This window comes from Anabas testudineus, chromosome 4 (assembly GCF_900324465.2).
Source record: "Anabas testudineus chromosome 4, fAnaTes1.2, whole genome shotgun sequence".
Taxonomy (NCBI): Eukaryota; Metazoa; Chordata; class Actinopteri; order Anabantiformes; family Anabantidae; genus Anabas; species Anabas testudineus.
In genome coordinates, this window is record NC_046613.1 from 16,905,604 (window position 1) to 17,129,795 (window position 224,192).

Sequence of the window (224,192 nt, forward strand, 5' to 3'; positions counted from 1 at the left end):
TTATATAATATATCCAGCTGTTCTTTAAAGCCATGCATTTGTCATTGCATCCTAGCTTTAGATTAGATTTGCATCATAGGCACAATTCCTCCTCATCTAACCTTTATGTATCAGTCCATTGACCACTTGAGTACCAAGGAATGTTTTTCAAAGTGCATGCTGCGAGCCAAGCATGCCTCCCACATTTCAGGCTGTTCATTCGAGGGGGGTGGAGAAGTGGGTAGTTTGCTTGCCCTCACATATGAGCAGTGATTACACTATGAAACAGGAGCCGTCTGCTCTCCCCAGAGGCTTGGTTTCTCAATGGTACATGCAGCGAAGATTAAATAGATGCCCGGGAGTCCTTGGTCGGCCCCCAGTTTCTTCACAGTTCTGTGTTATTGGAAGCTCGAATGATGAGCTCAGACCATATTGGATCTGTAGGAGCATAGTGGAGAGTGAATCACCCAGCGAGAGACTAAGAGGGGAGGGATTCTTAATGTTGAGGCGAGAATCCGCCCCAACCAAACACAACTGAGTCTGTCTGAGAGAGACAGCAAAGTGGAAGTGCAAATGATCTCATTCCACTACAAAACAAAGTACCTTTCAGACACAGTGTGAGAAACACTTCACTTCCATATTTACCCTTGTAAAATTTTGCAGCTTGTTTAACTGAAGCAACCAAATCCATGTTTAAGCCTGTTAGCATTTTGCTCCTATTTTTGTGGATTTGGTTTATAACATGCACACTGGGCTTGGTGTGTTGCTGGACATTGCTGGAGATATTCAGTCTGCTGTCTTAATTGTTGCCACATAGATGTTTCCCATTTTATGTGTCGCATCATCCCAATTACAACATTAACATCAAGATCGATATCTTCAAATGTAAAAGCCACCAGGCAAAATCACAAAACCACTTCATGTCATGGCAAATCCTTTATCCATATAGATAGAATTAGCTTGAAGCCTCTGCTCTTTGATTTGGAAAAGAGAAGCACTCACCCCTTTAAAGAGCACATTCACCTTAAATCTTAGTTAAATCAACAACATCAGCCATGTAGCACATAAAGAAGTGGCAGCAGTACTAGACTATGAGAAGTCTGAGCACTGTACAGCTGCATAGTTGGTGCTGGATGTTTAGTCAGCTGGTTGCCAAGCAGCTGAGGAACAAGCCAGTGATTGTGAAGTACAGATGATGCAATTGAAGCCAATCAGCCGATGCAAGCATAACTCAAAACATTTAAAATAATGCTATGCTCTATTTTTAAAATCTTTGTACTGTGGAAAGCATTATACTCTTTACTGTAAAATAATAATCGCAACAAAAATGTTTCCAACAAGTTAGATCAGCTGGGATGCAGTCAGGATGGTCTTTGTTGTCAAAAAACATGTACAGCCTCCCAATTCTTGAGAATTTCTTCAAATCTGCCCCCCTGAACTCCATGATGAACTTGGTTAGGTTCTGGTGGTAAAAAGTTAAAAGGTCATGGTCACTGTAATCCATGTATGTCTCGTTTTTATCAATGCCATATCTCAAAAACACCTGGAAGGAATTTCATTGTACCTGCCAACAAACAACCGACTGCATGGACTCATGCATGCACTTATTAGAATATGAGTATGGACAGACGTTTGTAAACTATAACAGCACATGGAGGCATTTTATCTCAACGTGGTAATTGTAGTTGGTTCTATGTGTCTCTATATTACTGTTATTAAAGGGCATTTTTTTGCCCATTTACTATAGGATACTTGTTAAATAAAGAGATTCAGGTTTTGAGCGTTGTATGCACTTGCCATGGAGGTAACAGATTACCAGACTGCTTGGGCATAGCTCTTATCTGTTTATGTTAAGCATAATTAGAGATGGAGGAGATTTGTTGTTGAATGATCTTCTGAGAGTATGTTCAGATGCATAATTGTGTTTACCGGCTGAGGGAAAACAAGTCTTTCATCTCGTGGAGATAAGAATGTGATTTGTGGTCCACTTGGTGGCCTCTTCTGTGTATTCTCCGGTCTGATCTCTTTGTAGCCTTGCTCTCTCCCAGCCTCCCTCTCTCTCTCTCTGATTAATGCTGATGCTTGCCTAAGCATCATAGGTAAAATGAAGAAAGATTTGTGATAATGGCTTTTCAGTCTGGGGAGAAGATGCAGGGAGAGTAGGGTGTGAGGTAAGAGGAAAGAAGTCAGTAATATAGGACCTTTTACATCACGGGCTATAAACCCCTTTAGAGTTAGTAGACATTGGGATGTTTTTTGGTAGGCAGAGTGCAGCTGGAGGCACAATTACCCACTGAACAGTTACCTTGTCGTATGCTTTCCTTTCTTTTCCTGGAATAACCAGAATATACTTAATATGATTTGCTGTTTGCATTCCAAGCAAAAAGTGGCTTTTTATCTCAACATCTGGTGGGAAGACCTGGTAAGGCACAGTTGTGTCTATCTATTTAATATTGTCAAATTTGACTTCTGTTAACTACTTGATTGTGAATACAGTGATGCTCTGGGCATTTTTTATGAGTACACTTCTCCCTGCAGCCTCATCATTCTAAAATTACTAAAGCAATCACATCATACTGCAGCTCATAAGATATGAACGCTATTAATTATTGCCAAAGTAACATCACTATTCATGCAATGAACAGTTCTCTGATACACATGAACTATACAGTGTTATGATATTCATTTTCCTTTGATCGATGAACAGAGAATTGTAAGCAGAGAAAAGGAAGAAAATGTGGATTGAAGTCTGGGAAAGCTGTATGCAGAGAAAACACTGGGGAGGTGACTTTGATCAGTCTGCCATGAATTGTCAGGTTTCTAGTTTGAAGGTGGTAAATTGGCGCACTTGGCCAATTACTACCCAGTACCGTGATTTCTCTAAAGGCCATGTCACATAGTCATGACATTCTGCATCTTTTTGGGATTTTCAGTTTCTTGGCCATTTTGTGCCTGCATATCATTGAGCAGATTCACTTCTATTTAACGAGTCAATGTTACTGTACCATTGTGTTTCTGCATTTTATTTATCTATTTGTACTATTTTTGTTTACCAATGATTACCAACGTTATAAACAGCCATTGTGGTTTTTTGCAGAAAAAAAAAAAAGCCGCCTCATTGTAAAGATGTGTTTTCCATAGTGTTCCACCACAAATAAGAGCTCTTCATCTTGTGCTGTCTAGGACAATGAGAGAATGACCGAGAAGCTATATGGTGTTAGTTCTCTGCAGTTTTACCGTGCTGTTGCTGGAGGTGATCATGCATGAAATCCCATCGACACTGCTTAAACAACAAAGTAGTGCTGCTGTTACTAGAAAATTAGGTTTGGAGCAAATTTGTCCGTGCTTCATTTTAGTCACTGTTGAATGGCCACTGTCATCAGCAGCACGGCTCTAAGATGTTACTGTATTTCCTGCTCATTTAATTCTCCTATTATTCAGTGCTGTTGTATCAGCAAATTTAAGACCTAAAAAACTTTTTTAGAGATGTCAACAATGAGCGGACTTGATAAACAATGGAACTGATTCCATTACGCTGAGCTGTGACATGAGACAAACATTCAGCCAGTCTTTAAATGAAGGCCAGGCCATAACTCTAACACGAATGAAATGAATCGACTTCTATTTATTCTTTTATTTATTTATTTTTCCCTCTGTGCAAATAAATTTGGCAGTGTTTGTCATTTCAAGAGCTACAAAGATACAAATAATCTGAAGAGTAGCCCTCAGAGTTCCAAGGACTGGTTTATTGAGCAATGGATGTAAAAGCACAATATACACAGTCATAGTAGTTATAACAGATAAACGAGATGTTTCTTTGGTGAAGAAACAAAGTGAAATAAACTGAAGAGAGGAGGACAGTCACAAACACAAACACATCTAGGAACTTAAGGTCACAGACACAGTTTCAGATCGTCACAAAAAAGTCCCATGATAATTCATCATATGCTTGATAATACAGACATGAGTGGGTTTTTTTCTTCTTTTTCTACTTTTGTTTAGATATTAGATGGAAAATACACTGTTGACTGCTTCTTTTGTACTGTTAAAAAAAGGACTAGTTAGACCACTTGTTTTAAATAATAAAAAATGTCTATGATATGGTGAACATTGATAAAACAAATTCAAGTAGAGAGAGAAAAAACACTGATTTAATAGTTTAGTATCTGAATTCTGCATTTGTCTAATGCTCATTAAGTTCTTTTTAACTAAACTTTTATTTTTACTAAAGTACAGTACAGTATGTGCATATCAAATGACAAGCAGGAGGTGCTATGAAAAAGTAGTATGCAATAATATACTTGGTAAACTATTCATCTTAAGGACATCAGAATCGACTCCACTGATGAAATGGTTGCATATACACACGCACACCACCACACATACTTACACAAACACGTAAATGAAAACCAGACTTTAATTCTATCTACCTCATGTCCATGAGTAAAAACAGCTAAACAAGCAAAAGGCAGTGGAAAAGGCATCACTTTACTGCTCTGTACATAGCTCACTGATGGTGTACGTGAGGCACACTGGGAATACAGATGGCTCCGTCTCCTCTGTGTGGTTTCTTTAGTAAACCAAACTTGCCTGGCACTGGTGGTCCTGGAACACCCATTAAAACCACCAGCACACACCAAATACTGCAGGTACAATACAGCTGGTCAACTATGCTGAGATAAATTAAGAAGGGATTAGCTACTCAGAGCTAAGAAACCGAGCCCATCTGTTTGAAATATCCCACTGTAGGTAATCTCATAATATAACATGACAGAGGGGGGAGGCCGAGTATACACTGTGTGTTATGGACAACTGCACAGAAGCAAATCCAATATTTACACTGGGTGAGCTACGTATTTCTGGTAAATCGGTATGAGAAGGAACATGCCTTTATTTCAGTCAACGTTGATATTGTGTGTTGCTGTATGATTTAAAGAGAGCTTGTTTGCACTGTCAGGAATAGATTATGTACAGATGTACTGTGTGTGTTTATAGAGGTACATTGTGTTTTGAATTAGTAGTATGAAGGCAAAGGATTACAGATAGATGTTTGCATAAACAAGGTGTGTAAAAAATATATATAAGAAAAATATGCATGTATGTTGTTGAGCAGGGTTTGATGGAAAAAAAAATAAAGGGGTGCTTCATAATGTGTGTAATGTGCGAACTGGCTGGACAGATGCTGTTTTTATGTTATGCACTGTGACTTAATGGTTAGCGTGCAGTTACAGTAATGTGGTATAATGTTTGGTGCATGTTCCCAATAATGTGATGTTTAGTGTGGATTTGCAATAATGTGCTTTGGAATAGAAAGATTACATAAATGGGGCATGGGTGTATTGTTGGGGATGTATTCTGCACAGAAAGTAGTGTCAGTGTTTACTGTGCATTGGCAAGGATTGCCAGGGTAACTGCAGTCGGCAACAGTTCTATTCTTGTCATGCAGCAATGAGGTAGGAAATATTTCAGGGTGGCATAGTATGGTCAACCACGCACATTCTGCCTCCGTGAGTTAATTGGGTGTGAAAAGAGATGAATAAGATTCAGATCCTTCTTCAGCCGGGGAAGAATTAAAAGCTGGAAGGTGTGATAATAAATGGAACCATAACAATGACAGGTGGGATTAGCTGCTGTGGAATGACACTGCACTGCATCATGTGGCGAAGTCTTATCTAGATCTACACTACTATATTGTGCCAGCTTAGGAGCCGGCACCAGCATCTGTTCAGTCGTGAAATGAATTGATGCTGATGTTTCACAGTCATCCTATAAAGATACCAGCGAGACAAGTGGGGCACTCCTAATACCACTCTTAAGAATGTCACAGAGGTGTTGAAGGAAAGTCTAAAGGGCTTACCTTAAGACTTTGTTGTATTCAGTTTGATGCCCTCAAATTCAGGTAGGGGAAGTAAATAATCATTTCTCTTGTTTTTTGGGTTGTTCTGTAAAGAAAAGACACCAAACTCTGACAAAATATAGGACGGACTAAAGGTGCTGCAGGTAAGGTGTCACTGAGCAACATAGTATAAAATGTTAGTTTATTCTTCATCAGCTTAAAGATATAAAGTAATTTTACCTTCTAAAAGTCTTCAGTCTTACACTCCTCAGTGTAAAGATGAAAGACATTTTTCAGTGATAAGAATCAGGTACCATACGGTTAGTTGGTACCAGTTTTTATTATTATTTAATTTCCCCCGATATTCTAATACTGATCAGAGCATTCAAACACTCTGGGTGCCTATCATCATTTCTTGGAAACGTTGTTATCTGCTGTGAGGTACAAGTGCAGATAAGTACACAGGCAAACAAGAGCCACATGAGGACGACTAAAGGGAGCACAACTTCCCATATGTGCTGCAATTAATGTACATTAAAGAAACAAAGTGCTGTAAATCATTCACAAAGACACAGTGGAAATACAGCTCGATTCATCCTGCACATCTGTTTCGTTCTGAACATAGACTATATACACATCCTTCACCTGTAAGACTAATGTAATCACAATGACATTTAGTTATTTTAAAGACACTTTAATCAGAAGTGAATGTTAGGGAGAAAACCTTAGGAGCAAAGTGACGTGAGAAGACTTTTTAATTTTCACTAATAACATGAAGGTTCAAAGCGAAATATATTTAGATGCTTAGCAATGTATGGAATAACCTTTGACCTCCCTGCGATTGGAGGCAAGAGTAAGTTATTACTGTTATAACTTTCTTGTTACTGTGATCACAGAAAGGTACATGAATGTTTTTTTTTTCAAGATAATATAAGATTGGCCGAAGTTTCTAACTCTATTCTAATTTGGCAGTCACTGTTAAGTTCATAGATTATTTACAGAAATATCCATTTCATGTAAGACAGCTTTAGAAATTGTTTCCATGGCAGCAAGTCTCACCTGAAGAAATATGGAGTCACATTTACATTAGAGAGGCAATCATCATGTACTGTATATTTTTTTAACAGTGCCTTCTTATCTTGTTCTAACTTGTTTGTCTTTGTGCTTGTCAACCACAGATGAATCACCGCAGCATTCAACAAAGACACAATAATTAGAGCACATGCTTGCAAATCAAAGGTTATCAGGCTGTGTTCACGGTGCAGAAGCCTATAGGTGAACACAAACAGGGAAGGAGAATGATGAATGGTTAGGAAACTAATAGGGATCTAAATGATCATGCACCAAGTTTCAAGTGTCAAAGAAATGTGTCTGTGAAACATATAAAGTACAGTAAATGTTCAGATCCAACTCTGACCTTATCAAGAGATACTCGGTATTGTTTGTCTGCTTGGCAAATCTTTTAAAGCACCTGAAAACCAATTTTCAAATGTGAAGTATTTCATTACTCAGCTGATCTAAACTCAGACATTAAATATTTACTTCACTGTCACTATGTTTCTGAAACCGTCAGAATATTTAGGTATAAATTTATATAAAGTGTAACAATACGTATAACTTATACGTATTACATATAACTGCTCGTGTATGCCTTTGTCTATATCTGGTGTACAATTCAAATTTTAGCTTTGCCATGTTAATAATATTGGATTATAAGTTAAAGATAATTTTGCCACGTAAATAGAAATATGATGTGATGAACAAGATCTTAATTGATAGTGATAAACTTTATCACAAAATGAAAGCACTTTGCTAAGTAAATGAGCAATTTTACCATCATGAGTCTTTTTGTCTCTCGTCTGGTGTAATTTCGAGCCACAGTCTGCCTGGTACAGTCTGGTATACGGTGCCATACCAGAAAAAAATGAAGAGGATACTAATTTACTGATACTAATTGCTGTGTCACCCGTTTAAAAATTGTCTGGCTCCACTACCTTTCTGCTGTGCACATTTATAATGATTGTGTTTTCAGCCGTTCTACAGTACCAATCTCTGTGGTCATCAATCACACTTTCATTAGAGCTACAGGCGCTCAGGAATGATTTTATAAAAAGAGTCTTTGTATAAACCAGTTTTCAAATTTGTTAAATCAAAGTCATACTGTTCAGCATGAGCTCAGCTGTTCCAATAGACCTTGAACATTTCTTCCAGATTTAATAATTATCCGATGTGAAAACACATGCATCACTTCATTTTACTTATTAAAGGCGTAACTTCTACTTATTTATTTCCTGACCAGTTTTTCCCAGTCACTTCTCAGACTGTTTGTCCCAGACCACCACTATCTTCACGCATTAATCATTACATTGTGGCTTATCAAGGCAAGCAGCAAGAAAGGTCCACTGTGCCAGCACTGATTTAAATTGCTTTAATGGCCAACCCATGCTGTGGAAATGCTCCTCAGAGGAAACAGTTGTGGCAGAAGCAATCGACCTACCCACCCTGATGTGATGGCTGTGCGTGAGAGAGGTCGACAGCATGAAGGGTAGCAGGCATTTGATTAAAGCTTTAGCTTCCAAATTCCAGATGAGAGGGCATACACTGACTTGTGAGGGTCAGAGACAGAAGGCACCGGGAATTTGGACTCTTGGCCCGGAGAAAAAGGGAAAAATGAGCCTGTACTATTTCCTTTGGTGAAGAACATACACACTAAGCACACTGCTGTATTGCAAAACACTGTTCCTATTTCAACTGAACATCTATAGGCATTTTACTTTTGTTCTTCTAAACTTTTACAGAAATAATTGGTGAACTGTGAGCTACCATTTAACACGTTAGCAGTAAAAGCTACAGAAAAACTTTAAAAGACTGTACTATGTTGTAATATTTGAGTTGGTGTGAAATCCTTCATTTCCTGGTCCCATTGATCTCTCATTTCATCCTATCATCCACTTCCATATCTCATTAAAATAAAAGTCTTTGCATTAGTTCATTGGCATTTATCTGCCTTCTTCCTACTTTGCTGAAGTTCCATTTATTCCTGTCCCTTTACCCTTTTGTCTGCCTACATTAGAATAATGTAATCTCATTTCATAATTTTCCTCCTGTCATCCCCACATTATATTACTTCTTGGCTACATTTGTATGACTCTGCCCTCTTTTTGTCTCGGACCATAGTCACTTAACAGCAGAGAAATGGTAATGTTGCTTCACATATAACAATGTGTCATTATTCCAGTGTCAAATGACACGATTGTGAAACAGCTTTTTCCAGTCTGTGCTCCACACAGTAGATGTGGAACATTGTGAATGCCTGAAGCAAGAAAAGAAGCTTACTGGTGTTATGTGGAATAAAAATAAAAACACAAGTGATTGTGTTTCATTTGCCCCACCAACCTTGCCTCCTCTAAAAGCTGCCAACAAGCCTGAACCTGACATGGTTTCATAGCATCAATTTCCATCCCCAGTTTCTCATTTCAAAAACCATCAATATGGAAATCAAATTGCTTCACTTCCTGTTTGTGTCCCTTCAAAATGGGGCACCGCTTTGCTTACTTACTCTCTCGCTGATAATTTCACCCGATGCCTTTTATTGCATCTGGCATATTGAATACCTCAAACTTTGCTAGTTTGGGCTACCTAAAGTGTTGTCAATCCCCAAGCAGATCATGGGTATCCAGTGTTACAGTCAACCTTCCCCAGAGTATCCAAATCAATAAAGCAATGGGAGATGACTTTTTTTAGACCAGGGGCTGACTGGAGAAGGGAAGGTGTGGTGGGGGTTAAAAGCCCCAGGGGCTTTTTCTTCCCTATTGGAAGCAACCACTGAAAGACCTCAAGACTTGTGGGAATATTGGATATCTTCCCACTGCACTAACCAGGGCAAAGGGGAAACACTGATCCTCTTAGACATGAAACTCAACTATCCAAGACCAAGTCCCCTGTAACCATGATGTTGACCTTGTTGCTTGGTGGGTAAGGAAAGATTTATCACTTGCATTGATTAAGTGTCCTTTCTCACCTATAACTTCTATTATTCATGTAAATAAATGACATTAATTGCTCCCCGTCCTATCATCCACATGACTTTATAACCATATATTTTCTAAGATTGTTAGCTTTCGACTTTTTATCGTTTCTATGTTTTGTGTCAATAAAGATCTTGCTCCACTACGACACCAATAAACATGGTGTATTAGGTCCTTGTTGTTATGTTTTGTTCTGAAATACCAAATGTAATACTTTTTTACAACATAATTATCAATGAAGCCTCCTCTTTCAAATTCTGTGGTGTGACCAAGCTGACCACGAGTCAGTCTTTCAACCTTCGCTGTTCCCTGTCACTTTCTTCTCACTGCAGGCAAGCAACTGGTCACCAAGGAACATTAGAGAAAAAAGATTATTAAACCTAAACAGTACATTCCCCCCTGCCAGTGATATAATTGCGTATTGATTAATAATAATGGAATGATGCCTTTGTAATAAATTATAATGAACAGTGTTTTTTGCATCGCTTTTCCTGAAGGCTGAGATTTGCAAAATAGACACTACACAGCATATGTGTAGTATAAAAAGTCCCCAAACTACGACATACAAACATCTTAATTACATTATAATATATTCACTCCCTCAAATTAAAATACTGTTTTTTGGGGACTTCAAAACATTAGATAAAATACACAGGTAAGTAAAATAAAATACATTTCAAAAATATATAATTTACACTTATGTATGTACATTTTGTTCCACCCTATAAATCCCCTTAAAGGCTACAAATCCTGTGGCATTTTAAATTGAAAGCCTCTAATGGCGTATTTGTCTTGTAAAACAATCCTCAGCAGAATCACCAGTGAAAACACTGAATGTCAGACATTTATAAAAAAGTTGTACTTACTGTCCACTTTATTGGGTACACCTGTACTTTTACATAAATGTATGTCGTTATATGTCACAAACATGTCGTTTGTTATAAAACAAACAAAAAGAGGTTTAATCATCATGATATATAGACATAGAAAGCCCTGTTCTGGCTCTAATTTAACCTCAGTGTGTTTCATTAAGTGGTCTCCAGTCACCTGGAGTTCTTCCCAACTTAAATGGGGATAAATTGAGTCACTTTAAAGGCGCTTCACAATACATGTTCAAGGGGCCACGGTTCAAGATCAATCTTTAGGATAAGAGCCAGGATGCTTAAATTTCCTGCTGGTTTACTCAGTATCACATTGGTATATTAACACCGGAACTTGTAACTAAAAAGTGGTAGGTGATTTGTATAGTTCTTTTAATTGTGATAACTCCCACCTAGAATACGACTTACTACACACCACCTCCGCACACACACACAGGCACACAGAGCTAGTTACATACAACCTAAAGCTTCTTATTGAAAAATGTTTCTACATAGCAGTGTGTTCACAAATGATTATGTTGGATCACCACCCCAAATAGGCGACTCATTACCAAATTGACATATATTTCATAGTCAATGTACTAGTCACTAGTAAAAACAACTGGTAAAAACAGCTGTGCAACATATTCTGATATATAACTATAGTTATCAGGCATCATTTTATCATGGATTGAACTAGAGGACATCAAACAAATCAAAGACAGCAGTCTGTTATAAACTGCAGGTGCTGAATTTGAAAGATGCTGGTTTTTAGCAGTCAGAGAGATTTTAATATAAGGAGCTCTCAAATAGCATTATTAAAGGCAGCCGATTGAAATGAGGCCTTATGTACATTTCAAATGTACACAGTGTAGACAAGTTGTTTCTAATGTGGAGAAGGGTTGAGATACCACTTGTCCACCATTAAAAAAAATGTTCTAACATCAGGTATTTTCTCCTCACTTGTCCCTACTTAGCCTTGAAACTAATTGGAGGATGACACAGTGTGTCATTTGGTCTGTTTTTACAAGAGCACATGCAAGTGCAAATTCATCCTTTTCTCAGGGTCAGGGTCAGAGGCCAGTAACAGATTTGGCCTTGAGGGCCGATCAGGATTCAGTGACTTCCCCTGAGAGGACAAATGCATACCAACAACCCCTACTTACTCCCCATCTCAAATCTCTGCACGGTTACCTTGACTTCAACTGAATTCAGTACCTTACAGTGTCAGATATTAGAAAATGCAGACAGAACGTATGTTAAAGCGCTCTGAAATGGACTGCAAATGTCTCTTGAATTGCTGCTTGAATGACACTACATTAAGCTCCCAGGACCCCCTACCCAACTCCTTCTCATCCGCTTCGCAACCAGTGTTGCTCCACTCTTGAAACCCCCTTTGTGGGATATCATCTGTATTTTTCATACACCTCCTTCAGCGAGATAAATTGCTGGCTACACCAGTCGCTATCATGCATACCCTGGAGAGCGACAGAAGGAGCAGGAAAGATGGAGAGAATACACGCTGAGAACAACCTCATTGTGTGCACAGAGAGTGTGTGTGTGTGTGTGGTTGTATGTGTTTGACAAACACACTTGGGTATGAGCAGAGTGGGTGTGTGTAATTTTTGCTTTGGATTGTGTGCGCACGTGCATTCATCTGAGTGAAGATGAGCGCATGCATCCATCAGCTGCGTGCATGTGAGCGGCGTGTGTGTACTGTATGTGTGTGGATGGCACAGGGTAGAAGAGAACAGGATTTATCAGCACGTGTCAGCAGTGGGTGTTTAAAGACATGAGGCCACTTGACTGAGGGTGTTTTCTGCACTTATGTATTTTCCACCTCAACTCTGCTGGAAAGATCAGAAAGTATCTACGAGGAAACCAAAAGCAAGTTACTCTCAGACAATTAACAGTCCAGCATTTGACTGTGGAAACACCAAAAGAGGAGACAGAAAAGAGGATGGGAATGAAAGCGAGGACGGGGGCATGAGGAGGAGGAGTGTGTTAGCAAGCGGAGGCGGCAGGCGGCTCATGCTGGCTTGTAATCTTGAAGTAATTTGTGGGCGAATGTAATTGAATGTACAGTGAGATGAACAGGATGCCCGGCAGATCCACCTACCCACACAAGCCAGGAGTCAGATATGATGGTTGCGTGCATGCTGGATGAGTGTATCTAATGTGCATCTTTTCTAATCAGTTGTGTGATTACACAGTGAATTACAAAACACAGCTCTGTCTTTGTGTATGAATCTGATATCCCTCTCTGTGTTTTAATTCCAAATGCCATCTTAGCGCTGGGTGGAATTTGTTTCATACTGCTTAAGATCATTGTATGATATGTTATGTCTTTATAGACTAATGTGTTTATGCCATTTACCTAATTTAATAAGGTGAGACTAATGTTCAGTGGGGTGTTTCTTGCTACAGTACTGACAAGCTGAATGGTGGATTACATATGTAAATAGGCTACTGTAACGTAGGGTAATCTGTTTCCAGTTAAAATAGATGAACTATGAGAATCTAATAGAACTGGGATGTTTGCACCTTTTTTAACCCCACTTACAGAATTAAAGTATGCTACTGTATATGTACTGTAGAGCAAACTATTCATCGTGCACAAATACACTGGTTTTTAATCTTTTTCACTTTCTTTTCTAAAAAAAGGTCCATGTCTGAAAGTAAAGCCATACCATTTCTCAGTAAAGGTTGCTAGCTAACCGTTTCTTTATCGTGGTCTCGCTGCCAACTTGAATGTTTCTATGGCAACAACAGTGAATATGTCTAATTGATGAGATCTAACCAAAGCTTGTGGGTAGTGTAGTGCTCCACAAGCAAACTCATAAATAAAGCAACACACTGGAATCAGATTGTCTAATGGCTTTTACAGAAGCACACAGTGTGTAGTTGTAGTTGTTTCACAAGCTGATCATTAAGTTTTAATGAATTTATTTTTCATGTATGGCACAGCTCAGAATAACCAAAAATGTTTTTACAGAGGCAAGAAGTTAGAAGGATGTTTAGGGAATTAATTTGAAAACAAACCTTTACTTTATGTACAGTATTCTTGGTCACTCAGACCCAGTGACACTTCTCTTTAAAAGCAGATCATTTGTTCTACATTTAGATTTAAGTGACAGTAAGTAGAAAGACAGAGAAATGATTAAGTGCAGTGATCACTCACTCTCTTCCACCCCGCCAGTTCTGGCTCAGCTACAGTGGTCTCACTCATTAGTGAGTCATGTAAATTATGATATTTCTTTTTTTTACAGTGTCCATATTTGTTGCTTGGTTGGACTATGCTAATATCACCTTGGCAATGCGGTATCCACACTACGTAATACTCCTCGATGTTACCCATAACATCACACATTTCTAGCTCTATTTGACAATTATGCCCTGTGACACCTCTGTCTGTGGAGAGTGTGTAGCGTCTGTCCGGAGACACTCACAACTGTCAAAGGACCAAGCATTAATTAAGCTTAAGTCGCTCCACAGAGCTGAATGGTGACTTTCAGAGCTCGTCAGATTCTCTAATTCAAAATACGGACACCAGCTGAGACGGAACATGCTGCGTAAATGATGTATAATATGGTTTGACATTCGTTCTATTTTCATAGTGTTCTCTTTATTGATTATCAAACGTGTTGAATGTTTGATTAATCCTTACACTGTGGCCTCTAAATGACTAGAGAGGAGATCACTGACAGGAAAATGTACTACACAGCTACTATTTTAGATGTTTAAACTTGAGTTTGAGAGTGTCAATGTTTATACTGAAGCTTCACACGCTGTATGTTTTAGGGTGATTCTGTCAGTGCTAAATATAACTCAGATCCAGCAATTCTCTGCCTCATGGAGCCATTTGCCAGTCTCCTTTTTCCTTTTCTGGTAGAGCATCCAGCATGCCTACACTCTCTGGTAGGCTACCCTTGTCTTTCGCATCGCCTTAATCCACACAAACACACACAAACACACACACACTCACACACAAATTATTATCCCCCATACAGGAAAAACGCTGACTCACTGCTGCTTCATTACTCAAGTGAGTTATGAGTGTGTTTACCCACACAATGATTGATATTAACCCTCTTTGTTTAAATCTCCTACACCAACAGACAGCACGCCAAGCAGCAGGCTGGTCCACTTGCAGGATTGCGTTGGGGGGGCATGAGGGGTGGGGGCAAGAAGACCAGAATGCTCACACTGCCCTCTACTGATAAATAACAGAAAAATCATCATCATTATCATCATCGTCGTCAAATAAGCGTCGCCCGTCCTCTTTTCTCCTTCCAGTTGAGGATTAATTTCTCCAGCTGCATTTGAAATATCACTGAATGCAATAATCAAGAACAAAGATTTGTTTCGTCAAACACGTCCAATGTGGATTTTTAGGTTTTCTTTTTATATATACCACCTTCGTTCCCTAGTATTGCTGCGATTATTGCACTGTGCAATCCAGTGACCACCTGTCAGTCATCTGTCATCAGTGTGCTGGTGGTAATGTCATTTTTCTTTCTCTTGTTGATAAAGTTTGAGTTTCTGCAGGCAGGCTCTTTCTTCAGCCATGGTGGATGGTGCTGCCCAAGCTCATTTATCAGTGCTTCATCTCTTTATTGTGGGGAAAGTGGGATATTTATCACGTCTCGCGTGCTGCACTATTTCTCTAAGGAAAGTGCTACCAGGCGTGTTAAGAGCAGCAAATATAGATGTTTTGATAAGTGACAATAGGTTGAATAACTATTGTGTTATTAATCTTAAAGCAAGACTCTTCCCATAGCTTTAATGTTAACACACAACAAATAGCACCTGCCTACATTTCCTCTTAAATAGCAGATTATCTAATGTCAGAATGACACTCCATATTCATACTAAATGAAGTATTTCTTTACTGGGTTTATTCTTCACCATATAAAAGTGGATCATTTGATTTTAGAAAAAGAGACCTTGAGACAACAAATAAGCTTCATTTGAGTTTTATTTTCATTCCAGCAGCAATTCTGACAGAAAAAGCTACATTTCTTTCTGATGGTATTCAACTCATTTCAGATTGAAGGCTTTTCATTTATCTTTCTGAAGCTCCTGTTTCCACTGACATTATGTTAACTGAACAATATTAAATAGGCCTACACCTTGTAATTAAATCACTCTCTCTTCGAAGAATTGCATATAATGAAAAGCTGCTGTCATTTTTAATCTGCTGCAGACAAAATAGGTGTTTGGGGAATCCCTGTTCAATCATGCCAGCCCAGCCCAGGAGCAGCAGGACAATTGATGACCTCTTGACCCTTGACCTTCTCAATTTAATGGGGTCATTCAAAGTCAGAGGAGGAGGTATGGAGCTATAAACTGTAATTCTGATTGTCCTCTCTAGGCAATCTATGAGAAGGTCAAGAACATACAGTAGAGGTTGAAATAAGGACAAATATGGCATATTTTACTGTCACAGTCATTTAATCAATAAATGGCTTTAAGTGGCAATCTTAGCCACCACAACAGGAGGATGGGGAGTAACAACACTTAACAACGCGCTATAGAAATAAGACCAGCAGTAGAATATGTATCCTTAAAAGAATCACAACTTACTACACACTGAAAAACTTTTGTTAATTTCTGTTTGTTTGTTGTTTTGATTTTAGTGTTTTCTCAGATTTGCAGTTTCCATTACGCTATCATTGTGTCTATTTACATTTCGTTTTTACTTTTCTGATGTGGACAACGTGGAGGATATTTTTCACAAAAAAAGACGCAGAAGCACGTTGTTGGCTATTTGAGGTGCAAACACATGACTCTACAAAACTTTATATTTGAAAAGAAAGGAGTCTTCTCAGGCTACTAAGATTGCATTAAGGTTACAAATTTGAAAGTCAGGAAGACATTTATTTTTCAAGACCTTCTTCAACTTCCTTATTCAGCAACATTAATATGAGCAGATTGCATAGTGAAGACTTTCTTAGAAGTTATTAAACAAATTGGCCATTTTAGGATTAGTGACAGACCCGTATGCACAAATCTTTAAAGCCTGTTATCTACTTTCTTGTCTGATACAGTCGCATGTTAATCATTAAAAGGCATTATCTTAGAAATGTCAAAATACATGGTCAGTAGGTTTACAGAGCTAAAAAGCTTGATGTCTTCAGAACAGAGGGGTCTGTTCTCAAAAAGAAAGGCTTGTTAACTTTCCTAACATTCCTTTATCGTCAGGCTTAAATATTGAATTTGATCTGAGAATGGATTTTATGACTTTAATTCTGATGTTAAAGTAAAGGTTGGAAGAATTAGTTCAGTTAGTACTGTATTTGATCTCTATTACAACTATCTTTGTATTTGGCCTCTGAATGTGCACTGATGTCATGGGTGGGTGTGGTCAGTTAATGCTTGCAGTTCTCTCAAAGCAGGTAAATAGTCATTAGTTGATTGAAAACAGCTTCTATAAACAGTGATGGGACATCTCTGGTAGATTATTCGCATCAAATCCTTGGGCGTTTCTTGAGTGTGTTTTCACTGTTGCTGCCAGTATACAAACAATAGCCAAAAACCCGGGTAGGCCTGAAGTGTGAATATAGTCTAGGTAGCAGCCAGGTTTATCACTCAATGATGTTCCAGTGCTGATATGAAAAAAGAGGGACACAGGTGTGACAAAGTGTTCATCATCTTCCACGTCTTTACCACCCCCAAATCCTCACTAAGCACATGCTACTCTTGTTGAAAGCAACTATTTAAAATGCATTAATAAAACCTTGAGAGCTTATTTCTATCAATTAGAAGAGAACCACATGTTCATTGATGGAAGAGCCAATCATGCTTTACCGCAGAAGCACATTCATCCATAAGTGTCTGCACAAGTGAGTATGTGTCTAAGTACCTCTCACCTGTGATGTGATTTTAGCGTGAAGGGTACTTCAGTCAAATGTTGCTCATTCCCAATGCTCGGCTCACTCAGAGCCTCATTTGACTGAACGCATGGTTGCCTGAACAGGTGGCGACATCGAGAGCCAAACCAACCATGTAACCCTCTGCTGGGCCGCTCGCTGTGCTTCTACAGGAGCACATGGAGGATATACTGTACTACAATGCCATGTGGCAGCCTACACATTAGAGAATGTCAGGCTTTTTTGTCACTTTCAAAATTAGATAGGATTTGAAAAGTGGGTTTGAGTGTGTGCCCAGACTCAGGCTGCAGTTCCCTTTATTCACATCTCATTCTAATGACCCTCTTTTGTCTGCAGATTATCCAGATTGTTGCATCCTTTCTGGAGCCTACATTCCCCAAATGTGGCCTCGCCGCACAAGTGGCCTTATTTAAATTTCCAACATCTAATTTTTTGGTACGTCTGAGAAACAATCACTTTGGAGCACTTTACAGCCAGCAGTGATAAAACTGATTGTAAGTGAAAACAGAAAGTAAAGTGCACTTAAGTAAGTTACAGAGTTAACTACAACTAATGCTAAATTTCTGTACATTTCTATCCAACTAAACTACAGTCTGAACCATTTAGTCAGATACATAATCTGTATGGACTAATGCAAGGAAGTAAATGGGGCAAATGCTGTATATTGTTTTTTGGATGTTTGGAAAACTAACAAGATGCTCTTGGTCAAAATTGCACATTTAGATGGAATAAAACCATCTGGAAACATTTTACTGATATGTTCAGTACATATTAATGGCACCTACAGTAAATGGTGAATTAGCATCGTCAGATGTTTTTATCAATGTGTCCAATTCCTAATATTTATGCAGCAGTAGCTAATGAACATTTGGTAAGTGAGTTAAGACACTAGAACATGTCTACACACATTTTAAACACATCTACAATGCTACAATGCACAAGTTGAATAAAAGAATAAAAAAAAAAAAAGTCTTTGTTTGTGTCTGTATGATTACGTGTATCTGTGCATGTTCTGGCGAGGTGGTAAAAAATTATAGCAGTAAAAGACTGTGTCACCAGTAAACACGACCACACAAAAGCAGCCACTGCATCGGCCTTCTGCGGAGAGTAAATTACTTCAAAGAAGGTCACGAGTTGACATTTATTCAAAAAACTATGTAAACAGAGTCTGACACCATGAAAACTGGATCTGGTTTATATCGCGGAGGGCCTAAAGAAGAAGCAGAGCTTTGAACTTAAGCTCAGTCACTTTGTTCTGTTTCTGCTTGACTAAACATAAATGTTTGCAGCAGTTGTTGGAGGAAATAACTGTATCTTGATGAGCCGTCTCATTGTGTACGTGCACTGTCATTTTGTCCTGAGGACATACAGGCGCAGTGGAGACTGCCGTGTAATTGATGATTTGGACAAAGTGATGCAAGTCGTTTTAGAGATGTCATTCATAGTCACAGCAGAGCAGAGCCCTCAAAAACGACAGGATGCGGGTATTCAGTGCATAATTTGGTTTTATGTCATTGAACGTTTTTCCACGTTTGTGTAAAATTAGCATTTTATTCAAGCATGCGTGACTAGAAAAGAAATCAACTTGACCTTGAATTCTGACTATGAGTACTCTGTTGAGTACCTGTGTAATATTCAGGCTGCGTGAGCCTGGACTGAATCAGACACGCAGCTATTAGTCTGTTCAAGTCATAAAAAAATAAATGTTGTAATTCCACAGCCTGTTTTATTTCAGGATTTCCTATCATCTGAACATACTGCATTGTATCACTCCTTCAATTCAAAAAAGTTCCATCTGCATGCCATTACTTCGTCATTACGTCTGCAAATGATCCGTAGTTGTAGTTTCAGAAATGTACTGTACATTTACAGATGGTTAAATTCAGTTCGCATTGTACTGTAAATGAAATATTGTCACTGGGAATATAAGTTATTTATAAAATGTGGTTTTAGTATTTGGTACCAATGCACACAAATACAATTCCTCTCTCCTCACTTTGCTTTAAACTCAAATGTATACTGCAGCATGATTGGTACAGATACAGTCTAATGCATACAACACCAGATGCTGGTGGCAATTACTTCAATTTCCTTAGTGGGACATCTCCCAGAATCCACCAGAGCACATTATGTTCCCCTTATTTAGCTATACTGTTGTATGTCAGTGTCAAAATAATGACACCTCACATACAACAGTATAGCTCTGAGTAGCAAACGTATCAAGCAGTGATTGCACAGACAATACAAGAATAATTTAAATTCATCAATAATGATATATTTTTTTTAAACACGTAACACTGTGAAACAAGTTTTTAACAATTACTAGTTCTGAAAGTGCTGAACAAATCAAATCTGTGTCCAGCTCTACAAGAAGAAGGTGCTTAAGTGTCGGGCGAGTGAACACAATCGTAATCTAAGCCTCAAGGATGTGGTCAGCGACAGAGACTTGAAGAAAACTTGTCTGTGACGTACAAAAAAAATCATCCCCAGCAGAGAACTGAACAAATTCAGTCTGTTCGATTTGATGCCGCCCCGCTGTTGTTGTTGCTTTCGAACAGCAACTAAAAAGTTCAAACTGAGAAATTAAAGATGGAGTCAGTCATGTGTGAGAGGGCCTTAAGCCTGTGGTTGTGTGTATGTGCGTACTTGTGTTTATGTGGCACAGCCAACCAAGCAGAGCAGCAGTGGTCAGACATTTGCCTGCACTCACAAAGCTGAAAGCAGATAAAGCAACTCAATTCCACAACAGCACTCGGTCCCAAGCCAAACGACAGCTTCCAGAAGGCTCTTAAGCCTCTTACAGGACTGGCTTCCCTCCCCTTCCCTATCCAAGTTTTTATTTTTTCCTCCCCTCCCTTCGACCTCTCCTTCATTCATCTCTAACTGAAACAGTGTCGACAGCAGGGGCGGACATCAACGGCGTAAGCCAAGCGTGATAGAGATAGCGAGTTTACAAGACAAAATAGCTGAAAATCAATCAGACAAATTTTAGGCAGAGGAGGGGATGTAAGGGACACCCTCGGGTATGCCCAAACATAATTGTACGTAAGAAATAAACATCAAACAAGCAAGCTGTGCCGCTCAGACAAATACACACAAGGTAGAGGATGGGGAATTGGCTGTGATGAGTGAACTTGTTTGGCTTGAATTTTACCAAGTTGTTTCTTTAGGGAGTCTCATGCTGCCTGTGATCATTTCAGGGACAAGTACACGGCTTACACTTGGCAGTATCACAGCTTTCTGCTGGTGAGTGAAGCAACAAGCAGTCAGACATGTAAGAGGAGGCGCGTGTGGGTTTGCGCGTTTATCTGCTTGCATGCTTTGGTTTCCTTTTCAATGGGCACGCGGTATTTTCCCCCGTGCTCGAATTGTGTTTCAGATTTAAGGTGGCGCGAGAGTCTTGTGTCTTTCTTGTCAACAGCTGGCACAGATGGCAGGATTTCATCCACCCATGGCAGACAGAGTGATTGCTTCGCCACCGCTTGTCCTCACACGGCGGGACCGGATCCAAGCCCTCGGCAGCCACAGGCCTTGTCACAGTTAATAACATTGGCCCCAAAGATTTTTAACTGACTGCGCCTGCCATAAATTCGTGCTCCCAACAATTATTGATTAAATGCTTTCTCTTTGATAATGAAAGGACATAAATCTTCCTCTTCTGAAAAGACAAGGAGTGTAATCTAATCAAAGACTTACATACCTGCAACAAACAAGGGTAGGTTCAGAAATCTTAGTAGTCAAAAGAAAATATATGGACGAGAGGAATGAAATGTGGAAGAGAAGGCAACAATGAGATGTAAAGTAATACGCAAAGCAACAGTGGGTTGAGAGAGGTTATACAGCATCTGCAGACTATATTTCTTGCTTCTCCGAGTAATTTACCTGTTGATTACTATCAGCACTTACGTTATTGATTCTGTGCCTCTGATTTTTCTCTAAGAAACAACACGATATATAATAGAAAGCACACACAGCCACATTTAACACAGTAGTGACAGAACAGCAGGCTCTATGCATTTAATTTATGATTACTGAGGATCTGCCAGGCATAATTAGATGCAACAATGGCTTTTATTTAATATTGCATGGAAGCCAGTTGTCATTCAATTCCCATAGCCACAGAAAAACAACTGTTACACAATAAGATAACGTGGAAATTAAGTTTTCGATTTCCATTAAAGGACCCGCATAGCTGTTATACATCTGCAGAGATGTTTTCACTTTTGACAAGTAACAATTAAGTAATGGACGTTGTGTTCTGTAAGTTAACAATAATTAAAAGACGGGTAAATCGTTCTGCATTAAAGAGCACATCTGTAATACATTACATATATTCACTTACTATATGAATAGTAAAAAAAAATATTGGATTACCAGAATATTAAACCATATATATTTTTGTAAACAGCCTCATATAGTATACATAACTGTTAAGGCACTAAACCTGAGTGTTATAATTTGATTTACAAATAAATTATGGAAAATTGTGACCATTCTAAAACCAAAATACAAGCTGCATAAATCTAAAAATATTCATATTAGCCCTTCGGGAACTTAAATACTGCCTAAACATCAATGACCAGGTGATCAGATGGATCAGGATGCAATCATAAATCCCCATGTTGGATCATTCTTGTAGCAAGAATTGGTGTTTAAAGCAGCGTAACAGCATCTTTAGAACAGTGAATTCAATCTTGGGTGTCAAAGAGAAAACAGAACATATTTAGAACTGGTAGTTCTTCAAACTATGAGTTCAGATAGAGCTGTCTTCTCCAGTCTCACACAACCGCCAGGCGTGATTTACAGAACAGCTTCATAATTAATTACACAGATAGTGGGTGCAGGTATTCCTATTTGGTAAGAATAAATTGGATTTTATTCAATTTACCTCATGGCTACAGCACATATAGCTCCTTATATGAGGAAATGACTTTATATTGGTTATTGGCAGAGAAATCCTCCTCCTATAACTGAATGTTGTGCTGGGGAATGCATCAACAAATTGGAATAACAGGATGAGGTGGAGACGTGGGTACGCGCTCAGTCTTTACTATGCTACACTGTGGTCCCCTGATTATCATCCCTGCTCACTCTCTACAGTAAGTGGTCGACAACATGCACCTATTCCCATCTTAACCTGGTCAAACGTATAAGTGTCCATATTGCAGGTTGCCTCCAACCATTGAATGACTGTTCTCTTGTAGTCAATCAATGAAAAGCAGGATGTTGGAAGGTGCTGAGGAGGGAGAAGGGGGAAAAGACAAAGAAGGAGAGTGCCTGAGGGATGTGGCTGCTGGAGAACTGAGGGATCAATGAGTGGTCATTAGCAATTCTTTTTTTTTTTTCCAACATCACTCCTTCCCATTATTTCTGTTTAAATATAATTCATATCTGCCTTATTAACTGATTTTATCTTGCATTGAACATGTAACATCATGTTCCTACTTGAGTTGAAATCCTCCAGACTCTGTTTTTTTGTTTATTGTAGATGTACGTGTGGTCACTTATCGCCTGTTTCATCTGTTTCACAGAAAGAACTTCATTTTTTCATTTAAAGGCCGACCTTTAACATGTATAATGTTCACTAGAGACCTCTATCATATGATAAAAAGAATGGAAATGTTAACAGTACATGCATTTAAGTGAAATATCCACCTGACTACAAAGCGTTTTTGAAGTTTGTTATTGCGTTCGAAAAACAAGGTTATAATCAATATATTCTTCTCTATCAACCAAGGCATAGGTTAAAGCAATCTGAAAAGTGACGTTTATTGACAGACATGAAATATAGAGGTTTTCCTCAAGCATTACAATTGAAAGGTCTCTGAGTTCTTTCAAAATGCTTTCAATGCTCTTCTGTGGTGCAGCTATTTAACTGCATGTTCCCAGAGAGGAGGCCTGTGCAGTAGTTTTATTTATTTTTATGTGTTATAATTCAAATGCTTCAACTGTTGAAACATTTAGCTATTTATCCATACAATCATTTTTAAAAGTATATACAGGTATATTAAAACCTTTCTGCAGTATTTCGTAACACCTGGCTTTGATAAAAATTCATAACCTCTCACTGTGTTTAAAATCAAGTCATTCATGATAGATTTTCTTAAAACCAATGCAAAAATATTTGATAATATCACCTGCTTAATGTAAAGCGATGTGATAAATAGTCTTTTGTGCATCGATCAAATTCTGGCTTGTTCAGAAGATATTGATTTATGAGGATGAGTTTGTTTCATTTTAAAACTGCGAATGGTATAAGTGTCCAGCAACTTAAAGTGATTTGTCCAGCATGTGAAGGAGGAAGTCCATTTCAACCGAAGGTGACCTCTTTTAGTGGCGACAAGAGAAAGAGCTTTAAAGAATCGTGACAGCAAAGGAATTTGGGCGGTTTGCAGTAGAGAGGGAAAAAGACTTCAGCTTTCCAATTTAAAAAGATGTTTAAGGGAATTTTATTGTAGCTGTGTGCATGCATTCATTCAGATTTGTACTCCATCTGTATTTTATTTTGTATTGTTCTGTCAACAGTCTAAAAGAAAAAACACTCAGATCAAGCAAGTCACTGAATTTCTACCAGCTTCACTGCAACAAGACGTATGTTTATGCATTTCTTATGGAAAAGCATTGCAGTAATGCAACATGAGAAAGAATCGATGACTCAAAAAGATCCACTTTACTTATCTGTGTTGCTGTTGCTCACTGCTTTTCCATTTATTCATTACGTACATTTGGTTCTCTATTGTGAAGCTTGTAGCATTAATCTGGCTGTACAGTAAATATTGCTATTATTGTAAATCGCTGAATTTATGCAAGTTTAAATTTGTTTATGAATCAAATTTAATGTATTTCATGGATCTTAACATTTTTATTATCTAGACGAAAGTATTCAGCTTGGAGATTGTCTTATAATCAGATTTACTCTGAGCTCCATGTTCTGAGACATTCTGTACCTACACACCATTTCAAAGTGACAATGTTCTTGGCATTATTAACTTGATATTACTGAAGATGTGAAAATGTTTCTGTTTGAGCAAGAAAACTGTTTAACCTCCTTTTCTTGTTGGGGAAAGTAACTTATTACTGTAGCGTGATCGTGCAACATGAATTGCTTAGAACTAATGGGTTCAGCTGTTAAACTTCATTTTGCTAAAATCATCAAGGAATCCCACAAGCAGACGATTCATTTATTCACCCTCATCATGCTGTCAACCTGGTAATAAAAAGCTGTGCAGAAACACATAAAGCAATCGAGAAACATTTGTTGTCGTTTATGTTTCTGTGTAATTCTGTATATGCGGCACCATTACATTATAACAATCGTGTTCAAATTCAGTGCGTTTTAAATTTTGCTGGTTATGTTGCTGACTTCTGGTGCTTGTCGCGCTCACTTGATATTGTTAATTGTTACCAATTTTTATGCAGTATGAAACATTATACTGACATTCTAACATAATTACAAACTACGTTAATCAATAACGTAGTTTGTAATTATGTTAGAATGCCACTGTACAATTTCCTTTGGGGAAATTGTACAGTGGCATTTTTCAGGACAAAGTGGAGCTGGTGCAAAGCTAAAACCTTGTGAGAAACAGAGGACACATTATAACATGTTATGATGCAACTATGTAATAAACATAGCAACATAAAAAATGAGTGGAAAAGACCAAGAAAAAGTCAGGATTGGAAATCAAAGCAGTTCCTAAGGTTTCTGACACTTTTTCTCCTTCTTTTCAAGCCAGGCTTTATGAAAAGCTTGCTTTTTGCTAGTGCTTTGAAATAACCATACATATATTTCATCCTCCTTTCAGAGTGAGGAATTAATTCACATGCATTGTGGCATTATCCCTGCACCATGTTCTGGCTGCTCTGGGAAATAACCCCAGGCAGACCTCCCCTTCTTCTGTGGAGTGATTTCACATGCTGAGTGGATCCCTGTGGTCTGCTAGCCTTTGAGCCTCTGATGAAAAGAAATAGCTATGTGCAGCTGGGCCAAACACACAGCACAGCAAACACACACGAGCACGTATGTAAATGCTACATATTTACAGCATATAGCTTACTTAGACTGATATAGTTACATGCACAGTACGTATAATTAATGTGCAGTCAGACATGCAGACAATTAATTCACAGAAACAGAAAATCCAGTGAGATTCCACTGAAATTTCAAGATTGCATGTTAACATGTTATCAATATTAAGCATTAAAAAGTCCTTACTGTTCTGCAGATACTGTATATGTTTTTGTTCACTGCAGATGTTAGATAATCATATGTTACAACAACACAAAGCTTACAATATAACAACATATTAACCAGGACAACTTCATAAAATGTATCTAATGTTTATGTCTTACCACTAGTTTCAACAAAAACCTTTAAAAATTATGACTTTGTTATAAGTAGAATTCACTGCTGAGCTGCTGTATTTGCCCACTCTACATTGTACTGTTGTAAAGTAGCCACAGAGTGTAAGTGCATCTGAAATCCAGAAGTTGAATGAAGCCCAGGAGATGTTCAGCGAATAGAGCATTCCTACTCATTTTACTATTATAATGTACTTTGTATCACTGAAGAATATCATAATCATTATGGAAAATGCAGCCTATACAGATTCTAAAAGAATTTGAACAGATCATTTCCAACTAAGACAGAATGTAATTCTTTCCTAATACTTCCATCATATGTGGGATTTTCACGTCTAAAACTCACCCCTGTAATAAGCAAATAATTTCCCTCATGTAGCACAATTTTACACATTGAATAACAACTGCCACTAACTATAGTCAAGTCGATCATTCTTTTGATGCCCCATGTTCACATCACACATTATACATTTGAACAAGATCTGTTCTCTCCGGGGAAAAATAAAATTACATGTGGCTGAATAAAACCAATTTGATACACCGACTGTGTGGTTCCCAAACTGTCTGTAATCCCCTTTCCCTCTGCTTCACCGTAACTCTCTCCCCACTGCAGTATTGAGTTCAAATGATTGACATCATAATAGGCTCAGTTAAATTATGATAGAGGTCAAATTAGAATTTAATCATCTCCCTTTTACCCCTTCTCCCCTGAGGGCAACATGAATAAACATGATTTTATACGAGACTGATGGGCTGGTTATGCAAAAACTGTGATAACTCTCTAAATTTTTCCCTTTTGTTACAGCTTCAAAGTGTGAATGAGAGCAAAAGAAGGGGGGTTAGTGTTAAGAAAGTCAGAGATATGGAGATAAAGTGACTATGAGATATCACAGTCATCCAGCCCTTCTGTTGTACATCACTATGAGTTCAGGATTTTGTCAGTCATGGTCTCCATTAGTCCAGCAATTTTGCCTTGACTTGACGAATACCTGCAAACATATAAACTATGGATTTTTCTAGTGCTGCATGAGTTGCTGGGAATCTCCAGTCAAGCCCATTTTAAAACCCACTGGTGATATAGTGTATGGTTAAGTTTCAAGTAATCCAAAACCACAGAACTTTCAAACATTAAAGTTAAAAAATAAACAATAATCTACTTTTGATTTTATTTGCTTTGCAGATTTTTTAGTCAGCATCCTGTCCTCTACAGCTACAGCCTCTGCTCCACTACCCAAGACCTGAGCCATAATGATGCAGCAAAACTCTTTTCCTTTATTAGAACACCTCAGTGCATGTCCACTGATTTAACCTACTAACAGTTTATACATTAGCAGCACATATTCTCAGTATTGGATGATGCACTTGCCTCCTAAAAGGGCCTTACTATTACGTCAAAGTAGAAAAATGTGTCAGTTTGTTGAAAATCAATCTCTTAATAACATTTACATTTTCAGTTGTATGAAGGAAGCCATTTCTTGACAATGTGTACGTACATGAACAAGCAGTACTGCGAATATTTGAGCCAAAGTCTCGACAGTAGTACAAAATCACATGTCTTGAGCAAAATCCATACTGTGCAAACAGAAAACAATCTGAGTTTGGTAATAACAGTCTTCTGGTCCTCGTTTCTACCCCCAGCAGATAGCTGGATGCAACAAGGATTATAGAGCAGAGGACATACTTGTTTTGCTGTCGAGGCTCTTCTACTTTGGAGGATGTGTATTTGTCTGCAGTGTCGTCCGATCCACTTAGAGGTGGGAAACAAATGCCAGCAATATATTTAATACCCCCCGAGATCATGTCGCAGCAGGCCTGAGGCACCCAATCATTCATAGGGGCTTACAGGCAGCACAAGAAAATAAATAAATAATTCAATATCCAAAAGGAGTGGAGCATTAGTGGACAATAAAACAAGTGGTGTGTCAGGGATTGAGGCGGCTGCCCAAAGAAAAAACAATATCCATACTGCTGCGTGTGTGGTGGGGATGGGAGAGCACCAGGAACCAAGGAAAATATAAATTTTCACGGCAAATGAACTCCCCATCCTGCCTTGCTGAGTGCACAAAAGGCCATTGAGACAATTATTTCTGGGCTCCACCTCAGATCAATGGTGCTGCAATGGTGGCAAAGCCACACACTCTTCTGTGGCTACAGCCTCTAAAGGACAAGAGAGCCCTACAAAATACAGTGTGGAGGCCACATGACACCCCTGTCAAAGTATTTTTTGTGGAATATTGTTGCAGTTCAATTATTGTGAGTGATGCTAACTTTCACAAACAGCACAGTTTATGTGGTTACAGTAATTACAGCTAAGATATGATTATATTCACAGTGCATTCACAGCAAAACAGCTGGGTACCAAGTGTGCATACCAGTGTGTTTGCATTTATATGTCTATGTATACAATGTGCGCCCGCATATGCATTCACTCATTAGCTCACACAAATAAAACATCAATGCAAGACAATAATCATTAAGCCCACTAAAAACCTCCAGATGGTAGTTTGATTTGAAAAAAGGTCCACTGGTGTGATGCTGCAAGTGCACACGCTGCATGAAATAAAGTCACTTTCATCTGAGAAGGAAAGAGACAACCAATTATAAAACAAACTTCTGCTTAGAAAAGAGGATGTAGCAGCTTGACTGCAATGGTGAAAAGCATATTTATAGATGAAGGACACATAAGCTAAGGTGAGGGAGAAGATTGGTAATATCATTGACTGGTAAACAAGTTGGTCACACCTTACTGTAAAGAAGTCAATTTAAACACTCACCTCAAAAGGTATTCCTTTTTTTAAATGAACTTTTAGACCATCTAGCAAGAACATTATGCGATTGGGGGAGCAATAGGATTATATCAGGTTGGGTTTACCTTTGGGATTATGATTACAAAAAGAATTCAGTTTATACTTGAGTTAGGTTAGACTTGGGTTTGGCTCAGGTTACACAGTACAATGAGGAAACTAGGCCACCTCAATGTAGTCAATGGCAGGTGTCACCAGTATAATAAGGCACATGTTGGCGCTTGATAGCTTTACTACCAACTAACTTTACTTACTAACTATTTCAGAAATCAGTCCATGTAAAGACAATGAATCCTCAATGATTCACTTATTGTAGCATCTCACCGTGGATAATGTACTATTACTGACAATACAGTCAATATATTTCTCACTTTGTATTCACTAAAGAGAATGAAGCAGTTTGACCTCAGCAGAGTTCAACCTATATATAGAGAAGGCAAAAATCAAGGCTTGAAGAAGAAGCTTAGCAACAGGCTCTCCGAGCAAGTTTTTGGTTGCTAAGGTTTTATAATGAAGCTTACTGATACTGCTCCAACTAGTATTAGGCATTGCAAATCAACACTGACCACTTCAATTATGGAATGATGAACAAGACTCAGTAAACATAAAGACTTCTGCATCACTGGATCAGTGACGACAACCGCAGTTATATTTGCAATAGCAGTAGTGGTGGTAATACTGTTAATAGTGGTATTAGTTGCATTAATAGTCGTAGCAGTAGTAATTCTATGCAGATCCATAGTCTTCAGAAGATGATTCTCTTATTTAGCACCATCAGCAGGTCATTATTGTCACTTTAGTTAATACTGAACACCTACTAGATGAATTTGCTCCAAATGTTGCTTAAATAAAAGTTATTTATTGTCAAACTTTGTTATAGCTTTAGCTTTAGCTTACCTGAATTGTTCATCTCAACTGTGCTTTGTGTTTGTTGCAAATGAGCACACACTAAACTAACATACTGTTCACATTACAGTATGTTATGTAAGCAGAGACAGTCTTACATCTCATAGTTAATTATCAACCATCAAAACAAAGCTTCTTTTCTTTTCTGCACAACTGACACACTGATTCATCATCATTTATGTTGATTTGTTGCAGAATTTGTTACTTTAAACACATGTAATGAATTTGCAGTTTTCTTTCAGGACAAATTCTCCTATGTTAGAAACAATATTTTAACTTACCATTGTATCGAATCTACATCGTCTTCATCTCCTAAATAATGTCTTACTTATTTTTCAATATGGGATTGTCACCTCGCAAATTTATGAGCTCAAATCTTCCACCTACTATCTCAACTGCATCCCCACAAAACTGTTTCAGTGTGCTTTAGCTGTTTTAAAAGATTTGGTAAACATGACAAATGCATCTTTACTCTCTCCTCCCATTGCAACATGCAGTTGTTTGCATTTTTAAGAAAAATAATCTGACTAACCATTTTATCAACTATATTCCTTCTTTAGAAGAGTTCCTGAAGTCCCACAAGGGTCGTTTCTGGGCCCATTATATTTTACTTTGTACATTATTTGTCTATCTAACATAATAAAAAATCGCAATATATCTTATCTGTCATGTGCAGACCAACAAATTCCAACCTATGGTGTGATGTAAAATGTTTTGTACGGGGTGAAGTACTAGTATAGTAACGGTGGGATTACTCATGAGCCAAAGCCAGAGCCCTGGAGGACCTGATATATCGTGGGAGAAGTGATGGACAGGTTAAGCTGAATTTGCAACGTTTACTTAAAAAGGAGTTAAGTCAATGAAGTTCATGATATTAGTCTGCTACGCTGGTCCCAAAACATGGCACAGAATTCAGGATAAGACTCAGAAGTGGTCCCTCTGCTTGAAGATGCACATTGCAGGACTTTGTAAGAAGAGAGAGTTGACGAGATTAAAGCAAGAAATAATGAAGTGGATAGAAAAGACAAATACAAACACTTTAAATATCATCAACCTTGGACCAAAAATAAAATATTTAGATGTATAAACATGTGGACATGGACATGATATAATACAGTAATATCGTTGTGGCATCAGAATAGGGTGATTGGATTGTGGAGTAAAAAGTGTAAAATTATCAAAGTTCTGTGAGAATACAGTTGCGGACAGCTGGCTATAAACATTACGAGGAGATGAATGTGACTACTGCACTTAGATTCAACCAGTCATTTCCATTTTGATGAGCTAGAGGCAGAGAAGCATGCTATAAGATTATCATCAGCTGGGAAATGAACCGCTCATTGTAGAGTAGCACAAGTACATCTCTTTCATCATGAGCATCATCCTACTCATGGAACTGAGAGAGTTTACAGCAACATTTCCGTCCTTCTTCTTGCCGTTGTGCGTTCAAATGAATGCTATTTCATCTGTAAATTTAAAATCGGATGGCTCCATAACTCCTGAATAACTGCATAATTGTTTTGATGTCAATAGCAAAAAAAAAAAAAACAGTAGTCATACAGCAAAAAGTTTTAGGCGTGTGTGATTAGAATTTTTAGAGCAGATGTTTGTGTGTGTGTGTGAAATCACACACAAAAACCCAACAAAAATCAAATGTATTAGGGAGTCCCTACATATCATGTAAAGAACTGTCTCCCTTTTCCAGAGTATCTAAGAATGTGAATAAAATTCAACAAAGTTTTTCAATAAAACTTTTTCAGCATCTACATTAATACAACACTGATGTTATCATTCATTTATGCTCTCTACACAGCCATCCATACATACAGTATCTATCTGCTTCTCCTAACAGTTACAGTATGAGCAATGCACCAATTTCCAAATCTCTTTTACTATGTTTTGTTTGCCCTTCTATGAACATCAGTCTTAAAATGTAAATCTAAGCAAATCTAAAGATTTAACCAACAAAGATAGTGGATCTTACTGTTCCCTTTCTTTTTGTTGAACTTCATAAAACCAAGACACTCACATTCATATTGTTCAGCCTGAGTCTTTTATAGTGCACAGAACATCAAATCAATTCTGAAGTACTTGTCTGGCAGAAGTGGCTCCAAGTTGTATTTGTTTGTTTTGATGTTGTTGCTATTTGTCCATAAACGCAATATGAGAAAAATCTATAACTTTTTTTTTCCCCATAGCGCAGGCACAACACTCCGAAAAATAAGGAATTGAGTTTCAGACAGCTTGACATTTTTTCCAAAGTACAAAAGGATTTTCCTCAAATACAATAGGTAGCAGTCTAAAGTGGAGACATGGCAGTTCACTTTTCTCTGTTGCCTTCCAAATGTCTCTGAATCCACAGACTGCACAGGTGAAATGTTTATGCATTATAATGCTTTAGTTGGGCACCATATTATTGTGCAAGTTATTAAAGTGTCACACCACACTCTATAATCTTCACATCCCCAAGTGTAAGTTTGTTTTTATGTGTGTTTTCGCTCACACTCACCGAGTTCAACTGTTCAAACCAAACCCCGTGTCTACAAAGGTAAGCTTGACGTATTATATATTAGCAAATTCCCTGGTTTCACATTACAATCAAATTTAAACATGACTTCAGTTGGTTATTAAAATTAGCAATTATTTTGCTGTACTATATATAATATAGCATAATAATATTATTTTAGTCCAATAAACTGATTATGTCACACAGGGCTACACATATAGTAGTTAACAGATATTTGGGATTTTGAAATCAAGTTCATCATTTCGATTGGATCACTGCTGGTTATGCTTTGGTCTTCCTGACATGACTTATTTCCCTCCACAGCCTCTAAATTAGGCCCTGAAACCTCAGTTCTGGGTCTTCATTTTCGATAACTCCAGATGTTGACCCCCACTGGGCCCTTGCTCCGTTTTCAGCCCTGATCTTCAACCAACTGCTGGGAAAACTCCCAGCAGGAACCCAAGAGCAGGTGCCCTTTTTTTAGTCACATGTATGCATATTATTATTTCAATCAATTTGAACCTAAGCCCATATTTCATCCTACTCTCAACCTGCATTTTCCAGACTTTTCTCAAACTCTCAGTAGAAAGACTTTTGTGATGCAAACCTTTAAGATAAATATAAGACCATATACCTGAATATACAGTCATTTAATGATCTATAATAAAATGCAATGTGTTACTGTGTTTAGTTAAAGTAATTTTAGAATAAATGAAAATGAAAGTCCTAATGTTATTCCATGAAATAAGTCAATAGTTTCCCTAAACTATGTCAAATGGTTAAAGTTGGTTCATTTCTATATGACTATAGTGACAGCAAAGCGAGGAAACAGATGCTTATTCAGTCCTCGAGGACTCCTCATGTAACATAATAAAGACGCCATCTGACAGTTCCTGCTGTCAAATCACTGCACTGTGCACAGCTACGTAACTCTGAGTTTGTTGTGTTTGAATATAGGTGGAAAGGTAATATCCTCCTGAGGGGGAATTCAAGAGTCACATTGGGGCAAGAAAGACAGTGTTTGGTAGAAACCTTTTGGTTTTTCTTTTCTGCACAAACAGCGTCAAGATTGTAAGTCATACTGTCTCACTTGGCCATAGGCAGAGAAACACTAAAGTGCATGATGGGTACTGGAGCGCCTACGATAGGTGAGGGAACAAAATAAAGTGGTGGTGTTAGAAACATGCATCTGGATGTGTTGCACCAGCGACACCTTGAAGAATACTCCAGGGCTGCACACTAATGAGGTGATAAAATACATGGAGATGAGGGGAGGAAGTGTGTGCAAGAGCAAGGTAAAAAAAATCACCAGGGTTTCCACAAGTTATTTGCTTCTAAATCCATGTCAGAGACAAGCTGCTACACACGGTGGGGTATCTACTAGTGGAAAAAGTTAAACTAGAGATGTGGAAGGCTCCAAGTTTTACCAAGAAGAGACATGTAGGAAATAGATGTTTGGAAAGTGTGGATCATCAGCTATCATCAGTTAGCTCATCTGCTAACAAAAACATTATATTTTACAGGAAAACATTTTACAATGCATTTCACTGCATTCAGGTAGAGTTACTACATGACCGTGTTTAGTTTTTATTTTCTTGGGTGAACACATTTCAACAAGGCTATTCCTGATATGTAAACTGTAATAATATGTCTTGAAACATGTACTGGACAAATAACGTGTTTGTTATATGTAGAGGGATTTATTTGGACCAGCAAGGTACACATACCTGCACCTGGGTGAAGCCAAATGAACTGACAGCCCATGGTCCTGTGTTTGTTCAGGGGGCCAGTCTCTGTTTCAACAAACATTTCTGCAACACAACAAATCTCTCATATTTATGTTTTGTCTATAATTGCTGTTCTGTGTCATTCAAACCAATCTGTGTGTAAGAAAAATGGGGCTGTGACAACTGCTACTGGTAACATGTGGATTGTCTGGAAACTTCTACCATACGTTAAGTTTGATTTGGTGCTTTTATCTGTGTTTTTTTTTTTTTTTTTTTTTTTTTTTTTTGCATCTTAGATCTGCAACAGTGCTTCCTGTATCTCTTCATTACCTTTTGTGTTCCTCGGTTTAGCAGCAGTCGGGTCTTTATCTCTTTAGATTTTTCAATTAATCAGGCGTGCTTCATGGCTCATTGGCCAGCTCTGGGGCCCAAAACATTTATCTGAGTTGAAGGGAAGCAAGACAATCCGCAACACCAACAAAGGATAAGATATAATCAGCAGAAAAGCAGCTCTACCATCAGTGATATGGTACAATGGCACTGTTATAAGAACTATGAAAGTGGAACAGTGAAACAACGGCATGGTTTTTATTAGTGTAGATTTGTTGACAAGTTCAATTATGATGTTAGTGATACTATATCTTGTTGTTGATAAAATAACATGTTATATATTTTTGATCAATGATTTAGTCCAAATCATTCCCAGCACCAACAGTGGTGTCTTTTACATAAAATATCAAGACACGGCTCATCGCTTGATTAGTCTGTAAGACTGTAAAACATACTAGGCCCCACTACTGTCCTCTCTGGAGTGTCCACATGTCCACAGTGGAAATAATTCCCTCTAGTATTTGCTTTGAGACATAACATTGTGCATTAACTTAACATAGACAGTAAAGTAACATTTCAAGACAAACTGATTCAAAGATTTAAAAAAAAAAGTGCGAGAATAATGGAAGATCTATGATGTTGTTTGTCAGCAGGCACTGGGCCGCCCCTGTTTCCTGTGCAGTCATCGATCGCGGCGTGATTAATTCGTTGTTACCAGACGAAAGGAATCCATAAGTGTCCACTTCCTCTCCTGTCCCTCAGTGGCCACTAGTTGATGCAACCCTCAGTGCTCTGAGACAGACCTTTCTAGTCATTGCAACTGTAGCTGTGCATTTCACAGTTACTATCTAATATACATTACTGTTAAAAGTGCTACTTATCAGCATACAACATTTAAACATAATCATGTTTCACCTATTATAAACATTTTTTAGCATAAATATGTTTTTCTCCACTTGTTTGCACCAGAACTGAGCCCTATGTGCTCTGTATCCAATCCAATTGCTTGTCCCTATCCATGATGATGATGGTATAGGTCTATTTAAAAGAAAACCCAATTTCTCTACACTCTGAAGTCAAGATTACCAAACATCATCTCTGGATAATATAGCGGAAATGGTTATTGTGTGGACTGGAGCAGATAAAATCTCAGGTGAAAGGATGGAGTCTTCTTTGTAGTCTTCTTTTGTTTTGACACATTTCTTGTCCAAGGAGGTTTAATCACATATTTCTTTTAGTTTGTGCTGCTATGATGGAGCTGTGTTTCTCATCCTCCATTTAACATGCATTTCCACTTCATTATGTTTCAAGCAGTAAGGTTATTTTCTCCTATCCAGAGTGACCTCCGCAATGTGAAACTGTCTTTTTGTCTTTGCTGCCAATCTCAGGTTCATGTTAAAAGCAAAAGTGGTTAGAATTTGATCACTTGAAACCATCCTAAAGCCACCAGTTGCTTGCAGAGAGAAAAGGAAAACGGCTCCATCTGGGCATGTTCTCAAAGCCCTCTCAAGCATAACACACAACACATGGCACGCAGACACATTGAGCAACTCAGCATGTATGTGACACCCTCGTGAGATATATTCCAGGACAGAGTTCTTATCCTTTGCTGTAACTTTCCAAACACATGCCTTAGTAGTAGTGAAGAAAAGTTTTTTGCCAAACTCTTCCAACTGCCGTAGCTTCATTCCCCGAGGAATGCCAGTGAACAAGAAAGAGCTAAAGGATCATTGTGCATGAGGAAAAAATGCATCCAAGCAAAAGATTCTAAAGCTAAAAGGCAATACAGCTCAGGCTAAAAATAGATAGTAACTACCAACTTCACTTCAGAAGTAGAAGACGAGAGGAGGGAAGGAGACAAGGAGGAAAGAGTACATTCGATCGGATTGGACTTGAAAAAGTGACAGTAAAACTGAGTGTGCCGGAAATGAGGAAAACTTTTTGTGTGAAGCGCTAAGAGTGAAGCTCTTCCACAGGGATACAGTTGCTGTTTGAGGTTTTCGTGGCAAGGAAAAAAAAAATGCTGCCTCCTCTGTAACAAAAAGTATATTTCATACAACTGGGAGACTGCTGTGCACATGGACACCTAAGCACAGACTATGGAAGCTGTTCCTTTTTCTTGACGTGCTACGTCTGACAGCATGTCACAGTAATCACTAAACTAGTTAACACTTCAGTGGATTCCCTATTTAGTGGACATTTTTCTCTGCTTTTAATCTGTTTCTTTTTCCTTGTATCATGTCTCATTGGGTGCTATGCTGACTCTTGTGCTAACTACGGAACTAATTGATGCTTAAAATGATGTTTGAATTGATGAAGCACCGTACGCTATAATGATATCTAGGAAATGTATTTGAGGATGGGAATACAGATATAAACATGACAGTCATTAGCCTTCGTGGCAATCGTCATCGAGGAACAGAAATGTCCCTAAAGCTGTTACCATAGAAACGGGAAACCCTGACAAGGTAATAATAATAACACAAAGCAGATATCATGACATTTACATCAAATTTGCAAGAATATCAGTAACTGCAAAGATTAAAATCATTTGTTTAGCCAATCACGCCTACCTTTTGAAACAGGAGGCGCATTTACATGAATGCGGTCATCATAAATCACTGGCTGGTAAAAAAAATAACAAGACGTAATGAACCTAAATGTGGTGTTTTCAAACTGTTCACTTGATTTGAATCGATTTCCATTTTTCTTTTTTTTACAACCTAACAACTGTAATCTTCAGTAACTTCTGTCTTTATCTTTCATCCATAATAATCACCCCAACAATGAGAACACTTGTGAACACTTGCGAATTCATCAGCATTACAATGATAATCCATCTACCACAGAGTGCTTCACAACTGGCTTGTGTGTTTATTCACTGATGACTTAGACAACTCTGCAACTTCCACCGCAATGGAGGACAAGACAGACACATTTGTCAAAGTGGCAAAGTAGGTTGAGGGTGGGGAATAATGAGTTTGGATGGCACTAGCTCATTGGCAAGGCTGCCTGTCACAGAGATGCCACACAGCAGCTCCCAGCCCGCCGTCTGCTGTTGAGATAAAGAATAAAACTAGGCCGACATGGTAGAGGCCTTTCAACATGACATGTTTCACTTCAATTTATTACGTGTCACAAGCCACTAAAAGGGAGTCGTGATATCAGTTCAAGACTAGGTGAGAGATGTGACAACAAGCAAGCTGGTAAAATATAACACTCAAGGCTGCAATGTGAAACACACCTAGTTTACATCACACCCACATTAAACACCTCTCAGGTTATTAACTGAAGTGCTATACCTTTTTCAAATTGTTTCAGTGTTTAAAACTGAAAGTTTTACATAATGCCTGTTAATGTAAAACAGCCACTGCAAAACTATTTCCACTAATAAATGCCATAAATTAGGTTATACCGTTTATTTGAATGTGTTAAAATACAAGCACAATGTAAAATTATTATTAAATTATCATAGTGAGTTTCTACAGCTGCTTGGAACAGATGTCAGTATTAACAAAAACATTGCTATGACTTATATATATATATTTGTCACTATATGAAGTTTAGGTACATGTAAGACTTTTATAATAATAATAATAATAATAATAAATTTATTTATAGAGCACTTTTCTAAACATATGTTACAAAGTGCTTCACAAGACAGACAAGAAGTACTTTTAGTACTGTAATAAATGAATACAGTTGTATTATTATAGTATTGGTAAAAACAGTGATACCAAATTTATGGAGAATGCCTGGTTTATCATCTATAGAATCTTTAATCATTCACACACGACCCAAGAGCAAACTCAGAAACACAGTTGAAATACTCTCTACACAAAAGTCAGGTAAACGAAGGGACTGTGATAAACCAGGCATGAAAATGATGAGGCATTGTGTTTTTTTTTTTTCTTTTACAATAATAATCAAAATCGGTTTTCAGTCAGAATGGACTGAGGCAAAATATTTTCTGAAAATAAAATCTAAAGTTGAAAACACACAGACTAGAAAGAAAGTGAGTGAGAGACAGAAGTGAAGCGAGTGAGAGAGTCTTGACAGTTGTTTGTCTTCTCTGAGAGGAAATGCCAACTGAGGACACCCCTCTGAGAATATTTTCTTGAATATTTCCTTCTGATTTCTGTGTGGGCAAAAAGTACCTTTAATGTAGCATGAATGCTGTCTGGCTCCCTACTTAAACCGGCTTTGGGTATAGTGTGGCCTGGTGGTTGGTGAGATTTCCCTGTAACTGATAAGTCACAGATTTAACCCGACCTACATTTGATTTGTGTCAGTGGTTCTTACCAACATCAACTGCTTGGATGAGAGCAAGGATTTAATTTAAACAATGTTTTGTCGGCAGTATGTCCAAATCGACAGTTGGATCCCCTCAGAGCTCAAGTGGTTAATTTTTAATTCACTTAAGAATTAAATAGAGCAAATAGCCAATTAACAAAGCTCTGTGTTTATTAGAACTCATTTAATCAAACCTAAAAGTTCATTGTTTTCAAGTAATGCTGAAGACCTCCAGTTCAGTCACTGCAGCTTGTAACTCCTAAACAGGAATCGTAGGTGTTTTGATGGCGTCCCTCAGTAGTGCTTCCTACACTGTCACTCATTTTTTGAGCAGATTTTCCAATCCAATGCATATGCTGTGACTGGCAATACCCATTCTCTGACTTTTCAGAGTTGGGTGGATTGTTCTCCTCTGCATTGTGTAATCCCTCCCAATCCAGGAGTGTATTTATACTACAGTCATCTGGAACACATTCACTGCACCCACGTGATGTCAATTCCAGTTATTTCTTTTATGATTTAAACCAACTGGCTGCATGAGTTATTATTCAGGTGAGTTACATTAAAGGGAGAGAATACCTATGAAATCCATTACACTTTAGCTATAGGATAAGAGTACATAGGTTTAAAATAAATTAAAATGACAGATGCTGAGACAGACTAAGCTATGTGAGTTTTATTGCAACACGAGACAGAATCAAATGAAGGTGAATCTTTCCACAATGACAGTAATGCAGCATTTTTTAAAAATGGTCATTTACCCACGTCTGTTATTTAAGCTTTCGTTTGTTATTTTTGCTGTGACCAGTTTTGATACATTAGCGATAGCACAGCTCCTTATGTACAGTATATAAATGATGTGACATCCAGTATGTGTATGTGCAGGGAAAATGATACTAGGTCTTAAATTAAATGCATAAGGAAAAAAATAAAGATAAACATGACAAATGTTGTGATGTTAGAAATGTGGGTAGCACATTATTTCAGTTTTTATGACAGCATCCTGAGTTGAAAGCACTAATTGGATTATATGGCCAATGAGCCAACCAGAAGCTCTCAGCTTAAATCAATCTGTGAAACTGCAGTAGCTGAGCAGTTACTGTAGGTTGGACATACTGATAGTTCACTTTAACTTTCTGTAGAGAACTCACTGTGAAATCTGTGTCATCCGTTGCACTACTGTCTATCAACCATGCTGTATTAGGGGTTTGGGATGGGGGGCATGCATTTGTGGCATGACATTTAAACAAGAATGAGTAACTTGCCAAAACCAATATTTTGTTTTCAAATTCTAAGGTTACTCAGAATGGTTGTCTGAGCCAAAATTACCAAACATCACCTTGAATAGAAGATTTTCTAAGTCTTAGATAAGCTAAGTTCCACAGTTCACACAGACAGAAAGCAAGAAATATTTAAAGAAAATAAACCTTACACTAATAATAAGATGTACTTATTATGTCGTTATAGTAATGAGTAAGTGAGATACCAGACTTATGTGTTGGGAATCAGTAAAGTAACTGGACAAAGTGTTCTAATGGCAATTATCTGAGCTTTTCTTCAAATCCTCCACTAATGTCTTATGTGACTTCAAAGCCCATGGTCCTTGGTAGGAATCAGTAAACTCTGACCCTTGGCTTCTCTGACCTGAAGGTCTGCCAGCAGTTTGCTAAATTAAAGGAGTCCCAAAGCATAGGGTTTTTCCATCTTTCAAATACAGTACATGGCATTTCAGAGGGATGTGGGAAACACAGATTACAGCCCAGTGCTGAGAGGAGCTTGTGTTCAGAGTTGTTGGTCCGACTTTTTTCAAAGGCTGAGAAATGGCTCTCTCATTAACTAATGCTAGGGTGCATATAAGCAAAGTACTTATTTCACTACAATTCAATGGCCACTAGAAACTGTAGGGACCTACCATGTATTGACTTCTGTCACTGAGCATAGAGCTGGGCTTCCATTACGGAAATCATTCAGGTTGAGGGTGAAGCGCTCCCTGAGGCTATCGTGCACACAATGACCACAAGGTATTAAAATTATAACCTTTCATATAAGTGGCCTTTCCAAGAATATACATTCATGATTCTATACTAATTCTAATACATTTGAATTATAAGACTGGTAATTTCAAAAGTCTAGTACAGGTCCTCAATAAGTGAAGACACGAATTGTGCAAAAATGCATCCTTGTACACATTTTCTTTGTGCTTTAGACAAAGGCTCACTGTGTTTTGTGCATTGTACACATTTCCAAATAACACTAATAATTGTACTATTGTAGTAGGTAATAGCATTTTAATCTGTTGATTTATTTCTCTTTATGAAAATCAACAGTAAGCACAGTTTTGTTTTCTATTCCTGGTTTAATAAAAGAGCTGTTGTTGTTGACTGCTACAGTATATGCTGATTTTATCCTGACTTTGCAAATTTGCTAAACACCATTTAAAACCAAAATGACACCAAAGTTGATTTCATGACACATCAAGTTAGGAAAGTCATACAGAGTAGTACTAGTTCTACGCAGTGGTTCAACATAAAAACAATTTTCTGATTTCAAATTCAGACAAATTCAGCAATGCAAGGAGCAGGAGATTAGTGACATTAACATCTTCTCTGTGTGCACAGTGAAACAGACAATACCTGAAGCAATTTATTTTGATTAAGAAGTGTCAGAGAAGTAGTTTATATTTATGTAAATATATTTTCATTGAAGCAGATGTAAACTCTCTTAATTCATATTTCAGCTTTTGCAACATCTAACATATTTGCATACTTACTTGACAGCTGAAAGGTGGCATGTTAAATGTGTTGTACATGCATTATACCTACACAGCCACTGCATAGAGTTTATTCTTTCTCCTACTTGACTGTACTCCCCACCCCCACCCCAAATCCACACCTTTAATCACAAACACACGTTCCTTCACTTCACACAGCTCTCCCTTTCATTTTCTTATTTTTGCTTCTGTTATTTTGTTTCATATAGATGCCCACACAGTTTCCATAGCAACACAAAAAAAGAAATGTCTTTGACTGGGGTGTTGCCTGATAGGAACCTAGCAATAGCATTGACTTAAACCACTCCAGTTTGCTATCAGTGCACCTAGACTTTTAAAAACAAGAATAAAAAATAGCTATAAGGGAGATGTTTTTTTTTTTGTTTGTTTGTTTTTGTTTTGTTTTGTTTTTTGCCATTTTGCCATTTTTACCATGACTGAGGTTTTTTGTGACAGATGTTTCCCAGTAAGTATGTGTGTGGGAATATCTGACAGTACTATTGTAATACCTACACTGTAGGCGTTTTCAGGGTCACTAACCAAAGACCTAAGGCACTAAGAAGTGTTGCAAGGGGAAATTTGTACCTGTAACCTTTTTAGTCCTTCTCTGTGTATGTGTGTTCAAGTGCATGCATGTTTGTCCACCTGTGGAGAGAGAGGCATTAAAAGATTGCATCTGACCCCACTGAGTAATAACTTCTCAGTTGCTGCAACTGCTAGTCGGGGAGGAAGACTAGCTTTATCTTTGCCTGACAGTCTGTCTTTCATGCCCTCTTGCACTTCTTCCCCCCTGCTTCTTTATTTTGCTTATCCTTCTGTTGTCAGTGGTTAAAGTGAAGCTGGATCACATCTCCATTTCTTGTGGCAGCGGTGTACCTGCTACCATGTATTGAAAATCTTCTTGGCTTCACAAAATCAATTGTTTCAAGTACTTCTCCTTAAACTAAATTCTATTAAGTATAACATATACATACAAAATATATATGCAAGTCCATATACATACAAAAATGGGAAGAAAGCCTTGTCAAACCTAAACACATTTGAAGGTAAGAAGCTAGTTTTACCAATTTGTTTTATATATATATACAAAAGAAAATTATGAGCAGCTTGAATCCAACTCTCTTCTCCCAAATCTTGCACCACATAAGGCTCACCTTCTTAAAGCTGGATGGATTTCACTCCCATGAAAATCACACAAAAAATTTTAATCATCAGTATCATAGCATTATTCTGTGTGCAGTTGATGGAAGGAGGTTACAATATTAATATTAGAGGTGAAGTAAAGGGGTTGGTAATGAGACAATATTAGATAGATAAGACAATGTCATCTGCATACAGGTTGAATTTGTCTCACTTTGAATTCCTAGTGGGGGCTACAAGGAACAACACAAGGTATTTAGAGTTGTATTGTTTCAAGGCTATTAGAAATTGAAGCTGGTTTATTTTTAAAAAATGTGTGTCTCAGAATTGACTCTGTGATTTAGATCCAAGATCCAAGTTATTTAAAGTGGTCATATTATGGTTTTTACTGTACGTATATACTTTTCAGAAGTTGGGTGCATATGTTATACATAGTCAGAGACCCAAAGCCTAAATAATCGGTGTTGTCATGCTGGCTGGAAGTCAAACCCCGAGGTTTCACACTGACCAATCTGAGTGGTTGCAAGAGTTTTCTCAAGATGCTAAACTGTTTGGCATCAAACATTGTGGAAGTCCATAGTTCACCGCTAGGGCTACTTTGAGCATTTATGTAGAAGTTATGTCTCTTAGAAAGTGCATTTTCAGAAAATGTACTTCTCCCAAAGATGGCCTTATAAAACAACTATGAATGCAGTAAAGGGACAAGAACTGATTTTGAGCAATGTTCTCTCAGTTCAATGCACTTTTTGAATGTTTTTACAACCTGCCCCAACATGCAGCAGGATTTTTGGTTATGTGGTACCTGAAGGACAGTGTTCCTAGTACTATACCTGGAGCAGAACAGAAATTAGAGTGGGACTAGTAAGTTAAAATATGTACCTGAGATATTGTATATATATATTGGTTATTTTTTTACATAGCTCATAAATGATTTTTTTAATACTGACAACTGACCCTTATTAATCTACAATGTGCTACAATGTGTAATTCAATCTTTCTGAAAAATTAAGGATACTTAAGGATAAATTAAGGTGTTTTTAAGGGATAAAATAACGTTAAAATGACATTTGTTCAAAATCAATAATTCTCCCTTGCTAACATACCCTCTAAAAACTTCTATGAAATTTATTTTCCCCCCATTTCAATTTAAATCTTCTGTATTTTTACCATTAAAAATTTTACAAACATCCATAATCATGTCTAATATTTCATTAGACCAGCTACATATTGAAACTATGTTTTTCCTCCATTAAAATAAGTGTTTGTTGCCTGGAGCTGAAGCAGGTGTTTAAGACTTTCTGCATGCACATGCACATACACACACACACACACACAAAACAAAATAAACAACCAAAATGCTGTGTCTCCTCTGTTTTCCCATATCATCATTAGCCTCAGTGAGACTGAGCCTAGCTAAAATTAAGAGAAGGTACAGGAGACAACACTGCAGTACAATAAGCTGTTTGGCATAATGGTTTTCCAGTGTGTCTGTAATTATGCTGTTTCGAATGGGGGGTTAAAGGCAAGACCATGAACCAAATAAAGAAAATGGCATTGCAATTCTGGTCTCTTCTTTTGAAACAAGAGGAAGATAAGCTCCTGTATCATTCAAGGTGATCAGCAAACCTTGCTGTGGCTTGGTGGGGTCTTTGTCCCCAGTGTGAGGAGGATTTCTGTGCGAACGGCATCCAGCAGTGATACACATACACATACTTGTGAGGCAGTCACAGTAAGGATAATATGAGCCATTTTGCCCTGTTGTGTCAAAGTCTCAGCAGCATTCTCCCCCACTGTTTAATACACACTTAAACTGCAGGCACAGTTGCAGACATACAAGGACACACAATGTTCTGGATAACAGTTTTTCATTCAAATATAACAGCGCATGGGGCACTGTCTGGTCTATAGACTTCAAATAAAACTAAAGCTTGGTTCTGTACAGGTGTATAGCATTTGGTGACTTTGGGCTGGTATTCTTTAGGCTAGGGAGTAGAACTTTCCGTAACTAAATGTCATAAAATAAAACTCAATAAAAACTCCAATAATAACAGGAAGAAAGGATTTTAGTGTCTTGCAGTCTAGGAGCAACCTAATCATTTGCATTTATTGGGTATGTATTTTTTCACACTAGTACTATGTTTATCCATTTAACAAGGAGGTATACCAAACAAATTAAGAATGAATTTCACTGTTTATGAGCTCCTGACTGCAGTCTTTATTAGCAGTGAAAACCTACAGACTCTGGGGCTCAAGTGACCCACTGCACCATGACATCCAGCTGCACCTGGATAAATAAGTTTATGTTTCCAAGCTCGTCATCCCACGCCAGCTGATATGTGAGGTTACACGGGTCATTCCACAGCCTCCAGCAGCAACCACAACATCAGCAGTATTAAATAGACAGAGGAATGGCTAGCCCTTCTTTTATTTATCACTTGAGCCTTATCATCCATGAAAAGTGCTGAAAATGTGCCTCCTGCCACCCACTCTTAGTAGTAACCCATCCATCTATCAACTCCACCCTCTCTTAAAACCCCTTCACCCTATCTACCCAAGTTCTTCCTACCCTCCCTTTGCCATTGGGTCCTAATAAGTGGTGACACCAGCGGCACTGGAGAGAAGACAGCAGTCTTTTTGCCTCACCTCAAATGATAGATGGAAGATGCTAAGGCTATCATATTGTGTGGAGTGACGCTTGTTAGTGTCTGTGAATGTGTTTTAGGGGTGCTACACATAAATGTGTGTGCAGTGACAGGTTGTGTATACTTACGCTTTTGAATATCTGATTAGTATATTTCCTTGCATCATTCAGCCTGTTTTATACATGTGGCACCTTTCCACAGTGTTTTACGTCTTCATTATTATCTTTTATCTCTTCAGGTTCTGCGGAGAAGACAGTGGGTTGTGTGTGAGTTTTCTAAGCTGTGCTCTTTCACAAACTCTCCAACTATCTGTATACACTTTCATGAGCTAGTACTACTGTTATAGAGATCATTATATCTGTTTGAAGTAAGTTTGAGAGTAAGTGGTTATAACAATGCCTCTTCAATCCCAGTTTAAGCTTAGGGAAGGCTGACAATCACATCTGTTATTCTGGCCAGTACGCCTAGTGTCTGTACTTTCTTCACCATTTTTTGAATACTGTGTTGTTTGTGACAAATGCCAAGCGGATAGGGTAGTAGTACTACTATAAGAATGAATTCTTAGGTTATAAGATAAATATACTGCATATACATTACATGTATATTTAGTCATTAATCAAATGTTTTTGTCCAAAGTGTTACAAGTGAGGTATAACATAAATTAGCAGGTAGCATGAAATAAAATGTATAAAGAAATTCAGATGCATTCTGTCTTCAACTGTTTTCGAATATTAGAAGTGAGTCTGCTGAATGTCCAGAGTTAGGCAGCTTTGCTTGGGGTCTTTTGCTGTGTGGTGTAGGACTCACGTGCTGTTCTTCTGCAAAGCACTGAGGGGACAAAAGATTGTAAACCTGGATGAGGGTGTTCAGATAGGAAAATACTGGTAACTAGTCTGTTGGTGTATATCAAAGTTTTGAACCTGATGTAGGCAGCCTCTGGAAACCAATGCAGAGATATGTATAGACAGTGGTGTAATGCTTTATGTTTTTTTCCTCAGTGTGAATAATTGACATCTATGTGGGATGTTTCTGGTGTGAGTATGTGTGTGTATGCACATAGGTGCATGCAGATAATTACCTCGGCAGTTACTAAGCCTGTGGCTCCTCATGAGATGACAGTACTAGATATAAAATGTGAAGATAGGCGTGCAGTGCAGGTAGCAGAGCACACTTCTCTCTTACCCAATCTGCGATGACCTTGTAATCTAGTGTTGCTATACTAATGGCATTGCTAGCTCCATGTTACTCTTTATTAATACCCTATTGTAAATAAAAATAACAATCATTATCAACTGGATATCTCACTCTGTGGTTGCTTGAGAATTAAGGAAGTTGACCTTTTATTCTAGATGGAGATAGGCAATGAGAGCTGGATACTTGCCCCTAACAAAATGCCTTGTTTGCCAATACTTAGAACCTGAGTTAGCCAAGAGATGTACCCGACATACTGCCCAGCTCAGAGAGTGCAAACAGGAGGATCCGATTGGTTGTGAGTGTCAAACTGAGTAAGGGGTAGAATGATCACTCCAGACTCAGGAGAGGTCATTAAGCAAGTTCAGAAATCAGAATTGGTCTTCAGCCAGTCTGAGAATTGGCTGAAGAATTCACATTTGAACACATTCTCCACAAGGGAAGAGTTAACCATAGGCTGCTTAAGCAGTGTAAACACTTCCAGTTTTCAGTGTAGGGGGGAAACCACACATGTGAAATATATATTGCTGATGTGTGTAATGGCAGGTTAGAGTTGGCACAACGTCCTGTATGAGATTGGATATGATGGGGTACTGCTATGACATAGGATCTATAATGTTTAATGTGTGTATGCATATAAAAGTTCTTCTTCACAGGTCCGCTTCATTGCTAGTTCGAATCTACGACCTCGTTTCTAGTCCTAAACCTGAACCAGATTCTCAGCACATGTTTTGCTCTTTTCAATCAATGCAGCCACAGCTGGTATAGCCAAAAAAAATCCTTAGGCCTTTTTTTAGTAGGTTTGTGGTTCTATGTAAGTGAAGCAGCACCTGGACTGAAAATGCTGTGTTTAATCCCTCAAAACACTGTTTTAACTAAATCCACACAACTCCTCAGTTGAATGCTAACTGACAGAGCTGCAGATCCATTATGTGAGTCACAATTGAAATGTTTTCCTATTAACATGTTACATAAAAGCCTGCCGTTCTCAACTCTAAACCTGATGAATATGAAAATGGTGCACACTCATGGATATTACAGAGGATGTTTGCACTTACAAAACTGTGATTTAATGCTTCTTTATGTGTATAGAAGTAGTCAACAATGGACACGTTTTAGTCCATCCTCATAAGACTATGAGCACTGATGACCGATTAGAGCTGAAATATGCCTGTTATTGGCTATTGTTGTACAGAGTAACATAAATCTAAACTCATAGACATCATTAAAATGTGCTTTTTAAGAATAGACCTAGAGTTTCCTAGATATTCCATAATCTGCTCAGAAACCTTAGTCTGTTTAGTAAATGGTTAAATTTGATGTAAAATGTGATTTAACGTGACCATGATCATAAAATAGGGCACTGCAAGGAATACAATGCCTGCACATTATTACCTTGTACACATTCAGAAAGCATGTGATATAAAAGTGGTTGTCAATGGCTCTCCAGACTCAATAGCTTTCCTCTGGCTTTACGCGAGTATTTCATTAAATGGGTACAACAGACAGCAGTGGGGATTTGAAAGAGCTGCCTTAAACATGCCATACATGGTAAAAGATATTCACTGTTACAAAAGTTTAAGTGATTGAGAGAGGCCCGTCTACAGAGGGGAAGATGGTGAACTACTAAGATGGTGGACTTTTCAACTTTGGCCTGGAGTTATCAGACAATCTTTGTAGAAAGTTGAGCATCAGTTTTCTTTAACCCTTATAACTTAATGCTCTAATTATTGTCTAATCCTAAGCATCCTTATCATCCTTTAAGGGTTTATTTACACTAATAAATATAGATATTACTAATCAGAGTAGTTGTGGTTTAAAGTTATGATATTTGCAGTCGGTCAGACTATGTGCAAGGTGATAGAACAGCACAAATTGACAATTGTATTGCAAATTCGACAGTTTGCAGAAAAATCTAAATTGCAGTTTGTTCACTTGGTGGTGGTGCCTCTGGTGTAGTGAGAAGCAGCATCCAGTAGAGATAATGAACCCAATTAAATACCTCTTGGTTCACATCAACAACAAACTGGACAACATGAATGCTCTGTTCAAGAATGGACACAGCAGACTGTCCTTGCCCAGGGGGCTTTGTCGTGTGCAACAAGCTGCTGATGCTGATTTATCGGTCTGTAGTAAGAGATGTTCTCTGCAGTTCGTTGCTGGGGAGGTGGTATCAAGGCTGGTGAGGCCAACACACTGAACAAGCTGTTCAGGAAGGCAAAGGATTACTGGATTACTATTATTGGTAGCCAAATTCAGAGAGGGCCAGCAACATCACAGTTTTTACACAATAGTTTAAGTTGTTCTTGGCAGTTTAAGCTGTCTGTAAACTTTTGTAGTATATCTATGAATGATATATATGTTTACAACAGATATACAGTATTGGGTATAGTACTGTTCTTCAGTCAAGTCATTAAGTCAAAAAGAAACGAAGAGAAATCTGCAGATGCATGACACATAATAAAAGCTGGAACAGTGCCTCGGCTCATTAACAGTAAAGGGGGAAGTGGGGGATGATAGGCACGCTAATGCATATTAAGCACAACAGTATTGCTGGCAACTACCATCACTCATTTTTATGTGAAAGAAGCTTTAATGGATAATTGATTAAGCTATAAATTAGCACCCCACAAACAAGCATCCAAGCATTAGATATCGGCAATAGGAGGGGAGGGTGCATGGAGACTCGTGATTTGTGGTATTTTGTGTTTGTGTGTTTGTGGTAATAAGTAATTTCCATGATCTAGCAAACAGCTGTATTAACTTCACACATCACCATCTGTCTATCTGTTTGTCTATCCCCCCAACAACAACTAGTCCTAAATATTTCTAGTCACATCCTGAGAATTTTGCTCATTTATTTATCACGCTTCTTTGTATCCATTAATGTATTTTTGAAATAATCCATTTATTCATCAATTAGCCACTCACTGATAATCTTGTATTATTAATCAATGTTTTAGGGGTTATCTTTCTACTTCAAACATTCCATTACTTAAAAAAAAATCATGCAACTGTCCATCATTTATCCATCTAGTCATTCATTTATTCATCGTTCATGAACTTTTATATTAATTTATTCCAAAATTTCTGCTTAAACACGAGACTAGATATATTCATCCATTAAGTTATCTATCCATCCGGTAAATCATTCATCTTCAATCCACCCTTTAATACAGTCTGGGTGCCAGAAGAAAGTATCTAGCCAAGCACTTTATTTTCATGAGTGCGCCCTGATTTAATTATTTAAGTTACAATGTAAAAATCTGATATGTTTTGCTTTAGAAATTTTGACCAAGTAGATATCAGATTACCTGCACTATGCACTGCCCATCACAAATATACCACAACATATGCCAGGCCTTTGTCCTTTTTTAAGACATATTTCCAGTCTCTGAAGCCTTTTACTAAATGGTAAATCAGATCATGCATGATGCACATAGCTTCACCTTTCAGAACCTATGTCTGCTTTTGCTTTGGTCACTGGCTAAAGTGCATTTACTCCCTGAGAACAGTTGAACCAGAAAACAATCCAGTAGTACCAAGTTTAGGTTTACACACTCAGATTCATCTGGAATGACACAGCTCCACTAGGATGTGGCATCGAGGAAGGCACAGTGTCTCTTTTTGTTAAAGTTGCGGTTGCGGTTGCTGCAACTTCAACTTCAACTTCTTAGTTTTATCTTTATCCATCCATCTTTCAGTCTATGCCCTCTTTCATCTATACTCACTGGCCACTATATTAGGTACATCTGTACAATCCAATGTAATTCAATATAGGATTTATAACTTCTCAGTTTTGAAGTTGAGACTGCCATAAATGTGATAATTCTACTCTGTGTTTATTATTAAGGTCATAGTGGGTGGTGGAGTCAAACTGGACTACCTTTTATTAGGAGGTTAAAAGATTTTTGGCCTCCTCATTCATTTGCATTAAAACCACTTCTTAATATAATGCGCTGCAGTGTGACATTTGCACCATTGGTCCAACAAACCTCACTGTTTTCAATCGTCCACAATATTTTTCTCTCCAGTCAATACTTTCTGAATTCCTACCTCAACCCCTTCATTTGTCCATCCATTTATTTCTCATTTCCTCCATTCATATCACTTTATTACTGGTTTAGTTCAAAGTCGCCAACAAGTTGACCTTGGACTACCACAGTCACCCTGCCCAGGACCCTCTTCCCTGGAGAGAACATTTCAGCTGGAGAAATACAACGGACAGAGCCAGCAGGCATTTGACATTTCTCTGACATTTCCATTCTCCCCTCTCTATTCTTTGTACATACACCTACTTGTAAACAGTGTGATGGCTTTACACAAAAGCTTGGATTCTTTTAACAATGGCCGACTGGGAAGCACATAACCTTTTACAAGGCACAGGGAGCAAAATGCAAGGCCTCAGAATTTCCTTTAGATCGCACTCCCTGCTTCTACCCACCTTGTACTGTTAAAGTGAATTATTACATGTAGGAACAGAAATAAAACGGAATGGGAAATAAAAGCAGAACAGTACTGTATGTGCACACATTATAAAACAGCTGGAGCTGATGCTTTGTAGTGCTTGTCATTTTCCATGTAAATTTCTCATGACTAACCGGTTTCACACACCACACAGTCAGACAGTGTAATTCTAAAAGAATCACACCATAAAAATTACACATCTGACCTGCCCTTGAAATAAAACTGTGCTTCTTAACCCATTTCACCCATTGCTTATATTGCCAAGGTTATAGGGGTTTTCTCTCAAGTACTATTGTAAAAGGAAGCAATAGTATTCAGATGTTTACGTTAAGTTAAAGCTAATGTAACTCCATTACAAGTAAAAGTCCTGCAGTCAAAATGTCAACTAGGCAAAAGGACAGAAGTGTTGATGCATCAGTGTGTAAACAGCATTTTACAGTTCTAACCACTAGAGTGATATTTAGAGTATATTTAAGCTAACAAGGAAGTATAGAAGCATCATCTACTCTGAAAATGACTGTAGTAGGAATATTATGCATAGTACCTTAAATGTGCGTTCCACTTTTTCATCCTGTCATTTAATTGAGTTTTTCCATCAGTGACTCGTGCATCAGTATTTCACTGCAGAGCATGCCTGAAAACTGGATTCACATATGCACATGCCCACACACATACATACACAGAGAATACAGACACTCGATGCAAAAGCTCATAGACATACTGTACATGTACAAGCTCATTAAAACATATACACATTTACAGATGCACACAAACAACTCAGATTAATTACCCTGCATATTTATATAAACTTGTGGAATTTCTACCACATGGAGATGCACTGAACATATTTATACACTTTCAAATACACTTACTGTACACACAACATGAACTAATTATTGCACACAATCTATGTAAATCACAACAGTTATAATTATGCATTCAGTATTGAGGAGTCTGAATGGAACTGAGTCTAGCACTGAAGTAGTGTCTCTGCAACATTCGAGCAGCTGTTTTACCCAGTTGTTACAGGTCAGCTCAGTCCTTAGCCACAGTATGATCAAAGAAGCTACATACGCTGCAATGTATAGTGCTTAACAATGTTAAAGCCTTGATCATTGTACATTCATATGATGATGTTTTTATCTTATACATAAGATTAGATGAGGTTGTGGAAGGAAGCACACAGTAAACCTTTAAAAAAAAGTATCACAGCATGATTTAGAGAAAAATTCATATTAAACCTACTGTAAACAATAATTTGAGGTGCACCAGTGAATCGGCTGGAAGTCAGAATGGGTCGGTTTAAAGCCTGATCGGCTATGACCAGTGAGCTGCATGTGCGTACCAGAGCGTGGTGGGAGAATTTCCACTCCTCATTTATTCTCTTCATTAAAGGAAAGTTACAAAATGTTTGTTTGTGCTGTCAATTATAGGTTTCAGACAGATCTGCTGGTCAGACATTCAAAAAAACACCATCATGGATTCATTTTACTTTTCTCTTTTGCTCTTCTGCAGTTTAAAGTTCTGATACAAATTTGTTGTGTTTCTGTGTAATTGGCATCTTTCATTTTTCTGCTCAGTCTCAAGCTTCAATTCTAAATTTTGCCATAAAACAGGGTTGTGTTTTGGTGTCCAGTTCAGTCTGTCGAATCTTTCCATGTCGTCCATCTTCGCACACTTCACATGAAAGTCGTGTAAGTACACGCCACACGCCACAGCCTGGGTGTACAGAGACATGGATATGGTCATCTCTTTATTAGAGAATAGGTTCCCACATACACACACAGAGATGTATTCAATAAAATTGTAGCCGTTTGCAGCTATATAGTAATTGCACAGGCTGACATTGCAGTTGCAACAAGATTAATTGTTCACCACTAGTAAGAAAGGTGATGGATAACTGTAATGTGTCTGTGAATCAGTGTGCCATGCTTCATCCTTTTTGTAATGTTATATTATGTTGTGTTCAAGAGTTGAATTTTTACTTGAGGAGCTGAGGATACCTAATTATCTCCCCTGGGATGCACTGAGTATGTCTGCATATTAAGTGCCTGTTTAATTGTTGAATTAAACATAAATAGTGTAAAATACTCACATTGTAAGGCTAGTTGTTTTGTGATTATGATGCATTATTGTAAATGCACATTTTCAGCACCTATAATACCTTTGTCACAATTACAAATTGCATGCTGTTAATATTTTCTAGAATTTCCATAGCTATATTATTCAGTATCATTTTTCCTATCACGTGGTCATTCTAACCTGGTTTTGGGGATTTCCATTTAAATAGTTTCTGCTAAATATGTCTGGTTGTTGAAAATACACTGTGTTCACAGCACTTTTCTCTTCTCTCATGCTTTGCTCTACTTTGCTCTTCTTCATTCTTGTTACTACTTGCTGCTGCAACAGTGGTTTCCCCACAGGGATTATTAAAGATTCATAACTTCACACACTGGCAGAACCAAATAGCAGTGAACAAAAAACATGTTTGAAAAGTTTTAACTTCTGAAAATCTACTGAAATATCTTGGTACTGTAAGTAAACTGCTCACAACAAGCTCATGGCTGTCAGCCTGTGCCAGGAAGTTCTCTGTCTGTGACCCAGCATGTAAGTCAGGCAGAGCCTCCGCTATACAGTTTGCCATTAGTGTTGAACGGTCTCAGCACAGTACAGTGGGTTATTCATGGCTTTGGTAAACCCCCAGAGAAAAATAAGTTTGTCATCACCCCCATTGCTAGAATCACTTTAAGTTATAGATTACTGTAACTCAGACAATGTATAGAGAGTTTTAATATTTGGGATTCGCAATACAGTAATATCATGTCTCTATTCTACACACATTATGTTAACCAGTAATTAATTTTCTTCAATCACAGTAAAATTGCTGTACTGTTTAAGAATCTTACCAACAGAAATGCTTCATTACAGCATCGCTGATGCTCTGCTGCTGGTGCATTTACCCTTATTGGCTACTGTTCCTGAATCCACACAGCTCACCAAACCATAGAAAATTGTCCTGATTGGCCGACATAGAGAGGAAGTCCGAGCACTTGGGTCCCTGCCTGATGCGATTTATTGCCCTGCACACAACAGGCTAATGGCCCATTGGCTGCAAACAGGGAGCAAAAAGAAGCTACTGCTACTAATGAGCACTGTCTGTGAGAAGAAGGTAGAGAGAGGAAGAGCAGAGAAGAGGTGAAGACAGAGAGAGGAGGAGAGAAACAGAGAAGCAACACATACCGAAAGAGAGGGGGGCGGCAGATGGAGTGAAGGGATGAGAGCGAGAACGGGAGACAGAGATGGTGACAATAAGAGGAAGAAGTGACACAGACAGAAGTGGAGAGTGGGAGGGGAAAAGGAGAAAAACAGAGACAAGAGACGGACAGCAGCTCTGTGATGAAGAGAGAAATAAACAGGAAAAACTGAGCAGTGTCGGGTAGTGACGCAGTGATGTGGTAACTTTTTCAAATAATGGATTATCAATTTGAAGTTCAGTAATCATGCTGCAATTACTAATCATACTAATGCTCTGCTACATTCTCATAGTTAGTTATTTTCTGTCTCACTGGGAGTTATTTGTTGGGCTGATATCAATTTCGTCTCTGTTTGTCCACTGGAGAAGAGTCCACAGGCTCCAAGACCTGTTAATAAAACACAGGGATGGTAGAAGATGCAAAATGCACAGTTTTAATTTAAGCTTGATTCTTCTCCTCTGCATGTTTACAAACTCATATATGTAAATTATGATAAAGAGCTGAGTTTCATTGCTATACTGTATCAATCATTGTTTATAGACTTATTATAATATGGCTTCACAAAAAAAAAACCCAAACATGATCATTAAAAGGTTGGGATTCTTTAAACAGAGACCTCATTAAATTGTGTTTACATGACCAACTGAAATGACCCAGTGTTACCACAGCAGCACAAATGCTATGCACAAGGAACTCCAAACAAAACACCCCGGGGACCTCTGATCCCAAAATGACAAGTTGTGAGTGAAAGAGTCTTAGTGCCTGGGCCTTTGTGTTCTTATCTTTTTGTTTAAGAGGCCTATAAAACTAAACAGCATAGATTTCCATTAAGCTTTATGTTTGTGTTACAAGTGATGAATGCCTTTTCTGACAGAAGTTATGATTAAGATCAATTAATCAAAATATAAACCATAGAGTAATTCAAAAATGATTTAAGCCCTAGCCAATTCCTTTGTTCACCTTTTCCTTCTGATTCCACCTGGTCCATCACCCTCCACCCACTTACTTACCTGCTTCTCCTCCCACAGTGGTGCAGAAGATTTGTTGCCAGGAAAATTGCAGAATAAGTACTGATATAAAAGACTAACTAGGACTAACAGAAAATGACATTGCACTTGCAGGAATATGAAGCCCCCTGAGTGCAGTTACTGAGATTAACATTAACATGGCTTCTTGCTAAAACACAAAGTCTTGCTCCACAGTGGCATTGTACATCACTGCTGCATGAGTTGTGTCATCACTGGTTACAAAGTGGGTTATTAGACTGGGGGCAGTTATTCTCAACACAGATGATGTGTGTGTTTGTGTATGTTGCAGCTTTGGAGTTGTTGGATACAAGTAATGAGTAACTGATCTCATTTGACACTCAACACAAAAAAAGAGGAAGTTGCATAAAGCTAAAGAGAAAAATGAGGTATGAGAGCGAGTGAAAGGATGGAGGAAGCAGACAGAGCAATAGAGGAGAGAGGGATCTGGCAATATTAGTCTAATGAGCACTCACTGTTGCCAATATATAGCGATGTTAGCACTAGTCTGACATGCGAATTCAGAAGGACGTGTGTGAAACACGTGTACTGCACTCACTGCTACTTGCACACAGACATATGTATTAGTGTACTTTGACTGTGTTGTGGTGGACATAAAGACCACAGTGTGACCAGAATGTTTCAAGTTAAATCCTTTTCCTACAGTGATGGAAGTGCTCTGCCCACCTGCAGCACTATTCCTTTGTGAGGTTTTTAATTTCTAACAGCTTGAACTAGAAGCTGTTTAGCAGTTTAAAATGAAAATACGTCTTAAAACACTTGCAGGAGCAACAGGAGGTGTACTTTAAAAGTTTGGATGAGGGTTTTTGTTTGGAGTGACACTCTTATTTCTGCCATGCCAGATTTGTGGCATTTGCGTACCTCAGACAAGTCTTGTGCTTGCAAAAAGTAGTTCTATTTTGGCACTTTTAAAAAAACAGAAATCAAAACAACACATAAATACACAAATGTTTAATTTATGTTTGTGTACGAGTGTTCGAACCAGAACCTCAGTGCAGCTTTTGACACTACAGATCATTGTATACTCCAAGATCATCTTGAAAATAAATTTTGTGTCTTGACTCTTATCTCAGTCCCACTTATCTGAAAGAACTTAATTAGTTTTTTCCAACAATATCATGTCAACATGCGCTGATGTAAATACGGAGTACCGCAGAGCTTGGTTCTTGGCCCTCTCTTCTTTTCTCTCTATATTTATATTATTATATTCTATGCAGTCATGGATTTACTTCCACTGTTATGTGGATAATACACAGCTTGACATCTTTGCGAAGGTTAATGATCCTTAGGATCTCAATGCATTGCCAGGTAGAAGATTGTCCAGTTTGGGGTTCAGTTCTTCCGACTGTGACCTCGTGATCACGAGCTCTCGGTAGTGACCAAAAGAAAAAGATTGCAAGTACACGTGGCAAAAATTAGCTTGCTTTGAAGAGTGTCCAGGCTTAGCGTTATATATCTAGATAGATATGGTAAAGACTTCGGACATCAGAGGAGAGCTTGGGGTGCAGAAATTAGATATCTAATCTGGACTGGGCTCAGTTCTCACACTTACATCCACACCCTTTTATGTAAGCACCTACTTGAATCTAAGTGTGTGTGTGTTTGTGTGTGTTTAAGAGAGAAATACATTTTGTTCCAGTTTCCTGACAAGTAAATTACATTTTATGTTGTTCCCTTTGAATAGTAAAGTATGTTGGGTCACAAACCTTCAGATTTCAGTTATTCTCTTTTAATGTTTAATAGGAGAAACCTGCAGAGCTAAACATATTGTGAATAATCGCACAATCGACTAACAGTGTTTTACATTATGTATGAGCAGCGTCTGTTATCAGCCTGTATTTGTGCTGAATGCCAAGTCTGGAACACTTGTCACCGCACACATTGCGCGATGCGACAGAACACCCACTTTCCTCTGTTTCTTCTTTTGTTCCCCAAACTTTTACCCCGAACTCACACATTCCTCTCCCAAACACCTACACCTCTGCATGCAGCAAGCAGTTAGCAGAAGGAAAAAGTCTCATTTACCAGTCCCTCTGTACAATTTGTCTGCATGAGCCCAAGAAGAAATGTATCTACTGTATATACAGCAATCCTCCTCTCCCTCTCTATCTTTTCTGGCTGCGCCCTGCAGTGGAAGGTCTCCAGGGTGTTAAGGTCCATGCAGGGAGTTATTCCCACAGTAGTGCTGTGTTGCGAGCTGTCACTGGCTCAGCAAACAGGAGGCACAGAGGCTAAATGCCTGTTCCTGCCAAGGGAACAAGGAAGCAGAGGAGAAAAATGATGCGGCGCAAATGGCTTATCGCTGGTTACACTTAAACTTGAAAATCATTAATTTTTACAACCCTTTTCAAGAAATTTCTTTCACTGCACTCATCTTATGTTCATACTTAAAGATTTATCCAATTTCTTTTTTTCAAACTGGAAAAGCGTTTATTGTTAGTTGAGGTTTACAACTATCCCTGCAAATTCAGAGAGGACATTATCATAAAGATTTCTTCCTCAAAGTGTAGCATTATTTAACCTTGTAAAAATACTGGTATTCCTACAATGTCTTAGTATAAATGTGGCAGACTACTGGTGCTTTACAGGAGACAGTACAAATTGTTAGTTTGGTTCCAAAAATGTCACAGAACTGCATGAGCCCAAGAGTAATTGAACAGCTTTACGAGAAGATGCTGTATTTACAGTAATGTGTAATCCCTCCTTGTTGAGGAGGAGCCTCGGTGCTTTGAATCTCAAAGTTGAGACTGAAGAGCAACACCCAGTGGTCACCTGTAAAACTCCCTGCTTGACCTCAACTTCACTGGGATTCGTACATTTTTATGTTAATTATGCAGCCGAGTTACAGCGTCAGTCCAGCCAATCAGTCGAGCCCAAAAGATGTGGGAAAAAAATCATAAATAAATGAGATTAGTTTCAAAGTCTGATCATCCCTGTCCTAGCTCTTGCACACACTTTGTGTCTTCATGTGGTCATGATTTAGTCATTTACTTTTGCTCTGTCCAACATTTGCCAGCTATTTTCATCACTACTCATCTGATGCAACAGCATAGCATCCCTCTCATCAGTTATTACCATCAGAACTAACACATGAATCAAAATCAGTGCAGACAGATTCCACACTTTGATGTATTATTTCTAACCTAAGTGGAGCTCACATTACTTAAAATCATTTATGCATGTTGCATGTGAGGGGAATCTAAACTCATCTGGCTCAACGTATGAGTGTATGTTAAAGATCAGGCAGACTCTTTGTATCTGTAAATGTGTTTGACCTTGGAATAATTGTTACAGAACTGTTTGAACTGAAGAAAAAAACACAGCTATATGTTTTATTCATTCTTCACGCAAGTTTCTTCAATATCTACTGACAGCAGAGAGTTAGAATCTTAGAACAATTTTAGACAATTAAAGAATAGAGAATTTCCAGTGCAAAAATTGTCTTTTACATTAGATGGGCTCAGAATAAAACAAGGATACTCTGAGTTTCTAGTATCTTTGCAGCAACATTTGCTTTTGCCATTAAAAGAAAAAAAACTAGCAACAAATAGAGCAGTTGACAAGGACAAGACAAGACAAGTACAAAAAGGAAAACTTGCATTGGAGGAAACTCAAGCTACATGCTGCACCTTAAATCTGGTTTTAGGATTATTAAACTATGTAGAATTACACAACTTTGTAATAGAATCCTACTCTCTCTCAGATGCATTTAGACATAATTGCTGATACAAGTGTGTATGTGCTGTTTGTCCAATAAAAATCATCATGTTCATACAATTTTATGCTTAGTTATTTGTATGTATTATTGGTCCATCCATTAGTTCAGATGATATCATGAATATAAGTTAAACAAATAATGTAGAATTTATTCTTTTAAGAAAGCGTAGTAGTAGTAGTACAAGGTTTCACTTATTTACCCTGGAGTGATGCCTGGAGCGCACCTGTTTTGCATTGACAAAGAGTTTGTACCTCAGAGGCTGTTTTGGTATTCCAGTGGATTTTACCTCCAATATATTCCAATGAACTATTTTTGTGCAGTTTGAATAAGAGTTTATTTCTATTTGTCTTTGTGCATCTGTTCTCTCTATTATGTTACCCAGTTGGCATTTGCTTCACTCTCCACTTTGCCATTTTCCATATGGATTGATGTGTCTTTCCCTTTATCAACTTTCTACAACTTGCACTCAATTAGCCCTTTCTTTTTGTCTTAAGGCTACTTCATACTGTTCAATTTGACATCAGACAGATCCATACCCACACTACAGACACACATACAGTTATATTGGGATACGTACAGGGACCTGCACGTTCCAAGTGTGCACAACAAAACGTAGTGGCAACTCAGGACAGTAACAACAATGAGATATATGTATTTGGTTAAACTACATGAAAGTGAAAGGTGTAAATTAGTATCTGAAACTGTGTTACATGAACAGCATGAAGGATGCTGAACTAACCGTTACATACAGTACCTTGCATGGATAAAATAAATTTTTAGGTATTTACTAACAGTATGTACTTGTATTTGTCTATGTAGAATCCAGCAGGAAAAGTTGCAGGTTGTTGATTTCTTGCAGTATCATGATCCTTCCTATGAAAGCATTTTTTTTTTCATCAGTCATCTTTGATTTGGAATGATGGGGTGAAATGAAATCTTATTTCTTAGTTTTCCTTTTTTCCATTTCTGCTTGCATCTGGCTTTTACATCTCCCCCTCCCTTTCTGACCTTCCAACCATGGAGAAACCTAGAAGCCATACCTCCTCCTAGTCACAGTGGAAGCCATCTGACACGCTCCATTACGTTGTGCTTGTTCCAATTAAAGCTGACACCATTTGCTGTCAAGAGCATGGTGATACCCTGCAGAAAGGTAACCCACCCCTGCTACACCCGCTGCCCACGGGGTTTAAGTGTTTCTGGATGTATATTATGTTGTTACAAGAGGAGCTATACTGTCAGGTGACTGTCCAAAGGTTAGGTTGTTCCTGTGTCCTTGGCATGTGTGAAATAAGTTTTAAACCAAACTGAGAATTTCATGATCTGTTTCAAAAACTCTAAATGAAATTAGCAAGATTTTTAAAATCTAAAATAGATTTAAACAAAAAATTAAATAATCAGTGAAATGGCTTCTCAGCAGAAAACTGTGAATTCATTCACTCAAAACACGATCACACCGATCCCTCACTGGCTTCCCACTTCAATGCAAATATAAAACAATGTTCTATAAAACCAAGCTTACATAATCACTGTGAGAATAAATTTAAAATTAAAAAAAAAATATTCAACCTTTTACAATTTATCTTAGCATATGCATTTCAGGAAAGTGATGAATGGGAGGTAATATTCAGTCATGATTAAGGCGCTGCATGTGGCATGTTTGTCCTCCTTGATAATACATTGGACGTAAATCATTGTGACTCAAGTAAATATCTGACCTGACTGCACGCACATTTTTGAAAGTTATGTTTAAATATTAGCTACAGAAGATTTATCACTTGGGTTTTTTTTTTTTTACTCATAATGTGGAGGAGCACTAACGTGGAAGCCAGAAACAGCAGACTGACCAAGAAGAATCTGTTTGGCTCTCAAAGCAATGAAGCTGAGTAACCGTTCATCAGCAGCCTTTTCATTTGGCTAAAAATACAAAAACAAGGAGCCAGCTGGCCAGACACCCAGACTGTGTCCTATCTCGACCATTAATATTCTGATAAACAGTAAACCAAATCTAAGTCTATGTCTTATACTTCACATGTATATAGTATTACCTGTAATAACGTTCCGATTTAACTAGTTTTTTGTGATGCTTTTCAGTGAAGCTACTCTCAACATTCATCCGTGCTGACAGTTTACATAATTTGCTTTGACTGGAACTTTTCTCTAAATGTTTCATTAAGCAGAGTAATGTCAATGTACATAATCAGGGGACAGTAGAGCTCCTATGAAAACTATCTGTTGGGCATTCAAAGCAATGAGGCTGAGAGAAAGTTAGTCAGAAGGACCTTCCTTTGATGAAATGACCCCAAGTAAAGTTGCAGAGAAACATGTTTCCTCTGGAGCAGGCTTCAGTCCACTGACCACGCAGAACCAATCTGAGGCTTATAACGGCAGCAGGGGAGAAGATGCATTAGACCTCCCTCCAGTGGGTAATGAATGGAACTAATAGGAATGGGCAATCCCAGTCCACAACACTGATATATGTAGAAAAATACTAGATGCAGTCTCAGTTGTTTTGCTCCTAAAAAAAAATAATAAACAACTTTCTAGTTCCAAAATGTATTTTGATGTTGATTTTTTTTTTCTTTTAACTGAAAGTTAATTGAAGTTGTTAATAACTAAACATACAGTAGCAAAAAAGTTAAATTATTTCAGAGTGAGAATCTTTCAGACACACAAGCAGTTACAGCTTCAATAATACCTTTCATGTATCAATCTAATATAATGTTTAAGATCAATTTCCTTCTTTAGAAAGAAAAGCAGATTTTATAACATTAAATTGCAGATTTATCACTTTTCAAACTTTTGAACACTAGTGTACTTAGTTTGTATTTGATAACTGGAAATATGAATTACATTTCCATCCTCTTCAACTTGCTTTTGTGTTTAGTGTCCATGGGCTGATGTTTACATGCTCTTATGCCAACTGAATGGCGAGCTAAATGTATGGGGTTTTTAAAGTACAGTGTTGCTTGTGTCGTTCTTACAGTGTCGGAGTGAACGTGTTTATTTTTCCTTGAATGTATGAAATATTTTAAGAAAATTGTCAAAATACATCATATTCTTTGGAATATTACAGCAGACAACAAGAAATTTAATTGTTATTAGTTAAAATACGTGCCGAAAAAGAAACTGAACAAATGGACATTTATAAAGAGACTTTAAAAATAATAAATAAAATGTGTGGTTTACATATTGATACTCCACCACTGAGAACATTTGCTACCTTCTGTAACAATTCAAAACACGATGCAACATGTAATTCAGTTATGCAACATGCAGACATTTCCCTTCCAGGGGCTTTGGCTGCATGTCAGAATGATGTAACAGATCTGTATGTCAGGCAACACAATATCTACTATTTATGAAAGTGCATAAAAGTGAACACGGAATTGTCATCGAACATTTGTGTAGATATTTTAGTAGTCCACACTGTCCAGAGGATAAGAGTATGAAGACAGATAAAGCAAAAAACAACATGGTACATGAGACGGACTCAGTGTTAAAACACTTACAGTGTTCGTTTTAAACTGATCTGTTCAGTTTAAAACGAACTCAGTAGAGTTTAAACTACAGAATGGACACACAAAATAAATGACATTAATGCCACTGAAATACCCACAGTAAAAAGTAACAGGTGATACACTAACAGAACATGATTTAATGATGCATTGACATAAGATGTGTCAGATATTACTGCAAATGCTGCAGTATTTTATTTATTTACATTAACTGGAACTGATCTTATTGCTACTTATGTTTTAGTGAACAGTCCCCGCGCACACATGTTACACAGTTTTCTGGCTGGCCTGAATTGGTCTTCTTCAAGACCCCACTGACCCAGCCACCCACAATAAAGAATTATACAAGTAAAAATCTCTAAAAACCTTATAGAAGCCTTAATTTTCAATTCAGAAAATCAAACCAGGCAGCTCAGGCTCATTACATGGATTATTTACACGCTTTTAATACATTTGTGGGTAATTTCTCTGACATTAGAGCCATATCTAGAACTGCATGTGTAACACTCTGCCACTATGAAACACAGTTTTTTACACACTTGCTAAGGTGGCAGAACAATTGACACAGTGAGCCACAGAAACAGAGACAGTGCGGAAATCAATTTCAGTGACTAGGCTCACAGACAAAATCTCATCAGTGGAGAAAATGACTTTTTTATAACCACTGCAAATTGTCAGCTTTTGTAAATTTTGGAAATGAGACAAACATTATGTGATCAAACATTTAGCTCAGCATAAATACTATAAAGAGGTACAGTTGGAGTATTGTGCCTGTGTGTATGTGTCTTTGTTATGTTAATTTGGATGATTAGAATTAGGTCTGGGTAGGGGTTATGTATTTAGATGTGATGGTTAAAGTTACCAGATCTTGTGTTGTCTTTAAAGGAAGAAGTTTGTGTAGGACTGATCATCTTTGTAGCACAGACCTTAGTTGGTCAGATCCTGTGCGTGATGATATTTATGTCCCTCAAAAGACTTTCTACAAATGAATATGCTCAAAATTAATTATGTCAGTTTTGGTTGTTAAGAAAATCCTTTGCAGCAATTAATGCCTTGGTAAGCCTGAAAGAGGAGCTTCTCAGTAAAACATGGACAGCATCGTTAAGGCCAGCGGCTGAGCCCTGAATAATGTAAGGCCATGGCCTCCATCAAAACTGGCTTTAATTGCATTTTTCCCCCATTTTCTTCTGCTTTGGCTTTAAGTGCATTTCTTGGAAAAGCAGCTACTCCCAAAGTCCTTTTGAAATGGCCGGGGGGTAAAATCAATCGGATTCTACTTACAGGGAGGTGTTAGTGTGTGCATGCATATTTGTGTCTACAATGAGCCTCTGTGAAATCACACCTGCGTGAGCATACCTACGAGCATCCGTGTGAGTATTTGTGAGCCGGTGTTTTCCCATGTTAGATGGCATCAAATGTGAGTGTACTGGTCAGTGGGTAGAGGCCCCATAACGTTTATCTGTCACCAGAATGAAATAACAGGAACCCCTTTCTGACATGATGACCCCTTTTTTTATTCTTATCACCGTGCACTGCCACGAAGCATTCCTCTGGAACATTTTTCTGCTGACTGACTACATCTCTGAGCAGTGGTGGATAGAGGAAGGGAGAGAAAAGAGGAAAAATCTGTCCTGTGAGACGTGTATGTCTTTCCTCTGCTCCTGTAACTCTCAGATTGATGCCCCTTTTTTTTTCCACACATGCAGATCGACTGCGCTTTATTTGGCATATTATATCTCAGCCAGAGAGTCAGGGAGAAAGAAATGAGGCGCTGGAGGTGGCCCCTGTGATAATATCTAAAAGAACAACCATCCAAAATTCATAAGAATGGACACAGTGTATGTTTTAAAGTACAATGTCTGATGGAGTAAATGAGACCAAATACCACAGAGGCAGTTGCTGATGACGTGGAAGCAGAGTTTTAGCCAGGCCATAATAATACTGTGACTCTCTATACATTACGTCAGTCTGTCTGTCCACCCCTTTAATTCAGATTGAAATGTTACAAAATTGTCTTTTGCATTAAGTTTAATCTAGATTTTCGTGGTCCCCAGGGGGAAAGTTTGCTGATTTGGGTTCTCATCATTAGACTAGAGATGGTAAATAACTGAGTAAATGTACTTAAGTACTGTAATTACAGCAAGTACTGTATTTAAGTACAATTTAGGTACTTTTCCAGAGTTCTTTAATTTTATGTATCACTTTCACTACTGCTTCAGCAATGAAAATATACCCACCCATCTAGTATTATTATGAGTTAACCACCTGTCAGTACAAACAGTCATCATCATTCATCTGAGCCTGATGGGCGACAGGTAAAGTAAAATTTTGTTTATGATTAATGTTACTTCTCACCATGTCACAAACAGCCAGCTGTTGTATGCTTGAGAGAAAGTTAATTACAGTCAGTTTATTAAAGCTGTGTAGTTTAATCAAGGCTCTGGTTGCTGTACCGAACACGGTGAGGGTAATGTTATGTTAGCAGCAGAAAATAGATGGAAACGTGTCGCTAATTATGATTATGTTCTTTTGTTCACTACAAAACCCACCATCACCGTTGCTAACGATGGACAGTGAAGATGAGAAGAGACATTGCAGTGAACTGGAAAAACAAAAGGTTTGTGAAAAAAGCAGCTGAGAAGAGAGGCAAGGGAGGCGGATGCGGGAGCGTGGGAGGCCGACAGACTGGCACGGGCAGAGCAAACCAGCATGTTTGGCAACATGTTTCAGGAGTTGCAGCGTGAGATGCAAAGTCAGACCTCGCTCCTGCTTGACCTCATTTCACGCGTACTAGCTCCCACACCGCAGTGGCCGCTGCCTTCACCACGACAGCCACCTCAGCACCTTCAACCTCACAGAGGAGACTGTCGATACTTTCAGCCCACATTAATCCTCCTCTTTCTTCCTGCAGCTAGACTGATTTAATGCAGTCTCCCTTGCTTACATTTTTTGTGCTTTGTTTACTGTCAATAGTTAAGCACTGTGCTATTCTCGTTATATAGTTCTTGCTGTTTTTATATTGGCATGTTCTAGTTTGCACATTAATATTTAGTAAAAGAAAAAACTGAAACTGATCTAGTCATTGTTTAATTGCACAGAGCATCATACACAGGCACAACACTTTAGACATAATTGCTTCACGGATTGCTTGGTGTATGATGTACTGCTGCACTCTCATGAGCAACAAGGCTCAGGAAGATGACTCAACTTGAACTGTGTGAACATCGAGCAGAAGCAGGACATTAGATTAAAAAATCATTCCTGCAACCCTGACAGACACTGAGACGTAATCCTGGCCTAGGGGATGTCGATGCTTCAGAAATGCATCAATGTATTAATTTTTGAAAACATTCACTGTTATCTCCTCGTGTTTTTCCAGCACCGAGCAAACCCTCACTTGACATCTGAAAGTGAGTACGTTAAAAGCAGGGATCAGCATAATGCAAATACTTATGAGGAAAATAATGATTCAAACAGTAAAGAGATCCCCACTGAGAGGAGAATTACAACTCTGTATCACAAGTACGAGCTAATCGAGCTCCCGCTTTCCACTGCATTACAGCGTGCACCTCACAACAGGAGACACTTGAACTGAAATATGAATTGACTCCAGCAGTGTCCTCTTTATTTAGTCAGCAGCAATAATGTTTGAGTTACAAGTGATTTAATAGATTATTGAGTGTTGCAATTTTCTCATTAAACGTGACAATGAAACAACTAGCAAGGCGAAGGTAAAAATCAATGGCAAGGCAGGATTCAGAATAAAAGTTTTGGAATGAACTGTTTTCACATCCACAAGATAAAATGCAGTGGAGAATAACAACCGTAATAACATATAATACAAATAACGAGAGATAGCTATTATGTCAAGATTGAATAAAAGTTTATTAAATTATTTAAATAGCTTTTCATTTCCGCGTTAGCAGTACAAAATGGAAAACTAAATTGTTTTCCCAAACTACAGCAGACAAATGTAATAAAATGGCACATCATCTGTTCTGAAATGTAATTTAACAATGTGATTGCTTAAACTTGGAGCTGCAAACACAGTAGAAATTGCACAAACAAAGTCTGACTTGCTACATGCATGTGTGTGAGTAAATAAATGTGAGCATCTTGGCGTCTTTCAGTCAGGGTATGTCCATGAAATCACATGAATCACATTCAGGCATCACACAAAAAAACACGTGTGTGGCAAAAGCAACTCACCTGTCGCATTCACAGACACACACACGCGTCCAGGAAGTTGACAAAAACAACAATGACATTATGAGTTGGTTCATGGTTTGTTGCATTAAATGAGTCCATAGTCAAATCAGTGACAGTGTAGATGTTAATGAGGTGTGCCTGTGTTTAGAGTAAACAGTAGATCCATAAAAAGACCCCTCATCAGTGTAACACCATGTTTATCATGTGCATTGATCCATATTTCCTCCCATTTTTATTGTAAAAATATTGCTGGGACTGTATTGACAAGGATTCATGCTCCTCCGCTGCTTAGGTTTGGATTCAGACTCGCTGTCCTGTGTATTTTACGCTTTCTGCATGATTTAAACTTGACCGCTGGAGTCATTGACTCACAGAGTCCAGCAGATAAAACAGTACCGTTTCCTGTTTTGCTTACAACCATCCCAGAGGGTGTGTAAAAGCCCTGCTGGTGGAAAATGTGGTGGTGATGTAGTGCCGGAGCTGATTATTCACAGTCACACTTCGCCAGCTCCCCTCACTAAGTGAGAGCGATCACATCAATATCCCATCCTCCAAGCTGTCAATACGCTTCTTCCAACACTTTGCACCTCAGGTAAAACATGGTAAAACTGTTCATTTCAATGTGGTGGAATAAATGGATTCATTAATCAGTGATAGTTAATTAATTTTGAAATGCACCAGTCACAGAAGGAACTGGAGAGTGGCAATGAGATTTAAATGAGATGCTGAGTCGAGTGTCTTTCCAAAAGTTCAGACTTTCTGTTGTTGTAGTTTATTGGGAACGCTTGTGCACGTGCAAAGTATGTTTTAAAAATATTTCAAAATGTTTTGATTTTAACTTCTTTTCTTAGAAAGAATAATCAGGAACAGCCATAGAACAGCAGTTTTACATTATCTGCTGTATTTTTCCTAATGTTTCTGCAGACACAGAAGCAGAAGCCTTAAGAAGTTTCACTGGACCTGTTGGAGGATGAAGATATGAGTTCCTAGGAGCCAGTGACCCGAGTAACTTGGAAACTAGCAACCTGAGTACACGTCTTCTCCCAACAGCAGTCAAGCTTTCATCATCCAGTACTAAATCATTCTGTGCAAAGAGACTGCGTGTCCTGATCTGAAACAGGCCCACTGTGGCACCTGCTTCAGATCATCTTCAGTTTTTGTTGTAAACCAGTGAAGCACAAAGATGCTCTTAGTACAAAGATGTTTTTAGAATTAAAAAAAAAATAATCCAGTCCCTGCTGCCGTGTTGCTCACAGCAGATAGAGACGAGAACAAACCCATGGCGACACAGACACATTTAGCACCAAGTACAATGAGGACGATGCTGACATCATGCCTCAGCAGCGGGGAAAAAGCATTAATGGTGTTTGCTTGTTACGTGTCTGTGCTTCTCATCTCACAGGTTCAATGTCCTCAACTGCTTTTAAATGTGTGTGTGCGCGCCTGTCCATTTGTCTTTCATATAAAATCCAAAATGTCTGTCTGTCTGCTTCGTTGTTCTTACGAGAAAAGAAAAGATGCTGAACCTGTTTAAGCGCATGAACGATAATTTAGTTTGACTGTGGACGAGATTTGTTTTGTATTATTTCTTAGTATTGTACAATACTTTTTAAAAATCTGCTTTTAATAGTGTTTTTAAATGAAAGTGTACAAAATTCTGGTTTATTTTTATTATGACAGCATTTCTGATCTTTAAAATGCCAAACAAGTTGTAAACTGTAGCTTCAACTTGAGTTAAAGTTTGCATTTTGTGACAGTGGCTGTGAACACAGGTAATGGTTGGGTACATTGTACTGGAGTTGACATACTGTACAGTTTTTGTGTCTGTGGTTAAACACGTGGGGCTGGTCAGACTCGTGTTAGGACACAAGCATCAAATCACCAGAAGAAGTGAATTCCAACTCTCGGGTTGCAGATTAATACCGGGTCACAGAACATTCATCGCACCATTAAATATCGTCATGGTTTGTCTGTGCTGCATCTTTGTTCATTGGACTGTATGAGCGGTTCAGCCAGTCAGTCAGTAAGGCCATGAAGACATCGATCCCTTATCACCCACTCACACACCGAGAGACTCTGATAGGAGTGAAAAAACAAAATGACAAGAGTTTGAGAGAGCTTGATAGCTTCGTCTGAGAAGGTAGAGGAGATAAAAGTCTTATGTGTGTGTAGCACGGAGTTAAAAGGGGGAATCTAAACAAGTGTTCACAGTAGACCAGCACAGGTGGATCACACCCAGTTCATAGATAGATGCACTTGTTAGACAGAGATGATCACCATCTTTTACACGAATGGTCAGACAAAATCTTTTTCTGGCTAAGTTCAAGCTCAAAAACTTTACTGTGGATGATCTCATTAGTGTCTTGGAAACTCGTAGGACAAATTGTCCAGATAAGTCTATCCCCAATGCCGAGGAGAGGCACCATGAAGCATCACCAGACATTTTAAAAGGCTCCCGTCTCATCTGGGTGAGTGCCTCGACAAATAGGGAGGAGAGGAACGACACGGAAAAGAGATGGAGGTGAAGACAGAGGAGGGGGAATCAGTCAGGCGGAATGGAAACCCTGTCGAAGGTTAATGAGCAGAAAGATAATGTTTTAGCTCCAAATACGACCCTGTCACTATCTGGAAACCTGGAAAGAAGGATTATGGAGGGAGTAGGGTGTCAAGATAGTGAAGTGTATGGATGTGTGTGTGTGTTTGGCAGTGAACAAACTCCTGCATGTGTGCTTTTGTGTCTGTAACATTTACCTTTAAGGTTGCATGTCTTATCCAGACCGTGTTAAGGTGATAACACAACCTCGTGGCTGCAGATTCCTTCAAATACATACATGAGACACAAAAGCAAAGTTATTTTTCTAACTGGATTATCTTCGGATAGGCTTCATTTCAGATTCCACGTGCTGTAAGACCGCATTTAGATCTGAATTCAATTCGACCAAAATGTTTTTCATTGATCCTGGAAAAGCAAAGTGAGCTGCATAATGAAAATGGCATGAAATGTGTAGTTTCACTAGAAGACGTGACTGGTAGTAACCAGTGCTGTCGGTTTTATTTTATGTTTTACTACATTTCTGCACCTCCAGTTAGTCGCAGTAAATTGTGCCAACAGGCTTGTGCACCCTGAGATTACAGCAATAATACAACATGTCTGCCATATTTTGTTTTCCCCGCACCTGCCGTACCAAATACAATTGGACATCATTTTTCTACACATTCATTCTGATGTTGTCTTTTGTCATATGCTGTTGATTTTCAGAAATAGAGACTTTGCAGCTGTGGCACATCTGGTTTTTCATCATTAGAGAATTAGCTGTGTGAAAAACAACAGAGAAATAGCCGATTATAAGTCACTTCAAATCATGAATAATTGCTAATTTAAGATTAAGTATCTGGAATCCCAAGTAAAAATAGCAATGCTACTGATAATTAACATCTAGAAGTAACAGTTCTGCTTTGAAAATCTTACTCACTCAAGCAATTTCTCTAAGGTATTAAGGTTTTGTTTATTTATCTTGAATCTTAAATGTATGAAAATAATAAAAGAAAAATGTAAAGCAGAGTGATCCCTCTTAGTGTTATATTAGTACTGACATCTTCATATTGTAGTGCATAAATGTGAATTTAAAAGTAACAACAGCTGTTACATCAATGCAATAAAGTCAAATGCACTACATGTGACTAAATAGAAATGGTCAAGTAAAATACAGTCATTGGTGGAAACTAACTATTCAACTTGAATGAAGCATTTCCATATTCTGCTACTACAACTTTATTACACTTCAATGAAAAAAAACATTTATTCTCTTTCTTCACAGTTAATATTCTGATTGCCATCATGGTGCTATGTAACATATTTTAAACCATGAGGTATGACCACGCTCGTTTCTGTCCTTATTGCATGAAGCAGTCCTCAGGATCTAAAATGGAAATTGTTAATTGAAAAGTAATTGCTTCTTGGCCCTTACATTGTGAGACTGTGAGATTAATTTTGTAATGCATTAACTTTCTTACTGGTAACTTTCCTCTTCATTTGCCCTTCAGTTTTACTCTGACTCTCTCTGAACCCTAGTTTATGGGCCGAATATTGATTCAAGAGCAAATTCTTCCTTCGCTACTATACTTTTTATACCTTTTTTATACTTTTGTGTATATACACTTGTATTGCTTACACTGTGGGAAAGGATGAACAAGATTCCCATAATGTCAATCATTCAGTATGAAGACTTAGTTTAAAATTAGGGTAAGGTAAACCTATAGGTTAACGTGAAATGTAGACAATTGGTGATTAGGGTTAGAATAAGTGTCCAAAAAATCAATGTATGTCAGTGTTATGTCATCTGAAGTGATGGAACAATAGGTGGAACAGGTAATAGCAGAAACCAGAGAAGCAGCAATTTGGAGTTATTTTTTCCAACCAATTTTAGCCATCCAGAGAGCAACAAGCTTCCAGCTTCATAAAGCACTGATCCTCCAGAGACACAGCAAGAAAGAGAAAGAGAGGTGGAGGCAGACAGAGAGAAACAGGAGAGAGAGAGAGAGAGAAAGATAGAGACAACCAGCAATTCAATTCAATTCAATTCAATTTTATTTGTATAGCGCCAATTTACAACAGAAGTTATCTCAAGGCACTTTACAGTGTAAGGTTTAACACCTTACAGAAAATATTTATACAAAAAAGTATAGAGAAAACCCAACAATCCCATTTGAGCAAGCACAGATGGAATAAGCGAAAGAATTGATCATGTGTTCAGAGGGAGTCCGAGGGGGATTTGGATGTATGGAAACACAACAGAAAATGAGAGGATGGAAAATTGGGCAATCAAACGCACACACGAACGGAAAGCAGACAATTTCAGCTTGTACAGACGTCTAATCGATTTGATTTCCCTCATTCTCAGCTATAGTGCCGTCCGCACAAACACCATGGGAATGACGGCAGGGTACATTATGAATACTGTAATCAACAGAAACATCTCAGATGGCTCCAGCATGTTAATATTGAATAATCGCTCCCTCGTTTCTCTCTCACTCAGCCACTCACACACACACACACACACAAATATACACACACACTGACTCTCCGTTTTATTGACAGAATGAAAATCAAGGCTCCTAAAAGAACAAATTAGAGGGTTGGAGAAGGAACACTTCCCCTGCGGGTGAGGGGACTTCAATTACAATGGAGAGCCGTGTTTGGCACAAACAAAATAAATAAATAATCATAATCATAATGCAGAAAAAAAACATACAATGAAAATTGTCTAGTGGATTTGCCGCTCGCCTCTCCCCAAGAATCAATTTGTCATATTCAGGGATGTACGTACTGTATATGAGAAGCAATCTATTTCACACTCTGAAAGAATTACTCATTTCCAATTTTCCTTGTTGACATTTTAGCCGTAGGAGTGGGGGCACTGCGTCTGTGTGTGTGTGTGTGTGTGTGTGTGTGTGTGTGTGTGTGTGTGTGTGTGTCGGTGGGTGGGTGTGTGTGTGTACATGTCTTTATATAGTTGTGTAGACAAATTTTAGGTTGATACCACTGTGAGGACCTACTGCCCAGTCCTCTACACTATCAAAGAGCTGTATGAGATGACTTGATTTTAGGGTTAATGTTAGAACAGCCTTTACAGAACTTTAGAGTAAGGTTTGGGGGTTGGCAATTAGTTATGGGAGCTCAGGAGAGGGACCAGGAGACATGGCTAACAACGAGCTAACCCTGGCTCAGAAGAAGATTTACTATATCATCGCTAGGGTTGTGGGACTTGTTTGGCCAGTGATGCACTAAACAAATATTCAGACGTACATGTAATATGTAAGTTAGACACATATACAGTTAACTAACGTTCATGACTTCTGACGTCTTCTCTCCCTCACACGTCCTATGTTCTCCTTTTATTGTACTGTCTTCCTCATCCTTCCCAACACTGAGCCTGCCTCTCCCTTTGCTTGGCTGCACCGCCAGCCGAGGTCAATTAATCATCAAATAATATTTGCATATTTACAGTGGGCCTAAGCTAAGCTGATTACTGCTAGTCCAATAGCCGCTGATTCAACAGGGCTTATGCTGCGACATAATGTGATGAGGATTTGGGAAAAACAGCTTTAGAGTGATCTGATTGGATCTCATCCCTGAAAGCCTGAATAAAAGAGGAGCGCAACATCAGTGACCTTCACAAAACACAGCATCATCCAAACCTCACAGCAGCAGGAACTGATTCTGTCCTCTCACCTCGTATTTTCTCTATTTCTTCTTTTGCCTGAGCATTCGGTTACTCCATGCCAGAGGTACAAAGGAACTTAGGCACTACTTTAGATACGTAGATTGGCGTGTTCGTCAACTGACTGACTGTTGAGCTGCCAGAGACACAAAAACTGAAAATTTTCATTTGTTGTGGGAGTCTCACAGGTCTTTTTGTGTATTTTTCCAAATTATATTTAGCCTAATGAGGTCCAGGGCAGCTCCCATTGCACGTTGCATGTCTCAGTTGTGTGTGTCAACATGTCTAATACCTAAGAGCACACTGTGATAATGTGGTGTGTTATCATCATCACAGAAGAAAATGTGCTTTCTGACACAAGACAGGGAGTGCTAACTATGAAGTGCATGCATTGCTACTCTTTCCACCACAGCTGCTCATTACAGTAATTGGTGGCACATCATGCTGCTGCTGTGTTGGCGTTCTCTCGCTGTTTGGGTCTGTTTAGGTCAATATTATTTTAGATGAAGTCTAATTATCTTCAGGTGTATTTTAGCTCAGACCATCCTCAGGTCTCTATCAGACTATGTCTTTGTTTTTCGGGAAGGTAGACTAAAAGGATATTTTGGGTCCAGGTTTCTGTGCAGCAGTGGAAACAGCTGCGTTAATTAAATGAAAATGTATCTCTTGCTTTAGACGGATGACAGAAATATACAAGCAAACAGGACAGTCCTGCAAAATTGAACCAGGACCAACTCATGCCCTGTCACATTGTCCACTTGCCGTACATTCAAGTGAACATTCCTGGTACAAGGTGCTTTTGTTATTCAAGTCATTCATTTTCATGCTTGTATGATGTCAGTAATTTGGCTTTACTCACCTCACCACCGCTCCGATCGTCTTGTGCTTTTCTAATTTCTCTCACTCTCCTCTACCCTCTATCCCTGCTTCATAAAATGGGGAGGAGAGATGGGGATGGTATTATGCTGGGATTAGGTCTCAGCTGGCTTTAATTCCACATCCTGAAATGAGATCCATGCTACAGCCAAAGAGATGGCCGCTCACAGACGGGCAGACGCTCACACACAAGGTCCAAGAACCTTCTGTCCTGTTTACAGTTGTGTTTGTGTGTGTGTGACAGAAAAAATATATATTGGATACATATAACTTTGCACACTTATCAAACCCACATCAGAATATTTCAAGCCAACTGCCTCATTAAATGAGCTGTGAGACAATTTTACACAACAACACATTTCACGTGATTGATGTTAAAATAAACCATTTTAAGCAATAACTACTCAGAGTGACCAGAAACTACAGGACCTTTATTTTGAAAGGTGTTGAATTCTTTTAACAGTGTTTTTTCTTTAGTAAAACAGTTAGAGGATCTGAAGACAACACCAGTTTGTCTTTTCTGTCAACATTTGAGCTTAGTATCAAAATATAGATATGGAGGTGAAGGTTTGGAACTGGCATTTTATAGTATTTACATGTCAATATAATAAACAACATCGAAAATAGCAACTATTGGATCAATTCACCCAAACTTTAGCAAATATTTGAACAGATTCAGTCAATAACTCAATAATAAATAAAAGTCAAAAATATATAAATAAATAACACTTAATATTTGATTCTCTTTGACATCACCAAAGTGATGTCAGAGAGCTTCTTCTTTAAATTTGCTTTTCAAGGCTTTTACTGCAGCCTCCGTTCTCCCTTTAATCTCAGCAGGTGAAATGCATGTTCAGTTGGGTTCGAGCTTGGTTTGACTATACAGGTCAATCCTGTATATGCCTGGAAATTTGCAGACAGAATGTTTCTGTACACGCTTTGAATTCATGCTCTCAAGTGGGGGGTCCTGACTGATCGACTGACAGCATACTCTGCGTCTTTTCATCTGAGCTGGTTAAAAAGGTTTGTTGTGTGACTATCCAATGTCCAATATTTATCTTTGCAACATTTGCAATTAACTTTTTTTGTGCCGTGTCGATTTTGGAAAGTGCAAAGCTGTTCCATATTATGAACTCTGAATGTGTTTTAGAGACCAACCCCACCATGTTGTCATCCATCATGCTTCGTGCTACGCTGCCAAATAGAAAAGCTACGTCACGCTGCATTGGATGTTGGAGAGAACTAGAACTGATATAATGTGCAAAATACTAACAATCTTGCTGTAAAGGCACATAATAAATGCATTTTAATGGTGATCTAATACTTTCTTGAGTATTTGTGCTCACTTAAAATGTGGGTAATCTGATAAAAATAAAAGCTGAAATTCTGAAAAACTTTTGTCTCATATTTATTTTTTGTTCTTTAATCCAAATGGCTTCAACGTACAACAAAAACTGACTTAGGCTCACCATTTAAATACCTTTGCAGCGAACTGTATGTCAAAAGACCTATGACTGGTTTCAAAAGCATGAAAGCTATACAAAAAAAATGTGTTTATCTTACTAAGGCAAGGCGATTTTACTATCTATAGCTATGTAATCTCTCTTTCAGAATGCCCACCTTAACAGCTGACGGTTTTTACCCAGGTGTACCTCTTTAAAAACACCCACTTAAACTCAGCACCTGCAGTTTGTAAAAACACACTTTCATTTCAAACTTCACGTCCTCTAACCCAATCCATGATGTCACCATAGGTAATGCTGAGAATATTTGATTAGAAAAACATTTACTAGTGACCATTTACCTCTTGCTTCATGTGATTTAGTTCAGTGTAGCCTTTAAAATCATGCAATGCAAAGTACATTTTATTGGAAATGAACAGAAATTGAAATTTTCAGTTTAAAATAACAAGATTCCATTTGATAATAATAATGTTTCAGTGTATTGTTCTCTATATTCACTGTGTGTATGAACGTGTTTGTGTGACAGAAAGAGAGAAGGTGTGGACATGTAAACACGACGATATCACGTGTGAACATGTGGAGTATTACTGTCCCCTAGTGGCAACATGTGGATAGAGTTGACCACTTATTAAATAAGTGTGTGTGAATTTGTGTGACAAAGATGGAGTGAGATCAATTCTGACAGAGACAGAGGAAGTGTGCTTAACAAACAGAGCAAGAAGAAGGTGCTCAAAGGTGTCTGGTTTAGTGGAGAGGTATAAAAAAAGAACACACAGATGGGTGCAGGCTCGCTCCCAATGTAAAAATGCACTCCAGCTTTCAAAAAAATGCACTATGGGGAGGGGGTTTGAGTGCAGGGACACTGGCAGACAGTACAGTGTCTAGTTTTGTACTACATTCACATTTTACCTTACTGCAGTAAGAGGACACAGGGATGAAGACAGAGCAGACAGTGCAAAAACAATGTATGAATAAAAGCAGGAGGAGAGAGACAAATGTAAAAGTAGAAAAGAAACCTAAAAATCATTAAGACCTGTTTTAACAGACCAGTCAAATCATATTATATAATATAAAGAATGAAGGAGCAGAGAGAGGATAATAGCATTTAGTGTTACAACAGTTGATGACCCTTAACTTTGAGTGTGAGAATGTGCAGCAAATACACACACAGTGCAGGACACAGGTCAGACAGATGTTCACATCTGCAACTAACACATCATTCATCCCCTGTGTTAGATATGTGTTTTATTCAGTAGCAGTTTTCACCGGCCTTAATTGAATGAGAGTGGATCCAGACATTTTGTTTTGACTTTAAGGGAAGGTGAAGTGAGAGTCAAAAATTCCAAGTGAAGTGGCGAGGTGCCAAAAGAGGAGCTGAACTCATCTTTATGCAAATTTGGAGAGTCTGCAGCAATTACAGATACAGTACCGAGTGTCCACTTGATTGATGGGAGTTCGGGGAACATTTTGTTCTGCCTGAGACCAATAATAAAACTAGCCTGTTATTACCAATCTGATTGAAAATGATAAAGAGTTGCCTTGTTTTAATTGATTTAAAAGCATAATACAAATAATGCAGCAGAAGTTAATAAGATGGCTGTTGATTCTCACAGAGTCACAGTGTTTTATAACATTCATCTTTGCTGGCTTCAATAGAGAAGTAGAGCCATCCCCAATGAATTTCACACTTAATTATCATTTATTTTGCACAAGGAGTTGTAAATGAGCCAATCCCAAGGTGTCTCTCCCTAGAATAGAGATGTGTGCTCACATAAATGTTTAATCTGTGTGAAAGCTGCTGGTTCTGAGCATTGTAAAGGTGACCCAAAGCTCTGATTTAGCTGAAATAAAGTAAAGTTTGGTAACCACTTTGTTCTTAGAAAAACATTATAGCATGTACACAAAATAATTATATTAGACATAATCATCTGTCGCATACTGCAGGTTTTCAGCTACTCTGATTGTTTGTGTGAGTCTTGTGCATGAGCATTTAAGATGTCAGCCATGCAACAGGAATTGGAAAGCTGCTGAGAGACAATTTGATGGGAATTGAGATACAGGACTGGTTATGGATCAGCCTGTCTCCCCACTGCAGCTTCCAGCTATCGCTCCTTGTCGCTGCTCTCCAGTCCAGACAGCTGGGTGGCACTGGCATCGACTGATGGTGCGGCGGCCTGATTAAGCACTGAGTTTGCCAGGTTGAGTCATGAAGTATGGAGCAGAGAGTGAAGCCAGCCGACCACCTCTACGTACTGGGTTCAGAAACAACTCAGGAGCTTCCAAGTTGTCAGGCAAGGAAGCCAAGCTGCTTGGAAGTCTGTGTGGTCTGGATGTCTAGACGGCTGTTCACGTCCATTTCGATGTGTGTGATCAAGACTTCAAGACTTTCTCAGGTGAGTTTTTCCAGCAGAAACTGAAGATAAACCCGTTTTTGTGCCTTTTATGACAGAAATCCAGTCCAGTAGAAACTTACAGTGGTATAACGGCAGTTGTTGATTCCTTGCTGGCCGGAAAGGTTGTGTTTCTCCGTCTTACATTCACCTCTTGTGGTCAACTTTGAAGACACTACAACTAAGATCTCTTTGTAGATACAACACTATCATAGCAGCTGTCATGGGAAGCAAAATTCAATGAGTCCTGCTGTTTACCACAGATACTTTTTTCTAAGCGTGACTGCTACTTTTACACAACAAAATATTTGGAAAGAAACTGTTCTGGTTTTTCATAAGGCAGGTTTTGGGAGGTTTGGGGATGAATTTTCCATGAAAGCTGAGGATTCCTCTCCAACAGGATGTTAAATAACATTTTCATTAGAGCAGAGGAGTCAAGAACTGAGCAAACCTTAACTAGGTTTGTAGCTTTGATTATGAGTCATCTTAAGTGGGTTTAGTCCATTTCTGCCATAACAATTCGGGCACTTCTTAAATTAAAGCCGCAGCTGTCATCTGCAGTTAGAGACACATCCTGGTACAGGAGCTGCACAACTCCCTAATGATGATGTTTATTAGGCTGCCCTTGAACACATACAGAAACTTTCAGGACATAGGCTGGGACACTTGATCTCAGGACAGCTTGGAAACACACAGGTAGCTGAATTCCCTAATTAAAAAAAAAACAACAGGAGAGTGCAACTATTTCCATAGACAAACATACCAGTGTAACTAAAACAGAAAAGCAGTTTTCCCTGTTAGTATTTTTTGTCTCACAAATGTCCACTAGGCATCTGGAACAGGTGTCTGGGTTCCTGTTTTGTGTTATGCACAAGCAAAGAGATGAACTTAGTGGCACAGATTCAGCCAGATATTAGAAACGTTCCTTAGAGATTCCAGTCCATGTTGACATTATGGCATCAAACAGCTGCTGCAGACCTGTCAGCTTCACTTTCATACTGTAAATGTCTCCGTTCTACCACTTCCTGACTGTGTTCTTCTGGAGTTTGACATATGTGCCAAGTAAATACTCCCATTACACTACCAGCAGAAATCTGAACCTCTGACAAGAGTAGGATGTATTCATGTTTGTGCTACAGTACAGTCTGACTCATCATTTTGCAGCATAAAAAAAGGTTTGTCAGGCCAGGTGAACCTCTTACACTGTTCTGTTGTCTGGTTTTAGTGAGCCTGTGCCCACCGTGGCTTCAGTTTACTGAATCCAACCCATCTGCAAACAATCGAACAAACACTCCAGGTTGGGAGACTCACTTTCTGCACCACATTTCTTCCCCGTTCCAGTGTGCATTTAGTCGCTGCTACACGATTAGCTGGGTTTTAAAAATCCACATTAACAGGCAGGTGTACAGGTGCGTGCTGTCACTCACTGTTCATCTCTGCCACGGTTTGATGCTACACTGCGAACTGACACTTGGCAGTAAGAGGGAGGGCGGCTGCAAGCTGTCATAGTAGAATATAAACAATGGAGAATTAAAAATATATTAAATCTCTGCTTTCTAAATTGTTTATGAGAAAGGAAATGAATTCCATGTGCTTTAGACCTCCATGGTGCACAGTGGGTTTTGGTCAAACTGAGTGTCTAAACCTAACTTTTTGTTTACAAGTGAAACAGCAGCTGTTCTGAAAATATTGTTATTGACTTCCAGTTGTTCTACTTAGCTGCCAGGATGTAGAGGGGTCCTCTATGGTGTGTCACTGTTGGTGGGTTTACAAGTAGAATACACCTTTAATCAAAAAGGATTGTGCCAAAGAGGACTAAAGCAGCTAACTGCAGCTTTTTTTTAGCATGTATTGACATTTTTAAGACTTAAACAGATTTGCTGTAATAAAACTAATGAGCTGCACATTAGGGATCAGGGACAAGCAACAAAATTACTTAACTAAAGAATTGTCATCTTAACCCGCTCAGACAAAACAAGAATATTTGCAATTGAGAGGTGTTTGTGATTAAAGACGCCTTTTCTTGGAGACAGCATCACTTTCTGTTGTGCGAGCAGCCTTTATGCAGCAGAGGATGAGCTGTGTCCTGCTCTACAGCTGGGAGGGACGACCAGCCAATTACATCTTCTTCCCCTTATAAGTCCATTAATCACCTCATTACAAAGGCCTCCCTTCCCTTAAAGGAGAGTTCTGTCCCGCTATCACACTTTATCACATTAGTGCTTAATTAAGAATTATGTCCTAGCATCTAGGTTTTAATTATGTGAATGCCCGCCTCCGTTCGTAAAGTAACCGTGTGGTGACATGCAGCAGCAGCAGCCATTGCAGGAGAAGACAGAGGGGGGAAAACAGGCTGTGGCCTTTAGCTGAAGTAATGAATTTAGTTTTAATGGGCAGGGCTTCCAGGCAACTGCATCTTATTTGCACACTGATATACTCAAAAGTACAAGAGATTGTGAAGTATGTGGCACCCCAAAGCTGAACGTGGCTGAACGTATCTGTGGATCCTGTCAGAACCAAACAAGGGTTGTTGTTGCAAAGAGGTGGTCAGATACACGGATTTGCTTTAGACATGGCACTGCAGACAAAATAGCAGCAATAAGCAGACGTCTTCATTCGTGCATTCAAGTTTTACTGTACTGGTTCATACAGAGTTGACAATGAATGCAAAATCAAAAATCAGGTATACGTATTTTGAGAAATATTATAAGATAAAAGGCGTCAAACCAGCATTTAGGTTTGTAAGGACCACGATGAGATAAGATAACAACCTAGTCACGTTTAGACCAAACCACTTCATGTACAGGTATTAGTAGTGGTGGACTTAATTAGGATCCTAACCTGTCTGACAGGTAAAACATTTTATTCTAGTAGCTCTTTCTTTGCCTTGATTTAGACATGGTTGTAGTTTCTTACTTATGAGTAAATGACTAATATTCATCAAGCAGTTCATACAGATTAATTGACACAAGGGTTACTACGGAATGAAGGTCACAGTTGTGATTTCTGAATGTTGTGTGTGTTATCATATGGGATAAATTCAGTGTTGTTATCATCAGTTTCCTTTTTTCTGCTGTTGTTTTGTGTGTGTGTATCAAAAAAAAACGGTTGTCTATTTTTAAAGCTGTGAATCTGAGAGGGACTAGCGAGTGTCATCTGAAAGCTAATAGGACTCCAACTCCAAAGAGTGAAGACGATGTGTGACAGCCCTCGATTTCCACAGAGAAAACACTACAAAGAGTCTCCTGAAGTTCCTTCACATATAAAAGACTAATGAAGTCCAGTCTTGGTTACATAAACTTCTCAGATGTTCTTCGTGGTGCAGCTTCTGGGATTCCTCAATGGAAAACGAACACAGCGAGTTCATTGTTCAGTTGTGGGTGTTGGGAAGAACCCTCAAGATACCCTTCACAGTTCTCAGTGTGAAGTGAGTTTGTGGCAGAGAAGATGAAGTGTTACTTCCTCTTAGCAAGAAAATTAAAAGGCTCCTTGCTGTACGGGACGGAGGTTGGGGTGTTGGATGCGATAATGATCGTGGGGTTAACGCAGAATGATGCTGGAGGAGGGGCTAATAACGACACGAGGGTGCGCTTCTGTCAGATCTCGAAGAAGGGGCAACCAATCGGATCATCTGCAGCCTGACGTCTCCATTTAAAGTTTCCCTGCCACTGGCTCATCTGCTGCATCAGTGTTAGATGCATTTCTCTGCACAGATTTCTGTTCAGGCTGGCTTTGATAACAGCTAGAGTGAAATTGTGAATCGATTTGCGTATGGATCGGGAGTTTCGTTTAGCAAAAGTAGATCTGCTATTTGAATGAGATGTGACCTGCGCTTTCAAAATTATGGATTTGGCCCCATTTTCCACTGTTAATACATCAAACATGGTGTTAGCCTGATAGGTACTTTTTTGCGTGTGTGTGTGCACAGGTACGTACATGTACTTAGACATGAGGGAAGATGAAAGGGATTTTTTCTTTCTGAAATGAGATTGTGACACATACTCCAACAAGTAAAACCAGGAAGTTATGGTTCATTTATGGATTTTTTCTTCTCCTAGAAAAAACATGTACATCAAGTATTTATCATTTCACAGACACTGAATATTTAAATGATGGCTGTCGTAATAGGAAGTAATGAAGTGTTATAATAATTATGATACTAACACATTAATCGCCTTGGGAAAAGTGTTCAAGATTCATAGTCAACCAAATTAAAAAATAAAAAAATACAGTGAGGTTCATAAATCTGTGTGTCTTTTCTTTACGGATCAAATGAATGCAGCAGAACCACACAGGATTCCACAAATTCATCTTGTTGGCGCCTACATCACTCCACAGTTTTGCCCTGGGTGATTCAAATATTACGCTCGTGGCACGTGCTCGTAGCTCCTAATACAGCCCCAAGCTGCAAGCCTCAAGCTAAGTTGAGGAGCGGGCTACAAAGTTGTGGAGCGCTCACTTCCTCTCTTTCATTCCTCCCAAGAGAGTGTGTCAGCCTTCATCCAGCTCCCTCTGGAGGCTTTATGAAATGTTTTTTACACACATGCAGTAGTACTCCCCTGAAAAGACCTGAAAAACAGACTTTGATGTGTAAACTCAGTGCAGTTCCCTTTAATTAGCTCTCAAAATAATCATGTGTGCAACCTTTGAAATTAGAACTTCATATAACTTAATTCATTCCCTCTGATTTATTGTGACATGTTACTTTAATGGCATCTTTTTTATTATTTCTTTTTCTGTGTTTGCTGGATGTCAGCATCTTTTTTATTCTTTCTTGAGGAGCTTTGTCTGCTTGGTGTAACGCGGGGTCATCTATAACTATAAACTTTAAACTATAATTCATCTGTGTTTACTGGTTTACTGTTTACATTGCTTCTAGTGCTGCCGAACTTGAGATGACATCTGTTGTGATTTGGCGCTATACAAATACAATTGAATTGAATTTTAAACACTTCCCACATCAGGATGACTATGTTTTCATGTACATGTTGATGCTGTGATGTCCTCTGTTGGTCTCCAGCCTCTGTGTGAAGACGTGGAGGATGGAGAGGTTTTTCTCACTTGCTGACTCAGTTGACAATTACACAAATGAACGCTTGTCGCTCTCCTCTCAATGAGTACAAATATGTTTTCTTGTCTTAATTCTCGAGTTGTTAATGTTGACCCTCGGAGTCTTGACGGCACACACACAAACATACCACACATTTTTCTCTGATGCTGATTTAATTCTGTTTTTATTAAAATTAAATCCCTTTGCTGGCGGCGCAGGTGTGGCGAGCGAAGAGAGCAGGATAATTAGCAGCATTAAAGTGTTCCCCTTCCTCCTCCATCTTAGCTTTTTTAATTATGGCAAAGAAATCTCGCCTCATTCTCTCCATCGCTCTCTAACAAACATGCTGTATACACTTAACTAGGCACAAAGAAAACACATGTTTGCTTGTAACCAAGATGTTAGACACAGTAATATACAGAAGTACAGATGTTTAAACAGTCAAACATACAGAAACATGTAGAGACACATGCTGAAAACACAGGCACAATTTTTACACACACTAAAGTGGCAGTGGTTATTGGTATTGTTTTCTCCGACACATCAGGTTTCACCATCATGACTTAGCTGGTGTTAAATTATTTTTGTTGAGGCCATGTGTTCAATAAGAAGATTTTCAGCAGGTGTTCATTTAGATGTGGAACCAGAAGAACAATGAAGTGAGAAATTTAACTTGAAGTAACTGCACCACATCTCCACCGTCCCTAAGAGAAACAAAAGGCTGTAGCTGCCACTGAGCATGTCAAGGTCATGTCCTTGGAATTGTGGGGATTTGAGTCTTTGCACTTTTTTATATTTAATATGAAAGGTGACAGTGTTTCAGGATTAAAAACACAGTTTGAGTTGGTTTCCTTGGGTATCGGATGAACATCACAATTTTACAATATGCAGTTTTTCCTACCAAACCTGGTGCTGCAGTGGTAGTTTGACATGTGTACCAGTAACTCTTAGCTATGTTGAGAGAATTTGTGAGTTTGCCCAGGGACAGTTGTAGGATTTGTCTCTCTCATGCTCAAGTCAGGAACAGTCTTTTGTCACTGTGTTTCCTGGAACGACTGTGGTTCCAAGAGATTGCCAAGAGAGGGTTCAATGTTGTATTTCCTCGGATACAGATTCAGTTTTGTTCTTGAATGAATTCTATGCTGTTGCATTGTTCCTGCAATACTCTGTATACTACATTGGTTTTAGCAATCCTGGCATCAAGCCCTGCATGCAACATGTGTATCTTACAGACCTTTACTTGAAATGTAAAATAGCAACACTACAGATATAATGAAACATAGACTGACTCTTTTAAAAGCTTACATCCCATTCCTGCTCATTCCTTCTCTCTTCTAATCCATCTATTTACCCTACATCACCACCTGTTAGCCTTCCCTTCCCTCCTCTCTCTTTCACTTCCCGTCCACACCCTCCTGTTCTCTTCATCATCATCTTCTTCTTCTGTGGCGACTTCCTCATGCCTCACCTAGAGACAGCTGAGCTCTCGGTGCATAATTACCTTCAGGTTTTGCAATCATGCGCTTCGGAGCCTCCTCCCTGCACACACCAAGATGCTCCCGTCCTGCTCAACACCCCACACTGTCAATCGCAACAGGAAATAGCAGCCATTAAGCAGGTGGAGGAGTGAAAACACCACGCAGCAGAGACGCAGAGTTCAGTCTGCTGAACATTCACATGTAAAGAAGTGAAGCTTCCACCTTTACTTATGTTTTAACTCTTCCATGAAGATTTTGCCAAATAACCTCCAGCAGTTACTTGCAGTAGGTTGTGTTGGATTGAATTTCCAGAGAAATCCTCGAATAGAACACTAGCACACTTAAGCCATATTGTTGTTCTAACTGTGCTAACATTGAGGTATGCTGAAGCCCCTGCTGGATAAACATTTTATGATTAGATATGATAAAGCTTGAGGTGTTTGCTCACAATGACCAGAGGTATGTTTGGAGGAGTAAAGGTGAGGTATTCAGCCCCTTGTCAAGCATGGTGGTGGTAGCATCACACTCAGCTGTTTAGGGCTGTTTTGTTGCCAGTGTATCTGGTGCATTGCATAAAGTGGATTGTATAATGTACCTCAAAATCTGCTAGACCATTGAAACTTTGACCCAGCTGGATTTTACAACAGGGCCCACATAGTGAATAAAGCAGACTTTTAGAATGATTTTCCCAAAACCCTGACCTCAACTCTAAAGATAAGGTGTTAAGGGTTCAGTCTGTGCCAGGACACAAATTTATTCGAAAGCTACCAAAAAGAAGCTTGTTGATGGCTACCATCTGCGAAAGGTGAAACTTGCTAAAGGGTCAAATAAAAGGAATGTTATATGATCCTGCACTGATTTCAGGAAACGTAAAATGCATTAAAACATAAATTCTTGGGGGCTTCTATGGTGAAGATTTATGTTGTACAAAGAAGGGCACACAGCAGCATTAAGGACTTGAACTTTGAAGCCCAGAATTAAAATGGAAAGTGAAACAGCTTAACATTACTTCTGTTGTACTTGGATGTGCCTCAAGTGTTGATAAATATCTTTATCTGTTTAATTACACCCTATTTAAAAGGTCAAACCTTGTTCACTTTAGTTGTTAGACAGAAACCTGAGAATGAATTCAGTGTATAAATCTTTCTATTACTGGAAGTACAAATCTTGTTGTTGATCTGGTGTGAACAGTTGTATCATGTTGTCTTTTAATTGGGACAGAACATCAAGGCTTAAGTCACATATTTCAACATATTTGGTGATAACATTTCTATTTTCAGGCACAGGAGAAGTGTGGTGGGCATTACTCAGGGGACCTTCAGCACTGGCTGCTGTGGGCAATTTGAGTTATTGCCATTAAATCAGAACGTGCCAACTCCCAGATTGTTAGATAAAATCAGGTAGCTGAATAACTTTCCTCTAGACAAATCTAGGAAAACACTTCCACACACTCTTTGTGCACTTAGCCAAACAAAAATTACTCACATGTGCATTTGAAAAATAAACCCATTTACCGGCAGCTGCAGAGCAGACGCAGTAAAATTATGTTGTGACTTGCCTGCGAAGTGTAAATGATGAGTATCCTTGTTTTGCGAGCTCTGCAGTTAAATAGTTTCACAAAAAATAAATAACAGCAGCAGGGCCGGGCTCTGCTGTAGTGAAAGTCTCTGCGTTCAAATGTAATTCAAAAACTTTTGGAAAAGGAATGAATCAAAGGCTCCCAGTAGCATTGATAACCCTGGCGTGGCAACAAGCGAGGGTTTTAAGTCTCTTAATGGGCCTGCTAAAAGGCTCTTTAATATGTTTTGTCCTGTAAATGATCAAAACTTCTTTTCAGTAACCTCAATGATCTTTATCAGGGAGTGAAAGAAAATGCTCACAAAGGATAAAAGAAAAAAAAAACACTGCAGGCGACGGTACTTGGATGGGCTAAAGGCTAATTGTGTCTGAAATGAGATTTTAAGCGGCTGAATTAGCAGAGGGTGCAGCGCATGGCGGCTGAGAAATGGAAGGAAAATGGAAGGAAAATAAGTGCGGGTCACATGTAGATAAGTATGCCAGCTCTTTAAACCACACAAGACGCTGTCTGGTGATTAATTAGGCTGACTTAGAGCAAACCCTGTCATTATTTAGCATATTCATCTTTCATTTCAGTCCTTTAGACACTCTTCTGCAGAGCTGTTTACAGTGAGTCACACAATAAAGACTGAATTCATACATCAGCAAATAAGTTACTGCAGGCTGACAACAGATGGAACAACGTAAAATCACAAGGAATAGAAGTCAGGAGTTTTACAAGAAGACGGGGGTATTTTTAGTGCAAGCAGAGGAGGGAGATGTGACGAATAGGTACAGGAATCAAGCGTCTTCAACAGATGAGCTCGCAGGTTACCTGTGAAAAGAAGGAATGATGTGAGTATTTAAATGATGGAGGGAGAGAAGACGAGCTCAAGATGTGTGTTTATTACACGAGAAAGGGGGTAAATATGATGTAGCATCTCCAGCTGTGCACTCAGCTCTGTCAGTGCGTGTGGTCGGCATGCAAATACGAGGTGATGGATGTATCTGGTCTAGTCCAAAGGGAACGAGCCAGAGAGGAAAAAGGAGGAGGGTGAGGGCTGTGGTCCCTCGAAGACTAATGGGCCGATTAAGAGCTTCAAGGGGGCGGCCATTTATTTGTCGTGTGTGACTGGATGAAGATTCACTTCATTAATAAGGGCCGGCACTTACCAACATTGTTTTCTTGCTCTGCGAAGAGTCTCTCTCTCTCTCTCTCTCTCTCCTTTTTCAGTTAATTGTGTCTGGAGCAAGAGAAACTGAGAATTGTGAGACAGGAGAATAGCAGCGGCGCAAAAGAATGGCAACAACAAAGCCGAACACTCGAGACGGTTTCCTTCCAAAATAAGGGAGAAGGCAAAGACAGAACCACAAAACTGTGCACGAGAGAGTGAAACAGCAGCGTGTGCGTGTGCGTTTGTGTGTGTGTGTGTGTGTGTGTTAGACGTCCTTTGTTCTATTCTATTTGTTATTGATTTCAATCCTACCTTTCCATCTTCCTACTCTGCGGGCATCTGCTTGATGCTTTCCCTCTGTAGACTACAGTATCTAAACCTGTGGAACCAGAACAGATTGTGAGAGAAATCTGCAGCAAATTCACCTTAATCTCTTGATCAATTTAGGAAAAACTACTTTCTTAAAACTTCTCAAGCATGTTCTCTACAGAAACTACAGAGGTGTGCATAAAATGGCATCATACTGCTTTTAGTCCATCACCGCCAGTATTTAGATTTAAGTTTAGCCTGTGTTTTTCCAACAACTCTCGATAAATGTACCTATGTGGCCACTAGAGGACGCCTTGCTGGACGGTAAGGAGGCGATGCATGCATGGTTACATCACTTGAAAGTCCTCTGTGTCTCGGGGAGTTCATAAAGATCAGCCACCTCCAACTATTCAGTCCAGTCCCCTTCAAACAAGGGACAGTGTTGACAGATTGAGCTCCACTAAGTCATTATGGTAATATTGCTTCAGTGATGTGATTTATTAAGCTGAAATGTAATAGAAGCTTAAGGCTATAATGGAGTCTGTCATATCAACCAGCTTGTCAACATAATTGCCACTTCCATCTGCAATTAGATCCCACTGCATTCACTGATTTCCATTTCCATGTGAGTCACTCGGCTGTCTGGTAGTCATCAAGCAGGTTAGAGGTTTTAATGTCTTCCTGAAGGACATTTTGGTGGCGATAAGTTCACCGTGGATATCATGACCTTTGAACCGTGCGTGCGTGCATGCGTGCGTGCGTGCGTGCATGCGTGCATGCGTGTGCCTGTGCATGGCACCTCTCCACTGTCAAGGACAAATGTTGTTATGTTACATGAAATAGTGTATGTTAAGATACAGTGCCAAAAGTTTTCTGTTCCTGTAGTTGGGTCAGCCTAAACTTTTGTCCTTTTGGAGTTCTTTAACTCATGTTTCTCCTTAGATTTATCTCTGGCTCGGTTCAACTGAATAAAGAAATCAAACTCTGGAGTTGTTAAAGTAATTGCCAAGCTGGCACATCCCCAGTTCCTCTGCAAAGACACGGCAGGCACTTCAGAATGTTAATGGCCACCCTGATCCAGCGAGGGCAATGCAGCCTTGGCATATGCACAGTTGTGTGTGTGTGTGTGTGTGTGTGTGTGTGTGTGTGTGTGTGTGTGTGTGTACTTATGCCCACATTAACGATTTGTCCATAAGACACAAATTCCTTAGCCTTTCAGTGGCCTTCCCTCTCCACTTCTATCCTCCTCTCATTGGGCGTCTTCCAAAATTAGAAGCCCTTAACACTGCAGAGTCAAAGTGCATCCTGTTAGTGTATCAGGACACGAAGGAAGAAAACACTGATGTTAAAAGTGGTTCTTAGTGATCCCATTGGATTAGTCTGTAGTGTATTTTTATCCTTCTGGCAAATGTTCACCACATGACATCATTTTCATTTATAAAAGTTGCCATTAAGCTTCATCACAGAAATTGCTTCGGTAGTCTCAGAAAGGTAAATGGGAAATTTACTGTACAGTGGATATTTACACAAGGACTGTTAGGAAATTATTTGCAATTTTATTGTTAAAGTTCCCTTGTTTTAACACATTACACTAATGAAAACAGGCTCTACTTGTGACTGGGCATGAGAGCAAACCCTGCAGGACCTGCAAATTTATTCATACAGCAACTACAGGTGAATTGCCACATTGCCTTTAGTTGTGATCTTTGGTTCAGCAGCAGTTGCCTGGAAATCACTTTTATGCAATAGGGGCCTCAGACCCATCGCAGTCTGCTATGTTGGTTGAATTTGGAGAGCAATATTTCAGGTGAAATATAAGATGTGACAAGGCCATTTTAAAGTGAGGTAACCTGATTAAGGGCGTAATCAGGTGAGGTAGGGGACGTATATTAACCGAACTAGAAAACACTGTACAGCAGAAGCTAGGGGGTCTTGCCCGCCCGAGAGTACTTCATCAGTAACCTCAGACCTTCCCATTTGTTGTAGTAATGCAAATTGTTGCAGAATAAATGTAATAAAAGTTTCTAGACATGCATAACACCTCACCAAAAACACAGGAGAAAGGCAGCGCTATTCCTAGGTACACCTAGAAATACTAGCTCTCACGTTGGGCTCTCATGAAATTGAGTCAAATTTCTCCCATAAAGGAATTTATTGTGCTTCCAAAAATGTTGATTGTAGAATTTATCTGGAGGAGTTTCAGCTGGTGCTGATGGTGGTTCCTGCTAATTACACCATCTAAAAATAACTTGTGACGAGCCCAGCAAGTGAGTGCAAAACATACTTCCCTGCTGTGTGCTTAATGTGAAAAGCCAGAAATCCTGCCAACTAGATGCAGTGCAGTGAGGAATAAAAACCGCAGTACTGCTGTTTGCACTGCCAATTATTGAAAATACACTCAGAGTCTCCACGTTTGAGGAGGAGGTGGAGAATCACGTCTTAATAAGGCGATTACACACAGACCCAGGGTAACCCTGGTGGCCTAATTAAGTTTTACCAGTACTAAAAAATAAATAGAAGAAAATAAAATTTCCCCTGAGGCGTTGGGGGAAAAAACATTTCAACATAATGTAAATGTCACGCTGAATCTGATACCATTTTCCCTTAAGATGCAAAATTATGGATCATCCAGGCTCAGTGACTGGTCTGCCAAACCAGAAGGTTGGTTTTAAATATAGGATTAAAAGATTTAAGTTGGATATAAGGCTACAGATGGGTGGCGGTTAAGCATGAAGCTGAAGTAGTTATGTTTAGGTTTACATTGGAACAGGTTGGTAAGGGTTTGAGTGTTAAACATTAAATCACACACATTCTCTTTCAAATAAGAGAAATTAACTTTTTTGTAATCTAAAATTGTATTTATGATTTCTTCTTACAAGATAACATAACATTGGACATAGTGGGTACCTTTTTCCAAATGTTTTACTTACTTTTACCTTCTTTAACAAAGAAAGTGAACAGTTAGCGTCCGTCATAACAGTAAAGGTAATACTTTACTGATTCCCTTGGGGACAGTTACTGTGACTGACAGCATTTCCATGTGGTTTAAGTGTGTTGTCCAGTGACACCTAAGCACGTGGCCAGGAGGAACCAGGAGTTGAACCAGTAACCCTGTGGTTCTCTGGTGGTGACTGAGTCACGACCAAGTCTGGACAGTTCTATTGTTTGCATTTATTTGCACAATAAAACCCATTTTCATACTGATCACTTTCCACGTTTTGGAAATGAGTCTAGAGTTAATCACAATGTACTTGTGTCTGTTAAATATGACGCTACAACCAGAAGACTGTTCCCTTGGCATAAAAACTGGAACCAAAATGAAAAAAAACTAGTTTATTTACTATATTGTTCTGTGTATGTACTTTGTGAGTTTCTGGGATACTGAACACGCCAAACACAAAAAACCTGGTGACTAGCAACCCACTTTAATCCCTATGAAATAAGATTTTCATCATGGATATTATTTTAGATACAGAAACACACGTGTGTTCTGACATTTCAGTTGTGACAGGAAAAATAAAAAAACGTAAAGTTACAGGTATGTGACATTTACAAATCTGATTCACAATACACAAGGCCTGCAGTATGTACAAGGTGACAGTGTCGGGAAATTAAGTCCATCAGTAGTTTAATATCTCTGTAGCACCTCTGTAGCACAAAATGGCCATATCAAGGAAAAAAGACGGTATCAGTACAAACTGAGTAATATGCCTGCAAAAGTCTGTCAAAAATAAAGGTATTAATATTTAGATCGGCCAGGTTTGTGAATCTGTTTCAGAAAATGAACATAGAAAGAAGACAGTAATAGAAAACAGACAGCATTAACAATATACAATATTAATTTATACATACAATTTAAGCCAAGAATGGTACAAAATATATCCATACTTTAGGGTTCCTACATATTTTTCCTTTTTCCAAATATCTGAAAATTTCCAGACTTTCACTTAATAAATTCACTTCATAGTTTTGGTCAGGTAACCTGCTACCGGGAGAAATTTCATGGATAACGGAGATCTAGCTCAGCATAGCGGAAAACTCTTAATAGGATCAAATATGATAATATAAACTACATCCCAATTTTGACTTGATTTTCTGGGTTGTTGTTTACTTCCTTAGTTATTATAACTGAATTTATTCTATTATCACATGTAGGAACCCTGAGACACATTTGAGTGTGAGAAGTGCAGCCACCAAATGAGTGTTTGAATGACGTCAATACATAAAGGTCTCATTTGTTAACTACTGTGACACATCTTCACAAAAATCCTATGCATCCTGCATACAAATCTACTAGTGTTTGCATTCAACATGTTTCTTCTATTACAAATAAGTCTTTCAATATCTGACTAAGACATTTAAATACTGAGTTCCCCTACAATACAAGTTTTTTCCCCCCACATTCCCCATTAACCTCTTGCAACCTGACAATAAAACACCTTACTGAGAATATCCTGTAGATGAACAATGTGACAAATCCTTTCCGAACAGTTTCAAAGCCACACATGGCTGGATTGAAAAATAGATATTTTGTTGCTGGTTATTTGATTAAAAAAAGAAAAGGAAGAGGAGTCCACAGAGGCCTCACTGCAGAGAGACCATCATCATAATTAGCTTCCTATAAAAAGAAAACAGGAGTGTGCTGTTATTGAGTTAATGCAACGAGGTATGGAGTTGATACCACCCAGAGACTTATTCATATTAAGATGAAGGAGAAAAGCACAGCAGCTGACCAACAGAAAAAGCAAAAAGGCCTAGAAAAAAAAAAAAAACAGACAACAAATAACAATAATAATATTATTAATAATTATCATGTTACAAAAAAAAAAAAAAAAGGCTTGTCCTCTTTAGTTGCTCCTTCAGTGCAGGCTGAAGCACCACTGCAAATACATTAAATCAAAAATAGAAACGTAACATGCATTAAAAGAGTGCTTTTGTGTCCGTGTCTTTTCCTGATCCTGCGCTGAACTGAGCTCTCAGAGCTGGTCCAGGAAATGTTTTTGTCCATTATTACAGCACTCTGCAGAATCCACCTCCATTAGCTTACTTCCTATTGGCTCAGCTTCCGTTGGCTGAGTAATAACATAGTGGAGTTTTTTTTTTTTTTTTTTTTAATACAGGGGTCCGGAACCATCGTCCTGAGGGAAATGTGAATGAAGCAGTGTCTCCATGTAGGAAACGTAGCCGCTGCTTGGTGTGTAGCTGTCGGACATGGGCTGAGGAGGGGACGGGGCGGACAGAAGGGGATCAGAGTTCAGTGTTGACCGAATAGGGTTTGTCTGAGGAGTCAGTGTGGGGTCCGATGCCAGGGTTGACTCTGTTAGAGTGCTGGTGAGGCCAGCGCTCATGTCCATCGGGGTCTCGGCGTCCATTTTAATGCCATCAGTTGGGACGGGTGCATCCTGTGCGCTCGTGCTGGGCCGAGACAAAGGCTGTGAGGTTTGCGGTGTACTAATACTGTGGTGTGTTGCTGCTTGAGCTGCTACTGAGGTTGTAGTTGGAGGGGCCATGGGCGGACTGGTCGTTTCCATGGGGATATCAGCAGATGGGGCAGAGCTAGAAGGGAGGCGGCGGCGTTTGGCTGCCTGGGCTTCATCAGCTGAGGAAACCTCCTCCGCGGGTACAGGTACGGCCTGAAAACAGAACGGTACCGACTTAAACTGAGGAGTTTTTACCAGGAGTTACAAGGTGTTTCTACCCAGAAACCCCACCGTATTGATTTCAGATACCTTTGAGGAGGAGGAATGAAAAAACAACAAAAACTCACTAGTCGGGTCCGGACCCTTTTGGGCAGCTCTTGGTCCAGCTGATGGATCTCGGATTGTTTGACCATCAGCTGAGTCTGGTCGTAAAATTCAACCTGCACACAGATAATAAAACTCTGGATTAGTGGCCCGACATTTCCAACTGTTCTGTCAAATTCCAGATACACCTGACATAATAAATACCTAGTTGAGGCCTCAGGAGGAGTCCACAGAAACAGACATTTATGCTTAAATGCATGTCAGTCCACATTTACATTTACAGTGCATCTGTAGATTTATGATGATGTTCCTTCCAATTGAACATTGTTTGTTAATGCAGGTTTATAGTGTTTACACACTTCTGAGTTTCATGAGTTGCCATGATTAAATTCAAACAACGTTGACCCTGGATGACCCTGTGATTTCAAATGTTCACTTTGATTTTCAGTGGGATTTTGAATACAGTTCTCCACAGGTTGGTACAATGAATGCGTTTGTGGTGCATTAACAGACCATTTAAGGGTAAAAAAACTGAGATACCGAAACATGTCTGGAAGTCTTTCCCCTTCTATAGTGAACAAGTTGGTGGACTGGTTTAATATTTTACAATTTAGATCTCAGGCTTTAACTGATGTGTTAATATAGAGGCCTTACAAACAACATCTTAAACACTGGGTTATGATGCAGTATCCCTGAGCCCTGTTTCTCTGTGTGTGTGTGTGTGTGTGTGTGTGTGTGTGTGTGTGTGTGTGTGTGTGTGTGTGTGTGTGTGTGTGTGTGTGCGTGTGCATTTCTAAATGCAATAACACTTACAGATTTGCTCACACAACCAGCATCAAGGCAAAATACGAACAGCTTCATTTAACCTTGTCTGCTAATGCATTCCTGCACTTGATGTATGTAAATTATTTTCAAGACGGCCTCCACCGACACCAGTCAGAGGATCATCATCTTCAATTCTGTATTTTACACTTCGAAAGCACACCACATATTAGCCCCATAAATTCCCCAGCATGCACCAGTGATGCTAAATCTTTCCACTTTATGTTTTAATGCCCCTCTGTATCAAACTGCTGCTCCATAATCTACAAGGGCAGCCGAGCTTCTTGCACGTTGATAAATACCAGATCGAGAATTCAAACCAGGGGGTGGCAAAGCCATTAGACAGAGCAGCCTGTTACTAAAAGTTCACAGGTTCAAGCTGCAAAAAAGCAGCAGATGAAATATGTAAATGATGCCATTGCTCACTGAGTACTTACCTAAAAGATTTTCTGCACCACACCATAGTGAAACTGTATTGAGATTGTTTTTTTGTTTTTTTTTTACAGTTTGATTTGACAAACGTTGATTATCATTACATCTCAAAGACTTAAACAATTATTTTTTACTTCTGTTCACTGCAAAGACGTTTTCAGTCTGTTTTTTAAGATTCAGATATCTGAACTGGTGACCTTCCAGGCACCACTGTGATTCTCTAACCTCTAGTTAGCTGTAGAGTTTCGATCACAGATAGAGTATTTAAGCAAGTTTGAGGCTAAGTTCTCATAGTTGTGTTTTTCCTCACCTGGTAAAGCTTGTTGGTGTGCTGTTTGACAAAAGAAGCATTGAGGACCTGACCCTCAGGGGTGCTGACCACAATCAGCTCCCCCACTTCAGGAGGACCGTTACGCAGGCAGTCATGACTCTGAAGGAGAACGGTGGAGGCAAAAAGAAGAATGACAATTAACGATCTGTGTGTGTCACTTTCCTAAACAAAACCTTTTGGAAAGGCCAACTTAATTCCAACAGCTTTAAAGGATTTTGTAGCAGTGGAAGATTAATTGAGCCTTACCTGAATGCAGCTGCAAGTTTGATGGTTTTATAACATTATTGTCTGATATTTTTTCATTCTACCCCTTTTACATGAGTGAGCTTTGAGAATTTACTGTTGTAATGCTTACATCTTACTTACAACTCCATTCCTCGTTGCATTAACTTACATCACAAGTCATTGAAATGTCGAAACTGTTTCTATATATTGTGCACAGGAAGGTGTTTAAGCTGTATGAGCACTTACTAATATGTTTTCTGGGTGCAAGTTGTCACAGTATGATCCGTCGTCAAAGTTGACCTCATAGAACGTCTGCGTTGCAATGCCGATGATGGTGCAGTGATAGTACCAACCATCGCTGCTGCGACCAATCACCCTCTGGCCCAGGGTGGGGCTCTGTGTGCCTTTGGGAGGCCGCTGCTGAAGGGAGAGAAATTCAGAGGCTTTTAATTGGCCCACACTAGTAAGGAGGGGCTCCAAAATGTGTATTTAAATCATCTGCTGGGCGAATTATATAAATCTAGAGTTACTTCGTTCTCGTGGGTATTTTTACAAACAGATGTCTATTTATCTGCCTGTATGAAGTCTCAGTTGTCTTGTTTAAGAGATGCTTAAGGAACGTCTTTCACAGTATGTCAACTTATCGCGCTGTCTCTTCTCATTAGCCTCTTTCAACAATTTTTATGCATTTAATGCTCCAGCTAAACCCTCAACAGTTCAGATGAGTCATTTCACATTGTGAAATAACTGGACCGGGCACAAATAGATGCTGCTGTTCACAAAATGCTGATGGCAGGCAGATCAGACTTTCTCGTACTGAGTGTGGTTTTAACATATGAATGTATTTTAAAGCTCAGTTTTTACTGAGCATGGTGTTATATGGTGTAACCAACCCTGTGCTTTAATGGTACCGATAACCCTTTTATAACCCTTTCATTTTTATTCAGTTTGACAAAAACGCACCGCGTTTCTCTTGCTTTGAACTTACCTTCGGAGGGACCCTTTTATGCTTGTGGCAGGTGACAGACACCACATATGGCCAGTCGGCAGGCGTCATATGTACTCCGGCAATTTGGGCACAGGTGACATGGAAGGAGGTGGCACAGTTCTCGTACGAGCATTGGATGCAGGCACCGTGATTCTGATTGGCATTGTTGCCGTGGCAGAACACACACTTCTACAATGAGAAAAAAAAAAAAGACTTTGGTCGGTGATTCCGTTTAGAGACAAATCCCCCTAGATCTCGTAAGCTTATTTCCATTTCTTGCACTCTTTCATGGATGTTCAAGGATCACAGCAGTCGTATTAACTTCTTGTTGCCTTTGATTCTGCTTGGTACTCTAACAGGTTCCTAATCATTAAAAACAGAGTCGATGTTTTCGGCTTTGCACGTAACTCGTGCAGACATCGTGTCAACAGCGTGGTGAGATACTCTTCCCAATTCAAAGAATATGTCAAATGTGCCATTTGGTAACATAAAAACTAAATCTTCCCTATGATATGCAATGTCCAAAAGTGGAAAAGTTCATATGACAACATATAAAATGCTGTTGTTTTATATGCAGTTGCATGTCACGGGAGAATGGACTTCAATTTTAATCAAAAATGCTGAAACACAACACTACACTGCATTTCTAAGCTTGAGGTTTTTACCACAGAAACAGAAAATGTGGAAACTCTAGGTGCAAGATGCAACACTACCTAAGGGAAAGGTATATCTTTTGAGGATTGTGTTACTGTGCTGGAAAAACTGTCTAACTAAGACAAAAGCTGCTTGTGTAAAACCTCTCTGTCCCCGAACACCAAACGTTCAAAGATGAAAGAAAAAAAGAAAAAGAAAAAACACAGATTGCTGAACACAGAGCAATATAAACTGGATCCAAGTGTGTCTGTTCACATCTGATCAACCCAGTCATCCAAATCATTAGACTGCAGAGCTTCTTCTCCTGGCCTTTTAAGAAGAGATAGAGGAAACCTGCTTTGACAGCACTCGGATGCAAATGTCACCCAGCTCGTCTTTGACAGATTATTCACAGAGAAAGGGAGGGAGAGAGGTGACATTATTTGTAGATTTGGGATAATGCACCAGCAAGCACTGGCGTTGCCTGTGAAGTGGGACAGGGTGAATCGAGGGTGAACGTAGGCTGGGAGGGAGGGGTGGCGAGAGGGAATAGAGGGAGGGGACTCGTGCTCAAAGACATGGCAGCAATAGGGGAATTGCCTCCCGCCCGCGGGATCGATGCAGTTCATTTGGCACAGTGAGAAATGACGGCTGATTATTCTGCCATTCCTCTCTGCACATCTGTTTTACCCCATGTCCTCCACAGCTCGCAAAAACATAATCTATCCATCTACCAGAGAAGGAGGGAGGGTAGCAGAGAGAGTGACAGATACAGAGGCAGTGAGCAGGAAAGACAGGAATTTGCTTTAATGTGAGAAAATACTGTTCTATAACACTGTGGAGATATAGGATGAAAAGAGAATGAATGAAAAGAAGTTGACGGTAAAAATGCTTCAACGTCAACCTCTGTCTTTTTGTCATTGCACCGCTGTATTACGAGGAAGACAAATAAACCCTTTCTTTGCTTCTTCAACTCACCAGATTCTTGCGGGTTTCTGGAACGGCAGTGACGTCCACTGGCTCCCTCTTAATAACGTTGACGAAGCGAGCTTCAGCTACAGCGATGCCACAGATGACATGGACCCACCTGTGTGACACAGCGAAAGACACACGGTAAAACACTGCAGAGGCAAAATAAGTATACGTATTCTGACTGATTGCAGTCAACAATTGTCAGCATGTGTGTATCATATTTTGAACAGTAATCTCTATTGTGGTTTCACTTTAAATGTGACTAACCTGTTGTCTGTAGTAGTCTTTAAAGCTCCTCCACGCAAGTTACAGAGACAGCACTCCTGGAAAACACAGAGGTGTAGGTGGATTAAACTTAGTCAGAGAGGGAAGTGGAGAACAGTGGCAGATATAAGATCTCTTATTTTTGTTTTTGTGTAGCAGCTGGTTAAAATAATTAATATACCTTTACAACTACAGCCTTTACTGTACCTGAAGAAACTGAGGCTGTGTCCATTGAGCAGCCACAACATTAACATTTAACGATGTGGTAGACAGGAGTCAGCATGGAAAAAATGTAAAGCTGGCCATAATCGACAGTTTGCTACGTATGGAGCTGTTCAGCTGCATAAGGTAGTACTACCACTCACCACTGTCCAGTTTCCTGCAGCACACCTGGAGCACATCCAGGAATCACTGACAGAGTCTGGCTTTACACCGTAACAACCTGTAACAGGAGAGATCAATGATTTCACATATCTTTCTATAATATGACTTCTGCGATAACAATACATTTGTATTTGCTATTTACATTTTTTTAATTATTAGTTTTTTCAGCTACACACTGGACACGAAACAAGCTTGTGAACCAGTCTGTTCACACATAAGTATGTATACAATTCCCCAGTCTTCTCGTCACTATCTCCACTTTGAGCACTCGGACAAGGCCTTACATGTCTGCACAACTCCCAGACAAGTCTGAATGAATTTTAGGTGAATGTCCACTCCCCAACAATGAGTGCGGAGCTGGTGTTTTTGACAAGCGCTCTTTCTGCTTCATGTCCTTTTATCAATAGCAGAGCTGCTTCCCCAGATGAGCCCAACTCATCCCTGGATGACTAATGAACTGGCCTTTTTGAAGGTGCACTCAAGCTTTAGGGATAATAAGAACCCAGGAGGGTTGGAGGTGTACTGACAGTGCATGTGAGCACCTGTCAGTGAAGTAATTTATGTGGTTCTATGTGCAGCCTGACACAAAACACTCACACATTTTGAAAAGCAGATTATTTCTTCTTATAAAACTATTGTTTGCTGCTTAGTAAACAGTTACTGCTGATGTACACTATGATTTTAAAAACAACAAACAACCAAAAACAATTTTTTTATGTTGAGCATAGATGCTTACGCACCAATAAGAAGTAGAGCCAAGCACAGAGAGCTCCTTGAGCAAACTCACTCAAACACAAATGTTGACAGGCTGCCTGTCCTTTCAGGCTTTGCTCTGGCAGAAAACATGTGCCCTTAAAAGTAGACTATGTTGTGAATTTTGTGAAAGCAGGGGAGGTTTACAGAGTGCTGCTGTGTTACTTGAGAGGCCTCTCAGCTAGCCTATCCCGAGTTAAGGAGAGTTAAACTAGGAAAGCTCACTGAGCACAGCAACAGGGGAATTGAGCCGACAGTTTGTTGCACTGCTGTAGTGGAGTCTCATCTTCGCTGCTTCCTAGCTTTCCCAACCCTATTCTCAGGAGTCCAAGGATTAAAAAAAGAGAAGTTGTGAACAGAGAAGAGCAGTGAAATGCCCAATAGTCTCTCTCTAAACTACCCATTAGTTTAGGCCATGCACAGGCTTGTAGCTGTCTGAAACACATCAAATGTTGCAGGGTGTCTGCAATTAATAGTCTGGACACACTATTGACTGAATTAAATCACATTTTCAATCACGCTTTTTCTATGATTTTAAATAAACAAAATATCTGCCAAAAGAGCTTGTATGTAAACATCCCTATTTCAACCCACTGGGCTTTCTCTTTGTGATGTCAACATTAACGTGTGAAGTCTGTGAAATTTTAACTACCTTTGCAGCCGCAGTTCGTCCCTTCTCAGTTAACATTTGTCACTTAAACAGAATAAATAAATGTCCAAAGATCAACTTCTAATATCCTTTAAAAGCAAAGTGATCCATGCCTCAAAGACTGTGTTCACACATCCTGGTGCTGCATTAGTGTGAGAGCTGTAATTAATTTTTCTTTAATAGAAACTTTTCCTGCAGCTGAACTTTTTATACTCACTGGCATGAACCTGCATCTCGCAAGATGAACAGCGAAGCAGAAGACTTTTTCCATCCTCTCCACTGTGATAGTTAGTGGGTGGAGGCTCAGTGTTTGCACCCACGCTGAAACACATCTCTGGGACCAGTGGACGGGTCAGACTGCCGTGACCCGGAGTGGGTGTGTGCTGGGCGTCGTTTGCAATGGAAAGGTCTTTTTGTGGCTGCATAGGCCAAGAGGGAGGAAGAGGATGCAGTTAGTGGAATAAGTGGATGTTTATAATATGTTACAATGCTTGTGATGAATAGAAAAAAGATAGAGTTGAAAATAATTCCAATGTTTGCACCTTAGGCCATTAGTAGACGGCTTAATGACCAATGAACCTATAGCTACTACTACTCATTATCATTACTATTTAATTCAGTGACATGTGCTGCTGCTATAGTACCTTTGTGTAGGGACAGAAGAGTGAACACACAGCACAGTAGGGTTGCAGAGCTGCCACTGCAGCATTGAAGGCCTTCTCTGCCAGGAAGTTGGGTGAGTGATTCTGCCACAGGTGCTGCTGTTTCTTCATGTCGCTGTGTAGCGGCATGGGAGAGGAGAGGTCTGCAGGGAAAATATTAAATACAATAAAGATGTCTGACATAACTATGACAAATTCTGAAGGGTTACTGTAAGATTACGATATTATTATTTACATTATTCTTATTCTCTTAAATTAATATGAACCATTTTAGAATAAAGCACAAGAGGTTTTCTTTAATGAGGAAGACCTTGCCAAAAACAATAGCACATCCTGTTGTAGACAGCAACACCACACCTAACTGACGGATCCCCACAAATAGCAGAGACGTCAGGAACTTGCCAGTCTGATGTGGGAATCAATTTTTCAGTGAAACCCCTGAAGCTACAGATCCAGATCAGACTGGTAGACCTAGAAGGCAGGCAGGAAGATCTATTCATAAGATTCCTGTTTACTACCCTGTTCTCCCACTACTGGCCCTTTCTTTCTCCTTGTACCTCATCCACCCATGAGGAGAACATGCCCTGGGTTGGCAGGTAATTAGAAGTCATGGTTCTCCTCAATCAATAAGTATCAGTCAGTAAATGAAAGCAAAAAAAAAAAAAAAGAAGCTATGCCGTTTCAATTTCATTACCCTCACAGGTGTTTTATTCTCGTTTGTTTTTCTTTCTCCGGACTGAAAATCAAAACAAAAATGGTACCTATTATTCCATTCCACACAAGTATTGATTAACTAAGAACACAATGACTGGGATTAAACTCTCCAGAAATAGTTATTAAATAGTTATTATTCCATTATGATCTAATCTTTATCACTTTTATTTGCATCACCTAAACATTTAAAAAGAACTTACACCACTTGACAATTTTGTAAAGAAGATTCCCGATTAACAGCAGAAAAACTACTACTACTCTAACATTACACAGTTTATTATTATATTGCTTAAATAAATGTTTGATGAACGTTATAAATCCAAATACCTTTGTCGTTGGTTGGGTCTTGCTTAACTATGGACAGAGGGGAGCGCATGGGTGGCTTACTGAGGGGGTGACGCCGACTTTTCTTCACCTCTGTTGGCATCTTTACCTTGGTGTAGGATGCCTGACAAAACACAAGATGTCATGATTTCGGTTGCACTGATTTTCATTCTTGCAATTTGAAGCAGGGAATAAATCTGGTCAACATATTAAAAAGATGATAAATCATTTACATAGTTGTTTTTCTTTGGACAGAGACCTGAATTTACAAAAGGAACATTTCATTACTAAATCTGTAAGATTTCCCTTTTTTTTTAAGCTAATTTGTTAGGGAATATCACACAAACCAATAATAACCATCTGTTCGGATTCTTTTTATGGATTTCATTTGTGTAATTAACTGATATAAACTGATGTTGGTTCATTTTAGATGTGCTAAATTCATCTTTTCAATTAAAATATAGATGTTAGACTCTATTTTTTAGATTAGTCTGTGCAGTAGAAAATGGACGAAACTGAGATGTCCCCTTCTGACTTTTAGTTGTGATCAGTCTCACCTGGGTGGCAGTCACATCCGGTTTTTTGTCTGCTGGGATTTCACTCGGGTTGAGGTGACTCCCCACCTGACTGTCCGTCATAGCGTTGTTTGAATTATTTGAGCCAGATGTAGCAAACTGCTCAAACGCTTCCTCAAATCCAGTAATAGAGTTATGGATATTTGACATCTTCTTCGTTTTTTTCTGCTTCTTTTTCTCAGTGTCTTCTATCAAGTTCTGTGGTTTGGCCTCAAGGTCTTGTGCTGGCAAAGAGAAAAGATGAAAAGAAGAACGGGAAAAAAAAAACCAGTGAGCAGGGTGAAAAGGTAATAGACTGGATGAAACAGTGATTATGAGAAATAATGAGCTTTTGGATTTGGAAGGTTTCATGTTAAATGTTTTTAAGATCAAAGCAGGTATCCATATTTCACACTGAAAATTCAAGGGAATGTCCTAAATAAAGCAATGTGTTATTGATCATGTCCAATTGACTCTAGCACCATACTAAAAAACGTACTTTCTTATAACATGTATTTGCACATGCAGAACCCTCAATCCGACTTGTCATATCATCCTCACCCTCTACACCCGGAGTCCCTGCTGCTTTTGCAGCGGCCTCGGCAGCCTCTTGCTCCTCACGCTCCATGGCCTCCAGGGTCATCATGGCCTCTCTGGCAAGACGATCCTCTCTTTCCTGCCTCCGCTGGGCCTCGCGTCCCTCCACCTGACGCTGGTACTCTGTAGCATTCAGTTCAATTCCCTCCTCGGCCAGCACCTTCACCTCCTCCAGCTTTAATCGACGGAACTGTTTCATCTTCTGCATGGCCCTGGGGTAGTGCAGAGGAGATAAATGGTAAACAGTAAATAAAACCTTACAAATCCTTTTGAGAGCAAATGCACATACAATGCCATCATGTTTTTCAGAAACTCACCCTTATAAGTACAACAGTAGCTGCATGGCAAGTTGTTAGTAAACATGCAATCCATAGCTTTTAATAGAGTGGGTTAATAACACTTAAAAAATTCAACATATTATAACAGTCAAACTAGACTGTAGTTTGATCTCTCACCTTCGCAGGAGATTTTCTCTGTATGCAACCCGGTGCTGCCTCCAGCTTTCTAGTTCAGGGCTGCTGAGCTCAGTGGCCTTAAGGTGGTCTAACACAGTGATGTCTTTACCCTGCTTCCACTGCTCATAGCGATCAGGCTGCAGGCAGCGCACAAACACATCCATGGAGATCTTCACCATGTCCTTACGGCAGGTACACTGAGGGGAAAAACAGCAGACTGGACGTCAGAGTGCGGAATAATAGCAGACCAGGCAGAAAATTAACTACTGTCCACAGCAAATAAAAAAAACTAAATCCAAATTAATTCCTGTTAAATACGCTCTGAGAACCCGTCTCACATTATGCATTCTCGTTTTGCAGAACCTAATTGTCCACAGTGGCAGAATGGCAGTTTTCTTCTCTGTATGGAGGGTGATATGAATGACAATGTTCTCCACACTTCAGATTTCTGACTGAAAACTGCAGTGAGTGATTCAAAGCATTCTGTTACAAAAGAATATCACCCCCCCCCCAAAAAAAAAGAAAGAAAAAAGGAGGCCGGTAAAGAACAGTAGCAGAAAACAGCAGAAATCAAGTTTAACAGAGAAACTGTATTTTTAATTGTATTGTGTGTGTTTTATAATAAATATAACATTACATTTGTGAGAGAAATATTTCTCCCTAATGAAGACATATACTAATTCCAAAATAGCACATGTGCAAATTGCATTAACTCTGACAAACTCATGTATGTAGGGCAGCTTTTTTGCCCTATATCGATCTCCACTAGTGATGAAGAGACATTTACAAGGCTGTATTGACTTTATCCATATATTTTAGCCAGGGTCAAGTGAAAAAAGCACTGTGTGGATGACTAAGCAAACAGAGTCAGGTTTACTATTAACTGAGATCTAAAAGTAGCAACTGCTGTAGTATTTGGGTGTTTTAGTAATAATTGACAAACGTAAAATATGTTTGGATGATACACCACTTTACTCTCCATCTCTTCTCCAAATTGAGAATTGACAGGGATATCAAAACATAAATGCAGTATCAAACAGGCTGTGAATGTATAGAGTAGCTAGCAATTAATGTCCCATTGGTTTGGGTATACTGTACACAGCATCAAGAAAAGTTACCCTAAGATATGGTAATGAGTAACATGTGGCAGGTAACAAGACTTAATAAATGTGGTAGTGAGCAGATAACTCAGACAACAGATTTGAGAAGGATGTCAAGTAACCTCTCACACTTCAAAATGACATTACAGGTCAATTAATCATTCTGCTGACTAGAGAAGGGAAGACCGGTATAGTGACAGAGCTGTTAAATGAAATTGCAATGCTTTATGTAAGCGGAGGAAAATGGCAGGTACAGCAGAAAAAAAAAGTTTGTGAATGAAAGAAACAAAAGGAAAGAGATTAAAGAAACAAAGAAGGGGAGGGGAGAGATGAAAATATTTCCTTTTGTGCCTTGCTTGCTGTATTACATTCTGGCCCTATTATTTCCCAAGCTGTGCTGAGAGCCTTATGTTCAATTACTGGAAACACAGCAGCTCTCCCTCCCTAGCAAAACAATATCTCATCTAGACACCACTTGACAGACAGAAACATTAAAATATGGTGTTGGGTTGAGGGTGCTGAAGCGGGAAGTGTGAGGGCAGAGGCAAGTGAGCGTGGGTACAGCTGACTTATCATGAAATCTTTAGTGCAAACTGCGTTGTGCTGGGAAACTCCAAACACAAGATAAATATTGCCCTCACATTGATCGTATCTGGAGAAATTTGCCATTTTCATTTGTAAAAGGCAAATAAATGTTTTTATTTTGATAAATCTGTTTGACATTATGGGGATTGCTGCCATCTTCAAGGGCCAGGACGACTTACACTTTATTATCATATAAAAAATTAATTAGAAGAAGGAAACGCATTTGAAAATGCACAAGATCAGGGAAGACAAAAACTCACCCTGAGGCAGGCAGTCAATGAGCCCTGAAGTATACTTGGGCTCCTAATGAAGCTAAATTGTTGGAGCCACAGAAAACCTAGAGCCTGGGGACTGTGCATGGATCAGTGAACTGGGTGGATGTTTCAAGTACTAATAACAAAACAAGGCTCAAGTCTGACCTGTCTGACCCGACCCACAGGAACCTATCGAACATTATCTGACATTCTTTATGCTTGTTTTGATCACAGTGTTGCTGAGCACAAAAATAACCATTAGGATGATCTAAAGAATGAGGAATGGTCGGATGGGTGATTATAAGTTATTAGGATGCACAATTCAGAACCTGTTGCAGGGCTGTATATCACCCAGCTGCTCAGATGTGTTCCAAAAATAATTCCTGTTTGTCTCAGAGATTCATGTTGTAGAATATATGCTGACCAAGAATAAATAATGACTAAATTGCTTTTATTTTTCTCACCTTCCCACTTATTTCTGTTTCTTTCTTTATCTCCTCATACACTCCCTCCATTCAACAGCTGTTTATTATACTGCATAGAAAGACAGAGACTGCAGCCCTGACTTTGTGCATAAACAGTATATAGAACACATCTGTCGAGTTTACGTTGCACTAATTTTTCTGTTGTAAATGTCAGCCATATTTCAACTGTGATGAAAGAGTGTCCACTAATCTCACAGCCAGAAGTCTCTGATGTACTCCCCTTCACTTTAATAACTGCTGGGTTCTAGGCAGCATTTGCTATGAGACCTATCACCCTCCACTGCAGTAAGCCTACAGCAAAAGTAATGCAATGCCTTTTGTTTACTGGTTATCATGGACATAGGCTGCACATAAACAAGGTCTAATAAAAACTCAGTATGTCTAATCACAGCATGTTGACAAATAACAAGACAGGTCTGCAAACAAGCATAAAGAAGATGGAGTGAGTCATCTGCAATTCACTTTCAGGATGAAAAAGTGATGTGATTTAGTCTGGGAGGATGATTCCAGCTCCTCTTCCAGACAGAAAAATCACCCCAGAAACCTCTGGGAACAGCAGGCAAGTGTGACAGAGCACCAAACAAACTGAGAAAGGCTTTCATTGAGAACCCAGACCCAAAGCACAGATACTGTAACATTCAACATAATGGGACAGCTATTAAATATTTTCAGAGATAATTTGCTAGATCCCTTTGCCATCTTGAGCACTTCAGTTGTTTTCTACCAAATTTACCAAAAAGATATGTACAGTATGTAAATCAGTGTGTCTGGAACAGCATAGCTTTCTCTAACTAGGTTAACCGCTTATTAGAGATATAAAGTTTTCAATCTGTTATGAAAGTGACGTTATGTGCAGATACTGTCATGATGGCTGATATGTTTATTTAGTTGTTCATTTTTTTATTTTGGTTAGAGACAATACTGTCAATTGAGTCAACATCCATGTGAATCTGAAGTAATCTGACACGTTCTCAGTTCCTATATAAGAAAACAAAAAAGCTAATATATAATGCATAGTCAGAAGGTAATTCTCTGTCTGAAATAACAGAGGTACAAGTACATGCATATACAGCACCCAAGGAGTGCCGGCAGCAGTCCTGCTTTGACCGCAGGCATGTGTTCCCTTAGACATATGGGTCAGTAGTTGAGGTGGTTGTATTTAAGAAGACTGAGCCCATGCTCATTCGCTCCTTCTCTCTGTTGCATGCAGTCCCCAAACGGTGACAAATTCAATACAGAGCTCCATCGGTCACTGTCCTGTTTGGTGCTGACAGAACAGGGCAAGTAGAGGAGGGTGGGAGAGCAAAAAGAGTCAAACGAGGTAACAAATGACTGCTTGACCCAAAGACAGAGGGAGAAAGATGGAGGACGTTAAGAGAGATAGAGTGAGAGACCTCACTGTCACCAAGCGAGTGGCTGATGTAGACGAGCTAAATGCGACAATATCACTCACGTTTAAAACTCTTTTCAGTCCCTCTGGTTGTACCGGTACTGTATTTACACTGTGTACAGTACATGTCACTATTGTCACTACTCAGAACTGCAAGCTAAAAAATAGTCACAGAATTTAACTATAAAACTCTGAGATGATAAATGTCACCACTATCAGCTAATGAACACACACAAGACAGAGTCATCTGTTTAACTCTATTGTTTAGCATGTAAGTCACAAAAAAGCTTTTACAACTCTCAAAAATGACATCAGTTTAAGGCCCACATATACTGTAACATGGGTAAAATGAGCAGAAATAAGATAAAGCCAAGGAGAAAAAAAGATCTCACATTTAAACAGAATTGGATCGGGACAATCTCTATAACCACGGTGCTACCACACCAACCCAAGAGAATGAGTTAGGAAAAAAGAGGCAGAAAGATGGCAGCCTCTCTCATTGGCTAAGCTCGTCTCTTTCACATTTCTTTGATTCTCTGCGTGGCGCTGTTGATTTGTCGACTCGGATTAGCAGTGCAGAGTGGACCGCTCTTCTTTATCAGACTGAGACAAGTGCAGCGGAGATGCTCCCCTGAGCACTGGATAGTGTGGAGGGAAGACTGCTGGAGCCTGGACTACTGGTTCTTAAATTACAAGTGGCCACATGGGTAAAGTAGGAAAGCTGAAAATGAGAAAGATGGAGAAGGAGGGGGAATGTACTTCTGTAAACTGGCACCTCATAAATCTGACACGCAGCCAAGTAGAGAGAAAGCAGGGAAAATGTGCATATGTGCGTGCGCACACACACACACACACACACTCAGGAAGAAGGGGTAAGTGAACAAGAAAATTAAGTGTTATGTATAGAAAAGAGACATTGAGGGAGGTTCTTCCAGAGGACATTGTAGTTGGGCTCCCGTCCACAACCAACTCATGCCCTGTCAATTTCATGCTCAGCAGCCCACAGGCAAAGAGGCAGTTTGCGTCAATGGAAGGATGTGAGGGTATGGTTAGTGTCGGTAACAGATGGTGTGAAGCAGAGAACCAGACGCTGCTTTTATATTTCGATATGATCTATTGCTTTATCCCTTTAGAGAAGCAAACAGAGTAGGAAGGCTGTAAAGTTGCTGTTGAATGACACATCAGATCAAACCTCTTAAAATGGGGTGTCTACATTTGCCTGCAGACCGTTTGCATGATGACAGCAATAGAAAAGGTTAGGAAGGGTTTTACTTTTTCACTTTAAGATGTAATTTCCCGTTTCAAAAAGAAAATACTGTCAATGCTGAGAGCTGCCAAAAAAAGAAAAATATAAATTTGGGCCTAAATCTCAATCAACCTGCCAACACCATGTCCAAAGTGGTATTTAACTGCACCATGCCCACATTGCCTCAAGAAGGCTTTATTTAAATTAGTAACTTTAATTTTACAATTGCATCAGTATACATCCCTAAAGACCTTCCCTAGACACTTAAATAAGTGTGTTATTCAGTTAAATGTCCAGATTCTTTCTGTAAAATCACTTTGCCTTACCTGAGTAGCCATCTTCCCGTAGTCTACCCAGCGCAGGGTGGCAAAGTTTGTGGACTCCGCACAGTTGAAGCCATGGTTGAAGCCAGCATGGTAGCCATACGGAAAAGTGATCATGAACTCCCCTTCATTTTGAGTTACCTATTAAGAGAGTAAGAAAAAAAAGAAACTTTAATTGGACTGAGAGAGTTTCAGACACTAAAAAATAGTTTTTTTTGTCAGTTTGCATTTTAAAGTTTTGTTCAACAAAATCTTCAAGGTCCCACAAACGTCACAATGTTAATAGATTTGATTTTGGGGACTATTGTGACAAAAATAACTACAATTGTCAAAGTTGTCCCTTGTGCTTTATTCTTATTTATGACTGACAGACAGATAAGACATGAAAAAATAACCCACACCTAACAAGACAAACGAATTGCACCTTAATTTGCACAGATTAGTTGCCTAATCTACAGAACTAAACTGTAAACTATTAAGCCTTCTGTGTAGTTGAGCACATAGTATAGTTTAATTACTATTTAGGATTTCAGGATAATCAGGAGTTTAACAGAAAGTTGTTCCTCAGTCACAACTTTTCTTATAACTTTTCTGACTTGCGAAGAAAATTAATTCAGCCCAACATGACTGATGTTCCAAGTGTTGAGTGTCTTCCCATGAGCTCAGTGTTATTCTGAGGATGTTTAAAGACATCGGGACAAGTTAAGCACATTCTTATTTAATGTGTTGCCCCAAAACTTAAGCCCTATATGTCTGGCTGTGCATCTCAAGTTCTTTGTGAAGCCTGGATCGAGGCAATCAAGAGACACATCAAGCCAGACAAGGTGACAGGCATGAGGGTAGGAACAGGGATAGAGACTGAGAGCGGGATATAAACTTCCTCAACTAAAGGCAGTGGTTCAGATATCAAATGCCCCTTTTTACTCTTGCAAGAATGCAAGAAGACGGTTTTATTTTTACACATGAATCGAGAGCGGTACTGTAGGTGTGTAACAAGTAACATGTTCGTTGTGATAATGACATCCTGAGGGGGGAGTGAAAAGATAAACGGGGTGGGGGAGGGAAATCCTCTGCTGACAGTGGAGAACCTTGTAAGCCTGCAGTGTGCCATTTCTTCCCCCTTCAATCTTTCATTAATTTGAGAATTCATATTGCCTGCCAAAGAGAACGAAAACATAAAGGTGAAAAATAACTTTTAATTTCCTATGACAGACACAAGAGATCATTACTCATGCTGTATCATTACTACGGCAAGTAGCAGTTGTGATGTTTGCGTCAAAGCTGAGCCACAAACATCCCCTATGCTGTCATTCATCATTCAAAACAAGCCCACCTTTTCTGCAATTTATGCAAGGCCCACTTCTATTATCAGAGGGTATGGCGTGTGTTATTTCAATTCCCTTTTTCAAACACTACATGCTGCTGTTCGGTTCCAGCTTGGGAGCTTTGTTGCATGTCATAACCTCACATAACCTTGCCATGTTGAATTTCTATTAAAACACGACTTGTCGTAAGTTGCCTTTCATGCAGTTTGCCAGTGTGTGAATTAGCTGATCTTGTAGCCAGCCACTGGAAAACTGTTCGTCGGTTTTTGGATTTATTACTTACATACGCACACACTGCATACATTCAGTCTGAAAATGAGATCATTTATCCAGGTAGTACTGGTAGAGCATTGAAATCATGATGATCTATGCCAAAAGTTTCTTTTTCTTTCCTGTTTCTCATCACTTTGTCTGAACACAAGCGCAATTTAAGCAACTTTAACAAAACAAAAAGTATGTAGGTAACCTATGGTAACCACTGTAGTAAGCAGATTGCATACCTCACAATGTGGTGCCACCATCCACCATCATGCAATGCAGCTTGATGTAACGTCACATTTTCCAGATTGGAATCAGCTTATGTACTTATTGAAAATAAATGTTTTCTTTATTTTATGTTAATACAGTGAGTTGTTTCTTGTGATTGACTTCATACTAATAATGTGCAAGTCAGTGTTACAATATTCTATATAATTCAATGTCTTGATGTGGTAGACATTCTATTCTTGTGGGCAAGGGAAAATGAAACACTAGCTAGACACTTGGCTTGACGCTTGTGAGTGTGGGATGGACACAAAACGACGAGTGATGCAATGTGAACCTACATAATCGAGGCAGCCCCTCCTTTAAGGTAGGATATATATGCACTGTACAGGCTGAGGTCATTCCTAACAAAAATAAGATTTGTGCTATTATCTCACATTCTTTTATGTGATTCAGTATGAACTAGTTCACTCACCCTATCGAAAGGAATTCCGTATTTCTTTAGGATGGATGGAGAGATTAGCGTCATCTTGTGGCGAAGGAAGGCGTCGCAACCTTGGGAACTGCCCGGGAAGAAACCTGCAGGGGGTGACAATGAACACATGGCATTTAGGATACTTTGCTGACAATTCACATATAACGCCACTGGAGAAACTCGGCTTATGTGATTAGACCATGAATAACCACATAACTACCACAGGCAATGGAAAGCCATAGTGGAACATCTACAAATAAATGTTGTAATATGTTGGTTGATTTCCCCAGAACAATAAACAAGCAGCTTGCAGCAAATAAAACTGCTGCATGAATCCTTGAACCCCTGTAATAATCATAATTTCCTGGATGCAAAACCCTACAAATCCCTAACAGGATGATGATTGATTCTGATTTGTAATGTTTAAAATGCAATATATTAGAAAGCTGTTCAGTGATATGATGCGGAACTAAGAGAGTTCTTTGGCAATTTTGGATGAAGGCTTAGTTGGCAGGTAAGTATTTGAAGAATGCCAGATAAGTAATGCTAATTAAACATGTTTCTTCGGCAGAAATGTAGAAGTGTTTATTATATCATTGTTAATTCCACAACCTGAAATGGGAAATCCAGTTTCCACTGACATGGGTATAAATTAATTTCCTGCCTCAAGTGTAAAATAATCACATTACTGGAGTGCATGTAAATGCATTGTTTGTGCACCTCCAGGTTTGATTTCAAGGGAAATCTGATGGATTGCTTTATGCCACAAAGGAGGACTAAAGCACAAAAATGAAATACTGTCACTTCAAAAAATCGTTATCCCATTCAGCACAATCACTAGACCACAGAGAAAACCCTTGCTTGAAGAATACCTGCTGTGCAGTGGGAGGAAACTGCATGTTCTACTCACTGCAAGAAGCAGCAGCACTAACAAGGCAGACGGTGAGAGGCTCGCAACTGTCTTAACCATGGCCTTATTTGTTACCTTTGAGATGAATAATGCAAAACAATATAATGAGCTCTAAATGTTTTAATTGTTAATGACTCTGTATCTAAGGTTGCTATTTAAAAATTCTGCAGTAATAATACTTTACCACTTACATTGTGTATTGTGCAGTCTGACGGTAACTACTAATTTCATATGCAACAACAAACAGAATGAAATGTAGCAATGTTACCATTTGTGTTGTGTGAAACAACCCCACTTACTTAAAGCACAGACTGCTTTGAGATCATAATACACCCTCTGACATTTGGGGTTTTCAAAGCCTCAATTCTCTTTTTATAACAAAGGCTCACTTATGCTCTTGAAAACAGAGACTCAGATGGCCTCTGCATAATCAAATGCTAGAATTTCTCCTCCATCACTCACTCCCCGACTGTTTACTGTCTGTATCCACCAGTGCCTCAAAGGGGGGTCCATCCGAGCCTCCACCCAGTTAAACTTTAATGTGACTGACAGTATAATCGGCACCCACTTCATCCTTCATTTTCACTGCATTGTTTCAGCCTCTGTTCCACCCAACAAAGCAAGAGAGGGAGAGAGGGCCTCTATTCTCTCATCGCCTGCCTGCTTGTTGGAGCTGATAAAGGTGAATAATGTGCCGACAGAGCCTGGGTATTAATCCCCATTAAAATGCAGCTGGCTCTCTGAGCTCTCCGCGGGGTAATATTAACTTAAAGGCTTCATTCTGTCCTTTTGAGGTAGAAAATTAAGTTCCTGCCTCCAAACCTGCATGCTCCCCTCCCCTTCCAGTCTGCCTTACCCAAAAAGTCTGAAGCAATGACTGAAATAATGTGGAGACGAGGAGGGATAAGAGCAACGTCTGTCACTGTGTCAAATGTTTGGAGAGGAGTTTTCAAGTAACGAGACCATTGTCCCAGCCCCATTAGGCATTCCTACTACACTCGTAATGGTCTTTTTAGGACCTCGTAAACAGTTGGCTGCCTGTGCTGACGATGGATTTGATAGGTCAGTGGGTGCTTGTTAAATAACATTGGCACTGCTTTCCTCCCACTGCCACCTGCTGAGATAAGAGAAGAAGGCTGCAATCTGAAGGTAACTTAAAAGCCGAATATTGACATGAAGAATGATAAGAAATGTCTTCTAGAAGTATTTTAAAGGTTTGACGGCATTTTAGTCAGTCAATCTATTTGATAAGCAGTTTCATTCCAGTCATCATGAATATAACAGAAAGCATGATATGAAGTAAATGTTAAATCTGTGTTATATTCCTTTAATAATTATTTATTTAATCAACTACAATGTAAACTTTAGCTTTAATTTTCAGTATTCCAGCACAGTGCGAGACTCTTGAGTTTAGATACAGGAAACTACGCTAAACTCTGACCTTGTTTATCGTGACCAAACAGCAGTACTACTGGTACTGCTGCACTTACTGGAGATAATAAACACGAACATTAATTGATCTCCACAAGATGCTTTGTGAGAGAGGACTCAGTTACACTGCAATACTGAATTAACCTATGGTTCCAGAAAATCCATCAGCAGATGTTAAATATGACAGGACTGGAGATCCTTAATCACGATAGCATCTTTTAAACCTTGAATTTCACATTAGCTGGACCATGCTGCATTTTTTTTCTAAAACAGATCTTTTGTTGTCATCTGTTACATTGTGAGTTACATTTTCCAATGACGGGCAATGAATCATTTATTGATCGACTTGCTCAAGCTCTTCACAACAAGGACAAATGGTGTCTCTATTTAATATTGTTGACATATTGACAACTCACACATCCTCAAATCTTCTACCTTCCTCAGAGCAACATGCAATAGACAAGGTGGTCCTCATTGATCATTACTGAGAATAGGAGAGGAACAAGAGTGGTCAAATGGAAGAGTAGAGTGGTGGTGGACAAAATACTAAAAACAGAGTGGCTAACGAGGATCTCACTTAAAACCCATTAATGTGTCGGGTAAGACTTTCCAAATATGAGACAACACTCATGTCGACTCTGTAAGAGTCAGTAAAGCATGTAATGTTTAAGTTAATTATATATGCAGCCCCACATACTCATTAAAACTTGTTCTAATGTTAGTGAGTTTATGAAAATGTGCAATGCTCAGCCACAGCCACAGACACCATAAACAATCCATCAAAGCACAGTTTGGAGCCCTTCCTCTAAATTCAGCATCTATAGCCTTCATGATCCTTTTAGTACAACTGACTGCACACGCAAAGTGCTTCAAGCTGCTCTTCCTTCGCAAGCTCCATTTTAGCACAGCCAGGTGACAAAGCAATCTCTGTTTTTATGTGTGGAGAGACGGTGGAATAAAAGTTTCTTACTCACTGAATACACATCTAACATTTCTCATGTTTGGTGCACAGCATGTTTCGCACTGTTTACTATGAGGACCCAATATACCAGCCAGACAAGAAACTGCAGAAAGGTTGTTTATTGTGAGTGGTAAAGGGTTCATGACACGCTGTGCTTAAAAGGAATAAGGTGGGGTGTACCCGACAGTTGCTACTTAACCTTTTTTCTTCTGAGTAAAGGAGAACCAATAAGTGCTTTGGCTGTGTGCTGGGCTGGATTCTGTTCATGCAGCATTTGTATAATTTCATGGTGACTGCTGCACAGTCTGAAGCACTTGATCCTTCACTTAGTGTGCTGACAAACAGAAAGCTAAGACAGTGTGTAGAAGGGTTAAACAAGGATTTGAAGTAAAAGCAACATCAGGGCCTCACCTTGTGCCAGCCTTTCCAGTCTCTTGCCGTGCTCTGGTGGGACAGTATACCTGCAGACATAAAGGAGATCAGTTCAGTGAACAGTATTCCTTTTTTACTTCAACATCTTGTTACCAGAAAGACATGTTTGACATCTGCAGCAGCATCAAAAAAAAACTGTACCACACTTTGTTTTCTAACCTATTCAGTTAAATTTTCTGTTTCTTCCTCCAAAACTAGGAGGACTAACTTATTAAACAAAATACGTCACTCCCTCTGAATATTATGTCAGAGGGGTCATCCTGTTTTCTGATGCATTGTCCAAGAACCTCACACAGATGTATAAGATATTCTGTCACATTCTCATTTAATAAAGTTAAGATCTTTGACTTAGCAGCTAGGTTGGTGATCTACAAGGATTTACAAGTTTAAGCTGGTTCAATCTCTAAACTTAACATCTTCAAGACCACTATTTTCTTTACTGAAATCAAATGTGATTAAATAAGGCCGAAGCCACACTAACAGTATATTAGTCTATTGAGTCAATGCAAAGATGAAAATAGACGCAAATTCAGAAAACTGATGTAAACTATGGCAAAGATACGTTTCCCCTTGAGCAAATATAGAATATAACAGAATAGAATATATTGAGCATCATGACATAATCATCATCAAAAATGTAGAGAAATGAGAGGAAAAAAAAATCCAAGACACCTGAGAGACATCCATTAATTATGAGATCAGTCAGAGTCTGAGCTGTCACACAGATGTGTACTTAGATATCCAGCTACATCTGACATCTGTACAGTTGGAGCATTAGCTGCAGAATCACTACAGCTATCCAATTTGCACAAATAATGAGAATACATGTCCCTGAACGCAACTTAAAAATGATACCTGACATTAACGATATCATTTTTCGAATGATGCGTCGTCCGGATGCTCGTTAAAACTCAGCAGGATTTAAAGGAGAGAAGAAGGACAAACAGGAAGGTTTGGGGAAAAGATAAAATGAAGGACAGCAGTGAGGAAAAAAAAAAAAAAAAAAAGAGCGTTTTGGGAGTGCTGGGTTATTTCACAGCCTTCAGCACTTACCGTTTTAAGAACTGTAATGAAGTACAGCTCACCACCACTTCATTCCCTTTCACACATGCACATATGACCACAAACCAACCTTGTCAATAGTTTAAATTTGCTAAAATGTTGCATTCGTTTACTATAGTTTTTCCTTTTAAACAGTTGTTCTATATTATAGATATACAATAATATATATGTTATATTTTACTATATCTTGTTGTGTTTCTGATTTCATTGCACAAAATACAGTAATCCTGTGGTTCTATGCTGCTTTATGAGAAAAGAAAGGTACTAACGTTAGCAAGTACTGGAAGCATTTGTAACAGTATGTATCATTACACTAAATGTCAGATACTACATTTAGAAACTTTATTTGTAAAGCAGAGGGTGTGGGAGGCAGCAAGCTTGAATCTAACCCCTTCATTTGTGAAGTTATTACAACGCTCTTTATTACTGCAATTATTTCCTCGGGGTCTCTCAAGCCCCCAGAGACCTCAGGCAATGAAGTATGTGTGGAATAAAGAAACAACACCTCGCCTTTCTTACTCAAGCCAAAACAACTACACAGATGTGTAAGAAAAGGAAGAAATGGGAGGAGGAAATGAGAGAGAAAGAAAAAGATGGTGGGATGATGAGACGCAACAACATTTAAAGAGAGACGGAAAGAAAGAGCATGAGCACAAGACAGAGAGACGGCAGGGGGGTGGAAATAATGAGAAGAAAGTTACAGGGGACGAGACATGGTGCCACACTGCCACCTGTAGGCGGAAATTTAAAGTTTCACAGAAGTGCAGCCTTGCCCCATGTTTAGATAGTGACCAAAGCGAGAAAGTAACATTTATAAAAGAACAAAGGTTATTACTGGTCTATATTAGTGAGTAAACGTGTTGTTGACTAATCTTTGCAGTGAACATAATTTTAATCTGCAAATTTTGCAAATGAAGATAAAAGGGAGTGTTTATTTTAGGGGGAAAGAAAGAAGACAATTAAACGAATGAGGTTATGCAATCAGAGAATTTCACTCTTGATTATCTATTATCAACATCACAGTGTAAAAGCCATGGAGGCGCCCTCATCTGGGCCAGTATGACCAAATGCAACACTCTGATGCGTCTCCACATGCCTTTAACTCTTCGATTTGTTTTGCTTTCCTAATTTCAGCTTAGATTTAGTTTCTGCTGTCTAAACATATGGCAGAGAGCTTTTTCAGTGTACCATAAAGTCCATTGTCTTTACCTAGGCTAGACATGTCATGGGTATACCTCTGTATTGAAGATGAAATTGGTATTGATCTTCGGATGTAACTTTCTGTAAGACAGCAAGTAAGTACATTTCCGAAAATGTTCGAGCATTCGTCCTTGGGGAGCATCACATTTCAGGTCTCTTTGTAAACGTGCATGTATTTCAGAGCAGCCCACACCAGAGAACATCCCTCAGATGATCCCTTCCATCCTGGCATCAAACTAAACAAATCAGCCGATCAGCGCGTCTCCTCCTGTTTTCTCCTTCCTAAGGCCACAGTTGCCATGACAGCAACACGTCTGTCACACCGACAGCACAGAGAAACACACAAATAAAACGACACGGAGCAAATGAAGGTTTGAACTTTTCCACCTCTCTGAGGAACAGTGTGATTTATGTACGGTGGGACAGCATTCCTGGCAGATGAAATTAAGACGCTGAGACAGCACGACAAGTAGCACAGCGTGTGTTGCTGCATCTCCCACCTATACGGTCATATTAAATATATGTGCATTCTTCGTTTTCAGTGACACGACTGCTGCACTAAAAATATGACAATAAGTTTAGCCTGTTTAACATATGCATGATTAGGGCTTTTATAGATAAATTCAAGTCCAAGTTCAATTTAAATACCAGATGTGCTTCTTTCTCAGCTCTAAGGCGATTTGTTTTAATGCTTTATTCTTGCAGCACAGTTAGATTCTCTGATGTAACGAGTAAAGAGATAAATGAGAGCAGAATGTTTGGTCTAATAATGGACATATATTCGTTATTATGTTAATCAAATGTTATTTGATTTACATTTCAACTATTCCTTCCATTTCTGTGCTGCATTAAATGCAGCAAACATCTTTTCCTTTATGTCTGCATGCTTTGCGTGTAACGAAGCTTCTTGTAACCTCCCTTTCAGAAACTAAAAGCAACTACAGGACCTGTAAAGTTGCCTTTAATGACTGCAAATTTTAAATCAAAGCCCAGACTACTTTCTATTGTGGATCTTCAGGTCTGCATTTCTATCGTCTTGGGGGTAACAAAAAAAAAAAAAAAAAGAATGGTGCAATGGGAGAATGGTTCAAAACCACTGGACTTTAAAGGAGGCTGAGGAATGATGGATTCATAATAAACTACTCTTTTCCAGACAAGCTGCAGCTGGGCTAAGCTTCATAATACACATTTCAATTCTCTTTCGTCAGCCTTTCAGTAAATTTCCTTTGCATGCTCTGAGACTAATCTTTTATCTGACAGCAGATCTACTCATATGGGCTGGGGTAGAGGGGTGATTGAGAGGCTTTCAGCAATGAAAATAAAGAGAATCATGTAGTGATAAAGACAGGGAGAAAGTGAGATGTTTTACACAACCACCACCGTGTGTGTGTGTGTGTGTGTGTGTGTGTGTAGTCGTAGTGATCATTATGCTGGGGTCTGATTTTGATGGGAGCAGAGTTGCAGGGGGAATGGAGTTAATTTCACAAACGGCTGCACTAGGAGAGGAGTGAAAGAGAAAGAGAGCAAGTGAGTGTGTGTGTGTTTTTAAGGGGGCCTGCTCTATTTAACAGGCTGTAATTACTCCACCACACAGAAGAGTAAAAGTAACAATTCAGTAGAATGAAAGTGGGAAGGTTTGGTGAGCAGTGAGAGTCAGGGGGAGGGAGAAACACAAAAGAAAAAGAAAAATGGAGAAAAGAAAGTGTTAAAAAAAAAAAAAAAGGATCCTGCGCATCCTTCCATCTGGGAGTAAACAGGTATTGAGTTACAGAGATGACAAGAAAGACAAAATAAATGGAAGTATAACAACAACAACAAAAAAAAAAAACAAGGTTGAAATGTGTTGCTGCGTTGGCAAACTGACCATAGAAGCAGTGCGGCATTTGAACAAATGATTTGTTGCAGTAAAAGAAAGAAACCCAAGAAAATGTTTCAGGACTTGGCAATTTATTCTGTCCGTATAGTGCCTCTGGTGAGTCCAGCTGCTCTCAACTAACAAAATATTCTTATCCTAAATGTCGGGCTGTTTTTTATAAGTGTTGCACGCTTCACCTCAATTTAGACTGATCAACAAAACTTGTTTGTAATGAGGTTTGTTTCTGAGATTTGATCATCAGCACTGATTATTAGTATAATAAACAATATCTAGTACTGCCTGCCTTAATGAAACTGCCAGTTTATTGACCAGTGTTTCAATTTCTAATTAATGATTGGCTGAACTCATATTTGTTCACTGTACCACAGAGTTTTTAAATAGAAGTTGTGTCCCTTCAGATTTCGATCTCTCCCTCAGAGGAGAGCTGGACAGCTCTGAATCTCTGAGCTGAGCCGGTTGGAGCTCCTGCTCCAGGCTGCTGAAGGACATCTGGTCCGGCAGAGGCCGATGCAGCGCTGAGAACTCAATGGATAGGGGCACATCCCCTAAGCCACTTGTTGTTAGTTGTGTTTTTTTGCCAATCTTCAGCTGCCAGTTTAGGGGGACCCCTGCACGAAGCCTCTGGCTTCGAGTCAGCCTGAGCAGAGGCTTCACTCAGCTTTCAAGTGGAGAACAGAGCTACCAGCGACATCGTTACAAATCAGTATATCTAGGGCAGTGCTTCTCAATTATTTTCTGTTGCGTACACAATTCTATGTACGTTTCCTGAAGACATCGGAAGTTAATACGCTGTATACGCCGACATCCACACGTCTGAGGAATGTCACCCATTTCCTTAGTAAAATTGTTTGCATAGGCCAACTAATAACCATTCTATTAGAACTGGCCCTTGTGTCAAACGCACCGTCACATTTTTTTTTTTTTCGGTTCTATTTTTCTATTTCACACATTCGACAAAACATGACTATTAACAGCTTTACAAGATTAGGTAAGTTGCACTAGTAGCAGCTAAAACTCAAATTTTCAGACTTGTAGCACTGCCTTAAATAACACCAGTGGAAGAGACAAATTATGTTATACACGCTTTTTTCACAGTATTCCCCGAAAAACCTTCAATCTGATTATGTAAAATCTTTTCCCTTTAAATATACTCTATCACTTCCTTCCAGATTGTCACCAATTAAAATCCTGTGACAAATTTGTTGGTTAAAGTGTTAATGAGCAAGACAATATTTGATCAGAGTGATGCTTTCTTATTATTCACACACACACACACGCACGCACACACAACGATATGTAGCAGCTCTCTGTGAGGGGTGTGAAGGCTTAACAGCTAACTTTAAAGGGATCATCGTTGGGAGAAGGAACTGATATCATGGACACATCCTTCACTACTCCAGGAGGTTTTGAAATGCATTTTCAAACATGCACTGGAATCCTGAACTTCTATAGACATTAACCAGAGAGGTACAGTGTGTGTGTGTGTGAACACAAATGTCTCTGTCTGTATACATAGACACATTAAACAGATATTCTCTACCCAGTCCCTAGTACAAAGTTAGGGTAATGTGCGACTGAGATCATGTGGTGATATATCAAGTAATAGTCCAAAGAATTTGTATTTGTAACAAGTGGTCATTTTCTTTCACTCCCACTCAGCACATTACAAGAAATTATGGGATATATTTATTATGCCTTTTGTATTGTATTGCACTTCAGGAATCAAACATCCTAGTAAACATTTAGAGCAAACTAAATATATAATGGAATATAAACAAAAGGAGAAAGAGTTTCTACAAATATTCTGAGGCAAAAATTCCAAAACATAACTAAATTCAATGTGTAGGAATGTCTCTCAGATGGCAAAGTAACCAATCATAATTTGCAGTAGTAGTAGTCCAACCAGCAGTACAAAAAGTATAAAACACGTGCTCCTGAGAAACACGTTATGTGGACTCTAGGTGGTGCTGTTAACCACTTAATATGTGTCAACTGCTGTTTGCCACACAGTGTAATCACTGCAAATACAAACCAGGCTGAACCGTAACACAGTGCAGTATTGGATTTAAAGGTAAAGTATGCTGCAGATGGTGATTATTAAAATAACTAACACACAGACACACACACACAAACACACCCCTCAAAGTGACTTACCAGGACTTGGGCTGTCCAAAGTGCAGGTAGTTGATGCTGTAGAGATCCATGTCTTCAGTGTGCCAGGCAAATGTGGTTTTCCACATGCCAAAATACAAGTATGGCGTGTTGACACCCTCGATGACAATACCACACTCCTGCTCCACCATATCCAGCAGCGTGTTGAGATGGCCAATGTTCCACTCATGAATGTCCTAATTGGAATAAGTGCATTTATACAATTAGTGTGTATAAAAACAGAACTGTCTGTCAGTTATAACTCTGACAAATGGAGACAATTCCAAAGTTTATGATCTCAAATCACTAAATAGTTATGAAACAACCTTGGTCAAAGTACCTAGTAAAATAAACACAGAAAGTAAAGAATCCCTACCCACACACATTTCACAAACACACCCAACCCTCACCTCATCATAGATGGAGCCACTGACATCCGCACCATAAATGGGTGAAACAAATGTCAAGTTTTTCCAGTACTTCCTCTCTAGGTCGTCAAAGTCTTTGTGGCGAGGTGTGCAGTACCTAAAACCAGAACAGGAAGAGTCATATTGTCAACAGTAAGCTGGGAGATGGTCCTCCAGCTAAACCTCCAGTTGTGTATGACTAGCATGTAGCGTCTTAGCTACGTTAGATTCACAAAGAGTAAATAATTTACAGGATAAACGCTGATGACAAAGATTTTAACAGCAAAAACTGAAAAAGCACAAAATGTCACAGTAATATTTTAACATTATTAGTCTTTTTTTAAGCATCTTATAAGCACTAGAGAGGAAAAACCCTCATCACAAGGCCTCATACGGTCCCGACCAAAGGCCAATCCAGATTGGTCTTTCAAATATTTTTATGATTATGACATTCAATGTATTGAAACCATCATAACTGGCCGCTTTGTAAAATAGTATTATGAACTGGTGTTGCTCCTTATATCTCAAGCCAAAAACAAACTTTTGTTGACTGCTGTTTTTAGAGTTGTAGAAGTTTTCATTGTCTTTAACAAGGTCTGGGTCAGGTTCAGCGTCATAACATGAATCTGTAGGCTAGGCTATCAGAAAAGCAGCTGACTACCATTCATCTTCGTTTCCCGCTGTCCATCTGCTTCCATGTTGTAGTTATCCTTTGAGGGGCTTTCTGTTTTTCCTCCAACACATGTGGGAGAGTCTCTCAGGACAATCAATCTTTGGTCAGTCATTAAAAAGTCACACCCAAACTCTGTTTTTACACAGATGTCAAACTGATACGGGTAGGGTAATGTGTTAGCTCATTGGCTTCTCAATTCGGGCTTTATACCTAATACAGAATGGCGACAGTACAGGAAAGGCTCATGCCTACAATCTTCAAGCCCACTTGCACTGGAATTCAACTTACTTCTTACTGTTGGCCAGCTTGCGGTAATCACCCACAGTCATGGACTTTTTCTGTATGTTGTACTGAGTGAACAGACCCGATTGACCAGTCACCACCTGCATGATGGGAGCTGGAATCACCATGTCTTCAATGGTGTCGTAAGACTTCCGCGGTTTCCAGCCCTCTGGGGGAATCACCTGGTGAAGGGAGCAGATGGTTATCCTTTCAAACTCTATGATAATATTGAAAATGACTTAAATTAAAACTAGTAAATGGTTTGCATTTAACAAAGCATTTACGTATTTATATGGGCATGGACACATCTCATTTGACAAAGAACAAATGGAGCACCTAACTTTGCATATTGGCCTATGATACCTACCTAAGCAGATTGCTAAATAATTAACTGTAGAGCTCAATGACATCATCCTTGGTTTAAACTCTGCATTCCTGACTTTGTATAACACATTAACACATAGAAAAACATAATAAACTGCTATTTATTATTCAAGTAATAAATAATGCACTGGCAGTAACTTGGAACAGTATTAAAGACACTAACAAACGAACTTTCTTGCACATTTAGTGCAAACAGAGAGGCATGAAGTCAAAATCCAATATATTCAGACATGCACTGAAACCCCAAATGTCAAACTTGCAGATGTCCAAGTCAGATGGCCTGGAGGTTACTCTGACTTTCTCCGGCCATCTGCTAAAATCTTAGCAATAGGGCATACATCAAATGTTTGAGTGCATGTGAGAGAATGTACATTATACTACTCTGTGTATGTGTTCTTCTCACCTTTGCTAGACCAGCACGATGAGCCCCCTGACTTTCCATGTAGGCAATGTATTTGGCGAAGTCTTTGAACTCCTCCATGGTCGGCCGGAAGGTCATGATTTTGCAGCTGGGGTTCTTGGCGCTGACTGGTGGCACAGGGGCCGGGGGAACCTCAGAACCTGGAGCAAGTCCTGGTGCTATGTTTGCAGGTTGAGAAAGGATGAGAGTTGAAGCAACATCATGTTCTGAAGTTACTGCTGCGTCAGGAGTTTCAGTTATTGTTGGTTCCTGACTGGGAATCTGGTCTTGGGTAGCAGTTGAGCTGAGAGCAGGACGTGAGGCTGGCGCAGGGTCTGGTGGTGCAGGCACCAAGTTTATGGGCTTGTCCGTAGCCATTTGGTTAAACGGTTGCAGGTAAACCTGAAGGGGAGAGCAATGGAAATAAGGGATTACTTAGTATATTTCAACTTCTTTCAAGCATTTTTGTAAACTTCAATTAGAGGCTGATACAAGTAACTGATCAGTTTACCTCTGATTACTACAACAAATATAAATGGACCCACGATTCTCAGTTAGACTGATAACTGCATAAACAAAAATAATAATAAAACAAATACACTCACTCTTATAAAAATTCTAATTTAAAAACGCTGCGATAACCAACATCAGACACAGGCCATCCTCTCTAAGGCTTAGACCACACAGACTTCACTATTTTAGCATTCTTATAAAACACAGATGGGTAAATGCTCCTGAATCAGCACAGGGATTTTCTATGCTAGCTGGTGTTTCAGCAACTGATCAGATATTGAAAAATAAATTGCACATTAGTCAACTTCCAACTGGCCAAAATAAAAAAAAAAACAAAGAAAAAAAACATAGCTTACAGCACAAAACTGCAATTACATTTTTCCACAAAACACAAGAAGAAACCAGACTAATACTGGCAGCACATTAATTGTTTTCAGCATCAAATGTTTACAGCATGTTTGTTGTGGACCTGGCCTGGATTATCATAATAGTAGAAAGTGACTACTGGTGCATGCTGAAACTGGGCTGAGTGCAAAAGGTGTAGACGGGATGACATAAATAGATGGAACTACGAATGCAACTTTAAGAAAACCCGCATCCTGAATCAAAAGATAACTTATAGTCTGAAGAAGATTGGCAGAAGAGGTATTTTTCAAAAATAGCAATGATCTAAAATACAGTGCAGACCACACATTTAAGAAAATAAAATCTAAGATTAAAGATCCAAAAGAACACCTTTGCAATAGTTAAGAAATTCAAGTAACAATTTCCAGCAAAGAGCAGAGGCTGTAAAGGATCACCTGTCCACAGATCTGTACAAGATTGGTGTCATCTGTACTCAGGAGGATCAAATCTGCCACCAAAAATTAAAACATAATAATTTAAAAGCTGCACACAGTGCAAAATATCAAATACTAAAGCTAAAATGTTTTTAAAAATAGAAACTAATTTTGAATTTAATGCCAGCAAAACATTTCCAAAAAGGTGGGAGAGGAGCATGTTTACCTTTCTGTTGCATCACATTTTCCTCACACTTCCTAAGTGTTGTGGGGGAACTGTGGAGACCAATTGGTTTTATTTTTGTATAATTGAGCATCTCAAAAAAATATGAATTTATCATAGTTAAAAAATGTAACTGTATAAACTATATTCTATATTTGATGATACATCAAGTAATTATTTCAAGCCCTTGTTTTGATTTTGATTATGTGGCTGTTCGCAGAGTGTCGTATCAAAGCATATTAATGGGAAGTTGGCTGGAAGGAAAAAGTGCAGTAGGGAAACGTGCACAAGCAAAAGGGATGACCACCTTAAGAAAACAGTCAACCAAAATTGATTCAAGAACTTGGGAGAGCTTCACAGGGGTGAAGTGGGGTGAAGCTGGAGTCAGTGCAAGAACCACAACGCACAGATGTCTCCAGAAAAAGCACTACAACTGTTACAGTCCTAGCATAAAGCCACTGCTGAACCAAAGACAACGTGAGAAGCATCAAATCTGGGCTAAGAAGAAAAACAATTGGACTGTTCTTCAGTGGTCTTTTTTTAAGATGAGAGTAAATTTTGGTCACAGAGTATGTAGGAAGAGGGGCACAGAATCCAAACTGCTTGAAGTCGAATGTAAAGTTGCCACAATCAGTGACGTGCTGGTGTGATTTATCAACTCCGAAGTTAATGCAGCTGTCTACCAGAAGATTTTAGAGCACTTCTCAAGGCTCATCAACAGATGGAAGCATGGAGATACTGATGAACTGTCCCAGCCCTTGCCCACAGCCAACTTGCCTGACCTCAACCTCATAGAGAATCTATGGGATATTGTCAAGAGGACAATAAGAAACACACAACCTAAAATACAGATGAGCTGAAGCCTGGTATCAAAGCACCCATGGATGCATTAATAAATATTGCTCTTTAAAAATTTGACTTCTTTTCTATATTGAAAATCCTTTTATAATTGAAATATTCTAATATTTTGCTACTGAATAAAAGCATAATTTATAGTGTTAGTTTACTTAAAAGTTTTGCATGAGAACAAAGTTGCGTATTTTCAGCAAAGCCTGTAATGTTGTACATTAATTCTGGATCAAAATTCTGTAATTTTTTTTTTATTTTTCCCCATGTTCAAAACATGCAGGTGAGAAAAAATGTTTGTTTCACACAAACAACTGACGAGACCTTATCTGTTTGAAGAGCGATACAGGTGCCATACAAACAAATTGACATTTTTACCCTACTAACCTTCCCTACATGTAACAACAACATATCATAGCTAGACAAATGATATATAAATGCAATTATACCTGCATGGTGTGTATAATACCAAATGCTGTTTTTACCATAAACAAAATAAACCTGTACAATAAAAGCATTTCTGAATCCTCCAAACATTGTATGCAGCTTCCCAGTCACAATTTCAAACACAGCTGCCACCCACAGCCTTGAAAAATCACTCAGAGTGTAAACCTGTGGTTTCTACTACACCTCAAGCCAAATGGTGATTGTGCTTCAACAAGTGATTTGCATCAAGCACAAGCAGCTCGTAGACTAGGAAACACGCTTGTGAGCCTAAAACTGCAAAGGCAGATGTAAAGCAGCTGTATGAAAACAGAGGAGTATTATTCCAATAACAGATTAGAGCATGTTTCTCTGCAACAACTAATAATCGTAACGCTAGTTCAATTAAGAATATAACTTAATTATAGTAACCGATCCACTTTCTGACTGGGACTGACCCATTCGGTGCATGGAAGGCCACATGACCCCCAGCTGTCTAACCACAACAAAAAGAGGCCTAGCTACACAGACCATTTAACTCCAGCAGGGCCTGAAACTTGTTTCAATACTGCACCAAGCTGTCTCCGAAAAGAACCTGGATATTAATATGCATTTGTTAGACTGATAGTTACTTCGTGTATCTGGCTTGCTGAGAGTGAAACGACGCAGCCTGATGCCTGGGGACTAACTAGTTATTGCAGGCTGCAGCTGCTAAGGGTGACGATAGCTCTGCACAACTAACATTAACTGATAGCATTTTCCCTAAGATGACAGCGAACAGAAGCCGTAGCTGAGGAGCTTTAAAATGGGTAACTTACACAAACGTTCAATGCAATCAAGTTGTACTTGCAAAACCAAGAATTAGAGTAATATTTAACACAGAGCTAGTTGCACTTCATCGTGTCCTAACGTTACTGTATTCTTAGCTAACGGTGGCTAGCCCCATGCTAGCTACTTCCATATCTGCATTTAGAAAAAAAACAAAACACCGCGACGACGGACATCACAGGTCCACGAATAAAAGAGATTACAGCCTTTGTGCGTGAATAAGTTGAACCCCGTTTGGGAAATATTACCTCCTGCAGTTTAGTATCGTCCTCTTCCTGTTATGCTCAATGGATCTGGTTTCGTTTTAATTAAATTCCCTGGATCGATTTTCGTCTAGTATTAGCTAGCTGGAGCTATTAAGGTACACGCCCACCACATGAAGTAAGGCTTGCGATTGGTCGAGTGACGAGGAAACTAGAATTCTTGACGAGAAAGCCGACAATGTGATTGGTTTATTCTGTTATAGACACACGAGTCAACCAATAACAAACAGATGCTCGCTACTACTCGTGTCCTCACGCTCATGTTTAACAGACGTGCACGCCCCGCACGTACACACCGCTGCGTACAGTGAAGACGCTCTGCTGGCTATAATAAAAATAATATTCCCTCAAGATACAGAAAGAGTTTTTAAAACCTGTATTGTCATAATGCCTGTATGTTATTAAGTGATCGTCTGAAACTTACGTTCTGTGACACAAACTTGTTGACCAGTTTGAGTCTTAATGTACTAAAAAGTCTTAGATGGATACAAAAAAATAATAATAACTGCATGACTTAGTTCAACTCCTTTAAAATTAAATCTGAGAAAAACAAATGTTCAAGAATTTTCAAATATAACCAAAAGCATCATTTTCACTTTTTATTGAATAACACTGAAAATGTATTGACAATTTTCTTTTGCACAAACGTGTGCAAACATTGCTAAAACTACATATCAAAACTACAAATTACTAAAAATTATACAATTTTAGAAAATATACACGTTTCCCAGTCTATGGAAAAGTCTAAATCTTTGTCTCTAATGAAGCTGCTGGTATGTGAATGAACATTGTCGCACACTGTAGAACCTCAACACCACACTTCATTCATAAAGACAAAATTCAATAGAAAACTGGTAAATAAATTCAGATAACGAGTTAATTCAATTTCAAATTTTAAGAGCTGTGAGGTCCATTTCAACTTAATGCAAGACTTTCCGGTTAAAAAACAAAACAAAAAAAACAAAAACAAAAAAAAGGTCAGGTAACCAGTGTCCACAGGAGACAAAAATCTTAACACCACCACAGATGACAAGAATAGATATTACACAGATAAAGTACACTTTTTAATTTTAGAAAAAGAAAAAAAAAAAAAAAAGTTTCTAGACTCAATTAGGTTTAAATATCTGGGACAACATCTAAAGAGCTAGATACATGGGAGTTCTACATTACACTCTTGGTTAAGCAGTTCTCTTTCTTTGGACTTTATCGAAGTGAACCTGTTTTTAAAAACAGGAGAAATCCAAATCTACGCCCCAGAATAACATGGCCTTAAGATTCCAACAGGTTTTGCTTTAAAGGTTTTACCAAATTCATAGAAACTTTAAACCAACTTCATATACAAATATAAAATTACTATATGAAATATTCAGGGAATTAATATACAAGTTAGAGAATCCAACCACGTCTGATGACACCGTTCCCTGACAAGACACTTTCTCAAACTGCTGAAGAGCAAAAATGTAATGTCAGTAATTGAGTGAGGTCTCCTACATTTAGTGAGCAGAGAGCCTCTTCTCTCAAAAGGGCTTTGTCAACTATGTTGGTGCAATTTCTATCACTTGATCATGCCAGGACAATCAAAACTGTCACATTTGGAGTCGGTCAGGACATTAACCTGATGGTTTGTCAACGGATTTCTTAATAAGTATCGCAGCAAAGCTTTTGAGACAAACTGGCATAAGATTTGAAACTAAAAATAGTCAGTACAGTAGCTGTATATGACAGAGCCTTCTGGGTCAGACATGAATGCAAACCAAAGAATAAAATAAAATCCTGACTGCATTATCAGCCTGAAAAAACTGCACCAAAATGATTAACAATCATAGTCAAACAGTTGATTCAGGTTCCAGTAAGTCTTGTAGGGTTATAAAAAAACAAAATAAAGAAAATCTCCAAACAAGCGGGGTAAACGGCTTAATCACTTCTGACTTAATGTTCTCGTAAGGAGTGCTAGATATGGAGGGATTTAGTTAAAGGGAACAATTATACATCGTGAATAATGTTAGAATTAGTTAATGGAACAGAAAATAAAAAGTAATAAATCACCACTGATGGTATGAACGGACTAATGGTATTGGCAGTTAAAGGAATTTTAAATTTATCAGTAACTACACATCATGGCAGATCCAAGGTGAAACTGGTAGCACTGTCCACAAAAAATTGCAGTTTTTATAAATCATAAAAATATATTAAGACAAACTGATTCTTTATTGCCTCGACTGAAAATTTCCCCTTACAGTTTATGCTTTCGAGGGCTGAGCAGCACAACCAATGATCATCGCCCATTGCTGTACCCTGGGAAAAACTGATTAAGAATGTCTTGCAGAGATTTGTTGACTGTCATGGAGTAGTTTTTGCCCAGGTCATGCCTACAGGCCGGGCAGGTGTACACCTCAGCTTTGAAAGACCGCTGAAGACACTCCTGGAATAAAAACAAACAGCATTCAATTCTCAAGAGCTCATCTTAATTAAACACTTCAAGGTGAAAGGTCATCTATTTACAGTGACAAGAAAAGAAAATATGTAATGTGCCTAAAATAAGAACACAAAAGAAATTCTGCTCCTTTACGTCTTCTTATAGGAAGAACTGCAAAAAACCTCATATTGCTAGTGGAAAAAGTATGTGAACCCTTGGTTCACTGGCTGAAGGAGCTTTACATTGTTTACATAAAAAATTTGGAATACCAAAATTCTGGCTATTGGCAGCTTCTTACCCTGCAGACATTGTGTTGGCACTCTGTGGTGATAGGCTGATAGACGACTTCTTGACAGCAAATGCAGAGGAAAACTTCTTCAACCTTGTTTAAGAATTTCTGCAGAAGCAAATATTAAACATTTGAAAATGCATAAAATCTGTTCTATGATTGACACTTAAGGGCCAGTAGCTATGTTATTAAAGATTCACTAAGCGCATCAGCTCTCATTTGAAGAACATTACACCAAGAAGCTCATCTGTCCATCAAATATCTGACGCTAACTAGAACAGAAAGTTTCCAATAGAAAATGCCAGTGCTGATAAGGTTCACAGTGCAAACACAGTCGTGTTTTCAGAACTTTGTATGCAAGAGAACTGCTGTGATTTTTTTCTTATCACTAGGACAAAATAGGTACAACTATTTTACTGTAAGGTGAACTTGACTTTTTTAACTTTTTCTCTTGAAATCACAGTGACATTGAGTATTTGTTATATATTATTACTTTAGTGTCACAGTTTCTAACTTGACACTTGATTAACCAACCCGCATGCAAGACAAACATAATCAGTTTACTTCAATTATAAACAGTCATCCTCACCGGCCCAAGTGACAGTGACCCCATGGCTTCATCCCAGAGTTTCTTGTTTTGCTTGTCATTCTTGACGAGGGTTTTCTGCTCTTGAGAAAGCTTGTACATTTCCACCTTGATTTTCTTAGGAGTCTTGCCTGGTGAGGTCTTTGAGGATTCTGACAGAAAGCAAGAAACACAATTTCCATTTAGTAAGGGGTGGCCAGTTTTTGTATGGATTTCAAAACAGACAAAACATTAAACTGCCCCCTGCACCCACTGTATGATCACTCATTCCAGCAACATACTTACCACTGCCTTGAGATTTTCTCTTCCTCTTTGCCTTGCTGGGTGTTGCTGCTTCTTCCTCCACTTCACTTTTGTTTTCCTTCTCTTTCTGATAGCCAGCAGGATACTGGAACAAGATTGAGTCAATTTGATCAGTTACCTTAATATTAGCAGGTTAATAGATTTTAAAAGTTATTAAATGTAAAAGATCTACCAAGTAACATACAATGTGGGCATCAACATGCTTTAGCATAGCAACACAGATGCTGTATAACATAGTTTTGTACTAAAACCTAAATGATGTATTGTTGACTGATAGGACAACAAAAACTACAGATAGATTACAAAAATCTTCTTAGTATGATGTAGTCTAGTAATTTCTACCTGCATGGTGAGACCAAGCTTCTTGATGCGTTCCTTGCCATCTCTGGTCCATGGTGCTGGCTCATCATCATCACGCTTTAGCAAATACCGCCAAACCAAAAAGCCTGACTTTCCTTTGTCTGGCCAATACTTCACCACCTGAAGGAAGTCAAGGACATGGTAAAGTAAAACTAAAAACAAATGCTTGAATTTATTCAAATTAATATGTAATGTTGTCTTTCTAGCATTTCAATTCATACAAGGCTCCGTTCCATTGTTTTTTAGCAGATCTTTCCAATTGAATTCCAATTAGTTAACAGTGGCCAACCAACACATTCTTAATTTTATAGTTCAGTAGTTTGTTTCATTGCATTTTGGATCGTCTCCCTCCCTAGTATAATATAAAAAATACAAAATGTACAAAAATCTGTCCAGTGTTCTGCATACCTTGTATATACCATCATATCTGTTTCCTTCTTCAGGGCAGTATTTACTGTGCTTGCGACCTTTGCAACTGCGCACAACTCTAACCGGTTTGCCTTCTTTCCAGTTCTTGGCCTCTGCTCCATTTTTGTCATTGACAGGGACATTGCAGTTAAGAGCCAATGCCCTAGTGAGAACCAAGAGAAATTATTTAAATATGCTAAATAAAACTCAGATATGATGTTGATTTAAGGCAGTTACAATATGCTGTGTCCTTGAGTTTCTTACCGATTCATGTGGGTCAATGTCTGATCACATGATTGTTCAGCAGTTCTCTTATTTCCAGACAAATCTCGCCCTCCAGAGCCAGTGTAAGTGAACTCATTACCATCATCCTAAAATGCAAGATACATTACATATAAGATTTATTTGGCAACAGCCAACAGAAAGTAATTTTCTTTTTACAGTGCAATAGCTACATTTAAACAAAACAACATAATTATATTTATTTAAATCAACATGTTTAAGAAAAGAAGAAAAGAAGTACAAAAAAAAAATAAATAAAAAAAAAAATAACAAAAACATAGCATACCACATCATCCTCATAGCCTCCTGCTAGGACCAGAGAGTAGGCCCCATCATTGCTTCTGCCGTGAATTCCAGCAACATGAGGCCTGTGAACTCCAGACTCACTCACCTGAAGAAGCCAAAGAATTAAAACATTACTGCAGGGTAGAACACTGGACCACATGACCACGATTTGTCAATAATTGCAAATAAGATCCATGTCACATGAGTATAAGAACTCTGTACTTTAAACACTGTGTTGCAAATATTTCTATAGAATAGAATTACTTAATTAATTCTCCCGTCGATAAACTCACCTGTACTCTGAACTTCCACAAGGATCCGACAGGGACACCAGGGATTGGGCCGTAGTGATTAGATGGGACGATGGTGCACTGTTTGGTTCTACCAACACAGGCCATTCCCTGCAGAGGAAGGAGAGTAAAATGTTTGCCTGTAGACATTACTGTTACGCTTAGCAACACATAGACAGCGGGCTTATTTCTCACCTTTCCCCAGTCTCTCTGGCTAGAGGAGCTAGCAGAAGCCATCTTTGCCTTTTTCTTGCTCTCCTTCAGCTTCTCTCCAGCCAACACAACCTCACTTGAATCATTACGGCAACCTGGGCAATACCTGTAACATGTGTTTAAAGGTCAAGGCATGCATTGAAACCCAGAACATCTCTAAACATGACCCAGAGGAGCTGCATGAAAGATATAAATGTCCAGGAAATCTTAATATGTTGGAAAGTGTGTCGTTTACTGACCAGTCCTCGTCTTCAGGGATGGAGGTGAGTGGGGGGTTCAGGCAGTAGGTGTGATAAGCCATGTCACATTCATCGCACAGCAGCTGTTTGTCAGGATCCTGCTTGATGCCGCAGATGTGGCAGTTACACCAGTGACAATTTTTTTTGGGATCATCCTTACAATGCTTGCACTCAGGTCCATTTGACCCTGGAAAATACAGACATTTCATTATATGAAATACTAAAATTCATATAGCACTTTCCACAACAGATATATCTGTTCAGTAAGAACTCATATTTCCAAAGTTTCAAATACATAGCTTTACAACTTATTGTCATTCTAAAACCCACTTTTTAACGGACTGTCAGATCCAGCTGGGTTGTCAGACAGAGACCCAGGCTCCTCTATTTTGTAGATTTCAGTCAAGAACTTGATCCGGCAATCATTAAGAGAGTCACCAGCATCACTGCAAACAAAAGAAAAAAATATTTAAATCAATATACCCTAAATTGTAAAAGTTTATCAGCACATAATTTTATTTCAGACCACAGCCGGAGCACCACCTGCTACTGGTTCATATGAAACCAAAAGACAGATAAAAATGCTCACCTGCCACCACAACTATGTTAGCAGATGTTAGACTTGTGGTTATTCACCCCACACAGTGTTGTAATTTCACCATACAACCAACAGTGCCCTTACCCAAGAATAATCTTGGCATAGATCTCTCGTAGGGTGCGAGTCTCCCTTTTCCTCTGGATCTCGGCGTCGTACCAATAGCCACGTTCCTTTGGGTCGTCTGGGTTGTAGTTGACCATGACAACCATTCCTGGCTCGAGCTGGTGCCACTGGTATACTGTACGGGCCCGTGGACGGACATCCTTGGCCAGCAACTGAATCACCCCATTTTCTGCGTAACTGACAATAAATGTTACACCACATCAGTTTGCCATTCGGAAACAAGCCACACATCACCACAGTGCTTCCTACAGACTGCTGGGAGCATAGCCAAAATATAAAGAAAAAAAAAAGTCTTAACGGTGAACACCAACAGCTTTTGTAGCACGTTTAAACTACACCACTCAGTTTAAAGTTTCCATCAACACAAACACACTTGCAAATTCATAAACAAGATTGCCTTTCAGGAAGGAAAAAGAGATACATCAGAATACTCGGTGCTTTATCTGTTAGGGCTACGCAGAAGTTTTAACCTCAGTCACTTTTTCCCCCCTATAGCAATGCAATTGCCCTGTCTAGAAAGCACTCAAGCCTCTTAATTTAAAGTTGTGGTATACCATTCGGAAGTTACAGTTTTTACAGCAGCATAAATTCAGCCAACAACTTATGTTGTCGAACTGCTGTTGGGCAGTGGTTTCGGGATGTAAATTTGCACAGTACATTACATTTCTTATTTAGCAAAGTATTTCACAGGAAAAAAAAATGGTTTACTGCAACTGACCCATCTTACAGAGCAAAATCAGTACTATAGCTAGAAAACTTTGTATTTGACCATAGCTGTCCAGGCAGCAAGCTAATATGACAAAGCAGATTAGTCAGGCTTTCATATCCTAATGTAAAAATTGACTTCTCAATATTGTACCATTTCCACTATTACGGTAGTTTTGTATTAATTTGTTTAACAGTTGTAATGTAACTGACTGTAAATCAGAAAGCACAATGATATGAAAAATAATTCTTACTCTTCATATTTAACATGGTACAGTATTTCCTCCTCTGGATGTGCCTCCGCTGCCTCCTCTTTAGGGGTCTTTGTTGTCTTAGTAACGTTTACAATCTGGGCCTCAAACCAGGCGCCCATGTTCAAGTCCCTTGCATCCACTAGTTCATTGATCTTTAGAAAACAGAAAATAGGAAGTTAGAAAGATCTTCAGAGACACTGTAAATGTTGTATTTGCTTCACGAAAACTAAACAAATGTCATAATGTGCTCTGTGAATGTTATCCGTTTATTGCAACATGAGTCTTCCGTTTCCCCTCAAGTCTCGTCAGGTATTCACCATTACATGCACAGAAAACACATTACACAATGTTTGTGAAGTTGTGTGAACAGTTAAATCCAACCCAGCCACTACACCCCCACCATAAAAATCACCTACATTGGTAAATTCATGCGTTTGACATAAACAACCCTCTCAGTTATGTTAGTTAGTTATATAATCAAAGCTGCCAAACTAGTGAATTCACTAAGACGACATTGTTATGATCATGCACCAAAAAAAAAAAAAAAAGCACTGATTGGCAAATACAGACTAAGATCGCTACAAATTCAGCAGTACTATCTTTTAAAAGACATCTTTAGGTACATTAAAACCATACTGTTTATTAATCAAAGTGATCATTCATTCTCCCCCGTTGCCACAAAGGAAAAGCAACATGTAACTGCTAGATATAATGAACAATTTAACCCTGGCTACCTTTGAAACGTACCTTGTAAAATCCAAATCCCGGATCAATCAGCTCAGGGGTGTTAGTCTGGGCAGAGGTGCCAGCAGTCTGACCCTCCATCTCGCCATGAGTTGAGCTCTTGTCAGACTCACTCTGGGTTGAGCCACAGCCAGAATCTGAGTCAGACAGCTCAGCTTCTTTGTCTTTACTTTTGACGACATCAACAGGAGCCATCTTTTGCCTAACAAGCAGCTGCACTATGTCATTTAGGCCCACATTGTAGTCGAATATGGTATGGCCATTCTCCATCTAATAAACAAAAATATGTAACATGATAAAAAAAGTAGCATTTCTCATTTTTGTTTGTTCAGTAGTTTATTTTTTTATTACAATAGTTACATATTGTCTGTCATATGACATTTAAATTCCCATACATATAAAAATTTGTATAGATTTTTTGGTTAAGCCAACAAAACCTTCTTGGTTTGAACTCCTTGGGATACAGTATAAGTGGACATCATTAAATCATGCTGCCTCACCTGCTTGCCACGATAGAACAGCCTCTGTCTCTCTGGCTCCACATTGAAGAGCTCCATGATTTTGACACGCAGTTCATCCACCTTGGTAAGTTTGGACAAGGAATCCACCCGGTGGGTTTCCTTCCCATCCATTGTGCGCACTTGAATCCACATTGCAGCTGCCCTGTGTCTACAGTCGAACAATGACCCATTAAAGCCAGAACAGTCATTACAGTTATTTAACTAGGTATGGCAACTGCTATTATAACTGCTATTAAATCTCAGTTAGAACTCCAGCAGACATTTTTATAACAATGTAGTAGAGAAAGCATTTCTATAAACGTAATTATGTGATGAAGAATAATTCAACATTTTTCATAAGAGCTTTGTCTAAAAAGATGCTAAGTATCAATAATTTGTTTTCATCATTTTCTGCAATACATCAATACATTTTAAGCAATACATTTGTGAAAATCAGTTTGTTTTCAATTAAATTATTCTCCAATTGCACACATTTTTGTCCTTGATTAAGATTCAAACTAAAATCTGTTACATGTATACAATATCCAGATGCCCATAAGGCTCACACAGTGTAACATGACATTTGCAATGTAGTCAAGTTTTTAGAAATACAGTGAGAAAATGAGGAATTGTGCGATTATCATTTTATTTTAAATTTATGTTTTTACATGTATTTACTGTTGCACTGTTAGTTTTACTTTACTGTAAAACTCATGTGAGCCATTAACGACATCAACTGCCTTGTAATAGAAAAATAAATATGAAGAGTTGCTGCTTTGCATGATATTAAATTATTATTATTATTATTATAATCATTAATGTGTCCGGGTCACAATTCACTTACAATTAATATTATAGCTGCATGTGTCAGCAAGTTAGAAAAAAATAAACATTACTTTCGTTGCATTACTTATGTGTATGCAACAACATTCACTTAACTTAAGACAATGAATAAAATGTCAGCAGCTGAAATATGTGAATTTTACACCTTGGTCAGTGTCTTGTGCTGCTGTCACTTCAAGAGAGAAATCAGAAAGGGAGGGAACAAGCTGATTTAAATACAGTGCGGGAAACTGAGTTGCAGGCCACTCCCAGTTCTTTTAAAAGCAAGCATATCCGGACGCGAGGGAGCGCTAGCAAACAATGTGCCTTCGCCCCTTTACGATAAAAGCAACGAAATTCTACCTTAAATATACTTTAAAGTATATTATTACTATAGTTGATCGATCATATGCCTTCATAAACTGTGCTTTGTTCTCGGCTCGGCGGGCCCCTTCTCTTTTACTGATGCGCTCTCAGCTGAGGACGGCTTAGTCGAAATAAAACCAAAAACATCAAAAACAAACCACTTCCTCTTACCCATGATGCGTTATTTCACAAACACCATTCATTTTATCCAAATGCAGACAAAAACACGAGCTAACTCATCCCAAGGCAATGCGGAAAGCAGGAAAATAAGCAGCCTGTTAAAAGGTTAGTGTACTTGTTTTGCTTCACAGAAAGCAGTGAAACCCCAAAGCCATTTGAAATGTCACTATGTGTTGCACATTATGTCACTATACTACAAAACAAACAACACAATAACAGCTCGCTGTCGTCCAGTTCATCACCCACCCATAATTGCTTACAGTAAACCACGTTACAACTTATTGTTAGAGAGATTTCAACTGGCATGTTAGCAAAAAGAAATGAGGTTATAGTCAACGACACAAAAATTGTACCGGTGACCAAGGATTGTGATTTATTTTTTTTTTTATTTTATATCCAGGCAATTAGGTTTAGCAAACCAAACAGAAACGAGGCTTGACTTTGTGAAGTTAGCTAACATTAGTAAGCTAGCTACTGGGCAAAGGTATCAATGAGTACAAATATAAAAGTTACTGGAGCATGAGTAAAAAAACTGATTTACCTGTTTGTTCGTCCAAATGAAAACAGGAAATTGACGTTTAAGGAATAAGGCGCAGGTTTTCCCTAAGTTAGTTCTTCACAGGGTTTGTACGACCAACTCAGAGCCTTGTTGGAGATTGATCAATGAGTTATTCTTCAAGACTTTGATATCCCGCCCGCTCTCAGATCCAGCCTCTCCATTGGCCGATGTCCTCTATGACAATGGAGTTCATTGGCTGACAGAGCTGTCAATCTGGAATGTGACTGGAGCTTAGCCTCAGCGCGCGAAACTACACTCTCGTGGGTGCAGCTCGTCTCCGGATAATTCTCGCGGGATTTCGAAGCGCCATCTAACCCGGTGACCCAGAGAGACAGATGGTGGGTCCGGGTAAACAACCTCCCTGGTAATAACAAGTGCTTCTTTTTCAGGTGTCAGAATAAGTTTCCCTCCTCGTACTAATCGTCCAAACTTGCCAAACGTGGGTGCGAAGCCGGCAGATTGAGGAATGGTTTGTAATTAGGCTTCCTCCTCTTCAGTTTGGCGGGAGTTGGAGGCGCACTCAGCTCAAAAGTAGAAAACTGAAAATAAGAAGCGGGCATGTGTGTGAGAACAGGATCAGTATTTGACACATCAAATACTACTTGACTGTGTGGAAGAGGCTGAGTGTGTTTTCATAAACACTAAAATTGCTCTATGCACACAGTTCAATATCCAGTACCTCCTCCGTCATTTGGCCTCTGCTTCCCTTTGTTACTAATTCAATAATAAATATGACTATCATGTTTGCCATGTGTATTAACAACAAGCAATTAAAAATGTGATCTGGCACAAGAATGTGAGACTGACTTCCTGAGTCAAATTGTCACACAGAGCAGAAATGTAAATATACTTTATTAGCAGTAGTTTGATAGTTTTGTATCTACAATAAAACACATAGAAAATTAAAATACAATGAGGCAGCTACAAAATTGTGTTTGTCACCTGTGACAGACTGTGCGTATATCTATAATGTCTTTCAAGTTAATGAATAAATAAACTTTATTTCTATTGCACATTTCTTAAGACAACTTAAAAAATACTTATACTACTCAGATGTGTATAGACACACAACAAAATGTACTAGAAGCAAAACACTACATGGAAATTATACACGTCACGTTATACTTTACCTTCTGAGGTTACAGTTACTCACAAGCACAAACAACTACCATCTCTGAAATCAGATGCTAACAGACTGTTACTGCTCTAATACAAGTCTTTAAAATTGGACAACCTCCTCTCAATCTATAACCTTTCTCACTCTTATAAAAAAAAAGCAGAACGATGCCCTGATGGAGCAGGAAAAACAACTCTTGGTTGTAGGGGAACATAAAAAATGTACTGCTACCCTATTGGAAATAACAGGCCGCAAACAATGAGCTTCGCCATTCTGAAGTTGACTGAGTGTCACAATACTAAGTGAATTATATATTCTTTAGAATTATGTATTATTATTAATATGATAAATGTTTTTCTTCTTAAGAGTACTGTTCTGCTTTTATATGGGCAATATAGGTCTAATACTTGGACTAACTGGGAAACTTTGAGCAGAGGAAATGAAAGAATGATGCTTGTCCCCTCTGCAGAATGAACACTTCACCTCTCACTGAAGATGCTCAGTATGGGACTGTAGCTCCCAGGATCGGATGTGTGCAACTGTATCAATGTGTAGCAGAGCGTTTCCAAGTTTCTTCCCAACACGAATAAAGGCAGTGTTGTGCAAAGGCTGCAAGGCATCAGCTGTAGGACGTCTCTGGCGGGGTGGATCCAGGACAGAGCTGCCTGTCAGGGACTGAACAGCAGTCAGAGCTCAGGGAGGATGACAGGAAGTGGACACGACATGCCAGATCATCCAGAAAATCTTTCTGTTGCTTTGTTATTGCTTGAGAAAGCACAACGGGCAGGGATTGCACACTGTGAAGGATGGAGTCCAGTTTCTCTTCCAGAGCTACAATCCTCTTGTCCAGCTCCTCGCTTCGATGCTGCAGCTCCAACACTAGATCATACATCATGTTCTGAGTCTGAAAGCAGTGGGAAGGACAATTCACAACGGTATTTACAGCATGTTGTGGTCACCGTGAAGAAGATAGCTTAACATATTTTGCTCCTTTGATCATTTAAGAAAAGATACTGCATACACAAACCTTGGCAAGATCAGCAACTGTATTGGCCTGGTCAGTTAGTTTCCTTTGCTCCATTTTAACTCTCCTTAGTCTACGTTTGAAAGTCAGAACCACAGTTACTTTTATGCCAGTTAAAACTAACACAGAGACTTGAAATCATGCTATATAAGTAAGTAACATAGGTACATAAACAAAAACCCAGTTACACATTTTATTGTAACAACTCGTTTCACATTTAGCAAAATGTCATCTATACGTTCATGGACTCTAATGATGGATTTCGAATGACTTCACTCTGTATCCTCTGGGGATGGCCCATTTATACCTACTGGTGGATGGCTTGCAGGAATTTACGCTGATGATGGCGTACTTTGGCATGGTCAATCTTTTTGACCAGCTTGGTGTTTTTGTAGATGAGCCACGTCTCCCTTAACACATTGGCTGCTGTGTTTTTTATCTTGAGGAAGAACATAAAGATGAAACATCAGAGTTCATCTTACAACATAATATGTACAAACCCTTTTTCCAGAAAAGATAGGACTTGCTAAAATGCAATCAAAAAAGAAAATCTGTGATTGATTAATTTACTTTATCTGCTTTATTTATCTGACAAATGTACAAAGAAAAGATTTTCAGTTTTTTCAGTGACCAGGCTAATTTTATTTTGTAAATAAACTACCTGAAAAAAAAGTCACCTGTATTTCACTCTAAGCCAAAGAGTGGATAATTACTGCAACACAATGAGGTCAGCTGACTGTATGAATGTAATGAACGACCAGGTTTTTCCATCAGTGGATTTTCCCCAATGGCACCGGCACATTGCAAGATGACAATGCCAGGAATCATCAGGCTCAAATTGTGAATAGGTGGTTTAGCGAGCATGAGCCAAGCCCTAAGGCAGCATTGCATGAGAAACCATGGTGCCGGGATGAATTCGGCCACATGGGCTCAGGATTTCTTTGGTTACTCGATGTCTCTTCACACAATCCACTGCTGCATTGAGCTATTTGCTATTACACAAGGAGAATGCCATGCATCAGTTTTTGTTTTGCAGAAATGCAGCTGGGTCCTCTGGGCCTGAGCTCATTTGAGTGAGTTGAAGGCATCAAATCTTGGGTCCTTGAAAACATTTATCTTTTTTTGTACGTTTTTCTGACAAATAAAGGCTCAAGCGAATTAGCAAATCACAGAAGTCCCAACCAAGAAAACGGGTTAGGACTTCTAACCCGGGGGGAGTCAAAAAAGTAAAATATATATTTCCATTTAGAATGAAAATTTGGTGTTAGTATTAAAGGTAATTAAGAATAAATGTACATAAGTAAGAATAAACAAACCTTTTTGTAGAGTTGAGTATCCATCATGAAATTGTGGACGTGCTTTTCAGCTCTGGTGAGTTCAGATTTTCTTGCAACAACAGCAACAACCAAAGCTGTACAGCCCGCTCCCTGAGGAGAAGAGCAGCGTAACACAGAGATCATTACAATAATTAATATATCTATCAATAAAGTAGTATAATACTAATATTTAATATTAGTATTAAAATAAACAGCAGCAAAACTTTAAGTAGATTTTGTAAAAAAACGTATTACATTTTAAGCTATTATTCTCCGTTGATTATTACTGCATAATGTAGGTAGTTTGGCTACATGGTTGTATGTAGATGGTTGTATGGTTCTATGTATGTTTTTTTGATAGATTTCTTGTCCACTACATGTCTGCTTGTACTGTATCTGTATAAATCTCACCATGATTCCTGTTAACAAGCAAACACCTTTTCCACAGTAGGTGTGAGGGACCATGTCTCCATAGCCGATGGACAGGAAGGTGATGGAGATCAACCACATTGCTCCAAGAAAGGTACTAGTTACCTCCTGTGCATCGTGATACCTGCTGAGGCATGACATCACTGATTATCAAAAAGAGATACAAACTACTGACTTTAAGCAAGTGGTTACTTGAGTGAGAAGCTGATACCTTTCACATACACGCACAGTCCAGGCTGCAATAATCCAACAAGACACACTGAAGACGAGCAGGACAGTGCCGGGGCAAATAGTCATCAAAGTCTTCATGACAAAGCGTGTGTCGAAGTTGATCTTGTTTAGTGCCCCAATGCTGCGGGAGGAAGCGTCTGTGAACAGCTTGCTGTGGAGCAGCATGACCCGGCCAATCAGGTAGAGGCGCAGAAACATCGGTACAGAGAGGATGATGTCGACATCAGCGTCCGCTACTGATGCTGTGTAGCTGAAGGCCAGTCGAGTCGTCCAGGTGAACATGTACTGGCCTGGGACTGGATGGATGGCACAGACCAGAAGCTCCAACACAACAAAGAGAATTCGTTCAAGAGTCATAGCTATCCTCCAGTCATCTGCCCCATTGTCCACCATGAAAAGCTGTAGAAAGAACATATGATTTGAGGAAATATAATTCATGGATGTTAAATTAATAACCAAATTATATTTCAAAAAATTTGTGACTCAGGAGATGAATCACACGCTAATCAGAGCTTCAAGAGTACTGAAGAATCAATCTTACCAATAAAAAAGACCACAAACCTGGATTTCCCTTGCATGGTACATCACAATGAGTCCAAGAAGAATAGCAGTAGAAAGGCTGATCAGGCCCTTCAGTACATATGAATACATGGAGTCCTGTAAAGAATGGCGACAAAATATAAACATGCTGCCTGCTGGGAAGCACAAGCAGTTGAAACAAGTCAGGCACTAATAAAGCTCCAATGTTAGTCAGTAATAAAACTTTTGTACCTTATCCATATTTGAAGAGAACTACAGTACCTTGCTGTAAAAACCCCTGGACAGCTCTGTCTCAATCACCATGACAATAATGCCAAACATCCCACAGACCAGGGCATAGTCACTCAGTTGTTTTCGCTTTCCGAAGAGAGCTCTTCTCTGACCCAGCCGATAGCTAATATCTTTGGTCTTCTTCTGTGGTACATTGACGTCCTCCCTGTTCAGGTTGTCACTGTTGGCCTTACTGGAGTCTTCTCTGATCACTTTGGAGAAGGCGTCCTCGAGGATGGCACTGTGAAGAAGCTGAAGAGGCTGCTGGCTCGAGTTAAGCTCGGTAATACTGGATCTTAAAGTGCCAAAGCTGCTCAGCGGTCGCACTGCATCGCCGTTAACTATGTCCTTACTTTCTGAGGTGTCAGATGGTCGAGGAGTGTGACTGGGGAGCGAGAGTTTTGATCCACTAAGGTGTTGAGAGCTTGTCTGGAAAAGAAATTACAGTTTTGATATATATACTTATCACATAATGTGTCTAGGAGAAACTGAAGACAATACATGTGCAAATTAAAAAATATTTTTTGCTTACCTTCTGCAACTACGTAGGTGATGTGGACTGAGTTTCAAGAAATCACTTGCACAAAGTCAGAAAACTACAATAATAAAGAAAATCCTGTACCTGACTTTGTTGCTGTCTTGCTCTTTCCTCAGTTAAATCCTGGTTCTCTAGTGAACTGAACTGGCTAGTGGAGAAGGACTGGACACTTTTGTTGCTAGTTGGCGTGGATGACCTCTTCATCAGTGCGGTACTTGTCAGAGGGTTGTAAGGGAGATGACGGCACTTGAAGATGATGGAGGGATCTCCACATGACTTGCAGGTTTGATCACCAACAGAGCAGTTTGACTCTTGGTTTTGACGTTGCTGAACTAAAAGTGGTTCCTTACCAAAAAGCTCTCTCCAGTCTGGACTGACAGCAGGTTGAGGATGTTGGTGTGGTTTCTGATTTTTAGAACACTCGACAAAGTTTAGAGGAATGTTAAACAAATTTGGACAGGCTGCTTGGCTGCTATCTTTGGCTTTAAAATGACTGCACGTCTGTTGCTGCTGCAGCTCCTTTTGAGCTTCTTGGCCACTGCATCGAATCATGAAATTGTCCTGAGGATGGTTAGTTGCAGGTTTCAATAGATCCTTTTGGTTTGTTTGCTGCGGTAACACTTGGCAAGTGCTTGAAACTTGGGTGCTTTGAGAGAAAGGCTGGCTGTGTGACGAAGATAAAAGGCTCCTTGTATTTGTAACTCTGGAGAGGCAGTCTTGGACTGTAACATGTTTTGATTGTGGTTGAAAAGTAGAAGCCTCCGAACGCTGGTGTGCATCAGAACAGGAACAACTACATCTGTCGTTGTGGTTTGGATGCCCCACACTGGTCTCTGCTCTCTCTGTTGAGAGTGAATCATCTCCTACGCTGCTAACCTGGCCACAAAGCAGGAGCCAGTCTTGATCACTTAGTTGTGAAAAGGTTAGGTTTTGGGTTTCAAGTGGTGACATCTGGGCTGAAACCCGTGGAGGACTGATTCCGTTAGATCTTTTGTGGGGTGAAGATGGTACACAGTGAAGGCTCGTCTCCTGTGGGGATGAAGATGATTCAACTGAACTTCCAGAATATCGATCATGCTTCCCATCAGGGGTCTTGGTTAAAGTGGAGCATTGCACCTCAGGACCTCCTGAGGTGCAATGCTCATGGCCCCCATCGTGAAAGACTTCACCTGTTGAGTCAAGACGTCGTGTTGCGTTGGTGGGTTTAACCAGAATCAGCCTCATGATATCCCTGCAGAGCTGAAATTAAAACCACACACAGATCATCTTTGAACAAAGGAGGTGCCATGAACAAAGATCCTGAAATATACGGGAATGAGGACATCAGAGTTGGGTGATGTTCATACAGTTGCCACTAACAATTGATCTGTATCTGTAATTGTTTTAGAAAAAAACTGAGAATCAAGTAAAAGGCTTGGGCTGCAGAAGGATCCTTGAAAGATTTAAATGATTAAAACTGAACAGATTTTAAAATTAAAATAAAACATTTTGATCAAACATAAAAAAATGTTCTTCGGCAATAGACAAATGTCATTTAGCTTTAGCTTTATTTTTTTAATCTCAGATTTTTGTCTCTCCTCTACGTGGCCTCTGCTCAATGTGAAACACTGTGGGAAAAGGGTAAATAAAAGCATCCTCAAAATATTTCAGGTTTCAGGTTAAGTCTTCAATTAATAATTTAAGTAATTTACATGTGCTTACATATTGAGTTGTTTTTTCCACAGCAAAATCATCACTGTTGAAAAAAATAAACAATGTATTATGTTGTTTCAGAGTGTGTGCTCAGCTTATTATGAATGTGAAACATTCTGTCAAGAGCAGATGTGACCCACCCTCTTATGTTAGTCTACTGGGTCAACTACTTCAGAGAAAGGAAATAAATAATTTAGAACAGGTTTTTAATGTGCTAAATATTTATATTAGCATCTTATTAGCAGCATTTTTGAGGATTTAAAAAAAGATTTTACAAAAACCTTTTTGTGACAAATGAATGCCTTTTAAAGTTGCTCTGTGTTTTGTTAAATTATGTTTATTTAAAAAAAAAACACACATTTTACATTTAATTTTTAAATAAATCCAACTCAAATTAACTCAGAGTCAAGTCAGTGGTTTTCATTAAACCACTGAAATCACAACTATCACATTCTATTTTAGAAAAGCATGCATTTATCTTTTAGCTTTCATGAAGAAACATCATCCAGTCATGCAAAATTAAATATTCCAATTGGTGATTGTCTTAATTTGGACTCTTCAACAGCCATGATTATCTTAATCTTTACCGTTTTATATTTAAAATAAATAAAAACAACATGAAGAAAAGCTCTCTACCTCAGGTGATTCTTACCTTGTTCTTCCATATGTTATTTTCTCCCAACTTAAACAAGCAGCTTACGAATACGAAGGTTGTCAGAACAGGAGTGCTAAGAAGAGCAGCAGAGTGGGTGCTGGACAGGGGCTTGCCCCCTCCCAGTACGAACACTTGATAAAGGAGCTTTGGAGACGCTTTCCTTTGAAAGTAATGATTAGAATTCAACACGAAGAAAAAAGGGCAGCAACAGCTGGCCTGGTAAAGGGTTGCCATGCAAATGCACGGGGAGTGGGTGGGTGGGTGCAGCAACAGGTTAGGGCACAGAAAAACAAAAACCTGCAACATCAGACCAGAGCGTTGAAGTGGAACATCACACGTACAAGCTCAAAGAAACCCCCTTAAATTGGGAGTGGACTGATTTATTGATAGAAAAAAAGAGAAAAGGAATTGGTTGCTTTCAATGCAATGTGGAAAATAAAAGGTCAGTGGAAGTTGTTATTGAAGCTCTGTGGTTCAAAGGCCTTCACAGGGTCTCTTATCTCCTCTTCCACAGATGCCACACTGGACAGAGGGGTCCATTTTTAAATCTGGTTCTGAATGACAATGGGTGCAAGGCCTCATCAGACGAAGCCTAGAAGATCTAACAAACGTTCAGGAGCATTTTTGCTATATCCATATGAATAGATAGTGTACATTCAAAAACACCACTGTTTATTTTTTTGTGAGTCTGTTTGCTCAGATCTAAAATCGAAATCAAGAGTTGTCTTGTCAGCCAAATAGTGTTTCTTGCCATCTTTTTCTTCTTTTCTGTTTCAGCCTATATTTTTCTGGTCTCCCTGTCCCAGCACCAGGCATCAGACAAACCTAAAAAGCCTACAGCTTGCTGCCTCAGCAGCTCACTATATGAATGTTGCTGTGCTGGAAAAAACCTTTGTGACCAGTGTCACAGGACACTACTGTGAAACGTAAAACTAATAGGTATAACCAAGTTTGAGTTTAGTCAAATCCCTATTTCAACCTAGACATGTCTTAATAAAGGAATTATTCCTCTGAGGAGTTTGTTGTTGTAGTTGAACTGGTCTGTTACTAAGTATTAAGTCATGAGTGAAAGAAAAGCTGCGTCTATGCACATTGCAGCACAAGTTCGCAATTGTAAGGCAACACCAATATAGCCTGACGGTTTGGATCATATCTTGTTTTCAGATGTTACTACCCACTTTAATTTTACTAGCCAACACTTTAGTTTAACCAAATAGGTCTTATATAGTTATAACTGGCTCCAGCTCAAAGGGTCTGGTGCTGTAGATAATGAAAGACAACCAGCTACTCTGTGTGGTCTGGAGATGTTTTTTTTTTTTTTTAAGGGAAAGCATCATGAACCTTCTGTTGAAATGTTAAGGCTTTTGGTTTCATCACAAATTAATCATTGAAAGCACAACAGCCTTTAAAGAATTAAAAAAAAAAATTCATCTTTGTCTTATCTGTTAGGTCAGATGGGATGAAGTGGCAGCAACTATGCTTTGTAAAAGTAGCTACTCCAGGCACAAGTGACACATTTGGGGTTTTACTTGAACTTGATGATGCTCTTAGTAATTTCAAACCATACCATGAGCACAGCAGCTAAAAATACTGGAAGGGAAACAAATAGCTAAGTATTATATCAGGCATGCATGAAGCTGAATAGCCTGTGAAGAAGTCATACTTGTGTCAACACTTAAACATTTATCGTTAGCATTCCAGGTAATGAGGCAATAACCCCAATTCCTGCACTATCATGTCACAATTCAATCATTTGCTGCATTTAACACTCTCCTAAAGAAGAATGGGGGTCCTTGTCGCCAGCTGGGGGACAACACGACAGCAAAGTTATTCATATTGGTAAGAAGTCTGCGCAATAATAAGAAGACATGTAATAATTTTATCATCCTGGTATTGTTGGATTAAACAGAATTTTGTTATTTAAAAAAGTTCAAAAGGCTTGTTCAAAAAAAAACAAACCAAACAACAACAGTTTAGTCATTTGCCAAAGTCAACAAAAAGACCCTAACATCATTTCCAGCCAGATATTTTAAATTTACCAGGATTTTGCTGGTGGCTGGTAAATATTCTATATAGACATAAAACTATCAATCAAAAGCGGTCAGCCTTCATTTGAAATCACAGTATGATCTCTGTAACTTCATCTTCATTTATGAATAAACACTGCACATCTGCAATTGTTTCGCACAAATATTTGACTTCACGTGAATGATGTTTGATATCATTTGTGTGCCTCTTAATATCAAGGGAAAAGCAACAAGAGATGATGATTGAGCAGAGAACTTTAATAAGTTACTCTCAAAACATCTGACTCCCACCACCCCATAAGTGCTAGAAAAAAAAAGAATTAAACTCGTTAGATGCTGAGATGCCTCATTAGAGGCCATGTGCACAAACGTGATGATCAGTCAGGGGAAAATAAGCTTTTCCTATCTAGTGAATGAAATGATGAAGCAGAGTCCTCTGCCACTGAAAAGACTGTTTCTGGGCAGGTAGAGGTGAAGCTCTCATCAACAACACTCATTTTTAGATGAAATTATTTTCCAATGCACATCTCGAATGTGCATAGGCAGACAGTTTTAAAATGCCGTTATGGGGGGAAAACAGGGCATTCACTTTGAGTTGTAGTTGGTAAAGCGTTGGTTGAGCGGGTTCTCTGGCGCCTTCATCCACTCCTTCTTCAACTGTTGCTTCAGCTGCGACAGCCTCATGTTGGGGTTCTCCTGTTTTAAGCGAGACATGTTGGCTTCCTCATAAGCAGCAAATGCTGCCTTCATCCTACGCTCCGGGTGGCGGTCCAGGTCCTCAGGCCCCATGCTGGGAGACAAGAAGACAAAGGAAGTCAAAGATGTCAAAAATTTTACAGTCCCTACATTTTAATTATATTTTCATAAAACTAATACTGTAGACATTTGAATGACAAGAGGATTTAAAACTGATGGCGCATGAGTTATACCTGAGCACAGCGATAGCATCTTCTATTGTTCTGGCTTCCACAGTGCCTTCATCAGGGACAATTCTGTTCACATTCTCCTCCAGTGGAGTCTCCAGATGACTCTTTTCTGTGGAGACATTTAATTTGAAGGACAAAAAATGGTGTCATAATAATAATAAGAAATGCTCCTGTTCACACGATTGGATTGTTGTACATTTACCAACATCTTCAAACCAAACTTCACCTTTTGGTTTGAGTTGTTCCTGCTCTTGCTGCTGCTCCTGCTCATTCTGAAGTGCGTCCCTGATCTGGGCACGAGTCACTTTTCCTCCAGATCCAGCCTCCCTCTGGGCTCTGCCTTTTATCCTGGCATTCTCCTCATCCAGGAGTCGCTGGTTTTCCTTTTTCCTCTCTAGTAGTTCCATCCTCTTCTTCTCCTTGTCATCCTGCAAAAGCAGAAAATGTTTTCATCATACTTCCAGATATTTTATGCTGAGAAAACATATGTTGGGTGTTTTAAAAATAAAGTCCCTTTTAAAAGATCAAATGCAATCCCCTATGGACCAAAAAATTGCCTATGCATTCAGAGTTGCAAGTTCATTTGAAAGAGGACTCTTTCAAAGGTTCCCTTTCTGGTGCACTTCAAGTCAGTGTGAAATAGGGAAAAAAAATCAGGTTTATTCTTTTTTTAGTAAATTGTGAAAAATAATTATTCTGATTATTCTGCTGTGGTTCAATGGCTCAATAATGAATAATATGTTAAATTAAAGTATAAACATACAACTTCATTACTGGATACTGATTTTAAGTTCACATTTTTAAGGAGAAACAAAACATAAATGGTGCAAATTAAAGAAAAACAAAAGAGCTGATATCTCTTTTTCTCAGCAACAATATAAAAGTCACTACAGAAAATTTATACTGGTGTTTACCGTGTTTGGTAAATTTTATTCTGTGAAATGTGAGTTTTCTTTCTTGTTGTAATGAACTCAGTGTCCTAAAAAAACAATGTGCCAAACAGCTGAAAACCAATCCAGCACTCGGTGCTTATGTGCACATCAAACATGATTTGGTTAATTTTCTACAGTTCTACGGTAAATAAAGAAGAGTATAAAAAACTGTGCATGTTGTCAGATCTCTACATGTCTAATTATAATAAAGGTAGACGTGTGGCAGTCATGGGAATTTGTATTGAGAGTCACAGTTTGGGTTTAATTTCCCTTTATGTTCTCAGAAAACATCTTGTATGTCATAAAATAAAGAACAAAATAGTTTCTAGATTATGATTACTTATTTTGCCTGTAAAAATGTCAAATATAACTCCACTAAAATGGTACTTCTGTAAAGGTGTTATTAACATTCATCCATGTGCACGTAGACCACAATGTTTGAGCTACATACAGTATGCTATTTCACATTACACAGTTACACCAGGCTAGAGAGACAGTTCACCTTTCTCTGCTCTTTTTTGAGTACATGTTTGTCGGTCTCCTGCCACAGAGCATCCTCCTCCTCCTGCTTCTTCCGAGCGTCTGCTACTGCCTTGGCCTCGGCCTTCCGCGCTCTGGCTGTGGCCGCCTTGGAGTTTTCACCCTGGAACTTCTTTGGCATCTCAACAGCTGCTCTTCAGCTGAGATCCAGAGAGACAGACAAGAGACGAGTGAGATCAATACTGTTCACTACTGATATAGCCAGTTTTTAACTAATTTAATTTAAACAAATCAAACGCTTGAGTGATTCAAAACCAGATTCAAAAAGTGTTAATGACATTTGTATGTAGTGTTTTTCCCAGCTGTGCTGAAAAAGCTATGATTAGTTAACACACAGCATTTATACAATGGGTAATGTGCAATGTGCGAGTTACTGCTTAATAATAAGAATCCTAAATTAATGTCATATAACGTTTGAATAAAGCAAAGCAAACCAATAATTCTTGCTCTATAGGTACCATAACTGAGCATCTGTTTGATTTGGACAAAAAACAACCAGGTAACGACACAATAGTTAAGACGCAGTTAACTACGTTGTAAATGGATTCTCTAATATTATCAAAATTACCGCAGTATGTTTTTTCAGTGTAGCTAGTTAGCTTTAGCTAGCTGATGCTAGCCTGATAAACAAGAATTGTTTGCTAAAAAACAAGCAGGTTATTTCCTGTTTAACGTCGCCAAAATTCAGCTAAGATGATAATGCTCACATTACACAAATATTCAAGTATAAGCGTGGTTTCGTACCAGTATGAGAGGAAAAACAGGTCGTAACTAGACGACAACTGACTGTTTCGAAGAGGCATCTGCCACCTCCTCCTCTGAGAAACCTGCGCGCACTCTGATGACGTAGACGGGTGCGTTAAAGCAGAATGATTTTATTTTAGTTTATTTTATAATTTACAGATGAAACATCTGCTGCAGCCTTTTAATTTCTATTATTGTTGCTAGAGATCAAATATGATATAATAATATATAACATATATTTAAAATGGATCTCAGGTCTTTATTTTAACTTGACATTATTCTAAATCATTTCTATTGAACTAACATACTGCAAATCAAATGTTAATGCATCTTTTAAATGTGTATACAGGTTTCTAATTCTTAATGTTTATGTTATTTTTTATGTATTGTGCAGACAGTATGAAATTACCAGGTTTTTGTCGGGAAAAAATATGAATCTGAACTGATGTGCAAGCTGTATTTTCCTCAAGTATGCAGCAAACTATAGAACATAAAACTGCAAATGAAAGAAATGTCTATACATATAATGTATTATACTGTCTATAAAAAAATAAAATATAGTGCTAATGCAATACTTAAATCAATTAATAGATTGAAAGATAGACAAAAGAAATATAATATTAAAGTTTTATTAATTCAAGCAGTTTACACAAATACATAAAAATTAGAAGTATATGAATGCGATACACCGCAATGACGACATGATGGAACATAATATTTAATGCTTTTTTGTGAAGCTATGAGTGTGATTTGAGCTGGAATACAGAAACAGCTGGGGAACATTTGTACACGTTCTTCATTCAGAAGTCATTGTCACTCTCCTCCAGCAGAGGGGATCTCATGCCCCCCCTGACAGGGCGAGCTCCTCTGGACACTGGGCCCTCCAAACTGTCATCCTCCAAATCCCTGCTCTCGTCCTCCTCCTCCTCCTCCTTTCCTTCATCGTCTTCCTCATCATCCTCGTCCACATCAATCTCGCTGTTTTCAGTCTGAAAGACAAGACGAGCAGGGATAAATTAACAAGTTAGGATGTACACCTTACTTTTATGGACCATTTATTTGAAAATCTACAGTAGTGCACATCCACAGAGGGGCATACTGATTCCAACTAAACAGTTAAACAAATTAGCTAATTGGTTAGGATAACTTCAATCACAGAATCACCTCTTCGAATAGAACAAAAACACCCAGCATCCAGATGTAAATGTGGATTGCTGAGGTAGGAAGATGTCCGCTTGGAACCACATAACTACAGTGTTCACCTAAACCATTTGCCTATCTTAAAGGAAAAATCCATCCTAAACAATTTGACACTGTTTAAGACAACTGCACAATTTCTCTAAACTTGTACAGGCTTCTACTGGCTGTATTGTAGAAGAGACTGGATACCAATGCCTAAACCCAAACAGTAGAAGCTTCATATTTCATCTCTAGTATCTCCACTATCCGCCACTTTACACTTCCTGTATGAACACTCTGGTAGATTACTTTATGTTAATATAATCTATGCTGTACAGTCCATAAGCAGCAACTCATTTTTCTTTGTGAGCTGTTCCCACTGTGTCAGAGAATTTGAGGATGGATTTGTATTGTCAAACTGCAGCTGAACATAAACACACTGGCACTACATCCTGCACAAACCTTTACTTTCCGTTGTTTTTTGGCACGTTGAATTGACCTTCTGGAAACAGCTAAAGAGGGCTTTTAAAATACAGGTGAATCACAGACAAAAGTGAGATGCAGAACAGAAGACAGAGTAGAAGACAGATCACAGATAAAGTAAAAGACCCATAGAGTTCCATCTAGGACCCATGCAAGCAAAATCAGCACAGAAATCTTTAAATTACAAAATCAAAGCAAACAAAATGATTTATTGGAGGAAGGAGGGTGGTCATGTATTGAAGCAGTTATGACAGCACTAACCTCATCACTGTCACCACCCTGCATGTTCCCGATGAATCGAGCTCCTCTTCCTAAGGAAAAAAGACGCAACCCGAAAGGAGATTACGTTTTGAAAACAAGTTGAACATTGTTTATTTTTAAAACCCACTAAAGTAAAAAAAAAAATCTAAGAAAAGAATGGAGAAATGACACGCCTTGTCTGCGTACCTGCCATGATGCCATTTCTTGTAGGCCGCGGCTTGGAAGGTCGAGATTCTTCCATGTCACTGTCTGAACCTTCGTCGTCTGGGACCTCCATGTCAGAGTCTTCATCTTTCACTGCAGGAGCATATTTTATACATTAAAACATGTGCTTATAACAAAAAAAGAGTGGAGATGTGATTTGCTTGTTGTGGGAGTGTTTGTATGTGTGAATGCTTGTCTCACAGGAACTCCTCATCAGATCTCTCTCTTCCTCCCTCAGTTTGTGCTGCATCATCTTCAGTGTGTTTTCTGCTTCCTGTAGGAAGATGAACAAACACAAATGTCCAACAGCCTTAAGAAAAACTGCTGAATGCAGAAACCACACTGTTTTTTCTATTGCAGTTCAAATGTTTGTGCAAAGTGTGTCAACACTACCAAGACAAAGAGACAGGAAATTTAAAGAAAAGTTTATATGAGTGTTATGTACAAACAATTAAACAGGAAGTTTGAGAATCACTATCATACACACAGACCTCAAACCTCTCCTGCTCCAGTCTATGATATTCATCCAGCTGTGACTCCAGGAAACAGAGGTTCCTAAATTTCTCCACATAGGTGTCATACTGCTTTTGAAGCTCTTCCTCGATCTTCTCATATTCATCCATGAACGCTGGCCTGAAAGAATAATAAAGAAAACACATGAAACTTTTGTTTAAAGACAAGAAAAGACCAAGACAGCTAGACATTTAGCTAAGACACGAGGCAAACAATCCGTTATTCTGGCCACTCTGATGCCTGTTATAAGCTGACCTGACACTCTGCAGTGTCTGGAGCCTCTTCCGATTCCTCTCTAGCTCCTGCTTCTTCTTTTCTATCTTGGCATCCAGACTGTTCTCATCAGAGACAACATTACTCAGCATGTCTTTGGTCTTCTCCACACTTTCCTTAACAGGGAAGATACAGGGAATAGGTAAGTTCAGTGCACTTTCACAGAAAAAAAAAACAGGAACTGTGACAATTTTAAAAAGAGAATTTCCAAAATAAATACATACCAAAACCTCCTTAATGGCAGCTCTCAGGGCCTTTTCAGTCTCATTGATCTCCAGAGGTCTGGCAATCGCAGCAGTTCTCATTTCCTGTAGGTATATTGGAAAAAAAAAAAAAAACGCACTGTAAGGACCAATGTCATCTGCCTTACAGGTGTATTTGAAAATAGACTGCTCTGCATTTGTACAGCTGTTATCATATCAGAGCCATAGCTCATTACAACATAACATTAACTTTTTTTTTTTTTTATCATGGATGCTGATAATTCAAGAGCAAAGAAAATGTGCTTATGTGTGTCTCTTACCCTGAGGTCCACCTCTTTTCCCAGTAGATCATACAGAGATGCTCCTTTTGATGTGACCTCGGATGCAAGCTGCCGAGCTGCTTTAAGGTCTGAAATCTAAAGTGAAGATAAAGTAGACATACTCTGCAACACAGTTTTCGTGTCTCCATGGAATTTCATCAATTAAAGAAATGACAGCAAACAGCAAATGGAATACAGTAATATAAATGTATAAAGCTTAGAAATGCTAATCAAAATATATGTATCATACTGTATATATAGGTTTTGAAAAATGGAAAATAAAGGAAAATGCACAAATATTTACTGCATTGCTGTCACTTGGCATAGTAATTTGGACATGGGGTAATTTAAGAGCTGATTAAAAAAAACTCATACATAAACATAACATTGCACAGCCAACTGCATCTCACCCGAGAGCTAAGGTCAAACTTGAACTTGCTGTTATCCTCCTCAACCTGGTCTCCCAGGGCCATCTGCTTTGTCTTCATAGCACTGTATAGTACTGAGGTAATCTTCAGCATCTCCTTCACTGCATAGCCATCAGCTTGGTAGAGTCGCTTGGTGTTCAACTTAATATGAGCTTTTGTTGCCTGCAATCATGTTAGACAGTGGCTTAGACAGACTCCTGCACAGCAGGGTAACAATAGCTAAGAATAAATAATAAATTCTGTATAAAGATAAGTTAGACGTTACCATGAACTGAGCCACAGCCTTTATGAAGAATATTCTGTCTGACTCTGTATCCACATCAGTGGGAATATCCATGTGAGGCTCATATCTACATGCAATAATGAAGGAAGCAAATCAAAGCGTCTCAGTGAAATATGAAATAATTTAGGGCAGTGCCCAGACTTTCTAGACTCATGCATACCTCTTTACAAGCCATATGAGGATTTCCGCCACTAAAGTGAAGTTTGGTGTTCTGAAGTTCTCCATAGATATTAACCGGGGGTAGCCCAAGGCTCTCATCATTTCTGTGAAATCTGCAAAAGGAGATGCAACTCCAGTTACCAGCCAAAAGCTCTCGTTTAAGCGATTAAATGCTTATTAACGTTATATACAACTGGGAGCAGATTACAAACATCACTTACTTCTTAACTCTCTAAAGGACATTTTGACCTGCGACCACTGTACAGCAAAATGCGCCGATTCGCCTGTGGCAGCAAAAATGAGACAATGTCTTGTCTGGCAAAACAACAACAAATGACTTTGCACAATAAATTTTACTCGGTGAGTAAGATGAAGATCGAATGCATCGCAGTTGTATTGACCTGGCTTTACTGTATATCACAGCATTGACTAGCTAGCTAAGTAAATATAACTGTTCACCACCACGGGCTACAATAAATCAGAAGCACTCCCATCACCTGAAACTTAAAACACGTGTGTAGTGCATTTTTGCTGCTTGAGCAGCAATTTAGTGCGTGGATGTAATGTGAATTTAACGTTAACCAACTAAGGCCATGTCGGCTAACTACCAAATACAACATTAGCGTTAACTTCACATATCCCACCTAGCATGTGGCTAGGTAGAAGATAGCAAAAAAAAAAAAACTAACGCTTGCAGTCGCGAGCAGTCAACGACTTGTAAGCCTGTGATAAGAGATGATTAACTAACCCTAAACTATTTAATTAGCGTTTATCAAGCATAGCACATCGTGATCACGGACCTGACAGCGGTTTTGTTTTCCTGTCTTTGCTTTATCTGAGCTAGCTGTCCGTCCTCATACAGGGTAACTATGGAAACCAAAGCCTCTTCTACGGAAGCTCAACGCAGTCAAAAGTAAATGTCAGCGGTATTTTTGTGTAATTTACGGCGGAACAATATGATTTGTAGTAAATAAAAAACATGATGATGAAAAGGATGTGTGTATTTATTTGGCATTAGCGTTAGATGCGAGTTTCGTTGGTAAAGAATATTCTGTCTGACTTAATATTTACAATAGTGGAAATATCAATGAGAGGAGATCTGATTTATTATTATTATCATTCTTCTTATTTTTATTATCATTATTATTATTATTAGGTGTTCGTTATGGTTAAGGCGCATAGTGCAGTATATCCGATGGTCACAGGGCGGCGACACCTCTCAGTCGACACCGCAGATCTTTTTTAATCTATGGACGCAGAGCATGATGGAGCAAACTGGTGAGACGCCTCACAACAACAATTGCCCGACTGGAAATGAGCCTCATGGCTGTGGCCTGCACAGCAAACGCCTGAAAGAGCTGGAGAATGCCGCCCTGCAGACCACTTTAATATCACAGATGGAGACGGAACCCGGGGCGGACGCCGGGAGCTGGACGGAGCAACAATCCGGGGAGGACGAGCAGTCGAACGGCTTGTCCTTGAACCACCGGTCGGTCCCTGCGCAGCACAGCGCGCACGCCGAGACGGAGGAAGTGGGGACGGGGAGAAGCGTGGCCAAGGAGCGGGTCGAAGAGGAAAGGACCCTGACGGACCATTTAAACAAACGGCTGCTTTCGTCGTTTTTGGAGAAGCTGAACGAAAGGGACCTGGCTCTTCCTGGTGTTCAGCGCCTGGACTGTGCAGTAGCCGACGAGGACTCGAACAGGGCCGCAGATGAGTGGTGAATCACCGGGCCGAAGAAAAGCAGCAGCAGCAGCAGCAGCAGCAATATGGATGAGGGATTCAGGGCCAATGTGCACGGAAGCACAATCTCACTATTTGAAAGACTTCCAATTAGGCATACCAATTAATTCAGCAAAATAGAGTGTCTGAAGTGTAATGTTTAGTTTTGTACAGAGGACGAGATTAAGGAAATGCAATAAATGACCGCTATGTCATATGATGACAGTGCTTTTGTACTTATTGGATACATCTGGCAGCCATAATTTATGTGTGGCAGTCATGTGTGCATGTCTGTTTCGAAATGACATTCAAATCTACAGCAGGTGTCACCAAAAAGATCTTTTCCTTATGACCATGTAATAGTAGGCCCCACTCTTAGTTGCTATTCTCATGCAGAGGATGACAATTTTTAATTGATTAATTAACTTGTTGAAGTTAAATAGGCCACCCAGCAATAAATTCCCTCTTGACTGGCAAACACCACAAATTTAAGCTATTCTGTAAGTTTGCTTTTCCAAGATGACATTACTGCCAAACCCAAAACTGACAATGTACTCAAGGAATCTGAATATAACATACGATTTTTGTTAAACTAACATTTAAAAAGGTGAAAGTAGAGGGATGAGAACATTAAGAATGTATTTGTGACCTTACTCATGTAGCTACCCTCTGCAGTTTCATCCCAGAAGGTAATTTCCCTCAATGAACTAACAATTATCAGCTGTCTACCAGAACATGTACCAAAAAGATGATCCAATGATGAGCCATAGGTTGTGACTATTATATTGGTATCGAAGTAGCCACATGACACGAGCACAAAGTTGTTGTAATGTGATATATAATTTATTTATTTTTGTCACAAACATTGTACAATAAGCATGAACAATATAGAATATTTTTTTGCTTGATTGAAAACTGAATAGCAGTGTCAGTAGTGGAGAGCACATAACCAGTCGCAACTGTGACAGCAACTGGAAATGATGTGATCATAGTAAATGCTAAAACATTTTGTAACAGCAGCACAGGTGAAAAGAAGTCAAAAATCAGTTTGCTCAACATTAGACACCATAAATGATCTAGTCCTACCAGACCAAATGAACAGCAGCAAAACCCGAGGTATTGAATTTAACATTTGAATGCCTGTGGAGTAAACCAGTGGCACATAAATAAGAAGAGTAGAAAACAGTTTAGCTCAGTAAACTGTTTTATCCACAAAGTACCATTAATAAACCATTCACAATAGAAAATGTCTTTCTTCCTTTGCTTCTTTCCAGTCACTCCAGGGAGTTGTTTGCAGCCTACGGCTTATTTTTGTGTGACAGGACCCCGCTGATGCCAGAATAAATGTACTGGCAAAAGAGCATTTCGGCACAAAAGGCACAAAAGGAAATCAAATATCAAATGATGGTATTTAATTACAGCCTATATTTATCTTGACACAATAATATTATACTTTATTATTTAGTCATATATTAGGTCATACTTTTTTAAAAATATATTTTTGTTTATGAATGTACAGCAGCTCCACATGTGGAGTGAGGGGTTTAACTGAACTTGGTAGAAATACAAGTACTATACAGTAAATGACTAGTGCTACTAGGGCGAGACATTACTGCTACTTTGTTGTTTCATTCAAGCACTGCAGTTCAGCTTTTTCAGCATCCAGCAATCTCACTGCAGTTTCCGAAGAAACTGCATTGTCTATCGTCAGTTCTTTTTTTTCATTTGTGTCATCTTTGTGCAGGTTACTAAAAGGCACTGAGTGTACATCTGATTCCTTGTTTTTCTGCAAAAAAAAGAGACAAAAAAGGTTAATAGGTAAGTTGTAGTCGTGTTGCTGCATAAACATTTACACTGTACAGTGTCTGCCATTACATGACATAGCATTGGTACCCTGCTTAACCTGCCAGCTGATAAAAATCGCACACAAACAAGACAGGAAAACATGCTGGACATATTTCTAGTCTTAAGAACAAACAATGTATTGCCTTTTAAACATGCAGACACATATTTAAGATGGTTGCATGAGTCGAGCATTTATGTCACATTTAGAACACACGTAAATTGACCAAAATGTATATTTCACATTTTGGAAGAAAGCACATTCACTGGATCCATCTGAGTTGCACAGAGGGAAGAAAGAAGAGTACATAGGAGAAATTAGCATTAAATGGAGAGAAGATTCATACATTCTCTACACAGACAACGCTTTCCACACCTACTACGTTCTACTAGGTCTGTATTTTTTACAAAGATCATAATACTGTAGATAAAACAGCCAACACGTAACAACTAAGCTTGTATTTTGGTACTTACCATAGATTTCGTCAGGACTTTTACATGTTTTTTATTCAGATCCCACCACAACAAACCCTCTTTAATGTCACTCCTCTTTGTTGGACCTGTGTGCAGAGGAAAAACAACTGAATTCTTCAATACTGACATCAAAATGATGACGATAGAGTTCAGTCACACAACATCTTGGTATAAAGTGCATCTTTACGCTGAATATAGATAAGTAAAAAGTGGCAGCAGAAAGTAGTTTATTGGCTTCAGTTCAAACAGCTGATCTGAATATTACATTTCATACAGTGGTATCTCATGTCAGTGACTAGTGTGTCTTTATATCCTCACCTGTTACATAGCTCACTATTACTCCAACTAACACGACTGAACTTGTCGCCATGGCACCGAAGTAGAGGTAGGACACGGAGTAGAAATCCTGCAGGCCCCTGGTTTTGGAAAAGAAACATACAAAACACTTTCCAATTATTTTAACTTCTGTGTTTTTTACTCCATATAACAATCCAGTAATTTGCAGCTTTTCCCTTTTAATGTGCTCTTTGTACAGTAAAAGAAAACAAAAACTTCTAAAACATAGTTTTGTTTTGTCGTAGTACAGTACAACGTTGTACTGTAACATAACTGATTCTCTTTGCTCATTAATGCTTCACTCTACTACGACATCAGTACTGGTCTCCTTCTATGAATACATACAGACACATCTAAACTACAGGAAGTGTGACCCATTGTGCAAACTGCGTTGAACTCACTGACCCCTGGTAATCTTGGTGAAGTATGGTGAAGTGTTGGTCCTGGGTAAGGCTGCTGTTCAGGGCGGTGTTGTGCTCACACCCGTCTGAGTAGCTGGGCAGGACGCCCATAATCTCCGCACTGGGTGGGTAAAGAGTTGAACCAACAGCCAGCCACAGAGAGAAACAGAAACCAACCAATAATCCTGAGAACGCCCCCTGGGACACAGATGAAGTAGAAGAATGGACAAAAGATTTATCAGTAATTAAATAGTTTATGGCTTGTACTCCAAATATACAGTATGAAAAGATTTAAGTGCCCCAACATACATTAAGAGCTCTGAACTTTGTTTTGCAGAGGTGCTTATTTAGTGATTTTGCATGGTTTGGTTTTAAATCATTTTTTTACATCAGTGACTTTTATTAGTTAGCCACTCACCAGCTTGTTTGTTGCTGGTATAAACATGCCCAAAATGAATACACCCAGTAACGGACCGCTGATGACGCCCATGACAGTGAATGACCCCTGGGGAGAGAGAACAGAGAAGCTCTGGAAAAGCAACACACAACTGAGACTTTATTATAGAGTATGAACTAAATGCTGTGCTGTAATTCAGTGTGAACTCTGTAGGTTGTATGATTAACTAAATATCATATACTATGGTAGTATTTGTATTTTATACCTGAAGGACTCCCCAATCCAGGAATGAGGAGAGAGCAGCTACAGTCATACAACCAACTCCATATAGGAACGCTTACAGAGAAAGAGAATACATTAAGTATTGTGGTAAGTAACGGTGCATTATGTTGACTATTTATTATTTAAAAAAATAAAAAGACTACATAAAACATCTTGTATAGCAGATATCTTGAGTGAGACTCAACCTACACAGTGCTTTAGACAAAATGCTTAGTTTCTTCTGGCTCATGTTGGTCAGATGAGGTTGTAGCAGATCCTCCATTGTAACTGCAGCCATGGCATTGATACTTGTGGAGGCCGTGCTGTTAAAAAGAAAAATAAATTCACCAGTAATCTACCTTCTGCACTTTTTGCAGTGTTACTTTTAGTTTTCATATAGCTATGTATTTATCACAGGCACTAAGAAAGGCAGTTTTTGGTATTGTTGGTAATACTACTGGGGAATACAGAAACAGAAATATACCTCAGAGTCCCGCTGAATGCACAGGAGAGGAAGAGACCTGGAAAGCCAGGGTGATTTTTGAATATGTCCAACACGAAGTGTGGCATATACTTCATCAATTGAGACATGGGGAGAAAAAAAAATGTGAATATTATTATTATTTTTTCCCTTAACCACACTCCTCATAACCAGCCTTTAAAAGTAAATGTATTTTCTTGGTGATGCATTATACATTACATAATCTAATTAGCAGTAAAAGTCTGTATCAGCTGACTGCTACATTGAATCATGCTCTACTCATGGATCAATATGAAAATGTTTTCTGTCGTGTTGTGAGTACCAGATCAGGGGCAGAAATTCTCCCAGATTTCAGTGGATCACAGTTGATGTAGTAAGCAAACATGACAATGCCGCAGGTTCCTGCGCTGCACACAATGAGACACAATCCAATCTGGTTCACAAACAGTGCCCTGAAATCAAAAGCAAAGAGTCGCCTGGTGAGGAAAATATACAACTTGTCCTGTGACAGTGATGTATTTATAAAATAATTTCAAGCTATTTACTATTAGGCTCTATCTTTTCTATCATGTGGGTGTCCATATCTGGTTCAATAACTTTATATGAATGACAAATACTTATACATCAAAATAATACATAAAAATGTCCTGGTTTTAATATTGTGGTGGACAGAGGTCAGCACAGGAAAAATGTAATGCTGGCTGTGTATGACAGGTGTTTACACACAGCCACTACAGAGCTATATACTGCAGCTCCAGGTCATGCTGACCCATCCAACATTAAAACCTCTGGTTATTTTAATGTTGTGGCTGATTGATGCACGTCTCAACTCACCACTGGGCATCTCTCTCAGTTCTGCAGGAGACGTAACGCTGGACTTGAGCTTGGTTTACCCCATACATAGACAACCAAACCAAAGAACCCCCAACAGAAAGGCTCCAGAAGGTGTAACGCTTTCGTGGGTCAAGGTCAAAGCTGGTGGAAAACAAAGAAATGAATCAGCGGCAATCCAGCCTTTACGGCTTTTCCAGCACTTTAATTATAGTGTTAAGAAACCAACTCTACTATTAAAAGTTTTTTATATTTCTCTTAATGTAAGTTGCATTAACCTCAAACAACTGTTTGCATCGTAACAAATCCACAAAATAAAACATTGAGATGATTGAAAGCTGGTAAGTTTACAAAAAGTAGCAAACCAAAAGTAACCAGTACTAAGTTCGTTTTCATAAAAAGCTGCTATCAGACTGACAATATGTCAAACTGAATTGAAATGAAATTTTCCTTACTCATCGAAATTGATGTGTGATGCATTCTTCGCGATCTCTAGCACCTGCGCTGGACCACCAACAAGAACTGTACCATGGATAAAGATGGCCATAAAGCCCGACAACATGACAATGATCTGGAACACATCGGTCCAGATCACAGCTTTGATTCCACCCTGTTAAACGATGGAAGTGACGGACAGACAGAGGGAGATAATCAGGCAAATGCAATGCAATAACAGAGCTTTACAAAAAACAAAACAAAATCATTAACCATTCTGCCGAGATACAAATCTTAACCATATCTTTAAGAGCGCTTCATGGCGCTCCTGTCCGATGTGTTACACCTTGCTACTGTGCAGTTCTAAATGAACCTGTAACTCTTGACAGAAACTAGTTCTGCCTGTCGGTGAGGTTGATAATGCTCGAGTTGAAAATGTTGTACTTACTGCTGTAGTGTACACGGTGCAAATGAGCCCAGTGGAAAACAAAGACAACCACATATTGAGTCCAGTAGCTGAAATAAAAAACATTTAAATTTCACTTGACACATCGTGTTCATAGCAATAGATGTGCCAGATCTTCACTGTTCATGCTAGTCCTCACACTACTCTCCAGCCGTGTGACTGTGTCTTCTTTCTTCCTCTTGTAATTTTTTTAACCTTGTTAAATCCTGGACTTTAGCTTTGTGTTGGCAGTGATGTTGGTGTGACTTTTACGGTATTAAACCTTGTTTTGTTTGACATTTGAAGCGGGTTCCAAAACCCTGACAGATTTGGTTACCCCCCACCCTTGTTGGGTGTAAAAGTGCATAAAATGATTTTGAGTTGAGAAAATTGAGTATTTAGTTAGAAAGTCATTAAATAATGGAGAAATGCGAGTTATAGACCAAATATTAAAGAATAATACCATTGTGAATTACAATTAAAGTTTCTAATTAGAAAAAATAAAGGGCCATCAGACTATCCTACCTTGGTTGAGGATCAAGGCTGGTGCGTAGATTACAATCCCTGTGTAAAGTAGCTGCGAAAAGGGAAACACAAGGAAATCAGCAAACACACATGGTAACAACCTGTAGCGGTAAAAAATGAAATCTAAAAAAAATCTGCATTACAAAACGTCTCCTTCTCTCCAGGAGCACTGAATACATTTTACTTCAACACAGTTGAGTAACGGGGAACGTCTGTCTTACCGTAGCCACAAGAAACTGGATACTCCCCAACAGCTGCATCCCTCGGCCAAATCTCAGCTTCAAATACTGTGACATGTAGACAGCTGGAGTTATAACATGACAAAGTATCTCTGCACACATCCCTCATCCTTCCTCACCTCTTATTTCGACTTGTTTGATGACCAACAGGTGCACTTCAACATTGTGTCAGATAAATTCTGGCCCTGTCTCAACACCATGATTGACAGGAAGCAATTATTGTTCCTTAAGACATTTGTATGCTTAAATGTTTTCCAATATAGTGCAAACATCTATGATCACTTAAATCAAAAACCAATAAAATGTTTGTGCTCTTCTGATATATATCAAGAAAATTCTATTTATATGTTTATTTTGTCTTTAACAGTAGTATAAAGAACAATGGGCAGTACAGTTGTTTGCTGACAGATTACATATCAGCTTTTCAATTCCAGTTGCCGTCATCTAAAGCCTCTTTTTTTTATCACAAGCGTTCGATCAGTTTGGATATTAAATTGTGAACCTGTAATATCCACATTCAACTTGTTTGTTGTGGCATGAATTACAGTATCAATCGTAGTTTGTTATGCAACAACATAACAAACTACGTAGTCAAGAAGACAAAACACAATCTCTGGCAATCTTCCCACAGCTTTTGCAGCAGCCCACATTTTTTCTATTATTATGTTCTTGTTCAGGGATAAATGGGATAATAACTGGAAGCTCATTAATACCTCATTGATGCTGGTGATGCCCAGTTGATAGAAAACTGGCAAAAAGAAGTAACCTGTCATTAGAGAGTTGAGGGTTTGTCCGAGGCACATGTAGACGAATTTAAAACCATAGCGAAAAACCTCAGCAGGAACACCCAGAACCTGGACTGCTGACATAAAACTGGCACAGAGCGACAGCCCCACAGGTACAGCTGGCAAGCTTCGACCTCCAGTGAAGAAATCATCAGCACTGTTGTTCCTTGGCTTCCTCTTCAGGGCCTGAAAGACTCCTATGGCCATGGAGATGGACAGCATGGCAGCAAAGACAGCATAGTCGGCCAGGACAAAGGTTGGTTTGGATTGTTCCGCAGCAGACATTTGTTTTTTGTTTCTTTTCTCTTATCTGATGTTTGGTGGATCTGTCAGAGCGAAATTGAAAATGAGTGAGTGACAGTGGAAACACCTGACGTATCCAGTCTACTGTAGGTAAACTCTACTGTACTGAGCCCATGACTAGTTTTCTTTTGGCACTATTTTGTCAGTATTAAGACGCTCACTCACATTTTTACTTCACTCTGATGGGCTTTTTTTTTTTCTTACTTAATAGCCCATACAACGTTGTACTGTAAACTTGATGCACAGCCATAACATGTAAGGAAAGCAATATTGATTTACAGTAGGTATGTGAACCAGTCTATGATTAGTGCATAAACTTCAGCTGAATGTGACCTGAACTCTTTTTTCACTGAGGTCGAATCTAAATCTGACCTTTTCATACAAAAGGGGTTAACAGGGTCAATGCCAGAATTTCACTGCAGAACTTGAAATAGTGCAGAAGAATATCTTTTTCGTTTTAAATGTCAAAACATATTTTCAAAACTATTCTAATCCTCAAACCTGTGATTATTTACAGGTGTACCTGCCAATTTCAGAAAGGTTAACTACACTTTCAAAGACTCACCACTGATGCTCTGTTCACTCCAGTTGCGCCCTCGGTGCACTCGGTGGGAGAGGAATGCGTCTCCTTGCTGAGAGTCTTTTCTTCACTGCTCCTCCAAGCACCGTCTGCAACGCAACCTGCTGGAGTGAATGCGTGACGCGCTCAAACACCGCGAAAATCCTCCTTAAAAAGAAGCGAGTCAGGTGCGTAAAGTGATCAAGTGACGCACGTTACGCAACCTGAAGATTCAGATTCAATAATCATCGTGTTTGTGTTTTACATGACAAGGTTTGCTTTTGTTTGTCCTGACGGAAGACAGGAAGAGATAGATGGCACCTTAACGTTTATTGAAAACTAGTTTCCAAAAAATGATGGGAAATCTTGCACAATTTCCCGAGAAGATCAGGAAACATTCTCATGGGAATTTGAGCCAGTGTAATGACTTTATTTTTCTTAGCATTAAAACAATATTTTACTTCATCTATACTTATTATTTCTTCTAAATTTTGCAACTCAGCTAATCTTCAGTCAGATTTAGTGATGAGTATGATACTTAAACATGATTCATCTTAGTGCTTAGTATATAACAAAAAATTAATATATAACAATTAATAAAACAATTTGTTAAACAAATCAATGTCAAAATGCTGTTCTTCTCATGTTTTACAGGAAAGAAACAAAGACTAAAAGACTGCAAAGTCCCATTAATATGGAATCAAGTTTAACACTGATTCTGCAATAAAACATTTCAGTAAATTCTACCACAGTGTCCTGGACAGAGACCTGATATGTTGCATTTGCATGACAAACAACATCAGAATAAATTATTTCTTTGTGTTGAAATGAGATGGTTCAGTTGTTTAGTTCAGTCTAACGTCTTTGTCTCTTCATCCTCCCTCTGCTAATCACTGACCAGCAAGAGATGCAAGAGAAAATTGTTGAGGAATGGAAGTAGGAAATAAGACTGAATGAACTCCTGCTTGTCAGAACAAAGTCATATAGTCAATCAATTTAGCTGAAGCTAAGATAGATTCAAAATTATTTCATTAATTCAAGTTTAAACACTATTTCACTAGCAGTTCCTGTGTGTGGGATTCTGATGTTCTGTATCCCTTCCTCTTCACTCTGCAAATCTTATACCTCAGAGCTTTGCCATCTTCAGACGTTCTCTGCCAGCTCTGCAGTTGTGGGATGTAATTGGGGTGGAGACATCACAGAGTACCAGGTGGTGGAGGACGGCCTTTGTGGACTGGTCAGTACTGGTCAGTATTTAAGCAACTGTAATAAGGCAAATCAATGTGCTCTTGGGTTTAACTGAATTGTGAATCACCTCCCAACTGCCAACGCTTTACAACAGTAATTTCTAAAAAATACAACAGTTGATCCTGAACCTTTAAATCCTGAGTCACTTCACATTACGCAACCTGAAGTTCGAGAGAATAATCTTCGCTTTTGTGTTTTTCATGACAACGTTTGCTTTTGTTTGTCCTGATGAAAGACAGGAAGAGACGGCACCTTTTACTGAAACTAGTTTCTAAAACATGATGGGAAACCTTGCACAATTTCCCCAAAAGATCAGGAAATATTTACATGGGAATTGGAACCATTGTAATGACTTTATTTTTCTTGGCATTAAAAAAGTATTTTTCTTCATCTACACTTATTACTTACTTCTAAATGTTACAGCTCAGCTAATGTTCAACCAGACAAAGTGATGAGTATGATACTTAAACATGATTCATCTTAGTGCTTAGTATATAACAATAATTAATATATAATTAACATTGATATTTTTGTAATTTAATACACATAAAGCCATGTGTTTGTTAGACACCTCTCTAGATGTTCAGGTGTTTAGTTCAGTCTACAGTCTTTGTCTCGCCATCCTCCCTCTCACTGACCAGCAAGAGAAAAATATCGAAGAATAGGAGTTGGAAATAAGACCGAAGGAACTCCTGCTGTAGCCAAACACTTTGTTTCCTGTTCAGGTTTACATGGAATTAAAAAAAAATTACTGCCCGTTAAAAATATTACACTGGTAGTTCCTGTGTATCTGTTATTCGGCGTCCCTTCCTCTTTACTCTGTAAATCGTATACGTCAGAGTTTTGCCATCTTCAGACGTTGTGGGATGTACAACAGAACAATGACTGAATCATACTGAAATCTTAGAATGCAGAAAAACAAACAAGATGGTAAAAAAGTAACATGTGCCAAGCGGATCATAATAGAGAACTATTCATTACATGAATTATGTAATGAAGACCAGGTGTTTTTTTTTTAATGGCTGTAACAGGAAACTGATAAAAACCTTGTTGCTGAACAGGGAAACCACAGTTGTCAGCTGGTTCTCTTTTCCTGTAATGTAAGAGAGTTCATTTCTGCACAGAATTGTATTTGCTTTCACTATAGAAATAATTACATTATGATCAAGCACTAAATTGTTCATCATCTGATTTCACAACAGCAGCTTCATTAACATTTTTGGTTCAAAGTTAGACTTCTTTAATTGGTAAAGTGGTGGGAATCTTTGAATTTTAAGGGGTTGTTGAGGGACAGTTGTCTTACTGTCGATTGCTGATGGTGATTTTTACTCATTTGTCCGTTGTTTGTGACACTGCTTGCTAATTAAGGTGAGCATCACCCGCTGGTGTTATAGTGGTTTTCTCCTGACCTCCATCACATTCCAAAATGTCCCATGCAGCTGCCAGATATTCATGGGTGAGCATCCCTGGTTCTCGAAGGGCCACTCTCCTGCTTGTTTTCTAACCATCCCTGCACCTACAGCTTCTGATTGTCTGAACGCACCTGATCCAGGCAATGAGTAATGGGTTGAGTTGGGATAGTGGGAAAACAAACGGAACGGTGGCCCTCGAGGAGCAGGATTGGTCAATGCTGTTCTCAACTAGACCGTACATAACAAATCCCTAATGAAATTATGCAAAATGTGTGGAAAGCATTAGGATCTAAATTACAATAATGTGAAATTGTTGTCATTATCAAAAAGAAATTGAGTTCTTTATTGTTGATTTAACAAAGACGAGTGAATGATGTATGGACATAATGCAGCACAATATGAACCTTGATGGTTTCCAGCTGCTTTATTTCTTTGTAACTGTGCATCAGTACCGACTATCACTTGAAAACAGTTTGACACAGATGACAAACGGTTGATTTTGTCGCATCTGCTTGTCTAAATCAGGAAATCCTATTCAACTTCCTGTCAACACACACACACACACGCAGAGCGAAAACTCAGAAGTCAAAGAAGAAAGTCCTCGTTTACGGGAACAAATGGCTGCGAAGAGGAGTTTCGCCAAACAAATGTAAATGTAACAGCCCAACAAGTGCTGTCGATAACACAAGGTACCTTTCGTTATTGACTTTAATTCTGAAATCTACAGGTTTAGCTTTTGAATGTTTAGTGTTAAGAAATGTCACTGTTTAGTCTTACAGCCACAGGATCCACATTACATTGTGGAGACTGAGTTCTTTCTTTTTCTGTCTGTAGTTGCTTTTCCATCCAGTTACTAATGTAAGTGACAAAGATTGGAGGTCTATAGATTATGTTCACCAAGTATTTCATAAAAGATTTGATAATTACAGTGTGCTTTATTCAATATGTTATATTTTTTAATGGGTAATCAAAGCAGTTTTGTCATCGTAGTAACTTACAACCAACTATGGAAATGAGAGATATTATTAAGCATGATTGAACAACACATACAATAGTACATCATGTATTTTACATACTATTGTTCCTGATTCAGATCTAGCAGAATATGGCAAGGCTGTCTCGGGTGATGTAACGGAAATCCCCACATATCTTGATGTTTCAAATGGCAGTGATGTACTTTAAATATTACAGTGGTGTGACACATTCAATAGGTGTAACAGTCTGAGCCCTGGCCGTCTAAATGTCATAAAGTCTAGGTGGACATCGTGACTCTGATTCATTCTCTATGTACAAACAAGTACAGCTGATATTCCTGTGCGAAAGAGGCATAACAAAATGAATTCCAGCAAACCCACCAATTTCTTAAAATAAGATGAAAACAATCATTCAAAGACAAGATGAGTTTAACACAGTGTAGTATGTTAAACATGAAACTAATAACATATGAAACCTTTCTATTTGAAAGAATATGAAATGAAAGTGTAGAGTTGGGCAGTGGTGGAATTTACCAGTATAAATATAGATCATCAGTTACACTAACTTATTGTATACTTTATGACTATACATTTCAATACAAATGAGCCTGTGCAGCACTCATGTTTTATTGCATTGTCCATATTCATCAGATGTCATCACATCAAACTAGACTGACTAGAACTCTATCATTGTCATTTTTAGTCATTTGGAAGACACTTTTATCCAATGCGACTTACAAGGTAAAGGTAGGATAAATGTAAGTAGGTCTACTGAAGGTAGGCAGCTGGGATTTGAACCCGAGCCTCCTGCATGGAGGGCAGCGATCTTACCACTGATTGATTTTCCATTTTTCAATAGTATTTAGCAGACCATTTGTATTTGAAAGCAGTTAAATGAAGACACCTTGTTGTAAACATGTGAATGATTTTTCCGTGATACTGTAGCTGCTCACTGTGTTGATTTCATCCTCAGAGGTACCCATGGATCTCAGTGAGGAGGAATCAGCCCCTCTGATGATCAGAGACAGGGAAGGCAGTCAGAGGTCCAGTTCAAGCACTGGCTCGAGTTTACAAGTACATCTCTACTTCTTTCCTGCCACAAAAGACACATCAACTATCCACATTACGCCTGGACAAATTTCTGCTGAAAATATCTGCATTCAAGCAGGAAAGAAATGTGGTAAGATTGCCATAATCGTGACTTCAATCAATAATGACTTTTTATGACTAAGACATCTGTTAGTGTGTAAAATAAACTGCATTCCAGTATGTGTATTCAGTGTTTCAATGTATTCCACGTGGTCACTGAGGAGTTCAATCATTTCTTACTCCAGGAATCTTACCCGTTTACCAAAGTCTTTTTGGTTTGGCATCTGCTGATCTCTCGTTCTGGTATCCTCCATCGCACATCTTCAACACAGATGAAAACGTACATGTCCTCTTTAGAGTCAGGTATGTCAGTAGGTAGATTCACTGGAGAATCATAAGTTTGCTAATTCATTAGGGTTTATGTTAGGTGCAATACAACAATGGCAAAATGCTTCATGGACTGATATAGTCAATAGTTAGAGCAGTTGTCTGCCAATCATAGGATTGGTGGTTCGATTCCCGGCTGCCACGTCACATGCCAAAGTGTCCTTGGGCAAGATACTGAACCTCAAGTTGCCCCCGGTGAGTCAGGTCAGCTGCATAGCAGCTCTGCCATCGGTGTTTGAGTGTGTGTGTGCTTCTGTGTGTGAATGGGTGAATGAGATGCAGTGTAAAGCGCTTTGAGTACCAGCTAGGTAGAAAAGCACTATATAAGTGTAGACCATTTACCATATACAACTATGATTTAGGCCAAGACAAAAGATATAGACGATCTAATTATCCTTTACCTTATCTCATAGTAAAACAGCAAATATGGTAGACAAGGTTAAAACAGTATGTTTCTGTTTCACGTACTACTCTCAGTACTTCACCTTTGAGCTTAGTTTCAGAGACAGCTGTGGCAATTAGCGCTGAATCAGATGAGTTTTCTGTAGAATTTTGTGGTTAAAAAAAGATGAGTGTTCAGGTGTATTCTCACACAATGCATGGTAAAAGGTGAATATGCATATTATGCTTTATCTAATAATGCCATACAATGAGGAATAACAGAATTCTTTTTATGTGCAGATTTTTGTTTGGAAACTGGTTCGAGCAAGGACCAAGAACATCATACCGCTACAGTCTGACCAGAGACAGGATCAGTCCAGTGTTTGACTGCTGTGTCATTGATTATCTCTTTGCTCAAGTAAAGTATAAAATATGTTACTCTTTAAATATAACATTCATTATCTCACTGACAAAAGATGTGTTTTTATATTTTACATTTTAGTGGAAATATATGTGCCATACTTACAGTATTGTTAGTCAAGTCGTTATGATTGCTAACACTAAAGTTCGTCAGTAAACATAATCAAGGTCCTTTGGGTAATGTATGGGATAAGTATGACCTCTGACCTCAAATTGCACACATTTTGAATTTGTCATTGTACTATAAAGTTCTTCACTTCGCCCCAAGCTGACATCAAACCATCTTGATTTTGGAAAACCTGTCATCACTGTGAATGCTGTTGAGCATTCACAGTATTGTTGTTGTAATCTTTATTATTATTATTATATATTATTATTCTTCCGTACGTTTTTTGGACTTTAACTACTCCTTCATACTTTGAGCTACAGAAACCGTTCAGGTATCAAAATGTTCATCTTTTTAAGGAGAAGTGTGCTTCCATTCAGAATTTTTATAACTTTTATACTTTTTAAAATATTTAACTTTTAATAACTATTTTTTATAATGGATTCCTATGGGAGAGTCTCTTCAGCAACTCTTCAACTTCTTCTTCTTTCAGCTTTAACTACTTCAGCATACTTTCAGCTACAGAAATCATTCAGGTATCAAAATGTTCAGCTATTTCTGCTCTTTTAATCTTCCATTCAGTTTTTTAATATCTTTTATGGTTTTTTCATAATTTCAGTTTTTGTGACTTGATGTTTTTGTCTGATTTTGGACTTTATAATGGGAGTGAATGATGGAACGTTGGTGCAGCTAGAGTGGATGACGTCACAGCTTAGAGTGGAGAGGCCGATTTTTGTAAACCAAAATCTTTCTCAATAAACTGTCAGCACGGCCGCAATTTTCACTCTATCTGAATAATTTCTTCACAGAAACGTAGATAAACTTATCCTGATTCTGATAAGCTATTTATCTAACCTCTGAGACAAATCGTTTTTTGTCTGTGAGCCTCAGAGTGACGGGAGTCCCCCTCCGCTCTCCATTAGCGCCAATGTTAAATTCGGTCTGAAATTCTGTCCGACAAGCTGAAGAATCCACTTGGATCTCTCGCTCCTGTGACCACAATTTTCATTCCTCAAACATAAAATTCACACTAGTGGTTCATTAAAGTCTTGGCTCTCACGTAGTTAACTTTATATGACGATACCTATCGTAGTTTTGCTGAAAAAAGCCTGTTTGTAAGGGCTCCAAATCAGTTTTCACCAGTGAAAATCTTGGCAGTTGAAGTTTCCCGCCTCTCCCCTACAGTCTCCGTGGCAACGGCTGTGTCGGGTCACGTGATCAGGGCTGTTTATAAATCAGCGTCAGACACTTGTACAGGCTCGTGTGTAGTTAGCATGTTTATGCTAGCGGCTCTTTGCTAACCTGCTTCAGTTTCTTCTACTTTCAGCTCTTTTTAACAAAACAGTTTAACTATTCTTTTTAATTTTTTATATTTTAGATAAATTCAGATATGTTTAATTAACTTCAGCAAATCGTTTTCAGCTTTTTTAACTAAACATTTAACTTTACCTTTAACTTTAACTGTTATATTTTACTGTTTACATAAATTCAGCTATGTTTTATCAACTTTAGCAAATTTATTTCAGCTTTTTTAACTAAACATTTAACTTTAAATTTAACTGTTTAGATAAATTCAGATATGTTTAATTAACTTCAGCAAATCGTTTTCAGCTTTTTTAACTAAACATTTAACTTTAAATTTAACTTTAACTGTTATATTTTACTGTTTAGATAAATTCAGCTATGTTTTATTAACTTCAGCAAATTTATTTCAGCTTTTTTAAGTTAACATTTAACTTTACCTTTAACTATTTTGATATATTCAGCTATGTTTTATCAACTTTAGCAAATATATTTCAGCTTTTTTAACTAAACATTTAACTTTAAATTTAACTGTTTAGATAAATTCAGCTGTTTTATCAACTTCATGAAATCTATTTCAGCTTTTTTAAGTTAACATTCAGCTGTTTTATCTTCTTCTTCATATGTTTCTCTGTTAAAACACTTCCTGTTTCTCTTCATCAACTTTCAGCAGTTCTTCATGAATCGATTCAGCGTTTCAGCATTCACAGTGCATTTTCTTCAGGAAATGCTTTATCTAGTTATTATATATTATTATTCTTCCGTACGTTTTTTGGACTTTAACTACTCCTTCATACTTTGTGCTACAGAAACCGTTCAGGTATCAAAATGTTCAGCTTTTTAAGGAGAAGTGTGCTTCCATTCAGAATTTTTATAACTTTTATACTTTTTAAAATATTTAACTTTTAATAACTATTTTTTATAATGGATTCCTATGGGAGAGTCTCTTCAGCAACTCTTCAACTTCTTCTTCTTTCAGCTTTAACTACTTCAGCATACTTTCAGCTACAGAAATCATTCAGGTATCAAAATGTTCAGCTATTTCTGCTCTTTTAATCTTCCATTCAGTTTTTTAATATCTTTTATGGTTTTTCCATAATTACAGTTTTTGTGACTTGATGTTTTTGGCTGATTTTGGACTTTATAATGGGAGTGAATGATGGAACGTTGGTGCAGCTAGAGCGGATGACGTCACAGCTTAGAGTGGAGAGGCCGATTTTTCAAAACCGAAATCTTTGTCAATAAACTGTCAGCACGGCCGCAATTTTCACTCTATCGGAATAATTTCTTCAGAGAAACGTAGATAAACTTGTCCTGATTCTGATAAGCTATTTGTGACATCTGAGAGACAAATCGTTTTTTCTCTGTGAGCCTCAGAGTGACGGGAGTCCCCCTCAGCTCTCCATTAGCTCCAATGTTAAATTCGGTCTGAGATTCTGTCCGACAAGCTGAAGAATCCACTTGGATCTCTCTCTCCTGTGACCACAATTTTCAGTCCTCAAACATAAAATTCACACTAGTGGTTCATTAAAGTCTTGGCTCTCACGTAGTTAACTTTATATAACGATACCTATCGTAGATTTGCTGTAAAAAGCCTGTTTGTAAGGGCTCCAAATCAGTTTTCACGAGTGAAAATCTTGGCAGTTGGAGTTTCCCCGCCTCTCCCCTACAGTCTCCGTGGCAACGGCTGTGTCGGGTCACGTGATCAGGGCTGTTTATAAATCAGCGTCAGACACTTGTACAGGCTCGTGTGTAGTTAGCCTGTTTATGCTAGCGGCTCTTTGCTAACCTGCTTCAGTTTCTTCTACTTTCAGCTCTTTTTAACAAAAACTGTTTAACTTTTCTTTTAACTTTCATGTTTTACTGTTTAGATAAATTCAGCTACGTTTTTATAACTTCAGCAAATCTATTTGAGCTTTTTTAAGTTAACATTCAGCTGTTTTATCTTCTTCTTCTTATGTTTATCTCTGTTAAAACACTTCCTGTTTCTCTTCAGCTAATTTCAGCAGCGTTTTAAAACGTTTCAGTCTTTATCTATATTACTGTTTAAATAAATTCAACTATGTTTTATCAACTTTACCAAATCTATTTCAGCTTTTTTAACTAAACATTTAACTTTAAATTTAACTGTTTAAATAAATTCAACTATGTTTTATTAACTTCAGCAAATCAATTTCAGCTTTTTTAACTAAACATTTAACTTTAACTGTTTAGATAAATTCAGTTGTGTTTTATCAACTTCAGCAAATTTATTTCAGCTTTTTTAACTAAACATTTAACTTTAACTGTTTAGATAAATTCAGCTGTTTTAATAACTTCAAATCTATTTCAGCTTTTTTAACTAAACATTTAACTTTAACTGTTTACATAAATTCAACTATTTTTTACTATCTTAAGCAAATCTATTTCAGCTGTTTTAAGTTAACATTCAGCTGTTTTATCTTCTTCTTCATATGTTTATCTCTGTTAAAACACTTCCTGTTTCTCTTCATCAACTTTCAGCAGTTCTTCATGAATCGATTCAGCGTTTCAGCATTCACAGTGCATTTTCTTCAGGAAATGCTTTATCTAGTTATATATTATTCTTCCGTACGTTTTTCGGCGCGTAACTACTCCTTCATACTTTGTGCTACAGAAACCGTTCAGGTATCAAAATGTTCAGCTTTTTAAGGAGAAGTGTGCTTCCATTCAGAATTTTTATAACTTTTATACTTTTTAAAATATTTAACTTTTAATAACTATTTTTTATAATGGATTCCTATGGGAGAGTCTCTTCAGCAACTCTTCAACTTCTTCTTCTTTCAGCTTTAACTACTTCAGCATACTTTCAGCTACAGAAATCATTCAGGTATCAAAATGTTCAGCTATTTCTGCTCTTTTAATCTTCCATTCAGTTTTTTAATATCTTTTATAGTTTTTTCATAATTTCAGTTTTTGTGACTTGATGTTTTTGGCTGATTTTGGACTTTATAATGGGAGTGAATGATGGAACGTTGGTGCAGCTAGAGTGGATGACGTCACAGCTTAGAGTGGAGAGGCCGATTTTTCAAAACCGAAATCTTTCTCAATAAACTGTCAGCACGGCCGCAATTTTCACTCTATCTAAATAATTTCTTCACAGAAACGTAGATAAACTTCTCCTGATTCTGATAAGCTATTTGTGAAAGCTGAGAGACAAATCGTTTTTTCTCTGTGAGCCTCAGAGTGACGGGAGTCCCTCTCAGCTCTCCCATTAGCTCCAATGTTAAATTCGGTCTGAGATTCTGTCTGACAAGCTGAAGAGTCCACTTGTATCTCTCGCTCCTGTGACCACAATTTTCAGTCCTCAAACATAAAATTCACACTAGTGGTTCATTAAAGTCCTGGCTCTCACGTAGTTAACTTTATATAACAATACCTATCGTAGTTTGGCTGAAAAAAGCCTGTTTGTAAAGGCTCCAATTCAGTTTTCACGAGTGAAAATCGTGTTGAAGTTTCCCGCCTCTCCCCTACAGTCTCCGTGGCAACGGCTGTGTCGGGTCACGTGATCAGGGCTGTTTATAAATCAGCGTCAGGCTCGTGTGTAGTTAGCATGTTTATGCTAGCGTCTCTTTGCTAACCTGCTTCAGTTTCTTCTACTTTCAGCTCTTTTTAAGAAAACAGTTTAACTATTCTTTTAACTTTTATATTTTAGATAAATTCAGCTATGTTTTTTTAACTTCAGCAAATCGTTTTCAGCTTTTTTAAGTTAACATTCAGCTGTTTTAGCTTCTTCTTCATATGTTTCTCTGTTAAAACACTTCCTGTTTCTCTTCAGCTAATTTCAGCAGCGTTTTAAAACGTTTCAGTCTTTATCTAAATTACTGTTTAAATTAATTCAGCTATGTTTTATTAACTTCAGCAAATTTATTTCAGCTTTTTTAACTAAACATTTAACTTTACCTTTAACTGTTTAGATAAATTCAGCTATGTTTTATCAACTTCAGCAAATCTATTTCAGCTTTTTTAACTAAACATTTAACTTTAAATTTAACTGTTTAGATAAATTCAGCTATGTTTTATCAACTTCATCAAATCTATTTCAGCTGTTTTAACTAAACATTTAACTTTAAATTTAACTGTTTAGATAAATTCAGCTGTTTTATCAACTTCATCAAATCTATTTAATCTTTTTTAAGTTAACATTCAGCTGTTTTATCTTCTTCTTCATATGTTTATCTCTGTTAAAACACTTCCTGTTTCTCTTCAGCTAATTTCAGCAGCGTTTTAAAACGTTTCAGCCTTTATCTAAATTACTGTTTAGATAAACTTCAGCAAATCTATTTAAGCTCTTTTTAACTTAACATTTAACTTTACCTTTAACTGTTTAGACAAATTCAGCTATGTTTTATTAACTTAAGCAAATTTATTTAACCTTTTTTTAACTAAACATTTAACTTTACCTTTAACTGTTTAAATAAATTCAGCTATGTTTTATCAACTTCAGCAAATCGATTTTAGCTCTTTTTAACTAAACATTTAACTTTACCTTTAACTGTTTACAGAAATTCATCTATGTTTTATTACCTTCAACAAATCTATTTCAGCTTTTTTTAACTAAACATTTAACTTTACCTTTAACTGTTTAGATAAATTCAGCTATGTTTTATTAACTTCAACAAATCTATTTCAGCTTTTTTAAGTTAACATTCAGCTGTTTTATCTTCTTCTTCATATGTTTATCTCTGTTAAAACACTTCCTGTTTCTCTTCATCAACTTTCAGCAGTTCTTCATGAATCGATTCAGCGTTTCAGCATTCACAGTGCATTTTCTTCAGGAAATGCTTTATCTAGTTCTGTTTTGTCATTAACCACTGTTACATTTCATGCATTGTCCAAATAATAAAAACTACATAAGTGATTTCTTTTTGCATATAGCTGCGAAGTGACTTTATTGCTAGTGAAGCAGGAGTTTCTCCACCTTTGAGTGCACAAGAGGAATGCCTTGGCCTTGCTGTACTGGATTTATGGAGAATGGCTAAAGAGCGGCATCAGAGTGTAAGAGAGCTCTGCAAGACTGTCAGGTATGTATATTTTGTTTTTGGTTGTCATGCAAGCGAGCAAAGGTGCTACAGGCTTTATTTCCAACATTCCAGCTTCAGATGTTTCCACAGTTTGTAGTCGTCACACCAAATCTCATATTGTTCTCCTGCAGCTATAAGTCATGCCTTCCCAAATCACATCGTCATGACATCCAGAAACGAAACCGCCTCGATCGGTATCGAATCAGAAACACGCTCAAGCGTTTCTTGAAAAAGATTGGAAACTGCTCTGTGGATGAGTGCAGCTTGAAAGTCAAGTACCTGATTGAACTGGCTGGCATTGTGCCTTCTCTGGGAAGTGAAATCTTCCAGGTGAATCCCTCTGCTTCTCAGTCAAACTCAACTTTCACTCTCATGCGGGTCACTGGAGAAACTGGAATTCAAACCAGTGGAACCTGTCATCCTGATGGTGCCCTGGTAAGAACAACATCAACTTAGTTAGTCTTACTTTAACTTGTAACCAAATTGTAACCAACATGTGCCAATAGTCATACCCCCCACCCCTGAGTTAAAAATGGTGTTGAGTAGTTGATCTCTCTTCTTTTTTCAGGACTGGCAGACCTTCTGTAATTTCCAAGAAATCACTGATATTAACATAAAGAGGGTGTGCCATGAGCACGTTCCCCAAGACAGCAGAATAGTGACAATAACCCGCAAAGATGACAGATGCTTGGTAAAGCATACATTTTACAGTATATATAGTATAGTTTTTTAACTTGCAAAACATTTATGCCCATTTGCCATTTGTTTGCGCTCCAGGAAGCCAAGTTCCAGAGTCTAAAAGAAGCACTTTCATTTGTGTCTCTTGTTGACGGCTACTTCAGACTGACCACAGACTCTAGCCACTACTTCTGCCAAGATATTGCTCCTCCAAGTATTCTGGAGAGTATAAAAAACCACTGTCATGGCCCAATCACGTGAGTTCCTATGATAAACAATAAAATAAATGACGTTTGCATCAGTTTTTAGATTTTTGTTTCTTGCTCGATCAGATCAGAGTTTGCCGTCAACAAGCTGAAAAGGTCAGGATTTAGGGGAGGTACATTCCTTCTCCGACAGAGTCCGAAGAACTATGACAACTTCTTCCTTACTGTTTGTGTTCAGGTAAAATTTCCTTGTTACATAACAGACTTAGACAAAGACTGACTGAACATGTCTAGTCTGGAACTTCCTTCCTGAATGTCTCAATCATATGTCACTTCTGCAGACTCCACTTGGACTTGATTATAAAGACTGTCTCATCATTAAGAATGAGCACTACAGTCTTCCTGGTGTCCAGAAATCATTTTCCAGCCTGAAAGAACTCACCAGCTATTATCAACACACCAAGCTGCTGCTGGCTGAAGTACCTGTTAAGTTGGGCCGCTGCTGTCCACCCCGACCCAAGGGTATGTTACCACAGTCACCAGTGCGATTTTATTACCACTATACTATATATAGTAGCACTATATATAGAAAATACTGATGACAACTTGTCGTGGTTTAATAGTTATATGTTCTTATTGTACCCATACTCACTGTAAGTTGACTTAAAGTCAAGCTCAGAATTAAGGCAAAACTCAATTTCTGCTATTCTGTAGAGCTCACAAACCTCATCATCATACGCAACAGCACCTCTGTAGAAGCTCAAGGGTCCCCAACACCCGAAAGGAACAAATTCAGTCATATCCAGTTCCACATGATCAAATACAAAGACCTGAAATGGGTGAGACTGTGGACATGACTCCACATGTGCTGCTTCTGTTCCTGTCCCCGTTTTTTCTGTCATCACTTTTTCATACCGATACTTTCCCTTTAGACACTCATAGAGATTGTTCTATGTGTTTGAGGAAACTTACATTTTGGTCTATATTTGTCCCCTAAGGAGGAGAGCCTCGGTCAGGGATCCTTCACTCGAATCTTTAAAGGCTCCAAAACAGATGTTCATGATGGAGAGAAACATGTGACAGAGGTTCTACTAAAAGAGCTTGATGTTGTTCACAAGAACTGCTGGGAGGTTTGTTTTGTTTAGATAATATCGCAAATGTTACGAGTTGTGTTGGTTTTCCATAGAAAACATTGTTTTCTTGTTCTTGTTTCAGTCATTTTTTGAAGCTGCCAGCTTGATGAGTCAGATTTCACATAAACACCTCCTCCTTGTTTATGGTGTTAGTGTTCACGGAGTAAAAAGTAAGTTCTGACCTTCTCTTCACTTCACTTCTTCATTATTTTAAGTGGCGACAGTTTGATCATAATCTTGATGAAGTTAATGTGTTGCATGAAGTTAACAAAGGCCACATATGTAAATGTACTATGACTTAAGTATGCTGTGTAAATGTGCATATGTTAATTAACATAGACTCAGACTGTTTTTAGAACTCTGTTCCTGCAAAACCCTTACATTTGAATTAATCTCTTAACCCATTCTCTTTATATTAATTAAAATAAGTTTGCTACTTTGAAATCCTCATGTAACCCTGGCTCTGTCCTTGGTCTGTGGGTGAGCATTTGTGGCTGACATGGGTTTGGTTTGAAGTACAGCTGTTGAAACAAACCTTGCTGTGCTTTCCAGACATCATGGTGCAAGAGTTTGTCAAGTATGGGGCCCTTGACCTTTACTTGAAGAGAGGGAGATCTGTGTCAGTGAGCTGGAAACTTGATGTAGCCAAACAACTTGCATCTGCCCTCAACTTTCTGGTGAGATAGACTTTCTTATACAGAGCAAGACCTGGGGGATATTTCAGATAACAGGTTTAAGAAACTGTGAGGTTAAAGCTGAACTCTGGGTGTGTTTAACCTTTCACCAATCAATCTGTTTTATATGTCCAGAATTAAATTAGACATATCACATGAAAATGAAATAGGCAAACAGGAGTGAAACTCAGCAAATACATCTGTATCCATAAGGGGTTAATGACTATATTATGTTCATTTTGCTGTCCTAGATGAGGTTTTGTGTTCTCAGTTTGGGTTAACCAATGCAACACGCTACAATGAGTCAACATTAACATGGAACTGTCTTGCAGGAAGAGAAAAACATAGTTCATGGAAATATCTGCACCAAAAATCTGCTCCTTGCCAGAGAAGGTGACACGTCACAGGGCAGCTCTCCCTTTGTCAAACTGAGCGACCCAGGCGTCAGTGTGACCATGCTGGGCAAGGATGGTAAAGCAAACGCTGTCTCTAATCTATCTGTAACTATGTCTAACTCATCACACCAGTCCGTTTACAGTATATTTATAACAAAATGAGAGACACCTGACATGTGATAAACCCTGGCTATAGAGCCTTTCAGTGCATGTTAACAGAGCTCTGTTTGTGTTCTTCAGTGATCCTGGACAGAATCCCTTGGGTGGCTCCTGAGGTGCTGGAGGCCCCAGAAAACTTGACTATGGAGTGTGATAAGTGGAGCTTTGGTGCCACTGTGTGGGAAATCTTCAACAATGGAAATGCTCCACTGAGAGGCTGGGACCTGAAACGGGTAATCCGACTTGTTTCTTGATTCACTTAACACTGAACTGGTAGGGTAGGGTAGGGTAGGGTAGGGTAGCAACATGTTAATTATCACTGCACTTTAAACCAGCTGCTAATGAGTTCAAGATATTGCTTTTAGGCAAAGAAACCTTTACCTGCTCGTAAGACAAAGAGCCAAAGAAGTCATCTTTAAAAACCTACAGTAACACAGTTAAATTAACTTTATGTCCCACAGCTAGTTTAGAGTACTCACTGTCCTATACTGTGCAATATTTTACTAATTACAAGCTCTGTCCTCCAACTGATTTAAGGAACATCTGTTACGTATTGTGTGGGCATTGCTTGTTTCATGTGAAAAGAAAAAGGACAGAAGACCTTGAAGCCACATGAAGAATAAAAACATACCTGACACTGTGGGCTACTGACATTTTTTCTGCAGAAGCGGCAGTTTTATGAAAGCTTCCAGCAGCTGCCTCCCTCCCAGTGGACAGAGCTGGCTGATCTGATCAGCCAGTGTATGGAGTATCAGTCAGCCTTCAGACCTTCTTGTCGCAGTATTATCCGTCAACTCAACAGTCTGATCACTTCAGGTAATAAAGCAATGATGCACTGCTTAGCTGACAGTAAACAGTAAACATCAACAAAATAACAATATGTTATATACAGTAAATCTGTAGTTTGCTAACAGCTCAAGTGCTGATTTCACACACTGGTCAATTGTCAAACCTCAAATCCAGCTTTTGTGCAATTGTAATATGATTGTAAATGTGTGTGTAAACCACAAATTCTCAAAGTTTTTTGTTGTTTCATGGCAGACTATGTGATACTACATGCCACTGAACCCGTCACACAGAGCCCTGTGTGGAGAGCCCTCAACCCCGCTCAGCACGATCAGACGTTGTTTGAGGAGAGACATCTACGTTACATCTCTCCTTTAGGAAAAGTAAGGCCACAGTAATTACAGCATAGCATGTGTACATTACTCTGATGCCTCTGAGCCATTCACAGTATCTTGTTTAAGATACTGTGCAAGAGGACAGGACAACAGATAAAGCCCTTAAATGGTTCACATAATTCTTACAATAGAACACATACCGTATATTATGGATTTATTTTTTATTATTGGGTGTCACCAACAACTGAGTAACAAACTTTTCCAGGGAAACTTTGGCAGCGTTGAACTTTGTCGTTATGACCCACTGGGTGACAACACTGGCGAGCTGGTTGCTGTGAAGAAGTTGCAGCCTAACAAGCAGTCAACCCTGGAGGACTTCCAGAAGGAGGTCAACACCCTGAGTGTTCTGCACTGTGATTACATCGTCAAATATAGAGGAGTCTGCTACAGCATGGGTAACCGAAACACTCACTGTGAACACAACATGTAATCAATAACATTACCAATTGCTTTCTGATTTATATTTTTATTTATCATTTTTTGATCATTGTAATTTGGAATTTGCACAACTTCATATTTGTTAACATATGCATATATTTTCATGCAGTTTTACTGACAAGGTAAAACAGTAATTTTCTTTATTATCATAATTCATTTAAGTTAATCAGTGTCATTAACATATGTTACAGAGTGCTATTTGTTCCTACTCAAATGCTTGGATGTATGTTGGGTTTGGATCATCTCTTTCTACTGAATGTTTTCCTGTTTGCAGGTCGCCTCAGTATGAGCTTGGTGATGGAGTATCTGCCCCACGGCAGCCTTATTGGCTACTTGGAAAATAACCGACATAATGTCAACACCAGGAGGATGCTGCTCTTTGCTTCTCAGATCTGTAAGGTGAGAGCCAGACATACAGTATGTGCAGAACTCCTAAATTTAATCATTTAAATTAACCCAGGTTGGAATGTTTTAATAATATTGTCAGAAAATTCAGGGTGTCTGGATTGTTTTTAATTCACATTTTACCCTCAAGCATAATAGAAAATGTAAAAGTACATCCTCTGGGAATTAGTGACAGAAGTTTCTAAAGCAAAGTAAACCTGTAGTATGAGGTGCTGTGAGAGACATTATTCAGAATGATTTCATAAACATAAATGAAACTAAAGACACATACTATATAGAAAACCATTTATACATACAAGTGAAATGCGTTTACATACACAAGTGAGAAATAATACTGACATACACAGCTGAAAACGCTCTTATACACACATGATACATAGACATTATATATGGATTGACAATACACACACAGTTTGCTGCAGAGTGAACCTGTAGCTTAAGATAAATTAACTCACCAAATTCTTGCTCTTTATACTTCCAAATTATTTCAGGGCATGGAGTACCTGCAGACCCTGCGCTACATACACAGAGACCTCGCAGCCAGAAATATCCTTGTAGCCAGTGAGTCACTGGTAAAAATTGCTGATTTCGGGCTGACCAAGATTATTCCTTTCGATAAGGAGTACTACCGAGTCACACAGCCTGGAGAGAGCCCCATCTTCTGGTATATACAGTAGTTGATTTTGTATGATGATTTTGCATTAAGTTTCTACATTTCTAATGGCACTGTTCACTTGATGCAGGTATGCTCCAGAGTCCATCAATGACTCCAAATTTTCCCACAAGTCAGATGTCTGGAGTTTTGGGATTGTTCTTCACGAGCTTTTCTCTTACTGCGACATGGTCTCCAACCCAAAAAGGGTAAGGATTATGTACAAGCTTCTCTGCAATATTTAAATAGTTTTAATTCTGAGGAATTGTTTGATTAAACTGCTACATCACAGTGTGTTTCTCTTTACCAATGATTTATTCATGTCACTGTTTTAGCTCTATATGCAGGAGCTTGGTCACAATGTGCAGGGTCCTTCCATCTCAATGCATCTGGCCAATATTCTAAAGAATAACTGGAGGTTGCCATCTCCCCCACACTGCCCATCGAAGGTATGTTCACTCTGTAGTTTACCAGCTGAAATATATTCAGAACTCCCATCTTGATCCTAATTAAGTTAAAGTTGTTTGCCAGTCTTTAACAGTGACATATCCCTAACAGTATGCTGGGATGCTGATGTATGAAATCAAGAATTAGATTAAGAATTGATGATTTACATAAAGCTGGAAAGGGTTACAAATTGATGTCAAAGACTTTATAAATTCACCAGTCTACAGTTTGGCAAACAATCTTCAAATGGAGACACTTTAGGACTGTGGCTACTCTACCAAGAAGTGAGTGGCCAGTCAAAATGTCAAAATATCTACAGCTACTCAAAACGCCAGGTTGAGGTTATTGCTGCCAAGGGAGGGTCAACCAGTTAATAATTGTTAATGAGTTCATATACTTTTTCCACTAGCATAGTGAGGTTTTATGGTTGAAGATCTTTTTTTTTTGTGTTATTATTTTACCCACGTGTTAATACTCTTTACATACTTACATTCACTCACATTTTATGATAAATTATGGCAGAAAACAATGAAATTCCAAGAGGTTCACATACTTTTTCCTGCCACTGTATTTTCCTGGGGGTGGGGGCCTCAAAGTGTCCATGGAAAAGACACTGAAGCCCCTTTTGGAGCTCCTTAAATAGCATATTAACTACAAAAAAATCAAACCACACATACTGTACATCCTAAATAAAATCTCCTTCTCCGCCATGGCCATTGGAAATGTTTTGTTCACTTTTGCTCCTCATCTTGTCACTGAAATTGTCAGAAATATCACTGCGCAACGCAATCATGTTTTTTTTCTTGTTGTAACACCAGGTATACAATTTGATGAAGCAGTGCTGGGCGTACGACTTTGATGAGCGGCCATGTTTCTCCAGCTTGGGAAACCAAATAGAAACGATTATGCAGGAGGAGCGAGAGAACCCTAAAGGCTGACAAGAAGTCTTATTGCGCAAAGCTGAACTCCATATGAATTAAACAGTTCCCCAGTGGAACATTTGTTGAAACAAGCATCACATCCACAACAGTTGACAACATCCAGTTGCATCACTGTTGACAGGAATCAACAGGAAAGCAAAATATATATCTCTATGTAGGCTACTCCATTACCACTCAAAAACCACCAGTACCCAAATTCAGGTACAATCAAATTCACTAAAGGCGGAAGAGACGTTACCTGTATGTTAGTTTCATGTACCACTATAGTGTATGGCACATACAAAATACACAATTAAAAGACTAATAAAAAATAAATAACATCCCTATAAGGGTTAGGCATCTCTGGTGTGAGGCAGATATGATTCATTTCATGATACATTGTTTGGAGGATCATAGGGGGCAGTGGGTCACATGGTATCACTGCTTCATGTGAGTTATAAGGTTTGTTGTCATGTACAAGTACTTTCCATGTGCAAATAGCATCTGACTTTTCTATTTTTCATCGATTTGGTCAGGTGAATTTACATGCTCAGTCTCCACCATGTCTGGTCAAGTGTGGTGCACAGATGATAGTATACATCTGCAGTGCACATTAATAGAGTAAGTCTAATTTAGGAGTGATAAAATATACACAGTATATATGTTTATACAAACACATGTAACAATCAACTATATCGTATTGGATTGATACAGATATATTAACTGATAAATTAAAATTTTGCAATTTCTTTAAAAAAATTGCACCAATCCACTGCTGCTCTACCGATCTATACAAATCGGTTAAGTCACCCATCTCTAGTCCTTATCTGCACTGTAAGTCTCTTGCTGACCTTTTCATATCAAAAAATATTTGTTTCTTAAGGCGATGAGCTGGGTTTATACTGTAGTAGTATTGTGTAGTGAGTCATTTGTTGTATTGCATTTTCAATTACTTTTATCATCAAATAAAGCAGTGTTTTGAAATAGTTTATTGATTCTACATTCAATTCCTTGTAAATGTAAATGTATGTTCAAGAACTAAAAATCATGAGATTCACTAATATTCAATACATGTAAAGCAAAAGCATGTACGAGGTGCATGCTGGTGGTGATTATCAGTCTCTGGAGTCATACTAGCAGCATGGCTTAAGGACAATAGTGCTGGTTGATAAACCACTTTGGTCTAAATTAAATACCTCAAGTAGTGGACAGACTAACATGGAATTTGTAACAGATATCCATGCTGCCCAAATGAAGAACATTAATGACACTAGTGATTCTTCTCTCGTGTCACTTTTTTTTATTTTTTATTTTATTTTGATTCCATGACTGAATGTATTGTTGTGCAGTCCTTCACACTCCCATCAGGATGAACAACTATGTGCCAAAACCTTAATTTGTCTTTATTAAATCATCAAAATCTGATCATTGTAAAAATGTAATATTTTTTAATCACATCAAAAGATTATCATTCATGCATATTAAGCAATGCAAAAATAAAAAAATGGTGGAAGGGTCCAAATGAATTAAATAAAACACCAGCACGCAAAGACATAAAACATATAAAACATATGACCAACAAAGTAAATAGACATATCATAGGAAGAATTAGAACTAGAACCTGGGAAACAGGCCTAAAATCACTCGTTATCCACTTTAAAGTGCGCTATATAAGGTGCCATTTTGTAGTGGTGTTCGAATGTTGAATGAAAAACAAAACAAAGACATGGATCTTGACAGATTGTGATTAAGGTTTTCACTTTGATAAAATAAAAATTGGCCCTGAATTCAAATATAAGAGCAAGTAAAGTGGCAAAGTCCTACAAAGCTTCATCATAATTTGCATTTTGAGTTACCAGGAAGTATTTTGTCACAGGTTGTGCTACTAAAGCTTTTCCTTATAGTCACATGTGAGACTCGGGTCATGTATTCTTTGCCACAGAAGATACATGTGTGATGGAGGGAATTTGTGAACCAGTAAAAGGTCTTTATATAAGCAGGGATCATGTGTATCTATTCTGATGGAAGAAATGTCCAGTCCTGCAGCCTTCACACCAATATGGGAAGAGGGATGAAGTCCTGCTTTACCCAGACACATACCCATGTAGGCATCATCAATAGGAAGAAGGGTAATGGACTGAGACATATTGTATATGACCAAAGCTGTATATCCAGACAGGAGGAAGCCCCCACCACTACAGTATGGTGGGAATACATTGGACTCATGCAGTTGAACTGGAACAAAATACTTGCTCCCTGGTGTTCTAATGGGCTCCATATTTATATTGAGATTGCCAATAAAGAGGTGCTTGCTCCCATCATTGTCTTCAAGACTTTGGAGATACAGAACCATGTTTTCTGTGTTGGCAAAGACGTCGTCATCACCATTTAGCAGGAAGCGAGCGTTTGGACAGTTTCTTTCCATCCATTCCAGGAAGAGGATCTGCTTCAATGTGAGGTTGTAGAATGATTCATTAAAGTCCCATTGGAGGATGTCGTTGTACTCACGTTGTTCCATTTCAAGTAGTTTATTCAGTCGTTCTTTCTCATAACCAGAATCCATGGTTCCTGAGATGAAGAGCCTTCGGATCCACACACCATTCTCTAACCTCTCTTTAGCCCAGGTTTTACGCAGCACCTCTCTGCGGTCGTAGTTCACTGGGGGGCTTTTAATAACCAGTAGAAGGAAGACATCTGCAGATTTTCCAGGTCCTCCACATTTGTCAGGAAGATCCAGCAACATGGGGAAATGGCGACAGTGTCGATAGTAGAGAAAGTCTTTCATACGATCAGGAATAGAGCTGAAGTCTGTCATGTTGGCAGCAGATATATTTTGTTGACATCTTGGCCAGGAGAATATATAGGAGCTGTTTTTGATGGGTGGCTCCACTTGACTGGTAACTTCACTCACATCTACGGGTTGAAAGTGGTGTTCGAACCCAATCAAATGTTTACTCAGATATACTACCATCAGTACCAAAGCTCCTGCCAGCATGAAATGTTTTCCTTTGAGGAATTTCTTTCTCGAAACTCTGCAGTAACAAAACAAAAAACTTTTATTAAACATGACAGATAAACATTTAAAAATAAATAATAATTTTGTTGACATCTTGGCCAGGAGAATACATAAGAATGGTCTTTGGTGGTTGGCTTTATTTGATGGCACTCTGATAGTGACAGCTTGGGCGCTACATTTTCAGTGGCTGAGGCTGAAATATTTAGAGAGATAAACAACCAACAGTCCAAGAGGTTCAACCTTCAACATAAATCTTGCTCTGAGGAGTACCTTTCTTTAAACACTGCAGTGACAAGACAAAAGGAAGGTCTATGAACACATCTCAGTACATTATAAATGAATTAAAGCATTTCGAGAAAATGGTTTATTTGCTTTGTTGCTGAAATTTAGATTAGTTTGTTATCAGACACTGATCGGCTTTCAGTCTTTTCAGACCTCATATTTACCTGTTTCATTAAAATATATATTTTAATAGTAATTATAGTTTTACATACAGTACTATATTCTTGCCTATGATGTGCAAAGTATTTACATTTACAACAGATACACAAAATCAAAACAACCCTTTTGAAACTGAATCAACTTGAACTTGATTATTAACAAATTTGACAGTATTGAAGTTGTCGAAACAGCCTTTGCCTTGTTAAGCCTTGTTATGTTTTTGGGTTGTCCATCTACCCCTCTGCTTGTATGGCCACCCAATTCTTGAGAAAGCCATATCTAATCAATGCTTGGATGGAATTTAAATTTGGCAACAGCAACTGTCAACTCAATGATAACCTGGTTAGTTTTTGGTGGTTCAAGTTCAAGGTCATACTAACCTCACATTCATCCAGTTCTTGCAGCTCATCATTAGGAATGTGATATGTGAAGAATGCTTTGAAGGATTTTGTCCAACTGGGGTCAGTGATGAATTGATTAGGTTGTTGTGACCTCATTTTTATATAATCCTTGTGAACTAATATTTCAGGAATGTGTTGATGGAATTTCTTTAGCACCTGACGTTTTTGTACCTGATGTCAGTCAAAGGGGGTGCAATTTCAACAAATGCATGTATCAATAGGAGCAACAAAAAATTGTGACCAAGGGGCCCTTGTATAACATACATAATAAAATATATGATTATTTATAGCCAAAATACTAGTACAAATTAATGACAACAAAAAATGTCACCATGATTAGGGAGACATCCAGCATATTCATGCTTTTCCTTTAATACAGAATTGAGGGGCATTAACATATATTTAAATATGTCTTAGTTGCTAAAACTGTTCCTGCTTTCCACAGTGTGTGAATTAATTGGATATTGTACCTCAGATTCAATGCTTTTTTGATTTTAATTCTGATCTCCCACCATTTTTATTTTAACACTTGTAAATTGTAAATTGTGTTATTTTGTTTTTATATTGTCTATTGTTTCCCACACCCCAACCGGTCAAGGCAGATGGAATTTGAGCCAAGTTCCGCTGGAGGTTTCTTCCCCTAAAGGGAGTTTTTCCATCCTTTCGTTTCTTCTTCTCCATTGTTTGCCTAGTGCATGCTCAAGTTGGATTTGTTGGGCTACTTGTGTTTTTTGTTTCTTATGTGATATAAATAGTGCTCTATAAATAAATTGTCATTCTGTCATTCTTTTTATTATGTAACAAAAAATATAATGACTTATTACTGACAGGCTGGATGTGTGAAATCATTGTCTTGCAGCCTGGAGTAGACAGGAATAAGTAAACATTGGTGGTGGTTTTAGGTAACAGCACTGCAAAAAGATGAGTCTTGTAGTTCTTAAGATGATTATGATGTTATCTTAACATGTGTGTGAAGGAGGCATTGTTCAGCCAGGTAAAGCAGCCGTGTGGCAACCACACCTAGTAAAATGTGATTTGTTAAAAAGCAGCATTAAAATATGTCAATGACGTTAAAGAGACACTAATCAATGACATGCTAAACAGGTGTAGTGAGACACAATGCACAAAGGGTTTAAGGATCTGTAAACATTACACATACGACTCAAAAGCAAAATTTGGATGACTCATTCACTGTCATAGAGAAATAACATATTTACCTTTTTTAAATAAAAATAAATCATTCTGATAAACAAAATGGTATAAACAAAATAATTACTGTAAAATATTGAATATACTTATATTAGCTTTCTTGCTGAGAGTTAGATCAGAAAATGTCTGTATATAAAAACATTGTATATAAAATAAAGATTACAGAAGTAACCTAATGTGAAAAAAAAACAGTGATTTTACAGTTGTAGTAGTAGTTGTTTCTCTCTAGAAACCTGAATGTGTGTTGTCTACTTGTCATGAAAACATTGGGGACTGAAAAAATAGGTAAAGAATCTTAACAATACTGTATTTGAACGAATATCACATCAAATCAGGATTTAAAGTTTTTTTTGTTTTTAGCATCACTTTTAGTATGAAGGTATGGTGTTGACAGTTTTGAGAAAAAACTAACTAATATTAAAGTTAAAGTTAATTCAACTGAATAATCACTAAATAGCAACATGTAGCATGCAAATTAATTACCTGAACATCTTGACAGATTAAGTGAGCACTTTGATCCCTTTGATAGTTGGCAGATGGCTGGGACTGTGAAAGTGAACAACACTGACTGGAGAATATATATATGGGGCTTGCCTGGACCATAACCAACTGGGCAGGAGCTACACCAAGAGAAGGCAAGACAAGGATGTTACCAAAAATAATTACATGTTACCTGTGTCACAAATTGGCAGAGATCACTGAACTGGAAAGGCCTGGAAAAACAGGTACCATCAGCCAAAGAGAGGTCAGCACAGTAAAATAAAATAAAACAATTTGAAATACAGACGTTTTTGACATCTAAAACAAATGAGGACAAAGCAAATCAAACAATACAAAGATTAATTTATAGTACATACAGCGCATAGTTAAAACAGCTGAGAAGATCGTCGGAGCCTCCTTGCCCTCCATCACAGACACCTACCTCCGCAAAGCCACCACCATTGTGGATGACCACACACACCCCTTACACACACTGATCACCCTCCTGCCTTCTGGGAAACGATTTAGAGGCAACACACACACACACACACACACACACACACACACACACACACACACACACACACACACCTCACATTCCATTGTTGTAAAGCTCATGTTTGCATCTACTAATATGCAAAGTAACACAATCCTGTCACATCTACATCAAAAAGATTATTTATTATTTTATATATTTTAAAAAAAAGGTGTTCAGGCACTTTCAGTTTACTTACTTTTTATTGCACATCAATGGTCGGCGCTGCAATGTCTTTGTCCTTTGTCCTTGCAGTGTTTTTACATGCACAAAATGTGTTTTTTCTTAAATTAGATGATCTGGCACTGACGTAAATTTTACACTGGTTAGACTGGTTTGCACATTTTCACACTGGCTGGTAAGTGTACAGGCACATTTTGGGGACTTGGGGATATTAGGTTAGTGAAATCATGGTGGAGCATGATGCCATCTGGCAAAATCATTGTGCAAAAAAAAATAGTAAAAACATCAAAGAGCAGAGAAAAGGAGGCAGATCATGACCATTCTGGCTATCAGCAGAATAGAGAAATGACTACAACACTGTTCTTATGCTATAGGCTACCTTCCCCGAAGAACTTGGTGACATTTTTGTGAGTTTTGTTTTGAAGCCAAGTAAACTTAGAACAGCATTGAAATATTTAAATTATGTAATTAAAAGTAATTAGACAATGTGAAACACCCAATCTTTACAGGCTAAACAGGTGTGGCAGAAAAATACTGTATGTGACCTGCAGTGGGGTCATAGTCTGTAGACATGACTTACCTTACATAGAAACAGCTGTTTGGAAAAAGAATGCATTTTAGATGTAGTATAGACTACTCAGAATTACTGTTTTGTACAAGTAATTTCAGGGAAATATACTTATATTATACTTTTCCTTACTTATAGTTAGGAAAACTAGGAAAAAGTGTGAGACATGATGTTTTGTTGTAAAAATTGTTTTTCTAATACTAATAAATTATTCTTTCATCTTATTAGGATTTTCTCTCACTTTTTCTTTTTGACTTGTGATGTTTATATATTTATACAAATCTACTGCTGGCAGCATATATTGTTCTTAGAGTTGAGAGACTGATTTAAGTTAGTTTTGCTGTGAGAAAACGAGTGAGTGAGAAAATATTAGCTTCCTTATACTATGTCTGACAGTTTTATGTTGATGTTGAATCTTTAATTGTGCATGCGTAATTCTTGGAAGAAGATCTGTCCTTGACTCCATGCTTGCGTCCAGAAATCTCACCATTTCCCAGTCTGGGGAAGCTGCCACCTGTCTAACCAGAAACGGATTAGTGTCCGCAAGAGGGCGCACAAGGACCACAGATGATCGTGTCGGTATCAAACCATCATAAAGGGCAAAAACCGCCCACTGCGTGGATCCCCGTGGTAATCTTGATGGTTTATCTTTGTATAACTTGAAGGTTTGAGGACATTTTAACTAAATAATCGCATAACAATCAGAGGAACCACATGGCATGTAAAAAAAATAAGTATTTAAACCTGTTTGTAATGAAACCAGGAATTATTGTACCTTCATGTTTGTAATGTTTCCCTTCGTCTAATTGCGTTTCATGTGTCTTTATGTTGTGCTTCTGTCTCCTTGAAACTACTCTATTGATGAGGATTACATAAATACTAAGAAACTCCAATGAGTCAGTGACTTTTCCTGCTCTGTGCTCTGCAGTACAAACCAGCTCAGTGGACCAGTTTCCATACCTCTGTAAGACCAGTTCAACAAGTAACATGCTGCTTTCACATTGCCAAAAAGCAAAAGCCAGTATCGTTTTACTGAAAGGTCTTTTCTGTCTCAGTTTAACTTTATTTCACTCTAAAGTGGCCGTTCAGGAGGGGTAATACAATATAATTCATTAATAACTGTGCCCTTTAAAGCTTCTTGTCTCCTGCAGTTTTCAGTTTCTCACTCATGTTAATGTTAATACTAACTTAAAGGCCTGGGTGTTTCTCCTATCAGTTTTATTTCTTTGTTTTCTGTGTTACATGTTTTTTTAGTTGTTGCAAAAGGGTTTTCTTATAATCACAATGCTAACAATAGGCCTCTGTACACCTTTGGAAATACTAGTCCATTGACAGTTTTATCACGGTTATTTATAATATTGCTGATGCCTACACTGCATTTCTGAATTCAATTTTATTTTAATGGACAAATATAAGCAAACAGCAGTTTTCTTTAAAACAAAATAAAAATGACTTTTTTTAAAAGTTTTAAAGAAAATGATTTGAGAGTTTCTGAGTACAAGTCCACCTTAGAAAACAAATCAAACCTACACAAAGGTTTTGAATAAATATTAACATTGCAGCAAATTAAAGCACTTGTGTGAAGAGAGAGTATGGCAACTAGTATAGGTAATTTACATAGTAATTATTGACATTATGGCATTTCCAATGAACTACTGCAGCTGGTAACTGAACAGTGATATAAAATAGAAAGTCATGTCTGCTATCACAACCAAAGAGCAGGTGTAGGTAGAAAAATGTAAATAACTTCAAAGCCTTTTCTGTTAGATACTACACTTTAGATTGGGGTCACGTATTCTGTGCCACATAACATACATGTGAGCTGGGAGGAATCTGTGTACCAGTAAAACATCTTTATAGTAACAAGGATCAAATCTGTCCACTTTGTTGAAGGGGATGTGAAGCCCTGCTGTCTTCACGGTTATATGGGAAACAGGACCAAGTCCTGCTTTGGCCAGACACATACCCATGTAAACATCATCAATAGGAAGAATAGTAATGGACTGAGACATATTGTATATGAGCAAAGCTGTATATCCAGACAGGAGGAAGCCCCCACCACCACAGTAAGGGGGGTATATGTCTGACTCGTGCACCTGAACTGGGATGAAGTATTTGCTCCTTGGTGATCTAATGGGTCCCACATTCTTGATCAAGTGGCCAGAAAAGAGGTGCTTGCTCCCATCATTGTCCTTAAGGTTTTGGAGATACAGAACCATGTTGTCTGTGTTGGCAAAGACGTCGTCATCACCATTTAGCAGGAAGTGAGCTTTTGGACAGTTTCTTTCCATCCACTCCAGGAAGAGGATCTGCTTCAATGTGAGGTTATAGAATGAGTCGTTAAAGTCCCATTGGAGGATGTCGTTGTACTCACGTTGTTCCAGTTCGAGTAGTTTATTCAGTCGTTCTTTATCGTAACCAGAATCCATCGTTCCTGAGATGAAGAGCCTTCGTATCCACACACCATTCTCTAACCTCTCTTTAGCCCAGGTTTTACGCAGCACCTCTCTGCGGTCATAGTTCACTGGCGAGCTTTTAATGACCAGTAGAAGGAAGACATCTGCAGATTTTTCAGGTCCTCCACATTTGTCAGGAAGATCCAGCAACATGGGGAAATGGCGACAGTGTCGATAGTAGAGAAAGTCTTGTACACGTTCAGGAAGAGAGCTGAAGCCTGTGATGTTGGCAGCAGATATATTTTGTTGACATTTTGTCCAGGAGAATGTAGGAGAGTTATTTTTGGTGAGTGGCTTAATTGTTCTACTGCTTTTAGTCACATCTAATTTGAGGTAGTCAGTTTTGGAGTCAGAAGAACCTTTAAAGAAATAAATAAGAAATAGTCCAAGAACTCCCAGTTCCAGGTAATGTATTGCTCTGTTGAGTTTCTTTTTTGAAAATCTGCATTGAAAAAACAAAACACATGTTTTTACTAACGCATGAAAGTCTGAGAGACTCATTCTTACCAAGAAGACACATAAATATATTTGGCCAAAATATGTGATTAAATAATTGTGATGATTTCATGAAGAAAAGTATTAATTACTATTTCAACTAGAAAAATAGTAGAGAAATGTGATCTGATTTTCACCAACATCACAAATATCAACAAACATAGAAAAATAGATACTTTAGTAATACCAGAAGAGAAATTCAGCTGCTGCAGTAGCCATTACACAGAGAAACATACATACTCACCAAGACAATAACAGAAAATAACGGAAATACAATATATATGTGCTAACTTTAGTTAAAAACATCCACTAATCAGCCACAATATAAACACTTGAAGGTGGTTTTCATGTTGGGGTGGTCCGGTATCAGAGGGAGCTCTGTCAGGCCTGCAGCTTCTTCTAATCAGTTCATCCTGTTGAGGCAGTTTCCTCAAGATTTGTACAAATGTTCGCTTAGCCTTAAGGGTGAACCAGTTAGATTTTGGTGGTCAAACATCAAGGTCAGTGTGATCGTTTTTTCTTGGTATCAAAAGAATACCACAAGGGAATGTCTTCAAGTGTTTAACAAGATTCAAGTGTAAACACATTAGATTTTGGTGCTCAAAATCTCTGTGGCATTAAGTCGAATGCCTCGAGGAAATTTTATTATATCTAGCAGTAATTCTATTTGTAGTGTTGGTGCTTAGAAAGACTAGATTTCCTCATTCATCTCAAGCTATGTTCCAGCTACAAATCACACTATTGCTACAGCTTTGTTGTTACGAAAATACTTTGTTTTAGTTGTAACCTTTTTTTTATGTTTCATCATTATTATATCTCCTGTTAGATATTTACCTCAAAAACAATATCAATAAGCATCATCCACACAGTTTTGGGTTGTTTGTCTTCTATAGCCTTAAACAGTATGAATATTGTGTTTCATAAACAGCATTGAAACCCAATACATTTTCATGTTTTAATACAGCTTTGTTGATTAATGCATATAGTTTCAACTGAACGCTCAAACATGCAGTGCACCAGAGTACCAGTGCTTTTGTACTTGAAGTGTAAAATAGTGATGCATTGTGCTATCAAGTGCTCTGTATCCTTTTTTATTAGAAGATCTACTTTTAATTTATGTCACAAAGTTAACAAAGTAAAATAGATCATGAGCCATGACTCATTGTGGGCCTGATTATAGATGACAATGACAGAAAGTACAGAGAACTGACCAAGACCAAGAGCAAGACCGCCTCCAGCTCAATGCGGGAAAAACCAAAGAACTGGTGGTGATTTTCCGAAGGCATACACATTCCTCACCCACACGTGACAACAAATACCTGGGTGTTCACCTGAACAATAAACTGGACTGGGCAGATAACACAGCTTCACAGAAATGTGTCTGAATGAGAGATATCGCAGGTCTGTTCTCCCTGTTGCGATCAGACTTTACCACAAGAGCTGCTCCCAGTGAACAAAATACACATAGTACACACAGTTGCTGCTCACTGTGAAACTGTGCAATAACATTGATGATGTTGGAACCTGAACTAGTCTGTTTCATTGGGACAACAGAGTTATCTGTAGTGTAGATGGGTGTTAGTTTATGATCAAGATGATCATGAACATGTATTTTTCAAGATGTTATTGCAGTGTATCTCAAGCTTTAAACCACTAGTGCTACTGAGAATTTAAAAGACAAAAGTGACACTTCTGTTCCTCGTGTCTTTTACAATGACGCTTCCTGCTTGGCGTTTTCATTGGTATCAAGATGCCTGGTGGGGAATGTTATGGGAAATGATGTGATGCTGTATTATGAGAACAGGTTCCCGAGTATAATAAATTATTTAAAATATTGTTCTTAGAATTTTTTATTACTTGTAAGGCTCTGAAAATAAAGAGCTACATATAAAGAATGTATTCATACTACAAAGTTTCTGTTAACCCTCTTGAATTTAAGTAGAAACGGACTACCTAATTTCAAATCTATAGTGGTGGTGTAGCGATTACAAAAATTGTAACTGTCTAAATACTTAGACAGTTACAAAGTCTGTTACAAAAAAGGGCTGCTCAAACAATTAACAACTATTTGTTGTGGATGTAAAGAAAAAATAATTAAAATAGAAGGAGACATAACATTAACTAGTAGAATTTTACCACATCTAATCATCATTCCCAAGCATATTCCAGTTTAAGTGTTTTTGGTCAGAAAAACATCAATTGATATCCTAAAGCTCCCAGCTGTTTATTGTAGTTCAAATCATTTAATCTATGTTGAAAGAAAGATCTTGATTGAGGTAAGTGGTATCTTGTTTCTCTCGTTCTGTACAGCGTGAAAACCTACTTTTCCTGTTCTGTTGCATGGTACACATGGCGGAGTGGGGGGTATAATTAACAGCACGTTTTAACCACTAGGTCATTTTAATGTTGTCTGGACAACATTAGGGAAAATTAGGTCAGAACACAGAGCGCATCACAGCCTGACCCCAGTCGAAGTAGATTTAACATTGTTGATGATCTCTGTAGTTTTCATCATCAGTATATTCAACTTTGATGATGACAAGTCGATGTTAAAATAAAATTTCACTACACAACAGAAAATCGCAAGGTCAGGACTAAATGCAAGAATTGTGTGAATAAATAATTAGTGATTTGAGAAATTAGGGAAAAACAGAAGTTTTCAACATGAGTACATGAGTTTTTCAACAAGAAAATACCAGTTTGTAGAGCAATACCTTAGATATTATACAGTAAAGTATATTAAGAAATAATTACCTGAACATTTTTGTAGTTTAAGCGAGTGCCTTTTTGTAATCCTTCCAATAATCAGTAAATGGGTGACTGAGCCTTAGAATGCAAACATGAATTTAAGGGGTGTGACAGGGGTTTATATGTGGGGTTTTTGTCCTTACTTTATCCAATCAAGGCAGAGTATGATGCAAACAGGCCAGTGATTAGGCACTTCCCACAAAACAGCCACTGGAAGCCAACAACAATAGCCATAACCTAAATAGATTTTAATAATCAAATATCTGTTTTTGGATTGTATTAACTGTGACTGGTATTAGCTTTTTTGTTTGCTTTTGCTTTTAGTTAAAACTATACTAAAATGTGATAAAGCTGTAGCTAAATATTTGATTTAAGGACAGTTGATCACAGGGTTATTGTAGGTTGGAATTCTGACAGGCTCCACCTCATTCAAGAAATGAAACCTATCTGATAGCCATCATCCACAATTATTTCAGTTGTATGGGCACACTATTGCAACACTATTCTTGTGTCAAAGAGTGTTTACCCAGATAATCCTGACAACCGTGTAACTGTTAAATAAATGTGTCTGTCACTGAAGACAAAACCATTGCATTATTGAGACACTATACAACTACAGGTTAAACATTTGTAGCAAACATTTTACGCAACCAGCAGTGGATTCAGGAATGTGTAGGCTTAAGAGGATTTAACCAGATTGTTGAGCTTGAGTGAGTAGGTGAGTAAGAAGACTGTGAGTGTGAATGAATTGTAGTGAAATAATAATCAGTGATCAAGTTTAAGCCTTTCCCCTTGCAGAAATAATTGATTAAATTGAATTTAACAAATGCCAATTCAGGGGACAAAGTGCTACCAAGCTTTATGACAAAACCAAGGCTATGACATAAGATAAATGAAAAGCAAGTCAACAGATTTCTTTGACATTCTCTGTTTAGAAACTATAGGTGATATCTTTTTAATAAAGTAAAATTTCTCTTATCTACTTGTAAAAAACAATAAACCTGATAGAGTTTAAACAGTATGTTTTGTTAATGATCAATTATGCAGTATCTAAATGCTAAACAGATACATTAGTCGGCACAGACAAATGAACTGCCTGAGGGGACTGCCTTACTATTGTTACAGAAAACATGTGAGGAAAACCAGTTCTGTCACGTCACAAAACAAGCCAGAAAATCTAATATGCTCTCTCTGCATCAAGGAATTAAGGGGTGAAAAAGAGAAACAGCCAACAGTTCATTCAGGAAGTATTCAGACCCCTCTCACTTTTTACCATTTCTTAATGTTGCAACCTGATACGGTTATTTACAATCATTTTCTCACTCATTATTCTACTCACAACTACATTTTTGTACATGTTTTTCAGTCTTTATTTTGATTTTTGCTCCCCCACATTGTAAATTGAAACATCCTACCACCAAATGTATTAATCATAATAAAAATAAAGACAACTCCTTTTATAAAACAAAATAAAAAGAAAACAATCAAATGTGGTTCATTAGATCTCTCTCGTCTAAGTCCTCATCTAAGTCATGAGAGTGATTTGATTAGTGACCATCAAATAGATTTATTTTGTCTTACTGAAACCTGGCTGGAGCAGGAAGAATATGTCCGTCTGAATGAGTCAACCCCCCCCCCCAAGTCATATTATTAATCATGTTCCTCAAAGCACAGGTCTGAGTGGAGTAGTAGCAGCAATCTTCCACTCAAGCTTATTAATCAACCCCAAACCTAAACATAGTTTTAATTCATTCAAAAGCCTAATATTAGCCTCTCCGATCCAAACAGAAAAGTAAAAAAACAGTCCTGTTTGTTATTGTGTACCTATTTTGTGGAATACATTTCAAGAAATGAATCAACTGCATGTCACACCGACATTTGTTACTTCATAGAAAAACATCTCCCTCCCATTACAACAAAAAGGAGCTGTATGTGTTAGATACTTTGAGTGTGTTTCTGTCAGTTGTAAGCTGATGTATACATAGTAAAAAACTACTGCCTTATTGAATCTCATCTGTGGTCCTGAGTTTCATAAAATTTTCCTTTCAACTTGGTCCTTGATCCCAACATCTTCTGCTGTGTTTATTTAGAGATCCTGAAAGTGTAAAACTCCTGAGAAAAGAAGATTGGGGTTCAAAGGGAAATTAAAAGGAGAGAAGGGCTGTTGCACAGAGACGAGAAGAAGGTTGAACATGTCACTTCTATACCTAGAAGAAATGTACCTGTAACAAATCCTCCTCCTTATCCAAATCAGAGAGAAGATTTTTACCCAAACTTAAATTACATATGTACACCTGCCTGACAGCAGAGGAGGTCCCACTCCAACCTTCAGTGACTTCAATAAAATTAATTGAAGAGGGAGTAGAGACAAGTCTGCAGGTATGTGGTCAATAACCAACCCATTTATTTTCATGAGTGTAGGCAGTCGTAGACAACTTCTACCTGAGATATCTGAAAGCTTGCCTATGATAGAGGTTCCAAATCCTCACAAAGACGGAGCCCATCCTACCATATATGTCTACCGACTATGGACAAATGCTGATATTTATTTTAAAAGCTACAGCATAACACAGCTATATACCATAGCTATAGGTGTAATGGTATAGAGTTAGAGAGAGCAATGAGACAGGTAGTAGGAGTTGATTGGTGTGTAGTTTGTGGCGATTGGAACCCAAACAATGATCAGAGGAACCCCCTATCCTATAATGAGGCTGATTTGAACACTAGACTGGACAATTTCATGACAAGATTTACCAATAGGTAGCAGGCTAATGCTAATTGGACCAAACTAAATAGGTGCATTTGAAAAGATGAAGAAGACATGGACCATTACTCTGCCAGATGAAGGATGTGTTTGATGTACATAGTGAAACGCAAGTTTCAGACAATCTAGACAATGATAGTCCCTATGAATGGCAGTTAAAGAAAGCATTCCTTTAATGATGCTTGCCTCAGATTAGCAGCTTTGTGACTAAACACGCTTAACCACACAACAGGCAGATTGACTAAGACTCTAGACAATGGCAGACTTGCTGAGAGTCACTTTAAGAGTCAAAAGAAACAAAAGAAAGGACAAGCTTTTCTGTTAACGTCCCCAGAGGGAGAGTCTATCTATTTTCAAGGACAGGGCGTGGCCCCGCGACTTGTTAGGGAGAGACTTACTCACTAACTGCAAATAGCTGTAATACCACAGGTAGAAGGCCTTGTAGCAAAAAGGTTAAACCGAGAGAATGACACCATGTATGAGCAAAATGCTCCGCACTATTGGTATAGTTTTGACTTAACACCTACAGGTCCCAGCTCAGTTTCACTTTTCCTACTAGAAAAGTGTCACACCTACTGCCACTTTCATAAAACCAAGAACTTCATGGTACAAATGTACTATTAGTACACCGCAGGGCCAGATGAAAAGTATGAAAAGCTTTGTTTCAAAGACTCGCTGCCAAGCCAACCTTGACAACACACTTGGGACAAATAAGGGTTTTGTGGAGCTGTGAGCTGTAGTCTAGCCACGTCCATGACAAAGCTGTATCAGTCTCTATACACTCCACGTGTATCTGTTGATAAACCAAAATAAGCTCAGTGGAAAGATGTAGGGACCTTTGTGACAACATGTGAGGAAACCTCAGACTGGCAGGATATTGAACATCAAATACAGTTCAATTCTCTCCTAGGTTACAAGCTTACTGCCAGACTTTATGTTGGGTGACAAACGCTAAACCAAGCATCCATCTAAAGAGAAAAGGCAGATAATTCCCGATGGGACATGCATGTTTTAACTGAACAAGAGGAACACAGTTTAAAAGATATTCCAACCACTCTGTGGTCACAAGGCGCAGCAGATGTGGGTCTCATTAAAGGTATAGAGCCAGTAGAAATTAGACGTCCTCCTTCAAACTACATCACAGACAATATCCACTGAGGCTGAGAAGGGTATTAAAACAATAATAAAAGATCTATTGAAAGCAGGGGTTCTAATTGAATGTCTTGATTCACCATGTAATATACCTTTATTTCCCTGTAAAGGAAGCTCCACCCTCAACAGGACGGAGAATGGTATAGGACCCACAAGTGAACAAAGCTGTAGTTTAAAGAGCATTAACTGAAAATAAGTACTTCACAGTGTGCAATACGTGTAATACCTTTTTCTCTATACCTGTGCACTCAGACAGTCAACATTGGTTTACATTTGCATATAAGCAAAAACGTTACACAGCGGCATTCCTCAAGGTTACTGTAAGTCCCTAACGATATTCTTTTAATCAGTGTCTGCAAATCTGGCAAAATTCCACCTCCCACAAGGAAGCCAGATCCCGTTGTACGTAGATGACATATTGTTGGCAGCTCTGACTAAAGACGTATGCAAACAGAACACTATTGCATTGCTACAATTCTTAGCTGAAAATGGGATATAAAGTAAGCAAAGGCAAGCTCCAGCTATGGAAAACCCCTGTAAGGTATCTAGGATACAATTTATCATCAATGATGATGGTTATCAATGATGGACGTCATTTAAATAATGAGAGAAAACCAGCTATCCTGCATCTCTGACTACGTTCTGATCACTGCACCGTTGACATCTTTTATATAAGATGAATAAGTATCGCCCTGTCGCCTACTACTCCACAAAATTAGATTCTGTGTTCTGTTGTCTCAGTGGTTCTTTTCCCCTTTTACTCTTAAAGGTGCCCCATGGAGTAGCTGTGATATTGTTGCAAAATAAAATCCTATTTATCTCCATCCAGACATCTCTCTTGCGTGACCATCCTGTTTTCTCAACTGCATTCAACTATTAAAAGATATGCCACCCTAAATCCCTCCACATTAATACCCATAGCTACGGATGGAACATCTCATGACTATTTACAGCGAATTACTGAAACTCTACTGCATAGACCAGACCTTACTGACACACCCTTTTAAGATGGTGACACAGGATTGCACCCTAATATTAGGCCCAGTACCAAGACACTACTTACTCAAAGCTGCAGAGCTACTGTTTTTAACAAAAGCATGTAAACTAGCTCAAGGGAAATATGCAGTTATATATTTACATAGCCAATATGCTTTTGTAACAGTGCACGTATTCACATGACAGTGGAAAAATAGATGTATGGTAACCTCCACTCGTAAGGCTATTAATCATAACGATCTAATTTTAGCTCTCCTTGATGCTATACAAGTGTCCACAAAATTAGCCAATTGTAAATGTGCAGCACATAAACTAAAAAGCCGATATAGCAGCTAAACAGACAGCAATTCAGACACGAATAGACACACTTTTACTAACACTAACAGGACATTATACATCTTGGATTCCCAGAAAGAATTTATAGCTACAATGGAACACCTTTTGTCAATAATGTCATAAGTTTAATGGCCTACTAAGCCAGGCATTGAGTTAAAAAAATCACTGCTCCTACCACCATCAATAGGCAGGATTAGTTAAACGATTTAATGGAACAATCAAATCTAAAACCCTAAACATGCACATTACAACAACTCATAGAGCCTTAACATCATTTGAAATGATGTAAGGAAGACCTTACATCATGATGTAAGGAAATTATGTAAGGAAGACCATACATCATTCCACCACTAAAACTATTTACTAAATTAGATGAGGAAGCTGAGGAATCCCTGGCAGATTGAACGAGAAATCTGGTGTGCTCTGAACCATCTCTTAGTTATGCTGCTAAAGATTAGTCTGCTGGGAGACATCTACTGACACACTGCTCCTCTTCTCTCCCCTGCTCTTTTCTTCTCTGTCCAATCAAATGCTACCATTGCATGTCATTAACTTGGTCTTTTCTCTCACCTGTAGTTGTGCTTCCTCCTCTCTGTCTCCCTCTCTCTGTACTCCTCTGCAGGTATTCTCATTTTAGGAGGAAAAAAAGTAAAGGAACACTTTGAAAACACATCTGATTTCAATAGTTACAAAATGAATCCTGGATATTTATACTGACATGGATTGGGTGATGTGTTCGGAACAAAAGGCTGCCACATCGCTTGATGGAAATAAAAATTATTAACATACAGGCGGTTGAAATCAAAGACGCTATGAAAATCAAAGTGGAAAAGTTATGCAGCAGGTTGATTTCATTAACACCAATACAACTGAAACTGATTAACAGCCCCCTCTGCTACTTAAATGACCAGATAAATATCACAAAAGTTTAATTGACTTGATGCTTTAGTCTGATTAAAAAGTTTTTTGAGCAATGTAGTTTTTCTTGGGGCTAAGCAAAACTAAAAAAACTAAACAATCTTACTTATAGTCTGATTAGCTGGTAGTAATTAAAGTGTCTCATGTTTGGGGGAGAAGAGTATGAAGTTGTTGTTTTCCAAGGATGAGACATAGCCCAACCAGGTCTGGGTTATGCTAAACCTGACCCCAGTGTTACTCCAACTCTTTCCAGTCACCCCTGCCTAGCTCCAAGCTGCACATTCTAGCGACCTGAATCATTAGATAGAATCTAATGTTTCATCTCCAACTTCTCATTGTCACATACATGTTGCAGCAGGAAACTGAATCTGGGACCATAATTATTTATGGTCATGTTATACGGATCTATCAGCACAAGCAAGCAAAAGCAAACCAATATGTTTGATCTGGCAGTTTGTGTGACAATGTGACATATAAAACACACCGACACGGGTTTTATATGTCACATTGAACAGGTATCTTTTGAACAAAGATTGAACTATTTTACCATTTCACCTTCAGCACCATCTTCAGGTCAAACCTTTACTTTATGCAGTCCTCTAGTTCTGCTTGTGACAAATGTGACTTATGTCAACAGTTACTTAAAGGCTTCATTGAAGGAAATGAAAGTATTTGACACGTTGTGTTTAGCATTATACCGTAACTGACTGAAAATCTTCTTAGTTTATTTATTTGTTTCCTGTTTGGTTTACGGGAGCAATGTGCTGCACTTATACTTTTTAATATAAATACTTTAAATTAAAGGGTGCATGGGAATAAAACTGTGAGGGATTTGATACCACGTTTGTTTAAATTTGACTGCTGAACTTCATGTAGAGCAGAATTGTAAATAATTCTTCTCATTCTTAATAAACATTTCTTTTGAACCCCATAGCTCTTCAGATGACAGTGAATTTATCTTTTTTAGAAAGACAAATGGTCTTGTGCAAATTGGCCCCTAAATGCACCTCTGTTCTGTAGTTATTTTTATATATACTTTATATGTTGTTATTCACATGCTGCAGTTACTTTTACAGTAATAATTAGTATATACGTACTTAGTTGAAAAAGACTTCCCTTTGCTAGAGCTGATCAGTTAACTCTTAGCTAATAGTAAATGAGTTAACGATATAGTAGTTTAGAATCGCAGCAACATAATCTGGACACAAGAGGGAGCAATCATTCCTTTTTCCCCAGTGGAAACCACAATCAGATTGAACACCCAGTCCCTCTACTTCTGATGGACATTTAATGCTAGTCAAGCAAGTCATCATCAAGGAAACAGGTAATAACGTGTTTCACTGTGACTTTCTTTTCAATTATTAGGCTTCTAACGTATCAGGTTTACAATATTGAGATATTGGATAACCATTGTTCTGACTTTGCATCAGAAAGGATGTTTGGCTGAATATGAAATTGCCACACACTGTGGTAGATTATTATAATAAGGCAGAACTCGCAGACCGTAAGCTGATCAAGCAGATAAATATGATTATGATGATAAAAAATATTACAGATATAGTATACCCACTATTTTAATTGTAAAAGTGATCCTTATCAGCCCCAGTGTTACATAGCTAGTTTTTATACTACTGTCCAGTATTTCTGTGCTTAGTCACTCAAAGCACTTAATTAAAGTTAGCGAAAAAAAAACAATCTTGCTAAATAGAGAAAAATATAATTTTACACACATGTGCATTGTATGGCCACCAGCCATGCCAAGCCCCTCCTTGCAGCTCACTTTCCATTACTAAAGGCAACACTTCACTTATTCAAAAAATATATTACTTCACAAGATTTACTGTTACTTTTATATATTTGAAGCTCCTCCACAGTGTTGAGAGTCACTGCCGTTATGGAGACCCACATGCGACTGATCGGACTGACACTGACTGATGGACTGACACATTCATAAAAGTCATGTCCTTAAAGTGTTCGTCATCACTGAGGAGAGCCTGAAGGATGATAGAGGCGACTATTAACGGTAAAAAAAAATACATTATCAAATAGTACATATCAGCAGATCCAAATGTTTATAGCTTAATAGCTGAAAAGGAATTGTAAATGATGCACTGACAGCTGTCAAATGTGACACTGTGCGTCAGAGGCTTATACACATTTATAAAATCTTTTGTAACCCCCCGTGTTAAAGACAGACCATAATTCTTCATAATTCTTGTCCAAGCCAGGTTCATTAATTTGTTTTTTAAAAGACTTCTGTTGAACCATAATGTCAGATTTTCTTGAATACATTTTTAGAAATTCTTATTTAATATTACTTTTGTCTGAATAATTTTACCACATTTAATGAAAAATTCTGCCTGAATTGTAAAAACAAGCCATAAAACCAGTCATGACCTTTATTGTATGTGCGCAGTTGTGCATGATTGACAAGTTTTATTACATTGAAATTGAAAGTACAACTTTCACTATGAAAAAAAATACTATACCTCACATTTTCCCCATAGATGAATGCTTGAAGTCATGTGCTGCTTTCCTAATATCTGCTCCTGGTATAACTCTTCAACAACAGTAATTAATGATAAAACATAGATAATGTTCCTGAATTAAATTTATTTGGAAAAAATGTTTTAAAGCTTTATTATAAGTTACATTTTTAGATACAGTATACTACCATCAGTACAAAAGCTCCTGCCAGCCAGGAATGTTGTCCTGTGATTAATTTCCATCTCGCAACTCTGCAGTAACAACAAAACATTACATGAATATTTCAAACCAAATAATTATTGAAGTATGAAAAATTATGATTTAGGCACATTTTGGAAAATGCACATACTGTACATGCACTTTCACTTTCTTTCTGACAGTAAGATCAGAAGGTTGATGTGCTCCTGTGGAGGGTTTACAAATAGATTATTGCTCAGATTTCCTGCAGCGCATTTCCAGAAAAAAAAAAGTGTTGAAACACTCCATTAATGAAAATATTCTAATGGCCAATTTACATTTTCTGTTAACACGTTACAGTTTGAAGTCAGTGGTTTCTGTGTCTTTGTGTGTGGTTTCATCTTAAAGTTGGTGAATATTTGAACAAATATAGCACCACATCAGGGTTTTGTTTGATTATACTGTCGTACTTTTATGTTTTGACAGTTTTAATAAATACTTATAATGAAATACTAATATTCAGTCCAGTTTGTAGAACAACAACATGTAGCACACTTAAATTAATTCAGCAACAGTTACCTGAACATGATTGTATGATGTGTTGTACTCAGTAGATGGATCACCGTGGTTGTCAACATGTGCAGGGTTTAACTGTGGTTTTTAGATGAGACCTTTACCCAGGGCCAGTCACCTGACTCTCCACCAGGTGAGATGTCAAAAAAAACATTGTTAGATGAAGTCCTGAGAGTTGGCAGAGGTAAGTTTTCTGCAGGTGTTTTGTCTTCAGCTTCAGCTTTATCATTTAAATAATTTACTAGTACTCTTACTGCGTTAGGTGCTAATTAGAGCTGTCGACCTCCTGCTGCTCGTTATTCAATTGTTCTGTGTTTGTTCAACTAACTTTAACGACAAGATCATTCAGCTTTCATGGACTGAGGCGCTGGGACAACTGGGAACGCGATATTCTTTAATTGTATGGAGTTTAGCGAAGGGAAAGAACAGCTGAGGTTAAATCTGAGATGGAGAGGAGTCAAATAAGAGTCAAGAGTCACTTCACTCTATACTCATTTTGTTAGATCTTAGTGCTGCAATCGACACTATAGATGACAGCATTTTATTACACAGACTAGGGTTAAAGAAACAGCGCTACACTTGTTTAAATTTTATCTATGAGATAAATTCCAATTTGTGCATGTTAATGGTGACTCTGCCATGCACTCAAAAGTTAGTTAGGGATTTTCAAAGAGTTCTTTTTCCACCTGATAAACATTGCTAAAATTAGGAGCATCCTGTCCCATGGACTGAAAAACTAATTTGTTACTTCCGGACTGGGCTATTGTAATTCATTATTAATAGGATGTCCCAATAACTCCTTTAAAAGCCTCCAGTTAATTCAAAATGCTGCAGACAGAGTTCTGACTGAAATTAGCAAGACAGATCATATTTCTCCTATGTTAGCTTCTCTCCATTGGCTCCCTGTAAAATCCAGAATTGAATTTAAAATTCTTCTCCTCACATATAAAGCACTTAATAATGAAGTTCTGTAATATCTTAAAGACCTCATAGTTCCATATTTTCCCAACAGAAAGTTCTCAGACTGCAGGTTTACTAGAGTTTCCAAATGTAGAATGGGAGGCAGAGCCTTTAGCTATCAAGGTCGTCTCCAATGGATCGTCTCCAATACATTTAAGACTAGACTTAAACCTTTCCTTTTTTATAAAACTTCTAGTTAGAGATGGATCAGATGACTCTGAACCATCTCTTAGTTATGCTGATATAGGTTAGTCTGCTGGGGGACCTTTACTGATACACTGAGCCTCTCTCTGCTATCTATTCAAATGCTGGGGTTTTCTATGTAATCTTTTATACAATTATACTCTGTAAGGTCTTAAAGACAGTTGTCTCAGACAGGGGCGTTATGTAACTGGTGGTGTGATCAGAGATTTAAAGGAGACTTCTGGCTGTGATGTTCGTGCCAAGTGACCCAATCACTACTACTAACCCGCTACACATATCACTCATGCTGTGTTGGTAAATGGTAATGACACAGGACTCTTCTATTAAACTCGTTTATCCAGCATCCACCATTCTTCGCATCCGGGCCGGGTCGCGGGGGAGCAGTTAAGCAGAAAGACTTCCTTCCTAAACTCCTCCACTCTTCGGGGGGAACCGAGCGTTCAGGCAGCCAGAGATAGTCCCCAACTGCTGGGTCTTTCCCGGGCCTCCTCCCTGGACAGGACCGAAAAACCTCCCTAAGGCGTGGCATCCGAAAAGATGCCACTCAACGATGCAGAGAGCAGGGCTCACTCGACTCTGTACTGACTCTCACCTATCTCTAAGGGTGCGCCCAGCCCTCTGTGGAGGAAACTCATTTCGGCCGCTTGTATCCGCGACCTTGTCCTTTCGGTCATGACCCAAAGCTCATGACCATAGGTGAGGGTAGGAACGTAGACTGACCGGTAAATCGAGAGCTTTGCCTTTCGGCTCAGCTCCTTTTTCACCACGACGGACCGGTACACCGACCGCATTACTGCTGCCGATGCACCAATCCGTCTGTCAATCTCACGCTCCCTATTTCCCTCACTCGTGAACAAGACCCCAAGATACTTAAACTCCTCCACTTGAGGGAGGATCTCGCCCCCAACCTGGAGGGTGCAAGCCACCTTTTTCCGGTTGAGAACCATGGCCTCGGACTTGGAGGTGCTGATTCTCATCCCAGCCCCTTCACACTCGGCTGCAAACCGCCCCAGTGCCTGCTGGAGGTCCCGGTCTGATGAGGCCAACAGGACAACATTATCTGCAAAAAGCAGAGATGAAATCCTGTGATTCCCAAACCGGATTCCCTCCGACCCCTGGCTGCGCCTAGAAATCCTGTCCATAAAGGTAATGAACAGGATCGGTGACAAAGGGCAGCCCTGTCGGAGTCCAACATGCACCGGGAACAAGTCTGACTTACTACCGGCAATGCGAACCAAGCTCCTACTCCGGTCATACAAGGACCGAATGGCCCTTAACAAAGGGTCCCGAATCCCGTATTCCCGGAGTACCCCCCACAGGATGCCACGAGGGACACGGTCAAACGCCTTCTCCAAGTCTACAAAACACATGTAGACTGGATGGGCGAACTCCCATGAACCCTCGAGCACCCTAGCAAGAGTATGGAGCTGGTCCAGTGTTCCACGGCCAGGACGAAAACCGCATTGTTCCTCCTGGATCCGAGGTTCGACTAGCGGCCTAACTCTCCTCTCCAGCACTCTGGAATAGACTTTCCCAGGGAGGCAGACGTTCCCAACAGACCCTCACAATACGTTTGGGTCTGCCAGGTCTATCCAGCTCCCTCCTCCGCCATCGGATCCAACTTACCACCAGGTGGTGATCAGTTGACAGCTCAGCCCCTCTCTTCACCCGAGTGTCCAAGACATATGGTCGGAGGTCAGATGACACAACCACAAAGTCGATCATAGACCTCCGACCTAGGGTGTCCTGGTGCCACGTGCACTGATGGACACCCTTATGCTTGAACATGGTGTTCGTTATGGACAAGCTGTGACTAGCACAGAAGTCCAATAACAAAACACCGCTCGGGTTCAGATCAGGGAGGCCGTTCCTCCCAATCACGCCCCTCCAGGTATCACTGTCATTGCCCACGTGGGCGTTGAAATCCCCCAGTAGGACGACAGAGTCCCCAGTCGGAGCACCTTCCAGTACCCCTTCCAGAGACCCTATGAAAGCTGGGTACTCTACACCGCTATTTGGCCCGTATGCACAAACAACGGTGAGAGACCTATCCCCTACCCGAAGGCGCAGGGAAACAACTCTCTCGTCCACCGGGAAAAACTCCAACACATGGCAGCTGAGCTGGGGGGCTATAAGCAAGCCCACCCCTGCCTGCCGCCTCTCACCATGGGCAACTCCAGAGTAGAAGAGAGTCCAACCTCTCTCAAGGAGTTGTGTTCCAGAGCCCAGACTGCCAGATTCTTTGTCCAGGGATTGGGTTGTCGAGGCACCTCCAAACGGCTGCCACCCAATCCACACTGCACCGACCCCTTATGCGCCTTCCTGCGGGTGGTGGGCCTACGGGAAGGCGGCCCACGTCGCTCCTTCGGGCTGCGCCCGGCCGGGTCCCGTGGGAGAGATCCCAGCCACCAGGCGCTCGTCTACGTGCCCCAACCCCAGGCCTGGCTCCAGGGTGGGGCCCCGGTGACGCCAATCCGGGCGACGTATCCGACCTTGATTTGTCACTCGTCATGAGGGTTTTATTATTATTTTAATTAATGTTTTGTTTTCTATAGAAATGTATAGTTCCATATTGTGTAGGAGAGCTTCATGATCCCCTGATGTTTCCTTTAAATATTTTTCTTTAGTCAGCATTAACATTTTATACCTAACAATACAAAGAGATAGCAACAGTCCTCCCAGCTGTTGACTCTATTTTACAAAATCTAGCTCCATCTTGATTCCTAATGTTTAAATGAATCATCAAAAGATAATTAAAAAGCTAAAAGAAGAGTTTTTGTCTGATCTAATCTTAAAGTTGGTGAATATTAAAACAAATATAGCATAAAATCAGGGTTTGATTATAGTGTAGCAGTTAATGTTTGATAAATACATTAATTTCCAGTCTAGTTTGTAGAAGAATGCCATTTATTCCACTAAACATGTCTCAAGTGATTAAATTAATTAACAGTTACCTGAAAATCATAAAAATCTTAGATGAAGTTTCACATCACTGGTCACATAACTGTGACTGTGACATATATGGGATCTTTGCTGAGAGCCAGTCACGTGGACTCAGGGCAGAAGATGCTGCCAACCAATACTGTAAACACAACCTCTGAGAAGTATGTGCATGTGTCATCTGGTCTCTATCCTCGATGCGCCATGCACAGTTGATTATTTAATGGTTTACTACAAATGTAAAACACAGCCTGTTTTATAAATATATAAAGATTGCTATCACTCACACATAGTTTGAAATTCTGTGCACCTGAGCACCCATTGTGCACAGCACACACCATTAAAATAAGTGTAACTGGAACAATGAGATGACAGCTGTATCTCAGACACACCTTCCACAAATGTTAGCATAGATGTTTTTGTTTTGTTTTGTTTTTATTTCAAAACGCTGCACCAGTTGACATCAGATGACATGTGGAAGTTTATAATTGTCCATTCAATTAAAACAGAGTAGGATTGGTTGAAGGGGGCGTTAAAAACATAGGAGCCCAAATAACCCTTTTGCAATTTGAAAAATAATATAATGTTGTTTTAACAGAGCCACAGAATAAAATATAAAACCGAAGTGAAGCATACTATGGCCACTTCAAAGAACCATTAAAAATAAGGACAAGCAAAGTGCTATTATGTATGAGGATTATTTACAACCTGTTACAAAAAGGTTGTTGTTACGAGTTGAATCTTTCAAGCATCAGTGAATAAAGCCTCTTACAATAACACGGTAAGTCTGTTGTTTTTGGACTCTGTGTTAATTACCTACCAATGTAAATAAATAACAAAGGTCAGACAAAATGAAAAGAAAATCAGCTCCTAGCTGTTAAAGAGGTGAATGACTCTATTATCACCGGCTGATAAGTGAACAAGGAGGAGGAAGAGCTGCAGATTTCAGATGGTGGGAAAGATAAATTGTTGGTTAAATTGCAATTTAATTTAATCAAGAAACTGATTTTTGAACTGTTCATATTTTATTGTGAGGAGAACTGGTTACAATAATGTAAAAAATTCTGCAGCTTTTTTCACAGCCTCTATTCGTTTTACCTGCTGCCAGCTTATTCAGTTCAACTAAGTCAGTTTCCACGGTCAGTGTCACGCACTGCACCTGTAGAAACTTTCAGTCGCAGTCATAGGTGGATGGTAAGAAAGTTCCTTTCTCTTAGAGAAAAAATCTGAATGGAAACTTGAGACACAGTGATCCTGAATCAGTTGGTAGGGCAGTCGTTTACAAATCTTGGGGTTGGTGGCCCAACTCCCAATTCCCCAGATTCCTAGCCACATGTTGAAGTGTCCCTGGACAAGACACCGAACCCTGAGGCTTTGGCAGCTAAAGGCCTAAAAAAAATACACATTAACAAACAGTACACATCAGCAGATGCAAATGTTTATAGCTTAATAACTGAAAAGGTTTTGGAAATGATGCGCCCACAGCTGTCGAATATGACACTGTTTGTCAAGGGCTTAAACTTCTACAATGTTGCTCTGTTGTTTTATTTCACCACATTTATTGATTTGCAAATTCTGCCTGACTTATAAAAATAGCTATAAAACCACAGTCACGCCACACCTTTATTTTTTGTATGCAGTTGTGCCTGATTGACAAGTTTAATAACAGTGAAGTTAAACTGAAAGCAAACAACACATTATACTCATGACAAACTTGACATGGAAAGAGCTGTTAATGATTAGAATTCGGAGGACGTGATCAATGCACAATGTCTCTGCTATTATGACTTGACTTTTCTTTTGTCACATCTATTTTCTATAAAACAAAACAGCACTTCTACCTGTAGCCAGGTGGATGAAATACACACCGTTTTCAACTCAGATGGAACAGTAAGAGTGATCTATCTCTGTGCTGTCATGGCTATAGCCTCATGGAATTTCTTATCTGCATGACGGCTGATATCCATGCTGCACCCAACAGCCAAGTGCTTTCCCGGCATGTTTGGTGAGAAGAATGACTACTGTCTTCTCTCCATACTTAATGTATGGTATGTAGGAAGGAAGAACAAACAACATGGCCGAAGGAAATTGGGGAGTGTAATTATTTTATTACCCATGGACAATGTCAGCCAACTAAAAACTCTTTCTACACAACTGCAATTCTTTCTCATCTGGGTGAAAAAAAAATTCCCCCATAGATGAATGCTAAACTTGTTGAACGAAGTCATGTGCTGCTTTCCTAAACTCTGCTCCTGGTATAACTCTTTAAAAACAGTAAATAATGATAAAACATAGATAAATGATAGGAACAGTATGCAATGAGCTACAAAGCTTTATGAAAGCATTATTATAAGTTGCATTTTAAGTTACCAGGAAGTACTTTGTCACAGGTTGTGCTACTAAAGCTTTTTCTTATAGTCACATGTGAGACTCGGGTCATGTATTCTTTGCCACAGAAGATACATGTGTGATGGAGGGAATTTGTGAACCAGTAAAAGGTCTTTATATAAGCAGGGATCATGTGTATCTATTCTGTTGGAAGAAATGTCCAGTCCTGCAGCCTTCACACCAATATGGGAAGAGGGATGAAGTCCTGCTTTACCCAGACACATACCCATGTAGGCATCATCAATAGGAAGAAGGGTAATGGACTGAGACATATTGTATATGACCAAAGCTGTATATCCAGACAGGAGGAAGCCCCCACCACTACAGTATGGTGGGAATACATCGGACTCATGCAGTTGAACTGGAACAAAATACTTGCTCCCTGGTGTTCGAATGGGCTCCATATTTATATTGAGATTGCCAATAAAGAGGTGCTTGCTCCCATCATTGACTTCAAAACTTTGGAGATACAGAACCATGTTGTCTGTGTTGGCAAAGACGTCGTCATCACCATTTAGCAGGAAGCGAGCGTTTGGACAGTTTCTTTCCATCCATTCCAGGAAGAGGATCTGCTTCAATGTGAGGTTGTAGAATGATTCATTAAAGTCCCATTGGAGGATGTCGTTGTACTCACGTTGTTCCATTTCAAGTAGTTTATTCAGTCGTTCTTTCTCATAACCAGAATCCATCATTCCTAAGATGAAGAGCCTTCGGATCCACACACCATTCTCTAACCTCTCTTTAGCCCAGGTTTTACGCAGCACCTCTCTGCGGTCGTAGTTTACTGGGGGGCTTTTAATAACCAGTAGAAGGAAGACATCTGCAGATTTTCCAGGTCCTCCACATTTGTCAGGAAGATCCAGCAACATGGGGAAATGGCGACAGTGTCGATAGTAGAGAAAGTCTTTCATACGATCAGGAAAAGAGCTGAAGTCTGTCATGTTGGCAGCAGATATATTTTGTTGACATCTTGGCCAGGAGAATATGTAGGAGCTGGTTTTGATGGGTGGCTCCACTTGACTGGTAACTTTACTTACATCTACGGGTTGAAAGTGGTGTTCGAACCCAATCAAATGTTTACTCAGATATACTACCATCAGTACAAAAGCTCCTGCCAGCATGAAACGTTTTCCTTTGAGGAATTTCCTCCTCGAAACTCTGCAGTAACAAAGCGAAACACTTTTATCAAATGTGATGTAGATAAATGTTAACTAAAAAACTACTATGAATTATTAAAGTATGAATTAAAGAAATTATAATTTAGGCACATTTTGGAAAATGCACATATTCACTTTCTTGCTGACAGTGAGATCAGAAGATCGATCTGCTCCTGTCGGTAGATGAAAGTGGTTTATAAATTGATTTTTGCTCAGATTTCCTGCAACGCATTTGCAGAAAACAAGTGTTCAAACACTCACATTAACTAAATTTGTCTAACGGTCAATTTGACATAATAAAGTTTGAAGTGAGTGGTTTTTGTGTCTTATCTTATCTCTTAGGTAATGACTTTGTTGGCAAAAAACTTATTTGAGACACACTCCTACTTCTACTCTTTTTTTCTTTATTTGTAGTATCAACAGATGATGAGGAATCATAAATTAAAGCAATGTTTCTTGTGTGATTTAATCTTGAATTTGGTGACTATTTGAACAAATATAGCATCAAATCAGGGTTTTGCAAAGTTTTGTGTAATTGTTTTAATAAATACTTATAATTAAATACTAATATTCAGTCCAGTTTGTAGAACAATGCCATTTAATCCTCTGAACACGTAGCACACTTAAATTAATTCAGCAACAGTTACCTGAACATGATTGTAGATCGAGTCGGTGAGGATCGGTGTGGTACTCAGTAGATGGATCACCGTGGTTGTCAACATGTGCAGGATTTAACTGTGGTTTATAGATGAGACCTTTGCCCAGGGCCAGTCACCTGACTCTCCACCAGGTAAGATGCTGCCAAAAAAGACATTGTTAGATGAAGTCTTAAGAGTTGGCAGAGGTAAGTTTTCTGCAGGTGTGTCAGTCTGTTCTCTATCCACGCACCAGCTTTATCATTTAAATACTTTACAGGGGCGTTGTCTTACTGGAGGTGTAATCAGAGCAGATCACGTCAGTGGTAAATTTTTCCTAATGTTTAAATGAATCATCAAAAGATAATTAAAAAGCTAAAAGAAGAGATTTTCTATGATTTAACCTTTAAGTTGGTGAATATTTTTTTTAATATATAGCATAAAATCAGGGTTTGATTATAGTGTAGCAGTTAATGTTTTAACTAGACTCAGGGCAGAGGATGCTGCCAACCAATACTGTAAACACAACCTCTGAGAAGTTTGTGTGCATGTGTCCTCTGGTCTCTATCCTTGATGCGCTATGCACAGTTGATTATTTAATGGTTTACTACAAATGTAAAACACAGCCTGTTTTATAAATATATAAAGATTGCTATCACTCACACGCAGTTTGAAATTCTGTGCACCTGAGCACCCACTGTGCACAGCACACACCCTTAAAATAAATGGAACTGGCACAATGAGACAATAGCTGTATCTCTGACAAACCTTCCATAGATGTTAGCATAGATAATATTAATAAGAAAAGATTTTAAAGATGTTAAAAGACCTAAATTACCTTTTAATAGGTAAGTTTAGTTTAGTTTAGTTTAGTTTAGTTTAGTTTAGTTTAGCTTAGTTTAGTTTAGTTTAGTTTAGTTTTAGTTTTGTTTTGTTTTGTTTTGTTTTGTTTTGTTTTGTTTCAAAACGCTGCACCAGTTGACATCAGATGACATGTGGAAGTTTATAATTGTCCATTCAATTAAAATAGAGTAGGATTGGTTGAAGGGGGCCTTAAAAACATAGGAGCCCAAATGAGCCTTTTTTAATTTGAAAAATAATAGAATGTTGTTTTAACAGAGCCACAGAATAAAATATAAAACCGAAGTGAAGCATACTATGGCCACTTCAAAGAACCATTAAAAATAAGGACAAGCAAAGTGCTATTATGTATGAGGATTATTTACAACCTGTTACAAAAAGGTTGTTGTTATGAGTTGAATCTGTCAAGCATCAGTGAATAAAGCCTCCTACAATAACACGTCTGTCGTTTTTGGACTCTGTGTTAATTACCTACCAATGTAAATAGATAACAAAGGTCAGACAAAATGAAAAGAAAATCAGGTCCCACTTGTTAAAGAGGTGAATGACTCTATTATCACTGGCTGATAAGTAAACAAGGAGGAGCAAGAGCTGCAGATTTCAGATGGTGGGAAAGATAAATTGTTGGTTAAATGCAATTTAATTTTTATTAAGAAACTGATTTTTGAACTGTTCATATTTTGCAGAGAGAAGATCTGATTACTAACATTGTTCAACATAATAAAAAGTCAATATGTATTGCTTGCTTGTTTTACAGTGCATTGATGGGTGCTATTTTGAGTTGTTTTTATGTTTCTATTTTCAGTGGCTTTACTTTGATCATCATTAATGTCTGGTTGCTTCAGTAACTGGAGCTCCTTCCATCTTTGACATGAACATTACTGATTTATTTCTTAAAGGGTTCATAATATGCATTTCATGGTTTACTGTTACATATATACTATTGTCAAGCTGTGTTTCACAACAGCATAGTCAGAGGTCAAAGGTCTGACCTTCTGTACAAAAGATTAGATGTCAGAAATTCCTCTATGTTAAAAACATTGTGTTTTCAGATGATAGAGAATTTGTCTCTAATGGCAACAGTATAAAGTATGGCCATAATGCACTCATGCACATTTTTATATTTGCCTCATGTGTTGTTATTCACAGGTTGCCATTATTTCTACAGTTAAGGTTTGAGTGTAGAATTACAGCAACATCATTTGAACACTAGAGGGAGCCACAGTTCCTTATGATGATACTTTATTCACTTTCCAACTATGTCTTCTGATATACTGTACAATTCAGTGCCAAACGAGCCATCATTAAATTTGTATTTGGAATTTATCTCACTCTCTGACTTGACAGATCAGTACTGGAAGGAAGTACAAGTTACAGAGATACAGTACAGTATTTAAGAGTTTACCACATTCACCACATGGAAATAGGAAACGGGCAAAACATGTTCACTGTGTCCCCAGAAACATGTACGTTTTTAAAGGGGTAAGATCAGGCTATTGAATAACATGCTCTCACATTGGACCAGGATGGAACATTCTCATATGCATGCAGGTAATTATTACCCCATAATGGAAGCTTTCACCATGCAGTCAGCAATTGTGTTCATTCCTGCATGGGGGGGAGACATCTTGAATATGACACTGTCAAACACTGGTTATTTTAAGAGAGTAGAAATCTCTCAGCGGATAGAAGCCAGTGTCCTAAAATAACAGCAGTCTAGCTCCACTCTTTTTGTGTTTAGAGTATCCACTATGTTTGGTAACTGCCTGCATTAATATCTGTGGTTTTTTTGTTAGTTAGTTAGTTTGCTTTGTTTTGTTTTTTCATTTTTTGAAAATCTAGCTTTTACCTAGGTATGGTTGTAATGTGGGTTATAAAAATAAAGGGTCCACTAACAATCATACTGTATTGGTATTGGTTCTGTATTGTTTCAACATTTCAGTGCACAGGTGACAGTGCAGTAGCCTAACTGAGCTCTTATAGGTGGCAGGCAGATGAACTTTCATTCATATCTTTCATTTGGGATCATATACAGAAACTATCATCCAAATGTCTGCGCTACATGTGTGTACAAGTGGACTTGAATCACTCAAATGCACTGGTACATTGACCTATGCAGAACATAATTTAATAGCAAATCAGTTGTAAATTAAATAAAACAGAATACAGTAGCCTTTTCTTAGCAGCATGATAGCTAGATAGTTTTGAAACATTAAACAGACAGATATTTCCACTAACTGAACTGTTAATAGATCCAAAGATTAATGGACAAAAAGACATTCAGCTGTTAGATACACACTGGATTCTCCCTGTGTCATGGTTATTACTGACACATGATTAAGATTGTAGTTTTATTAATCTGGGTATCTGACCCTATGCACAGTAAATTATTTCAATGCTTCAAAACATCATTTTGTCATTTTAAAAGCGGTTTCTGAAAACCAATTGTGTAAGGCACAAAACATTAATTTCTTAACATATAAGTAAAACTTACAGTACAAACAGTACACTTTGCATCATTAATTTTACAAAACCCTGATGAATTATTTATATAACATGAAACAATATATAACAATATATTTGTCTTTAGACTCCACAGAATAGCCCTAAATAATTCATATTTACAGTATTTCTCAATAGATTTAAGTACAAAATATAGAAACACGTTTCCAAATAGAATCACACCTGGCACAAGCTGTAATGTATATACATATATGTTTATATACAGTACCTTTTTTGTCAGCTGTGGTACCTGCACAGCAACAAACTGATGAGGAAAACCCCAGGAGTAGCAGCCCAACCAGTATAGAAAATACCCTTTTTAGATTAAAATTTTTTGGTATAAAATAACCAATACATATTAATTGTTTCTCAGTGAAAAACAAATACACTTTCCATGTTATAAGAAAGAACAAATGGATTCTTTTCAAAACCTAAAAATAGCTGCAGTTTGCTGCTAAAGCCTTTTCTGTTAGATACTACACTTTAGATTGGGGTCACGTATTCTGTGCCACATAACATACATGTGAGCTGGGAGGAATCTGTGTACCAGTAAAACATCTTTATAGTAACAAGGATCATATCTGTCTACCTTGCTGAAGGGGATGTGAAGCCCTGCTGTCTTCACATTCATATGGGAAACAGGACCAAGTCCTGCTTTGGCCAGACACATACCCATGTAAACATCATCAATAGGAAGAATAGTAATGGACTGAGACATATTGTATATGAGCAAAGCTGTATATCCAGACAGGAGGAAGCCCCCACCACCACAGTAAGGGGGGTATATGTCTGACTCGTGCACCTGAACTGGGATGAAGTATTTGCTCCCTGGTGATCTAATGGGTCCCACATTCTGGATCAGGTGGCCAGAAAAGAGGTGCTTGCTCCCATCATTGACTTCAAGACTTTGGAGATACAGAACCATGTTGTCTGTGTTGGCAAAGACGTCGTCATCACCATTTAGCAGGAAGCGAGCGTTTGGACAGTTTCTTTCCATCCATTCCAGGAAGAGGATCTGCTTCAATGTGAGGTTATAGAATGAGTCGTTAAAGTCCCATTGGAGGATGTCGTTGTACTCACGTTGTTCCAGTTCGAGTAGTTTATTCAGTCGTTCTTTATCGTAACCAGAATCCATCGTTCCTGAGATGAAGAGCCTTCGGATCCACACACCATTCTCTAACCTCTCTTTAGCCCAGGTTTTACGCAGCACCTCTCTGCGGTCATAGTTCACTGGGGAGCTTTTAATGACCAGTAGAAGGAAGACATCTGCAGATTTTTCAGGTCCTCCACATTTGTCAGGAAGATCCAGCAACATGGGGAAATGGCGACAGTGTCGATAGTAGAGAAAGTCTTGTACATGTCCAGGAAGAGAGCTGAAGCCTGTGATGTTGGCAGCAGATATATTTTGTTGACATTTTGGCCAGGTGAATATGTAGGAGTTATTTTTTGTGAGTTCTCTTATTTTTCTGTCATCCTCTTGCGCATCTTTGTGAAAGAGGCTTGTTTTGTGCTCAATAAAATCCTTACAAAGATGGAGGACCAACAAACCAACAGCAACTGCCAGCAAGAAAGTTTTTGCTCTGTTTTTTCTCATCCTTGAAACTCTGCATTGAAAGAAAAGAAAAGTTGTATCAGTGCATCTCAATCAGACTAAAACAACTGATATGACTAGTTATTAATTGCTTAGGTAAGGTGATGTTATGGATATCAGACTGGCACATGTTGAATACTCACTAATTCAATTGTACATAAAGAAATATGGGCAACCACAATTTCTCAAGTTCTCTTCTTTGTCCACTTTCAACAACTCACCCCAACTGGTAAATATGACCTGGTTAGTAGTGTGCTTTCCTCACCACTGTCACATAATGCTTGCTGAAGTGAGGTTTGCTAGGTCTCTTAACCTTACTATATTAAGTGCCTTGAGATGATTTAGCCCTGACCTGGAGAACTGAGAAGCTTCACCAACTCCTTCCAGTTAGCTTTTATGCTTTTTCACTCTAAATATGTTGTGCAATTACATGGTTACTGATGCATGCGCTTCAGCAGAAAGACAAACAGAATGGATGACACAGAGAAAAGTCTGCACTGTGCAAGTTTAGTTATGACTGTATGAAGAACAATGAATAAATCAATGAATAAATGCTAATTTAGCCAAACTATATGTTTAGGACTATTTAATAACTACTGCTAAGTCCTGATTTTTATGTTTAAGAGTCTTACTTTAAGAAACAGACAACATGAGCAGACACATTTGGCTGGAAAATCTATGTCAAGCATTTTGACAGTTTGTGACTGTGCTCCCCATCACTTCCTGTGCTGTGGTTTCAGTTTGAACCATAGCAGCACAGTGGTGCAGGTTGAGCTATAGGCAGACAAAAAGTTTCTGTAAACCCCTGATGTCATCCTGCTGCTATTATGAGATTGCATCAGTAAAGATAAGTGAACCTGTTCCAGAAGCAGCCATACAAACTCCCCTGATCCTTTGTTCTTCTTTGTTCTACTTTTTGGTCTTTCCGTCACTTCGGTAGAGGTTAATCTTGATCTCTTGTGTCCATAAAAGTTTCTCAAACTTGATTCCTCTCTGTACATTTCTGCAGATTCACAGCTTCTTGTTTGTTTTATCCCTTTTAATTACAGATGCAGTCTTCACAGGTAAAACCTCAAATTAAAATTATAAGTAGTTATTTAGAGCTATTCACTTGCCTCTGAAATTGTACATGACACACCTGGGTAATAAGAAATACCTGTCTTATTCTGCAGATGGCTGGAGCCTCCTTAAAACGATTTGCTACTCATCCAAGTAACTTCTTCAGTCTAAAGATACTTGGTTGGAGCTCACAAATTTATGCTTCAGGTTTGGTTTCACTCCACCCCTTGGCCTGAATCGGCCCGGTAGGTGAAACAAAGGATGGGGAGGATGTAATAGTCACGCCTCTGCCCACCCCTCTTATCACCATAAATGGGCCGTTCGGTGGGTCCAACCTGGTGCAGGTGTGAATTGGGCCTCATCTTTCTGGGGTTTGATGAAAGGGCAGCATGATAAATAGAAGACAGTTTGCGTCTAAGGCCTCCACCTCTGTTGAGTGAGGGGGTGTTGATTTGACCCACCCTATAGACCGAACCCAAAACACAAGATGAGCAATATAACTGCTTGTGAAATACAGCCGCTGTCAGCTAAAACAATGAGTGAAAGAGGAATACTGAAAGAATACTGTCAACTAAAGCAAAGTCCTTTAGACTAAATTACTTTTTGAATACTTGACTTCAGTCACAAAGTACAGAGGCAGTAAATGCCCATTAAATCAAAGTTTTGGTGGTGTCAATACACACCCCTTGTGCGGCCCCCTGTGACATTACCGTCATCAACAGCAAGCAGGTGCCAGCAGTAAGCAGAGTCTCAGTGCAGACGTGAGTTGGTTTGGCATCTGTCTGCTGAATCCACACATGCACTGGGTATGTGGCTGGCAACAAATCTAATGCTGTCATGTCTCCTCAAAACGGGTGGAATACTGTATGTTACACAGGTGATGTAAGACACTGAGTCATTAGAACAAACAACACATTCAGTGAAAAAGTTTCAACGACACCACACCCTGGGGTCACCATGAGAAAATCATGCAGCAAAACAGAAAGCCGACTAATGACATTTCAGCTGTCGTGTGTTCTGCACTTTCAATGTTTCTTCCTTCTTTTTTGCTGCGTGTTAATTGTGTCATTGTGTGTTATCTTTGAGGTGTGGAAGGGTTTGAAATATAAAAGCATTTTGTGGAACCTGAGCTTGAGTACAGTATTTACATTTTATGGTTACAATACTTTTACTCTACTACATTTAAATGACAATGTATAGTTGGTAGTCAGCTTGCAGATTCCTGCAAATGCATACATACAGGTATTGGAGCTGCAACATGTAGTTGATCAATCTATTTAAATGACCTCAAAAGAGAAGCTGTGGTAATCCTAGTCATACATTGTTGTAAACTAAATATCTTAGTTTGGCAACTGGGAATTTAGGACGTGTGCTTACTTTTTAAATGTTATAGACAAAATGATTCACGCGTTAATTGAGAATTCAGTCCCTAAATAAATTCTTCCCATTAATGACAAAGTGTTTTTTAAATGTTGCGCAGTTTTTAAATATATGATGAATTGTTACAGGTTGAATCACCGAACAGGGCGTAAAATGTGATCTCTCTGTTCCAGCTGGTTAGATCTTAATGTAATTTAGAGTTTTATATCCTGACTCTGATTTCCGTTTGGCCTATCAATTATTATTATTATTATGAAATAACATTCGTCTATTACAAACTGTTTCTTTATTTAAGTTCACAGCTGAATCCAGAGAGCATTTACACCCTTAAAGTGTTTTTTTTTTTTTTTATCTTTAATTAGGAACATCAGCTGGTGGTTAAGATGTTCCCTAAAGCGCAGTGAAGCATTTAGACGTGTGTGAGGAAGTCGTAATGTAATGGATCGGATGACTTTTAACTATATTTAACTCACAAAACCAACAGTTGATCCTGAAGTCTTCTTCTTCACATGTGAGCTTTCGTTAAAATGTTATTTCCCACGTGGTCGTTTATGTATATTATTCAACCTAATCCTCAATCCCGACTAGAAGTGTCGATTAAAGTTCAAAAATGGAATAAATTAAATGCGCAGTGGAAATAAAATCTAGTCGCTATTACTTTACCAACTTTTTTTAATTGTCACGACATGAACACTGGTGTATGTTAGTTCGTAGAGTTGAATATGTGGACTTACCGGTAACGGATGAATCCTCTCTTTTGTGTCTTAGTCTGTAGCTGCACAGATCCCATATAGCGGGTTACATGTCTCTGCTGTGTGTGGAGTCCGCTGGGCGGATCCTGTTTTGCAAGACCGACCTGCTGCGTCAGGAGTCCCACTGGACAGCGCCATGGAGAGCCAGTACCCATGAGTGTGTCCACTGAAGGTGGAGTGTATCCAGTCTGAGTCGATTACATTTGATTATTGTGAATATACTGTAAACATTATATATACTATATTATACCACATATCTACACTCTAATAATAAGAATTTCACCGACTTTCACCGACTTTCACCTCTGGCTCTGTTTTGTATGTTTCTTGTTAGTCTCCCAGTTTATATGAGACATAGTTTAATAGGTTCAAGGTGCACATTCAGTGCTTTCTTCAGTAGAACTGAATTGTTCATTGGAAGCAATTTTCTTGTGCTGTCCTACATTTAACAAGATGATAAAAATCCATGTCTCTTCTGAAGTCAAAAGAAGGCCAAAGACAAAAGGTGAAATTAAATATGTTTGACCAAACAATTGGCAAAGCAGTGAGCAGCGTGAAGACTACAGTAAACAGTACCTCCTTAGTCTAAGGGTTGCATTCACTTTTGATTAGGATAATGTTTATAAGTTTTAATAAAACTGCTGTTTTAAGAAGCAGTATTATGTACATGTATACAACTTCTACTGATTCACTTTGAAAGCAAAAAATGCTTAGTGCCAAATTCTGACAAGTGGAATGCAGTCTGGTGACTTCCTGAGACCTTGATCCACGTCTGGAACAATTGAAGAGTGGTGACTTTCAGACACAGCTGTAGTGTTATTTAAAGGACTTGTGCTGCTTGGTTTTCACTTTTATTGTATTCAGTCTTCTCGTTGCTTTATGGCTTCTGAATTTCTCCTTGTGGAGTCTAGTTTGAATCGATTGTGATACCTTCAGTTGTGCTCGGTTGAGATTGTTGGTGATGACACTGCCTGGAGTTTTTGGAGGTTTTATTGGGGGTTAAACATCAAAAGCAGTTCCCTGTGCAATGTATGATATCAAGTGAGGAAGGATCTTGCATGTTTTGTTATTTCTGAGGAATAATAAAGGACATAAACACAAAAACATTGCAGAAATGAACTGGGAAGGGAACCTAATTGTAACTGGATTTCGTACTAACATAATGAGGATGGGTTCGCTAATAACTAAATAGCAAGTGCCAGATATATTAATTGAGGACAAATCACTGAAATGTAAACAGAATATAAATCTACAACATCCATTTTTCATTTCTGCCTAGATATCCAGTCTTGATGTGCAACAATCCGTTTTGTAATGACAGTGTTATTAGAAGTTCCTCATCGTTGTGTTCAAGCTTCAGTAAGTATTTTAATGTGCTTACTGTAGTTATACCCTTCACACTTTAAGAAGCAAATATCTTATTATCACTGAGTCTGATGTCATGGATTAATGTCAATGGACAATGATGACAATGGATCACGTCAGGTCTAATTTATCCAGACATACAGAAAATTTGAGTGACGGTATCGAAATGTAACGGGGAGAGTATGAACAATTCATCAAATAAGAGTTCAGTGAACTGTGAAAGTTTCTCTGTCTTCATGGTTAGCTTACAGTACCTTCTTTGTCCTCTTGAGCAGTATCTGTCAAGCAAAGAGTCTATTTAGATTAGACACTTAGTTTAATGTGAGAAGCATGCACACATTCAATTCTGGGCCTAATTCCAAATAATAAATACACTCAAGACACCACTAAAGCCAAAAGTTGTGCAAGGTGCAAGGTTGTTAAACATTAGAAGGAGGTGCTCGGGACAAAATGTCGCCACAACCTGATCAGTATATTCCAGGCAAGGCTAACAATAACTGGTTGCCTGTGACAGTCATATCACAATTTCAACATTTACTCAGAGACCTGTTACTTATACAAACATAACAAGGAATACTCTGACAAATGAATAATGTTAATGTACAATAGTCAGCCACAATGTAGTCACAACTTTGGCATGCAAAACAATAAGTATTTAGGTATATCCTGATCCAGTTTGCTCAGATACTGTATACTGAATCCAGATTGATGCCTTTGTAGCTATTGTTAACTACCTTTTAATCAACTGAAATCTCCAGTGAT

The 224,192-nt window shown here is 38.6% G+C and overlaps 11 protein-coding genes across 15 annotated transcripts; 1 reads left to right on the forward strand and 10 right to left on the reverse strand.

Moving 5' to 3' along the window:
* Positions 1–90,396: 90,396 nt before the first annotated feature.
* On the reverse strand, positions 90,397–126,312 carry kdm4b (lysine (K)-specific demethylase 4B). Of its 2 annotated transcripts, none has more exons than XM_026345773.1 (22): positions 126,193–126,312; positions 122,336–122,734; positions 121,555–121,730; positions 120,597–120,711; positions 120,190–120,383; positions 113,877–113,926; positions 110,164–110,267; positions 107,884–108,021; positions 102,498–102,694; positions 102,007–102,254; positions 101,449–101,690; positions 100,895–101,015; positions 99,836–99,996; positions 99,409–99,610; positions 97,771–97,847; positions 97,409–97,464; positions 97,148–97,256; positions 95,537–95,725; positions 94,795–94,965; positions 94,303–94,422; positions 92,762–92,854; positions 90,397–92,627 (listed from the first exon to the last, which is right to left on the reverse strand). In XM_026345773.1, exons 2-22 carry the CDS (start codon positions 122,708–122,710, stop codon positions 92,106–92,108), a joined length of 3,660 nt encoding a protein of 1,219 aa, XP_026201558.1. In that variant the 5' UTR covers positions 122,711–122,734; positions 126,193–126,312; the 3' UTR covers positions 90,397–92,105. The 2 variants fall into 2 exon arrangements, with proteins under 2 accessions (XP_026201558.1, XP_026201557.1); XM_026345772.1 differs by having other exon boundaries at positions 94,795–94,968.
* Positions 126,313–126,842: 530 nt separating this feature from the next.
* Positions 126,843–136,836, reverse strand: uhrf1 (ubiquitin-like with PHD and ring finger domains 1). Its single transcript, XM_026346270.1, has 17 exons — positions 136,712–136,836; positions 134,803–134,971; positions 134,306–134,572; positions 133,559–133,710; positions 132,561–132,776; positions 132,209–132,324; positions 131,879–132,065; positions 131,622–131,745; positions 131,430–131,537; positions 131,138–131,242; positions 130,834–130,940; positions 130,570–130,732; positions 130,144–130,281; positions 129,784–129,886; positions 129,502–129,650; positions 128,922–129,020; positions 126,843–128,629 (listed from the first exon to the last, which is right to left on the reverse strand). The coding sequence occupies exons 2-17, from the start codon at positions 134,953–134,955 to the stop codon at positions 128,483–128,485; spliced, it is 2,334 nt and encodes a 777-aa protein (XP_026202055.1). The 5' UTR covers positions 134,956–134,971; positions 136,712–136,836; the 3' UTR covers positions 126,843–128,482.
* Positions 136,837–137,748: 912 nt separating this feature from the next.
* Positions 137,749–143,260, reverse strand: kcnn1b (potassium intermediate/small conductance calcium-activated channel, subfamily N, member 1b). Its single transcript, XM_026345976.1, has 9 exons — positions 142,279–143,260; positions 141,648–142,085; positions 141,408–141,503; positions 140,827–141,245; positions 140,598–140,739; positions 140,187–140,297; positions 139,182–139,309; positions 138,874–138,943; positions 137,749–138,750 (listed from the first exon to the last, which is right to left on the reverse strand). Exons 1-9 carry the CDS (start codon positions 143,143–143,145, stop codon positions 138,466–138,468), a joined length of 2,556 nt encoding a protein of 851 aa, XP_026201761.1. The 5' UTR covers positions 143,146–143,260; the 3' UTR covers positions 137,749–138,465.
* Positions 143,261–146,805: 3,545 nt separating this feature from the next.
* On the reverse strand, positions 146,806–149,799 carry ccdc124 (coiled-coil domain containing 124). The gene is made up of 5 exons (XM_026343559.1): positions 149,711–149,799; positions 148,929–149,106; positions 147,721–147,922; positions 147,498–147,603; positions 146,806–147,358 (listed from the first exon to the last, which is right to left on the reverse strand). Exons 2-5 carry the CDS (start codon positions 149,085–149,087, stop codon positions 147,154–147,156), a joined length of 672 nt encoding a protein of 223 aa, XP_026199344.1. The 5' UTR covers positions 149,088–149,106; positions 149,711–149,799; the 3' UTR covers positions 146,806–147,153.
* A 560-nt stretch (positions 149,800–150,359) lies between these two features.
* cluap1 (clusterin associated protein 1) lies at positions 150,360–154,936 on the reverse strand. The gene is made up of 13 exons (XM_026344765.1): positions 154,817–154,936; positions 154,238–154,300; positions 154,018–154,129; positions 153,840–153,924; positions 153,557–153,736; positions 153,147–153,242; positions 152,848–152,931; positions 152,606–152,739; positions 152,329–152,470; positions 152,039–152,111; positions 151,820–151,930; positions 151,634–151,683; positions 150,360–150,699 (listed from the first exon to the last, which is right to left on the reverse strand). Exons 2-13 carry the CDS (start codon positions 154,257–154,259, stop codon positions 150,511–150,513), a joined length of 1,278 nt encoding a protein of 425 aa, XP_026200550.1. The 5' UTR covers positions 154,260–154,300; positions 154,817–154,936; the 3' UTR covers positions 150,360–150,510.
* A 715-nt stretch (positions 154,937–155,651) lies between these two features.
* slc5a5 (solute carrier family 5 member 5) lies at positions 155,652–164,189 on the reverse strand. Its single transcript, XM_026346518.1, has 16 exons — positions 164,059–164,189; positions 163,119–163,516; positions 162,388–162,453; positions 162,167–162,218; positions 161,645–161,712; positions 161,217–161,371; positions 160,765–160,905; positions 160,253–160,382; positions 159,934–160,022; positions 159,660–159,772; positions 159,454–159,524; positions 159,210–159,296; positions 158,796–158,989; positions 158,373–158,470; positions 158,055–158,140; positions 155,652–157,524 (listed from the first exon to the last, which is right to left on the reverse strand). Exons 2-16 carry the CDS (start codon positions 163,473–163,475, stop codon positions 157,354–157,356), a joined length of 1,878 nt encoding a protein of 625 aa, XP_026202303.1. The 5' UTR covers positions 163,476–163,516; positions 164,059–164,189; the 3' UTR covers positions 155,652–157,353.
* A 3,081-nt stretch (positions 164,190–167,270) lies between these two features.
* jak3 (Janus kinase 3 (a protein tyrosine kinase, leukocyte)) lies at positions 167,271–184,690 on the forward strand. 2 transcript variants are annotated; one of them, XM_026345798.2, is made up of 24 exons: positions 167,271–167,401; positions 168,660–168,866; positions 169,021–169,138; positions 169,844–169,961; positions 176,268–176,413; positions 176,545–176,848; positions 176,982–177,104; positions 177,191–177,348; positions 177,424–177,535; positions 177,639–177,819; positions 178,012–178,136; positions 178,296–178,427; positions 178,513–178,600; positions 178,983–179,107; positions 179,437–179,575; positions 179,740–179,891; positions 180,324–180,474; positions 180,700–180,827; positions 181,045–181,234; positions 181,552–181,676; positions 182,174–182,346; positions 182,426–182,543; positions 182,670–182,783; positions 183,600–183,719. In XM_026345798.2, exons 2-24 carry the CDS (start codon positions 168,668–168,670, stop codon positions 183,717–183,719), a joined length of 3,339 nt encoding a protein of 1,112 aa, XP_026201583.1. In that variant the 5' UTR covers positions 167,271–167,401; positions 168,660–168,667. The 2 variants fall into 2 exon arrangements, with proteins under 2 accessions (XP_026201583.1, XP_026201582.1); XM_026345797.1 differs by lacking the exon at positions 167,271–167,401 and having other exon boundaries at positions 168,668–168,866; positions 183,600–184,690.
* A 563-nt stretch (positions 184,691–185,253) lies between these two features.
* On the reverse strand, positions 185,254–189,710 carry LOC113152464 (N-acetyllactosaminide beta-1,3-N-acetylglucosaminyltransferase 3-like). Its single transcript, XM_033325951.1, has 2 exons — positions 189,691–189,710; positions 185,254–186,754 (listed from the first exon to the last, which is right to left on the reverse strand). The coding sequence occupies exons 1-2, from the start codon at positions 189,708–189,710 to the stop codon at positions 185,587–185,589; spliced, it is 1,188 nt and encodes a 395-aa protein (XP_033181842.1). The 3' UTR covers positions 185,254–185,586.
* A 1,877-nt stretch (positions 189,711–191,587) lies between these two features.
* On the reverse strand, positions 191,588–222,112 carry LOC113152275 (N-acetyllactosaminide beta-1,3-N-acetylglucosaminyltransferase 3-like). 3 transcript variants are annotated; one of them, XM_026345427.1, is made up of 3 exons: positions 222,048–222,112; positions 217,745–218,887; positions 191,588–192,289 (listed from the first exon to the last, which is right to left on the reverse strand). In XM_026345427.1, the coding sequence occupies exons 1-2, from the start codon at positions 222,101–222,103 to the stop codon at positions 217,753–217,755; spliced, it is 1,191 nt and encodes a 396-aa protein (XP_026201212.1). In that variant the 5' UTR covers positions 222,104–222,112; the 3' UTR covers positions 191,588–192,289; positions 217,745–217,752. The 3 variants fall into 3 exon arrangements, with proteins under 3 accessions (XP_026201212.1, XP_026201211.1, XP_026201213.1); XM_026345426.1 differs by lacking the exon at positions 191,588–192,289 and having other exon boundaries at positions 216,893–218,887; XM_026345428.1 differs by lacking the exons at positions 191,588–192,289; positions 222,048–222,112 and adding an exon at positions 220,031–220,244 and having other exon boundaries at positions 216,893–218,887.
* LOC113152277 (N-acetyllactosaminide beta-1,3-N-acetylglucosaminyltransferase 3-like) lies at positions 192,266–196,322 on the reverse strand. The gene is made up of 2 exons (XM_026345432.1): positions 196,240–196,322; positions 192,266–193,432 (listed from the first exon to the last, which is right to left on the reverse strand). The coding sequence occupies exons 1-2, from the start codon at positions 196,245–196,247 to the stop codon at positions 192,298–192,300; spliced, it is 1,143 nt and encodes a 380-aa protein (XP_026201217.1). The 5' UTR covers positions 196,248–196,322; the 3' UTR covers positions 192,266–192,297.
* LOC113152276 (N-acetyllactosaminide beta-1,3-N-acetylglucosaminyltransferase 3-like) lies at positions 210,744–216,792 on the reverse strand. The gene is made up of 2 exons (XM_026345431.1): positions 213,933–216,792; positions 210,744–213,286 (listed from the first exon to the last, which is right to left on the reverse strand). The coding sequence occupies exons 1-2, from the start codon at positions 213,938–213,940 to the stop codon at positions 212,140–212,142; spliced, it is 1,155 nt and encodes a 384-aa protein (XP_026201216.1). The 5' UTR covers positions 213,941–216,792; the 3' UTR covers positions 210,744–212,139.
* Positions 222,113–224,192: the final 2,080 nt, after the last annotated feature.

What these genes read in the sequence shown, in the direction of transcription:
- slc5a5 (XM_026346518.1), bottom strand. Translation starts at nt 163,475, where the DNA reads ATGTCTGCTGCGGAACAATCCAAACCAACCTTTGTCCTGGCCGACTAT. An exon ending in TGGATTGGGGAGTCCTTCAG is followed by an intron (nt 159,297 to 159,453) that starts GTATAAAATACA and finishes CTCTCTCCCCAG; the next exon opens with GGGTCATTCACTGTCATGGG. An exon ending in TACCAGCAACAAACAAGCTG is followed by an intron (nt 158,990 to 159,209) that starts GTGAGTGGCTAA and finishes TCTGTGTCCCAG; the next exon opens with GGGGCGTTCTCAGGATTATT.
- jak3 (XM_026345798.2), top strand. Translation starts at nt 168,668, where the DNA reads ATGGATCTCAGTGAGGAGGAATCAGCCCCTCTGATGATCAGAGACAGG. An exon ending in GTCATCCTGATGGTGCCCTG is followed by an intron (nt 176,849 to 176,981) that starts GTAAGAACAACA and finishes TTCTTTTTTCAG; the next exon opens with GACTGGCAGACCTTCTGTAA. An exon ending in AATACAAAGACCTGAAATGG is followed by an intron (nt 178,137 to 178,295) that starts GTGAGACTGTGG and finishes TTGTCCCCTAAG; the next exon opens with GAGGAGAGCCTCGGTCAGGG.
- ccdc124 (XM_026343559.1), bottom strand. Translation starts at nt 149,087, where the DNA reads ATGCCAAAGAAGTTCCAGGGTGAAAACTCCAAGGCGGCCACAGCCAGA. An exon ending in GGAACAACTCAAACCAAAAG is followed by an intron (nt 147,604 to 147,720) that starts GTGAAGTTTGGT and finishes ATGTCTCCACAG; the next exon opens with AAAAGAGTCATCTGGAGACT. An exon ending in GATGCTATCGCTGTGCTCAG is followed by an intron (nt 147,359 to 147,497) that starts GTATAACTCATG and finishes CTTGTCTCCCAG; the next exon opens with CATGGGGCCTGAGGACCTGG.
- uhrf1 (XM_026346270.1), bottom strand. Translation starts at nt 134,955, where the DNA reads ATGTGGATTCAAGTGCGCACAATGGATGGGAAGGAAACCCACCGGGTG. An exon ending in ATCCCTGAAGACGAGGACTG is followed by an intron (nt 131,746 to 131,878) that starts GTCAGTAAACGA and finishes CACATGTTACAG; the next exon opens with GTATTGCCCAGGTTGCCGTA. An exon ending in GAGAAAATCTCAAGGCAGTG is followed by an intron (nt 129,651 to 129,783) that starts GTAAGTATGTTG and finishes GCTTTCTGTCAG; the next exon opens with AATCCTCAAAGACCTCACCA.
- LOC113152464 (XM_033325951.1), bottom strand. Translation starts at nt 189,710, where the DNA reads ATGGTGGTGGCTTTGCGGAG. An exon ending in ATGGTGGTGGCTTTGCGGAG is followed by an intron (nt 186,755 to 189,690) that starts GTAGGTGTCTGT and finishes GTTTAATAAAAG; the next exon opens with TTTTTTGTTTTGTTACTGCA.
- cluap1 (XM_026344765.1), bottom strand. Translation starts at nt 154,259, where the DNA reads ATGTCCTTTAGAGAGTTAAGAA. An exon ending in TGGAGCAGGAGAGGTTTGAG is followed by an intron (nt 152,112 to 152,328) that starts GTCTGTGTGTAT and finishes ATCTTCCTACAG; the next exon opens with GAAGCAGAAAACACACTGAA. An exon ending in AAGAAATGGCATCATGGCAG is followed by an intron (nt 151,684 to 151,819) that starts GTACGCAGACAA and finishes TTTTTTCCTTAG; the next exon opens with GAAGAGGAGCTCGATTCATC.
- kdm4b (XM_026345772.1), bottom strand. Translation starts at nt 122,710, where the DNA reads ATGGCTACGGACAAGCCCATAAACTTGGTGCCTGCACCACCAGACCCT. An exon ending in ATCGTGCTGGTCTAGCAAAG is followed by an intron (nt 121,731 to 122,335) that starts GTGAGAAGAACA and finishes TCCCTTCACCAG; the next exon opens with GTGATTCCCCCAGAGGGCTG. An exon ending in CGAGATGCAGGTTCATGCCA is followed by an intron (nt 97,848 to 99,408) that starts GTGAGTATAAAA and finishes CTCCTGTTACAG; the next exon opens with GTTGTTACGGTGTAAAGCCA.
- LOC113152275 (XM_026345427.1), bottom strand. Translation starts at nt 222,103, where the DNA reads ATGGGATCTGTGCAGCTACAGACTAAGACACAAAAGAGAGGATTCATC. An exon ending in AGAGGATTCATCCGTTACCG is followed by an intron (nt 218,888 to 222,047) that starts GTAAGTCCACAT and finishes CTTTCAATGCAG; the next exon opens with AGTTTCAAGGATGAGAAAAA.
- kcnn1b (XM_026345976.1), bottom strand. Translation starts at nt 143,145, where the DNA reads ATGTCACCACTTGAAACCCAAAACCTAACCTTTTCACAACTAAGTGAT. An exon ending in ACTGTGCGTGTATGTGAAAG is followed by an intron (nt 140,740 to 140,826) that starts GTATCAGCTTCT and finishes ATGCCTCAGCAG; the next exon opens with GTATCACGATGCACAGGAGG. An exon ending in GCTTGTTAACAGGAATCATG is followed by an intron (nt 140,298 to 140,597) that starts GTGAGATTTATA and finishes TCTTCTCCTCAG; the next exon opens with GGAGCGGGCTGTACAGCTTT.